The 209471-nt window shown below is 45.2% G+C and overlaps 1 protein-coding gene across 1 annotated transcript; it reads left to right on the top strand.

The window, feature by feature from the left end:
* Positions 1-50136: 50136 nt before the first annotated feature.
* On the top strand, positions 50137-176261 carry LOC309558212 (tryptase gamma-like; the record flags this gene model as incomplete). The annotated part of the gene is given in 9 exon segments (XM_082261234.1): positions 50137-50306; positions 75800-76068; positions 76530-76687; positions 123747-123999; positions 124002-124037; positions 151487-151646; positions 158809-159080; positions 159545-159702; positions 175950-176261. Coding segments are annotated over 9 exon segments (1644 nt in total). The 5' UTR covers positions 50137-50280.
* Positions 176262-209471: the final 33210 nt, after the last annotated feature.

The following is a 209471-nucleotide window of genomic DNA, read 5'->3' as shown; positions in this document are numbered from 1 at the left end:
GGGTAAAGGTGTCCATAGTGCTATTGTATCTGGGAGATCGTTCAACCCACGTTTCTTCCATTGAGAGGAGGGCATTCCCGGGAGCAGGAAATAGTAACTGGCAGTCGGAATCCGGAAAGAGAAGCAGGGTTCCTCTCCGAACTCAAGTCTCAGTAGGGATGTCCAGGCGTCTATTGTGGCCAAAATCGTCGGGTATGGTGGAACCGTTACTTTACAATCAATGCGTTTAGCTACCGCCAAAGCAGGGAGATCATGTGTGTCAGTGACAAAACTTTCAATTTGGTTTCATAAATTGTCCTCTTGTGCAGAGAACCAATACTTAGCTTGACTTAGTATAGCAGCCAAATAGTATGCACGCGCATTGGGAAGGGCAACCCCATCCGACGATTTTGGGTTATATAGTTTAGTCAATGAGATTCTTGTTTTTTTTCCATTCCAGATAAATTGTCTCAATAGGCAGGCCAGTTTTTCAAAGAACCAGGTGGGAAGTGGTATGGGTAGAGTCCTAAAGTGGTATAAGATTTTGGGGAGGACCTGCATTCTGTATGCTGCTATATGGCCTAACCCAGACAGATGGACTTTCCGTATGAGGGAAAATTCCTCTCCAATTTGTTCGAGTAGTGGTAAATAGTTCTTTGCGTATAGATTAGCGATTGGTGAAGTCAAGTGGATACCCAGGTACTTTAACGAAGCAGAGTCCCAGTCACAAGGGAAAGTGCACTTAAGTAAAACCAATTCACTCGCGGAGATATTGATCGGCAATGCGGAACACTTACTCGTGTTGACCTTATACATTGAAACATTACTAAAGATCGCAAGAAGCCGTTTAATCTCCACTAGTGAATCGGAAGGGTTTGAAAGTGTCAAAATGATGTCATCCGCAAATAGCCCTAGTTTGTGAGAAGTGGGGCCACTGTTAATGCCTGTTATTTTTGGGTTCGTTCTAATGGCTTCTGCCAAGGGTTCTATCGCAAGGGAAAATAAAATAGGCGAGAGAGGGCAACCTTGCCTGGTGCCGTTGGAGAGTTGAAACGGGCGGGACAGCAAGCCATCAATATAAACTTGTGCAGACGGGTTTGAGTACAGAGACCTAATCGCCGAGAGGACAGTACCCCTAAATCCAAATTTATTGAGTGTTTGTGAGAGGTAACCCCAGTGGACTCTATCAAACGCTTTTTCGGCGTCTAAAGTGATGAAAACCGAGGGGATGTGGCCTGTTTCAACGTATGTGAGGAGGTTTATCATTCGTCGAGTGCCATCGGGGGCTTGCCGTCCCTTGACAAAACCCACCTGGTCCAATCCAATTAGTAATGGGGTGACGTGAAGCAATCTATTGGCTAGAACTTTGGCGTATATCTTAAGGTCCACGTTTAGAAGGGATATGGGACGAAAGTTTTGGGGAGAGTCTGGGGTTTTGCCTGGTTTGGGTATCGTGACAATAACTGCCTGTAGCATCTCTTTAGGAAAGGAACCGGTTCGAGCTGCTATGTTGAAAACCTCAGCCAGGTGAGGGGCCAAGGTATTAGAAAAGGCCTTGTAATACTCCGCCGAAAATCCATCTATACCTGGGGATTTGGGTAGTGGCAAGGAGCGAATTACTGATATTATTTCTGCCTCGGTAAATGGTTCGTTCAGGGTTTTGAGGGAATAATCGTCAAGTGTCGGTAGATGGAGTCGGTCTAGGAATCTATCTATGCCAGGTGCGTCGGGTTGGTTTTCGGGGTCCGAATCGCGTAGGTTGTAAAGGGATTCATAGTAGTCCTTGAAGACGTTTGCAATGTCTTTAGGGTTCGTGTAAGATGCTTTTGTGATATGGTGTGTCATGTGTGGGATGTGCGACTTTGTAACGCTCCGGCGTTTATTTGTGTGGTGTGGATTTGCAGCTGCGGAAGTTACACTCAGTAGTCATGTAGAGATGTGTTGAACTACCATATCCAACTCTCAAGACTCATCATTGTGCATCAGCCTGTCTCAGCAAGCACATACACAAACACAGACACTCATTAAAGATGTTCCTGGAGTGATATGTTTATATGTGAAAGTATAGAGGTGATACTGAGGGGACAGGCGTGGATAGTGATAGCAATGGTAAGAGGTAACAGATGGTGATAGTAAGCACTTAGGATAGCAATCATGTACAGGTAACAGGTGGTAGTGAAGAGCAGATGAAGTGTACAGGAGATGCTAGGCTAGTGCAGTGACAAGATGGTAATAGGCTCAAGAGCTTGCAATCTAAGTAGCGGTGCAGATGTTAGATGTAACAGTATAGTTCTTAGAGTAGCAATAGTCTTTAGTAAGCAGAGTAGTAGTGAAAGTAGATTAGGAAGGTATTCCCCTGTGGGGTACTTATCACTGGTAGGTTTGTAAGGAGAGGGTTCCGGCGGTGAGGTAATGATCTTGTAGCGAGATACAAGATGTTGTAGCAAGTCTTCGGTCAATCCAGGTATTAGGGAATAGCTGGAGGATTCGGCAGCGTTAGGTAATGCTGTAGCAAGCGGTTTGCACGAACACATGTGAGTGAATGCCGGCGGTTGAAATAGCCGCTCAGAGCGGCACTCACTGATGAGGTCATGGAATTTAAAGGGACAGGTACTAGATGCGTTCCACCTATCTATATGGTGGAACGTAATGTACAAATAATAGGCTGGAAGGGTACCGCAGGTACCAGGATCTTACAGACTTCTGGCGTCTCACTTTAAGTTGAGAGGCCAGAAGTTTGCCAGATCTATTACCCTGTGAATACCAGGAAACCTGCAGCCTCCTATACTGGAAGTCATGATCCGCCACCAAAAGTTGCTTGAGTTCATTGCGTTTGTCAGTGAGTGTAAGGAAAATAGGCTGGGAAACAGTCAGTGAATGTTTGTGCTGTTGTTCCAGTTTGATAATTTCTTCTTGGAGGGCACTAATGCGGGAAGTCCTACTTTTTCTATCCCTAGCTGTCAACTGAATGAGGAGGCCCCGTGAAACTGCTTTGTGGGCACACATACCATAGTAGGGGAGCAAGTACCAGTACCGTTAATCTCAAAATATTCTGCAAGCTTAGCTTGCAAGGTTGCAGAATATTGAGGATGGGCCAGGATATACACGTTGTTGCGCCACAAAGGTTTGGAGACTGTTTTGGAGTCATCTTTGATGTCCATGGTGATGTGGCCGTGGTCAGACCATATGATAGAGTGCAGTTCTGTGTTGGTCACTCGTTGCAATAGAAACTTATCAGTAAGGAACATGTCAATCCTAGAGTAGCTTTTATGAACATTGGAATAAAAGGTATAGTCCCTTTCAGTGGTGTGGAGACATCGCCACGGGTCGTAAAGACCTTCCCCAAAGCACATGGGACCTAAACTCAGTCTACGTCTCCTCCCCACTGAAGAGCAATCTAGATTTGCGTTCATGACAGCATTAAAGTCGCCGCACACAATTAAAGAGCCCCGCTGATGTTGTTTAGCAAAAGCAATCATTTTGTGGATAAATTTTGTCGGTTTCTGATTGGGAGCATAGAGGTTCAAAATCCTGTAGGAGACTTTATTGATTTCAGCAATCAGTAGAATGTACCTGCCAGAAGGATCGGACAGTACAGAAATCAGATTGAACCCAACCGTGTCCTTAACTGCTATCATAACACCTCTATTTTTTGATAAACTATTAGCGCAAAATACATACGGGAACTTGCGATGTGTGCAGCGCGGTGGTTTGGAGTTCAGAAAATGCGGCTCCTGCACACAAAGAATGTCACTGTGAGAGTCCAACGCTGTGCGCCATAGGCTACTTCTTTTCGCAGGGTGGTTAAGGCCTCTGACGTTGATGAACATCCATCTAAGAGACATGGAGGAGCAGAGAAGGACTAGAGCTCCATCTGGTGGCGGAAGGAGGGAAGAAAAGGGGGGAAAAGAAAACAACAGAAAAAAAAAAACAATGTTGTAGACATGAAATGGCCGAAACAACTGGCCAACATAGCTTCTCCGATTATTGCAAAGTTGAGACATCGGGACCAAGGTAAGGGTGACACAAGGCTGCAAGAATTCTCACAATACATTCGGGGGTAAACCAAGGTAAGTGAGCCGGTCAACGGGTGTGAACGATGTCATCCGGAGTGCTATCATCCGCAAAGAGGGGAACAAAAGCATAAGGGCTCTTTCACACGGGCGTTCCGTATGTCCGCAAATCATCCTATTTTTTTGCGGATGATTTGCGGACATAATGTAAGTCTATGGCATTGCGGATGTCAGCGGAATACCATCCGCTGACATCCGATTTACTTCCTTTCAGTTCTGTTCCGTTTTTTTGAACGGAACAGAACCCTATTTTTCCTCCGTTCAAAAAACGGAAAGTAAGGAAAATCGGAGAAGGATGGTCGGCGGGTCGCTGACGGGAGGCCGTGCTGTGTCCTGAGCCGGCACCATCTTGGCTGCTCCGACTCGCCGCTGAGGTGAAGTACTCGGTGAGTTTCCTCGGCTTCTCCCTCTCCTTTCTCTTCCCCATCGCTGCCATTCTGTGCTCCGCAGGATCAAGAAGACTGATGGTGGCAAAAGGGCTCCGGATGATCGCTGGATATTGCTGTACGTGGCCCGCTGTAGAGAGCAGAGGTTTCACTCAACCATCCGCTCCGGCTGCCGGCTCCGCCCAGCTACAATAGATTTATTGACTATGCTCCTACATACGTAAATCAAACAGATATTGGAAACCAATATCTGGGATTGGATGAAGTCTCCCACCCCATCACACAGTTTGATCCCATTGGGGTGTTCAGGAGAGGGAGAGCGATATCTATATCTCAGCTTACCCACTTCAGTGCTCCTAAGCTGGAACTCTACTCTGTACCCTAGCTAGACGTGGACCTCTTATTTAATCTTTATTGCACTTTAATCAGTTTAAGATGTTGCTACGTTGTATGTTTGTAAACACCAATGCTGTACTACCCAGATGTATTATACTTCTGTTATGTAAATTTCAATAAAAATCTTATAGGAAAAATAAAATAATAAAGTTGTACATTTTATTTGGGGAACCTTTACTTACTAATGGGATGAGTGTTTTTCTGAGAACAGCACAAGTGAAGACTTCTTAGGAATACATGTGGATAGCATGGTAAAGAGGAAGAATAGTTTATGTTATGTTCTCTTGGGAACTACAAGAAATGTACCGACCTGTCTTTCCAGAAAAACCCCTGAATAGAGAATTTACTGTAAGTCAGAGAACCGGTTCAAAGTATTATATGTGCAAACAACATTTATTTTTTATTATTGCTTTGACCTTGAAAAAAAGCTAAATGTTGCTCTATGCCTAGTGCAAGTTTTAATAAGACCTACAGTAAATCTATCACATCCCTCCTCATATCATATACTGTATGCTATCCTGCACATACTGCCAATGGTCATATCCTCCACACTCCTCTCCTATATACCACTAACTGTCATATCCTCTGCACTCAGGGGCAGACTGACAACTCATGGGGGTCCCAGGCAGTGGGAAATCATAGGGCCCACTGTGTCCCCGCCCACACTGAATTCACACCCACACAAAGCCCCACCTACATATTGAACTGCCCACATGACATGCAATCAGGTATCCCTGGTCTCCCCTACCCCCAGTTTCTCTCACAACTCCCTCCCCACTGATTATTCCCTTCCTCCAGTGGTGTCCCTGGTGTCTCTCTCACTCAATCCTTCATTCTCCAGCTCTTAGCCAGGGATTTGCAGCCCTAAATCTTCTTGATGTGTCTATTCTTTATGAAGGTAACTGTTCTGTTCACTGAGCTTGGTGTCCTCCCCCTCTTCAGGAAGTCCCGCCAGTACCCGGCTCTGTAGCTCCATCCCACCCTAGACATTCTGCCACCTCTCCCCACAGACAGTCTATGGGCGCTGCAATATTTGCAGCTTCTGGCATGCGCTGCATGGACGGATCCTCTGGAGGACCAAAACTGGGTAAATTACAATAAGCTGAGGAGGGAGGGGTGGGACTGTGGAGGCTGAGTGTCCAGAGAAGTGGAGACTTAAAGTGAGTGTAAAGCCTAAACATTGTTTACCTAAATGCATTCCTTGTATTAGGGTAAAAAATGTTTAGGTGTCAGCATTGCCCCCTCAACCCCCCTTTACTTACCTGAGCCCTCATTCGTCTGCAGGTCTTCTCTCCCCTCACTTTCAGGTCTCACTAGTTACGCTTGGGCCCTGGGAGCTATTGGCTCCCCATGCTGTCAATCAAAGCCAGTAACGAGGAAATGGGGGGCGGGTATGAGCATGCACAAGTGCCCTGGAGTGCACTGGAAAGAGGGGAGGGGCCATGAACGCCTGTCGAGGACCCAAAAAGAGGAGGTTTGTGGCCACCTCTGGTGCAATTCCATTGCACTGAGCAGGTAAGTATAGACACGTTTGTCATTTATTTATTTTTATTTACCTTTACAATCCTTTTACAGCTGGTGACCCAATAAAAGATACCAGGAGTCAGGGCCGGTGCCCTGATTTTTGTCTATACAGACGAAGGTGCTTTTTGCTGCCCCCCCCGGCCTCCCATCACCCCCTTCTCCAGCACAATGCAACCCACACCAGTTACTCCACTACAAATACACTATATTACCAAAAGTATTGGGAAGTTCATTTTACACGCACATAAACTTTAATGGCATCCCAGTCTTATCTATAGGGTTCAATATTGAGTTGGCCTAACCTTTGCAGTTATAACAGCTTCAACTCTTCTGGGAAGGCTGTCCACAAAGATTAGTAGTGTGTCTATGGGAATGTTCGACCATTCCTCCAGAAGCCCATTTGTGAGGCTGGGCGCTGATGTTGGACAAGAAGACCTGGCTTGTAGTCTCTGCTCTAATTCATTCTAAAGGTGTTATATCGGGTTGAGGTCAGGACTCTGTGCAGGCCAGAAAAAGCTCCTCTACCCCAAACTTGCTGATCCATGTCTTTATGGACCTTTCTTTGTGCACTGGTACGCAGTCATGTTGGAACAGCAAGGGGCCATCCCCAAACTGTTCACATAAAGCTGGGAGCATGAATCTGTCCAAAATGTATTTGTATGCTGATGCCTTAAGAGTTACCTTGACTGGAACCAAGGGGCCAAGCCCAACTCCTGAAAAACAACCCCACACCATAATCCCCTCTCCACCAAATGATTTGGACCAGTGCACAAAGCAAAGTCCATAATTTGGGGTGTAGGAACTTGACTGGCCTGCACAGATTTCTGACCTCAACCCGATAGAACACCTTTGGAATGAATTAGGGCTGAGATGGCAAGCTAGACCTTCTCATCCACATCAGTGCTTGACATCACCCACTTGTGTAGTGGGTAATAAATCTGGTGCCAGCTCAGGTCAGATGCCCCCCCCTCCCCCTCTACTGTACAGCATGAACTACTGGGTGGAGGTGAAGTTGCCAGGCACCACAGAGCAGTATAGCAGGCTCAATCTTCTCCCCTCTGTCTGCCTCACTCCCTCTCTGCACATTGCTTGGCCTCACTGACAGAAGTGGTACTGCTTGCCAAAAGTCTCTCATGGGGCCTCCTACTGGCTCTGGGTCGTCGGGCACTGCCCGAGTGGCATATTGGTCAGTCCACCCCTGTCTGCACTCCAGTCCTGCTCATACTGCCATTTGTAAAATCCTGGGCACTCTTCTCCTGCTCATGCTGTCCCCATCATACCCACAACATTCTTCTGTACATCCTCTCCCCATCATACCCTCCACATTCCTCCCCTGCACATACCATCCCCCCCATCAAATTATCTACACTCCTCTCCTGCACATACCACCCCCATCATACCCTTCACATTCCTCTCCTGTACATACGGCCCCCTATATAATATGCTGGGCACTACTCTCCTGCACATACTGCCCCTTTCATACCCTCCACATTCCTCTCTTGCACATATCACCCCCATCATATCCTCCACACTCCACCCCTGTAAATACTGTCCACTGTCATATTGACTGCACTCCTCCACTGTATATACTACCCATTGTCAAACCCTTAACAGGCTGTCAGAATATTTATACTGCTCTGAATTTAACAGTGTCTATTTATGTCAATAAGCAAAGATCTGTGCAGTAGGAGAATCTCAACTTATTTCCACAAATCAATATGTAACAAGTTATTTTTAATTGATTAATTTATTTTTAAAAGCATATACCAATCTTAGTGAGTACAGTCTACAGTATGGAATATATAAAAATATTTATTCACAAGACATGTATTCACAATAAATGATCAAACTTAAGATGACACAAAAAGATTACTTTACTTAAAATACAAAACTTCAAACAACAAATGCAATGTGATATGTAGCTCAATAATGAAAGTAAAAATAAAGTAAAATTAAAGCAAGATTACCTTTTCTCCAGGTATAGCATAAACCATAGGTAAGTATTCTATACAAACAGACCACAATTGTATTCGAATTGCACAGCCAACAGTCACTCCTCTGCAGATGGAGCGAGAATAAGCTATGCAAAATGGAAGACTAAAATCGCAAATAATGCGCTAAATCTGATATTAATAAAAATGTATAAAAACAAAAAGCAACTTTTTATAGAAAAATCTACTATGGTTTATACGGCTGGGATTGTAATCTTATTACCCTTAAATTTGCAATATAAAACATATAAAGAAGGAAATAAACAATATTGAATAAACTCAAATAAACAACAAGGTCTATTTAGCACACTTAAGATGGCTGCTAGCTTCAAATGGTCATTACCAGAGTCCTAAAATGGATGCCTTCTTAAAATGGTGGCCAGTTAGGGAGGAGTTTCGTTTGGCATCCCTCAAAGTTTCAGATAAATGATGGAGCAAGATGGAGTATGTTTAGATGAGTATATAGATGGATGTGAGTAGTGTGTATGTTGTAGGTGTAATGGGTGTTGTCAGTAGTGTAATGTATCCTATTACATCTGGGTTCTCCTTTTTATATGGTATTCAACAAAGGACTATTAAAATTACCATAAGTTAAACCCAGACGGAGGAATATTATCCCCATTGGTTGGGATATTCTACCCATTAACTGGTGAGGTCATAGTCACGCCTCTTTAATCATGCCCAATATTTTGGATAATTAAAATTATATGATAATTCCTTTATATTCAAGATCAACCATAAAAGCAACATAAACACTTGTCCATACTCTCAGTAGATACATAAATGTCCATCTAATCTCCATCATGTACCCTGGCAATTATTGGATCTGGTAATGCCATTTCAATAATATTTATTTTTAATACAATACATATATTTATATTGGAAAATACTGAGTTACCCGCGAGACTGCATTTAATACCATCTCCAAAGGGGGCAGTATTGTACTGTTCATTAGATTCAGCATATAAAATAATTACCACTATTATTATCTGATGACCTTTTTGACCTATTGGCTATTTAAAGTCCATTAATTATTTGAATTCTGCCATTACTGTCAGACATAGTGTCTGACTTGTAGGATTTATATGTCCATAAAAACTTAAACACAAACTTACATAAAATTAGGTAATTTGTATTCACTCTAAGTAAGATTATTATGTGTAAAAATATAAACCCAAAATATGATATAACATTCCTAAATACATATGTATACATATACGTATAATTATTACTAATATTTTCTTACATACGACATAATGCATCTTTAACACTTATATAGTTTAAATGTCTGATAGAGTACACTGGACTATTGTCCATTGTTAAAATACTTACAGACTGGCACTACCATTATGTCTTATCTGATGAGATGTCCATGTACCACTTATTTACGATTTAAAAGAAATACAAAGATCTCTGTTGAATTTCTTGTAAGAGACATTTTGAAAAGAACATATATTTTTTTTCTATTATTCAATCACCCCAATGAACCTGACAAGGCCTATCCTGCACATAGGGCCAGCTGTCATATCCTTGGCACGCCACTCTTGAACAAACATCCTCATTAAACCTTCCATAATCCTTGTTTGTTAACAGCAGGATGCCCTTTCCCAGGTGAATATGAGATAGCAGAGGGGGGGGGGGGGGTCCTGTGCTATGCTCCACAATAGGAATCATGTATCCCACTTTTTGTACCATACCAGGCAATATGCCTTTCAACATGGGGGAACCTTGCAAGGGGAGAATCCATCATCAATAGTAATATCCAGAGATGTAAACCCTTGTCAATCACAATGCATTGCACTCCCCTCACTAAATGATGATCCCGGCACTAGGGCTGGGATCCTTTATGAGGTTATGACCATATTTAGTCAATGCTGTCTCCTGGGAGCCCTCATTACTTTTTTACATTTCAGTGGCTTGAGATTTAGACATTTTCAAAAATAATTTCTATAATCAGGAAACCACTCCTGGAATGACCCCACAAATCAAAAGGCACATCCTTCTTTTATATTCTCTTGCAGAGGGGAAAATACCTTTTCTAAAACAACTACTACGATCAAATAGGAGAAAGATCTAGGTGCCCCAGTTCCTGAAAGGAGCTAAATCAAAGCCATAAATACGACCCATTTGGCTACACACTGCTCTAACCATCGGGAATTGCTACTAAAAGTTATTCAACGATGGTACTTAACTCCCGTCAGACTCTCGAGAATTTATCAGATGAACAATGACTCTTGTTGGAGACAATGTGGAGAACCCGGGTCCCTGTATCGCATACTATTGCTATGCAAATCCATTGAGTCTTACTGGAATAGAATCTTTACTCTTCTCTCTGAGCTATCAGGGGACAAAAAAATCTCAGATTCCGCCCTGGCAATTCTACATATAGGTAGTGACAACTATCCAGTCAAACTAAGAGTAGTTATCACCCATCTTCTACTAGCTGTAAAATTATGCATCACCAGGCTTTGGAACACCTAAACAACCCCCATAATATTCACCCTCAATCACCAATGTGAAATAGAAAGATTAATATCAGTCCAAAATGCCTCCTATTTAAAATTCAGAGAATCCTGGTCACCTTGGCTCAAGAATGGGAACTTTCTCTTTCTAATGTCTGGCCTCCAAAACCCACCCCCTCCCCTACAAACTGGCCCTTCCCTCCTCTCTACCCTCAGTTGATCCAATCAACCAGAACCATCCTGCGAGTAATATACCCTACACACACCTTTACCTCTCTATCACTGTTTACAAGTATTTCTATTTAGTTGAAGTAGTGTTGTTCTCCTCATGCAAATTGCAATGGATTTATTGACTACGCTCCTACATATGTAAATCAAACAGATATTGGAAACCAATATCTGGGAATGGATGAAGTCCCCCACCCCATAACACAGTTTGATCCCATCGGGGTGTTCGGGAGAGGGAGAGCGATATCTTTATCTCAGCTTACCCACTTCAGTGCTCCTAAGCTGGAACTCTACTCTGTACCCTAGCTGGACGTGGACCTCTTATTTAATCTTTATTGCACTTTAATCAGTTTAAGATGTTGCTACGTTGTATGTTTGTAAACACCAATGCTGTACTACCCAGATGTATTATACCTCTGTTATGTAAATTACAATAAAAATCTTATTGGAAAAAAAAAAAATAAAATTGTACATTTTATTTGGGGAACCTTTACTTACTAATGGGATGAGTGTTTTTCTGAGAACAGCACAAGTGAAGACTTCTTAGGAATACATGTGGATAGCATGGTAAAGAGGACGAATAGTTTATGTAATGTTCTCATGGAAACTACAAGAAATGTTCCGACCTGTCTTTCCAGAAAAAAACCTTTATTTTACTGTAAGTCAGAGAACCGGTTCAAAGTATTATATGTGCAAACAACACTTATTTTTTATTATTGCTTTGACCTTGAAAAAAAGCTTAATGTTGTTCTATGCTTAGTGCAAGTTTTAATAAGACCTACAGTAAATCTATCACATCCCTCCTCATATCATATACTGTATGCTATCCTGCACATACTGTCAATGGTCATATCCTCCACACTCCTCTCCTATATACCACTAACTGTCATATCCTCTGCACTCAGGGGCAGACTAACAACTCAGGGGGGTCCCAGGCAGTGGGAGATTATAGGGCCCCCTGTGTCCCCACCCACACTGAAATCACACCCACACAAAGCCCCACCTACATATTGAACTGCCCACATGACATGCAATCAGGTATCCCTGGTATCCCCTGCCCCCAGTTTCTCTCACAACTCCCTCCCCCCTGATTATTCCCTTCCTCCAGTGGTGTCCCTGGTGTCTCTCTCACTCAATCCTTCATTCTCCAGCTCTTAGCCAGGGATTTGCAGCCCTAAATCTTCTTGATGTGTCTATTCTTTATGAAGGCAACCATTCTGTTCACTGAGCTTGGTGTCCTCCCCCTCTTCGGGAAGTCCCGCCAGTACCCGGCTCTGTAGCTCCATCCCACCCTAGACATTCTGCCACCTCTCCTCACAGACAGTCTATGGGCGCTGCAATATTTGCAGCTTCTGGCATGCGCTGCATGGACGGATCCTCTGGAGGATCAAAACTGGGTAAATTACAATAAGCTGAGGAGGGAGGGGTGGGGCTGTGGAGGCCGAGTGTCCAGAGAAGTGGAGACTTAAAGTGAGTGTAAAGCCTAAACATTGTTTACCTAAATGCATTCCTTGTATTAGGGTAAAAAATGTTTAGGTGTCAGCATTGCCCCCTCAACCCCCCTTTACTTACCTGAGCCCTCATTCCTCTGCAGGTCTTCTCTCCCCTCACTTCCAGGTCTCACTAGTTATGCTTGGGCCTTGGGAGCTATTGGCTCCCCATGCTGTCAATCAAAGCCAGTAACGAGGAAATGGGGGGCGGGTATGAGCATGCACAAGTGCCCTGGAGTGCACTGGAAAGAGGGGAGGGGCCATGAACGCCTGTCGAGGACCCGAAAAGAGGAGGTTTGTGGCCACCTCTGGTGCACTTCCATTGCACTGAGCAGGTAAGTATAGACACGTTTGTTATTTATTTTTATTTACCTTTATAATCCTTTTACAGCTGGTGACCCAATAAAAGGTACCAGGAGTCAGGGCCGGTGCCTTGATTTTTGTCTACACAGACGAAGGTGCTTTTTGCTGCCCCCCCGGCCTCCCATCACCCCCTTCTCCAGCACAATGCAACCCACACCAGTTACTCCACTACAAATACACTATATTACCAAAAGTATTGGGAAGTTCATTTTACACGCACATAAACTTTAATGGCATCCCAGTCTTAGTCCGTAGGGTTCAATAATGAGTTGGCCCACCCTTTGCAGCTATAACAGCTTCAACTCTTCTGGGAAGGCTGTCCACAAAGTTTAGTAGTGTGTCTATGGGAATGTTCGACCATTCCTCCAGAAGCCCATTTGTGAGGTTGGGCGCTGATGTTAGACAAGAAGACCTGGCTTGCAGTCTCTGCTCTAATTCATTCTAAAGGTGTTCTATTGGGTTGAGGTCAGGACTCTGTGCAGGCCAGAAAAAGTTCCTCTACCCCAAATTTGCTGATTCATGTCTTTATGGACCTTTCTTTGTGCACTGGTACGCAGTCATATTGGAACAGCAAGGGGCCATCCCCAAACTGTTCCCACAAAGCTGGGAGCATGAATCTGTCCAAAATGTATTGGTATGCTGATGCCTTAAGAGTTACCTTCATTGGAACCAAGGGGCCAAGCCCAACTCCTGAAAAACAACCCCACACTATAATTCCCCCTCCACCAAATTATTTGGACCAGTGCACAAAGCAAGGTCCATAAACAAAGAGATGAGCGATTTGGGGTGGAGGAACTTGGCTGGCCTGCACAGAGTTCTGACCTCAACCCGATAGAACACCTTTGGAATGAATTAGAGCTGAGATGGCGAGCTAGACCTTCTCATCCACATCAGTGCTTGACATCACCCACTTGTGTAGTGGGTACTAAAGCTGATGCCAGCTCAGGTCAGATGCCCCCCCCTCCCCCTCTACTGTACAACATGAACTGCTGGGTGGAGGTGAAGATGCCAGGCACCACAGAGCAGTATAGCAGGCTCAATCTTCTCCCTGCTGTCTGTCTCACTCCCTCTCTGCACATTGCTCGGCCTCACTGAGAGGAGTGGTACTGCTTGCCAAAAGTCTCTCATGGGGCCTCCTACTGGCTCTGGGTCCTCGGGCACTGCCCGAGTGTCATATTGGTCAGTCCACCCCTGTCTGCACTCCAGTCCCGCTCATACTGCCATTTGTAAAATCCTTGGCACTCTTCTCCTGTTCATGCTGTCCCGATCATACCCACAACATTCTTCTGTACATCCTCCCCCATCATACCCTCCACATTCCTCCCCTGCACATACCATCCCCATCAAATTCTCTACACTCCTCTCCTGCACATACAACCACCATCTTACCCTCCACATTCCTCTCCTGCACATACCACCCCCTGTATAATCTCCACATTCCACTCCTGCACATACTGCCTTTTGCAATATGCTGGGCACTACTCTCCTGCACATACTGCCCCTTTCATACCCTCCACATTCCTCTCTTGCACATATCACCCCCATCATATCCTCCACACTCCACTCCTGTAAATACTATCCACTGTCATATTGACTGCACTCCTCCACTGTATATACTACCCATTGTCAAACCCTCAACAGGCCTATCCTGCACATAGGGCCCACTGTCATATGCTTGGCACTCCACTCTTGAACAAACATCCTCATTAAACCTTCCATGATCCTTGTTTGTTAACAGCAAGATGCCCTTTCCCAGGTGAATATGAGATAGCAGAGGGGAGGGGGTCCTGTGCTATTCTCCATGGTAGGAATCATGTACCCAACGTTTTGTACCATACCTGGCAATGTGCCTTTCAACATGGGGGAACCTTGCAAGGGGGGGGGGGATGAATCCTTCATCAATAGTGATATCCAGAGATGTAAACCCTCGTCAATCACAATGCATTGCACTCCCCTCACTAAATGATGATCCCGGCACTAGGGCTGGGATTCTTAATGAGGTTATGACCATATTTAGTCAATGCTGTCTCCTGGGAGCCCTCATTGCTTTTTTTTACATTAGACATTTTCAAAAAAATTTCTATAACCAGGAAACCACTCCTGGAATCACCCCGCAAATCAAAAGGCATTTCCTTCTTTTATATTCTCTTGCAGAGGGGAAAATACCTTTTCTAAAACAACTACTATGATCAAATAGGAGAAAGATCTAGGTGCCCCAGTTCCTGAAAGGAGCTAAATCAAAGCCATAAATACGACCCATTTGGCTACACACTGCTCTAACCATCGGGAATTGCTACTAAAAGTTAATCACCGATGGTACTTAACTCCCGTAAGACTCTTGAGAATTTAGCAGATGCACAATGACTCTTGTTGGAGACAATGTGGAGAACCCGGATCCCTGTATCAGGTACTCTTGTTATGCAAATCCATTAAGTCCTACTGGAATAGAATCTTTACTCTGCTCTCCGAGCTATCAGGGGACAAAAAAAAAAACCCAGATCCTGCCCTGGCAATTCTACATATAGTAAAAACAGAATGGTGTAGCGCTAAATTATGAATGACAAACACTTATACTGAATCAAAGTATGATGTTAACATATACAGTCCAAAAAATGAACACTGAAGTCCACAAAGGAAGGTATTGGCTGAAACAGATTCCCAGGAAAGGAAAAGCTCCAAACAAATGAAGAAAGGTGAAGATCAGGTGTGCCCAGGAGTAGAAATTAATCCACCAGACAATATAGTGAGAGATGGCTCCTTACCAAATAGCTCTTGGCACTAGATTATAGGTGGCTGAACGCTCATATGAAAGAGAGATCCTCCAATGTAGTGGAATGGCCAGGCAGGAGCATAGGTCACTCTCTCCGGGGACAACCAATCATAGGTCACAGGGATATCCAGTGTATAACTATGGAAATAAAAAGGGGAAACACTCCAATAGTGCATTACCAATGTATAACTTTAATAAATAAAAAGGGATGCACTCACATGTAAAAACTTTGTATGCCAGGGGAACAAACAATGACATGCAGCCGCAGCGTTCCTGCAGAACATTCCTCCTCGGATCGTGGGTCACCCGGCAGTATGGTGGAGAGCTAACGCTTTATTTTATTTTTTGTAGTTTTTTATTTTGTTTTATTATTTTTTATTTATTTTTTTCTGGTTTTTTTATTTATTTTTTCTGCGTTTTTATTTTTATTTTTTTTCATTATTTATATACCTTTTGTCGTTTATTGTATGTATTTTTTTATGTTTGTCCCATTATTTGTGAGGTTGCAGCGTCCGATTGCCTATACATTCCTCCAGGGTCTTACCTTCAGGTAGGTCCGTTTTCACATTCATTGTAGAGGGTATCAATCCTTTTGGATCTGTTCACCTTTTTAACAATTTTTTAATATTTGTGGCTTCTTCAATATCATCTTTGCTGCTTATCTATTGGTATGTTGTCATGACTACTTAATTCTCCCTGGTCCCGTTTGCGCGACCATACGGATGCATTTAGCAGCAGGTAGTGATCTTATGGAAGTGTATTTATATATTTATATTTTTATTGTTCCCGAGTATTTTTGTTCCTGTTTTTCCTCATTTCGGGTGGTTTATGGGCAAACTGCCAGTATCCAATATGGCGGTTTAGCCTATTTAAACCCCTGACCTCGCACAGTGCTGCCTAGGACAAACCCCCAGTGCATCCCTTTTTATTTATTAAAGTTATACATTGGTAATGCACTATGGGAGTGTTTCCCCTTTTTATTTCCATGGTTATACACTGGATATCCCTGTGACCTATGATTGGTTGTCCCCGGAGAGAGTGACCTATGCTCCTGCCTGGCCATTCCACTACATTGGAGGATCTCTCTTTCATATGAGCGTTCAGCCACCTATAATCTAGTGCCAAGAGCTATTTGGTAAGGAGCCATCTCTCACTATATTGTCTGGTGGATTAATTTCTACTCCTGGGCACACCTGATCTTCACCTTTCTTCATTTGTTTGGAACTTTTCCTTTCCTGGGAATCTGTTTCAGCCAATACCTTCCTTTGTGGACTTCAGTGTTCATTTTTGGACTGTGTATGTTAAACATCATACTTTGATTCAGTATAAGTGTTTGTCATTCATAATTTAGTGCTACACCATTCTGTTTTTATTATTTATTTGTAACTTGTACTATTGTTTCAGGTGGTAGCTGCTTCTCCTAAAGCGCAGTGTTTTTCCTGTTCTTATATAATTCTACATATAGGTAGTGACAACTATCCAGTCAAACTAAGAGTAGTTATCACCCATCTTCTACTAGCTGTAAAATTATGCATCACCAGGCTTTGGAACACCTAAACAACCCTCGTAATATTCACCCTCAATCACCAATGTGAAATGGAAAGATTAATATCAGTCCAAAATGCCTCCTATTTAAAATTCAGAGAATCCTGGTCATCTTGGCTCTAGAATGGGAACTTTCTCTTTCTAATGTCTGGCCTTCAAAACCCCCTTCCTCCACCCCCTCCCTTACAAACTGGCCCTTCCCTCCTCTCTACCCTCAGTTGATCCAATCAACCAGAACCATCCTGCGAGTAATATACCCTACACACACCTTTTCCTCTCTATCACTGTTTACAAGTACAGTATTTCTATTTAGTTGAAGTAGTGTTGTTCTCCTCATGCATATTGCAATGGATTTATTGACTACGCTCCTACATACGTAAATCAAACAGATATTGGAAACCAATATCTGGGAATGGATGAAGTCCCCCACCCCATAACACAGTTTGATTCCATTGGGGTGTTCAGGAGAGGGAGAGCGATATCTATATCTCAGCTTACCCACTTCAGTGCTCCTAAGCTGGAACTCTACTCTGTACCCTAGCTGGACGTGGACCTCTTATTTGATCTTTATTGCACTTTAATCAGTTTAAGATGTTGCTACGTTGTATGTTTGTAAACACCAATGCTGTACTACCCAGATGTATTATACCTCTGTTATGTAAATTTCAATAAAAATCTTATTGGAAAAGAAAAATAATAAAGTTGTACATTTTATTTGGGGAACCTTTACTTACTAATGGGATGAGTGTTTTTCTGAGAACAGCACAAGTGAAGACTTCTTAGGAATACATGTGGATAGCATGGTAAAGAGGACGAATAGTTTATGTAATGTTCTCTTGGGAACTACAAGAAATGTTCCGACCTGTCTTTCCAGAAAAAACCCCGAATAGAGAATTTACTGTAAGTCAGAGAACCGGTTCAAAGTATTTTATGTGCAAACAACATTTCTTTTTTATTATTGCTTTGACCTTGTAAAAAAGCTAAATGTTGTTCTATGCCTAGTGCAAGTTTTAATAAGACCTACAGTAAATCTATCACATCCCTCCTCATATCATATACTGTATGCTATCCTGCACATATTGTCAACGGTCATATCCTCCACACTCCTCTCCTATATATACCACTAACTGTCATATCCTCTGCACTCAGGGGCAGACTGACAACTCATGGGGGTCCCAGGCAATGGGAGATCATAGGGCCCTCTGTGTCCCCGCCCACACTGAATTCACACCCACACAAAGTCTCACCTACATATTGACCTGCCCACATGACATAAAATCAGGTATCCCTGGTCTCCCCTGCCCCCAGTTTCTCTCAAAACTCCCTCCCCCTTCCTTCAGTGGTGTCCCTGGTGTCTCTCTCACTCAACCTTCAGTCTCCAGCTCTCAGCCAGGAATTTGCAGCCCTAAATCTTCTTTTTTTTTCAAATAATTTTTATTAATTTTAAACAACATGTACAAGAAATGCAGTCAGCGTTACAAAGTATAACATGAGGGAAGTTATAAAGACAACAAGTGATATATGAGAAAACATATCAAAAGAGAGAGGGGAATGTCAACCTGAAACATACAATTATTTATTATTCCATTTGGTCCATAGTTCCCAGTGTTTGTTATGTAATGGTAAGGATTGGGATCTCATCGCCAGTGACTTTTCAAATTCAAAGGTGGTCCACACTGAAACTGTTTTTCCATCTCCTGGTGATGGTGGCCCTAGCGGCCAGTAGTATATGTGACACCACCCATCTAGCCTTATTGGGGATGAGATCGATGTCCAGTGTAAGGAGTGCCATAGCTGGGTTTGGCGAGATGTGTGCTTGCACTGCAGAGGAGATAAGGCCAAAGGTTTGGTTCCAGAAGCTGGATAGGTTTTTGCATGTCCACAGAATATGGTATAGATTGCCTACTTGACCACATTCCCGCCAGCAGAGCGGGGAGTGGTTTTTGTAGAATTGGGACAGCCTATACGGAGTAAAGTACCAGCGGGACAGAATTTTCTGTGACAGCTCCCAGTGGTTGGTGCATTTCGACACTCCATAGGAGTGCCGGAAGGCTCGCATCCACTGTTGAGAGGAGAAGGTCCTTTGGAGATCAGTTTCCCATTTGACCATGGGGTTGGTCTTTAGGAAGGAAGTTTTGGCGTTAAACATATTGTAGAAAAAGGTTATGCCTTTGGTGGACCCGTTGGGATCAGTGAAGAACCGGTATACTTTATATGGAATGGTAATGGCAGGTGGTGGATTCCTGGTCAGGAACGAGGATATGCGATTGTAGTTATAGAGCTCCGTCTTTGGCAGGTGGTATTGTTGGGTGAGGGAAGGGAATGTTTTCAGATGGTTGTCTATAAAGAGATCATCAATCCAGTGTATGTCCCTGTCTCTCCACTTAGAGGTGGATATACAGGGGATCAAGATATCTAGTAATCGTATGGGTAGTTTTGGTTTATAGTGGGCTTCCTTGACATCCGTGTGTTTACAAAGTTCTTTCCATGCAGCAAGGGATGTTTTGGTTGAGATTAGTAAGTCCGGCCTATTTTGAGGTTTCCAGCTATCTGCTAGTAGTAGGAGGTAAAGGCGGTCCACTTTGCTAAATGAGGCTTCTATGTGGGACCAATGTATGTCGGGGTTTTCGGGGAACCACGAAGGCAGTTGTGTGAGTTGTGATGCTAAAAAGTAGTCTTGTAGCTGTACCATGCCTGTCCCCCCTACCCGTTTGTGTTTGGTAAGATGGGTCCACGAGCACCTGGGGTGCTTCCCTTGCCAAATATATTGTTTAAGTACCCGATTAAGGGATTTGAGTATCGTCGGCGGAATAGGGACAGGAAGGGTGCGGAATATGTAAAGGATTTTGGGAAGGGTCATCATTTTAAATGCCGCCAATTTCCCTAGCCAGGAGAGATCCTGATAGGGTTTCTTGGCCAGGTCTGTTTGAATGTCCAACAGTAGGGGTTTATAGTTAGCTTCCGCCAGCGATGCAACAGAAGGGGTCAGCTTCAGACCTAGATAGGATATATCCCGGTCGGTCCATATATACGGGAAGTTTGATTCCATATGTTGTCTAGCATGTGGTTGTACCCCCAGATTAAGAATGAGTGATTTGGTGAAATTCACCTTGTAATATGAAATGGAAGAGAAGTCCGCAAGTAGTCGGTGTAAGAAGGGCATGGACACTGTGGGGTTGGTAACGGATAAAATTACATCGTCAGCAAAAAGGGTTATCTTATGGGGGACTCCTTTAATACGAAATCCCGAAATGTGGGGATGGGATCTGATCCGTTCTGCTGCCCTAAATCTTCTTGATGTGTCTATTCTTTATGAAGGCAACCTGTTAACTGAGCTTGGTGTCCTCCCCCTCTTCGGGAAGTCCCCAGTACCCGGCTCTGTAGCTCCATCCCGCCCTGCTGGCCCCCTCACAGTGCTATAGGAACATCTGCCTCTCCTTGGCGGCCTCCCAGACATGATGGGGATGGGGGGGGGGGGGCTTATTATTGAAATGTGAATGTGTACTTGGGTGCAATTTTATCAATGGAAAGTGGTGTTTGGTGCACTTTAACTTGAGGACTCACTACACAGACACACTCCACTGACACATTAAAATATACTGCAGTAAAAGTGCACAAGCGCACTTCAATATACTGCAGTAAAAGTGCACTAACACAATATTATATACTGCAGTAAAACTGCCCTGACACTCTACACTGACACACTTCAATATACTGCAGTAAACCTGCCATGACACACTAAACTGACACAGTTCAATATACTGCAGTAAATCGGCCCTGGCACACTAAACTGACAAAGTAAAGAAGGAAAGTCACACTACACTCACACTGCACTATCACTATATTCACACTACACTGATACTTTACACTCAGAATAGAATTACAATAGCACACTAACTCACTAGTAGCAAGACCAGAGCCCTGTTCTATCTATCTCCACTCCAATATCACACTGCAAATGGTTCCTTTGGGAAGGAACCTTTTTATAGTGTGGGATGGTTCTATGAGCAATGAGGCATGATTAGGCATTCATTACTTTCTCCAGTCATGGCTCTGACAGTGTTTGGTGCCATGACTGAGCAAAGCCTTCATTGCTTCAGCCAATTTAGGGCTTCCAATGCACTGGGTGCTGCACAGTGCATTTGTTGGGTGTTCACTGAACAGCAAATGTTTGGGTGAAACTAATGCTCGACCTGAACCTTTCACCCAACGCTTCTTTTGAAATCCAGGGCCCCAGATTTCTATCAAAAAGTTCATTGATTTGGAATTCAGTCAAGGGAACCATTTTTGACAACATGACCAGATCTAGGGGGATCTAGGGGGAAGGTGAAGTGGGCTGAACCCCACAGATTTCAGTTGCACCTCCCCCCAAAGACTCCCACCACCCCTGATGCTGTGCCGGCCTTCTACCATCTCTGAACAGTACACAGCCTGATCACAGGCATCAAGAACTCCACCCCACAGCACACACTTTGTTTGAAATCTGATTCCATTACGCACAGCTAAGATCTGCGCTGTGTGTAGCTGGCTACTGCTGCTTAGCTGCCATTTCCACCAGGGAATTTCACGGGTCAGGACTGCAACACAGTAACCAGCTATATACTGTGCAGATCACAGTTATGTGTAAGGGTCCTTTCCCTAGTCATCCTCCAGGACGGTCACATGAGAGATGGCTCCTCCTCCTACAGGAAACACAAGCACAGTTAGGTTTAAAAGGCCGCCCCTCAGGCTGCCCCACAGTTCTTGTTTCCTGTCCTGCTTACACAAGCATAGTCTTTTTTCTCATCCCCTGTTTGTTATTTTCTTTCCCTAGTCCTGGGCAGGTGTCCCGGGACACCTCCTCCCTCCACCTGCCTTCAGCCGATAAGGTTATCAGGCGGGCAGGTACCAGCAATGGGGGGTAAGGGAGGAGGATTCCCCAGGGGGGGGGGGGGGTGAGGCACTCAGAAAGGGCCCCCCTCCTTCCTAGTCAGGGCTGGCTACTCCTTGAGGGGAGGTATGCCTAACTGATTGCATGATGCCAGGTGGTATCTTGCAGCCCGCTCCTGCTTACCTCTATCCTACTGGGCCGAGGGGAAGCCGACCATGGAGGGACCATTGCGGCCAGCCGGAGGCCGCGCTGAGCCGCACGCCACTGCCTTCCTGACGGTCGATACACGCGGGGCTCCAGGGTGAGTTCTCTAGCGTGGGATGCAGCAGCTAGCGTCGCCACTGGCGCGGCGGAAGTGACGTCACCAAGGTGGCGCCGCAACCGGAAGTAGGGCGGCGGCCATCTTGGATGTGGGCAAAATGCCGGAAAATGCGAATCAGCTGATTTTTGGCGGGGAATTTGAATACATAAGGCGCACCAGCTCACTTTTAAGTGGGCTACACTAGGCTACAGACGACTGCTGCATTTCCCTTCCCTCCAGGCGGTCCTTTATGGCGGAGGACCTAACCATTCTACCAGAGGCTGCTGACTTTGGCAAGTATGGTAAGTGGAGGGAAGAAGAGGGGAAGGGCGCCGCCCCCCCCCCCCCAAAAAAAAATAAAAAAAAAAATTTCCTCTTTTCTCTTTCTCTGCTTATAGCCCAAGCCCGCAGAGGTAATCGACCCTTCTGTCAAACCGAAAAAGAAACACTGCCGCACCTGCGGGATAAAAATGCCGACTGATTTGGACAAATTATTGTGCCACAAATGCATCAAAAAGGTTGTCAATGAGGAATCCAAACCTCTAGGTAAAGACTTCCTGGAGTTCAAAAAGGAAGTCACGTCCACACTGAAGTCACTGCAAGCTTCCATTGAAGAGATGAAAAAAGCAGATCAACCCTCCACATCTACCGCAGGCGGATACCGCATGAAGATAGTTAAGCATCAAGCGGTCGCCAGACTCCCGGAAGATTCCTCGGACTCAGACTCACAGGATGAAGAAGGAGAGGTCCTGCTCGGGGACAGTTCAGATTCAGAGGACCAAGACAGGGAAGTACAGGAGAAAGTAACTAAACACCTATTCCCAACAGACGAGACGGAAGAACTCCTGAAGGTGATCTACGTCACAGAGGATCTGCAAGAGGATGAAGCGCCAAGATCGGTAAGAGACCGGCTGTACAGAGGCCTACAGGTGCCCAAAACCCGTACCTTCCCGGTCCATCAATCCCTAAAAGGGGATCATCAATAAAGAATGGGAATGTCCAAATAACAAGCTCTTGTTCCCAAAGGCAATGAAGAAGAGATTCCCCTTCGAAGAATCAGTGGGCATCTGGTCCAAATGCCCCAAACTAGACGCGTCACTTGCCAAGGTGTCAAAGAAATCAGACCTATCTTTCGAAGACATGGGCCAACTAAAAGACCCAATGGACAAAAAGATAGATGTGACACTCAGGAGGGCATACGAGGCAGGAGCTGCATTATTTCAGCCGAATATGGCAAACACCTGTGTGGCCAGGAACGTATCCTTCTGGTTGGAACAACTAAGAGGACAGTTGGAGAAGGTTCCAGGCAATGAAGAGGCACAGGATTCCCTTCTATTGATTGAAAAAGGGGTTGCTTACATGGCCGATGCGACCGCAGAAGCGGTACGGATATCAGCCCGAACCACTGGCCTAATAAACTCGGCCAGGAGAGCTCTCTGGCTCAAAACATGGAAAGGAGACTACGCTTCCAGGAACAAGCTCTGTAGCATTCCCTTTGACGGCAAACTCCTATTCGGCCAGGAACTGGATAAAGTCCTAGAGAGATCGGCGGACAAATCCAAAGGGTTCCCTTCCAAAAGGAAGGAGAAACAAAGGAGATTTTTTCGCCGCCCGAGGGGAGACACCCAATTCAAGGGGGAGAAACCAAACACACAGAGGAAGTGGGTGTACAACAAGAATAAGGGCAGACCAAATGCCCTTTTCTCCAATGCCAGCAGCAACATCAGCAAACCCCAGTGACGCCAGGTGGCCTGTGGGGGGAAAGCTGAGATTTTTCGTCCCACAATGGGAGAAGTTCTGCGCAAACCCTTTCATATTACAGATTATCAGAGAAGGTTACAAGATAGAATTTGTGTCAATTTTCACTCACAAATTTCGGACAACATCCCTACCGGGAACATCGCCAGCAAAAGAAGCCTGGGAAGCATCCATCTCGAACCTCCTACAAGAAAAGGTGATAAGGGAGATACCTTTCTCGCACCAGCGGTCAGGTTTTTTCTCCCGAGTCTTTCTTAGACTAAAACCTTCAGGCAAACACCGCCTCATTTTAAACCTCAAAGACCTCAACCGTCGAGTGAGGTACAGGAGGTTCAAGATGGAATCCATCTTCTCGGTGAGAACTCTGCTCCCCGAAGGAACATTTTTGGTGACCTTGGACCTCCCAAGATGCTTATTTACATGTACCAATTCATCCAAGGCATCAGAAGTTCCTAAGATTTTCGACCCGTGCAGGGTCACAGATACGCCTGTTTCAATTTCGGGCGCCCCCCTTCCGAATCACCTCAGCACCCAGAATCTTCTTCACCAAGATCATGGCGGAGGTAGTCCAGGATCTCCGGGTAAGAGGGGTTCAAATAATTCCCTACCTAGACGATTTCCTGATTTACGGCCAATCAAAGTCGGAAGTATTGGAGAATCTCCAGACGACAGAGGATTTCCTCACCTCACTGGGGTGGGTGATCAACACCCAGAAGTCCAACAGAATCCCTTCACAGGAGATAGTATTTTTGGGATACCAGGTAAATACGGTGTCACAAAGAATCCTGCTCCCAGAGAGCAAGATAACGAAACTCAAGGAGGCTACGAGGCGCCTAATAGAGTTACACAAAATCTCAAGAGACACCATGGTGGTCCTGGGCCTCATGTCAGCAGCCATCCCAGCAGTACAGTGGGCTCAGCTACACATGAGGCCTCTCCAGGGTCATCTCCTGAGCCACTGGAATGGGAAGACTTCTTCACTGGACGGACTAATCTCGATCCCGCCAGCCATAAAGAAATCGCTGACTTGGTGGTTAAGAGAAGACTCCCTCTCCCAGGGAAGACTCTGGATGCCCACCATCCAAGTCAGGATAACAACGGATGCGAGCCTCTTCGGCTGGGGGGCTCACATAGGACACCAAGTAAGGCAGGGCACTTGGTGCCAATCTGGGGAGGAAATATCTTCGAATATGAGAGAACTAGCGGCCGTCAGGGAAGCCCTGAAAGGATTTCAGGGAGAAACAAAGGGAAAACACGTCCAAGTCCTGTCGGACAACGTCACAACGGTTTCCTACATCAACCACCAGGGTGGCACGCGCTCAAAACACTTGATGAGTATTCTGACAGGGGCAGAAGCAAACCTACTATCCCTCTCTGCGGTACACATAAAAGGGTCAACAAACGTGCTGGCGGATCTCCTGAGCCGGAAGCACCTGGACCCAGTGGAATGGGAACTAAATCATCAAATCTTCAACATGCTGGTACAGAAGTGGGGGACCCTGGAGGTAGACCTTTTTGCCACCGAAAAATACAAAAAAGTGGGAAAATTCTTCTTGCTACACAAAGAAAAGAACGCACTGGGCATAGATGCCCTGGGGTTCCCTTGGAGGTTCGACCTGGCATATGCCTTCCCTCCAATCCAATTGATCCCAAGAACGATCAGGAAAATCCGTCTGGAAAGGGCAAGGGTGATTCTAATAGCACCTTTCTGGCCGAAACGAGCATGGTTCACCCCACTACAGAAAATGGCGGAAGAAGAGCCTTGGATCCTGCCGGCTCAGAGCGACCTTCTGGCGCAAGGGGGAGCACATCATCCTCACAGCCAGACGCTAAAGTTAGCAGCCTGGATCCTGAACGGAACATTCTTCTGAACAAAGGACTGTCCACCAGGGTCACGGAGGTCCTGCTCCAAAGCAGGAAACTGGTGACCAGGAGAATTTATAACAAAGTATGTAAAACATACAGATCAAAAATGGAGCCCAACAACAGGAACCTGAGGGACATCAGCACCATGTTGGATTTTTTTCTAGATGGAGTAGACAAAGGTCTGGCATGAAGCACTCTCAAAGTGCAGGCAGCAGCGCTGTCAATCTTCTTGGAAAGGCCCATAGGCGAAGATCCTCTGGTGAAGAGGTTCTTCAGATCCATTGAAAGTCAAGATCCCGGCCCAGCAAAAACCTTAGCGTGGCCCCATGGGATCTAGCACTGGTATTACAGGCACTCACCAAAGCCCCGTTTGAGCCTTTAGAGGACTGCAATTTGAAGAACCTCACCTTGAAAGCGGCCTTTCTGGTGGCAATCACCTCTGCTAGGAGGGTGAGTGATCTACAGGCCCTTTCCATCAAGGAACCCTTTCTGACAATATTCCCAGACAAGGTAATCCTCAGGACGGACCCTCTTTTTCTCCCGAAGGTATCCTCGGCATTTCATCGCACACAAGAGGTGGTCCTTCCATCATTCTGCCAAAACCCAACCTCCCCGGGGGAGGAAGCCTTTGCCACTCTGGATGTCAAAAGGTGCATTCTACATTACCTCGAAGTCACCAAAGAGGTCAGGAAATCATCCAGCTTATTTATTCTTTTCGGAGGCACGCAGAAGGGGAAAGCCGCTTCAAAATCCTCCATAGCCAGATGGATCAGAATGGCCATTTGTGCGGCCTACACCGCGCAAAACCAGAGCTTGCCGGTGGGCATCAAGGCACACTCCACCCGGGCAATATCCACATCTTGGGCAGAAAAGGTTGGGGCCTCAGCAGATCAAATCTGTAAAGCAGCCACCTGGTCAAGCGATTTGACGTTCGCCAAACACTACAGGGTCGACCTGGTCTCCGCCCAGGATCTATCCTTTGGTCGCAAAGTTCTCCAGGCAGTAGTCCCACCCTAGGTATGCATCGTTGGGGTCTCATGTGACCGTCCTGGAGGATGACTAGGGAAAGTCTGAGTTATTACCTGATAACTCCCTTTCCAGGAATCCTCAAGGACGGTGGACCCCCACCCTATTAGTTGGTTGACTATGTCTATATGTTGGGCTATTCGCCTAAGCTGTCCAGTTCATCTTTTAACAACTGTGGGGCAGCCTGAGGGGTGGCCTTTTTAACCTAACTGTGCTTGTGTTTCCTGTAGGAGGAGGAGCCATCTCTCATGTGACCATCCTGGAGGATTCCTGGAAAGGGAGTTATCAGGTAATAACTCAGACTTTCACACCTGTCCGTTCCACCCACGGACTCCGTTCTGCTCACCAGGGGATCGATCCGCTGATCCCGATGAGCAGGCGGATGACAGCTCCATCCACGCACACAGAGCCCCGCTGTCCTCTATGGGGGAATTGGATGAGAACGGACTGCCTGTCCGTTCTCATCCGATACGCCAGACAGATGGAAAATAGGGTTTCCATCCATACGGATTTAATGGACAAGATCAGATCAGATGGCAGCGGGTGTCAGCAGAGATGTCTCCACTGACATCCGCTGCCAGATAGGGATGCATGGGACGTCCGATCAGGTCCGCCTGAAAAACTGACAGGCCGATCTGATCGGACTGTATGTGTGAAAGGGGCTTAATGGAATTAGATTTCAGCTACATTGTGTGCTGTGGAGAGAAGGAGTTTTGGTTGCCTGTACTCAGGCTGTGTAACTTGCAGGGATGGGATAAAGAATTTTTCCCAGTGCTCTGCCGACAGTAACTCCTGTCCTCCTTCCTTCCAGCAGTGACCCCTGCCCCTGTCCTCCCTACTGCTAGTGATGGCCCCTGTCATTTGCCCTACCAGCTGTGACTCCTGTCCCCTCTCCTGCTAGCAGTGACCCCTGTCCTTCCTCCTGCCAGCAATGTAACCAGTCCTCTCTCTTGCTAGCAGTGGCGGCTGGTGCTCAAAATTTTTGGGGGGGCGCAAAAAGAAAAATGTAATAGGTATTGCTTCGCGTCAAAAAACGCAGTAAAAAATTGCGTGACTTTGAAGTCATGGTACAGGCATGGCACAGGTGATGGTATAGGCATGGCATAGGTGATGGTACAGGCATGGCACAGGTAATGGTATAGGCATGGCATAGGTGATGGTACAGGCATGGCACAGGTGATGGTATAGGCATGGCACAGATATGGTATAGGCATGTCACAGGTCATGGTACAGGAGATGGTATATGCCCCCTTTCAATGCAGTGACCAGCGTACATGCCCCCTTTCAATGCAGAGACCAGTGTACATGCCCCCTTCAATGCAGAGTTCAGCATGCGTGCCCCCTTCAATGCAATGAACATTGTGCTGTGCCCCCTTCAATGCAATAAACACTGTGCTATGCCCCCTTCATTGCAATAAACACTGTGCTGTGCCCCCTTCATTGCAATAAACACTGTGCTGTGCCCCCTTCAATGCAATGAACACTGTGCTGTGCCCCCTTCAATGCAATGAACACTGTGCTGTGCCCCAACAATGCAGAGTTCAGCGTGCATGCCCCCTTCAATGCAACTGTGCTGTGCCCCCTTCAATGCAATGAACACTGTGCTGTGCCCCCACAATGCAGAGTTCAGCGTGCATGCCCCCTTCAACGCAACTGTGCTGTGCCCCCTTCAATGCAGAGTTCAGCATGCGTGCCCCCTTCAATGCAATGAACATTGTGCTGTGCCCCCTTCAATGCAATAAACACTGTGCTATGCCCCCTTCAATGCAATAAACACTGTGCTGTGCCCCCACAATGCAGAGTTCAGCGTGCATGCCCCCTTCAATGCAACTGTGCTGTGCCCCCTTCAATGCAATGAACAATGTGCTGTGCCCCCTTCAATGCAATAAACACTGTGCTGTGCCCCCTTCAATGCAATAAACACTGTGCTATGCCCCCTTCAATGCAATAAACACTGTGCTATGCCCCCTTCAATGCAATGAACATTGTGCTGTGCCCCCTTCAATGCAATAAACACTGTGCTATGCCCCCTTCAATGCAATAAACACTGTGCTGTGCCCCCACAATGCAGAGTTCAGCGTGCATGCCCCCTTCAATGCAACTGTGCTGTGCCCCCTTCAATGCAATGATCAATGTGCTGTGCCCCCTTCAATGCAATAAACACTGTGCTGTGCCCCCTTCAATGCAATAAACACTGTGCTGTGCCCCCTTCAATGCAATGAACACTGTGCTGTGCCCCCTTCAATGCAATGAACACTGTGCTATGCCCCCTTCAATGCAATAAACACTGTGCTGTGCCCCCTTCAATGCAATGAACACTGTGCTGTGCCCCCACAATGCAATGAACACTGTGCTGTGCCCCCACAATGCAATAAACACTGTGCTGTGCCCCCTTCAATGCAATAAACACTGTGCTGTGCCCCCTTCAATGCAATAAACACTGTGCCCCCTTCAATGCAATGAACTCTGTGCTGTGCCCCAACAATGCAGAGTTCAGCGTGCATGCCCCCTTCAATGCAACTGTGCTGTGCCCCCTTCAATGCAATGAACACTGTGCTGTGCCCCCACAATGCAGAGTTCAGCGTGCATGCCCCCTTCAACGCAACTGTGCTGTGCCCCCTTCAATGCAATAAACACTGTGCAGAGTTCAGTGTGCGTGCCCCCTTCAATGCAACTGTTCCGTGCCCCCATCAATGCAGAGTTCAGCGTGCGAGCCCCTTTCAATGCAGAGCGCCACAGCATTGTCCCCCAATGATTGCAGAGTGCCACAGCATTGTACCCCAATGATTGCAGAGTGGCCACAGCATTGTCCCCCAATGATTGCAGAGCGCCACAGCATTGTCCCCCAATGATTGCAGAGTGCCCACAGCATTGTACCCCAATGGTTGCAGAGTGCCCACAGCATTGTACCCCAATGATTGCAGAGTGCCACAGTATTGTACCCCAATAATTGCAGAGTGCCCACAGCATTGTCCCCCAATGATTGCAGAGTGCCACAGCATTGTCCCCCAATGATTGCAGAGTGCCACAGCATTGTACCCCAATGATTGCAGAGTGGCCACAGCATTGTCCCCCAATGATTGCAGAGCGCCACAGCATTGTCCCCCAATGATTGCAGAGTGCCACAGAATTGTACCCCAATGATTGCAGAGTGGCCACAGCATTGTCCCCCAATGATTGCAGAGCGCCACAGCATTGTCCCCCAATGATTGCAGAGCGCCACAGCATTGTCCCCCAATGATTGCAGAGCGCCACAGCATTGTCCCCCAATAATTGCAGAGCGCCACAGCATTGTCCCCCAATGATTGCAGAGCGCCAGCTTTGTCCCCCAATGTTTGCAGAGTGCCAGCATTGTCCCCCAATGATTGCAGAGTGCCAGCATTGTACCCCAATCGATGCAGAGACCAGCGTGCGTGCTCCCTTCAAACTTACCTGGCGGCGGGGCGGCTCAGCTTCCTCCTCTTCTGCGGCGGGTCCTTCTCCCTCGTCTCGGCGGCGGGAACCGGCGGGCGGCCTCTCCTTTTCTCTGAGCGGCGGTGACGGTGAGTGACTGACGCATGCACCGGCACCGCCCCAATTGCGACGTCAGCGATATCCTGGATGATGATTGGTCCAGGCTGTAGACTGGACCAATCACAGCCAGGATATCAGAAAGTGGGGGTGTCCAACCGCAAAGACTTGCGCCCAGGATACCCCCCTACCCCCCAGAAGGCAGCCAATCGGCGCCTCTTCTGGGACGTAACCCCACACCCCCCCCCCCCAACCACCAGTTCCTTCAGGCGAGGCCGGCGAACCCAATTTTTTTTTTTTGTACAACTTTATTTGTTCGTTTTTTTTTCTTTTTTTTTTAGGGGTAGGGGGGCGGCGCCCTGGCGCCCCCTATACACGGGCCGCCACTGCTTGCTAGTGGTGACTCCTGCCCTCTGTCCTGCCAGCCCTGTACACTCCCCTGCTGACCCCTGTCCTCTGCGCTACTGACCCCCACATCAGACAAGTTAGGTGTAGCTATGTTAGACAAGCAGTTTAAAATTTCTGATGGAATCCCTTGACAGAAAATAAAATTTCCAACGGATCAGAATAGCATCTGCTAAAGGCATCCTTTCCTTTGTTTTTTTTCTTGCAATTGTCTTTCATGTTGGTAGAATTGGAGGAAAAACAGGTCCATCTGTGGATAATTGAATGGTAAAGCCACCCCTAAATGCACTAAATGCACAAAAAGAAGGAATCTCCTGCAATGCAGTGTGTTAGCGTGTGTGAGGAATTCAGCTCTTTAATATAGGTGGCAGGTGGAATTCCAGACCAAGATAGAAATGAGTATAAAGGAAAACAGAGCTTGTTCACCAATGTAAACTATTCTCAAGAACGAGGAAGCTAAAATGATTTAAATTCATGATCTGAAAGTTCGTTTTTCACAGATCAATGAGAGAGAGAGGGTGAGATATCTGCTGAACATCTTCCACACTGCTGGGATGGGAATGTTGACTGTACTCATCCTTCTAGCCATGGGTAAGTAGCTCACCAAGTCTGCACTGACTTAAAGTCTCACAGAGGGCTACCCAACAACGACAAGGTAAACAAAGTACATTGTAAAATTGGGGTGCAATGGACTGCCCATTATAATACCTAAGAGCTCTGTCTAAACTTTCTTAGATGACTTGAGGATTCCTGGGATCATTATAACTAGGGAGGAGTGGAGTGATTTCAGATTTCAATTTTTTTGCTGCAAAATTACGGATTGCACTACTTCTTAGGTAATTGCTAATAAAAAAAAAAGACAATATATTATTTTTTTTTTTTTTTTTTTTTTTTTTTTTAGAAGATCCGAAGATTCCTAAGATCATTGTCACTTCATATGAGCAGAGTAATTTTAGTTAGAAGCTAAACATAATAGACATCTGCCTTTTGTCGCCTTACCTATATAGCCTCAGTCTGTAGCCTCAGGTGTTAATAGTCTGTCACCTGTCGACCTCAATGCATTGTTTAATTGGACAACTGTGTGGCAAATGATGTTTACTACTGATAAGTGTTAAGTTATCCACTTAAGGCCCCTTTCACACATACGGTCCGTTCAGTTCATCAGTTCAGTCACGTCAAAATGTATCAGTTTTTCATCCGTTTTTCATCCATTTTTCATCTGTTTTTTCATCCGTTTTTTTTTTTACATCCACTACCACTACCAATGCAAAAAATGGATGAAAAACAGACCGTTTTTCCGTTTACATCCGTTTTTCGCCCGATCCGTTTTTTTTTTTTTTTATGGATGAAAATAGGGCATTCATCCGTTCCAAAAAACGGACATTGACGGAAACAGATGAAAACAGATGATTATATATTTAGACCAACCAAATGCTCTAAAATCCAGGAAATAAACTATAAAATCCTGACGAGGTGGTATAATACACCAGTTAAAATGCATAGGTGGAATACCCAAGAATCGGATAGGTGTTGGAGATGCGGAGAAGGGGAAGGTACAATATATCACATCTTCTGGGACTGCCCTGAGATAAAGAAATTTTGGTTAGAGATTGGTGACATAGTCCAAAAAGTAACAGACTTTAAAATCGAGGGAGAAGCTGCCTTTTGCCTCTTACAGATCCCAGGGCAGGCAGAGAGGAAATATGTTAGATCTGTATTGCCACACATGTTGAATGCTGCAAGAGCATGCATTCCCCAACACTGGAGAAAAAGACAAGCTCCCTCCGTGTTTGAGTGGGTAAGAAAATTAGAGCACATCAATAAAATGGAAGACCTTGTGCTTTCCACACAACATAGACAGGAGCAATATAAAAAGACATGGAAAACTTGGAATCTGTTTATATCCTCGGAAGCGGGTAAACAATTGTTACTACCATCATCCCAGAATGGGGAAAATACATGAGAGGGAAAGGGTCACTAACCCTGCCTGAGGGGGGCTGGAGGAGTGGGAGAGGGGAGAAGAAGTATTGCAGGGGTTTTTCCTTTTTTTTTTTTTTTTTTTTTGTGTGTTTAGGTAGGTTGATGGTTGGTGTTTGGGGATGTATGGTGTGTGATAGTGGGTATGAATGAGGGGATAAAGGGGGGGGGTAATACAGAAAAGAAGAGGAAGAGAGAAGGGAATGAACAGATAGAAGAAGAAAGGGAAACAAGGACAGGATCAGAAGCCAAGGGTCAATTAATTTAAATATAAAGATGGGAAGAAGACAGGCCTGAATAAGCAGGAATAGAGAAGGAGACTTGATGTCTTAATAATATCTTGTCTTAGATGAATATTCGATAAATGACTATATATTAAGGAGTTGGAAATCTCGGGAGGACTTTATTAGTCCATGGAGATAAGTAAATGGATGTGGATGATGAAAAAAAAAAAAAAAAGAAAACAGATGATTATCCGTTGTCATCCGTTTTTACATAGAGATGCATTGATGTCCGATTTTCATCCGTCAACGGATGGATGAAAAACAGACAAACGGACCATATGTGTGAAAGGGGCCTTAGAGCTAAAAACATGCATGCATCATAATAGGGGCAGTGGGGGTGTACATCTGGGGGAATCAACTGGAGGAATCAATGGTGGAGAAGGACCTGAGTGTTCTAGTAGATTGTAGACTTAATAATAGCATGCAATGCCAAGCTGTGGTTTCCAAAGGTAGCAAAAACCTTTCTTGTATTAAGAGAGGTATGGACTGCAGAGATAGGGACACCATTTTGCCCCTGTACAGATCATTAGTAAGACCTCATCTGGAATATGCAGTACAGTTTTGGGCACCAGCTCACAAAAAGGATGTCGGAGAACTGGAGAAAGTTCTGAGAAGGGCAACCAAACTGATAAGAGGCATGGAGGAGCTCAGCTATGAGGAAATATTAGAGGAACTGAATTTATTCTCTCTTTAGAAGAGGAGATTAAGGGGGGGGGGGGATATGATCAACATGTATAAATACATAAGGGGGGATATGATCAACATGTATAAATACATAAGGGGGGATATGATCAACATGTATAAATACATAAGGGGGGATATGATCAACATGTACAGTATCTCACAAAAGTGACTACACCCCTCACATTTTTTGTAAATATTTTATTCTATCTTTTTATGTGACAACACTGAAGAAATGACACTTTGCTACAATGTAATGTAGTGAGTGTACAGCTTGTATAACAGTGTAAATTAGCTGTTCTCCATGTATAAATACATAGGGGGGGAGTTTGAAAAAAAAAAATACATAGGGGGGGAATATGATCTCCATGTATAATACAAAAGGGGGGATATGATCACCATGTATAAATACATAAGGAGGGATATGCTCACCATGTATAAATACATAAGGGGGGATATGATCATCATGTATAAATACATAAGGGGGGTATAATCTCCATGTATAAATACATAAGGGGGGATATGATCACCATGTATAAATACATAAGGAGGGATATGATCACCATGTATAAATACATAAGGGGGGATATGATCATCATGTATAAATACATAAGGGGGGTATAATCTCCATGTATAAATACATAAGGGGGGTATGATCACCATGTATAAATACATAAGGGGGAATATGATCTCCATGTATAATACAAAAGGGGGGATATGATCACCATGTATAAATACATAAGGAGGGATATGCTCACCATGTATAAATACATAAGGGGGGATATGATCATCATGTATAAATACATAAGGGGGGTATGATCACCATGTATAAATACATAAGGGGGGATATGATCTCCATGTATAAATACATAAGGGGGGGGGTATGATCCCCATGTATAAATACATAAGGAGGATATGATCACCATGTATAAATACATAAGGGGGGATATGATCATCATGTATAAATACATAAGGGGGGTATAATCTCCATGTATAAATACATAAGGGGGGGATATGATCTCCATGTATAAATACATAAGGGGGGGGGGGTATGATCCCCATGTATAAATACATAAGGAGGATATGATCACCATGTATAAATACATAAGGGGGGATATGATCATCATGTATAAATACATAAGGGGGGTATGATCACCATGTATAAATACATAAGGGGGGGATATGATCTCCATGTATAAATATATAAGGGGGGATATGATCATCATGTATAAATACATAAGGGGGGGTATGATCTCCATGTATAAATACATAAGGGGGGGATATGATCTCCATATATAAATACATAAGGGGGGATATGATCACCATGTATAAATACATAAGGGGGGATATGATCTCCATGTATAAATACATAAGGGGGGGGGGATATGATCACCATGTGTAAATACATAAGGGGGGATATGATCTCCATGTATAAATATATAAGGGGGGATATAATCTCCATGCATAAATACATAAGGAGGGATATGATCACCATGTATAAATACATAAGGGGGATATGATCACCATATAAAAATACATGAGAGGGGATATGATCACCATGTGTAAATATTTAATCTCCAAATACAGAAAGGCTTTGTCACTGTAAGAGCTGTGAAAATGTGGAATAGAGCTCATTCTGGCCCGCTCAGTAGATTAAACAAATAATCGTGACTATATAACCCAGCTAGCCACGCATATCATACAAATAATGTATGCATACAAATAACCTTATGATATAAAACATGCACAAAATATAAATCACATAAGTCAGTGCACAAAATCACTCCAAGTGTTCTAGAAAATTAAATATTAAAGCAAATAAACAGTCCACATCCAATGTGGGGTGCTCCAAAAAAGCTAGGTGACAAATAAATAGTGATATCAGGTGATCGGATTAAATAAGTTCTGTGCTACATAGAGGGACACCACCTCCGTGCTTGCACACCCCTCAGCTAGGCAACTCACCCCACTTTATTGCCCACCATCTTCATGGATAAGGCTAATAGCACAAAGAGTCAAATATTGCAATCAGGGTAATCCCACCTCAGATATCTCTTAGACAAATGTATCGACCCGAATGGCCGATACCTATTTCTTAAAGGCCGCATAGGAGATGTAGCAGGGACGCTAGCCACCATATATGCTCCAAATTCTCAACAGGACACCTTTCTCAGTAAGTCCCTAACTAAACTCATGGAGTTTGTGGAGGGCAGGCTGATTCTCGGTGGAGACTGTAATGTTCCTCTAGAGCCCTACTTGGACACCTCTTCTGGGACTTCCTCGGTTTCCCTCAGCATCAGGAAGTGCATACTACAAACATTGCATGACCTCCAGCTGGTAGACGTGTGGGGAGTGCTTCATGCAGATGAGCGGGACTATACGTACTTCTGACCTCCACACCAATTGTATTCCCGTATTGATCTCTTCTTGGTCCCACACCGTCTGCTCTCTTCATTGCTTGAGGTTTCCATAGGTTTCTATATCTTCTTCAGACCCTTCTTGTCTCTGTTCCGATGACCTATTTTCGTCAAGTGAATGCGATCTTTACCAGATTCATATGGACCCATAAATGCACTAGATTGAACAGACGTCTTCTGCAACTGCCAAAGACCTATGGGGGGGGTAGCAGTCCCAGATATGACTAAGTATTACCACGCCGCCCATCTGGGAAGGCTGATCGATTGGTGCAGACATGGAACTATTAAACTTTGGACGACCATTCAACAAAGCTGTAGTCCTGTCCCCTTGAACAGAACACCTTGGTGCTATTTGGCCCTCCCTCAACCCATTAAAACACACCCCACCATCGGGCCCACGCTTCGCATCTGTGCCTCTATGTGCCCTAACCCTAATATTTCTTCCCCCCACTCCCTGCTGTCTCTGATCTTGGGCAACACCGCCTTCCCACCTGGCTGTGAACTGGGCAACTTCAGGAACCTCTTGAACAGTGGTTGTTCACAGGCTTCACATTTTGTGATGGCAGGATTGTGGCCCTCCGTTGACAATATAACCAATGCAGATGGTAGATATAAGTTGAAACCCTGGCAAGCACTTCAATTAATACATTTTCTCCTATCCCATTGGTATTATACCCCGTTCACATTATGTGAACTCTTCCGATACATCGGATGTGTGTTGGAGATGCCGTGGGGAACCAGGGACCCTACTTCATATATTCTGGAGCTGTCCTAAGCTGACCCAATATTGAACCAAGGTACGGGCAATTACCGAACGATTTACTGATCTCCCAATACCCAATACCCAGGCATCCTGCCTTCTTCCTGCTCCATTGAACGCCGATGCCCCTTAGGTAATACAAAAAAATTGATTCTGCCTCACCTACTAAACGCAGTCCTGTATCTCCTTGTGTTGGAAAAGCCCCAACCCGCCTACCATTGCCATGTGGCTCAACATTTAGGTCTATCAATACCCTAGAAGACCTGGTCCTGACTTCCCAAAACACACGAGAACAATATACTAAAGCATGGTCACTCTGGGATATGTTTACTTACTCCGATGAGGGCAAAGCACTACTGGGTGATTGAATGGTCTGATCCTTGGCTGAGCTTCTACTCTGGTGCCTCCTTCGCCCCCCCCCCCCCAAACTTTTTTTTTCTCTTCCCTCCTCCCACCCCCTAAAATGTGTTTCCGCTCATCCTGTCCTTCCCCGCTACCCTACATATTTCCTTAATATTATAAACACAGACTTCAGATAATGTCTTCTCAGATTACTTTATTATGTCACTTAAGCAAAATTACTATCTCTGTTGTATACTCTCTATACATTACGTTGTTATGTCTCTGATTTTGGCTGTTACCTTGTTATATGTATGATGTTTCTTAAATAAAAAATTTGAAAAAAAAAAAAAAGAAGCCTCAGCAAATAAAGAATCTTTGAGTTTAATGCTTCCTGGATTCCTCTACCACAAATGCTGTCCGTTTTTTCCAGTATACTTTCTTTTACAATCAGGGGCGTAACTACAGGGGTTGCAGGGGTTGCAATCGCTACCGGGCCCCATGCTCCAGGGGGCCCGGTAGCAAACCAGTGGGTGAACTTCCAGGATCGCAAAGGTCACACTTGCGACCGGACCCTGGCATTGCACCACTGTGGGGAGGCCCCAAGATTGCAGGAAGGGGGCCCACAAGATTGCAGGAAGGGGGCCCACTGCAGAACTTGTGAAAGAATCCTGCTGTGGGACCGTAATAAAAGGCCATGCAACGAGTGTAAAGAGCCCCAGGATTAGTGGGAAGAGCCCTGGGCTTGAAGGTAAGGGCCCCGGCCAGGGGTCTGGGGGGCCCTTCATGGTTTTTTGCATCAGGGCCCTGAAGGTTCTAGTTACGCCTCTGTTTACAATAGTATGTGACTGTCATGGGACAGTAGAATTTCTCAGGGAAAACTACAATGTAACACCCTCCTAGAATAGGTTGATAGAGAGGTTCAGGTAAATTTAGCTCTTTAGCTCCTCTGTAATCATTGGAGCGGTGTGGGATTATCTTTGTCTGTTCTGGGTCTCAACTGTTTGCCCCTGCCTTCTAGTGTATTCGAAGAAGCATGAGGTATCAGCCAATCCCTGAGGGGGGGGGGGGTTTACCAGTATGTGTTTGAAGAGTGCATAAATTGTCTGAGGGTTACAGTAGCAGGGTTCTTGACAAGGAGGAGAAGACTCCAGCCTGATAGGCTGCTGCTCTTCTGGGCAGTGTAGTTGAAATCTGCAGAAGTTCATTGAGGTCCCAGCTCAGGGAGAGCTGGGGAGCCTATCTTCTAAAAGGAGCCGGAGACAATTCAAAGGTGTTCACTGAGGATTTGGCCTGGAGGTTTGGTCAGTATTGGACAGATGTATCCAAGTATATAGGGATGTTGTGAGGGATCCTAGTGACTGTTGCTGCTTTAACCCTTTGAGCATCTGCTCCAGTGTTGCTGGTTTGGGACTGTTCCTTTGTTCAGAGTCCCAGGGTTGCTTGTTCTCCTATGGTTTCTGAATAAAGAATTGTCTTGAAGGGTGTAGACAAAGCAAAGAGTATCCTCTGCTTATTTAGTGCTCTAAATTTCGAGTATCCCAAATTCCACCCTGCACTTCATCCAAGTGCAATGAGCATTAAGACTTTCCCTGTCTGGTCCTTGAGTCATGCTGTCCATGAGTCCATTGAGTCCATGCTGCTGTGTGCCTGGCTGCCTTCACACTGCAGTCTCTCCTCATGGATTCTCTACTGCCAGCTTCTTCATGAGAGCACAATTGCATCACTTGGAGGGACATGGTATTCCTCTGTTTTTTGGTGGTATGCATTGATCAAGTTACTTACTGTATATGTAAATGCAGTTTTACTTTGTCGCCATTAAAGCAGTTTAATCTGCACAGTCCAGTGCACTCTGTTTCTGCTTTTATCGGTATATCTGATTATATATGTGCATATAGAATTACAGGCTACAGCCTCAATTCCCAAAGCTTTAACATATTATGTTATTTGTACTCCTATACTCCTAGCGCTTCCATGCTCTTCTGCTTTACTAGGAGCTTAGAATGATTCCCGCCACATCCATGTTGGACACTCTGTACTCCACGGAATAATACTTATCATGCTTGGGTTGATGGACACTTATGGTTATTGCTATCATACTGCTGTTATCTTGTTACAAATGTTTTCTGTTTGTTTGTTATCTCTTGAAATTTCAATAAAAAATATTTTCAAAAAAAAAAAAAGAATAGAAAATGCTCAGAATTAATGCAATTTTAAAACAAAATAATGCTTATGATTCCAGTGCCGCATGAAGTAGCTGTACTCCATCTCTGCTCCAGCAGAACGGCCTGAAAATGGCATATAAAGACTGCCCAGACCCTCGCTGCTGCTCGCAGACCCTTCAGGAAGCCCACCCGCGACAATGGACTGAAAGGCGGAATGCGATCGCACCTGGCCCAGCTTCAACTAGAGACCGGAGATGCAGCCTTGTCATCCAGTATGGCAGAGGCTCCTGCCATGGAGATGAATGGCATCCCCACCCCTCACTCACAACAGCAGGAGGATATTAGCACACAACGGATCACCCAAGCTGTGGCTGCGATTCTTGTCCTCATCATTATGCCCTCAGTAGAAAAAGCTGTCAACGCAGGCATGCTGCTCATCAAAAAAGAGCTGGGGGAACATGCCTCCTGCTTCAATGAGGATGAGAACAGAATTTCCAAGATAGCAGGTTTTCCAGGCCTGTGGCCTGATGTGGGTCTGCCATTGTTACCGGTTACCTCTCCAGCCAATGTGAGCTGTGACCCTGGGTGTGACAAATGAGACATGGCCAGCATCTTGGTTTTGTGGTTTTTATTGTATAAAAGGGGATGGGAGAAGGAAATGAGTGGGATAATCCTTTAGGCTTAACTAATTACACTTGGGACTTAATCCTAGAAAAATGCCCGTTGGCGCTTCCCTGACGCCAGCTGACGCCAGCCAACGCTCACTAACACTGAGAACACACTGTGGCTTGATAGAAGTGCTGGATCCTTGACAATAAGTCCAGAAGATCCAAGACTGTAAATTGTAGAATTACTGACACTGCTGTACTGCAAAGTCACTGAATACTCCCCTCCCGCCTTGCACTGGCTTGAGGTAGTACACTGTAGATTTCTGTAAAAGCTGCAACTCTCAAATGTCACACTCTGTCCAATTCAGGGTCCATATGCAGGTGCCCCCTTTAACCTTGAAATCTTCGGGATTCACTGACTACGTACCCCCCTCTATAACTCCTCAACCTAGGTACCCCCTTTCAGCTAGCTGGCACTGGATCCCAGAATCTCTTCCGGAGTGGTCTCCTCTGACTCTAGCAGACCCCCAGGAGCAATCTGCAGTACTCACGACCTGTGTAGGCTTTCATGGGACTGGACCCCTCCCTGCTCCGCAGGCTCTCAACACACCGGATCCCCTCAGCTCAACTCAACTCTCTCTGGATTCTCAGGCGACACCCCGAGACATCCACTTCCTCAGGCAGGAGGAGAGACAGCCGTACTCTCCCTCCTGGGACTCTGCTTCCTCCAAAGACATCCTGTCACGCACTTCCCCCAAACTTATACCCACTCCCAGAATCCTTTGCAGAATATCTGCCTTCTGGGGTAGTTACAAGCTTGGATGTGTCCCCTGATTGGGCTTCCCACACTGCCCTATGAGAAGCCTCTCACAGGAGCCAAGGGGGATACTTCTCCCCTCAGCAGGCACATCTGGAAGCCCTGACACCCTGCCTAAATAAATCACAGCCCTGCTGTTAGGCAGACAAGGCCCACTATACATTTACCTAGCACCTACCTGTAGGGTGCAACACCAATATAGAGGAAGAGCTGTACCAGGCACAGGCTACAGAGTAGACACAAGATAAAACCAAGCAGTTTATAAACCAGAAACTAGAGGACCTGGAAAACAGATCGAGACACAGTAACCTGCGATTCCTAGGAATCTCAGAATTATTGAAAACATTTGCCGTATTACATTGTGTATTTCTGTGCCCGACGCATAGCAGAAGCACTGGGCCTACCTGGCCCTTTTACAGTGGAATGCGCACTTCTCATGGGAACTTTCTCCACTGATCGCACAATCCCCCGTCCAATAATCACCAAGTATCTGAACTATGCAGAGAAAGCCTGCCACCTTGCAAAAATACAGGCAATCCAGATCTCTTCATATTGACAGAATCAAAATCCTGATATTTGCTGACTACTCTATAGAAGTCTCAAAGAAGAGAAAAGCTTTCCAACACATCTGCATGGGTCTCCACCAGAAACAAATAAAATTCACCCTGGCTTTCCCTGAAATTCTCTGCATTAAAGAACCTAAAGGAGACCTGCTCACATTCCACAACCCGATGGAAGCGAAGGTCTTTCTGTGCTCCCTCAACCCAGAACCACAACCAAACCTTCCAGCCAGGGCATCCCTGATCCCTCGACCTATGGATCAATGCAGCCCATGAAAGAACCCACCAAAAAAGCCTAAACATCTTTGGCTCAAACAACAGGTCTAAGCCCCACTGACTCTGACTCTAAGCCTCGCTGACTCTTGCTTTACCTCATATATTTTTACGCTCCTTTCCCACCCATCTATACTCACCCTACTAGTCTTAGATTTCTGTCCTTTCCTCTAGGGCACCACTAGATGCAGCTGATGTGCTTCTCTCCCAATGACCCAAGTCTGTCAAATTGTTTTTTTTTTCTTGACCAAAAGGGCAACCATATTCCATCCTCTGTAGGGTCAGTCAATGGGAGCTGGCTCTTATAGGGAAACCATGCAGACAAAAAGTCATTTGCTTGTTTTGTTGTATGGTTTATTTTTGATATTTTCCCTATATGTCTTCTGCACTGTTTACCTACTCCTCCTATTCCTCCACACATGCATCTTCTCCAGATGACAGATGACACACCTAGGAAACCTACACTGTTAACTCCTGTTAGTTACCTCATGGAATGTGAAGGGACTTAGAGACTCAAGATACTATGACATCTTAAGAGACTGACTTTCACTGCATGAAAGAATTGTGGGTGGGCACTGTGATAGGTTCCGACGCAATAGGCCGCAGACGGGCGGGGGTGCTCATTTTGAAACATATAAACCTTCCTTGCGATGTAGTAACAGTGGACCTGGACAGTCAGGTGTGTTCTTACAGTTCACATACGCCTGGGCAACAGAGATCTTATGATTTCTAACTTCTATGCACCAAATAACCCTGGTAAAAAATTCCTTGGGGACCTATCTGCCAGACTTTTGAAACTACCACATGTTCCCCCATGTAGTAGGTGGGGATTTTAACTCCACATTAGACATGACAGATGACAGATCCACACCTAAACAACCGCACAAAGCAATAGGAAACCTGAGTTAGACCTATTTCGCCTCCACTAGTGGACATAGAATTCACTTTTTTGTTCTACCCCTCACAAGGTATTCACTAGAATTGAACAGAACGGAAGAGAAAAAGGGGATTAAAGAAGGTGTGTGTGTGGAGAAACCAACCGGCCCTTAGTTTGCTATACTTACCCACCATAGTATAAGGTTGATTTAAGGAGCGTTTAGACTCAGATTGCTGTGGTGGGCCCCTGTATTTCAATAATACATGTCCGACCTAACCAAAACATGCATATAAGAAGGTGTTCTGTCCAGGGGTCAGAACTTTAAGATGGTTAGATGGTCAGGACAAATTTAGGGACGCAATGTAAAAAGTAAATAGCAATTTATTTGTGGAAAAATCATATGTGAATACATAACCGTTCAGATATTAATCATGTATATAGTATAACCAGTATAAACAAGAAACAAGACATACAACATTAAACATAAAACAATTAACAGGGTACCGGCCGGTGCATAATAGATGTCATCACAGGACTACAATGTGTCAAAAATAATACAGGTGGTGTACACCACTATTCTATCCTTCCTGTGACGTGTTCCTGTGGACGTGCGGGATGTTAAGGGTTAATTAATCACTTTATGCTTAGCTAAGCAGTGAAAGTGGGAATATTGGGTGGCAGGCTTGCTGGGATGGCTGTTTCTCCATTTACCATCATTTATGAATGTCAGGGATATAAAGGGATTTTTTCAGAGTCGGTACAGTGACCCGTAGCTCTGGCGGCAACTGCCGTTACTTCATCCTTTTTCCCTTTGTGATGTAGTTGGGATACCAGTCTTTTCAGGGGTCCTTGTATGATAGGAAAAGTTTGTAGGGTTTACAGTTTGTCCTTTTAGACTTAAATGGCTAAAAATTGCCTTTTTAAACCTTTTCCTGTTCCTGAAGAGTGTGTTTTTATGCAGGAAAGAGAGGTTGATTTCCTTTGTTGCGGCAGTATAGTGGAGTGTCAGGTATGTTAATCTCGAAGCATCAAGTGGGGACGATGCTTCACCCCTTTTGCTAAGTAGTGCGATGCATTTACTTACCTGATCTCCGTTCTATAGCCGCATAGCTTCGATTCCTGTCCTCCGCTGAAGTGTCTGGTATGAAAGCCGGTCCCCGTCTCCTCGCTTCTGTCAGCTCCGCCCGCCGTCCGCGTCTGGGACACTCGTGGTTGCACTGGCGGTGATGATGACGTCAACACGTTTCGCTTCCAAGTGGCTTAGCTTCGTCTGGACGTCCAAAGGCAAACTGAAGCACCCTGCAATCCTCGGCGGTGGAAGATGCGCCAAAAAAATTTGAAAGGTGTATCTCACACGTACCGATACAGACTATGCCGCAATTTAATTTTTTTCACCCCAAAAGGGTGTATATTGAATAGCGGAATAGAAAAAGTATATAAAACTGTGTATCTCACACGTACAAACACAGACTAGGCCCCGATTACAATTTTTTTTTACCCTAAAGGCAGGATGAGGATGAGGAGTAGGAGGAGTCCGGAACAGGAGGCAAACTGAAGCACTCTGCAATCCTCGGCGGTGGAAGATGCGCCCCAAAAATTTGAAAGGTGTATCTCACATGTACCGATACAGACTATGCCGCAATTTAATTATTTTTACCCAAAAGGGTGTAGATTGAATAGCGGAATAGAAAATATGATATAAAAAGGTGTATCTCACACGTACAAACACAGACTAGGCCCCGATTACAATTTTTTGTACCCTAAAGGCAGGATGAGGATGAGGAGTAGGAGGAGTTCGGAACAGGAGGCAAACTGAAGCGCCCTGCAATCCTCGGCGGTGGAAGATGCGCCCAAAAAATTTGAAAGGTGTATCTCACACGTACCGATACAGACTATGCCGCAATTTTATTTTTTTCACCCCAAAAGGGTGTATATTGAATAGCAGAATAGAAAATAGTATATAAAATTGGTGATTTTTTAATAGCACATGTGAACACAGCAGTGTCTTATGTTTTATGTCACGGTCAGCAGCAGGCTATGAAGGGGGGAAAAAAAATCCCCTTTAAATTTGTAATTTTTAAATAGCAGATTACTACAGACTATGCCGCAATTTAATTTTTTTTTACCCCAAAAGGGTGTATATTGAATAGCGGAATAGAAAATATGATATAAAATGGTGTATCTCACACATACAAACCCAGACTAGGCCCCGATTACAATCTTTTGTACCCTAAAGGCAGGATGAGGATGAGGAGTAGGAGGAGTTCGGAACAGGAGGCAAACTGAAGCGCCCTGCAATCCTCGGCAGTGGAAGATGCGCCCAAAAAATTTGAAAGGTGTATCTCACACGTACCGATACAGACTATGCCACAATTTAATTTTTTTCACCCCAAAAGGGTGTATATTGAATAGCGGAATAGAAAATAGTATATAAAATTGGTGATTTTTTAATAGCACATGTGAACACAGCAGTGTCTTATGTTTTTTGTCATGGTCAGAAGCAGGCTATGAAGGGAAAAAAAAAATCCCCTTTAAATTTGTAATTTTTAAATAGCAGATTACTACAGACTATGCCGCAATTTAATTTTTTTTTACCCCAAAAGGGTGTAGATTGAATAGCGGAATAGAAAATATGATATAAAATGGTGTATCTCACACGTACAAACCCAGACTAGGCCCCGATTACAATTTTTTGTATCCTAAAGGCAGGATGAGGATGAGGAGTAGGAGTTCGGAACAGGAGGCAAACTGAAGCGCCCTGCAATCCTCGGCGGTGGAAGATGCGCCCAAAAAATTTGAAAGGTGTATCTCACACGTACCGATACAGACTATGCCACAATTTAATTTTTTTCACCCCAAAAGGGTGTATATTGAATAGCAGAATAGAAAATAGTATATAAAATTGGTGATTTTTTAATAGCACATGTGAACACAGCAGTGTCTTATGTTTTATGTCACGGTCAGCAGCAGGCTATGAAGGGAAAAAAAAAATTCCCCTTTAACTTTGTAATTTTTAAATAGCCGATTAGAACAGCAATCTGTAGTAAAATATAGCTGAACTCTGCTCACAACAGACTGATAAAAATATATTTATTTCTCCCTCCTCCTCCTCCTCAGTGGGCTCAAGTGAGGGCAAAAAGATTGTTCACTGCACCACCCCCCACACAGCAGAATCGATGTAGATCGCTAACGGACAATTGTTCTGTCCTGTGTCTCCTATCTGTCCCTGCCTACTCTCTCCAGCCTGTCCCTAAAATGCTCAAATATCTTTCCCTGCCTACACTCCGACCTGTCCCTGCATTCTTTTCGGGCACAATGTGTTTTTTCCCTGCCTGTCCCTAATCAGCAGCAGCCAGCTCCGTTGGGAGTGCTCTCTCCCTACACTACAGCAGACTGACGCACCGCGCTGTGTCTCTCGAGCTTATAAAGACCTGGGTCACATGCTTCAGCTGGCCTATCACAGCCATGCCATTAGTAGGCATGGTTGTGATGGCTTCTATGGCACACCAGTTAAACGCTTGTTGATTGGCTGTTGAAAGCCCGCCATTAAAAGCGCGCCATTACATACAAAACCGGAAATAAAATTACCGAACACGGATTTTAAACCCGAACATACAGTAAAGTTTTCGGGTCCGTGTCCGGGTAGCAAAAATCCAATTATCCGGTACGGACCCGAATAATACAGTCCGTGTTCGCTCAACACTAGTTGTAAACATTCTGCTGGAGAAAATGTATCTGGAATGAATTTGAGAACCCAAACCTCTAGCTCCGGCGGGGAATGCTATATTTAGTGAGACCTGCCTCTACGAATCTGCAAATCTGCGAACCTGCGATGCTCCCCAAACCCAGCACATAAAGTTCTAATGGGACGGCCTACATACAACATACCACATGGGCAGGAAAGGCAGTAAGCTACAAACATAGGTGAACAGTTGTGGAAAGCACTGAAGTGAAAGGTTCTACCCTTATGACTTAAAATATTTCTGACCATGTTGGACATGTGCACATGTCAGACATAGACATTTTTTGCATCGGAACACACCAGTTAAAGGAATGAGTGTCAACTGAATAAGTAAACAACAGGTGATCAGCGCTGCTACCTTTAAAATATAAATTCACAGTAAATGGTAATCCAGTAATCAATGACAATCGATGGATAACATAAATCAACTCCTTGTGCAATAGTGGATAGATGGTAAATAAATATATCAAAAGTGCATTGAGTCCTTCGGTGCAAATATCAAAATATTAAAACAGTCCTTAAGTGCAGGTAATCAAAGTGCTGTATTTTGATATTTGCACCAAAGGACTCTATGCACATTTGATATATTTATTTACCATCTATCCACTATTGCACAAGGAGTTGATTTATGTTATCCATCGATTGTCATTGATTACTGGATTACCATTTACTGTGAATTTATATTTTAAGGTAGCAGCGCTGATCACCTGTTGTTTACTTACCACTGTAAAGGCACTAGCACTTTATCGTTCAGCAGCAGCTACAAACACATTTATATATATACTAGCACATTATTCAAACTAGCACATTATTTATAATTTTCACCGTATACCATAAGCGCGAGGTCCTATCTCTTGTTTCCAGTGTCAACTGAATGTTTTCTGTAAAGGATCTAAAAGGTTTGATTTTGCTGGGAGCATTTTTCCCTTTTCAATTTGGTACCTTTTTTCAGCTTACTCTTTGGATGTCTTCAGGCTGACCACATAATGTGGTCTCTTCAGATCTTCTAATGGTGGGCAGTTTTTAACTACAGTATGCAGACATGACGACATTGGCACCCCTCTCTGCATTTTTCCCTTTTAATTGAAGGGTGCTGTGGTGATGCACTTTGTTCACAAGTTTGTGTCAGTCTTCCAGATACAGTAGATTGGGGCTGGCTGTCATCTAAATCAGAAGACTGAGAACATCTTGTGTGGGAGACAACTCCAGAGACGATGTGTATTTTGCAGGCTGAGCTTTTGTATTTTAAACACTGCCTGTGGGACACACAAAAAAAAGTAAAAAATTAAAATAAAAGTTGGTTGGGTTTGATGTTGAATATATGAGGCTCAAATGTGCATCATCAAAATCTCTTACGGGATCAAGAGACAATTGAGTACTGTCTGTGATACTTTTTTATTTGCACTAACATAGAATTTTTCAGAACAAGCTTTCAGGGTATGTCCCCTTCATCAAGGTCCAAGCATTATTGCTTGGACCTTGATGAAGGGGACTTACCCCATAAGCTTGTCCTGAAAAATTGTATGTTAGTGCAAATAAAAAAAGTATCACGGACAGTACTCAATTGTCTTTGTCGCAAGTGCACTAATACGACTACAATCACCTCAAGCATTACAGGATCAAATACCGGTGCTGACTTCAATTGCTTCATTTATACCCTTTGGTGCCAGGGTATCCAGGGTTAAAATCCCCTACGTTTGTTTCCTGTGGGCTTAGCCGTTGGAAGCATTCTGGAGAAAATGTATCTGGAATGAATTTGTTAACCCAAACCTTGAGCTCCTTGGAAGATTTATTTTTGTACTCTAGGAAGTGGTGGGGAATGCTATGTTTAATGAGATATGTCTCTATGAATATGCTCCCCAAACCTAGCACATAAAGTTCTAATGATACGGCCTACATACAACCACATGGGTAGGAAAGGCAGTAAGCTACAAACATAGAAGAACAATTGTGGAAAGCACTGAAGTGAAAGTTTCTACCCTTATGACTGAAACATTTCTGACAATGTTGGACATGTGCATATGTCAGACATAGAGATTTTTTGCACCAGAATATACCAAATAAAGGAATGAGTGTCAAGTGAAGTGAAAAAAGAATTCCCGGCTGTAGGCTTGGTATCATTTTTTGCTAAAAGGTTAGACTCCAGGTGGCTAAGTTCCAAATCAAAAAAACAAAGAGAAGCGGAATCTATCACTGAAGTGAAGGAAATTCCAATCAAGTCTGAAGAAGAAGCGGAAGCTTCAAAACACGTTACCATCCATCTACATGTCAGCATGCCCTCCACAGTGACATCAAGTCCAGCCCAGCACCATCTTAAGTTTCTTACTGGTTACAGCGGTGTACAGCCACTTTCCTGCTACCATCTAGTAACACATTCATTGCTCAAGGCTGCCGTGACACCATGACAGCCTGGAGAGTCCCTAAGACTGACGATTCTTACCAATTCTGCCTGTTTTACTCATTTATCTTGTGAGTTGCCATTTGTTTACTTTTATTAAATTGGTGATTTAATACTGCTCTTAGTCTGGCGCCCCTCAGTTCCTGTTTACACTTTTTGTAGCTGCTGCCTTTTAATAAACACAAAAAAGATTCGAACTCCGCTTTAAGGTTTATAAACACTTTTGGAACCTTTCTGAAAAAAAGTTCCAAAAGTAACTAATAATATGATTATAATTATACTAATTACATAAAAAGAGAGGATTTGATTGCGGACATTGGATGGATTGCCCTTGGGGGTTTTGGTGGCCCATTTAAAAATAGATGCCCGGAAAGGAGATATGGTTGGATTCCCGCTGACCAAAACTACTGAAGTTAGAGGTTTGATGTAATAGACATGTCTTTTGTCACCTTAACTATAAAACAATCCTTTTCCAGTCTGCTCTGCTGTTTGAACTGACCCTTCTACATAATATTACATAATGTTCCTGGAAACCTTAGCTTACATTGACAGATTTATTTCCATAAATCAGATTACATCCATATGGCTTCAAAAAAATTATAGATTCTTTAGATTATTTCCTTTAGTTGGATATTTTTGACACAATTCTACATAAAAGTTTGAGGATAATCAACTTCAATGATGCTAACTTTGAAGTCTAACTCTGGGTTCCAGACTCCCCCGGAATTCCCTTTCAGCAATATTTTATGTTTTTTTTTCAACTTACTCTTTGGGTGTCTTCAGGCTGACCACATAATGTGCTCTCTTCAGATCTTCTGGTGGTGGGCAGGTTTTAATTATGCAGACATGACAACATCAGCATCCCTGGTGAATGAAGGGTGCTGTGGTGATGCACTTCATTCACAAGTTTGTATCAGTCTTCCAGATAGATGGGGGCTGGGTGTCATCTAAATCAAAAGACTGAGAACATCTTGTGTGGGGGACAACTCCAGGGAACAGGTGTGTATTGCAGGCTGAGCCTTTGTATTTTAAACACTGCCTATGGGACACATAAAACAATTAAAAATAAAATAGAAGTTGGTTGGGTTTGATGTTGAATATATGTGGCTTAAATGTGCATCATCAAAAAATCTCTACATAGAATTAAACCTGAGAATTTTTATCTGCTGACATATCGGTAAATATGGTTTCATTTCCATGTGCATTATTTAGGTATGTATTTTATTGTAAAAGCTAAACAAATTCATTTTTTTTTTCTTGTATCAGCTGCAACTGCTGCTCCAGATAATTCAGTGTGCGGTTCCCCCTTGGTGTCCAGTCGAATAGTTGGTGGTACAAATTCCTTGGATGGGGAGTGGCCCTGGCAGGTCGCTGTTAAATATACAGAATTAAATAAAGAATATTTATGTGGAGGCTCCCTCATCTCACAGGAGTGGGTTATGACGGCAGCGCATTGCATCCACTAGTGAGTATGACATGTTACCTTTATATACCAATTCCTCTATCAGGCGCCAATCATTTTTGCTATTGGAAAAATGTTTCTAAAAAGTAGTCATGGACATCTTTTTTGATCCAGTGTTCATCTTTTATAATGTGTCCACTTTAAAACTGTCAAGCGTGCATCATTGATTGGTTTACATCACCAAAGAGCCCCTGTATGGGTGCTAATATTGGGCCCCTCATTCAGCTATTGAGTTCATAGGTAGAGTTGAGCGGACACCTGGATGTTCGGGTTCGACGGGTTCGGCCAAACTTCGCAAAAAAGTTTGAGTTCGGGACCCGAACTTGACCCGAATTTGACCCTGAACCCAAACCCCATTGAAGTCAAATGGGACCTGAACTTTTGAGCACTAAAATGGCTCTAAAAAAGTAATGAAAATGCCTAGAGGGATGAAAATTGCAACAAAATGTTGTTAAGAGCATGGTAAGTGTTCTGCAAACAAATGTGAATAGGGAAATAACTTAAAATAACATAAAATAAAAAAAATAATAATCTTGATGTAGGAGGACGAGGTCCATATGGAGTAGGAGGTTGAGGTGGTGGTGGATGTGGCGGTGTAGGTGGAAGCGGCGGCGGTGGAGAAGGATGAGGTAGCCAACACTGGTTTTTGTTTTTAATTTAATTTTTTTTAAATTAGGGTACACTCCAAAAGAGTGAGAAAGATCAAAAATACAACAAAAGCTGTGTAAGGCCAGTATACATGTCTATTCTGCACAAGGTATGGACACGTCCTGTGGGATCCATGCCTAGTTCATTTTAATGAACGTGAGCTTGTCCACATTGGCTCTGGACAGGCGGCAGCACTTGTCTGTGATAATGCCCCCCTGCCGTGCTAAATACACGTTCAGATAATACACTGGCTGCAGGGCAGGCCAGCACCTCCAAGGCGTAAAGGGCAAGCTCAGGCCATGTGCCCAATTTGGAGACCCAGAAGTTGAAGGGGGCAGACCTGTCATTCAGTACGTCTAGGCGTGTGTACACATATTGCTCCACCATGTTGGTGAAATGCTGCCTCCTGCTAAGACGTTCCATATCAGCTGGTGGTGCTGGTTGTTGCGGCGTGTTGACAAAGCTTTTCCACATTTCGGCCATGCTAACCCTGCCTTCTGAGGTGCTGGCGGTGCCCCGGCTGCGTTGGCTACCTCTTCCTCCTCCTCTGCCTTCGCTTTGTACTTCCACTGTGCCCCCGTTGTCAGGTGGGAATGCCACCAGCAGCGCGTCTACCAGCGTGCACCTATACTCATGCATCTTACGATCACGCTCCAGTGAGGGAATTAAGGATGGTACATTGTCCTTGTAAGGGGGATCCAGCAGCGTAATCACTCATGTGTGCCAGGCTGCCCAGAGGCAACAAAAAGCTGTCCTCTGTGGGAGGTGTATAGTCTGTGTCCTCTATATCCCCCCAGCCATGCACCAGTGATGGCCATTTACTGGTCTGGGTGCCACCCTGCTGTGAACATGGTTCCTCCTCCTCCATCTCCTTATCCTCCACCTCGTCATCCTCCAGAACTGTTCCCTTGCTGGACAATTGTGTACCTGGTGTTTGTGGGGGCAGGAACCCACCCTTGGAGCCACTTGTGAATGACTGCCCTGAAAGCCTTAGAAATTATCCCTCTTCCTCCTCCTCCTCCTCCTGTGCCACATCCTCTTCCATCATCGCCCGAATCATTTTTTCAAGGAGGCATAGAAGTGGGATAGTAACGCTGAGAACGGTGTCATCGGCACCGGCCATATTGATGGAGTACTCGAAACAGCGCAACAAGGCACACAGGTCTCGCATGGGCCTCAGACTGCTTGGCTGATTTGCAAGGGGGTGAGGTGAAAGACCGATGGACATCGGCTGCAGGTGCCAACTCTGATCTTTCAGCAGGAGACTGGGTGGGAGACAATGTGACGGCACTGGAGGTACTGTCAGCAACCAGATTCTACTATTACGCCTGTACTTGTTCTGGTCTCAACATTCGTAGAGCCCCATTAGGCCCGACCAAATACTGCTGCAGGTTCTGTCACCTACTCGCACCTGAGGAAGGTGTTTCACTTGTGCGTGTAGCTGGCACAGATCGACCAAGTCTTCTCCTTGCAACAGGAGCTCCACCAGCAGCACCACGACCGGGGTCATGTCCCTTATTTGACATTCTCCTCATATTTCTCAAATTTAGGATCTTGCCCTAAATTAGTGTTTTTTGAGTAGAAAAATAGAACAGTATCTAAAGGGTGTATCTCACAGTAACATATGCAGCAAACGCTGCAAAATTATTTTTTTGCCCTAAATGGGTGTTTTTTCAATAGCAGAATAGAACAACAGTATGTTGTGTATTTTGCCCAGAAAGGGTGTTTTTTTACGAACACAATATGACAGCAGTATATAATGCTTGAATTCTACACGTACAGATGCAGCAAGCAAGGGCTATAAAATTGTGGATTTTAGCCCAAAAAGAGTGTTTTTAAAAACCCAGAAAATTATAGCTATATATAGCTTTAAATGCGCATTGAATAATGCGGCAGAGGCCCAAGATGGAGGGTGATGCCAAAAATTGGTGTTTTTTTAAACCCTAAAATTATTGCAGTATTACAAGCTTGTTTTTATCACACATGCAGCAAGCAAGGGCTGTAAAACTGTGTATTTTGCCCAAAAAGGGTGTTTTTTTACTAACACAGTAGGACAGCAGCTTGAATTCTACACGTACAGATGCAGCAAGCAAGGGCTATAAAATTGTGGATTTTAGCCCAAAAAGGGTGTTTTTAAAAACCCAGAAAATTATAGCTATATATAGCTTTAAATGCACACTGAATATGCTGGTGCACTGAGCTTGCATAAAACCCCCCACCCCCCCCACCGCCCACCTAACTAACAGACGGATAAAAGTATTTTTTTTGTCACTGGGATCAGGGCAGGGTAAAAAGATTGTGCACTGCACCCACACAACAAAATCTATGTAGCTCGCTGAGTTGAAATTCTGATTAAAGAATAAAGATTCTGTTCTCCTCCTATATTCTCTCCCTCAAAGCAGCAGCAGTGCCTAGTACACAACAAAATCTATGTAGAATGATCGCTGAGTTGAAGTTCTGATTAAACATTCAATTTCTGTCCTACTCCTATTCTCTCCCTCAAAGCAGCAGCCGCAGCCTTTTCCTACACTAGATAGAGCAGAGTGACGTGCGGCGCTACGTGACTCCAGCTTATATAGCTTATATATAGATATATGGTCAGTGTCATCGGCTCTGTGATGTCCTGGGTGGGGAAATACATTGAATCTTTCCTGCAGTCTTTGGTTCAAAACATTCCATCTTTCATTAAAGACACTAGCCATGTGATCAACATTCTTTCCAACATAACCCCTATTGTCACGGGGTAACGTGGCAGAGCCTGACGTAAGAGGAGTGGCTTACCGGGTAACTGGCGTGGCACAGGTTCACCAGAGGCGCGGAGTCTAAGTGTAAGCCGGTCTTCACCAGGGCCCCAGAAGGTGGGGATGGATTTGGCTGCTTGCTAACACCAGGTCGCGGCCCCCCGGATTCCCTGGGAGAGCCAGGAACAGATCCAGGACCAATAGCCGGTAGCAGGTAAACAGATCAGGACGAGACAGGAGGATAGTCAGGACAAGCCAAGGTCAGGGCGGGCAGCAGGTAATCAGAATCCAAAGACAAGCCGGGTCAGGTAAACAGGAACAGCAGATATAACAGGCACAGGATACAGGAGAGCTGAAGACAACACAGCAAAGTGCAGTGCTGCTGGGCTGTTTAAATAAGGCAGCCTGTTTGCCAATTACAGCAATTAGTCTGCTCTAGGTTAACCCTTTAGGAGACTCATGACAGCACATCAGTGTGCTCAGGAAGCATTCCTAACAGCGCCTGCGCAGGGTATTGAGTCTCTGACATTGCCCCCCCCTTAAGGGCAACCTCCGGGTGCCCAAAAGGTTCCTTTTGTGGGGATGGTTGCGGAAGAAATTCCGGATTAAGTCCTGGGCATGGAAATTCTGTACCGGTTCCCAGGAATTTTCTTCGGGGCCGTAGCCCCTCCACTTAACCAGGTATTGTAGCTGGTTCCTCCGCCTTCTGCAGTCTAGGATGGCCTCCACCTCAAATTCTTCGTCCCCGTTGATGGTGACAGGAGCAGGTGGTTCCGAACTTCTACCAGGAAAGGAGTCAGGTACTGCAGGTTTCAAGAGTGAAACGTGGAAGACTGGATGGATCTTGAGGGAAACGGGAAGCGTCAATTCGTAAGATACCTCATTTAATTTTCTCCTCACAGGGAATGGGCCAATAAACTTGGGTGCCAGTTTTTTGGAAGGGCATGCCAATCGGAGATTGGTGGTGGCTAACCATACCAGGTTGCCGGGCTGGAGAACCAACTCACCTCTCCTTCTTTTGTCAAAGAACTCTTTATTGGAGGTCTGAGCCTTGGTCATGGCATCCTGTAAGATTTTGTTGTTCTCCTTAAGGAACTCCAAGATATCCCGGACTGCTGGCACTGTAGATTCAGGAATAAAGCAGGGCAAGAAAGATGGGTGAAACCCGTAGTTGGCATAGAATGGGGACTGACCTGTAGCCGAGTGTTTGGCGTTATTGTATGCGAACTCTGCTGATGGAAGTAGCGAGACCCAGTTATCTTGAACAAAGGTGGTGAAGCATCGGATATATTGCTCGAGGGTCTGGTTGGTCCTCTCAGTCTGCCCGTTAGTCTGGGGATGGTATGCGGAGTAGTGATGTCGGGAACCTAAAATTCGCGGTTCGCGAACGGCGAACGCGAACATCGGCAAATGTTCGCGAACCGGCGAACCGGGCGAACCGCCATAGACTTCAATAGGCAGGCGAATTTTAAAACACACAGGGACTCTTTCTGGCCACAATAGTGATGGAAAAGTTGTTTCAAGGGGACTAACACCTGGACTGTGGCATGCCGGAGAGGGATCACGCAAAAAAAAGTTCTTAAAAATTATAATTTTTTGATAGAGAGCGAATTATTGGAAAAATTAAAAAAAAATAAAAATTAAAAATTTCTTTGGATTTAGCATCTGGGGGGTCTAAAAAGTGTACCTGTGAAGTTTCAGCTCTGTAGCATGTCCAGAACCCCTAAAAAACAGCATTTTTCTTACATTTTCAGGAATATGGCTTCTCTGCGGCTGGCTTTTTCTCTTGCAGGCATTTAGCGGGCATTTTTTTAGGCAGGCATGTCATTTTTTGTATTTAATGTCTGGGGGGTCACAAAAGTGTACCTGTCAAGTTTCAGCTCTGTAGCATGTCCAGAACCCCTAAAAAACAGCATTTTTCTTATATTTTCAGGAATATGGCTTCTCTGCGGCTGGCTTTTTCTCTTGCAGGCATTTAGCGGGCATTTTTTTAGGCAGGCATGTCATTTTTTGTATTTAGTGTCTGGGGGGTCTAAAAAGTGTACCTGTCAAGTTTCAGCTCTGTAGCATGTCCAGAACCCCTAAAAAACAGCATTTTTCTTATATTTTCAGGAATACGGCTTCTCTGCGGCTGTCTTTTTCTCTTGCAGGCATTTATCGGGCATTTTTTTAGGCAGGCATGTCATTTTTTGTATTTAGTGTCTGGGGGGTCACAAAAGTGTACCTGTCAAGTTTCAGCTCTGTAGCATGTCCAGAACCCCTAAAAAACAGCATTTTTCTTATATTTTCAGGAATACGGCTTCTCTGCGGCTGTCTTTTTCTCTTGCAGGCATTTATCGGGCATTTTTTTAGGCAGGCATGTCATTTTTTGTATTTAGTGTCTGGGGGGTCTAAAAAGTGTACCTGTCAATTTTCAGCTCTGTAGCATGTCCAGAACCCCTAAAAAACAGCATTTTTCTTATATTTTCAGGAATATGGCTTCTCTGCGGCTGGCTTTTTCTCTTGCAGGCATTTAGCGGGCATTTTTTTAGGCAGGCATGTCATTTTTTGTATTTAATGTCTGGGGGGTCACAAAAGTGTACCTGTCAAGTTTCAGCTCTGTAGCATGTCCAGAACCCCTAAAAAACAGCATTTTTCTTATATTTTCAGGAATATGGCTTCTCTGCGGCTGGCTTTTTCTCTTGCAGGCATTTATCGGGCATTTTTTTAGGCAGGCATGTCATTTTTTGTATTTAGTGTCTGGGGGGTCACAAAAGTGTACCTGTCAAGTTTCAGCTCTGTAGCATGTCCAGAACCCCTAAAAAACAGCATTTTTCTTATATTTTCAGGAATACGGCTTCTCTGCGGCTGGCTTTTTCTCTTGCAGGCATTTATCGGGCATTTTTTTAGGCAGGCATGTCATTTTTTGTATTTAGTGTCTGGGGGGTCACAAAAGTGTACCTGTCAAGTTTCAGCTCTGTAGCATGTCCAGAACCCCTAAAAAACAGCATTTTTCTTATATTTTCAGGAATACGGCTTCTCTGCGGCTGTCTTTTTCTCTTGCAGGCATTTATCGGGCATTTTTTTAGGCAGGCATGTCATTTTTTGTATTTAGTGTCTGGGGGGTCACAAAAGTGTACCTGTCAATTTTCAGCTCTGTAGCATGTCCAGAACCCCTAAAAAACAGCATTTTTCTTATATTTTCAGGAATATGGCTTCTCTGCGGCTGGCTTTTTCTCTTGCAGGCATTTAGCGGGCATTTTTTTAGGCAGGCATGTCATTTTTTGTATTTAATGTCTGGGGGGTCACAAAAGTGTACCTGTCAAGTTTCAGCTCTGTAGCATGTCCAGAACCCCTAAAAAACAGCATTTTTCTTATATTTTCAGGAATATGGCTTCTCTGCGGCTGGCTTTTTCTCTTGCAGGCATTTAGCGGGCATTTTTTTAGGCAGGCATGTCATTTTTTGTATTTAGTGTCTGGGGGGTCTAAAAAGTGTACCTGTCAAGTTTCAGCTCTGTAGCATGTCCAGAACCCCTAAAAAACAGCATTTTTCTTATATTTTCAGGAATATGGCTTCTCTGCGGCTGGCTTTTTCTCTTGCAGGCATTTAGCGGGCATTTTTTTAGGCAGGCATGTCATTTTTTGTATTTAATGTCTGGGGGGTCACAAAAGTGTACCTGTCAAGTTTCAGCTCTGTAGCATGTCCAGAACCCCTAAAAAACAGCATTTTTCTTATATTTTCAGGAATATGGCTTCTCTGCGGCTGGCTTTTTCTCTTGCAGGCATTTAGCGGGCATTTTTTTAGGCAGGCATGTCATTTTTTGTATTTAGTGTCTGGGGGGTCTAAAAAGTGTACCTGTCAAGTTTCAGCTCTGTAGCATGTCCAGAACCCCTAAAAAACAGCATTTTTCTTATATTTTCAGGAATACGGCTTCTCTGCGGCTGTCTTTTTCTCTTGCAGGCATTTATCGGGCATTTTTTTAGGCAGGCATGTCATTTTTTGTATTTAGTGTCTGGGGGGTCACAAAAGTGTACCTGTCAAGTTTCAGCTCTGTAGCATGTCCAGAACCCCTAAAAAACAGCATTTTTCTTATATTTTCAGGAATACGGCTTCTCTGCGGCTGTCTTTTTCTCTTGCAGGCATTTATCGGGCATTTTTTTAGGCAGGTATGTCATTTTTTGTATTTAGTGTCTGGGGGGTCTAAAAAGTGTACCTGTCAAGTTTCAGCTCTGTAGCATGTCCAGAACCCCTAAAAAACAGCATTTTTCTTATATTTTCAGGAATACGGCTTCTCTGCGGCTGGCTTTTTCTCTTGCAGGCATTTATCGGGCATTTTTTTAGGCAGGCATGTCATTTTTTGTATTTAGTGTCTGGGGGGTCACAAAAGTGTACCTGTCAAGTTTCAGCTCTGTAGCATGTCCAGAACCCCTAAAAAACAGCATTTTTCTTATATTTTCAGGAATACGGCTTCTCTGCGGCTGTCTTTTTCTCTTGCAGGCATTTATCGGGCATTTTTTTAGGCAGGCATGTCATTTTTTGTATTTAGTGTCTGGGGGGTCTAAAAAGTGTACCTGTCAAGTTTCAGCTCTGTAGCATGTCCAGAACCCCTAAAAAACAGCATTTTTCTTATATTTTCAGGAATACGGCTTCTCTGCGGCTGTCTTTTTCTCTTGCAGGCATTTATCTGGCATTTTTTTAGGCAGGCATGTCATTTTTTGTATTTAGTGTCTGGGGGGTCACAAAAGTGTACCTGTCAAGTTTCAGCTCTGTAGCATGTCCAGAACCCCTAAAAAACAGCATTTTTCTTATATTTTCAGGAATACGGCTTCTCTGCGGCTGGCTTTTTCTCTTGCAGGCATTTATCGGGCATTTTTTTAGGCAGGCATGTCATTTTTTGTATTTAGTGTCTGGGGGGTCACAAAAGTGTACCTGTCAAGTTTCAGCTCTGTAGCATGTCCAGAACCCCTAAAAAACAGCATTTTTCTTATATTTTCAGGAATACGGCTTCTCTGCGGCTGTCTTTTTCTCTTGCAGGCATTTATCGGGCATTTTTTTTAGGCAGGCATGTCATTTTTTGTATTTAGTGTCTGGGGGGTCTAAAAAGTGTACCTGTCAAGTTTCAGCTCTGTAGTATGTCCACAACCCAAAAAAAACAGCATTTTTCTTATGATTTTTAGTAGAAAACTAATGCAGTGTCTTTCCAGCTGTCTTTTTTTCTTTCTGGCAAGCTGAAATATGATGTGCCAAGGCAAACATGCCTATCAGTTGAGCTATGACACAGACAACACTGCACACATGGGGAAATATGTAAAACAAAAAACAGGAAAAGGAAATTAGGTGACGGTCACAAAACATGATATTGTGATTGGCCAAATAAAAAGTCACCTCGCGATGAGGTCGCGCCAAAGTCGCGCTAAGTCGCGCCAAAGTCGCACTGGAAGCGACGCTACTTTAGTGGTAGCGGCAGTGTAAACCAGCACTAAAACATCCAGTGTGTGAATACGATCAGGTATGATGTTTTATCGGTCAAGTAGTGTAAGGGTTACGCCCGTCGCCCGCTTCACAGTGACAGACCAAACTCTGACAGACCAAACTCCCCGTTTAACAGTCAGTCAGTCCATTTGCACAACCGCAGACTCCCAATTTGCACAAGGTTGGATACCAAGCTAGCCATGTCCCGTTCCTTGTCCTCACTGACATCATTGAAGGTCTCTTCCTCCACCCAGCCACATACAACACCAAGGGTCCCCGAAAGGTGAGAACAAGCCCCCTGGGACGCCTGCTGTGGCTGGTATTCCACCTCCTCAAAGCCACCTTCCTCCTCTGACTTCTCTTCTTCAGACTCCTCTCTCTGCGTTGCCACAGGTCCAGCAATTGACAACGACAAGGCTGCTTCTGGTGGTGATGAGGACCACAACTCTTCCTCTTCATGCTCATCTACAGCCTGATCCAGTACTCTTCGCAGGGCACGCTCCAGAAAAAACGCATATGGGATGAGGTCGATGATGTTGCCTTGGGTTCGACTGACCACCAGGGTTGTCATCTCCGCAAAAGGACGCATGAGCCTACAGCCATTGTTCATGAGCATTCAGTAACGCGGCCAAAAAATACCCAGCTCCGCAGAAAGAATGAAAGAAAATGAATGTTTTTTTTTATGAAAAATTATCCTGCGGATCGCTTTTGGTCTGTACACAATGAAGCAACGACCTTATCATCTGGGGTGTGCCAACACAATCCTAGAGGTGATCGCTTCATTGTGATACGCAAGCCCCTTCACCACGACAAGGTAACGATCACGAAGGGGAATTGACACATGTATGTGCCTTTTTTTTTGTTTTTTGTTTTTTTGCAGCCACAGTGTAGCACCAGAGGCCAGAAAAATTAGGCATGTACACATGCATGAAAAAGTAGGTATTGTTTCTGCTGTAGCAGCGGCCTGAAAAATTGAGGTTTTAAGGCAGAAAGTGCACTAAAACATTGCTGCTTGAACCGTAGTTGGTGGCGGAGACGTCACGTAAGTCATCCGGCATGCAGAGAATGATTATATACAGCAGCGTGTGGACCATTTTTAGGCCAAGGCATCTCAGTCATCACCAGGCCTTTTTTAGTCAAATGCATCCCCCACTGTCAGTCCCTTCGGGATCCATGCCTCATTCATCTTAATAAACGTGAGGTAATCAAGACTTTTTTGACCTAGGCGACTTCTCTTCTCAGTGACAATACCTCCTGCTGCGCTGAAGGTCCTTTCTGACAGCACACTTGAAGCGGGGCAGGCCAGAAGTTCAATGGCAAACTGGGATAGCTCAGGCCACAGGTCAAGCCTGCACACCCAGTAGTCAAGGGGTTCATCGCTCCTCAGAGTGTCGATATCTGCAGTTAAGGCAAGGTAGTCTGCTACCTGTCGGTCGAGTCGTTCTCTGAGGGTGGACCCCGAAGGGCTGTGGCGATGCATAGGACTAAAAAAGCTCCGCATGTCCTCCATCAACAAGACGTCTGTAAAGCGTCCTGTCCTTGCCGGCGTGGTTGTGGTGGTAGGAGGAGGATTACTTTCACCTCTTCCCCTGTTGGATTCCCGTTGTGCTGTGACATCACCCTTATACGCTGTGTAGAGCATAGTTTTTAACTTATTTTGTAGCTGCTGCATCCTTTGCGACTGCCGGTAATTGGGTAACATGTCACAGACTTTCTGCTTATACCGGGGGTCTAGTAGCGTGGCCACCCAGTACAGGTCGTTCTCCTTCAGCCTTTTTATACGAGGGTCTCTCAACAGGCATGACAGCATGAAAGACCCCATTTGCACAAGGTTGGATGCCGAGCTACTCATGTCCAATTCCTCGTCCTCACTGATGTCATTGAAGGTGTGTTCTTCCCCCCAGCCACGTACAACACCACGGGTACCAGATAGGTGACAACGAGCACCCTGGGATGCCTGCTGTGGTTGGTGTTCCTCCTCCTCAAAGCCACATTCCTCCTCTGACTCCTCTTCCTCACACTCCTCTTCCAGTGTTGCCGCAGGTCCAGCAATCGATGGTAAGGCTGTTTCTGGTGGTGGTGATGGTGACCACAACTCTTCCTCTTCCTCTTCACGCTCATCTACGGCCTGATCCAGCACTCTTCGCAGGGCACGCTCCAGGAAAAAAACATATGGGATGATGTCGCTGATGGTGCCTTCAGTGCGACTCACTAGGTTTGTCACCTCCTCAAAAGGACGCATGAGCCTACAGGCATTGCGCATGAGCGTCCAGTAGCGTGGCAAAAAAATACCCAGCTCCGCAGAGGCTGTCCTAGCACCCCGGTCATACAAATACTCGTTGACCGCTTTTTCTTGTTGGAGCAGGCGGTCGAACATTAGCAGTGTTGAATTCCAACGTGTCGGGCTGTCGCAAATCAAGCGCCTCACTGGCATGTTGTTTCGCCGCTGAATATCTGCAAAGTGCGCCATGGCCGTGTAGGAACGCCTGAAATGGCCACACACCTTCCTGGCCTGCTTGAGGACGTCCTGTAAGCCTGGGTACTTCTGCACAAAACGTTGCACAATCAGATTCAACACATGTGCCATGCACGGCACATGTGTCAACTTGCCCAAATTCAATGCCGCCAACAAATTGCTCCCGTTGTCACACACCACTTTGCCGATCTCCAGTTGGTGCGGGGTCAGCCACTGATCCACCTGTGCATTCAGGGCGGACAGTAGTGCTCTTCCGGTGTGACTCTCTGCTTTCAGGCAAGTCAACCCCAAGACAGCGTAACACTGTCGTATCCGGCATGTGGAATAGCCCCTGGGGAGCTGGGGGGTGCAGTTGGTGTGGAGCAAGACGCAACAGCAGAAGAGGACTCAGCCGAGGAGGTTAGCAAAGAGGATGGAGTAGGAGAAGTAGAGGAGGTGGCAGCAGGCCTGCCTGCAAGTCGTGGTGGTGTCACCAACTCCTCTGCAGCAGAGCCACGCATTCCATGCTTGGCAGCCGCCAGCAGGTTTACCCAATGCGCAGTGTACGTTATATACCTGCCCTGACCGTGCTTTGCAGACCAGCTATCAGTGGTCAGATGGACCCTTGCCCCAACACTGTGTGCCAGACGTGACATGATTTCCTTTTCCACAATAGAGTACAGGTTGGGGATTGCCTTTTGTGAAAAATAATTTCGGCCGGGTACCTTCCACTGCGGTGTCCCAATAGCGACAAATTTTTTGAAGGCCTCAGACTCCACCAGCTTGTATGGTAAAAGCTGGCGGGCTAAGAGTTCCGACAAGCCAGCTGTCAGACGCCGGGCAAGGGGGTGACTCTGCGAGATTGGCTTTTTGCGCTCAAACATTTCCTTCACAGACACCTGACTGTGGGCAGGTGACGAGCAGGAACTGCTGAAGGTGAGAGGCGGAGGGGCGGGTTGTTGATAGGGGGCATGGAGGACAGCAGTGGTTGACGTGGCTGAAGATGCTGGACCAGGAGGAGGATGGTGGCTTTCAGTTTGTGTGCTGCTTTTACTCATGTGTTGATCCCATAGGCGTTTGTGATGTGAGATCATGTGCCTTCGCAAAGCAGTTGTACCTAGGTGGGTGTTGGACTTCCCACGACTCAGTTTCTTTTGGCACAGGTTACAAATGGCATCGCTGATATCAGAGGCAGACACACAAAAAAAATGCCACACTGCTGAGCTTTGCAAGGACGGCATTCTGGTGGTGGCAACAGCTTGCGTTGATTGGCGTGCTGTCTGGCTGACCCCGGGTGCCGAATCTACATGCTGTCTGACTGCGCCACTAGCTCCTTGCGATGACCTCCTCCCCCTGCTTCCAACTCGTCTCCTCCTCCTCTCTGTCTCCCCATCTGAACTTTCCCCCTCTTCTTCTGCTCTTCGAGCAGGCACCCAGGTGACATCCACAGACACATCGTCATCATCAGCCGCTTCACTTGACAACTCAGCAAAGGCAGCAGCAGCAGGTACAACATCATCATCATCACAATGTACGTCCATGTGTATAATGCTGCCTGACTGAGACATATCCCCGTTATCTACATCCTCTGGCACTAATAGTTGCGCATCACTTATTTCTTCAAACTGATGTGAAAATAACTCCTCTGACGGATCAAGTGAAGCGGCTGTGGTGCTAGTGTTGGTGGTTTTGCCGGCGGGCTGGCGAGTGGTAAATTGAGAGGTGCCCGAAGCTGAGCTGGAGGAGGATGGTGCATTAAGGTTCCGAGCGGAAGCTGTAGATGATTGGGTGTCCTGTGTAAGCCAGTCAACTATGGCCTCAGAATTTTTTGAGTTCAGGGTCTGTGGTGGCCTCTGAACACTGGGCATTATTCTAGGGCCTAAGGAAATCACAGCACCACGACCACGACGGCCCTTGCGGGGTGGCCTGCCTCTGCCTGTCATTTTTTTTTAATGTGTTGTTACTGTTGTACTATGAGTGCAAGCTGCTGTGCCACCTTATATATCAGTGGTGGGTGGGCAGTGGCACAGTACACTCTCTGTGGACCTGACAGCAGTCACTGGCACCCAGGCAACTGCAATTTAAAAAATATATATATTTTTTTTTACTTTGCAAGCTGCTGTGCCACCTTATATATCAGTGGTGGGTGGGCAGTGGCACAGTACACTCTCTGTGGACCTGACAGCAGTCACTGGCACCCAGACAACTGCAATTTAAAAAATATATATATATTTTTTTACTTTGCAAGCTGCTGTGCCACCTTATATATCAGTGGTGGGTGTGCAGTGGCACAGTACACTCTCTGTGGACCTGACAGCAGTCACTGGCACCCAGGCAACTGCAATTTAAAAAAATATATATATATTTTTTACTTTGCAAGCTGCTGTGCCACCTTATATATCAGTGGTGGGTGGGCAGTGGCACAGTACACTCTCTGTGGACCTGACAGCAGTCACTGGCACCCAGGCAACTGCAATTTAAAAAAATATATATATTTTTTTTACTTTGCAAGCTGCTGTGCCACCTTATATATCAGTGGTGGGTGGGCAGTGGCACAGTACACTCTCTGTGGACCTGACAGCAGTCACTGGCACCCAGGCAACTGCAATTTAAAAAAATATATAATTTTTTTTTACTTTGCAAGCTGCTGTGCCACCTTATATATCAGTGGTGGGTGGGCACACAGTGGCACTGCAGTGGGCACAGTACACTCTGTGGACCTGACAGTCACTGGCAGCCCAGGCAACTGCAATAATAAAAAATATTTTTTTTTTCAATTTATTGCAACAAGATGCTGTGCCAACGTATATATATCAGTGGTGGGCAGTGCACTGCAGTGGGTACAGTGCACTCTGTGGACCTGACACAGCACTCACTGCAATTATGACAGAGGAAAAAAAAATATTTCCAGCCCTTAAAAGGGCTTTTGGGGACACTAGATAGATATAGATATATATATATATGAAGAAACAACTCAATTACCAGCCCTTAAAAGGGCTTTTGGGGACGCTAGGTATATATATATATATATATATATAAAAAAAAAAAAAAAACACAAATACCAGCCCTTAGAAGGGCTTTTTGGGGTGCTGATATTACAGCAGTAGTGGACCAAGAACACTGCAAGACCAGGAACACTGACTAACTGTCCCTAGCTTAACAGCAGCAGCAGCAGCAGCAGCAGCTCTCCCTACTCTCACTACACACACTGCTTCAGAATGATCTAAGATGGATGCTGCCCTTGCTTATTTATAGGAGGTGGGAGGGTGTGGGAGGGAGGTACGCTGATTGGCTGGAAATGTGTCTGCTGACTGTAAAGTTCAGGGTCAAAGTTTGCCTCAATGATGTCTTATGGGGGGCGGACCGAACATCGCATATGTTCGCCGGCAGCGGCGAACGCGAACATGCTAAGTTCGCCGGGAACTGTTCGCCGGCGAACAGTTCTATACATCTCTAATGCGGAGGACATTGACAGCTTGATTTTCAGTGAATCACATAACGCTCTCCAGAAGCGAGAAGTAAATTGGACACCTCTATCCGACACAATGTTCATTGGGACCCCGTGAAGTCTTACAATTTCTCTGATGAAGACCTGTGCCGTCTCAAGCGCGGAGGGTGTACCTCTTAGTGGTATGAAGTGAGCCATTTTCGACAGACGGTCTACTACCACGAAGATTGCCGAATAACCGTCTGATGGAGGAAGTTCCACAATGAAATCCATAGCAATCATCTTCCATGGTCTGTCAGGGACTGGTAGTGGTCTGAGCAGGCCCCATGCCTTATTTCGGGTTGCCTTGCTTCGTGTGCAAACAGTACAGGAGGAAACATATTGTTTACAACACTTTTCCAAGTCGGGCCACCAGAACGTGCGCTGCACAAGATCCAGGGTCTTATGGATCCCGAAATGACCAGTCATCGGGTGGTCATGACACAGTCCTAGGATGGACACACGAGCACTTTCTGGAACGAAAATTTGATCCCCTCTCCATAGCAGTCCATTTCTGGGTACCAGTATAGTTCCAGCAGGATGGGGAGCATTTACTGTGGCTTGTCTCAGAGCGGTAAGAAGGTCAGACTGTAATAGCAGAAAGTTACCTTGGGTTAAGATGGTGTCAGGTACAATGGTTTCTTTAGAACTGTCGTACATTCGAGAGAGAGCATCGGGTTTCGTATTCTTGGAACCCGGTCGGTACGTTATATGGAACGTAAATCTGGAAAAAAAAAGTGCCCACCTTGCTTGGCGAGGTCTCAGGCGTTTGGCCGTCCTCAAATACTCCAGGTTCTTATGATCCGTGTAGATGAGTATGGGATGTGCCGCCCCTTCCAATAGATACCTCCACTCCTCCAGGGCGGTCTTGATGGCAAGGAGCTCCCGATCCCCTACATCATAGTTCCTCTCCGCAGGAGAAAGCTTACGGGAGAAGAAAGCTACCGGATGAATCAGGTCCTTGAGACCTTGACGCTGGGAGATGACTGCTCCTACTGCGATTTCCGAGGCGTCAACTTCAAGGATGTAAGGCAGGGCGGGATCCGGGTGGCTGAGGATAGGAGCAGAAGTAAACAGCTCCTTCAGGGCTGTAAATGCGACTTGCGCCTCGGGAGACCAGTGGAAGCGGGTACCTTGTTTGGTGAGCAGGGTAATAGGGGCGATGATGGAAGAGAACCCCTTGATAAATTTCCTGTAGAAATTTGCGAATCCTATGAAACGCTGAATCCCCTTTTTATCCACCGGTGCGGGCCAATCCAGGATGGCGGAGACCTTCTGAGGGTCCATTTTGACCCCTTCAGAGGAGATTATTAACCCGAGGAATTGGATACTCTGCTGTTCAAATTCGCATTTCTCGGGTTTTGCGTAGAGCCTGCGTAGCCGGAGTCGGTGGAGTACCTTTTTAACGTGTTCTCGGTGCTGGGCCAGGGAGGAAGAGAAGACCAAGATATCGTCCAGGTAGACAATAACAAAGATGTCCAGATAGTCTCTGAAGATGTCGTTGACGAAGTGCTGGAAGGTGGCCGGGGCATTGCAGAGCCCGAAAGGCATCACCAAATATTCATAATGCCCGAATCGGGTGCGGAATGCTGTCTTCAATTCATCCCCCTCCCTAATACGGACCAAATTGTAGGCTCCCCGTAGGTCCAGTTTGGTGAATACAGAGGCGGTTCTTAGTCTCTGGAAAAGTTCAGGAATCAAGGGTAGGGGGTACCGGTTTTTGACCGTAATTTTATTTAACTCACGGTAGTCCACACATGGCCGAAGTGAATGGTCTTTTTTCTCCACAAAAAAGATCCCAGCTCCTGCCGGAGAAGTAGAGGGTTGGATGAATCCCTTCTCTAGATTCTCCGTCACATAGTCTTTAAGGGTACCCAATTCTCGTTCCGATAAAGGAAAGATACGTCCGAAAGGGATCTCGGCCCCCGGAAGCAATTCAATTGGACAATCATAGCGGCGGTGGGGGGGTAAGGTCTCAGCCCCCTGTTTACTGAAGACATCCAAGTATTCGTGATAAGATACTGGGACAGAGGAACGTATCTCCTTATCAGCGTCCATACAGAGTAGGGTGCTAGGAGCACTATGGCGTACTGGCAGGCAATGATTCTGGCAGTAAGGGGACCGGAACTTGACGTCTCCAGAAGTCCAATTAATCTGCGGGTTGTGCGCCTGCAACCAGGGTAACCCCAGAATAACGGGAAACAAGGGAGAAGAGATGGCATCCAGGCATAACAACTCCTTGTGCCCTTCGAGAGTGGCCACAGGCAATGGAGGGGTTTCTTGGGTAACTGGCCCAGACTTGATGTGGGACCCATCTGCTAGGAAGATGGAGAGTCCCTGCGACTTGGGTCGAAGTGGGATGCGTTGATGGACAGCAAAGGTAAGGTCAATGAAGCAGCTGCATGCCCCGGAATCAATAATAGCGGTGACCAGGATCGGGCCTTCTGGGAGCTGAAATGAGATAGAGAGAGCCAGGTGAGTGGTATTGTTGACAGAGACTGGATAACTTGAGGGGGATATAGAAAGACGCTTACGCATCTTTGCTGGGCATGAGCGTACAAAGTGTCCGGCCTCTCCGCAGTACAGGCACAGGTTGTTCTGACATCGTCGTGAGCGTTCTTCTGTTGATAAGGAAGGACGCATAAGCCCAAGTCGCATCGGCTCCGACGTATCCGATTCAGAAATAAGCGGAGCAGTGTTGCTGGAACGGGCACCAGAGGAGAAGGTGTGGACGGGATTAGGAACCTGTGGCAACATCCAGACTGGGCGGGTCTGCTGCGTGGCCCTCTCTGCTCTACGCTCACGGAGCCGGCGGTCTATCTGTATGGCCAGGGTAATTAATGCCTCCAAGGTCTTGGGTATACCCACTCGGGCCAGTTCATCCTTCAAGTTTTCTGAAAGACCCAGGCGGAACTGATGTCGCAAGGCTGCGTCGTTCCAGTGAGTGTCCGTACTCCAATGCCTGAAGTCAGTGACATAATCCTCTACGGCTCTACGGCCCTGTTGAAGTGAAGTGAGCGCGGTTTCTGCAGTAGCAGTGCACTGCGGGTCTTCGTATAACTGCGCCATTGCGTTAAAGAAAGCCGTCATGGAGTCCAGCTGGTCATTGCGCTCTTCAAGCAGGCGGTGAGCCCAGGACTGAGGTTCACCTTGAAGCAGGGATATGATGAACCCCACTTTGGTTGCTTCCAAGGAGAAGGTTCGGGGTTGCAGGGAGAAGTACAGCTCGCAGGCATTGCGGAAGGCTCTAAACTTGCTCCGATCCCCAGAAAACCTTTCCGGCGTAGGGACCCTTGGCTCAGGAGGCAGCATCACCACGGTCGGACCGGAGGGAGCCATGGAAGCAGCAGAAACTGTAGGGTCCGTGGAGGGGGTCAGGGACTGAACACGCCCCTCCAGCTGGGTATAGCCCTCTTGCAGGGACTTAACGGCTTGGGTAAGGGCAGCAAGGTGCTGGCAGATGTCATCCATAGGAGAGGCTCCTCTAGCAGGCTCAGTCATGGCTGTGTTGTACTGTCACGGGGTAACGTGGCAGAGCCTGACGTAAGAGGAGTGGCTTACCGGGTAACTGGCGTGGCACAGGTTCACCAGAGGCGCGGAGTCTAAGTGTAAGCCGGTCTTCACCAGGGCCCCAGAAGGTGGGGATGGATTTGGCTGCTTGCTAACACCAGGTCGCGGCCCCCCGGATTCCCTGGGAGAGCCAGGAACAGATCCAGGACCAATAGCCGGTAGCAGGTAAACAGATCAGGACGAGACAGGAGGATAGTCAGGACAAGCCAAGGTCAGGGCGGGCAGCAGGTAATCAGAATCCAAAGACAAGCCGGGTCAGGTAAACAGGAACAGCAGATATAACAGGCACAGGATACAGGAGAGCTGAAGACAACACAGCAAAGTGCAGTGCTGCTGGGCTGTTTAAATAAGGCAGCCTGTTTGCCAATTACAGCAATTAGTCTGCTCTAGGTTAACCCTTTAGGAGACTCATGACAGCACATCAGTGTGCTCAGGAAGCATTCCTAACAGCGCCTGCGCAGGGTATTGAGTCTCTGACACCTATACAGCAAATGTGGATTGTGACGGCGGACGTCACGTCGCTGTACACCATTATTCCACACGAGTTGGGTTTGGATGCTGTGAGAGAGATTCCGGTGTCCCCATGCCACAGATCAATTTCATTATGGAATTATTGGGGTTTGCAACTAAATCAAACTACTTTTGGTTTAATAACCAGTTTTACAGGCAGGATAGAGGTGTAGCGATGGGGGCAAAATATGCCCCAAGTTTAGCTAATCTGTTTATGGCCAGGTGGGAGGAGGACGTCATCTATGGCCACAGACGTTAATGCTTTTATTAATAATTCCTAAGTTATAAGAATAATAATCCTTAAGATATAAGATTTGTGATAAAAAATGTGTTCAACATCAGTGGTCCCAGAATCCACTGATGATAGGAGAGAGGGTTGGGACTATACCGGAATATTTTGTCAGAAGTTTGTAGGTAAGCAACAGAGAAGCAAATAAAAAGTTGACAAAATGTATTCAAGGAAAGATAAAAGTCGACATGTAGAAAATAGGGACAAAATGACAATACAACATATTTCATATATACGGTGGTAGTAGTCAGACGGGTGATAACATAGTTCGATGCATTTCGCGGGATTGCTCCAGCTTCATCAGGAACTTTATCGTTTGATATTCACCCCTTTTGTAGAACCAAGACTACATTAAGACCTTGAAAATATATTAGTGAAAAAGTAGAGTATATCAGTACATATTCTAATAATGGGGGGAAAAAAACCCCCATATTTTTAACATTTGTATTGGTATATACAAAATCATGAAAAAACATGAAAAAGCATCCAGCTTACCACACTTGAGAATGTTGTGCCTAATACATAGTAAAATTGGACCACAGATTGCGTCTCCCAAACTGCCTCATGGCTCCAAACCAAACCATCCCTGGTAGGGCCCCTGGGGGTCCTCCAAGGAGGTGGTTATATGGTGTAGATTGGGCCAGTCTTCTGTAGGTGCCACCCCGTCAGACAATAGGTGGAGCCAACGGTCTGTAAACAAAGATAGTATGCATTGTGTGACATAAAAGATGTCATACAAACGTGTATAGCATAGATAAACATCATATGCTGCACAGGGGCTATATAAAGCCTAATAAGTTAGAACAGACATATACCACCGAACTCTGGAGACTGGGATCAGACCTGGGACTCATAAAGGAAGCTGAACCACAAGTTTAAATCCATGTATAAAGTCAACGGTTATGGGGGCACTATCAGAGAGCCGAAGCTCCACCGTGTTGCCCACAGACATGCACTAATGGTAATGCACGAACTACAGGAAAGCAAAGCCCACAAGTTTTCACTCTTCAAAGAATCCAGAGTTCGGAGGTGGTCTAAAATACAAAATAATGCGTAAAGAAACCCCGAGTGATGGGGGCTTGAGTGTCCTACCTTGAGACCAAGAAAGCCACGGGTCGGGAGAAACGCCATGACACGTCCTCCCGCGCCCACGGCTTAAGACTGGTCCCACCGGGAGTGACGCATGTCCGTTAGCGTCACTTCCGGCGCGGGCGCCATTTTGTCGGATGTCCACCACTAGAGGTCGAAGGACCTCCGTGGCATACAGCCGTACCGGCCTATCAACCAGAGGGGGCCGGTACAAATACCGCCCCCTGCTTGGCGCCCGAATCTATGCCTAAAAGGGAGCCAAAAGCCAGGAGGGGCACAGTCCGGATCCATAACATTTATATTGAAATCCATACATTGTTCAAAACAGCAAATTGGTATTGTGACAATGTTTAATGATACAGTGACAGAGACAAAACCAAAAAATTATTGAAACATCATAAATTAAAACAAAAGAGAAACCTAGCAGAGACATGCATGTCCTACTGCTGGTTACTATATGAACGCCAAACAGGCAACTCTTCATCTCAGAAAGGGCAAAGTTAGGGATGATGTACAACATAAAACACAAAAAAAAAAAAGGGGAGAATAAGGGAATGGGGGATGGAAATGCATAATGAATATGATGAAAAATGGGGAAACTGAATAGGATAGAAGGGGAAGAGGGCAGATGGTGAAAAGGTAACTAGGGATAGGAAGGGGAAAGGAGAGGAAATGGGAGGACAGGGGATGAGGACTCTTTGTCAAGACTTAGGTTACTTTCCATTTTAATCCTTAAGATATAAGTATTGGTGTTTTGATATGTGAACTCCATCTGAATTGTGTTGTTACTGTATTTTTATACTATAATAATTTTAATAATAATTTTTATATAATATACATGTTCAATTATTGGCCGTATACACCTAAATGGATGCTAGTGAGTATGTCTTCATCCAATATCTTTACTCACTGGATCTATATATTTACTTGTATCTTTTAAAGTTGCATATTTCCTTCCCTTTATATCATTGTGTTGAGTGTTTAGTAGGTTAATACTCCCTCTGCTGGCCATGATTGTTATTACAATCTGCTATGGTCATTTAACTATGTACCTACTAACATTTACAGTGCCTTGCAAAAGTATTCGGCCCCTTGAACTTTGCGACCTTTTGCCACATTTCAGGCTTCAAACATAAAGATATAAAACTGTAATTTTTTTGTGAAGAATCAACAAGAAGTGGGACACAATCATGAAGTGGAACGAAATTTATTGGATATTTCAAACTTTTTTAACAAATAAAAAACTGAAAAATTGGGCGTGCAAAATTATTCAGCCCCCTTAAGTTAGCGCCACCTTTTGCTGTGATTACAGCTGTAAGTCGCTTGGGGTATGTCTCTATCAGTTTTGCACATCAAGAGACTGAAATTTTTGCCCATTCCTCCTCGAGCTCAGTGAGGTTGGATGGAGAGCGTTTGTGAACAGCAGTTTTCAGTTTTTTTCCACAGATTCTCGATTGGATTCAGGTCTGGACTTTGACTTGGCCATTCTAACACCTGGATATGTTTATTTGTGAACCATTCCATTGTAGATTTTGCTTTATGTTTTGGATCATTGTCTTGTTGGAAGACAAATCTCCGTCCCAGTCTCAGGTCTTTTGCAGACTCCATCAGGTTTTCTTCCAGAATGGTCCTGTATTTGGCTCCATCCATCTTCCCTGCAATTTTAACCATCTTCCCTGTCCCTGCTGAAGAAAAGCAGGCCCAAACCATGATGCTGCCACCACCATGTTTGACAGTGGGGATGGTGTGTTCAGGGTGATGAGCTGTGTTGCTTTTACGCCAAACATAACGTTTTGCATTGTTACCAAAAAGTTTGATTTTGGTTTCATCTGACTAGAGCACCTTCTTCCACATGTTTGGTGTCTCCCAGGTGGCTTGTGGCAAACTTTAAATGACACTTTTTATGGATATCTTTAAGAAATGGCTTTCTTCTTGCCACTCTTCCATAATGGCCAGATTTGTGCAGTATACGACTGATTGTTGTCCTATGGACAGAGTCTCCCACCTCAGCTGTAGATCTCTGCAATTCATCCAGAGTGATCATGGGCCTCTTGGCTGCATCTCTGATCAGTCTTCTCCTTGTATGAGCTGAAAGTTTAGAGGGACGGCCAGGTCTTCGTAGATTTGCAGTGGTCTGATACTCCTTCCATTTCAATATTATCGCTTGCACAGTGCTCCTTGGGATGTTTAAAGCTTGGGAAATCTTTTTGTATCCAAATCCGGCTTTAAACGTCTCCACAACAGTATCTCGGACCTGCCTGGTGTGTTCCTTGTTCTTCATGATGCTCTCTGCGCTTTAAAAACGGACCTCTGAGACTATCACAGTGCAGGTGCATTTATACGGAGACTTGATTACACACGGGTGGATTCTATTTATCATCATTAGTCATTTAGGTCAACATTGGATCATTCAGAGATCCTCACTGAACTTCTGGAGAGAGTTTGCTGCACTGAAAGTAAAGGGGCTGAATAATTTTGCACGCCCAATTTTTCAGTTTTTTATTTGTTAACAAAGTTTGAAATATCCAATAAATTTTCGTTCCACTTCATGATTGTGTCCCACTTGTTGTTGATTCTTCACAAAAATTACAGTTTGATATCTTTATGTTTGAAGCCTGAAATGTGTCAAAAGGTCACAAAGTTCAAGGGGGCCGAATACTTTTGTAAGGCACTGTATGTGTTATTACACTAGATCCTGGTATTATGCACCAGAGATCATTACTTATTTCCCCTACAATTATATCTTCGTGATATGAGCTCAGTTCTTATATCGTGTATGAGCGGTTTATGTAAATTTTAACTTGAGGGCAGCTGATCTAGTATTTAAGATGGCGGCCACTGTCCTTCCGGCACAATTCAGATTGAGGCTGGTCTTGATTGGTTGTTTGTCTATATAGGGTGAGGTCAGCACGCAGCCCTCATCCCCATTAGAAGTCTTTGCAGATGAGCGCGTAGGGCGTGCTGACGTCACCGCGCTGCCCTGAGGATGGGCTACACGAGAGCCGGCCGGCTTCTTTGTTTCGCAAGTTTTTATCTTATCATGTGAGTGTTGCTTTTAGTTATATTTTAATAAATGGTGTACGGTATCACAATATCAGGCCCTTTTTTCTTCGTATGGTGCATTGGAGTTCCATCTTGTGAACTATACCAGTACTAGTTTATCCACTTCTGGCTATAACCTGGGGGTTCGCTGAAGCAAGGATTTCTATAGAGTGGCGTTGTGAGGAACCATTCATAGAGGCTCTTTATATACCAGATTCTGGTAAGGAGACCTGCATGTCACTTGTGAGGGAGCACTGTGGTGATAATAATTACTGGATTCATCTTCATCCACATCACCCACTTCTTATTTCTGGATCTTCAATTTTGGGACTTTATTTAGATTAATTTATCTATGGACTAATTCATTTGTTTATTCGCAGTATTTATGTGTTTGTGATTCATAGTGGTCATGAGTAGTACACATACATATATTTTATATTTTGTTTCACTGGTCACCTGGCGCATATTTATCATTTTAGGTTTATTCACAATATTCATATGTTTGTGATTTTTAGTGGTCACTAGTAGTGCATGTATCTATATTTATTATATTTTTTTTGCTGTTCACTTGGTACTTGGTGTATATATATTTGTTTAGGTGAATTCACATATTCACTTTAATTTATTGAGATTGGTGTATTGCACAATACCCATTATTGGTTCTCGTTAGCGCAGCTTATTTTTGTTTACAAATCAACTCCATAGCTTACCACTTGGATTTTAGGAGCATCATGAAGGGTGCTTTGAACTTCTCTCTGCCTAGAACTAAGCAGGGTCCAGGTATACAGCACAGCAGGAGGGGATCCTAGTAGCAGTATAATTGGAACATTGACTAGATTTAAGGTCTCCGGGGTGCTGAACCTTCAGCCTGAACTGTGGGATCATTCATCACATTGCGGTTCTGCAAGCTACACAGTACCTCTGCTTTAAAGTGGAACTACACTTGAGCGCCACAAACTGAAAATGCAATTAATTCATTTTTAATAAGCAAACCTCCCATCCATCCATGTCTCCATGCTTTATTTTGCTAAGAGATCACTTTGAAAAGCACCCCCTAGCATTTCTGGCCAAGGCCATTTTGAGTAAGGACAAATGATTCACGTAGCATTTACTTCCCGGAATCCATCTGCCCTTAGCACAGGTATGCAACCCCCCCCCCCCCCCCCCCGAAGACTCCTGGGATGTATGACATCATTTGCCTAGGCAAGAAAACCAGGAAGTAACTGAAGATATGTAAAAAAAAAATTAAAACAAGCAAATGTGGTATATCTTCCTATTTTCTATTTCTTATTTATGTATTTACTAATGGCAGCAGCATAAGGATTCAACATAATTGATGTTGAGAAAGTGAAGTTCCGCTTTAACTATTCCTATACTTGCCCCTCATAACATGCTTGTCTCTCTGCTCCATTGTGACCATGACCTTCAGTTATGGTTCTTCCAGTTGCTCCTGTACTGCAACCTACATGCTGGTAATCAGGTTGCAGAAAAAGCCTTTGTGTGTTGATATCTTCACCAAAACTTTCTTTTTGCTGCAATACTCACCCTCAATCCATTGCTGTTCCCAAAGGAACTTCTTTTTTTCCACTAAAAGTGCTCAGCTTTTTAGAATAAATGATGGCCACCATCAATCAACCCAACTCCTCTGAGCCTATACTGTCATGAACCCGCCTCCAGCCTGTGACTGGACAGTGAAGAACAAGCCAGCAAAGCTATAGGCCCATCTCCCTGCCACTCTGCTCTCTCCCTCCATGATTGGTTGGCCCCTTGTACTGCTTATCCTTTCCCTAGTCTGAGCTTTGCTGTAGAGGGACTGTAAGAGACTGATACCAATTCAGGTGCTTACACGGCTTGCATTTAAAAAAAAAAAAAAAAAAACATTTGTATCTTGTATATCTGGCTTGTTTTAACATTTTTATGTTGAACTTTTTTTTAACCTTTTAGGTCTCACATGTATATATATAATCGCATTCCACTTCTGAGCCTTCAATAGAGATTACTGCGACTTAGCATCTCAGTAAACTCTGATGATCCTGCCTAAGTTCATACCAGTGGGCGTGTGTACCTACAGTCCATTCATAGAGAATACATTATGACCAAGTTGTATTTCATTCATTAGATTCTGAAGGTCATTGATAGTAATGATATTGCACTGCCTTCTGCAGCAGATGGATCCTCATTTATACATGTTATGTTCTGTTTTCTTTCTGCAGTCCTATCCAGGAATCAAATTATAAAGTATATTTGGGCATGTACAAGCTGTATGTGAACAGCTCTAATACAGTTGTTGCCAATGTAAGGAAAATCATCGTCAATAGTCGAAATACAAGCACTGGGAGCCCTGGGGACATCGCCCTGATACAGCTGGACACACCTGTCACCTATACTCAGTACATCATGCCGATCTGTCTGCCATTTTCCACCACCTTCCCCTGTGGTACGGAGTGCTGGGTGACCGGCTGGGGTACAAGAACTTATGGAGGTGAGTCCATGAAATGATAAACAAAACTGATTTCACTCATTTTCAATCCAAGTTAGCCAGACCTGTCACTTACACCCAACACATCGTGATAATTAATGATGGGTAGATGATCTACCTGGATAGGATTCACAAGGGGTTCAATGAGTCCTGTTTGAAATCTATGAAATCTGAACTTAGCATTGAATCCTATTTAAGTCTATGGGGGAGGGTACATCACAATACTAAATTCTAGGCATATTCAAGGCTAATAGGCAACCTATTGTCAAAAAGAGCATGGGGGGGGGGGGGGGTAGTCCTTCTACAAAAAAGATGCACGGTTTTTGTGCTTTATGAGAAACTGCACACTTTAGAGTGAAATCTCACAATGCACATGTGTAAAATAAGCCTAAAGGTGATCAGTCTATGTATAGCCTTACTAAGAATGACCTTTAATCATCTTCTTGTCTGTGTTTTATCACCAGGGAGTGTAGTGTCATATGGAATCCTCCAGAAGGTTATGGTTCCTCTAATAGACCGCGATACATGTCAAAAAATGTATACCAATGGGGGAAGTACCTTCACTATCCAGGATGATCAGATCTGTGCCGGCTACAAGGATGGGTATAAAGACTCCTGCCAGGTGAGTGACACCAAGAACATTCCAGCATGGCTCACCTTTAGAATCTCTTCAAAGGAAGTGGAAGCAATGTATGGCGTCAGTTAAAGTGATGCTAATGTCATTTTTTTTTTAACCATTTGAAGACCACGCCATTTCTTGGACTTTTTGTTTATACAGTTTGTTACAATTATTTTTTTTGCCAGGAAAATGTCTTGGAACCCCAAAACATTATATATATATTTGTTTAAAGCAGAGGCCCTAGAGCAGAGTTTCTCCATCTTTTCAACATAGAGGAACCCTTGAAATAGCTTTCTGGTTGCAGGGAACCCCTGCTAAAAATGACTTTATCTACAACTGAGTGTGTTCCCTGCATTTGTGTTCATTGGGAAGAAGGTCCCCCCTACAGATAGCTAAAAACGAATTGGGGTCACTGGGAACTTATTTGAGAGAAAAATATTGGTCATTGCTCAAGGAACCCCTAGCAACCATTCGAGGAACCCTAGGGTTCCATGGAACCCTGGTTGAGAAACCCTGCCCTAGAGAAGAAATTGGTGGGTTTTGCAATTTTTTTTATATCACACTGTATTTGTGTATTTGTGCAGCATTTTTTTGGAAAACATACACTTTTTTGAATTTTAATACAAGAAAACGCAATACATAACCCCATTTTACTCTAAAAAATGAAAGATGATTTTATGCCATGTAAATAAATACCAAACACGTTATGCTGTAAAATTGCGCATGTCCGTGAAACGGCAACAAACGACATAAACTTTACCATTCATAGGCAACAGTTTAACCACTTACTGCCAAATCACATATCTTTACATCATTTGGCTTCAAGTGGTTGTGCCGGAGTGATCCCTGGAACCTTATTTTAGAGCCGACAGTTGGCTCTCTTGTAATAACAACCAATGTGGCTAAACAGCGGCTCGATTGTTTTTTCAAGCAGTGGGAGGGGATATCCCCTCCTCCCGCCACCTGTCGGTGTGAGGATGGTGTCCTAGGCGAACGGCCTAGAGGACAACAGGTTGAGCTGGGCTGCAGAAAAGGGATCCAGTGTGCTGAGGACCAAGTGGAGTTTTTGGGGCAGACATTTCTAGGAAAACAGTGTCGTGAGTACTGTAAACTACCCAGGGGTCTGCCTAGGACAGGGGACCACTCTGGAAGGTCAGAGGGATCCAGGAGCCAGCTAGCCAGAAGAGGGGGCTTAGAAAGGGGGTTCCAGTGTCTAAGCCCTGAAGAGAAGTCAGTAAAGAGGGTGCCGTCGTGGGCCCTGTAGAGTTAGGAGTTACAGCAGTGATTACATGTAGCTACCTCTGCCAGGAGGGCTAAAAGGAGCAGTACAAAGGACTTTGTGTCACCGGGGAGTGTCAAAGTCAGTCAAGTGTTAACAGACAGCAAGTCAGAGTTAACAAGCGCCAACCGGCGTTGACCGACATTCAGTCGGCATCAAGTCAGCATAAAGAGGCATTTTTCTCAGTTGTCCCATTAATTTGTGAATATCTGAACCAGGGGAGTATCCCACTCATTCCCTTCTCCCATCCAAGTTCCTAAAAAAATACAAAACCCAAAGATGCCGGACTGTTTCCTGTCTCAGTGCTCACACTTGGAGAACATGCTTAAATGTGCTGTTGTTACTAGCGGTAACCCTGGCGGACCCACATCCAGCACAATGGCTGGGAAATCTGCTACATGCACAAACCAATTAAAATATGCTTTTTGGGAGTGTAGCAGAATATAAATTGGCCTAAACTGATAAAAAAAATATTGATTTTTTACATTTTTTTATTGGGAATGTTTTATAATAGAAAGTAAAAAATATGGTGTTTTTTTCAAAATTTACGCTCTTTTTTTGTTTATAGTGCAAAATCCAAAAACCGCAGAGGTGATCAAATACCATCAAAAGTAAGCTCTATTTGTGGGAGAAAAAGGACATCAATTGTATTTTGTTAAAGCGTCGTTAAAGTAACGCAGTGCCGAATCGCAAAAAATGGCCTGGCCAATAAGGGGGTAAAACCTTCCGAAGCTGAAGTGGTTAACCGCTTGCCGACCGCCTGAAGTACATTTAAAAAATGCCCAAAAAAAAGCCTGCAATAACACACCTGGGCGTTTTTTTTGGCGCAGGCGTTTTTTTGGGCATTTTTTTGGGGTCTTTGGAGGCAGGCAAAACATCTGAACTTGTGTATAGGGGTATATATACACACATACTTATATGTATTTATACACTTACACATATATAGGTGTGATAGGAGCGGAGCCATATGGGTGTTAATTATTTAATTAGCGCAAGCATAGGGTTCTGCTACACAAGTTCAGATGTTTTGCCTGCCTCCAAAGACCCCAAAAAATGCCCAAAAAAACACCAGCTACAAAAACGCCCAGGTGTGTTTTTGCAGCAGGCGGTTTTTTGGGCATTTTTTTTCTGGAAGTTCGGGTGTTCTGGTCGAACCGAACTTTTGAAAAGTTCGATCATCCCTATTCACCACCGATCTTAAGTAGGCATGATAGAACGGTTCGGGTCGACCATCGGTTCGACCCGAACATTGGCTGTTCGAAATTCGGCCGAATTTCAAACTTTTTGCCAGAAAAGTTCGGAATTCGGCCACCAGAACCGCCCAAGATGCACTGGGTCAGGAAATGGGCTTAAAAAGCCAGTGATTGACCCAGAAACATTAGGAAAAGCTGATTAGAGTGACTAGGGGGTCCAGAGGCCAATCATTAGTGAATACGCTCCCCAGTATATAAGCTAGCCCCGCCAAATCTAAGTTAGATTTAATAATTTAGTTTCAATAGGGACAGTAAAAGTGTTAGGGTGACCATAGTGTACTTTAGGTGACCAGACCCTGCCATACCAAGGTGACCGTAATGAAGTTTAACTGACTTAGCCTGCTGCCATACCAGGGTGACCATAATGTAGTTTCGGTGAACTGACTCTACTATGCCAGGGTGACCGAACTCAAGGTGACCATAATGTAGTGTAGGGTGAACTGACTCTGACTGCTATGCCAGGGTGACCAAACCCTTCCATGCCAGGGTGACCGCCATAGAAAAAAAGTTTGTTTCTAATTGCAATAGAGCAGGATAGTGGCTCCGCTCCTTTCACACCCGGCTTTTTGTTGCAGGCGTTTATAGGGCTTTTTTGTGGACGTGTTTGGAGGCAGGCATGACATCTGAACTTCTGTGTAGGGGTATATATACACACACACACACACACACACACGTATGTATATATACACATACACATATATAGGTGTGAAAGTAGCAGAACCCTATGGCTGCGCTAATGAAATAATTAGCAGGCGGGGGGCATGGCCGGCAGCCGAAGGAGATGGCCGCGTGAGATCTGAGCTCCGTCTCTCCCGGTTTCTCCGCTGACGATTAAGCAACGTGGGTAAGCATCTCCGGCTCCTTATCGCTACCCGAGACACCCAGGTCGTGATGGGGAAACGCAAGGATCGCGGGGCGCCCCGTAAGCTCACGGACTTCTTTGCCTCCTCTAGTACCCCGCGCTCCCAAGATGGCGCCGAGGCCTTTTTGCAGCCCGGAGGCGCCGGAGCCTCCGGCGGGGCTCAGCGGGACCGCGGGCGGGACGCAAGATCCATCTCTCCCTCCGCCAGCAGCAAGTCCTCTCAGGGGATCTCACCTTCCCACAGCCCGCATAAATCTGCACCCAGGCGGTCGGAAAGCCACAGATGGGCGGGGGACGAGCGAGCGGGGGACATGTCCCTGAATAGCACGTTGGAGTTTTATGAGAACTTTAAGGATTTCTCTACCACAGGACAACCGCTTACAGACGCCACTATGAAAGAGATGCTCCTCTCTATCAATGTCGCCTTTCACAGGGAAATTGTGGCCTGTGTTAATGGCATCAAAACGGATGTTGTTGAACTTGGGGGCAGAGTGGATCATTTAGAAACCAAAATGGAGGAGTTCTCTATTGCACATAACGAACTGGTGGATGCTCACAACGAGAAGGAAGACGACCTGGAGGCCCTAAAAAGCAAAATGGCGAACCTGGAGGACAGGGCCCGCCGGAACAATGTTAAACTTTGGGGGGTCCCAGAGTCTATTCCCCCTTCTGAACTGAGGCCTTATGTGCAAGCCATGCTTTTGGCCCTTATGCCTGACACGCCGGCAGCAGAGGTGGTGGTGGATCGGGCTCACCGCTTACCTAAACCGCAACACCTACCAGACAAAGTGCCAAGGGATGTCATCACCCGCATCCATTTTTTTCATGTCAAAGACGACCTCATGAGGTTTGCATGGAAGCATTCACCGTTACCGGACCCATATCATGGCCTGTCCATTTATGCTGATCTGTCTCAATTTACCTTGGCAGCCAGGAGGAAGCTAGTCCCCTTAACCAAGCTACTCAGAAACAATAATATCGTATATTCCTGGGGGTTCGCCACCAAGCTTCTGATAATCAAGGAGGGCCGCGCACATGTTATTCGCTCAGTAACTGAGGGTTTTGCATTGCCCGAGCAGTGGGGACTCCTTCCGGATGAGCAGAGCTCGCCTCCTCGCTCAGATCCACCATCCCGACTTGAACCGGAGTGACGTTGAGTCAATAGATGAATCTTCGCTGCTCATCCAGACGGCTGCGATGGTTCTTCAAGTTTGCCCTTTTCCACTGGGTGTTCTTTTTGCAGGTCTGGAGAGGTTATCGGGGGTCTGCCTTTTCTTCTTCTGACCGGCATGCTGGAGTTCAGGAGTTAATCGGGTGGCCGGTGCTAATACCCCCCCTCACCACTACCTGCGAATGAATCGCATGAAGGGGTTTACCCCATGCTTACGTTTCATTGTTTTTTGTTGCTTCCATGTTTTTTCCTTGTTTATTGTTCTTTTAGCCTCGATGCACGCTACTTATGCCTGGAAACTACCTATCTTGTGACCAAGGATGTCCACTGCTTATCCGTACCAGTGAAGGACACCTGCTCTGACTTGAACTTTCTCTGCATAGCCTACAGGTACTGTATGGGCTTTGGCCCAGTGATGCCCTTCCTTTCCTATTCAGTCGCTATAGCATGGGAGCCTTCTTAGTTTCCCACTTTCATTTATCGGCTCTTTTTTTATGCACACTTTTTGGACATGTCAGCTGAACTGATCATTATGGTACCCTTTTAAATGGTCCAACCCACCTAAATGCACGGATAAATCCTATCCTCACATATTTGTTTCCTCGGGGGAATCAAAAAAAAAGGGGGTGCTCATTGCTGTTAAACACTCTGTGGCCTTTCAGTTGCATGAAACTGTATCGGATGTGGCGGGTCGGTATTTGATACTGATTTGCGATATCAACAACACTACCTATACAATTGTAAATCTCTATGCCCCGAACAAGGGCCAGATCAAATTCTTAAGAGCATTGGTGAAAAGGGTGGATCATGTGAAGAAGGGCCTCACGGTATACTGTGGTGACTTTAATTGTGTGGTGGATCAGGCACTGGATTGCTCTCCAGCTCAGGGGTGCGAGGGCTATTTTGCAATGGTTCTTGCACGCCTCTGATTTGTACGATGTGTGGCGTTGCCTTAACTCCACGGAACGGGATTTTACCTACTACTCTGCCCCTCACAAATCTTATTCGAGATTGGACTTGTTTGTGGCCGACTTGCAATTTCTGAGGGCTGTTGAAAAATCTGTGATTCACCCCATATCCTGGTCTGACTACGCTCCGATCTCGGTGGTGGTCTCGGAGACTCATGCACCTGCGCCTGTCCATTTGTGGCGGAACAACGTCTCCCTGCTCCGGGAACCGGTCCATAGAGAGCGGCTGGGTGGTCAGATACGGGATTATTTTATTGACAATGATACCCCTGAGATAGATGTCTTCCAGTTGTGGTGCGCTCATAAGGCGTACTTAAGGGGGATGCTCATTCAGCAGGCTTCTAGGGTTAAAAAGGCAGGAACCCTGGGTCTCAGAGCCTTAATGGAGAGACTTAGGTCATTAGAATCGGCTCATACCAGGTGTCCTGGTTTAAAGGAATGAGGTGGCAACCCTACCTGAAAGACCCGAATGAGCCCCCCAGAGTTTGGGGGAAGGTGTAGTCTGATCTGTAATTAAGGTCTTTACATTTGAAACTCAGTGTCACTGGAAGGTGGCGAGTCTGAATTCCACAACAGATCCCATTTATTGGCAAGTAGTTACATATCATTACTTTCCAACAGTGGGACCCCTGCTCCGGAATTGTTATAAGATTACTGAAGTCACTTCCGGTTCCGGCGCCCATGTAGAAGGCAGCGCGGGACATTGGCTCCAGGGCACATCAGCTCACTAACCTGCTATTTTGCCCATCCGCGCCCGCCGTTGCTGCCAATTGCCTCGCGGTGACCCGGGGACCCGACCGCTATGGATCGATTCCTACATCACGGCGGTACGCCGCCGACGGCCCAAATAAAGTCCGCGGCTTCAATTGCGGCCTACTCAGAGGAGGAAATGGCGGACGCCGCCCTCCCTCAGGCGCCACAATCACAGCCACCTCCACCCACAACAACCTTACCTGAGGCTCAAATCTCCTCTCTGGCACAGGCAGTGACCACCCTGCTATCTCCCACAATGCGATATCAACAACACTACCTATACAATTGTAAATCTCTATGCCCCGAACAAGGGCCAGATCAAATTCTTAAGAGCATTGGTGAAAAGGGTGGATCATGTGAAGAAGGGCCTCACGGTATACTGTGGTGACTTTAATTGTGTGGTGGATCAGGCACTGGATTGCTCTCCAGCTCAGGGGTGCGAGGGCTATTTTGCAATGGTTCTTGCACGCCTCTGATTTGTACGATGTGTGGCGTTGCCTTAACTCCACGGAACGGGATTTTACCTACTACTCTGCCCCTCACAAATCTTATTCGAGATTGGACTTGTTTGTGGCCGACTTGCAATTTCTGAGGGCTGTTGAAAAATCTGTGATTCACCCCATATCCTGGTCTGACTACGCTCCGATCTCGGTGGTGGTCTCGGAGACTCATGCACCTGCGCCTGTCCATTTGTGGCGGAACAACGTCTCCCTGCTCCGGGAACCGGTCCATAGAGAGCGGCTGGGTGGTCAGATACGGGATTATTTTATTGACAATGATACCCCTGAGATAGATGTCTTCCAGTTGTGGTGCGCTCATAAGGCGTACTTAAGGGGGATGCTCATTCAGCAGGCTTCTAGGGTTAAAAAGGCAGGAACCCTGGGTCTCAGAGCCTTAATGGAGAGACTTAGGTCATTAGAATCGGCTCATACCAGGTGTCCTGGTTTAAAGGAATGAGGTGGCAACCCTACCTGAAAGACCCGAATGAGCCCCCCAGAGTTTGGGGGAAGGTGTAGTCTGATCTGTAATTAAGGTCTTTACATTTGAAACTCAGTGTCACTGGAAGGTGGCGAGTCTGAATTCCACAACAGATCCCATTTATTGGCAAGTAGTTACATATCATTACTTTCCAACAGTGGGACCCCTGCTCCGGAATTGTTATAAGATTACTGAAGTCACTTCCGGTTCCGGCGCCCATGTAGAAGGCAGCGCGGGACATTGGCTCCAGGGCACATCAGCTCACTAACCTGCTATTTTGCCCATCCGCGCCCGCCGTTGCTGCCAATTGCCTCGCGGTGACCCGGGGACCCGACCGCTATGGATCGATTCCTACATCACGGCGGTACGCCGCCGACGGCCCAAATAAAGTCCGCGGCTTCAATTGCGGCCTACTCAGAGGAGGAAATGGCGGACGCCGCCCTCCCTCAGGCGCCACAATCACAGCCACCTCCACCCACAACAACCTTACCTGAGGCTCAAATCTCCTCTCTGGCACAGGCAGTGACCACCCTGCTATCTCCCACAATCAAGGATGCGGTGGACAAAGCCATATCCGAGGGGATCACCCAGATAAAGAGGGAGATAGGAGAGCATGCTCACCGGCTGACAGAAATGGAGCATAGGATGTCTGATCTGGAAGACGAGCTCCAGGGATCCTTTGCGATGGACCAGCAGGCCAGGCAGACACAGAGGTACCTTCTTGATAAAGTGGATGATCTGGAGAACAGATCCAGAAGAAATAACCTCCGGATCATAGGCCTGCCAGAGACTTATGGTGCAGAAACCTTGTGTGAGCTAGCATCTGCGCGCCTTCCTGCGGCTCTGGGGATCCAGACGCCATGCTCTGTGGAACGCGCTCATCGCCCGGGGGCCCCTTCAAATGACAGACGTTCCCCGCGATCTATTATTGTGCGGTACCTGAACTATATGGACAGGCAAAATATTTTGAAATCATTCCGCAACTCCAAAGCCTTACAAGTCGACGGCCATAAGCTGCTGATATTTGCAGATTACTCCCAGGAGGTCTCCCGCCGCAGAAAGGCCTTCCAACCGATTTGCCAGGCTTTATTCCACAAATCTATAAAGTTTACTCTGGCGTACCCAGCTATACTTCGACTAGTGGACCTCTCCGGAGAGCAGAAATCTTTCTCGGCGCCTGACGAGGCCCACCACTTTCTACAACGCCATTACAACATCACCCTGGACCCTCCGTCTAATCCGTCACCCCAGCGCCCCCAGGGGGCCAGGGGCCAGAAGAGTCCCAGAAAGGATCCCGCAAAGAAACAGCGAGTATCTTATCGCAATAGGCCACGCTGACGAACTACCTACCTCCGGCCTGTTGATTCCACTCTATGCCTCTAACGGACTCCGTTCTGTGCATATCCTGTGCTTCCCGAAGTTAATACCATATCTTGGTATTTGGTAACTATAAGCATATGTTCTAACTGTATACCACTCTCACTCTCTTTATTCTGTTTATGGTTACGTAAGGTTGATTCAATGCTGTAGCCTTTTGATTGTTATGGCTGTGTGACCCCATAGGGGTTTTATTACTGCTTCTGTTTATGGTTTATCATTTTTTTTTTTCAAATAATTTTTATTAATTTTAAACAACATGTACAAGAAATGCAGTCAGCGTTACAAAGTATAACACGAGGGAAGTTATAAAGACAACAAGTGATATATGAGAAAACATATCAAAAGAGAGAGGGGAATGTCAACTTGAAACATACAATTATTTATCATTCCATTTGGTCCATAGTTCCCAGTGTTTGTTATGTAATGGTAAGGATTGGGATCTCATCGACAGTGACTTTTCAAATTCAAAGGTGGTCCGCACTGAAGCCACGACTTCCGATAGATTCGGAGCTTCTGTGTTTTTCCATCTCCTGGTGATGGTGGCCCTAGCGGCCAGTAGTATATGTGACACCACCCATCTAGCCTTATTGGGGATGAGATCGATGTCCAGTGTAAGGAGTGCCATAGCTGGGTTTGGCGAGATGTGTGCTTGCGCTACAGAGGAGATAAGGCCAAAGGTTTGGTTCCAGAAGCTGGATAGGTTTTTGCATGTCCACAGAATATGGTATAGATTGCCTACTTGACCACATTCCCGCCAGCAGAGCGGGGAGTGGTTTTTGTAGAATTGGGACAGCCTATACGGAGTAAAGTACCAGCGGGACAGAATTTTCTGTGACAGCTCCCAGTGGTTGGTGCATTTCGACACTCCATAGGAGTGCCGGAAGGCTCGCATCCACTGTTGAGAGGAGAAGGTCCTTTGGAGATCAGTTTCCCATTTGACCATGGGGTTGGTCTTTAGGAAGGAAGTTTTGGCGTTAAACATATTGTAGAAAAAGGTTATGCCTTTGGTGGACCCGTTGGGATCAGTGAAGAACCGGTATACTTTATATGGAATGGTAATGGCAGGTGGTGGATTCCTGGTCAGGAACGAGGATATGCGATTGTAGTTATAGAGCTCCGTCTTTGGCAGGTGGTATTGTTGGGTGAGGGAAGGGAATGTTTTCAGATGGTTGTCTATAAAGAGATCATCAATCCAGTGTATGTCCCTGTCTCTCCACTTAGAGGTGGATATACAGGGGATCAAGATATCTAGTAATCGTATGGGTAGTTTTGGTTTATAGTGGGCTTCCTTGACATCCGTGTGTTTACAAAGTTCTTTCCATGCAGCAAGGGATGTTTTGGTTGAGATTAGTAAGTCCGGCCTATTTTGAGGTTTCCAGCTATCTGCTAGTAGTAGGAGGTAAAGGCGGTCCACTTTGCTAAATGAGGCTTCTATGTGGGACCAATGTATGTCGGGGTTTTCGGGGAACCACGAAGGCAGTTGTGTGAGTTGTGATGCTAAAAAGTAGTCTTGTAGCTGTACCATGCCTGTCCCCCCTACCCGTTTGTGTTTGGTAAGATGGGTCCACGAGCACCTGGGGTGCTTCCCTTGCCAAATATATTGTTTAAGTACCCGATTAAGGGATTTGAGTATCGTCGGCGGAATAGGGACAGGAAGGGTGCGGAATATGTAAAGGATTATGGGAAGGGTCATCATTTTAAATGCCGCCAATTTCCCTAGCCAGGAGAGATCCTGATAGGGTTTCTTGGCCAGGTCTGTTTGAATGTCCAACAGTAGGGGTTTATAGTTAGCTTCCGCCAGTGATGCAACAGAAGGGGTCAGCTTCAGACCTAGATAGGATATATCCCGGTCGGTCCATATATACAGGAAGTTTGATTCCATATGTTGTCTAGCATGTGGTTGTACCCCCAGATTAAGAATGAGTGATTTGGTGAAATTCACCTTGTAATATGAAATGGAAGAGAAGTCCGCAAGTAGTCGGTGTAAGAAGGGCATGGACACTGTGGGGTTGGTAACGGATAAAATGACATCGTCAGCAAAAAGGGTTATCTTATGGGGGACTCCTTTAATACGAAATCCCGAAATGTGGGGATGGGATCTGATGCGTTCTGCTAATGGTTCCATCATCAGATTAAATATGCTTGGAGATAGCGGGCAGCCTTGGCGTGTGCCGTTAGTGATGGAGAATGGTTTGGAAATCATGCCCGAGACAAAAACTTGGGCAGATGGGTGAGAATACAGAGCCATAATGGCTGATAGTATCAGGCCTGAGAATCCAAACCTCTCCAGCACCAAGTGCATGTATCTCCAATAGACCCTATCAAACGCCTTTTCGGCATCAATGGATAGGAGAAAGGAAGGTGTTTTCGTCAGTTCTGCATAGTGAATTAAGTTGATAACTCGGCGTGTGGCATCCGCCGCCTGTCTATTGGTCATGAAGCCTAATTGGTCGGGATTTATTAAGGAGGGAAGGATTGCGGAGAGACGGATTGCAATAATTTTGGCGTAAATTTTCACGTCTGCATTTAGCAGGGATATCGGGCGGAAATTCGCTGGGGTGTCCGGGGGTTTGCCAGGTTTAGGTAGGGCTACTATGTGTGCTTTAAGCATTTCCGGGGGGAAGGAGCCTGACTGGGAAATTGAGTGGTATAAGCGAAGCATGAACGGGGATAGGATGTCCTGGAACTGTTTAAAGTACTCATTTGTAAAACCATCTGGTCCGGGGTATTTGTCATTGGGAAGTTTGCTGATAGTGTGGGAAATTTCATCAAGGGAAACGGGCGAGTCTAGTGTCATAAGTTGTGCATCAGTCAGTGAGGGGAGTTTTATCTCTGACTGGAAAGACAATATATCTGAGTCGGAGGGGGTGGTGCATGTGGGGTCCTCTTTCAGGTTATACAATGCCCCGTAGTAGTCCGAGAAAGCGTCCGCTATTTCTTGGGGTTTTAATAATTTTTGTTTGGTAAACGGGTGGATGATGTGGGGTATTCTACTCTTGGCTTTCCGCGCTTTCAGGCGATTAGCCAAGAATTTCCCGGCTTTGTTATGTTGGGAGTAAAACAGCAGTTTAAGGGACCTCATGGCTTTGTCATGATCTCGGATCAAAAGGAGGCGTAGATCGTGACGAAGTCTGGTGAGGGTGGCAGATGTTGCGTCTGTAGGAGAGGCCTTATTGGAAGCCTCCAGTTTGCGGATTTCAACCAACAAGGAGTCTATGAATGACTTATGTGTCCTCCCGTCCCTGGCCTTAAGTTGGATTAACATACCTCTAATAAAGGCTTTGTGGGCATTCCATAATATTTGAGGTGAGATATTTGGATCATCATTGGTCTGGAAGAAGGTTTGCAAGTAGTCTTGGATTGTGGAGGAATACTGTTGGAGCTGGAGTAATCTATTGTCACATCTCCAAGTGGAGAAGCCCGAACCCGACTTCCCCAGCTGGAGTGTTATGGAAATGGCCGCATGGTCCGACCAGGAGATATCATGGATGATAGCCTCTGATGTGTGGTGTAACAACCAAGAGTCCAATATAAAGAGATCAATACGGGAATAAGATCTATGGCGGGTCGAGAAAAAGGTAAAATCTTTCTCTTCCGCATGGAAGCATCTCCAGGCGTCAAATAGCTCCTCACGGCGCAGCAGACTACCCAAGCCAGTCTTGCGTGTGCTACACCCCGAGGTGGTATCGACCCGCGGGTCTGGGGGTAAGTTTAAGTCCCCACACAGGAGGAGGTGACCTTCCCTTAACGCCAGAGCCTTTTTGAGGAGCCTGTGTATAAAGAGCATCTGTTTAGAATTAGGTGCATACAAACATACCAATGTCAAAGGCACATTATCAATAACACATATCAGGATTATATATCTACCCTCCGGATCGAGATGGGACGACTTGAGGGTAAACACCACTGAGTCTCTGACTGCCACCAGGATACCGTTCTTCTTAACAGAGGCAGAAGCAAGGAAGATGTGGGGAAAGTTTCGGTGTTGACAGTAGGGAGATGCGTCCGCCTGAAAGTGCGTTTCCTGAGCTACTAAAATGTCAGCTTTCTGGGAGATGGCTTCCTTCCACAAAGTCCTTCTTTTGGCCGGGTGGTTGAGACCATTGGAGTTAATGGATAAAATCTTCAATCCCATGGGAGAAGGGTCAGAGGAGATGTGATCAGCAGGCGGGATGTGTTAAGAGCTGAGAATTGTACTGTATACAGGTGACAGTTCAAGATGGGAGGCGATGAGGTCCAGGTCTGGGAGAAAGGATAAGCAAGAGATAGGAGAGTCGTTCCTGAACGGAGTACACTGGGAAGTGGAAATACAGGTGCAATATGTTGTCATAAGAGTCAGGGAAATCGAAAGACGAACGCTGCATGTTAATCGAAACAAGCTCCAACGAGAGCAACCAAAAGGCCCACAGGAGGGTGTAAAAAATAGAATTCCTGAGAAGGGATTCGAGCAGGGTAACCTGCAACATGTAACAGGGTAAGGTACGGTGGTGAGTACCAGTGCATCGGACCAGGGAAGGACGTTGAGTATGATAAAGTCATGGTGATGTCTTCAGGGTTTGTTGCGGTGATCCGTAGGGGGTCTGGACCAGCCCAGCGAGGTGTTCGCTTTTTGAGGTGGCGCGGTCACAGGGCGTTGAGGAGGGATGATATCCCAGGTGCGCAGGAGCTCTAGTCCGGCTTCCAAGGTGTGCACTGTTTTGGTAGTGCCATCTTTAGTGATAAGCAGACTTGCCGGGTATTTCCACTTGTAGGGGATGTCATGGTTGCGCAAGGCCTTGGTGACGGTCATTAGGTTATTGCGGCGTTGCATTGTGAAGCGGTAGAAGTCGGGAAAAACTTGAAAGTTCTTCGCTTGTTCGGGCAGCTGGTCTTTTAGTTTAAATGCATGAAGAATGCCTTCTTTTGCTTGATAGTAGTGCATTTTAAGCAGCACATCTCTTGGAACATCTGCAGGCAGATGGGGAGGTTTGGGGATGCGGTGTATACGGTCAATAGTGACATCCGTAGGGGAAAAGCCTGGTACAGCAGCCAGAAACAGGTCTTTTGCGAAGTGCGGGAGTTGATTCGAGGAAACTGTTTCTGGGATGCCGCGAATTTTCAGGTTACTCCGGCGTGACCGGTCCTCAAGGTCTGCTAACTTGGACTTAATCCAGGAAATATCATCGGCCTGGGACGTATGTGCATCTACCATTGTGTTAAACGATGTGGCAAAATCTGTCATCTGCTCTTCCACCTGATCCACCCTAGATTCCACCACATGTATGTTCCTCCTGCAATCCCTCAATCCTGCAACTAGGTCAGCCTGTAGGGAAGATCGCAGCAGCATCACAATGTCCTTTAAGGCTGTGTCTGTTATAGGCTGTCCCGTGGTAGGGAATGCTGCTATAGGATCTGGGATCTGTGTGTCCATTGCAGGCAGGTCTTCTGCCCATCCCCCGCCATGTGCCTGATCCCCTGCTAGGGGTGAAGTGGATCGTCTCTGCTTACTTTTAGCAGGACTATGAGTGGATGGGGTGGACTGACCTGAGTGGTGGTCGGGATCCTCATCCGCAGTGTGCTGGGAGTCCTTGAGCAGAGCTGCTGCTGCCAGGGCGCTGGCAGCGTCCCTGTGAAGAGAGGAGCGGGCGCCATATTGGCCGGACCGACCCGCCGCTGGAGGGAAGAATGTGGTGAGCTTTTTAAGTTTAGGGGGATCGCGCTGCCTCCGGGACATTGCCGCTGTATTCACGGGGCCACCGCCGAGCTGTCGGTGTGTTTTAGCGGTGTTAGGCGAATCCGTAGATGGGATTTCCCTGGTCCTGTGCAGGAGCTCTCAGATCATGCGGCCATACACGTCCGCGGTAGCTCCGCCCCCCTGGTTTATCATTTTTGATGCGATGGTCCGACCCGCCTGCGCGGGTCACACTACGCACGCGGGCCGACGCCATCATGTGGCTTTCCCTATCCAGTGCTGTGCGACTCTGTTTCATGGTCGGGGACCTCCCACGGTTCTCTTACGCAGCATCACTTGCTTACCACACGATGACCATCAGTGGCGGGGGCATGCAGCACTGGACCTGGTAACGCTGTCCGATGCGTGAGCGCATTTACATGAGGAAAAAAGTGAAGTTCAACTCGTGTATCTCATGTTCCCTATTGGTTTACCCCATGGCCCCTGTTGGGCCAACCTCTTTACCCTCATTTCTCTCCTTGGCATCTATTTTTTGCTATTTTCCGTTGACCACATTTATTGGCCTGGCAGGCATCCCACTACGAGGCATATCACCAGGGGCAACCTCATCACTGATCCTTAACCATTTCGAGTTATCACCCTCGTGGGACCCTCCATGAGTGTCATATCTTGGAACGTTAAGGGACTTAGATCACCCAACAAGAGGATGGCAGTTCTCAGACACTTGAAACGTTTGAAAGCTGATGTTGCGATTTTACAGGAAACACACTTGGAAGCGAAGGACTTCCATCGTATGCGCAAACTGTGGGTGGGACAGGTTTTTGGTTCTCCGGCAGTGAAGGGCAAGGCAGGTGTCCTAATTCTTATCCATAAGAATCTACAGGCTACCCTCAAACACACGGTATCAGACACAGAAGGCCGCATAGTGACACTACATTTGGAAAAGGCGCAACGGGAGTGGGCAATAGCGGGAGTCTACGCCCCTAACGTGCCCTCTGCGTCTTTCTTCCAGTCGTTGACACGGACATTGGCACCCCTCCTCCATCTTCCGCTCCTAGTGGCGGGAGACTTCAACCAGTTAATGAATCCAGCGAAACTTTTTTCCTTCATATTTTACTGTGACTTACAGCATTTAGACAGACACTGCATTTCAAATCTGCTATTCAACAAGCACCAATTAAGGGGACAATTATTTTTCAGTTTTTCATTCATACATTACAGTGCAATACACCCATTGCATACTGTTGTATTACACCTTGCAATAAAAAAAAAAACATTTAGGGGCAAAAATAGTTGATTGCGACCCTGTCCGCGTATGTTACAGTGAGATACACCCATTGCATACTGTTGAATTGCGCCTTGCAATAAAAAAAACTATTTAGGGGACAAAAGAGTTTATTGCTGCCTTGTCCGCATATGTTACAGTGAGATACACCCATTGCATACTGTTGTATTGTACCTTGCAATAAAAAAAAAAACATTTAGGGGCAAAAAAAGTTGATTGCGGCCCTGTCCGCATATGTTACAATGAGATACACCCATTGCATACAGTTGTATTGCGCATTTCGATAAAAAAAACATTTAGGGGACAGAAAGATATTAAATTGCGGCTTAGTCTGTATCTGTACGTGTGAGATACACCCGTTGTATACTGTTGTTCTAGTCTGCTATTCAATAAAAACCCATTTAGGGAAAAAATATTACATTGCAGCTTAGTCTCCATATTTTACTGTGAGATACACTCGTTGGATACTGTTGTTCTATTCCGCTATTCAATAAACACCCATTTAGGGAAAAAAGATTACATTGCGGCCTAGTCTGCATATGTTACAGCACAACAAGGCACACAGGTCTCGCATGGAGGCCCAGTTACTGGTGGAGAAGTGGTGCTGTTCCGCAGAGCGACTCATGCGTGCGTGCTGCAGCTGAAACTCCACTATGGCCTGCTGCTGCTCGCACAGTCTGGCCAGCATGTGTAAGGTGGAGTTCCACCTTGTGGGCACGTCCCATATGAGGTGGGCAGGCTGAAGTTACGCTGCAGCGCTGACAGGCGAGCAGCAGCAGGGTGAGAACGCCGAAAGTGCACACAGACGGCCCATACTTTCTGCAGCAGCTCTGACATATCAGGGTAATTTCTAAGGAACCTCTGCACCACCAAATTCAGCACATGCGCCAAGCAAGGAATGTGTGTCAAACTGGCTAGGCCCAGTGCTGCTAAGAGATTTCACCCGTTATTGCACACCACCAGGCCGGGCTTGAGGCTCACTGGCACCAACCACTTATTGGTCTGCAGTTCAATGCCCCTCCACAACTCCTGCGCGGTGTGTGGTTTTTCCCCCAAAACAGGCAAGTTTTAAAACTGCCTGCTGTCGTTTACCCCTGGCTGTGCTGAACTTGGTGGTGAAGGTGTTACGCTGACCGGATGAGGAGGCGGTAGAGGATGAGGAAGCGGAGTAGGAGGAGTTAGGAACAGGAGGCAAACTGAAGCGCCCTGCAACCCTCAGTGGTGGAAGGACATGCGCCAAACTGCCATCTGCCTCAGGCCCAGCCGCCACTGCATTTACCCAGTGTGCTGTTAGGGAGATATAATGTCCCTGACCGTGCTTACTGGTCCACGTATCTGTAGATAGGTGGACCTTGCCACAGATGGCGTTGCGCAGTGCACACCTGATTTTGTCACCCACTTGGTTGTGCAGGGAAGGGATGGCTTTCCTGGAAAAGTAGTGGCGGCTGGGCACGACGTACTGTGGGACAGCCACAGCCATAAGGCTTTTAAAACTCTGCGTCTCCACCAGACAGAATGACAGCATTTCAAAGGCCAGGAATTTTGAAATGCTGGCATTCAGGGCCAGTGATTGCGGGTGGGTAGGGGGGTACTTCCTCTTCCGCTCCAGTGCTTGGGAGATAGAATTCTGAACGCTTCCATGGGACATTGTGGAGATGGTTGTTGGTGACCCAGGTGGTGGTGTTGCTGGCAGATCCTCTGTTTGCGGGGTGGCAGGTGCAGGGCCGGCCTTAGGTGTTCAGGCGCCCTGTGCGAGCTAATCCTGTGGCGCCCCCCCCGCGCGCATTTTCTTGCACCTTTTTTGCACTTTATATGACTTTTCTTTTTTATGATCACTAATAACAGCTCCCCTTACATCAGGGAACCCCCACACAGAGCCCCCTTTACATCAGAGACCCCCCACACAGAGCCCCCTTTACATCAGAGACCCCCCACACAAAGCCCCCCTTAATTTAGAGGCTCCCTACATCAGAGAGCCCCCCCACACAGAGCCCCCCTCACATCAGAGACCCCCACACAAAGCCCCCCTCACTTCAGAGACCCCTCCACACAAAGCCCTCCTCACATCAGAGACCCCCCACATCAGAGACCCCCACACAAAGCCCCCCTTACATCAGAGAGCCCCCCACATCAGAGAGCCCCCCTTACATCACAGACCCCCCACACAAAGCCCCCTTACATCAGAGCATCACACAGAGCTCCCCACATCAGAGAGCCCCCCCTTACATCACAGACCCCCCCCCCCTCACACAGAGCTCCCCACAAAAAGGCCCCCCTTACATTTTTTAAAGGAGAGAGTCTTCACTTACCTTCTGCTCTCTGCAGCTTTTTTTTCTTTAAACTTCCCGCCCACACATCCCGGGAGTGTGGGCGGGGCGGGAGGAGGAGGAGAAGGGGCGGGGCGAGGAGGAGCTGACGATCTCTCCTCTGGCGTCAGTGCAGGGAGGGAGGAGAGATCGTCAGCGTGGAAGAATCGGAGCGGAGGCTGAGCTGTGTGTGATACACAGCTCGCCTCACTGCAGCAGTAGGTGACCGAGGCACAGCCGCACAGCGGGAAGGTAAGCGGCAGCCGCGGCCTGTGTTAACCCTGTCCAGGCCGCGGTCGCCGCTCACCTCCCGCTGTGCGGCCTGATCTTCTGCGAGCTGTGATGGCCGCACGGCGCCCTTGTTGCCCAGGGTGCCCTGTGCGGCCGCACGGCTCGCACACCCCAAAGGCTGGCCCTGGGCAGGTGCCGGTCTCACTACAGAGGTGGATGAAGAGGCCGAGACTGCAGCAGCAGAAGAGGAAGCAGGATGAGCCAGAGACCTTTCTTGGTTTTTGAGGTGTCTACTCCACTGCAGCTCGTGCTTTGCACTTAGATGCCTGGTCATGCAGGTTGTGCTCAGGTTGAGAAGGTTTATGCCTCGCTTCAGGCTCTGATTGCACAGCGTGCAAACCACTCGTGTCCTGTCATCATCACATTGTCTGAAGAACTGCCACTTTAGGGAACTCCTGTGAGCCGGCTTTGGTTTGCTCGGTCCCTTGCTGCGTTGGGCAGTAGCAGGCGTAGTGTCTAGGGCATGGCCGCTCCGCTTTTGCACCCTGTTCCCTCTTCTGCTGTGCTGGTGGCTCTGTGCGACCACCGCCTCTTCCTCCAAACTACTCAGGTCACCATGACGTTCATTCCATGTGGGGTCGAGGACCTCTTCGTCCTCCATCATCTTCCACCCAGTCTTCACCCCTGCAACCCTTGTCGGTCTCCACAATTTGGAATTCTGCTGCAGTTGGCACCTGTGTTTCGTCATTATCTGAGATGTGCTGCGATAGTCCTCCCATGTACTCATCTTGAGACATAAGTGGTTGGGCATCGGTGCACTCAATCTCTTCCACTTCTGGGGCAGGGCTAGGTGGATGGCCCTGGGAAACCATGCTAACAGAGTCATCAAAAAGAAGAAGAGACTGCTTGGCTGATTTGCAAGGGGGTGAGGTGAAAGATTGCTGGACATTGGCTGCAGGTGCCAACTCTGACCTTTCAGCAGAAGACTTGGTGGGAGACAATGTGAAGGAACTGGAGGCACTGTCAGCAACTTAATCTACTATCGCCTGTACTTGTTCTGGCCTCAACATTTGTAGAGGCGCATTAGGCCCTGCCAAATACTGATGTAATGTTCTGTCGCCTACTCGCAGCTGAGAAAGGTGTTTCACGTGTGCGTGTAGCTGCCACAGATTGACCATGTCCTCTCCTTGCAACAGGAGCTCCACCATCAACACCACGATCCAGCACTAACATGGTGGAGCAGTATGTGTGCACACGCCTTGACGTAGTGAATGACGGGTCTGCCCCCTTCAACTTCTGGGTCTCCAAATTGGGCACATAGCCTGAGCTTGCCCTTTATGCCTTGGAGGTGCTGGCGTGCCCTGCAGCCAGTGTATTATCTGAACGTGTATTTAGCACGGCTGGGGGCGTTATCACAGACAAGCGCAGATGCCTTTCCAGAGCCAATGTGGACAAGCTCACGTTCATTAAATTGAACCAGGCATGGATCCCACAGGACTTGTCCGTACCTTGTGCAGAATAGACATGTATACCGGCCTTACCCAGCCATCGTTGTATTTTTGATCTTTCTCACTCTTTTTGGGGTGCACCCTAATTTAAAAAGAAATAAAGTTAAAAACAAAAACCAGTGTTGGCTACCCTGTCCTCCTCCATCGCCGCTTCCCCCTACACCGCCACATCCACTTCCACCTCAACCTCCTACTCCATATGGGCCTCATCCTCCTCCTCCACCACCGCTGCCGCTTCCACCTACACCGCCATATCCTCCGCCACCACAACCTCCTATTCCATATGGGCCTCGTCCTCCTCCTACATCATTCAAGATGATAATTTTTTATTTTTCTGTTTTTTATGTTCTTTTAGGTTATTTCCCTATCCACATTTGTTTGGAGAGCACTTGCCATGCTCTTAAGATGATTTTGCTGCTATTTGCAGCCCTCTAGCCCTTTTTTAGTTTGTTTTAGAGGCATTTTAGTGCTCAAAAGTTCGCGTCTCTATTGACTTCAATGGGGTTCGGGATCGGGACAAAGTTCGGGTTAAGTCCGGGTCACGAACCCGGACTTTTTTTTCAAGTTTGGTCGAACCCGCCGAACCTGAACATCGCTAAACTCTACTCCTGACTGTTGTGCACGTCTGAGCTGCAACTACAGGAAACGTTTGGTTGAAGTTATTGCTGCCAAAGGAGGTTCAACCAGTTATTAAATCCAAGGGTTCACATACTTTTTCCACCTGCACTGTAAATATTTACATGGTGTGTTCAATAAAAACATGGCAACATTTCATTCTTTGTGTGTTATTAGTTTAACCACTTAAGCCCCGGAGGATTTGGCTGCTAAAGGACCAGGGGTTTTTTTGCGCTTTTTTACTGCGTGACTTTAACGGACAATTGCGCGGTCGTGCGACGCTGTACCTAAACGAATTTGACGCCCTTTTTTTCCCACAAACAGAGCTTTCTTTTGGTGGTATTTGATCACCTGTGCGATTTTTTGATCACGCGCTATAAGCAAAAAAAGAGCGTAAATTTTGCAAAAATAACAATATTTTTCACATTTTTTTATATGAAATTCCCCAAAAAAAAAAGTAAAAATCAAAATTTTTTAACATTTTTCGGCCAATTTGTTTTATGCTACCTATGTTTGGTATAAAAAATCGCAAAAAGCGTATTTTGATTGGTTTGCGCAAAAGTTATCGCGTTTACTAACAAAGGGAAAGATTTTTGTCATTTTTTTTTTTTTTTTTTTTAACGCGTAATGGCGGCGATCTGCGATTTTTTTTCGGTACTGCGACATTGCGGCGGACAGATCGGACCCTTGACTGACATTTTTGACACTTTTGGGGTTACCAGTGACATTACTGCAGTAATCAGTGCTATACATATGCACTGTTACTGCAAAAATGACACTGGCAGGGAAGGGGTTAACTTTATTGGACAGGGAGGGGTTAAGTGTGTCCTAGGGGCGTGATTCTAACTGTGTAGGGACATTCCTATTGGTGTAAAAGCAAAGATCAACCGTTCTACATAGTAGAACGGTCAGATCTCCACTTTTACACAGGGAGAACTGACAGGCAGCTTGTTTACACAAGCTGCTCTGTCTTTCTCCCTTCACAGGAGCGATCGCAGTGTGACTGGCGGACATCGAGTCCGCCGGTCACACGCACTGACTTGCCTGTGAACGAGCCGCAGCGGGCGCGCGCCTCGGCGGGCGCGCGCCCGCCCGCGATAGGCTCGCAAGTCAGTGACAGGCGAGTGACGTACCGATACGTCACTCTGCCTGGCCGGGGCTGACCGCCGCAGTATATAGTCGTGCGGCGGTCGGCAACCGGTTAAGCAGACTGTGATTGTCTATTGTTGTGACTTAGACGATGACCAGATCACATTTTATGACCAATTTGTGCAGAAATAAATATCATTCCAAAGGGTTCACATATTTTTTCTTGCAGCTGTATTACAAACATTATGGGAATCATTCATTACACTTGCATGAATGCTGCAATAAACCGGGCCCTTATACTAAAGTCATTTTAGCTTGAGTTCAGCTCTAACACAGTATCTCACAAAAGTGAGTACACACCTCACATTTTTGTAAATATTTTATTATATCTTTTCATGTGACAACACTGAAGAAATGACACTTTGCTACAATGTAAAGTAGTGAGTGTACAGCTTGTATAACAGTGTAAATTTGCTGTCCCCTCAAAATAACTCAACACACAGCCATTAATGTCTAAACCACTGGCAACAAAAGTGAGTACACCTCTAAGTCAAAATGTCCAAATTGGGCCCAATTAGCCATTTTCCTTCCCCAGTGTCATGTGACTCGTTAGTGTTACAAGGTCTCAGGTGTGAAAGGGGAGCAGGTGTGTTAAATTTGGTGTTATCGCTCTCACTCTCTCATACTGGTCACTGGAAGTTCAACATGGCACCTCATGGCAAAGAACTCTCTGAGGATCTGAAAAAAAGAATTGTTGCTCTACATAAAGATGGCTTAGCTATAAGAAATTGCCAAGACCCTGAAATTGAGCTGCAGCACAGTGGCCAAGACCATACAGCGGTTTAACAGGACAGGTTCCACTCAGAACAGGCCTCACCATGCTTGACCAAAGAAGTTGAGTGCACGTGCTCAGCGTCATATCCAGAGGTTGTCTTTGGGAAATAGACGTATGAGTGCTGCCAGCATTTCTGCAGAGGTTGAAGGGGTGGGGGGTCAGCCTGTCAGTGCTCAGACCGTACTCCGCACACTGCAACAAATTGGTCTGCATGGCTGTCATCCCAGAAGGAAGCCTCTTCTAAAGATGATGTACAAGAAAGCCAGCAAACAGTTTGCTGAAGACAAGCAGACTAAGGACATGGATTACTGGAATCATCTCCTGTGGTCTGATGAGACCAAGATAAACTTATTTGGTTTAGATGGTGTCAAGCTTCTGTGGCGGCAACTGGCAACCAGGTGAGGAGTAGGGATGAGCTTCGAGTTCGAGTCAAAGCTAAGTTCGACTCAAACATCGGTCATTCGCTCGTTCGTCGAATGACGAACAAATGTGATTCTTCGTGGGAAATTCAAACGCCCATAATGCACTGCGCGCACGTGGCACGTGCAGTGTGTTGTGTGATTGGCAAAATCATGCACCCTGACCTTCATGCTTTGGCTAATCAAATGATCTCTGCCATGATTGGACAAAGGCAGGGCTGCCTTTAGCCAATCATGGCTCAGGGGCTAATTAAACGCCCCACACTGTATAAAGGCTGCGCGCACAGCCGCAGCGTGTAGTGTGATTGTGTGGGCGAGATAGGAGACAGGGAGAGAAATGTGTTTGGGGCAGGGAGAGAATAATCAAGTGCAGTTTGTCAGACAGTGCAGTGTAGTCTAGAGACATTGCTACTAGCAGTGAGTTAGGGAGGGAGAGGATCATGTTTTTTAGGCAGGGAGAGCAAAGTGATTGGCAGTTTTTCAGACAGTGCAGTGTAGTCTAATTACAAGTTAAGAGATCAGATAGTGAAGTATATTCAGCAGTGCTGCATGTACCATAGACCATATACCATACATTGATCTATATATAGTGCAATTGATTAGATCATATCAGGCCATTGAGTATCTACCAGTCAGTTGCGTATACCCTATATTGATATCTGTCTATATATAGGGCTATTGATTAGATCATATCAGGCCATTGAGTATCTATCGGTCAGTTGCATATACACTATAATGATCTCTATCTATATATAGGGCTACTGATTAGAACATATCAGGCCATTGAGTATCTATCTGTCAGTTGTGTATACCCTATATTGATCTCTAGCCACATCATGTCCAAAAGGCCAACAAGGAGAGGCAGACGCTCACAGGCCACAAAACGAGGGCAAGCAGCCTCTTTGTCCACAGTGAAAAGTTGTGGTCACAGTCAACATGGTGCATCCTCTGCAGGCGGGGCATGCCCGTCCTTTATTTCCGGTGCTGCCCATGTTATTCAGCCACAATATGTGGAAGAGTTGGTGGAGTGGATAAATAAGCCGTCCTCATCCTCCTCATCCTCTGACACTCACGCTCACAGTAGTTTGCCTTCCAACGCAGCTGCCAAAGCGGGCCATTCTGAAGGCTCCTTCTCTACAGCTACTCCTTCTGTCGCCCCACCATCATGCATGGATGAGTCAGATATTTGATCACAGTGTCAGTCACATTCTGCTGGAGGATGCGCAGCAATTTGAAAGCTGTGATGTTGGTTTGCAGGTTGATGAAGGGAATACCGTGAGCCTAGAGAGAGGGGGTGACAATGACGGACAAGAAACTAGCAGTCATTTTGCCACAGCTGCAGGATATTGAGAAGTTTGCTCCAGTGAGGAGGAGGAGGGAGGGGATGATGAGGTCACTGGTTGTACTTGGTTGCCTGACAGGATAGGGGAGGAAAGTGAGGGGGGAGGGAGGCACAACTCCAACGGGGCAGGATGTGCACCAGGGGCCACCATAGGAGTAGCCAACCTTTTGCATCACAGCACAGAGCTCTACAGGTGAAGAGTGCAGGTGCAGAGTACATAGTATCCCTGTGCCCTGTGCCCAGCAAGAGTAAATGTGAGGGTTTACAGTGTTCAGGCACCAGCAACACCAAAGGCCCAATTTTTGGAACCTGAATGACAAGTACATGCAATTTTAAATTTGTGTGGAATATTTAACAGCAGGTCTCGTTCTTGCACCCAGCAAGAGTAACTGTGAGAGGTTGGTTGCAGTGTTCAGGCGCCAGCAACACCAAAGGTCCAATTTTTGGCACCTGTAGGACAAGTACATACGATTTTAAATTTGTATGGAATTCTTACCAGCAGGTCCCATTCCTGCGCCCAAGCAAGTGTAACTGTGAGGGGTTGTTTATAGTGTTCAGGCACCAGCAAGACCAAAGGCCCAATTTTTGGCACCTGTATGACAAGTACATGCAATTTCAAACTTGTGTGGAATGCTTACCAGCAGGTCCCATTCCTGCGCCCAGCAAGGGTAACTGTGAGGGCTTGGTTACAGTGTTCAGGCACCAGCAACACCAAAGGACAAATTTCAGTTTCAGTCATTGCCGATACTAACCTTCCAGTTCCCTATCACTTGCTGGTTTGCATAGCCGCCACCCAACCTTGGCTAGGTCAGATGACAGCACAGCGCCCCTACTAGATCACTGATAAGATTACATACAACACTCGATCTTTGCCAATTTCAAATTGGTATGGAATTTTTATTAGCAGGGCCCGTTCCTGCACCCAGCAAGAGTAACTGCGAGGAGTTGGGATGTTCAGGCACCACCAACTGTTAAGTTCATGTTAAGTTCAAATGTTAAGTTTGAGCCATGAAATAATCTACGCCAATCAGGTTTGCATCTGTTCAGGTAAGCTTTACTGAGATTACTTGCGCAAGGACCACATCTCATACAGAGGGAGAGCATGTGATGCCTTATACATTTTTGATACATCCTTTTATAGTCAGTTATTACATTTTAGCCTATGGCGGGCATAGGTCCAAAAACATGGTCATACAAGATTACACAATATTTCATAATACATCCTTTGTTGATTATTTAGCAAAGTTCTTGGTCATCTTGCCCTAAAAGCAGGATGGGTGTATGACAATTAAAAATGATGGATAATATGCAATTAATGGCCGGTTACTGGAACTATAATTATCTAAGCCAATATATTTTTTTATCTATTATTCCGGGAAATTAGGGATTCTAGGGAAGTTCCTTTGGCAGAACATCTCATGTTATACTTGACATCAGACTCAGACTGAAATCCTAAAACGTATTATTTTGAAAGTATATTCAGGGATTAACCACTTCCCGCCCGCCCTATAACAGAATGACGGCGGGAATGTGGTTGTATTATCCTGACCGGACGTCATATGACGGCGGCAGGATAATACAGCTCTGCGCGCCCCCCGGGGGCGTGCAGAGCGGCGATTGGTGATGCGAGGTGTCAGCCTGACACCCTGCATCTTCGATCTCGGTAAAGAGCCTACTGACGTAGCTCTTTACCAGGTGACCAGCCGTGTCCAATCACGGCTGGTCACATAGTAAACAGGAACAGCCGTTGATCGGCTTTCCTTAGTTCGTGCCTGACAGGCACGAGTAAAGGAGCGCAGATCGGCGGCTCCCCTGACAGGGGGGGGGGGGTCGGCACTGGTAATCAGATCATTGATTACCAGTGCAGAACCTTGGGGGGAATGCCACTAGAACCACCAGGGATGCCCACCCATGACCCCAGGGATGCCCACCTATGACCCCAGGGATGCCCACTATGGCCACCAGGGATGGCAATCAGAGCTCAGGGAGCCCCCCATTGCCCTCCCCATCAGTGCTGCCCGCCAGTGCCCTCCCTATCAATGCTGCCCACCAGTGCCCATCATTGCCATCTTTCAGTGTCGCCCACCAGTGCCCATTATTGCCCACCAGTGCCGCCTATCAGTGCCCATTAGTGCCCATCAGTGCCGCCCGTCAGTGCCAATCAGTGCCACCCATCAGTGCCCACCAGTGCCACCTGTCAGTGCCCATTAGTGTCCATCAGTGCCACCTATCAGTGCCCGCCAGTGTCACCTATCAGTGCCAATCAATGCCGCCTATCAGTGCCTAGCAGTGCCGCCTATCAGTGCCCACCAATGCTGCATATCTGTGCTACCTATCAGTGCCACATATCAGTGCCTATCAGTGCCACCCCATCAGTGCCACCCCATCAGTGCCCCCCATCAGTGCCTCCTCATCAGTGCCTGTCAGTGCAGTCTCATCAGTGCTCATCAGTGCAGGAAAAAACCTATTTATTTACAAAATTGTATAACATAAACAAAAAAACTTTTTTTTTTTCAAACTTTTCGGTCTTTTTTTATTTGTTTAGCAAAAAGAAAAAAACCCAGAGGTGATCAAATACCACCAAAAGAAAGCTCTATTTGTGGGGGGAAAATGACATAAATTTGGTGTAGGTACAGTGTTGCATGAACGCGCAATTGTCATTCAAAATGCAACAGCGCTAAAAGGGGAAAATTGGCCTGGGCAGGAAGGGAGGAAAGTGCCCTGTATTGAAGTGGTTAAGAGGGGACTCTAGACTGCTATACTGAATATGGATATATGAATATGTAATATAAAAGTCTTTAAGACTCCTCAATATATTCTCATATCTCGACAGTCCCTCCTGAGTTTAGAATTCATCTGTGTCTTTTCTTTTATACTTTTAAACTTCTTCTGTGTCTTTAAGTTGGTTTTCGGGTATGCGGGTGACCATCTCATGGGCCGTCTTTATGCGAGACCTGGAGAGCTCAAAAGAACCAGTATTAGTACGAGCAGTAGCCATTTTCATACAACATTTGCATAGCATTGGTACACATTAAACTACCAGTATGATCAATACTATAACTCCAACAACATACAGGATACCATGCAATATACCTGCGAACCACCCTCCAATACCGGTAAACCAGTTGGCAGGATTTACCCAAGAAAGCCAGCTTTCCCAGCTACCTCCAATCCAGGCAGTTTCGGTATGCTCTTTACGAAAATCCAGTTTTAATTGCTGCGCCCTTTCTACATGTGAAATGATTGCATCTTCAGCTTTCGTATCATTTCCTATGTAATTGCAGCATGAGGTTCCCACTACGGTACACATTCCTCCCTAACTAGCAGTAAGGTAATCCAACACCAGCCGGTGTTGCAAAACCTCCTTTTTAACCATTTTTAATTCAGTGGCCATTAATATGAAATTTCTGTCATACAGAGCAATTATGTTAAACCATTAAATCAGCTAAATCTATAATAAAACTGAAGGATTTTTTGATACAACATCTATTCACCCAAGGTATAGAAAATATTGGTCTTATCTCTTTATCATGGGACTCAATATTAATATCATCATCATTTCTTTCTGGGCCTGGAATAGGTGTTAGTATTTCAAGATTAGTCTCTTCTTCAGTGTCATCTTCCACTTGTCCGGGGGTAGCCTGTACTGGAATATCCTGTTCAGTGAGGGCTCTTTTGAAGAAATGGGCAGGAATTTTATGCAATTGTGTCTCTTTAAACTCATTGTCACTCATGTACCATGTAGCAGGCACAACCCTCCCAAAGTAGCAAACTCCCATGGAATTTAATGGAATCCAAGTGTAAGCTTTCTTTCCACACACAAAATAATAACCTGAGGGAGCAGCACATGCCTTTCTGTAGTAATATCCCTGCAAACACATTAATAACTTCAAATTGTTCTGGCGTGAATGTTGGCGGTGTGTGAAATCATGCAATTCCTGATATCGATCTGTACTCCACATAAAATCTTTACCATCAAACCAATACCTGACATCCGCATTATCCATGCACAAAGAGTCTCCAATCACTCGATCAGCATTCTTGAAACCTTTCTCAAGTAGTTCTGGTGGAAAAATGCGGGTAAAGTTAATACATACTGCTGGTATTCTCATTGGGGCATTGGTAAATAGTAGTAGTGAAATGGCCTTGTCAACCATATTAGCACTGATATTGCCAAAGTGAGCACCGTCTTCTATCTCAGCTAGGGTACTGGGTATACCTAGTAGGGGCAAAGTCTTATGTGAGATAGGTGAGTGTGTGCATATCCAACATTTTAGTGATTTCCAACTTCTTGGCAGCTTGCAACTGCATGGCCACAAAGGAATTATAGAAGGGTTGACTCAGTTTAGCATGTAAGTCTCTCTTCAGCCTTTGCTCAACTCCAGACTTTGGGGTAATGTGGAACTTTTTAGTCATTACAGTAGCATTGAGGAAAAAGGTATCATGCGTCTCACCTTTTTTTATCATGTGAGTCCATTCATACATCATGACTGTGATCCACACCGAGGCTCCTCCACTCAGGATAATTCCTCAGAGATGCATATAAGCTCTAGGTACTGTAAGAGACATTCTTCTGTATTCGTAGTCTTCTGGCTCGAGCCCGAGTCAATGATGGAGATGACCTAGGAGGTAAAGGTACAGAAAAGTCCTTGCCAGCAGTACACTGGCTTGTATGTTTGTTCAAAGCTACTGCTTCCTTACAATGGGAACCATGCACCCAATACTTGTAGTCTTTTAGCTTTACAGCTGTGGGAGACACAAAAATAATCTGGAACGGTCCTTTCCACTTAGGGGACAGAGTAGTCCTGGGGGTGTGATTCTTGATGTACACCCATTCTCCAGAATTTAGTCCATGAGTCTTTTCACTTAGGTCCACTGGTTGTCCTGCTTTGGAAAAAGTATCAGAAAACACGTTTGTGTTAAAGTCTTAAAGTCACTGTTTCTGATGTTACAGAAGCTGTAGGAAGTCTTTTAGGAGGGCGCCCAAACAATACATCTTCTCCTTAGGGGTAGTCCTGATAGTTGCTAGGGCTATGGGCAATGCTTCTACCCATGTGCTCTTTCCATTAGTAGTCATCTTGGCCAGATACCTCTTTAGTAGTGTTGAGCGAACACGGACTGTATTATTTGTGTTCGTACCGAATAATTGGATTTTTGTTACCCGAACACGGACACGGACACTTTACTGTATATTCGGGTAAAAATCCATGTTCGGTCGTTTTATTTCCGGGTTTTGCATGCTTTGGCGCTCTTTTCATGGCGGGCTTTCAACAGCCAATCAACAAGCGTTTAACTGGTGTGCCTTAAGCCATCCCAGCCATGCCTGCAAATGTATCAGTAGCTGTGATTGGCCGTCTGAAGCATGTGACCAAGTCTTTATAAGTTCGAGGCAGCGCCGAAGCGGCGTCATTCTGTTGCTTAGATCAGGGACAGAGCACACATACGTGCTGGCTGCTGATTAGGGAAAGACAGGCAGGAAAAAACCATTTGTGTCCGGATAGAATTGAGGGACAGGTCGGAGTGTTTTAGGCAGGGCGAGTTGTAGGCATTTTAGGGATAGAGTCTGCTGAATTTTAGGGAAAGGGTGTTCTACAAACTACAATCGATATTGCTGTGTGGGGTGGGGTCTGCACTTAGTCCTGATCTACGATCTCTTCTCAATCCTGTTAGGGATAGAGTCTGCAGAATTTTAGGGAAAGTGTGTTCTACAAACTACAATCGATATTGCTGTGTGGGGTCTGCACTTAGTCCTGATCTACGATCTCTTCTCAATCCTGTTAGGGATAGAGTGCAGAATTTTAGGGAAAGTGTGTTCTACAAACTACAATCGATATTGCTGTGTGGGGTGGGGTGCAGTCCCGATCTACGATCTTTTATCAATCCTGTTAGGGATAGAGTCTTCAGAATTTTAGGGAAAGTGTGTTCTACAAACTACAATCGATATTGCTGTGTGGTGTGGGATAGGAGATAGGCAGGTGTCAGTGATCCACATCCATTTTTCTGTGTGTGGGCTGCAGTGAACACAATCTTTTTGGGGTGCAGTGAACACAATCTTTTTGGGGTGCAGTGAACGAAATCCTTTTGGGGTGCAGTGAACACAATCTTTGTGGGGTGCAGTGAACATAATCTTTTTGGGGTGCAGTGAACACAATCTTTTTGGGGTGCAGTGAACAAAATCCTTTTGGGGTGCAGTGAACACAATCTTTGTGGGGTGCAGTGAACACAATCTTTGTGGGGTACAGTGAACAAAATCCTTTTGGGGTGCAGTGAACACAATCTTTTTGGGGTGCAGTGAACACAATCTTTTTGTGGTGCAGTGAACAAAATCCTTTTGGGGTGCAGTGAACACAATCTTTGTGGGGTGCAGTGAACAAAATCATTTTGGGGTGCAGTGAACACAATCTTTGTGGGGTGCAGTGAACACAATCTTTTTGGGGTGCAGTGAACAAAATCCTTTGTGGGGAGCAGTGAACACAATCTTTGTGGGGTGCAGTGAACAATCTTTGTGGGGTGCAGTGAACACAATCTTTGTGGGGTGCCGTGAACAAAATCCTTTTGGGGTGCAGTGAACACAATCTTTGTGGGGTGCAGTGAACACAATCTTTGTGGGGGCTGCAGTGAAAAAAATCATTTTGGGGTGCAGTGAACACAATCTTTGTGGGGTGCAATGAACAAAATCCTTTTAGGGTGCAGTGAACACAATCTTTGTGGGGTGCAGTGAACACAATCTTTGTGGGGTACAGTGAACACAATCTTTTTGGGGTACAGTGAACACAATCTTTGTGGGGTGCAGTGAACAATCTTTTTGGGGTACAGTGAACACAATCTTTGTGGGGTGCAGTGAACACAATCTTTGTGGGGTGCAGTGAACAAAATCCTTTTGGGGTGCAGTGAACACAATCTTTGTGGGGTGCAGTGAACAAAATAATTGTGGGGTGCACTGAACACAATCTTTGTGGGGTGCAGTGAACAAAATCCTTTTGGGGTGCAGTGAACACAATCTTTGTGGGGTGCAGTGAACAAAATCATTTTGGGGTGCACTGAACACAATCTTTGTGGGGTGCAGTGAACAAAATCCTTTTGGGGTGCAGTGAACACAATCTTTGTGGGGTGCAGTGAACACAATCTTTGTGGGGTGCAGTGAACACAATCTTTTTGGGGTGCAGTGAACAAAATCCTTTTAGGGTGCAGTGAACACAATCTTTGTGGGGTACAGTGCACACAATCTTTTTGGGGTGCAGTGAACAAAATCAGTGAATTGAGTGATAGTCTGTGTCGGTACGTGTGAGATCCACCTTTCCAAGTTTTTGGGGTTCATCTCATACTTCTGAAGATTTGAGGGTGCTGCCTGTTCCATACTCCTCCTACTCCTCATCCATCCTTTTAGGGGTACAAACAATAGTAATTGGGGCCTAGTGTGGTGGTGTACGTGTGAGATACATACACTTTTTTTGATCATATTTCCTATTCCGCTATTCAATAAAAAACCTTTGGGGAACAATTAAATTGCGGGATAGTCTGTGTCGGTACGTGTGAGATCCACCTTTCCAAGTTTTTGGGGTTCATCTCATACTTCTGAAGATTTGAGGGTGCTGCCTGTTCCATACTCCTCCTACTCCTCATCCATCCTTTTAGGGGTACAAACAATAGTAATTGGGGCCTAGTGTGGTGGTGTACGTGTGAGATACATACACTTTTTTTGATCATATTTCCTATTCCGCTATTCAATAAAAACCTTTGGGGAACAATTAAATTGCGGGATAGTCTGTGTCGGTACGTGTGAGATCCACCTTTCCAAGTTTTTGAGGTTCATCTCATACTTCTGAAGATTTGAGGGTGCTGCCTGTTCCATACTCCTCCTACTCCTCATCCATCCTTTTAGGGGTACAAACAATAGTAATTGGGGCCTAGTGTGGTGGTGTACGTGTGAGATACATACACTTTTTTTGATCATATTTCCTATTCCGCTATTCAATAAAAACCTTTGGGGAACAATTACATTGCGGGATAGTCTGTGTCGGTACGTGTGAGATCCACCTTTCCAAGTTTTTGGGGTTCATCTCATACTTCTGAAGATTTGAGGGTGCTGCCTGTTCCATACTCCTCCTACTCCTCATCCATCCTTTTAGGGGTACAAACAATAGTAATTGGGGCCTAGTGTGGTGGTGTACGTGTGAGATACATACACTTTTTTTTTGATCATATTTTCTATTCTGCTATTTAATTAAAACCTTTGGGTATAAACAATTAAATTGCGTGATAGTCTGTGTCGGTACGTGTGAGATACACCTTTCCAATTTTTGGGGTGCATCTCATACTGCCGAGGTTTTGAGGGTGCTTCAGTCTGCCTCCTGCCTGCTCCTCCTACTCCTCTTCCTCATCCTGCCTTTAGGGTACAAAAAATTGTAATCGGCGGGGCCTAGTCTGTGTTTGTACGTGTGAGATACACCGTATTATAAAATTTTTCCTATTCCGCTATTCAATATACACCCTTTTGGAGTGTAAAAAATTTAATTACGGCATAGTCTGTATCGGTACGTGTGAGATACACTTTTTAAATTAGTTTGGCGCATCTCCTTCCCCCGCCAAGGATTGCAGGGCGCTTGAGTTTGCCTCCTGTTCCCAACTCCTCCTACTCCTCTTCCTCATCCTCCCTTTAGGGTAGAAAAAAATGTAATCGGGCCTAGTTATGTTTGTACGTGTGAGATACACAGTTTTTTATCCTACTCCGCTATTCAATATACACCCTTTTGGTGTAAAAAACATTAAATTGCAGCATAGTTTGCATATTTGACTGTGAGATACACCCGTGCGATACTGTTGTTGTTTTGTTCCGCTATTCAATAAACACCTTTCTAGGGCAAGATCTTAAATTACAGAAATATGAGGAGACCGTCAAATAAGGGCCGTGGCCTGGGTCATGGTGCTGCTGGTAGAGCTCCTGTTGCAAGGAGAGGACGTGGTCGATCTGTGCCAGCTACACGCACAAGTCAAACACCTTCCTCAAGTGTGAGTAGGCGACAGAACCTGCATCAGTATTTGGTAGGGCATCATGCGCCTCTAGACGTGATGAGGCCTGAAGAAGTACAGGCGATAGTAGATTGGGTTGCTGATAGTGCCTCCGGTTCCTTCACATTGTCTCCCACCCAGTCTACTGCAGAAAGGTCAGAGTTGGCACCTGCAGCCAATGTCCAACCGTCTTTCACCACACCCCCTTGCAAATCAGGCAAGCAGTCTGAGCCCCAATCCATACAGCAGTCTCTTCTTCTTTTTGAGGACTCTGTCAGCAGGGTTTCCCAGGGCCATCCACCTAGCCCTGCCCCAGAAGTTGAAGAGATTGAGTGCAGCGATGCCCAACCACTTATTTCTCAAGATGAGTACATGCAAGGACCATCGCAGCACGTCTCCGATGATGACGAAATGCAGGTGCCAACTGCTGCGGCGTTCAGCATTGTGGAGACCGACAAGGAGGGCAGGGGTGAAGACTGGGTGGAAGATGATGTGGAGGATGATGAGGTCCTCGACCCCACATGGAATGAACATCATGCAGGTGACCTGAGTAGTTTGGAGGAAGAGGCGGTGGTCGCACAGAGCCACCAGCACAGCAGAAGAGGGAGCAGGGTGCAGAAGCGGAGCGGCCGTGCCCTAGACACTACGCCTGCTACTGCCCAACGCAGCAAGGGAACGAGCGCACCAAAGTCAGCTCAAAGGAGTTCTCTAGCGTGGAAGTTCTTTAGAAAATGTGCTGATGACAGGACACGAGTGGTTTGCACCCTGTGCAATCAGAGCCTGAAGCGAGGCATAAACCTTCTCAACCTGAGCACAACCTGCATGATCAGGCATCTAAGTGCAAAGCACGAGCTGCAGTGGAGTACACATCTTCAAAACCAAGAAACGTCTCTGGCTCATCCTGCTTCCTCTTCTGCTGCAGTCTCGGCCGCTCCAGCCACATCTGTAGTCATACCGGCACCTGCCACCCCGCAAACAGACGATCTGTCAGCAACACCACCACCTGGGTCACCAACAACCATCTCCACAATGTCCCGTGGAAGCGTTCAGCTTTCCATCTCCCAAACACTTGAGAGGAAGAGGAACTACCCCCCTACCCACCTGCGATCCCTGGCCCTGAATGCCAGCATTTCACAATTATTGGCCTTTGAAATGCTGTCATTCCGTCTGGTGGAGACGCACAGTTTTAAAAAGCTTATGTCGGTGGCTGTCCCACAGTACGTCGTGCCCAGCCGCCACTACTTTTCCAGGCAAGCCATCCCTTCCCTGCACAACCAAGTGGGGGAAAAAATCAGGTGTGCACTGCGCAACGCCATCTGTGCCAAGGTCCACCTAACTACCGATACGTGGACCAGTAAGCACGGTCAGGGGCATTATATCTCCCTAACGGCACACTGGGTAAATGTAGTGGCGGATGGGCCTGAGGCGGATAGCAATTTGCCGCACGTCCTTCCACCACCGAGGATTGCAGGGCGCTTCAGTTTGCCTCCTGTTCCTAACTTATCCTACTCCGCTACCTCATCCTCTACCGCCTCCTCATCCGGACAGCGTAACACCTTCACCACCAACTTCAGCACGGCCAGGGGTAAACGACAGCAGGCAGTTTTACAACTTGCCTGTTTGGGGGACAAACCACACACCGCGCAGGAGTTGTGGAGGAGCATGGAACAGCAGACAAATGAGTGGTTGCTGCCAGCGAGCCTCAAGCCCGGCCTGGTGGTGTGCGATAACGGGCGAAATCTCATAGCAGCTCTGGGCCTAGCCGGTTTGACGCACATCCCTTGCCTGGCGCATGTGCTGAATTTGGTGGTGCAGAGGTTCCTTAAAAACTACCCCGATATGTCAGAGCTGCTGCAGAAAGTGCGGGCCGTCTGTGCGCACTTTCGGCGTTCTCACCCTGCTGCTGCTCGCCTGGCAGCGCTGCATCGTAACTTCGGCCTTCCCGCTCACCGCCTCATATGTGACGTGCCCACAAGGTGGAACTCCACCTTGCACATGCTGCAAAGACTGTGCGAGCAGCACCAGGCCATAGTGGAGTTTCAGCTGCAGCACGCACGCGTGAGTCGCTCTGCGGAACAGCACCACTTCACCACCAATAACTGGGCCTCCATGCGAGACCTGTGTGCCTTGTTGCGCTGTTTTGAGTACTCCACCAACATGGCCAGTGGCGATGACGCCGTTCTCAGGTTAACTATCCCACTTCTCTGCCTCCTTGAAAAAACAATTCGGGCGATGATGGAAGAGGATGTGGCACAGGATGAGGAGGAGGAGGAGGAGGAGGATGAAGAGGTAACATTTCCAAGGCTTTCAGGGCAGTCATTCGCAAGGGGCTCCGAGGGTGGGTTAATGCAACACACAAACGCCAGGGACACAATTGTCCAGCAGGGGCACAGTTCTGGAGGATGAGGAGGATAAGGAGGAGGAGCTGGAGGAGGAGATGGAACCATGTTCACAGCAGGGTGGCACCCAGGCCAGCTCATGGCCATCACTGGTGCGTGGCTGGGGGGATACAGAGGACACGGATGATACACCTCCCACAGAGGACAGCCTTTCGTTGCCTCTGGGCAGCCTGGCACACATGAGCGATTACATGCTGCAGTGTCTCCACAACGACCGCCGAGTTGCCCACATTCTAACTTGTGCTGATTACTGGGTGGCCACGCTGCTGGATCCCCGTTACAAGGACAACGTACCGTCCTTAATTCACTCACTGGAGCGCGATCGCAAGATGCGCGAGTACAAGCGCACGCTGGTAGACGCGATGCTGCTGGCATTCCCATCTGACAGCGGGGCCACAGTGGAAGCACAAGGCAGAGGAGGAGGAGGAGGTCGCCAACGCAACCAGGGCACCGCCAGCACCTCAGAAGGCAGGGTTAGCATGGCAAATGTGGAAAAGCTTTGTCAGCACGCCACAACAAACAGCAGCACCAGCAGCTCAGATGGAACGTCTTAGCAGGAGGCAGCATTTTACCAACATGGTGGAGCAGTATGTGTGCACACGCCTACATGTAGTGAATGACGGGTCTGCCCCCTTCAACTTCTGGGTCTCCAAATTGGGCACATGGCCTGAGCTTGCCCTTTACGCCTTGGAGGTGCTGGCGTGCCCTGAAGCCAGTGTATTATCTGAACGGGTATTTAGCACGGCTGGGGGCGTTATAACAGACAAGCGCAGCCGCTTGTCCAGAGACAATGTGGACAAGCTCACGTTCATTAAAATGAACCAGGCATGGATCCCACGGGACTTTTCCATACCTTGTGCAGAATAGCAATGGATACCGACCTTACCCACCCATTGTTCCATTTTTGCTCTTTCTCACTCTTTTGGGGTGTACCCTCATTTAAAATTTGTGAAAAGAAGCAGTGTTGGCTACCTCATCCTCCTCCTCAGGGCCAGATTAACATAGGGGCTATTGGAGCTGCAGCTCCAGGCCCCTACCTTTTATATAGGCCCCGGGTTGGCCATATTCACTGTTACCGCTCTTCTGTCACTTGTAAACACAGAAGTCTGGCTTCTATGCTCGTTTCCCCAGGCAGCACCCTCAGAACCTCCCCACACAGCGCGAAGGCCTGACAAGGAGGGACAGTTGCCGATGCATGGATGTGTTTATGGGCTTCAGAGACAGCATCCCATGTTGAATTAGGCATGCATGGCTGCACCCTTCCTCCTCTGGGTGCATGCCAAGGCACGGCCCTTAAGGCCCTTCAAAATCCTCAGCACCAAGCCCATGATGCTCTTAATCCGGCCCTGGTCCTCCTCCACCACCGCTTCCACCTACACCGCCCATAGGTGTGTGCAGCCTATTGCATTAGGGTGTGCACCCCAAAGTTTAAATACACATGCATGTGTTTGCCTACATGAACATGGCCCCGATACATTACTCTCCCTGCTGGCAAAGAGAAATAGAGCAGAGCAGGTCCGAGGGAGATCTTTCCCATCTCCTCACTGGCAAACAGAGTGATAATGCTATGTGCCCTAGGTGATTAGGGTGTGCGCAGGCACACCCGGCACACCCTGTGCGCACGCCTATGACACCGCCACATTCACCACCACCTCAACCTCCCTCCTACTCCATATGGGCCTCGTCCTTCAGAGATGAAGAACATTGTTTTATTTTTCTGTTTTTTTTTGTTGTTTTAAGTTATTTCCCTATCCACATTTGTTTGCAGAGAACTTGCCATGCTCTTAATTACGTTTTGCTGCCATTTGCAGCACTCTAGCCCTTTCCTTTGGTGTTTTACAGCCATTTTAGTGCCTGAAAGTTCGGGTCCCCATTGACTTCAATGGGGTTCGGTGTCCGGGAAAAGTTCGGTAAAAGTCCGGGACACGGACCCGGACTTTTTATTAAAGTTCGGCCGAACCCGTTGAACATGGACATCTAGGTGTCTGCTCAACCCTACTCTTTAGGGTTTGCTTACTGCGTTCTACCATCCCACTAATGGTCTATATGTGGTGTGTAACTGTTGTTTCAGACCTAAGATATCTACTACCTCTGCTATTAGTTTGTTATCAAAGTGTGTACCTCTGTCTGAAGAGATCACAGCTCCCATACCAAACCTAGGAATCAATTCTCTAGTAAGACACTTAACTACTTAAAAACATTCACAAACTAAAAGATACTTGAATCGGCCACAAGGGGGCATATCTGAGAAGTCAATCTGCAGAAAATTTGAAACGGCTCCTCAGTATGCGGAATGTGGTTTACCTATGTTATGCATTTGACATACAGCACATTCATTAACTTGTTTAGCAGCATATGTGTAAAAACCTGATGCTCACCACTGTCTGTTCACAACCCGACACATCCCTCCTGTTGAGACATGGCAAGGCCCATGGCTCAAGGCAAACAATGAAGGAAAAAGAGTCGGTGGAGCAACCAGTTTGTCATTTAACCTCCACAGACCATCTTGTCTACAAACAGTTCTTTTTGTAGACCAAGTGGCCCCCTGTAGGGCCTTGATAATCCCATGGTCCACTTGGAGATCTGTGACTAAAAATGTAGGGACTGCAGGCGGCTGACAGGAGTCAATAGCTTCTTTTGCATATTTATCAGCCAAAACATTTCCAACTGATAAACTGTCATTAAACCCAGTATGTGCTTTACATTTAATTACTGTTACTTTAAGAGGCGATTGGACTGCAAACAACAGTCTGACAATTAACTCTTTGTGTTGAATGGGTGTTCCTGTAGCTATCAGGTAACCCCTTTCCTGCCATAATTGTGCAAAGCTGTGCAATATACCCACAGCATAAGCAGAATCACTGTAGATATTTACCGTATCTCATTCTGCTAGCTCCAATGCAACACAGAGAGCTGTAAGTTCCGCAGCCTGCGCTGACTTAGAATTTAGCAGAATTTCAGTATGCAGTAGTCGGCTCTCACCGTTTACTACCGCACAGGCAGCTAATGTTAACCCATCCGGTCGTCTGAGGGATGAGCCATCTACCAACAAGTCTGCACATACAGGCAGACCAGCAATGGATTCATCCTGAAGATCAGATCTGGGTTTTGTTACTTTATCAATAGAGGCAGCACAATCATGTATTAGGTATTCAAAATCATCAATTTCCTCACTGTCAGCTTCCGGTATAAAAGTAGTTGGATTCAGAGTCTGGCAGCGCTGAATTTTTAAGTTGGAAGCTGATAACAAAATCAAATGATAATGTGTTATCCTTTGTACTGAGAAGTGTTTAGTATAGGCACTATTCAACATAGCCTCCAAATCATGGGGGCACATTAAATACAAAGTGTTGCCTAATACAATGTCTACAGTTTTCTCAACCAGTAGGGCAGCCGCCGCTACTGCTTTTAGACATCCAGGTAGCCCTCTGGCTACGCTGTCCAATGGGTAACTGTAGTACCCTACTGGGTGATGTCTGGCACAGAAGTGTTGCGTTAACACCCCATTCGCATGTCCATTTATTTCTGTGCAAAATAAATAGAAATCTTTGCTATAGTCTGACAAACCAAGACTGAGCACTGTTAGCAAAGATTGCTTGATTTGTTTAAATGCTTCCATAACTGAAGGGGTTAACTCTTCCGAAGTGAATTTATAATTGCTTTTTGTTTGTGCTTTCAACGATTCCTGTAGGGGTCCTACGCTGCCAAACTTTGGATCTCCAGTTCTCCTGGGGGACCACGTAATTGGAAATGTACACTACTCCTGATGGGGGATAAGGGGTTCCGTCACCTGTACTGTAGAAACTGACATTCCCCTGGGTTTATGAATCTTTTCCTTAACCTCAGGGACTTGCATATTCATTATTTTAGTTTTTTCCTTTCTCTCTATTTTTTTTTCCTTAACACTTCACAAGCTATCTGTGCTATGTCAACCAACTCAGGGACAGCTTTAATTCTCCAGCCTGCTATGCGGAGCTCCATTTTCTTTTCTAATCTGAGACAACAATCCACTTACAAAAATATTTATCACTTCAGGTTGTTTCATGTCATCTTCACTTTCAGTCACCCAATCACTGTGCTTCTATATAGCATCTTTGAATCTATTCCAATAGTTCAACATATCCTCACCTTCCTTCTAAACAACATCCAATAACATTCGCATATCCTGTCCTTTATAAAACATGCTTGTTATCCCTTCCTTTAGAAGTTCATTGTATCAATCTTTGTTTCATACGTATTTTGGCCATCTGCCTGTATCCTCAATATCCCTGATTCATGCGCACTTATTTATTTACTGCAAATGTGTTCCATACATACACATATATTTTTTTTTTTCCGGTACTGCCCAATCAATCAAAATCCACATATCAATATATGTAGCTTACTGAGTTTTCTCCATTCACATCAACCTTTTGTACCATTTCTTTTAAGACTCTTGGCAATGTTTGGGAGATTTTCTACAATTGCTCTAATTTCTTGGGGTTTCTAAGGGACATACACTTTCACTATCCTTGCTGTATACTGACCTCCATCACCTATTTTTAAGGGCATTTCTACACCAGGTCAGTTACCCGGACTGAAAAACAAGAAACAAAGATGGCTTTGTCTCCTCGTCCACTAGGACGCTAAAAAAATGCATTACTTCACTATAAAAGTGGGTAGCATCGGATGATATGGCCATCAGTAGAGATGGCACATCAGATACCACTTGTATGCTAAAATCAGATAAAACTATAAAACGAAAACATTTTTTTTGGCTCCGTGCCAAACTTACAAAAAAAACTTTCTTTTTTTTTTTTTTTTTTCCTGTGTCATTTTTACAAAAACCTGACCAGAGGTTCCCCTCCTTTAATAGAGGACACCTCTAAAATACCATTCAAAAACTATAATCAGATAAAAAGTTAATCTGATTTAAAACTTTTGGCTCGGTGCCAACAGGGTCCAATGGTCACACTAATTGTGGTAACCCTTTCTGTCCAAAAATAAATTCCATAACTATAACGGGAACGAAGATATTTATTGTTGAACTCTTTCTTGGCAAGTAGCCAATTTTCTAAATTTTGCAGCAGAGCTCCCTTTCATACAGGGATTTATAAGCAAAATGTAAATTCTCATTATCTATAATTCTATATATATAAAAAAAAAACCTCAAAGTGTCCTGCCAACTACGGCGAACTACGTTTTCTCTGATAAAACTGTTTCTATTACTCTTCCTCATCTATTTGTTAAAGTAGCTTTTTCTGAACACGTTTTATAGGGGGGGCTTCACCTATTTTCTCCCTTCCCGTACTGCTAGACATTTAATTCCCCCACAATCACACATTTTAAATAGCAAGTTAAACAAGGCATCAATTTTTAGGCGTACTCAAAATAGCCCTCTGGTGGCCACCATTTAGAGGGATCCTCTTTATATGCTTTTTTGCAATTTTGCACCACTTTACATGACGTTTGAGGGCGTCTGGATCACCACTCACCATCATCTTAACGATGGGTGTACCTGAATGCAATTTATCAACATTTAAGCCTGTTTTCTTTGCTATTTTTAATACATTTTTGCTTTAGTTTTTGTAAGCCCTAAGTCATTCATAATGAGCAAAACATTCTTATCAATTAAATTTCCCATTTTATTATTTCTCGTTACCACTTTAAGAAATGACAATATTTGGAGCTTCCGGGATCAAGAACTCTGTTTCTTTATCACAACGGCTGTGCACCAATCAGCCACCAGGTACCTTTTTACGACATGTCTTTAATCTGTTCTATACTCGATTGAACGTCTTCTAAACGAGTGAATATAGGTTATTCTTTCTCTGACTCCCTAATCCAAAGAACACTCAGCAGGTTATACAGACATGGGGTTTAAGGCAATACCTGCCCTAATACCTCCACATTTGTCTTTCAACACCACACACACACACAATCCAGAAAATAGTGGTATCTCTGCTTAAATCGTCCCTTATATATATATATATATATATTGTCATTTCTTGTAATAAGGAGAATTAAAGAAATATTTTTTTTTAGAAAATAATATTTTTCATACACAGTATTTCCTATTGGTACCATTTAATAATCTCAGTAACCACACACAGACAGAATGCAATTAAATTCAAAGGATACGTGTTACCTTTCGTAGCCACACTTCCCCCAATCGGCACACCACCACACATCAGAAAAAGACAATTTCATCATGAGAAATAAAAATGTTTTCTCACCTGAGGCCTCTGTGCTGTCCCTCCTGTTGTGGGGTGCTCACCAGCGGGTTGAGATGCAGATAGAAAAACACAATTTTAGGGGTCACCAAATGTTAAGTTTGAGCCATGAAATAATCTACGCCAATCAGGTTTGCATCTGTTCAGGTAAGCTTTATTGAGATTACTTGCGCAAGGACCACATCTCATACAGAGGGAGAGCATGTGATGCCTTATACATTTTTGATACATCCTTTTATAGTCAGTTATTACATTATAGCCTATGGCGGGCATAGGTCCAAAAACATGGTCATACAAGATTACACAATATTTCATAATACATCGTTTGTTGATTATTTAGCAAAGTTCTTGGTCATCTTGCCCTAAAAGCAGGATGGGTGTATGACAATTAAAAATGATGGATAATATGCAATTAATGGCCGGTTACTGGAACTATAATTATCTAAGCCAATATATTTTTTTATCTATTATTCCGGGAAATTAGGGAAGTTCCTTTGGCAGAACATCTCATGTTATACTTGACATATATTCATAATAAAGACAACATAACAAACAGACTCAGACTGAAATCCTAAAACGTATTATTTTGAAAGTATATTCAGGGATTAAGAGGGGACTGCTATACTGAATATGGATATATGAATATGTAATATAAAAGTCTTTAAGAGTCCTCAAAATGTTCTGATATCTCGACACAACAACGAAGGCACAATTTTTATGCACCCTTATGACAAGTACATGTGATTTGAAATTTGTATGTATGTTTGTATATAACATTTTTTCCTTTAGAAATGTCAGCATAGCTGCAGCAGGCTACATACATCGTACAGATGCGCTACTTTACAGGCACATTCAGGGGACCCCCCAGGCACGATATTTGAAGACATTTTTCATTTTTATAGTTTCACTTTAAGCCTCATTAAAATCAGTAAATCGCTGCTCCTTTGAAAAACGATCGCTTTTAAAAACTTTTTTTCATTGCTACATGTTCTCCAGGTCAGGACCCAGACCCCCATACACTTTTTTGGGGCAATAACTTTTAACAATTAAGCCTTTAAAATGAGACCGTTTGATGTTTGACATTCGAGTCCCATAGACTTCAATGTAGTTTGTTTGTTTGTACAAACTTTTCCTCTGTTCGCTGTGTTCTGGTGTGAACTGAACCAGGGGGTGTTCGGCCCATCACCAGTGAGGAGTACAAAGACAAGTGTGTCTTGCCTACAGTCAAGCATGGTGGTGGGAGTGTCATGGTCTGGGGCTGCATGAGTGCTGCTGACACTGGGGAGCTACAGTTCATTGAGGGAACCATGAATGCCAACATGTACTGTGACATACTGAACCAGAGCATGATCCCCTCCCTTCAGAGACTGGGCCGCAGGGCAGTATTCCAACATGATAACGACCCCAAACACACCTCCAAGATGACCACTGCTTTGCTAAAGAAGCTGAGGGTAAAGGTGATGGACTAGTAAAGCATGTCTCCAGACCTAAACCCTATTGAGCATCTCTGGGGCATCCTCAAATGAAAGGTGGAGGAGCAAAAGGTCTCCAACATCCACCAGTTTTGTGATGACCTCATGGAGGAGTGGAAGAGGACTCCAGTGGCAACCTGTGAAGCTCTGGTGAACTTCATGCCCAAGAGGGTTAAGGCAGAGCTGGAAAATAATGGTGACCACACAAAATATTGACACTTTGGGACACTTTTGAGGGGACAGCAAATTTACACTGTTATACAAGCTGCACACTCACTACTTTACATTGTAGCAAAGTGTCATTTCTTCAGTGTGGTCACATGAAAAGACAGAATATAATATTTACAAAAATGTCAGGGGTGTACTCACTTTTGTGAGATACTGTATATACTGTATATGTATGGGTATGATCTGGGCTGGGACATGGGGTGGGCAACTGCCTTGGGCACTGTGATATAATGTGAGGTAGGGGCACCACAATGAGATTTGGGGGGGGGGAGGGGATTAGTGTTGATAAGGAGACTATGGGGGGCCGAAAGGAGTAAGAATTGTTCCAGGAGGGCAAATTTGGGGAGGTGTGCGAGTGGTGATTTTAGGGGATTTATGTTGGGAATGGGGATGGGGGAAGAGGATTTGTGCTAGGGGGGGGGGGGGAATTTATGCTAGTAGGGATTATTGGGGGGTATTTGTGCTAGTTGGAAAGGTTGAATAAAGACACCAGTCCGCCCAATTCAACCTGAGGTGTGTGCATGTGTGTGTATGTCCATATTGACTTGCATATCCCTGTATGTTGTGATGTTTAACCACTTAAGCCCCAGAGGATTTGGCTGCTTAATGACCAGGCCCTATTTTGTGATTCGCCACTGCGTGACTTTAACAGACAATTCAGCGGCCATGCAACGCTATACCCAAATAATGATAATAAATTGATGTCCTTTTTTTCCCCACAAACAGAGCTTTCTTTTGGTGGTATTTGATCACCTGTGCAATTTTTATTTTTTGCGCTATAAACAAAAAAGCGACAATTTTGAAAAAATAACAATATTTTTCACATTTTTTTATAAGAAATTCTCAAAAAAAAAAAAAAGTAAAAATCAAAATGTTTTAACATTTTAGGCTAATTTGTTTTCTGCTACATTTTTTTGGTAAAAAAAAAATCGCAATAAGCGTATTTTGATTGGTTTGCGCAAAAGTTATTGCGTTTACTAACTACAGGAAAGATTTATGTCATTTTTATTGTTTTTTTTTAACTAGTAATGGCGGCGATCTTCAATTTTTTTTGCGGGGCTGTGACATTGCTGCAGACATATCGGACCCCTGACTGACATTTTTGACACTTTTGGGGGTACCAGTGACATTACTACAGTAATCAGTGCTATAAATATGCACTGTTACTGTAATAATGACACTGGCAGGGAAGGGGTTAACTTTATTGGTTATCAAGGGGTTAAGTGTGTCCCTAGGGGCGTGATTCTTACTGTGGGGGGCTTGGCTTGTGAATTCATAACAGAGACATGTGATCCAATATATCAGGATCACATGACATCTGTGATCACTTCAGGGAGAATTACAGACGGCTGTGTTCACATCAGCCTTCTGTCTTTCTATCTCTTATGCTGGAGATCATCGGAGCCACCGGGCACATACGCTGGCGCAGGCTCGTGGGTGAGCGACGTAGGTCTACGTCGCTTTGCCTGTAGGGGGCTGACTGCCACAGTAAATAATCGTGCAGCAGTCAACAAGTGGTTAAGATTGAATTGGGGGGGGGGGGGTTGTTTTTGGAGGGGAATGTTGAGGTGTAGAGGATTTGTGCTAGGAGGGGGGATAATAATATATATATATATATATATATATATATATATATATATATATATATATGTATATATATATATATTTTTCTTTTTGGGGGGGGGGATTGTTTTTGTTCATATGGGGAGAGAGAGGATTTGAGCTGGGTGCTTAGGGGATGAGCATGCTGATTAGTGCTTGTTTTTTTTTGTTTTTTTTAGGGGGGGGTTTCACTGACACATACTGCTCATACATCTTGAGGGGGGGCAATTTGGCATGTTTGCTTTGCCCCATGCTCTAGATGATCTTGTCCCGGCACTGACTGCACATAATGCAGAAGTCTCCCACATAGTGTTTCCCTGCTGGTGGATTGTTCTTAGCCTATTAAACTTTCAAGATTGAATCTTCTTAAGCTATTTTTCTCTTAGGATCAAATGTTAGGGGTTTACATTTGCCAACATGAAACAAGGAGGCAACAAGGAAACTATTACACACATATTACAAACATTATGGGAATCATTCATTACACTTGCATGAATGTTGCAATAAATCTGCCCTTTTACTAAAGTAGTTTTAGCTTTAGTTCAGCTCTAATATACGGTATATTGTATATTGTATATGTATGGGTATGATCAGTGCAGGGACAAGGTCATCTATAGCCCAGGGCAAACATGCCGAATTGCACCCCCTCCCCCCCCAAAAAAAAAGATGTATGAGCATTATGTGTCAGCAAAAATCCCCTCCCCTCCCAAAAAAATGAGCAATAGTTACATAGTTATTCAGGTTGAAAAAAGACACAAGTCCATCTAGAATTGTAATATGGAAAATCTGCACTTAGGATATTCTTAGGTTCTTTGTTAGTGATTGCTGCAGCCCACCTTTACAACCGGATTTACAATAGTTTATTATATGTTTTGCACTTTTACATCTTTGAGATGTGTATGGAATATTAAGTACACACACCAGATTTACAATAGTTTATTATATGTTTTGCACTTTTATATCTTTGAGATGTGTATGGAATATTAAGTATATATTGGCAGCGCCACGCACCTTCTTTTATTTTCTACAAGTCCATCTAGCTCAACCGATATAAAACAAAAAACAAAACAAAAATGATCAATATTTGGCATGCTTACCTCCTAAGTGTAAATTCCCCTTCCTCCCAGCTCAAATCTTTGACCCCTATTTCCCCCAGTTCAAATCCTATATTTCTCCATATGCCCCTGGCACAAATCCCCGCTCCAAAAAAAAAATTCCCCCCTCCTTGCACAAATCCTTTACCTCCCCAATCCCCATCCTAGCACAAATCCCCCCCCTCCCCCCAAAAAAAAAAAACAATTCCCTCTCCTGGCACAAATACCACCCAATCATCCCTACTAGCACAAATACCCCCACCAAAACATGTCCCCTCCTATAACAAATATGTTCTGCCCTCTACCATCTCACCTTGGATGGCAGGGTGGGTGAATGTAACTCCTCTTTCTTTGCAAGTCCAGATTTTTACATAATTATTACTTGGCCAGGGCTGCTGTTATAAATCGCGGGGCCCTGTACAGACTACCTGGCAGGGCCCCCTCAAGAAAATATTAAAGATATATTTAGCTAAAATTACAACAAAATCACTATTATCAGACACAAATATAACATATCTCACATAATTCCTGCTAAATCTAAAAAAAAAACCTATGTTAAATAAAAAAGAAGATGAGATGAGAAAAATATACAGGCTGGGCAGTTGGAGCTCAGTGATCAGTGAGACAGAGAGAGAGAAACAAAGTTACAAATAAACTCCTGATCAGAGATAAGTGCGGGGGGGGGCACACAAGGGAGGGGAATTAGTGAGGGACAACTGTCTCTTTCTCAACAGATAAAAGCTGATAGCAGGGAGAGGGACAGATCACATTCAGTTGCTGGAGGAAGATTTCTGTAATTGTTGTCCATCGCTAATCCCTCTCCCTGTGTGCTCGGGCCCCCTACAAGAGGGCTGGTGGTCCCCCCCTATCAGCGGCCCTGTACTTGGCAAAAAAAGTTGCTTTAAGCAAATGAAAACTGACTTGGTTGCAACTTCTTAAAGTTCTTCTACAGTGCCAGTTCCGTACCCATTTACTGAGTGCTCGAATAGCTTGTGTGATTACACATTCATGGAAAAGACAAATGCTAAGAATGAAACATTTTGTTGAATTATACTGAACAGATAAACATTGGTGCAGCTAATTATTATTTATGTCTTCCAGGGTGACTCAGGAGGACCTCTGGTGTGTAACGTCCGGGGCGTATGGTACCAGGTTGGAGTTGTGAGCTGGGGAGAAAAATGTGCAGAACCTAACTTCCCCGGGGTGTACACACTGGTGACCGCCCACGAAGACTGGATCAGCAACCTCCCGAATGTTTCATTATTACATGTGTTAAATATCCCTACACCAACGAGGACATGTGGAGGAAACTTCATCAACCCAGGTGATTCCAGCTTTGTAGGAAGCACTATCTATACACCAGTGTTCCATTATCAACAATGACATCTAAAGGTAGTGTCATTTAATCATCACAAACAACTGGATGATGCATCATCATAACAACACAATGGAGTGACTTCCTCCCTCCCCCCCCCAGCCTTTCAGATAATCACTGGATGATCCTGGTCCCAGCTACTCTTTCTTCTAGCACTAACATTATGGAAGACCTCCATCTCAGCTGAGCTAGGCAATGAGGTTGATTTACTAAAATTGTAGCGATTCGCGAGCATTCATTTTTCAAAGAATACCCAATCACTTGCAAGGAAACCTTTTTTCAAAATGGATTTTAGCTTGGAAATTATTGAATGATTAAAATCAGCACAGCTTTCTCTCATTCATAGGGTTGAGCGAACACGGACTGTATTATTCGTGTTCGTACCGAATAATTGGATTTTTGTTACCCGAACACGGACACGAAAACTTTACTGTATATTCAGGTAAAAATCCGTGTTCGGTCATTTTATTTCCAGGTTTTGTATGCATTGGCGCGTTCATGGTGGGCTTTCAACAGCCAATCAACGAGCGTTTAACTGGTGTGCCTTAAGCCATCCAAGCCATGCCTACAAATGTATTAGTAGCTGTGATTGGCCATCTGAAGCATGTGACCAAGTCTTTATAAGTTCGAGCCAGCGCCGCTGCGTCATTCTGCTGTGTAGTTCAGGGACAGAGCACACATCATACGTGCTGGCTGCTGATTAGGGACAGACAGGCAAAAATCATTTGTGTCCGGATAGAATTGAGGGACAGGTCGGAGTGTGTTAGGCAGGGCGAGTTGTAGGGCATTTTAGGGCGAGGCTGCTGATTTTTAGGGTCAGTGTTCTACAATCGATATTGCTGTGTGGGGGGGGGGGATTTGCAGTGACCGATCTTATCAATCCTTTTAGGGAGAGGCTGGAGATAGGCAGGTGTCAGTGGTCCACATCGATTTTGCTGTGTGTGGGGTGCAGTGAACACAATCTTTTTTGCCCACTGAGGAGGAGGGAGAAAAGTCTTTTTCTATCAGTCACTGTGTGCAGCGTTTTTCCTTCAGTGCTGCTGTGCTGACTGTGATAATACACTGCTGTGTTCACATGTGCTATTATTGAGTGGTTTCAAAAATTATACACTTTTTTCTATTCCACTATTCAATATACAGCCTTGGGTTAAAAAAATTAAATTGTGGCATAGTCTGTACTAATCTAGTTAAAAATTACAAACTTAAAAGGGGAATTTTTTTTTTCCCTCCATAGCCTGCAGCAGAGCTGTTCACATGTGCTATTAATAAATCACACCAATTTTATATCATATTTTCTATTCCGCTATTCAATAAAAACCTTTGGGTATAAACAATTAAATTGCGGGATAGTCTGTGTTGGTACCTGTGAGATACACCTTTCCAATTTTTGGGGCGCATCTCATACTTCCGAGGATTTGAAGGTGCTGCCTGTTCCGAACTCCTCATACTCCTCATCCTGCCTTTGGGGGTACAAAAAATAGTAATTGGGGCCTAGTCTGGTTCTGTACGTGTGAGATACATACACCGTTTTTTGATAATATTTTCTATTCCGCTATTCAATAAAAACCTTTGGGTATAAACAATTAAATTGCGGGATGGTCTGTGTGGGTACGTGTGAGATACACCTTTCCAATTTTTGGGGTGTATCTCATACTTCTGAGGATTTGAGGGTGCTGCCTGTTCCGAACTCCTCCTACTCCTCATCCTGCCTTTGGGGGTACAAAAAATAGTAATTGGGGCCTAGTCTGGTTCTGTACGTGTGAAATACATACACTTTTTTTGATAATATTTTCTAATCCGCTATTCAATAAAAACCTTTGGGTATAAACAATTAAATTGCGGGATAGTCTGTGTTGGTACGTGTGAGATACACCTTTCCAATTTTTGCGGTTCATCTCATACTTCTGAAGATTTGAGGGTGCTGCCTGTTCCGTACTCCTCCTACTCCGCTTCTTCATCCTCTACCGCCTCCTCATCCGGACAGCGTAACACCTTCACCACCAACTCCAGCACGGCCAGGGGTAAACGACAGCAGGCAGTTTTAAAACTTGCCTGTTTGGGGGAAAAAAACCACACACCGCGCAGGAGTTGTGGAGGAGCATGGAACAGCAGACAAATGAGTGGTTGCTGCCAGCGAGCCTCAAGCCCGGCCTGGTGGTGTGCGATAACGGGCGAAATCTCATAGCAGCTCTGGGCCTAGCCGGTTTGACGCACATCCCTTGCCTGGCGCATGTGCTGAATTTGGTGGTGCAGAGGTTCCTTAAAAACTACCCCGATATGTCAGAGCTGCTGCAGAAAGTGCGGGCCGTCTGTGCGCACTTTCGGCGTTCTCACCCTGCTGCTGCTCGCCTGTCAGCGCTGCAGCGTAACTTCGGCCTTCCCGCTCACCGCCTCATATGTGACGTGCCCACAAGGTGGAAATCCACCTTGCACATGCTGGAAAGACTGTGCGAGCAGCAGCAGGCCATAGTGGAGTTTCAGCTGCAGCACGCACGCGTGAGTCGCTCTGCGGAACAGTACCACTTCACCACCAATAACTGGGCCTCCATGCGAGACCTGTGTGCCTTGTTGCACTGTTTTGAGTACTCCACCAACATGTCCAGTGCCGATGACGCCGTTGTCAGCTTAACTATCCCACTTCTATGCCTCCTTCAAAAAACAATTCGGGCGATGAAGGAAGAGGATGTGGCACAGGATGAGGAGGAGGAGGAGGAAGAAGAGGTAAAATTTCCAAGGCTTTCAGGGCAGTCATTCACAAGGGGCTCCGAGGGTGGGTTCCTGCACACACAAACGCCAGGGACACAATTGTCCAGCAGGGGCACAGTTCTGGAGGATGAGGAGGATGAGGAGGAGGAGCTGGAGGAGGAGATGGAACCATGTTTACAGCAGGGTGGCACCCAGGCCAGCTCATGGCCATCACTGGCGCATGGCTGGGGGGATACAGAGGACACAGACGATACACCTCCCACAGAGGACAGCCTTTCGTTGCCTCTGGGCAGCCTGGCACACATGAGCGATTACATGCTGCAGTGTCTCCACAATGACCGCCGAGTTGCCCACATTCTAACTTGTGCTGATTACTGGGTGGCCACGCTGCTGGATCCCCGTTACAAGGACAACGTACCGTCCTTAATTCACTCACTGGAGCGCGATCGCAAGATGCGCGAGTACAAGCGCACGCTGCTAGACGCAATGCTGCTGGCATTCCCACCTGACAGCGGGGCCACAGTGAAAGCACAAGGCAGAGGAGGAGGAGGAGGAGGAGGAGGAGGAGGAGGAAGAGGTCGCCAACGCAACCAGGGCACCGCCAGCACCTCAGAAGGCAGGGTTAGCATGGCCGAAATTTGGAAAAGCTTTGTCAGCACGCCACAACAAACAGCAGCACTAGCAGCTCATATGGAACGTCTTAGCAGGAGGCAGCATTTCACCACACGCCTAGACATACTGAATGACGGGTCTGCCCCCTTCAACTGCTGGGTCTCCAAATTGGGCACATGGCCTGAGCTTGCCCTTTACGCCTTGGAGGTGCTGGCGTGCCCTGCAGCCAGTGTATTATCTGAACGGGTATTTAGCACGGCTGGGGGTGTTATCACAGACAAGCGTAGCCGCCTGTCCAGAGACAATGTGGACAAGCGCACGTTCATTAAAATGAACCAGGCATGGATCCCACTGGACTTTTCCGTACCTTGTGCAGAATAGCGATGGATACCGACCTTCCCAGCCATTGTTCTATTTTTGCTCTTTCTCACTCTTTTGGGGTGTACCCTCATTTAAAATGTCTGAAAAAAAGCAGTGTTGGCTACCTCGTCCTCCTCAGGGCCAGATTAACATAGGGGCTATTGGAGGACTAGGACGCAATTAACTTTTTATGCCCTAAATGGTTTTTTAATGCAAAGCGGAATACAACAGTATGCAATGGGTGTATCTCACTGTAACATATGCAGACTAGGCCGCAATTAACGTTTTATCCCCTAAATGGGTTTTTATTGCAATGCGCTATACAACAGTATGCAATGGGTGTATTTCACTGTAACATATGCAGACTAGGCCGCAATTAACTTTTTATCCCCTAAATGGATTTTTATTGCAAAGCAGAATACAACAGTATGCAATGGGTGTATCTCGCTGTAACATATGCAGACTAGGCCGCAATGAACTTTTTTGTCCCCTAAATGGGTTTTTTTATTGCAAAGCGGAATACAACAGTATGCAATGGGTGTATCTCACTGTACCATATGCAGACTAGGACGCAATTAACTTTTTATGCCCTAAATGGTTTTTTAATGCAAAGCGGAATAAAACAGTATGCAATGGGTGTATCTCACTGTAACATATGCAGACTAGGCCGCAATTAACTTTTTATCCCCTATATGTTTTTTTAATGCAAAGCGGAATACAACAGTATGCAATGGGTGTTTCTCACTGTAACATATGCAGACTAAGCCGCAATTAACTTTTTATCCCCTAAATGGGTTTTTATTGCATTGTGCAATACAACAGTATGCAATGGGTGTATTTCACTGTAACATATGCAGACTAGGCCGCAATGAACTTTTTATCCCCTAAATGGATTTTTATTGCAATGCGCAATACAACAGTATGCAATGGGTGTATTTCACTGTAACATATGCAGACTAGGCAACAATTAACTTTTTATCCCCTAAATTGATTTTTATTGCAAAGCGGAATACAACAGTATGCAATGGGTGTATCTCACTGTAACATATGCAGACTAGGCCGCAATGAACTTTTTTGTCCCCTAAATGTGTTTTTATTGCAATGCGCAATACAACAGTATGCAATGGGTGTATCTCACTGTAACATATGCAGACTAGGCCGCAATTAACTTTTTTCCCCCTAAATGGGTTTTTTTTTGCAATGCGCAATACAACAGTATGCAATGGGTGTATCTCACTGTAACATATGCAGACTAGGCCGCAATGAACTTTTTATCCCCAAAATGGGTTTTTATTGCAATGCGCAATACAACAGTATGCAATGGGTTTATCTCACTGTAATATATGCAGACTAGGCTGCAATTAACTTTTAATCCCCTAAATGGGTTTTTATTGCAAAGCAGAATACAACAGTATGCAATGGGTGTATCTCACTGTACCATATGCAGACTAGGACGCAATTAACTTTTTATCCCCTAAATGGATTTTTAATGCAAAGCGGAATACAACAGTATGCAATGGGTGTATCTCACTGTAACATATGCAGACTAGGCCGCAATTAACTTTTTATCCCCTAAATGGGGTTTTATTGCAATGCGCTATACAACAGTATGCAATGGGTGTATTTCACTGTAACATATGCAGACTAGGCCGCAATTAACTTTTTATCCCCTAAATGGATTTTTATTGCAAAGCAGAATACAACAGTATGCAATGGGTGTATCTCGCTGTAACATATGCAGACTAGGCCGCAATGAACTTTTTTGTCCCCTAAATGGGTTTTTTTATTGCAATGCGCAATACAACAGTATGCAATGGGTGTATCTCACTGTACCATATGCAGACTAGGCCGCAATTAACTTTTTATCCCCAAAATGGGTTTTTATTGCAATGCTCAATACAACAGTATGCAATGGGTTTATCTCACTGTAATATATGCAGACTAGGCTGCAATTCACTTTTTATCCCCTAAATGTTTTTTTATTGCAAAGCAGAATACAACAGTATGCAATGGGTGTATCTCACTGTACCATATGCCGTCTAGGACACAATTAACTTTTAATCCCCTAAATGGGTTTTTATTGCAAAGCGGAATACAACAGTATGCATTGGGTGTATCTCACTGTAACATATGAAGACTAGGCCGCAATTAACTTTTTATCCCCTAAATGGGTTTTAATTGCAATGCGCAATACAACAGTATGCAAAGGGTGCATTTCACTGTAACATATGCAGACTAGGCCACAATTAATTTTTTATCCCCTAAATGGATTTTTATTGCAAAGCGGAAGACAACAGTATGCAATGGGTGTATCTCACTGTAACATATGCAGACTAGGCCGCAATTAACTTTTTTGTCCCCTAAATGTGTTTTTATTGCAATGCGCAACACAACAGTATGCAATGGGTGTATTTCACTGTACCATATGCAGGTTAGGCCGCAATTAACTTTTTTTTCCCCTAAATGGGTTTTTTATTACAATGCGCAATACAACAGTATGCAATGGGTGTATCTCACTGTAACATATGCAGAATAGGCCGCAATTAACTTTTTATCCCCTAAATGGGTTTTTATTGACAGGGCCACAATTAACTTTTAATCCCCTTAATCCCAGATTAACATAGGGGCTATTGGAGGACTAGGACGCAATTAACTTTATATGCCCTAAATGGTTTTTTAATGCAAAGCGGAATACAACAGTATGCACTGGGTGTATCTCACTGTACCATATGCAGACTAGGCCGCAATTAACTTTTTTTTCCCCTAAATGGTTTTTTTTTAATGCAATGCGCAATACAACATTATGCAATGGGTGTATCACACTGTTACATATGCAGACTAGGCCGCAATTAACTTTTTATCCCCAAAATTGGTTTTTATTGCAATGCGCAATACAACAGTATGCAATGGGTTTATCTCACTGTAATATATGCAGACATGGCTGCAATTAACTTTTAATCCCCTAAATGGTTTTTTATTGCAAAGCAGAATACAACAGTATGCAATGGGTGTATCTCACTCTACCATATGCCGTCTATGACGCAATTAACTTTTAATCCCCTAAATGGGTTTTTATTGCAAAGCGAAATACAATAGTATGCAATGGGTGTATCTCACTGTACCATATGCAGACTAGGACGCAATTAAATTTTTATCCCCTAAATGTTTTTTTTTAATGCAAAGCGGAATACAACAGTATGCAATGGGTGTATCTCACTGTAACATATGCAGACTAGGCCGCAATTAACTTTTTATCCCCTAAATGGTTTTTTAATGCAAAGCGGAATACAACAGTATGCAATGGGTGTATCTCACTGTAACATATGCAGACTAGGCTGCAATTAACTTTTTATCCCCTAAATGGATTTTTATTGCAAAGCAGAATACAACACTATGCAATGGGTGTATCTCACTGTAACATATGCAGACTAGGCCGCAATGAACTTTTTTGTCCCCTAAATGTGTTTTTATTGCAATGCGCAATACAACAGTATGCAATGGGTGTATCTCACTGTACCATATGCAGACTAGGCCGCAATTAACTTTTTATCCCCAAAATGGGTTTTTATTGCAATGCGCAATACAACAGTATGCAATGGGTTTATCTCACTGTAATATATGCAGACTAGGCTGCAATTAACTTTTTATCCCCTAAATGTTTTTTTATTGCAAAGCAGAATACAACAGTATGCAATGGGTGTATCTCACTGTACCATATGCCGTCTAGGACGCAATTAACTTTTAATCCCCTAAATGGGTTTTTATTGCAAAGCGGAATACAACAGTATACAATGGGTGTATCTCACTGTACCATATGCAGACTAGGACGCAATTAACTTTTTATCCCCTAAATGGTTTTTTAATGCAAAGCGGAATACAACAGTATGCAATGTGTTTATCTCACTGTAATATATGCAGACTAGGCTGCAATTAACTTTTTATCCCCTAAATGTTTTTTTATTGCAAAGTGGAATACAACAGTATTCAATGGGTGTATCTCACTGTACCATATGCAGACTAGGTGGAAATTATTATTTTTTCCCCTAAATGGGTTTTTATTGCAAAGCGGAATACAACAACAGTATGCAATGGGTGTATCGCACTGTAACGTATGAATGAAAATCTGAAAAATAATTGTCCCCTTAATTGGTGCTTGTTGAATAGCAGATTTGAAATGCAGTGTCTGTCTAAACGCTGTAATTCACAGTAAAATATGAAGGAAAAAAAGTTTTTTTCTTTTTTAAATGCAGATTAAGCAGACACATATGCACTCAGCTTGCATGAAATGGCCGCTACAAACGGCACGCCTAACAGGTGTGATACTGTTGTTGTTCTATTCCACTATTGAATAAAAAAAAAAACATTTGAATGAAAAACTGAAAAATATTTTTTTTTCCCCCCTAAATACTGAAAAATAATTATTTTCCCCTTCCATTGGTGCTTTTTGAAGAGCAGGTTAGAAAAGCAGTGACTGTCTAAACACTGTATGTCAAAGTTAAATATGAAGGAAAAAAGTTTTTTTATTTTTTAAATGCAGATTAAGCAGACACATATGCACTGAGCTTGCATTAAATGTGCAGCACCGCACGCCACCCACCTAACAGACTGGCTGATAAAAGTTTTTTTTTCTCCTTTCTCCACCTCACTGGGCTCAGGTCAGGGCATAAAGATCGTGAACTGCACCCCCACACAATACAATCAATGTAGATCGCTGTCTGATTAAAGAAGATTCTTCCTATGCTTTCCCTCAAAGCAATCTCCAGCCTGACCCTACAGTAATCTCCTATCTCTCCCTCAGCAGCATTAGGAACCTCTCCTAGTATAGTTAGAGCAGAGTGACGCGCGGCACTATGTGACTCCAGCTTATATAGAGTCTGGGTCACTTGCTGCACTGGCCAATCACAGCCATGCCATTAGTAGGCATGGCTGTGATAGCTTCTAAGGGCACACTAGTTAAACGCTTGCTGATTGGCTGCCTTGCACCTGTTGAAACCGCGCCATTAAAACCGCGCCAAAACATTAAATAACATTACCAAACAACGGACAGTACCGAACATACAGTAAAATGTTCAGGTCCGTGTCCGGGTACCGAATACCCAAAAGTCCGGTACGATCCCAAACAATACAGTCCGGGTTCGCTCAACCTTATACATAGCCAATATACCCAATAGAGCTTTAGCACAATGGGAGAAATGAAGGACAAGGACTAAACAAAAGGGGAATCCCAGTGCTCCCACCTTCTGTGAAAGAGATGCATTGTATCGTACAAAGTATGGTGGATTCGTTTGAGACTTTGATCATCTCAATTCTGGCTAACACCTGCGACCAAGAAATGAAGGAGGAGCACCAATTTAATGCAGTCGCCCAATGGATGGCTACAAAAAGTGTGTGAATCAGTCTCATACAGGGGACGGGAACATCAGAAATTGGGGTGAAAAGGAGACACATGGGCAGAGTTAATGTAATGGGGTGACCTGATGTAGAGGATGATCTCATGGCTGCTTTTTGCCAAATAGGCTTAAGGTGTTCACAGCTCCAGAAAATATGGGTAAAGGAACCTGACTCTTGGCAGCCATGAAAACACAGAACAACTTCTTGTAGTAATCCACAAAAATATATCTAGTATGTCATTGGGATGGGAGAATAGGGTGCTGGCCGAGTTTTGCAATTTATACGCATGAGGTGGTTTTACCATATGGTTGAGCTCGTTTGCGCACATAGTAGATGCAGAGTTGGTAGGTAAGCATTTTTAACCACCCGCCGTATTGTAAAATAATGGGCTCAAGGTAGCTCTCTTGTTCTGGGATGACGTCACATGACATTGTCCCACTCTCGCTGCGCTTGCACGCCTGCAGGGGCATGCAGCATGGTGATCGGCGGTGCGCTCTGTCCCTGGGACACGGCATATAACCCAGCTCAGTAAATAGCAGATGACGAGTCTCTTTACCCATGTGATCAGCTGTGTCCAATCACTGATCACATGTAAACAAGGAAATGCCGGTTATCACCATTCCTCTCCTCACACTGACAACCTGTGAGGAGAGGAGAACTGATCAACAGCATTTCCTCACAGGAGAGATCTGTACAGATGATCAGTGCAGCCCCTACAGTGCCCAGCAGTGATGATAATCAGTGCCCATCAGTGCTGCCAATCAGTGCCTATCAGTGCCGCCTATCTGTACCGCATATCAGTGCCCATAAGTGCCACCTATCAGTGCCCATCAGTACCGCCTATCAGTGCTCGTCAGTGCTGCATATTAGTGCCTTCTCATCAGTGCCATCACATCAGTGCAGCCTTATCAGCACACATAAGTGAAAGAGAAAAATGACTTACAGTATCTCACAAAAGTGAGTACACCCCTCATATTTTTGTAAATATTGCATTCTGTCTTTTTATGTGACAACACTGAAGAAATTACACTTGGCTACAATGTAAAGTAGTGAGTGTACAGCTTGTATAACAGTGTAAATTGCTGTCCCCTCAAAATAACTCAACACACAACCATTAATGTCAAAACCGCTGGCAACAAAAGTGAGTACACCCCTAAGTAAAAATGTCCAAATTGGGCCCAAAGTGTCAATATTTTGTGTTGCCACCATTATTTTCCAGCACTGCCTTAACCCTCTTGGGCATGGAGTTCACCAGAGCTTCACAGGTTGCCACTGGAGTCCTCTTCCACTCCTCCATGACAACATCACAGAGCTGGTGGATGTTATAGACCTTGCGCTCCTCCACCTTCTGTTTGAGGATGCCCCACAGATCAGGTGCCGCCCCCCCCCCCCCGAAAAAAAAAGATTGATTAAAAAAAATTGTACATTTCTGCCCACTAGGGATGCCGGACCTAGTGCTGGGTATGGGGGAGGGTGGGGTTTTTGACCCCACCCTCGGCTGGCAGAGGCGCAGATTGGCGCTCTTCTGGGGGTCATCGGGGCGCAGAGCAATGCGCCCTGACACTCCCCACTTTTCTGATGTCCGGGCTGTGATTGGTACAGACTCCAGCCTGGACCAATCACAGGAGGACATGGACCTGGTGACGTGACGCGTGGGGGCGGTGCACCACCCGGGCGTCACGATCCCCATTCCCGCCAGAGAGAGGACACAGGAAGGAGAGCGAGAGTCGCGGCCGAGGACGAAGCCGGGAGCTGGGAGGACTGAGGAGTCGCCAGTCACCGCTGCCAAGGATGAAGCCGCCAGGACCGAGGAGTCGCTCGCCAGTCACCACCGCCGAGGACAAAGCCGGGAGGACGGAGGAGTCGCCAGTCACCGCCGCAGAGGACGAAGCCGGGAGAACCGAGGAGTCACCAGTCACCGCGGCCGAGGACGAAGCCGGGAGGACCGAGGAGACGCCCGCCAGTCACCGCCACTGAGGACGAAGCCAGGAGTCGGGAGGACCGAGAAGGATGCCGGAGAAGACGTCGCTGGCAGTAAGGTATAAAATGCCCAGGCTTTGCAACATGAGGGGGAATTAGAGGAACCAGGTAAGGTAACCTAAAAGCAATTATGTGAAAAAGAATTAAAAAAGATTTTGGAAGAGCCTGTGCTAAGGGTCAGCTACCCCTGGCTCCCTGAGATAATGATGTTGGTGCATATGTCGCCTAAAATGGTTGCAGCTCTTGTGAATATTGACCACTTTTACCAAGAAAAAGAATAATGTAAAAATACATTAGAACTGACATTTATAGGAAGCTCATTTAAGCTACACGTACAACCTCTGTGTAACTTCTGCTTAAATGGTCTGGACAGTGTAGTTAAATATAGTGGTCTAATCCTGTGGACAGCTTATGTGCGTGTATGTTGAGTGCAAGTGATAGGTAAAAGATGGAGTCTAATGAAAATTCACAACACAGCAGCAATATGTAGATGATCCAAAATTCTATTCCCCAGAAATCTGAGAATTATAAGATGAAGTTGGTTTCTCTAGGTCTCATTAAGAACCCTAATCAGTTCTGTTTGTTTAATCTGTGAAACACGGAAGCTTCCATTGCCGATTTTCTTTTATGGCCAAATGCTGAGCACTTTCAACACATAAAGCTTTGCACTTCTTTATTGTGTCAGCTTGTCATCTCCGTCTTGGCCCCTGCATGTTCTGCTTGGTCAGTGAAGAAGCTCATAATAGTGATAAGCTTATTGGAACAGAATTGTCAGAGCTTTACCTGTCAGAACTTCTAGGGCTCCAGCTGTTAGGCAGGGTAATAGATGTGTTTACTATACCTGCTGCAGACTCCAAGTACCGGAACTTTCTCTTTGTGGGCATGTACACTGGTCACTGCACTGAAAGGGGGCATGTACGTTGATCACTGCATTGAAGGGGGCATGTACGCTGGTCACTGCATTGAAAGGGGGCATGTATGCTGGTCACTGCATTGAAAGGGGGCATGTATGCTGGTCACTGCATTGAAAGGGGGCCTGTACAGTGGAATTAGTGCTAGGGGGTCTGTACTGTGGGATTAGTGCTAGGGGGTCTGTACTGTGGGGTTTGTGCTAGGGGGTCTGTACTGTGAGTTTAGTGCTAGGGGTCTGTACTGTGGGGTTTGTGCTAGGGGGCCTGTACTGTGGGGTTTGTGCTAGGGGGCCTGTACTGTGGGATTAGTGCTAGGGGGCCTGTACTGTGGGGTTTGTGCTAGGAGGCCTGTACTGTGGGGTTTGTGCTAGGGAGCCTGTACTGTGGAATTAGTGCTAGGGGGTCTGTACTGTGGGGTTTGTGCTGGGGGTCTGTACTGTGGGGTTTGTGCCACTCTCAGTCAGTGTATCCCATAATAGGGTGTCTCTCACAGTATATCCCATAATAGGGCCCCTGCTCCCTATTATGGGATATACTAGTACTGATGGACCCCTTAATATGTGATGTATTGGGAGAATTTGTTCACACAAGCAAAATACAGGGGTCAAAATGGGTGGAGTTTATAAGGGGTGGGGCTTCTGAGAAATGGGAGGGGTCAAAATAGAAGGGCGGAGTCTTGCGCCCCCCCATCTTAAAACTTCACCAGCCGCCAATGCCACAGATGCTCAATAGGGTTTAGGTCTGGAGACATGCTTAGCCAGTCCATCACCTTTATCCTCAGCTTCTTTAACAAGTCAGTGGTCGCCTTGGAGGTGTGTTTGGGGTTGTTATCATGTTGGAATACTGCCATGCGGCCCAGTCTCCGAATGGAGGGGATCATGCTCTGTTTCAGTATGTCACAGTTAAGCAAATTTGTCATATACAAATATACATACAAGTTTCAAATCACATGTACTTGTCATACGGGTGCAGAAAAATGGGCCTTGCTTGTTGATGGTGCTTGAACACCGTAACCCCTTGCAGTTACTCTTGCTGGGTGCAGGAACAGGCCCTGCTGCTAAAAAATCCATACAAATATGAAATCGCATGTACTTGTCATACAGGTGCCAAAAATAGGGCCTTTGGTGTTGCTGGTGCCTGAACACCGTAACCAACCCCTCACAGTTACTCTTGCTGGGTGCAGGAATTGGACCTGCTGGTAAGAATTCCATGCAAATTTTAAATCGCATGTGCTGTACAAGTGCCAAAAATTGGCCCTTTGCCGTATGTGGTGCCTGAACACCGTAACCAAGGCCTCGTAGTTACTCTTGCTTGGTGTAGGAATGGGACCTGCTGGTAAGAATTCCATGCAAATTTGAAATTGCATGTGCTATACAAGTGCCAAAAATTGGGACTTTGCTGTATGTGGTGCCTGAACACCGTAACCAAGGCCTCGCATATACTCTTGCTTGGTGCAGGAATGGGACCTGCTGGTAAGAATTCATGCAAATTTGAAATCGCATGTGCTGTACAAGTGCCAAAAATTGGGCCTTTGCCGTATGTGGTGCCTGAACACTGTAACCAAGGCCTCAAAGTTACTCTTGCTTGGTGCAGGAATGGGACCTGCTGGTAAGAATTCCATGCAAATTTGAAATCGCATGTGCTATACAAGTGCCAAAAATTGGGCCTTTGTGGAAGGTGGTGCCTGAACAACCTAACCGAGGCCTCATAGTTACTCTTGCTTGGTGCAGAAATGGGACCTGCTGGTAAGAATTCCATGCAAATTTGAAATTGCATATGCTATACAAGTGCCAAAAATTGGGCCTTTGGAGTATGTGGTGCCTGAACACTGTAACCAAGGCCTCACAGATACTCTTGCTTGGTGCAGGAATGGGACCTGCTGGTAAGAATGCCATGCAAATTTGAAATCGCATGTGCTATACAAGTGCCGAAAATTGGACCTTTGTGGAAGGTGGTGGCTGAACACCGTAATAAGGCCTCGCAGTTACTCTTGCTGGGGGCAGGAATGGGACCTGCTGGCAACAATTGGGCCTTTGCCGTATGTGGTGCCTGAACACTGTAGCCTAGGCCTCGCAGTTACTCTTGCTTGGTGCAGGAATGGGACCTGCTGGTAAGAATTCCAAGCAAATTTAAAATCGCATGCGCTATACAAGTGCCAAAAATTAGGCTTTTGCCGTATGTGGTGCCTGAACACTGTAGCCAAGGCCTTGCAGTTACTCTTGCTGGGTGCAGGAATGGGACCTGCTGATAAGAATTCTATATAAATTTGAAATTGCATGTGCTATACAAGTGCCAAAAATTGGGCCTTTGTGGAAGGTGGTGCCTGAACACTGTAACCAAGGCCTCGTAGTTACTCTTGCTGGGTGCAGGAATGGGACATGCTGGTAAGAATTCCATACAAATTTGAAATTACATGTACTAGACAGGTGCCGCAAATTGGGCCTTTGGTGTTGGTGGTGCCTGAACACCGTAACCCCTCACAGTTAGCAGGGCGCAGGGACAGGGCCTGCTGTTAAAAATTACATACGACATTTAAATTGTATGCGCCTGTCATACAAGTGCAGAAAAATTAGGCCTAGGGGGTTGGTAGTGACCTAAACCAAAAACATTTTTGGAAGCTAGCAGAATCAAGGTAGATGAATAGGATGGGCAGCATATGCAGTCTTCAAGGGATGGCAGACCCCTAGCAAATTCAATCTGTTACATCAGCATCAGGGGCCTGATAGCTCTTGTTGATCCAGGACTGGTTCATTTGATGAAAGTCAGCTGATCAACAGAGTCTGTGGACAGACGCACTCTTTTGTCCGTCACAAAACCTCCAGCGGCACTGAACGTCCGTTCGGAAAGCACGCTGGAAGCAGGACAGGCCAGTAGCTCCATTGCATATTAAGCAAGTTCTGGCCAGTGGTCCATCCTCAAGACCCAGTAAGCCAGTGGATGCGCAGCTGGAAAGGTCTCCAAGTCTGCTCTTGCGCCTAGATAATCATGCACCATATGATGGAGACGCTGGCGATGGCTGTTTAAACCTAACAGCCCTGGGTGCTGCTGAGGACTAAAGAAGGCATCGGTCAGCCGGCCGCCTTCTCCACTGCTCCTCCTTCGGCTGAACGATGCCTCAGAAACACATCCAGAGAATGTTGACCTCCCAGGGTCCGGAAAGGCGGTACACCATTTTTTTTTCAAGGCCTCCTCAAGATGTTTCATCCTCTGCTCCCTCTGCGAAGGCAGGATGAGCTTTGCAACTTTACCCTTGTAACGTGGATCAAGAAGGGTTGCCAACCAGTAATTATCCCTATCCTTGATAGCAGGAATCCTCGGGTCCTTTCGCAGGCTTTGCAGAATCAGGGAGCCCATGCAAGGTAAGTTGAAAGAGGCATGAGCTTCTGAGTCCTCTGGGTCACTAAGGATGACATTGTCAGCAGGAGCAACCTCTCACCAACCACGTACAACTCCTGGAGTTTCTGGGGATTCCAAACCATCCCTTCAAGACTGCTGTATCCTATCCTCTTTCTCTACATCCATGCTGCCGAAATCCTCCTCCTCCTCTTCCTCCTGTGTGTTTTGTGGCCCTGCAGGAATGATATCTGCATAAAGGGGGCCTTGTGAGGAAAGGAAGTCCTCCTCTTCCTGCCCCTGTTCTGCCTCAAATGCCCTGTCCATGATTCCACTCAGTGAGTGTTCCAGCAGGTAGACTAGTGGGATAGTGTCACTGATGCATGCATCGTTCTGGCTCACCATCCGAGTGGCCTCCTCAAATAGTGACAGGAGGATGCATGCATCCTTAATCAAAAGCCACTGGTGTGGCGAAAAAAGCCAAGCTCCCCTGACCCTGTCCTTGTGCCATACTCACATAGGTACTCATTGATGGCCCTCTGCTGCGTGTGCAGCAGCTGCAGCATTGCCAACATTGAGTTACACCTGGTGGGCATGTCACAAATGAGGTGGTTGGTGGGCAGGTTGAATTCCAGTTGAATGTCAGATAAGCGAGCACTGGCATTGAACGAATGGCGGAAATGGCCACAGTCTTAGATGGCCTGCCTGAGGAGATCTTGGAAGCCCAGGTATCTGCTCAAGAAATGCTGCGCCACCAGATTCAGAACATGTGCCAAGCATGGAACATGTGTCAAGTGTTCCTGTCGGAGGGCGGAGAGAAGGTTGGTGCCATTATCGCATACAACCATTCCTGGCTCAAGCTCTTGTGGCATAAACCATCTCTGGGCCTGCCCTTGCAGAGCTGGCAGAATATCTGCACCGGTGTGACTCCTATCCCCTAGACAGACCAACTGAAGCACAGCATGGCATCTTTTAGCCTGACTGCTTGCTTGAACGCTTAGGGAGCACTGCTGCTGCAGAGGAGAATTGCGCAGAAGAGGACATGGAGGAAGAGGAGGTGGTGGTAGAGTAGCCAGATGTGACAGAACCAGCACCAGCTTTTTGGAGGCGTGGTGGCAAAACAAGCTGCTAGACCGAACCCTGTCCTGCATCCTTCCCAGCTGCCAGCAGAGTTACCCAGTGCGCCTTGAAAGAAATGTAACCTCCCTGTCCATGCCTACTGGACCAAGAGTCAGCAGTAATGTGCACCTTCCTGCTGACTGCATTGTCCAACAAGGCCAAAACACTACCTTCCGCATGACGGTAGAGAGCCGGAATGGCCTTACACGAAAAGTAATGCCTTTTTGGGACCTGCCACTGTGGTGTAGCACATTCCACAAATTTGCGAAAGGGAGCTGAGTCTACCAGCTGAAAAGGCAGAAACTGTAATGCTAGCTATTTGGCCAAGCTAGCATTAAGACGCTGAGCATGTGGATGGCTGGGACAGTATTTCTTTCTACGGTTCTAATACCAGGGTAGTGAAATCTGCCTGCTGCTCAAATCAAACTGTGGTGTACTGCTAGCAGATTGGGTGCACCTCTCTGTGCCACTCATTGCTATACCATCATCCCTCTTAATGCTGGTATTTGAGAAGGCATGAGGTATAGTAGGGTTAGAGATCGCAGATGAGGAGCAGAGTGATGTATGCTTGTTTTGTGATGGTGCCTCTTTCAGGTGCTGTTGCCAAAGAAACTGGCAGGAACTTATATGCCTTGTCAAGCATGTAGTGCCCAAGCAGCTGGTGCTCTGGCCATGCTTGATCCGCTTTAGACAGATGCTGCAAACAGCAACGCTGCAGTCTACTGCACAGGTGCTGAAAAAAGCCCACACAAATTAACTTTTTGGAGTCCGTGGGGATTTTGCAGCACCCTGCACCTGTGGAGCTCTGTGCTGTGACGTAATAGGTTAGCTACTGCTAGGCCGGCCCATGGGGCACATCCTGCCTCGTTGCAGTTGTGCATCCTCCTCCTCCCCCTCCTCCTCTATCCTGTCAGACACCCAAGTACGGTCAGTGACCTCATCATCCCCTCCCTCCTCATCACTGGAGCAAACTTGGCAATATGCTTCAGCTGTGGCAAAATGACTGCTGGTCTCTTGTCCGTCGTTGTCACCCCCTTTCTCTAGGCTCATGTTACTCCCTTCATCAACCTGGGAAACAACATCACAGCTTTCAAATTGCTGCGCATCCTCCAGTAGCATGTCACTGACACTATGATTGAATAGTTCGGATGACTCCTCTGTGCATGATGGTGGGGCAACTGAAGGAGTAGCTGTGGAGAAGGAGCCTGTGGAACGGGCCGCTTTGGCAGCTGCGGTGGAAGGCAAACTACTGGGAGCGTGGGTGTCAGAGGAAGAGGAGGATGAGGATGGCTTATTGATCCACTCCACCAACTCTTCCACATCTTGTGAATGAATAGCACGGGCAGCACCGGAAATAAAGGACGGGCATGCTCTGTCTGCGCTGATTGATTTTTGTATTTGGATTCTGGTTATTATCACTGTTCCTTCAGCTGCATCCAGAATGGATATATTTCAATTCTGGGAACAGAGAGAAATTAAACTTGAAGATGTATTCTCCAATAGTGTCTCTCCCACAGTTCCTGATGATCTTCAAGTGTCTTTTAAAAAACTATGATACATTTTTGAAAAAAGATCAAAGCCTGGTGGGATGTAGCTGCATTCAAACAGTATATTGCGTCAGGTTTAATTCCCAGACGTCTTAGGTGGGATGTTCCCCCTAATGACGGGCTGTTGGATGATGAATCTATGCAGGAATGGTACACCTTTTTTAATAAAAAGGGCTCGGAGCTTATGGAATTTTTATTGCTCCGGAAACAGAGAAGGTTAAAGGGTTTAGAGGCCCAAATTAAAGAAATTCAAACCGCTATTGAGAGATATAAGGACACCCCGGAGTTCATAAAATTGTCCAGTGAGCTGAAAATTAAACTCAATAAATGGGATAAGGATGTTTCCAATAAGAAGAAAGGGAAATATGTGAGAGACTCAGGTGATTTTTCACAGAAGGAGGTTTATAAATGGCAGACTAACATTTCTAAAAATAAACAGGAAGACCATGGTGTTACAATGCTAGTAACCCCAGGGCCACCTCCCCCTAGAGTCGTTAGCAGACCACCGCCACCTCATGATTCAGAGGGTTCATGGCATTTAGTGAACTATCACCCTGGACCCACACCTGGGAAGAGAGGTGGTAGTTTCAGGGGCAATAGGGGGAGAGGTAATGGGGGTAGAGGGGGTGCATATACCAGCTCTGACCATGGATGGTATCAGAGGAATAATGATTATGGCACTGATACCCATTACAGAAATGATAGACAAATAAACGATACCCCTGAGGTCCCCTATGAGAGAACAAATAGGAATTATCACATGCCATCGACCAATAATAGATTTCTTCCCCTGGCCGGTTATAACGAAAGAAATGAGGAAGGTTTTTTAGGAACCCCGAACTTCCAAAGGGAAGGTCCTTTTCAGTACACCCCGAGGGGAAAAAGAAGGGATCGAGAGGGACCAGAGCAGGAAGAAGGATCCAGAGGAAAAAGGCCACGGTAGAAGGAGGTGGTATTTATAACCTAAATGGAGTTGAGTTATTCCCAGATGAGATTAGATTAAAGTACTGGATAGAGGCCTGAAGTTTGCCCCAGTTCGTAATTTAAATACATTTCAGACTTATGTCAATATTATGTCAATATTCAAAAATACGTAAGAACACTGAACATTAAAAAATATTCTTTATCCAAACCTGGAGATAGGAACCCTCCCCCACATATTGTGGCACATCCCAATTCTGAGGAAAATAGTTCTCCCTTACTTGCTGTGGCCCATTCCAACTTACATAACAAATCGGTATTTAATCCACTTAATAAAGATAATAGACACATGGAAGTGTTTAAGAATATGGTGTTAAAAGACATGGAAGATTTAAAAATTAAGAAAGTCTCTGATCTCTCTTATATCAAAAAAGGTATCCAATCTTTAGAGAAAAAACATGAACTTGTAATTCGTCCTGCGGATAAAGGAGGGGGGCTAGTTGTGATGTCTAAAGAATACTACAGGGGTGAAATGGCCAGGTTGCTTAATGATGAGTCCACCTATAGGAAATTGAGATCAGACCCGGTTTTTTAATTTAAGGAGGAGTTGCATTGTCTGGTAGAAAAAGGGAAGGAGTTGGGTGTTCTTCATAAAAAGGAGGCATTGTACAGTATTTAGACCCTATCTCTTGTCAGACCCCCATTATATACTTCCTTCCTAAAATTCATAAAGATGCCACAAGACCACCAGGGAGGCCCATTGTCAATGGGATTGGGTCCATCACAGCATGGGTGGGCCAATACATAGACCATTTCCTTAAACCCCTGGTTTCTGAGACTCAGGCTTATCTCAGAGACACTAAGCACATCATCCAAGTCATTGGTGAACTTGAGTGCTCACCAGATAGTATTTTGATAACCGCAGACGTTAGCTCTCTCTATACGATAATAGGTCATCAGAATGCCGTATCGTCTGTAAGATGGGATCTCAATTGTCCCATACTCATAAGAGATATTTGGTGAGATGTTTGAAATTCTGCCTGAATCGGAATTATTTCTGGTATAACCATCAGTTCTTTTTGCAAACCATGGGAGTGGCAATGGGCGCACGCTTCGCTCCCAGTGTTGCCAATCTCTTTATGGCACACTGAGAGGAGGAGGCAGTTTTTCAACAGCGCCCCAAACAGCTCACATGTTACCGCAGGTACATAGATGACCTGTTCATGGTCCGGGAAGGGGATTATGCCAGCTTACAAAGTTTCATGGACAAACTTAATAGTAACTAGAGGAACATTTCCCTGTCATGGAACATTGACAAGGACAGGATGGTATTTCTGGACCTGGAAATTTTCAAGGAAAGGGGGACCTTCAATACACGTAATTATTTCAAACCTACCGATAGGAATGGGTACATTCTGTTAGAGAGTTGTCGTCATGCCTCGTGGTTGGGCAATATCCCCAAGGGCCAGTACATCTGTCTTAGGAGGAATTGCTCCACGGAGGCTGATTTCATCTCTCAATCCCAGATTCTTACTGAGAGGTTCGTAGGGAAAGGTTACAGACAGAGTAATTTGGAGGCTGAAATGGAGAAAGTGAGGGATATGGATAGGAATGTTCTGATTAGGGATTCCAAAAAGGAAAAAGGGTCAGGTAAACAGGAATTTAAAATCATCCTTGACTACAATATTCAACACAAAAAAGTTGAGAAGATCATCTCTAAACATTGGGGAATTCTTCTTAGGGATTGTACACTGGGACCTGTTTTACCTCCACGCCCACAGTTTATCTATCGGTGGGCTCCAACCCTGATGGACATTATCGCACCAGGGGTGGTTGACTCCCTGTCCAGAAGGAGAATAAACTTTTTTCTTTCCTCCCTGGTTTTATTTTGCGTGCGGAAGATGTTCCGCATGCAAACAGGTTAAGCATAATAATAAAAAAACGGAAGGAATTTACTGCTCATAGTACATGCAAACAATATAACATCAGAGACCTTATCACATGCAATACGGAAGAGGTTGTATACATGCTGGAATGCAATTGTGGCTTCTAGTATGTGGGTAGGAGGTCAAGGGCCCTGCATGTGAGAATTGACGAACATATTGGTACAATTAAAAAAGGAAAAGTAACACACAGTGTATCAAAGCACTTCCGCATTATTCATAACAGGGATCCCAGAGGATTGAAATTCTGGGGCATAGAATGTGTTAAAAAACATTGGAGAGGGGGCCATTTTATCAGGAGGCTTAGCCAGCGAGAATCCTTTTGGATCTTTGAAACTGGTGTGTTATCTCTATTGGGGTTAAATGTAGAATTCAACCTCAATTGTTTCATTTCTGATAGGTAAAATCATCGTATTTGTTTTAGATATTTTATTTATATACTTTTTTATTTGATATATATTTTGCTATATTATGTATATTATGGTTTATCTTGTGGGTACAGGATCTATGGGGATGACGGCGGGTGATTATGGATATTATGCCTATATAAGTCCAGTAAAGTCTTGGCTTATGGGAATAGAGCAGATTGTTTTTTTTAAATGTAATTTTTATATCAGCCAGTAGATGGCGATATGAGACATTGCAGTCCCAGCCATACTCGCAGTAATGATCGCTTGGTGCTGTTTAGGTAAGTGGATGACAGCTAAACTCCACCCCCGTTGACGAAGTCCCCTGTTGGACGATACGCGTACGGGAGGTGGAGCTGCTTGTCACCCGCTGCCATCCTTCCGATCAGCTGTACTCAGGAGCCATGCTTCATGCAGTGGCACCATGTCTCTCTGGTCTATATGCACTGGTTCATGGAGAGAGTGCCATGTTGTACTATGCTTTTACTTCTAGGTTTTATGTAAGTGCAATACCTTCCTTTTGTATGTTTGGAATAAAGTTTGTAACAGAGAGCACTTAGAGTATTTCTTAATTACATGGTATACACATTGATGAGACCGGATCTGAGCAGCTGATAGAGTCCCTTGTTTGAGCCGTGGTTATCAAGGATCCTTCCTGGTGATTAACCCTTTGGGGAAAGCGCTATTTAATTTACCTTCATGTGAACGTGGTGTATTCACTGGTGGAGGGGACTGATCTGTTTCCACATTTCCTGCACCATTTGAACTGGATTGGGATTTCTTTGCTGTATATGGACTATCCTTTATCTTGTGCTGCACTTTAATGTTCCTATATATGTGCCCCCTATAGATAAATCCACAACTGAGCACAAAGGTTACTGTGGCTGATATCTGTAGTGATCTCTATTCCCACAGGTATGTGCCCCCTATAGATAAATCCACAACTGAGCACAAAGGTTACTGTGGCTGATATCTGTGGTGATCTCTATTCACACAGGTATGTTTTCCCTATAGATAAATGCACAACTGAGCGCAAAGATTACTGTGGCTGATATCTGTAGTGATCTCTATTCACACAGGTATGTGACCCCTATAGATATATCCACAACTGAGCACAAAGGTTACTGTGGCTGATTTCTGTAGTGATCTCTATTTACACAGGTATGTGACCCCTATAGATAAATCCACAACTGAGCACAAAGGTTACTGTGGGTGATATCTGCAGTGATGTCTATAAAGATTTTAGAATGTTGCAGAAACTGACCGATGAACAATACTGGTATTGGTATCTGATGTAAAGATATTAATCTATCCCTCACCCAGGAACCTTAGCCCTCCCTATACTGTCTGATATGATGTAAAGAATTAGTCTATCCCTACCTCACACAGGAACCTTGGCCCTCCCTACACTGTCTGATATGATGTAAAGAAATCAGTCTATCCCGATTCCCTACCTCACACAGGAAACTTGGCCCTCCCTACACTGCCTGATATGATGTAAAGATATCAATCTATCCCTACCTAACACAGGAACCTCGCCCTCCCTACACTGCTAGAAATGTCTCTCTGCACCGTCTGACTCCAAAAAACAACTACTCTCTCCCTGCCTGAATCGCGTGCCTGTACCTGTCTGATCGCCGCACAATGACACTACACGCTGCGGCTGCGCTAGCAGCCCTTTATGTAGTGTGGGGCGTGTACTTGGCCCTTGAGCCATGATTGGTTAAAGAAAGCCTGCCTTTAGTCCAATCATGGCATAGATCATTTGATTGGCCAAAGCATGAGGTCAGGGTGCATGCTTTGGCCGATCATAAAATGCGCTTCACGCGCGGCGTGCGTGCAGTGCATTATGGGAAACTCAAATTACCCGCAAAGAAGCACATTTGTTCGTCATTTGACGAACAATCGAATTGGCAATGTTTGAGTCAAGCTAAGCCTTGACTCAAACTCGAAGCTCATTCTTACTACAGATTAATAGAAAATGCTCAGGGTTGATGCAATATTTAAAACAAAATAATACTTCTGATTCCAGTGCCGCATGGAGTAGCTGTACTCCATCTCTGCTCCAGCAGAACGGCCCGAAAATGGCATATAAAGGCTGCCCAGACCCTCGCTGCTTCTCGCAGACCCTTCAGGAAGCCCCCCCCCCCGCAACAATGGACTGATTCCTGGAGAAAGGCGGAATGCGATCGCATCTGGCCCACCTTCAACTAGAGACCGGAGCTGCAGCCTTGTCATCCAGTATGGCAGATGTGCCTGCCATGAAGATGAATGGCAGCCCCATCCCTCACTCACAACAGCAGGAGGATATTAGCACACAATGGATCACCCAAGCTGTGGCTGTGATTCTTATCCTCATCATTACGCTCTCAGTAGAAAAAGCTGTCAAGGCAGGCATACTGCTCTTCAAAAAAGAGCTGAGGGAACATGCCTCCCGCCTCAAAGAGGATGAGAACAGAATTTCCAATATAGAGGAAGAACTGTACCAGGCATAGGCTACGGAGCAGACACAAGAAAAAACCAAGCAGTTTATAAACCAGAAAGTAGAGGACCTGGAAAACAGTTCGAGACGCAGTAACCTGCGATTTATAGGAGTCCCAGAATTATTGAAAATATCTGCTGTTGCATATTTCTGTGCCCGGCGGATACCAGAAGCACTGGGCCTACCTGGCCCTTTTACAGTCGAATGCGCACGTTGCATGGGGACTTTCTCCACTGAACGCACAACCCCCAGTCCAATAATCATCAAGTATCTGAACTATGCAGAGAAAGCCTGCCATCTTGCAAAAATACAGGCAGTCCAGATCTCTTCATATTGACATAATCAAAATCCTGATATTCGCTGACTATTCTATAGAAGTCTCAAAGAAGAGAAAAGCTTTCCAACACATCTGCACGGGTCTCCACCAGCAACAAATAAAATTCACCCTGGCTTTCCCTGCAATTCTCTGCCTTAAAGAACCTAAAGGAGACCTGCTCACATTCCACAACCCGATGGAAGCGAAGCTTTCTGTGCTCACTCAACCCAGAACCACAACCAAACCTTCCAGCCAGGGCATCCCTGATCCCTCGACCTATGGATCCATGCAGTCCATGAAAGGACTCCCGAAAACGCCTAAAAATCTCTGGCTCAAACAACAGGTCTAAGCCCCACTGACTCTCACTCTAAGCCTTGCTGACTCTTGCTTTACCTCATATTTCTTTACGCTCCTTTGCCACCCATCTATACTCACCCTACTAGTCTTCACTTTCTGTTCTTTCCTCTAGAGCATCACTAGATGCAGCTGATGTGCTCCTCTCCCCAATGACCCAAGTTTGTAAAATTGCTCTTTTTTCTTGACCAATAGGGCAGGCGTATTCCATCCTCTGCAAAAAGTCCTTTGTTTGTTTTGCTGTATGGATTATTTTTGTTTTTTTCCCTATATGTCTTCTCCTGCAGTGTTTACCTACTCCTCCTATTCCTCCCCACATGTATCTTCTCCAGAAAGTATATATATATATATATATATATATATATATATATATATATAATCACCCTGCTGGTTCCCTAAACCCTGGTTCTCCAAACTCTGGTTCTCTAAGCCCTGGTTCTCTAAGCCCTGGTTCTCCAAACTCTGGTTCTCTAAGCCCTGGTTCTCTAAGCCCTGGTTCTCCAAACCCTGGTTCTCTAAGCCCTGGTTCACATCTATGTATGTCACTCTTTGTAGTTGTAGTATTGCTGCAGAACCACACCAGTCACAATGCTGCACAATGCAAATCCACTATAATATGCTTTCTATATTCTATTACACCCCTAATACTGCACACCAAAGAATAGTACACCTATATCAGTCCTTAAAAGGACTTTTGTGGACTAGTACACCTATACCAGTCCTTAACATAAAAGGACTTTTGTGGACCTATTACCTTGCAATTTGTGTCACTAAAAGTCTGTCCCTGCTCCTCAGCAACCTCTCCCTACACTGACAAAATTCAGAGTGTAAAATGGCAGCCAGCTCAGGTCTATTTATAAAGTAGGGGGTATGTCCATGTGCTGAAATGTCTCAATTGGCTGTCCTGTAAAACCTGAGGGATGTGTCATGGGTCAAAGTTCTTAAGAATGTAAAAGAAAATGGTGGCGCGAACATTAGCGTGAACAGTGGCAAAAGTCTGCGTTTTCGCGAATTTGCGAACACGCAAAGTTCGCCGCGAACCGACCACCGGGTGAACCGCAAGGCCATCCCTGCTCAAACTATTCTTTCGAATCAGCAATGACTCACCCCTACTCTTTGGTGGCCCTACTCCATTGCAGATGGAAATCAATTTGCTCAGACTTACAGTATAATCTTCTTCTACAAGATACAGCCATAGCGTGGAGAGAAGTACATACAAACCTAAACCTCTCCCCATTCATCTCTAGGCACCTTCCAATTCATGGAAACCCTAGCTTTCATCCAGTCATGGATCATCAAATTTACTCCTTATGGCAACGTTACGGTCTTACTAATTTCTCCTCTCTATGGAACATGGAATCAAGCTCACCATATGCCTTTCCAGTCATAGCACAGAAATTATCTCAAATTTCTAAATTTCTAAATTTTATCAAAATTACGTCTTCTACTTCTGGCAATGCGTCAACTTCATCCGCACCTCTTGCAAGGAAGGAGGCAAGCGATTTAGGATATCCATAACGGACCTTCTACTCCAAGAAAGATTGTATTCTATTTTGGACATCTTCAAACCTCTAATCAGTAAGATCACTTCCCCTTTCTCTTGTCCTCTTCTGTGACAAATTGGGGCAAGGACTTTCTGGATCTAGAGTTAGCAGACAACATATTACAGGGTTGCAACAAAGTCCTCCAGCTCCGAACAGTGGAGAGAAACACAAATTAAAATTCTCCATCATGCTCACATACCCTTTCTTTTGGATAAAAACAACCCTCAATCTGACTCTTGCCCTTTTTCCAACCAGCCGAGACTTTCCTTAACCAACCGCTTTTGGCCCTTGCAAACATATCTCCACTTTCTGGGAACAAACCATATCCTTCATTCAAGGAATTACTCTACTCCATTTACCAAAGGACCTTCTCCTTCTAATCTTTGGATATTGGGACAAGCAACTCCAGACATGGTCTTCCTATGCTGAACCTCAACACTTGGATGCTAATATGCCGCTGTATTGGCCGGAGAGCAACTTAAAAAAAATTAGACTTCCTCCTCCTGCCCAAAAATGTAACAGGTTAAACAAGTTGGCAGGTCTTTATGGACTTGACAATACTCCCAGATGCATTTAAGACCTTCCACAAATCTTTAGTTTACCACAAGGATATACAAATGCGTTATGACAAAGATGATACCTCTTGAGATCTCCCCTCTCTTTTATTTAAACCTCCAGGGATCTAAAAACATGAAAATTTCTCTCTAGCTCAATGAAGCAGCAAACGATGGATAACCTATCATCTTTTATAGGACCACAGGTTCTGTTGCCGTATCTAAAGGAGGCAGTTGCACGCTCCACCTCCTCATAGTCTAGTAATCTTACATATAAGACCCATCCAGTTCTATAATGTTCATGGTTTACTCTGTTTGATTTACTCTTTTATGCTTTCTTTTATCATCCATTGTACCCACCTCTCCTTTCCAGTCACGGGAGAGCAGTGTACAATGAATGTACAGTATGTACAATGAATATATATTCATTTGTCTCTATCATTTCTCAGTATTGTGTACCCTGTACTCAGATACTTAATTACTTACTTAATTCTTTACTTACTTTTAAGAGGGCTCCTTTACACCTTAAAGGAGTTGTAAAGGCAGAAGCTTTTTTTTTTTTTTATCTTAATGCATTCTATCCAAAAACAAAGAGAAGTGGTATGAAGGAAAGTGGGGTGAAGAAAAGTCCAATCAGGTCAGAAGAAGAAGCAGAAGCTTCGAAACACGTTACCACCCATCTTTATGTCAGCATGCTAGCAAGCCCTATTTTAAACACTGCCTGTGGGACACGTAAATAATCAAAAATAAAATAGAAGTTGGTTGGGTTTTGATGTTGAATATACTGTATGTGGCTGAAATGTGCATCTTCAAAATCTCTAAAATAGAATTAAACCTGAAGATTTTTATCTGCATATCGGTAAATATAGTTTCATTTTCATGTGCATTATTTAGGTATTTATTTTACTGTGAAAGCTAAACAGATTCATTTTTTTTTTTGCTTGTGTCAGCTACAACTGCTACAACTGCTGCTCCAGATAATTCAGTGTGCGGTTCCCCCTTGGTGTCCAGTCGAATAGTTGGTGGTACAAATTCATTGGAAGGGGAGTGGCCCTGGCAGGTTTATGTTACAGATGGAACAAATATATGTGGAGGCTCCCTGATCTCACAGGAGTGGGTTATGACGGCAGCGCATTGCATCGACTAGTGAGTATAACATGTTACCTTTATATACCAATTCTTCAAACAGGCACCAATCATTCTGCTTTTGGAAAAATATTTCTATAAACTAGCCATGGACATCTTTATTGATCTAGTGTTCATCTTTTATAATGTGTCCACTTTAAAACTATCAAGTGTGCATCATTGATCATCATTGATTGGTTTACATCACCAAAGAGGACCTGTATGGATGCTAATATTGGGCCCCTCATTCAGCTATTGAGTTCATAGGCTTATTCACTGGGGGTAGATAGGCGCAGGTGAAGAGTGATCCATATAATACCCTAAACTCAAAGAGTTTGATTTACTAAAACTGTAGATTGCAAAACCAGGTACAAATGTGCATGGTAGCCAATCAGCCTCTTCTATTAAGCAAAACAAAATGGAAAAAAAAAAAAAAACTGGGAGCTGATTGGTTTTTATCCAGAGTTGTACATTGCCTTGCGAAAGTATTCAGCCCCTTGAACTTTTCGACCTTTTGCCACATTTCAGGCTTCAAACATAAAGATATAAAACTGTATTTTTTTGTGAAGAATCAACAACAAGTGGTACACAATCATGAAGTGGAATGAAATTTATTGGATATTTCAAACTTTGTTAACAAATAAAAAACTGAAAAATTGGGCGTGCAAAATTATTCAGCCCCTTTACTTTCAGTGCAGCAAACTCTCTCCAGAAGTTCAGTGAGGATCTCTGAATGATCCAATGTTGACCTAAATGACTAATGATGATAAATAGAATCCACCTGTGTGTAATCAAGTCTCCGTATAAATGCACATGCACTGTGATAGTCTCAGAGGTCCGTTTAAAGTGTAGAGAGCATCAAGAAGAACAAGGAACACACCAGGCAGGTCCGAGATACTGTTGTGGAGAAGCTTAAAGCCGGATTTGGATACAAAAAGATTTCCCAAGCTTTAAACATTGAAGGAGCACTGTGCAAGTGATAATATTGAAATGGAAGGAGTATCAGACCACTGCAAATCTACGAAGACCTGGCCGTCCCTCTAAACTTTCAGCTCATACAAGGAGAAGACTGATCAGAGATGCAGCCAAGAGGCCCATGATCACTCTGGATGAACTGCAGAGATCTACAGCTGAGGTGGGAGACTCTGTCCATAGGACAACAATCAGTCATATACTGCACAAATCTGGCCTTTATGGAAGAGTGGCAAGAAGAAAGCCATTTCTTAAAGATATCCATAAAAAGTGTAATTTAAAGTTTGCCACAAGCCACCTGGGAGACACACCAAACATGTGGAAGAAGGTGCTCTGGTCTGATGAAACCAAAATCGAACTTTTTGGGAACAATGCAAAACGTTATGTTTAGCGTAAAAGCAACACAGCTCATCACCCTGAACACACCATCCCCACTGTCAAACATGGTGGTGGCAGCATCATGGTTTGGGCCTGCTTTTCTTCAGCAGGGACAGGGAAGATGGGTAAAATTGATGGGAAGATGGATGGAGCCAAATACAGGACCATTCTGGAAGAAAACCTGATAGAGTCTGCAAAAGACCTGAGACTGGGACGGAGATTTGTCTTCCAACAAGACAATGATCCAAAACATAAAGCAAAATCTACAATGGAATGGTTCACAAATAAACATATCCAGGTGTTAGAATGGCCAAGTCAAATTTCAGACCTGAATCCAATCGAGAATCTGTGAAAAGAACTGAAAACTGCTGTTCACAAACGCTCTCCATCCAACCTCACTGAGCTCGAGCTGTTTTGCAAAGAGGAATGGGCAAAAATTTCAGTCTCTCGATGTGCAAAACTGATAGAGACATACCCCAAGCGACTTACAGCTGTAATCGCAGCAAAAGGTGGCGCTACAAAGTATTAACTTAAGGGGGCTGAATCATTTTGCACGCCCAATTTTTCAGTTTTTTATTTGTTAAAAAAGTTTGAAATATCCAATAAATTTCGTTCCACTTCATGATTGTGTCCCACTTGTTGTTGATTCTTCAAAAAAAATTACAGTTTTATATCTTTATGTTTGAAGCCTGAAATGTGGTAAAAGGTCGCAAAGTTCAAGGGGGCCGAATACTTTCGCAAGGCACTGTATCAGATTTTGCACTTGCAGTTTAGGTAAATCAACTCCATAGCTTACCACCTGGATTTTAGGAGTACACTTGGGGTATCATGAAGGGTGCTTTGAACTTCTCTCTGCCTAGAACGAAGCAGGGTCCAGGAATACAGCACAGCAGGAGGGGGTCCTTGCAGCTGTATAATTAAAACACTGACGTGATTTGAGGTCTCCAGGGTGCTGAACCTTCAGCCTAAACCTTGGGATCATTCATCTCATTACAGTTCTGAAAGCTTTAGGCGCCTTTCACACTTGTGCGACTTGTCCTGCGATTTGGAACTGCGAAGTTGCATGACAAGTCTTTCTCCATGATTTCCAATGAGTACCATTCATATCTGTGCGACTTCAAGTCGCAATGACTTCAAAGTAGTCCCTGCACTACTTTTGGCCGATTTTAATGCATTTTGAGGTCCAAAGACATAGGCATTGCTTCAAGTCCAGTCAAAATTGCGGCAACAAAATTGCGAGGCTGAACATTGAATTAATTCATTTTTAATATTCAAAGCAAACTCCCCCATCCACCCACGTTTCCATGCTTTATTTTGCTAAGAAATCACTTTTAAAAGCACCCCCTAGCATTTCTACCCGTGGCCATCTTGAGTAAGGGCAAATGATTCACGTAGCATTTACTTCCCGGAATCCATCTGCCCTTAGCACGGGTATGCCAGCAGGAGGGTGTGCTAAGCTGAGAACCCCCCCTCCCAAAGATTCTTGAGATGTATGACATCATTCGCCTAGGCAAGAAAAACCTATTTATTTACTAATAGCAGCAGCATAAGGATTCAACATATTTGATGTTGAGAAAGTGAAGTTCCGCTTTAACTATTCCTACACCTGCCCCTCATCACATGAGGATGCAACACTCATAAGCTTCATTCTGCATACAGAGGTTTGGCAGCCTTTACTGTTTTTGTGTGTCTGCCCTGTGTACCCGTAACCTGATTACCAGTTCATGGATCAGGTCCTTCTGCTTTTGCTTGTCTCTCTGTTTCGTTGTGACCATGACCTCCAGTTATGGATCTTCCTGTTGCTCCTGTACTGCCACCTACTTGCTGGTAATCCAGTTGCAGAAAAAGCCATTGTATGTTGATATCTTCACCAAAACTTTCTTTTTGTTGCTCTTGTTGCTAATCCTGGCTCACTTCTGGTTACCTCAGATAGCAACAAAGTACATCTTAACACCTCATACGCGATTATGATCATAGCTGGTATGCAAAAAAATAATTAACATAATAATACCCCAAAAATATTGTATTAATCATCATATGGGTCTAAAATATACAAAAATATAATAAATGAAGGGTGTGACGAGACCAATCTCGCCACTGGGCATTGGAGAAGCCTGGTTGCTCGCCTCCTGCAATCTGACTATGGACCCTCTCATCAGCCCATGCTAAACATAAACCCCATGGTGATTTGACTGTGTTTGTGGCATCTGAGCGCTGTTTGGATATGTTGAGCGCTCAGATCCAGGCTATCTGGGGATGGGTTGAATGTGGGGGTTCTGTTCAGTAGACTGGGAGTTATGCATTTTTGTGTCTTTTTGTGTTTCTTTAACCATGTGGCTAATGGAGTCTTGCCTCTATCCTGGAAGCTAAACCTAATTATATTTTCCATTGTCTCCAGGATAGAGGTCTCTGTGAAAACTAGTTTTAGGTAGAGGAGACGGACTGTCTGAGGTGGCTCTCCATTCACCTATTGTCGGGTGTGCTAATGAACTTGCCTGCTGTCTGCTAAGAGATGTAGTGACACTCAGAGTAATGTGTATTGAGGGCTTGTTAGGGAACCATTGTTCTGTGTCTAGCTATTGTGTACATTGATTACCCCTTGGGGCTTCTGTCTCCTTGCACATGGCAGTCCTACTGGTCAAGCTATCTGACCAATCACTGCTGACTCATTTTCAAACCCTCATTTGCATGGCTGGAGAGGACCTTATGGGGAACTGCAGGTACTGTGCAATTGACCAATGGGAAAGCGGTTGTTGGGGGAAGGATGTTCCAAATTCTGTATAAAAGTGTGCTGTGTTCTTCCAATAAATGTTGTTCCTGTTTTACCCTCAACTCGGAGCTTTGTCTCGTTATTGGGGGGATTTATTGTATGCTGTTCCAGTTTGACTGCTAGGAGTGTAAACCCTTCATATGGTTTTTCCTATTCAGCTGTATGCAGCATTCATAAGGTTCCAGCTACACTGTTTGCATCATTCCTTGGTTTCCAGTTTGGGAGTTTGGTATCCTGCAAGTAGCTGTGCCTGTAGCTCTGGAAGGGGAAGATCTCCTAAACGGTTTTAACCCTTTTGTGTCCGGGGTGCCATAACAATTGGTGGCAAGCGGCGGGATCGTTCCCACAGCCAGAAGGACAGCTACAGGAGACACCATTCCGTGGATTTACAATTTGGGGGCAACGCATGTCTCAGTACAGCAACCCTTAAAGCAACAGGATGGAACCAGCAGTGGAGTACAGATATTCACTGAAAGAATATGACCGTATGGTGTGTTTACGGCTGAGCTTCTTCGGACCCAATCCACTGGAGAGATACAAGCGGTTCGTGAGGAACTTAGTGTTCATGTCTCTGCTAGACAGGGCAGAGAGAGAGGGCTAGCTAGCACGTTGGGAGGAACTCCAGCGGCAGGTACAGTTAAGGGAAGAGGAGAACCCAGTCTCCATTCCCCAGCGGCAGGCTGATTTATTGGGAATTGGGAGTCCTGTCTCCATTCTCCAGCGTCAGAATATTTTATTGGGAATTGGGAGCCCAGTCTCCATCCCACAGCGGCAGAATATTTCAATGGGAATTGGGAGCCCAGTCTCCATCCCACAGCAACGGGGCTGTTTAGCCAAAGGGGAGACAGTCGGTCTTCCCCCACAGCAGCATGGTGGGTTATCTAAAGGGGAGACAGTCGGTCTCTCCCTACCGCAGTATGGTGGTGTATCTAAAGGGGAGACAGTCGGTCTCCCCCTCCAACAACCAGGCTCCAACCAGGCTACTTCTGTGGTAGCGCTTGCAACAGGGCAAAGTACCGCTGGTCTCTGCCCACTCAGCAACCCACCAAGGCAGTCTACCAGTCCCCCACACAGCCAAGGTGAGGCACCTGGACATGGACAAATTTCTCTTCTACCCAGGTGTAGTAACCAGTTGTTTTGGGTGGGCTGTACTGATGTTTCTGTTTTGTGGGTGGGCTGCTGGACTAACAAGGGCACTGACCAGCAGAAGGTCAGATACCCTGTTAGTCTGGAAAAGGGGATAAATGTGACAAGACCAATCTCGCCACTGGGCATTGGAGAAGCCTGGTTGCTCGCCTCCTGCAATGTGACTATGGACCCTCTCATCAGCCCATGCTAAACGTAAACACCATGGCGATTTGACTGTGTTTGTGGCATCTGAGCGCTGTTTGGATATGTTGAGCGCTCAGATCCAGGCTATCTGGGGATGGGTTGAATGTGGGGGTTCTGTTCAGTAGACTGGGAGTTATGCATTTTTGTGCCTTTTTGTGTTTCTTTAACCCTGTGGCTAATGGAGTCTTGCCTCTATCCTGGAAGCTAAACCTAATTATATTTTCCATTGTCTCCAGGATAGAGGTCTCTGTGAAAACTAGTTTTAGGCAGAGGAGATGGACTGTCTGAGGTGGCTCTCCATTCACCTATTGTCGGGTGTGCTAATGAACTTGCCTGCTGTCTGCTAAGAGATGTATTGACACTCAGAGTACTGTGTATTGAGGGCTCGTTAGGGAACCATTGTTCTGTGTCTGGCTATTGTGTACATTGATTACCCCCTGGGGGCTTCTGTCTCCTTGCACATGGCAGTCCTACTGGTCAAGCTATCTGACCAATCACTGCTGACTCATTTTCAAACCCTCATTTGCATGGCTGGAGAGGACCTTATGGGGAACTGCAGGTACTGTGCAATTGACCAATGGGAAAGCGGTTGTTGGGGGAAGGATGTTCCAAATTCTGTATAAAAGTGTGCTGTGTTCTTCCAATAAATGTTGTTCCTGTTTACCCTCAACTCGGAGCTTTGTCTCGTTATTGGGGGGATTTATTGTATGCTGTTCCAGTTTGACTGCTAGGAGTGTAAACCCTTCATATGGTTTTTCCTATTCAGCTGTATGCAGCATTCATAAGGTTCCAGCTACACTGTTTGCATCATTCCTTGGTTTACAGTTCTGGAGTTTGGTGTCCTGCAAGTAGCCGTGCCTGTAGCTCTGGAAGGGGAAGATCTCCTAAACGGTTTTAACCCTTTTGTGTCCGGGGTGCCGTTACAAAGGGAAAGGAAACTTTTTTTTTTCAAAGTTCAATAACAGAAAATTTTCTTTGCTGCATTACTCACCCTCAATCCATTGCTGTTCCCAAAGGAACTTCTTTTTTTTCCACTAAAAGTGCTCAGCTTTTTAGAATGAATGATGGCCACCATCAATCAACCCAACTCCTCTGAGCCTATACTGTCATGAACCCGCCTCCTGCCTGTGACTGGACAGTGAAGGAGAAGCCAGCACAGTGATAGGCCCATCACCCTGCCACTCTGCTCTCTCCCTCTATCAGCATGCTCCATGATTGGTTGGCCCCTTGTACTGCTTATCCTTTCCCTAGTCTAAGCTTTGCTGTAGAGGAACTGTAAGAGACTGATACCAATTCAGGTGCTTACACCACTTGCATTAAAAAAAAAAAAAACATGCATATAATGATGAATTAATTAATACAAAGGTGCATTGATTTGTATCTTTTGATTTGTATCTTTTATATCTGGCTTGTTTTATTATTTTTATTTTGAACTTTTTTTAACCTTTTAGGTCTCACATGTATACATAAAATTGCATTCCACTTGTGAGCCCTCAGTAAAGATTACTGAGACTTAGCTGAGACTTAGCATCTCAGTAAAATCTGATGATCATGCCTAAGTTCATACCATTGGGTGTGTGTACCTACAGTCCATTTATAGAGAACACATTATGACCAAGTTGTATTTCATTCATTAGATTCTGAAGGTCATTGATAGTAATGATATTGCGCTGCCTTCTGCAGCAGATGGGTCCTCATTTATACATGTTATGTTCTGTTTATTTTCTGCAGTCCTATCCAGCTACCGAATTATAAAGTATATTTGGGCATGTACCAGCTTGATATGACCAGCTCTTATACAGTTGCTGTCAATGTAAGGACTATCAACGTCAGTAGTCAATATACAAACACTGGAGACCCTGGGGACATCGCCCTGATACAGCTGGCCACACCTGTCCCCTATAATCAGTACATCATGCCAATCTGTCTGCCATCTTCCTACACCACCTTCCCCTGTGGTACGGAGTGCTGGGTGACCGGCTGGGGTACAAGATCTTCTGGAGGTGAGTCCATGAAATGATAAACAAAAGTGATTTCACTCATTTTCAATCCAAGTTAGCCAGGCCTTTCACTTACACCCAACACCTTATGATAATTATTGATGGGTAAATCTACCTGGACAGGATTCACAAGGGGTTCAATGATTCAGTTTGAAATCTATGAAACCTGAACTTAGCATTGAATCCTATTGAAGTATTTGGGGGGAGAGTAAATCACAATACTAAATTCTAGGCCTATTCAAGGCTAAGAGGCAACCTATGGTCAAAAAGAGCATGGGGGGGGGGGGTCATGCCTTCTGCAAAAAACAAAAAAACATGCACTGTTTTTGTGCTTTATGAGAAACTGCACACTTTAGAGTGAAATCCCACAATGCGCATGTGTAAAATAAGCATAAAGGTGATCAGTCTATGTATAGCCTTACTAAGAATGACCTTTAATCATCTACTTGTCTGTGTTTTATCACCAGGGAGTTTAGTGTCAAATGGAATCCTCCAGAAGGTTATGGTTCCTCTAATAGACCGCAATACATGTCAGAAAATTTTTTATGGTGGGGGAAGTACCTCCACTGTCCAGGATGATCAGATCTGTGCCGGCTACAAGGATGGGTATAAGGACTCCTGCCAGGTGAGTGACACCAAGAACATTTCAGCATGGCTCACCTTTAGAATCTCTTCACAGGAAGTGGAAGCAATGTATGGCATCAGTTAAAGCAGGGGTGGGGAACCTCGCACGATCGTTCTGTCCGGCCCCCCGCGCCGCTGTGTCAGAAGGAGCCGATGGCTCCGTTCTGACACTGTGAATCTCCAAAAAGGGTGGACCCGAGGCACAGAGCAGTACGCCTCGAGCCCGCCCATTTGTGTGACAATAGCGAATGAAAAATTCGCTACTGTCTCACAGATCCTCCTCCTCCTCGGCTAATGCCATTGGCCGAGGAGGAGGCGGGACGCGGGAGGACTCGAAGAGACGTGGGGACTGAAGAGGAAGCCGCCGCTAAAACAGGTAAGTGAAGTGCACTGGGGCTTGGTACGCTGTTCAGGCTGTGGGCACTCCGCATTGAAAGGGGGCAGGCTGTGGGCACTCCACATTGAAAGGGGGCACGCTGTGGGCACTCCACATTGAAAGGGGGCACGCTGTGGGCACTCCGCATTGAAAGGGGGCATGCTGTGGGCACTCCGCATTGAAAGGGGGCAGGCTGTGGGCACTCCGCATTGAAAGGGGGCACGCTGTGGGCACTCCACATTGAAAGGGGGCAGGCTGTGGGCACTCCGCATTGAAAGGGGGCACGCTGTGGGCACTCCACATTGAAAGGGGGCAGGCTGTGGGCACTCCACATTGAAAGGGGGCACGCTGGCTGTGGGCACTCCACATTGAAAGGGGGCAGGCTGTGGGCACTCCGCATTGAAAGGGGGCACGCTCTGGGCACTCCGCACTAAAAGGGGGCACGCTGTGGGCACTCCGCATTGAAAGGGGGCACGCTCTGGGCACTCCGCACTGAAAGGGGGCACGCTGTGGTCACTCCGCATTGAAAGGGGGCACGCTGTGGGCACTCCACATTGAAAGGGGGCACGCTGTGGGCACTCCACATTGAAAGGGGGCACGCTGTGGGCACTCCGTATTGAAAGGGGGCAGGCTGTGGGCACTCCGCATTGAAAGGGGGCACGCTGTGGGCACTCCACATTGAAAGGGGGCAGGCTGTGGGCACTCCACATTTAAAGGGGGCACGCTGTGGGCACTCCACATTGAAAGGGGGCAGGCTGTGGGCACTCCGCATTGAAAGGGGGCACGCTCTGGGCACTCCGCACTGAAAGGGGGCACGCTGTGGGCACTCCGCATTGAAAGGGGGCACGCTCTGGGCACTCTGCACTGAAAGGGGGCACGCTGTGGGCACTCCGCATTGAAAGGGGGCACGCTCTGGGCACTCCACACTGAAAGGGGGCACGCTGTGGGCACTCCGCATTGAAAGGGGGCACGCTGTGGGCACTCCGCACTGAAAGGGGGCAGGCTCTGGGCACTCCGCACTGAAAGGGGGCACGCTGTGGGCACTCTGCATTGAAAGGGGGCACGCTGTGGGCACTCCGCATTGAAAGGGGGCACGCTGTGGGCACTCCGCATTGAAAGGGGGCAGGCTCTGGGCACTCCGCACTGAAAGGGGGCACGCTGTGGGCACTCCGCATTGAAAGGGGGCGCACTGTGGGCACTCTGCATTGAAAGAGGGCACGCTGTGGGCACTCCGCAATGAAAGGGGCATGCTGTGGGCACTCCGCATTGAAAGGGGGCACGCTGTGGGCACTCTGCATTGAAAGGGGGCACGCTGTGGTCATTCTGCATTGAAAGGGGGGCATGCTGTGGTCAGTCTGCATTGAAAGGGGGCACGCTGTGGTCACTCTGCATTGAAAGGGGGACATGCTGTGGTCAGTCTGCATTGAAAGGGGGCACGCTGTGGTCAGTCTGCATTGAAAGGGGGCATGCTGTGGTCAGTCTGCATTGAAAGGGGGCACGCTGTGGTCACTCTGCATTGAAAGGGGGGCATGCTGTGGTCAGTCTGCATTGAAAGGGGCATTGCTGTTGTCAGTCTGCATCCTTGATTACTGAAGGCCCCTTTCACACTTTTGTGACCTCAAAGTCACGCAGTTTTTTACAGCGTTTTTTGCCGCAAAGCAATGCCTATTACATTTATGCATACATTTTGTACGGCCCCCGAATGATGTTACAAAAATCCAAATGGCCCTTGGTAGAAAAAAGGTTCCCCACCCCTGAGTTAAAGTGATGCTAATGTCCTTTTTTATTTCTTTTTAACCATTTGAAGACCAAGCCATTTCTTGGACTTTTTGGTTATACATTATGTTACAATTATTATTATTTGTTCCCAGAAAATGTCTTGGAACCCCAAAACCTTATATATATATTTTTTTAAAGCAGAACTCCTAGAGAATAAATTGATGGGTTTTGCAATTTTTTTTATGTCACACTGTATTTGTGCAGATTTTTTTTTAAAACATACACTTTTTTTTAATTTTAATGCAAGAAAACGCAATACATAACCCAATTTTACTCTAAAATATAAAAGATGATGTTACAGTATTTCACAAGTGTGAGTACACCCCTCACATTTTTGTAAATATTTTATTATATCTTTTCATGTGACAACACTGAAGAAATGACACTTTGCTACAATGTAAAGTAGTGAGTGTACAGCTTGTATAACAGTGTAAATTTGCTGTCCCCTCAAAATAACTCAACACACAGCCATTAATAACTAAACCGCTGGCAACAAAAGTGAGTACACTCCTTAGTAAAAAATGTCCACATTGGGCCCAAAGTGTCAATATATTGTGTGGCCACCATTATTTTCCAGCACTGCCATAACCCCCTTGGGCATGGAGTTCACCAGAGCTTCACAGGTTGCAAATGGAGTCTTCTTCCACTCCTCCATGACAACATTATGGAGCTGGTGGATGTTAGAGACCTTGCGTTCCTCCACCTTCCATTTGAGGTTGCGCCACAGATGCTCAATAGTGTTTAGGTCTGGAGACATGCTTGGCCAATCCATCACCTTTACCGTCAGCTTCTTTAGCAAGACAGTGGTCATCTTGGAGGTGTTTAGGGTCGTTATCATGTTGGAATACTGCCCTGCGGCCCAGTCTCTGAAGGGAGGGGATCATGCTCTGCTTCAGTATGTCACAGTACACATTGGCATTCATGGTTCCCTCATTGAACTGTAGCTCCCCAGTGCCGGCAGCATTCATGCAGCCCCAGACCATAACACTCCCACCACCATGCTTGACTGTAGGCAAGACACACTTGCCTTTGTACTCCTCACCTGGTTGCCGCAACACACACACGACACCATCTGAACCAAATAAGTTTATCTTGGTCTCATCAGACCACAGGACATGGTTCCAGTAATCCATGTCCTTAGTCTGCTTGTCTTCAGCAAACTGTTTGTGGACTTTCTTGTGCATCATCTTTAGAAGAGGCTTCCTTCTGGGATGACAGCCATGCAGACCAATTTGATGCAGTGTGCGATGGTCTGAGCACTGACAGGCTGATCCCCCGCCCCTTCAACCTCTGCAGCAATGCTGGCAGCACTCATACGTCTTATTTCCCAAAGACAACCTCTGGATATGACGCTGAGCACGTGCATTCAACTTCTTTGGTCAACCATGGCGAGGCCTGTTCTGAGTGGAAGCTGTCCAGTTAAACCACTGTATGGTCCTGGCCACCATACTGCAGCTGAAATTCAGGCCATCTTTATGTAAAGCAACAGTTCTTTTTTTTCAGATCCGCAGAGAGTTCTTTGCCATCAGGTCCAATGTTAAACCTCCAGTGACCAGTATGAGGTCTCAGAGGGGGAAGAAGCCCAGTTTTCCTCCAAACACTGGTTCCCCTGAGGCCTCTGCTCCCACTCAGGCTAGGCCGCAGCTGCAGCCACACACTACCGGCATGACCTCGTAGGCGGAACCGACAGCTGATGATGCTGCACACCCACCTGGCATCCCGGAGGTCATGGCGGCTATCGTGTCCTGTCAGTCGGCCCTTACCTCTAAAATAGAGGCAGTTCAGTTGGACGTGGGTCTGTTGCGGCAGGACTTCGACAAGGTCCGCTCAAGACTCACCTTGGTGGAGCAATGTGTCGGTCCCATGGAGGACACCCTCGTGGAACAATCTGCCTCTCTGCGGGTCCTCCATTCCAGGGTCTGGGCCTTAGAATACCGCACCGAGGACACCAAAAACCGCAACAGGCACAACAATCTTTGCATCGTGGGCCTTCAGGCAGGGACCCGATGCTGTTTGTGGAGGATCTGCTGAAATCCCTCCTGCCCGCAGCTCACTACCCCCCACACTACACCGTGGAGTGGGCTCATCGGGTCCCCCCGTGCCCAGGCCCTGAAGGCTCCCCACCGCGCACGATGATCCTTCGTCTTCTCAACTTCAGGGACCGGGATGAGACCCTGCGGGCAGCCAGGGCTGCGGGCTCCCTCTCCTATCAAAATGCCAGGTTGATGATTTTTCCAGATTACACGGTGGAAACCCAGAAGCAGCATCGCTCCTTCGATGCTGTTAAAGCGGCCCTCCGAACCAGGGGTATCAAGTACAACATGCTCTTCCATGCCAAGCTGAGAGTGGTTGATGGGGAGACCACCCGATTCTTCCTGGATCCAAAAGAAGCCTCAGACTGGCTGGAGCAACTACCCCCCAGAGGGTGAGTTTTCCTTCTTTGCCTGCCTCTGGGCCCTGCAATCATGCCTTGAAGCTCTGCTTGTGAATTGCCATCCCCGCCTGCTGCAGCCCTTCCCATATCCCCCTCGGGGTTACGTACCCTGATCCTGACAGCCTGAATTGGTCTTCCCACTGGTGCCCCTTGATCGTAGGACTGCTCCTGGGCTCATTGGGGCCTGTGGTCATCCGGACTCGGTAGACTTTTGTCCCCTATGCTGTACCTGTTGGGATGCTGGACAGCTGCGACCTACCTTTTTTTCAAGCCTCTGGATCCTATTTGTCTTCTGCTCTCGGCTGCACTGAACTGGTACCTGATGTGCCTCTTTTTGCTACTCTACCCTGGTGTCTGTTGGCCCTTGGTTGCACGCCACCTACCTGACTTGACTGTTGTTGGGGTTGGGTTATCCATGCCTACCTCTTGGATGGGGTCAGGCGGGGTGGGGGACCCAGCCGTTGCTGGTCTTTGGTACTGATGGGTATTTTTGTTTTTTGTCTTTTTTGTTCTTTTTGCATTTTTACTGTTTTTTACTGTTGTTGCTCTTTACGTGTGCTCTTGTGTGGCCTTGGCCTGGCGCTCTGCTCTGTGGTGGGGACCTGGTGGTATGTGGCTGGCCTGCCCCCTCTGGCGCTGGTGGAGTGGTGGTTGGCGCCCGCCCCACTGGCGGTGAGTCTCTTGTCTCTCCATGGCTAAGGTTGACGTGATCTCCTGGAATGTGCTGGGCATGAATTATGCGGTTAAGCGCTCGTTGGTTTTTACCTTCCTGCGTAGATTTGCCCCCACATCTGTGTGCTGCAGGAAACTCACTTGCTGGGCTCTCGTATTCTGGGCCTTAAACGGGCTTGGGTGGGCGCTCATTACCATGCCACATATTCTAACTATGCCAGGGGGGGGTCAGTATCCTTGTCCACAGGTCGTTACCCTTCCACCTGCTGGAGGTCCGGACCGACCCGGGGGGGCGCTATGTGCTGTTACATGCTACCATATATTCTGTACCCTTTATTCTTGTGGGTTTGTATTTACCTCCCCCTGTTGACCAGGCATTTGTCTACACCCTTATGCAGCTCGTTATTTCCTATGATGTGGCTAATGTACTACTGCTGGGGGACTTTAATCTGTCACCTACTCCGGATCTGGACCGCCTCCACCCTCCTTCTACCTGGACTGACGCCTTGGCCCACTGGATGTCCATGTTTTCCTTGGTGGACATCTGGCGGTGCTTACACCCGTCTGACAGGGAATACACCTGCCACTCAACCTCTCATCGGACCTTCTCTCGTATAGACTTGGTCTCCATGGAGGCGCTGAGAATGGTCGCATCTGCCATCATTTTACCTAGGGGTATTTCTGACCATGCCCCATTATTGCTCTCCATGCGATTAACTGATGAGAGGTCGTGGGGGGGCTGGAGGCTGTCCAGATACTGGATCATGGAACCCTCCATTTTGGCTGCGTTGCCGGCTGAATTGACTCAGTTTTGGCTGGGTAATGAGGAACACCCTGACCCCCTTGTCTTATGGGATGCCTTTAAGGCCTGGTTATGAGGCCTGAGGTCTAAGGTCTGAGTAGACATAACTCGTATTGCCGTGGCCCGCAGGAGTTCTGTGCAGTCTCTGGAACAACTGGAGGCGGCCCTCCGCTCTGTGGAGGAGTCCTATGTGACCTCTCCTGACACTGACCGCTATGTGACCTTCCAGTGCGCGCTTCGTGACCTTTCTGTGTGTAGAACTTCTGCAACTCAGAAGTCTCTCCTCTCGACAGGCAAGCATATTTTTTAATATGGAGATAAGAATGGGCGCCTTGCAGCCCCCTCCCCTCTACTGTGGGTTGCCTGGCTGTCGAGGGAACAGACCGCCGTCACACACATTGGTCGGGTCCGCTCGCTGTCTGGTGCCCTCCTGACTGACTTAGCTGACATTAATACTTCCAGGGTGACTTATAGTGAAGAGGACTTGGAACGATTTCTAGATGGCATTTCGCTCCCTAAGCTGGATGCAGACGCTGGGGACAGGTTGGATGCCCCTATCACGCTAGAGGAGATTCAGGCCGCCTTGGCCCGGATGCAGTAAGTTTTTCTCCTGTTTTCAGGAACAGCTAGCGACCCGCATGGGTGGAGTTGATGGGCAGGTTTGCGGACCTGGATGCCTTGCCGGACTCGTTCTCTGAAGCCCTCATTGTGATCATACTCAAGCCTGGCAAGGATCCAGAGGACTGTGCCTCGTATGGCCCGATCTCTCTACTGAACGCCGATCAGTGTTAATTTCGTCGACTAAAACCGACTAAAACGTTTTCGTCGACTAACACAATTCAGATGACTAAAATACGACTAAAACTAAAATGGCATTTTAGTCTTAAGACTAAAATACGACTAAAACTAAAATGGCATTTTAGTCAAAAGACTATAACTAAAACTAAATCGAAATTTGCTGCCAAAAATTAATACTGGTGCATGCTCAAAGCATAAATAATAACATATTCGATTTTTCACTCCAGGACCAGCAGTAGTATATAATGAGTTTGGAAATTGTAGAGAAATGCTTAAATAATGCATTACAAATTACAATTGAACTACACCCATTTGATTATAGATGACTAAAATGAGTTTTAGTCGACTAAAATGTAGGGCGTTTTAGTCGACTAAAATATACTGGAGTTTTAGTCGACTAAATACGACTAAAACTAAAACACTTGCAGAAGACTAAAATAGGACTAAAACTAAAATGCCATTTTAGTCCTAAGACTAAGACTAAAACTAAATTGAAATTTGCTGCCAAAATTAACACTGACGCCGATGCTAAGCTCTTAGCCAAGGTTCTGACTCTTCGCTTGGCCTCGGTTATTGAGGATCTTGTACATGTGGATCAGACAGGTTTTATGCCAGGGAAAGGGGCGGACATTAACCTCCGTCGCCTCCTCCTTAACCTCTCTGCTTCGCATCTCAACCCAGGTCAGCGGGTGGTGGCCTCTCTCGATCCAGAAAAGGCCTTCGACTCGGTCGAGTGGCCTTATCTCTGGAGTGTGTTGCATCGCTTTTGGTTTGGTCCTAGTTTTTTGGGATGGTTGCGCCTGCTCTACCGGCACCCGTTGGCCTGGGTTTGCACCAACGGTGCCACCTCTGAGGCATTCCCGTTGGGTAGGGGGATGAGGCAGGGGTGCCCCCTCTCGCCGGGACTCTTTGCCCTGGAGTTGGAGCCCCTGGCTACCTTGCTCCATTCCTCGAAGGTGGTGCGCGGCTGGCGGATTGGTCCCCTCAAGGAAAAGGTGTCCCTGTATGCCGATGACACTCTTTTGTATCTGGCTGACGCGTCCTCCTCCCTACGGGTGGCCCTGGCAATTTTTGATTCTTATGGTGGGTTCTCGGGGATACGGATTAATTGGAGTAAATCTGTCCTGTTTCCTCTGGATCCAGACTCCAGGACCCTTGCAGCCCCCTCCCCTCTACTGTGGGTTGATGATTTTAAATATTTAGGTGTTAGGATTACCAAAGATCCGGGGGCGTACCTTGATAATAATGTCCTCCCTATTCTAGAACAGTTGCGGGTGCATTGCGCTGGTTAGGCTGCCTTGCCTCTCAATCTTTTGGGCCGCATAAATATTATCAAAATTTTTTTTTTGTCTAAATTTCTGTGGATTCCCGCCGCCTTCTTCCGAGACCTGGACAGCTGCATTCGTGTATTTCTGTGGACTGGTTCGCACCCCCGTTTGGCGCGCTCTACCTTGCAACTCCCGATTGCCTCGGGAGGCTTTGCCCTTCCACACTTTAAATGTTATTTTTGGGCGGCTGTGTTGGTCACCATTCACTGGTGGTTCGCAGGGTCTCAGTCGAACGTGGCGACATGCCTGGAGGCGGCTTGCCTGGGCTCCTTGGCCGGTCTTGGCAACCTGGCCCACCGGGGCGCGGGTGTGTATCCGTCCCTTCCTCTTCCCACTAAAACCACTCTGCCGATTTGGAAGGTGGCCAGGGCACGGTTTCTCCAGCCTAACACCTGGTCTCCCTACCAACCCCTCTGGGGCAACCCATCATTCCCTCACCTGCGGATGCTTCCTGATCTGCAGGTGTGGGCCCGTTGCGGCATCCAGCGCCTGACAGACATTATGCCCTTCGGCACGCTTTGTACGCTCCCAGACTTGAGAGGGTCATTTACCTTACCCCGCTGGATAGGTTTCCGTTATCTACAGTTGCACCATACGGTTAATGCTCAGTTCCCGGTCACCCCTGTCCTGCAGACTGACCGTCTGGAGGATGTGCTGGCACAGGCTGAACTTCCTAAACCTCTCTCTGCCCTTTAGGCTACCCTGTTGGCTACAGACTCCCCTGCATTGGAGCGTCTTTGGCAGAGGTGGTCTTCGGACATACCTGACTTGGGTAGGGTGGAATGGGAGGACTGCTTGGGGAATGGCTCCAGACTGGTAATGCTTCTAGGGACAAAATTATTCAAACTAAGTTCCTCCATAGGGTTTATTTTACTCCACAGAGACTGCACTGAATGTACCCTGCGAGGTCGGCAGAGTGCCCTAAGCGTCTTACTGCAGAGGGTGCGTACTTCCACATGTTTTGGACATGCCCACGGGTGGCGGAGTTCTGGGCGGCGGTGTTTGACATCCTGCACCCCCATCTCCATCTCTCAGTCACGCGCACCCCGGAGCTGGCCCTCTTGGGCATTGCTGATAAGGTCAGGCGCTCTAAGTATTCTCGTTTGTTGATTTCTCTGCTGCTATACTATGCTAAGAAGGAAATTGTCCTTCGCTGGGTTTCCCCCTCTCTGGTCAACGGGGCTCTCCGGATGTATAAACTCACCTACATCAATAGGAATAGGAATAGGAATTGCCCCCAAAAGTATGAGAAAATTTGGCAACCCTGGTTGGAGGGTTCGAATTTTTTCCTGATCTGCATATTAATGTTTGACTGCGCTGATTGTATTATCTGTGGGCTATACTTTTCTTTCCTGTATACTCCTTGTTTGTGATTATGCTGTATTCCCCCTATGTGATTATGCTTCTGTTCCAGTGCACCTATTTCCCCCCTGTTGTGTGATGCTGTACACTGGCTACACCTATGTTGTATACTGTTATTTACTCCTGTTTTTTTCAATAAAGAGCAACCTTGTTTGTAAAAAAAACTTTGAAGTATAGTAGTGTGTCGCCATTTCATGAGTGTGCGCAATTTTAAAGTATGACATGTTAGGTATCAATTTACTCAGCCTAACATCATTTTTCTATACAAAAAATGGGCTTACTTTACTGTTTTGTTTTTCAAATTCATTAAAGTGTATTTAAAAAAAAAAATGTGTTTTAAAGACTGCTGCACAAATACAGTGTGTCTGTTATTTTATTCTATAGGGTCTCTGCTAAAAAAAAAAAATGTTTGGAGTTTCTAATTCATTTTCTATCAAAAATACTGATTTTATCTTGTAAGCAAGAAATGTCAGAAAAAAGCCTGGTCTTCAAGTGGTTAAAAGCCTTTACATGCTACCACTTTATATTTACAGAGGAAGTCTAGGGCTAGAACTACCCATGATCTGACATTCGTGGTGATTTCTCACATGTGTGGGACGGCCATTTGCACTAAATTCTCTGTAGGCTGCACACAGGGCCGGGGCAAGGGGTGGGCAGGAGCAGTGGCTGCCCTGGGCACTGTGGTATCGTATGAGATGAGAGGCACCACAAGGAGATTGGGGGGAGGGGATTTGTGTTAAGAGGGAGAGTTTGAGGGGCAGAAGGGGGTAAGAATTATTCCAGGAGGGCAAATTTAAGGAGGTGTGCTAGGAGTGGTGATTTGGGAGGATTTGTATATGGAAGGATTATAGGGAAAGAGGATTTGTGCTAGTAGGCAGGATTTGGGGGGCTTGTGCTAAAAAAAGTAATATGGTAGAGGAGGTTTTTTTTTGGGGGGGGGGGGGTTATGCTAGTGAGGATGATTAGGGGGCACTTGGGCTAGGAGGGAAAATTTGCGGGTTGGAATTGTGCCAGGATGGGGGATTGGGGGGGGGGGGGACAATTTGTGCTGGAATGGGGGGGGGGCAATGGAGTGGAGGATGGAGGGTAGAGGGTTTGTGCTTGGAGGGGAAATTTGAGGGGTAGAGGATTTGTGCTTGGTGAGGGGGGGGGGTTATATGGGGGAGGGGGGAATTTGTGCTGGGAGCATATGGGGAGAGAGAGAATTTTAGCGGGTAATCAGCAATGAGAGAGCATATCTCTCTGAGTCCCCTTAGAGCAGGGGTGGGGAACCTTTTTTCTGCCAAGGGCCATTTGGGTATTTATAAAATCAGTCAAACATTTAATTCACTCACCCCTAATGTGATGGCTGCAACTGCTTCTCTTTGGTGAGGTGTGTGATGTTAGCTGGTATTGATGATGTTGTTACTCGCAACTGGTTTTCCAGGTTTGCGTCGGTCAGTCTGGAGCGCAGTCGACTCTTTGTGGTGGTAAGTTTTGAAAAGAACTGTTGATGGGTACTGCTAGTAGGTACTGCTGGTGGGTACTGCTGGTTGGTACTGCTGGTGGGTATAGCTGGCTGGAAGTGCTGGTGGGTACAGCTGGCTGGTGCTACTGTGGGTACTGCTGGCTCAGGCTGGTACTGCTGGCTTGTACTGTGCTGTAGGTACTGCTGGCTGGTACTGCTGTGGTTACTGCTGGTTCTAGCTGGTACTACTATGTGTGCTGCTGGCAGGAAATGCTGGCTAGGAGAAGTGTAGAGGCGCTGCGCTGGAGGAAGAGACAATGTTTCCTGTATTAGTCACAGGCGAAGTTCATTTGATATCACTCAGACTGTCAGAAAGGAGCCGGAACTATACTGGAAGCATCGGCTCCATTCTGACAGATCAGCTGAGAGACTCAGGCTCAGCTACACGGGGGCCGGACCAGATGGCTTCGAGGGCCGCAAGTTCCCCACCCCTGCCTTAGAGGGTAAGCATGCAGATTTTTTTGTTTTTTTTTTTTCTGGGGGGGGGGGATTTTCCCTGACACACGATGCTCACAAATCTTGGGGGGGGGCAATCTAATTTGAAATGTTTGCCCGGGCTCTAGATGACCTTGTCCCAGCACGGGTTGGACACAGTGCAGATGTCACCCACATGGTGTTTCCCCTGCTGCTCGATTATTCTTAGCCTATTAACTTTAATGGTCAAATGTTCTGGAGCTATATAGGATCAAATGTTAGGGGTTTACATTTGCCAACATGGAACAAGGAAGCAACAAGTAAACTATTACACACATATTACAAACATTATGGGAATCATTCATTACACTTGCATACTATATATGTATGGGTATGATCAGTGCAGTGATAAGGTCTTCTATAGCCCATGACAAACATGCCAAATTGCACCCCCCCCCCAAAATGTATGAGAATTATATATATCTCCGCAAACATCCCCTTCCTTCTACTAAAAATTGAGCAATAATCTGCATGCTTACTTCCTTAGCATAAATTCCCCTTCCCCCAGCTCAAATCTTTGCCCTCATATACTCCCAGTTCAAATCCATTATTTCCCTATATGCTCCCAGCACAAATCCCCCCCCCACCCCCAAAAAGAATTCCCTCTCCTAGCACAAATTTCCCCTCTGAGCACAAATCCCCCCCCCCCCCTCTAAATCTCCCCTCCCAGCACACATTCCCCTCCCCAATCCCCCATTGTAGCATAAATCCCCCCTCCCCCACAAAAATGTCCTCTCCTAGCACAAACACTACCTAATCATCCCTACTAGCACTAATCCCCCCACCAAAAAATGTCCCTTACTATCACAAATCTTTTTCCCCCTTTCTACCATTTCACCTTTTCCAGCACAAACCTCCTAAATCCCTCCTTCTAGCACAAATCTTCTTCCCCCCTCCCAACATAACCCCCCCCCCCCCCAAATCACCACTCCTAGCACACCTCCACAAATTTCCCCTCCTAGAACAATTTTTACCCTATGCCACCCTCCAAATTCCATCTTTCAACACAAATCATATCTCCCCCAATCTTCTTATGGTGCCCCCCACCTCGCATGAAACCACAGTGCCCAGGGCAGCTGGCCCTCCTGACCCCGCCCCCCCCCTTGTCCCGGCCTTGTGCAGACAGTCTGCACAACACAGGCGGCAATCTCAAATAAAGCCAAAAAAAGTCATGAGGAGATGTGAAGGAAATCTTTGAAAGACCTTCCTACAGAAGTCATCATCCCTGCATCGTGATTGTGGTGTTGGTCTTTAATGCATTATCCTTGATCGCCTAAACGTCTACTTTTGTGCAGATACAATCTTGAAGCTCTTCTTTCGCCAACAGGCCAATATGGTCTGATGGTGGATGTCACTAATCCTATATGCTGGTATACTGTCTGAGCCTGGGAGGAATAGTGGAGAGCTGCCCCTGGAGCATCCATAGTGGTCTATGATTGACATCTTTGGCTTATACATATTTAGTTCTGGTAAGCAGTACATACTATGGGTGGTGGTCACTGCACATATTGGTGGATATTGATACTCTTCATTCACGGCTCTTGGGAACTTCTGGATCAATTGAGAGACTGATTTCTCACTTTATAATTTATTATTTTGGACACTCATATTTACATATTTATTTTCACCTCTTTGGGTGATATTTTAGTCACTTCTTTTTATAGCGCAGCTTGCTAACTTTATTTTCAATCAATATATTCGTCATCCCACTGTGTCAGTCACTGGGTAATGTCACAAAAATGAATCTCCAGATGGTATGTTACTCCCTAATAACTGGCTTATTTTCTCCAAACAATTCCACTCTCTGCTGAAGAGGTTGCAGGACAAACAGGCACCCTCTATCATATAATTTGGTCCTGTAAAACCTTTTCAGTTTCTGGAGGAAAATATTTAAATTACTCTCTGATATCACAGGTGTCCTTCTTTAGCCAAATCCTGCACTGGCCATTCTGAACTTAAAAATTGATTATTTACCCCCACCAGACTACCCATTTATTAATAGCTGCCAGAACAGTGATAGCCAAACATTGGAGAGCAGATTAGGTCCCTAATAAATCTAAAGTCTTATCATTAGTGTTGAGCGAACACGGACTGTATTATTCGGGTTCGTACCGAATAATTGGATTTTTGTTACCCGAACACGGACCCGAAAACTTTACTGTATGTTTGGGTTTAAAATCCGTGTTCGGTAATTGTATTTCCTGTTTTGTATGTAATGGCGCGCTTTTAATGGCGGGCTTTCAACAGCCAATCAACAAGCGTTTAACTGGTGTGTGCCATCACAGCCATGCCTACTAATGTATTAGTAGCTGTGATTTGCCATCTGAAGCATGTGACCCATGTCTTTATAAGTTCGAAAGACCCAGGGCGGTGCGTCATTGTGCTGTAGTTTAGGAAGAGAGCACACATCATACGTGCTGGCTGCTGATTAGGGACAGACAGTGAAAAATTGTGCCCGAAAAGAATGCAGGCACAGGTCGGAGTGTAGGCAGGGAAAGTTATTTGAGCATTTTAGGGACAGGCTGGAGAGATTAGGCAGGGACAGTCTACATCGATTTTGCTGTGTGGGGGGTGGTGCAGTGAACGATCTTTTTGCCCTCACTTGAGCCCACTGAGGAGGAGGAGGAGGGAGAAAAAAAATATATTTTTATCAGTCTGTTGTGTGCAGCGTTCAGCTATATTTTACTACAGATTGCTGTTCTAATCTGCTATTTAAAAATTACAAATTTAAAGGGGAATTTTTTTTTAAGAGCACTTGCCATGCTCTTAACTACATTTTGCTGCCATTTGCAGCACTCTAGCCATTGGTGTTTTAGAGCCATTTTAGTGCCTGAAAGTTTGGGTCCCCATTGACTTCAATGGGGTTCGGTGTCCGGGTAAAGTTCGGAAAAAGTCCGGGACACGGACACTGACTTTTTTTTCAAGTTCGGCCGAACCCGCCGAACACGGACATCCAGGTGTCCGCTCAACTCTAGTTATCATTAACCGCCTTAGCGGTAATCCCGAGCGTGACTCGGGGTTGAATTTTCATTGCAGGAGCGATAACCCCGAGTCACGCTCGGGGTGGATTGCAGAGAGCGCAGCGGAGCTTCTCTTACCTTATCCTGGCGATCCAGCGATGATCTCTCATTGCTGCGACCGCCAGCCGAGAGTCCCGCCGCTCCTCCGTCCCTCCGTCGGTACGATCACTTCCTAGTTCCGTTCCCTGCAGCAGCAATGCTGCATGGGAGCGGAACTAGGGAGGGAAATTAAAAAAAAAAAAAAAAAAAAACGTTGCACAAAACACACTTTATATTATATTATATATATATATATATATATATATGGATGCATATATATATATATATATATATATATATATATATATATATATATATATATATGCATATGCATATATATATATATATATATATGTATATATATATATATATATATATATATATATATATATATATACATATATATATATATATATATATGCATATATATATATATATATATATATATATATATATATATATATATATATATATATATATATATAAAATTATATTATTGATTCAATTATAATTCATGCGTTATATATTATATATATATATATACACACACACACACACACATATCTATATATAATATATAATGCATGAATTATAATCTAATCAATAATATAATTTTATTATATATATTATATATTAAATAATAAAATAATATTATTGATTCGATTATAATTCATGCGTTTGTGTTTCAAATTTATCACATCTGGGATGTCTACTAGAGTCTTGTTTTGGTCAGGTTTAAGTCAGTAATTACTAAGAATTATAGGCCTATAATACATAACGCCAAATTTCCATGAAAAGAATTGTACCGCTTTTGGTATGTAATTCCAGACATAATCATACCGCCAGGGAGGTTAATACCAGCTGAACCACTCATACGAAAAGTCCTTATCTCTTAACTGGTAAAAAACAGCGTATTGAGGCAGTATGGGAACCGTAGACAAACTGGTGTACCCTTCGATAATAGTACAAGATCTATTGTTGTTTTTCTTTATTGTTGTGTATTACTTCATCTACAGAATATCCTTGTTTGACAATATGAAAAATAGTGTTAGAATCCCTCAATGTGCCATCCCCCATTTACATACCACTCTCACACACCCTGTTTCCCCCTCAACACTCCATTCCTTTGACACTATCACTAAGTACAAAAATGGAAAAAAAACAAGACCTTTACCATCTATTTCTTAGATCTCTGCTCTGTTCAGAAGTTACATCTGCCTGAAAAATCTTTGGATTCAACCCCTGTACCCCCGCCATGCACTGTGGTTCTGCTGATCATCGCTACTGTGCCCCGTAGAGATGTAGAAGTTGGTTAGAGGAACCACAGAATGAGCAAATAACCAATCATGGGACACCCCTGTAAGTATATAGATAGATGTGAAAAAGCCATCGCACTGCAATCAGAAGAATGGATTGCAGGGTGGGTCAGTGTAACTCCTCTTTCTTCGCAGGTCTAGATTTTTTACATATTTTTTTTTTTACTTGGCAATAAATTTCCTTTAAGGAAATAAAAACTGACTTGGTTGTCTAAAGTTCTTGTGTAGTGCCAATTCCATACCCATTAACTAAGTACTCAACTAGTTTGTGTGATTATACAATCATGGAAAAGACAAACAGATAGACATAGGTGCAGCTGATGATTATTTATGTCTTACAGGGTGACTCAGGAGGACCTCTGGTGTGTAAGGTCCAGGGCGTATGGTACCAGGTTGGAGTTGTGAGCTGGGGAAAAGGATGTGCAAAACCCAACTTCCCTGGGGTGTACACACAGGTGACCGCCTACCAAGCCTGGATCAGCAAGTACCTGAATGTTAAATTCAATGATGTGTCATACATTCCTACACCAACGAGGACTTGTGGAGGAAGTCTCTTCAACACAGGGTACACCAATGCTCCTGTACTAACATCCAGCCTTTTACACTATCGCTGGCTGATCCTGCTCCCAACTATTCTGCTGACACTAATATAACCTAAAACAGCCATCTCTGCTGACCTAGACAGGCATAGAGGAAATTATTTTTGTATAGAATACCAAATCACATAGACGGAAAGATAAAAATGTGTTTGAGCTCACAGATGACTGGATGTATTGAGTAAACAGTATGGGCTAAATAAAATAAAAAATCCCTTCACAAACGTTCTACTCCTTTACCAAATAAGCCATACTGTCTTCTATTGCCAACATATGAAAAATAAATACATTTTTTGGAGAATACAGTGGTATTTGTTTAAAATGAGGAGCTCCTTAACGCTTTGGATACCAGGCCCTGTGCTCCACTGGCTCCATGTACACGGGACGTTGTAAATGGCCCTTTAGGAGCAGTTGGGCGTTTTTTTCAGAAGCCCCCTGAACCCACCTACATGTTATCTTATCTGTCCATGTACACTGGGTCATTTACAGTCATTTGCAGGCAGTTGAGTTCAGGGACATTTTTTGGAACGCAATTATTTGCGTTCGAACGTGTGTTTCCCGGCGTTTCAAACGCAAAGCCGCGGCCGAACGCGATGACCCGCATTTAGCGTTTGCGTTTTTCCATTTTAAAGGGGAATAATTTTTTTGACCTCTAGGGACGGTTCTAAACGCAAACGCCCGCAAATGCCCGCAAATGCCCGCTAAACGCGGGTGCAAACGCGACCTAACGGACGTTTCAAACGTCCTAAAAATTCCAGCATTCAAAGGGACTTTTAACAATGTCCCATGTACATGGAGCCTTAAACTTAGCTGGCCGGGCCACTTTTGCAATTTTTTCCTTGCTTTTTTATTTTTCCCTTACAGCTTTCAAAGTTTGTTAAAGACCCCCCAAAGCATATATTTTCTGAAAGCACATGACAAGTAGAATAAAAATAAGGTGCTATTGATTTTTAGGGCACAATATTATTTGCGCAAATGTTAAAACAATATTTTTGCTAAAAATACACTAAAAGCATTATTACTAGCAGATAAAAACACAGCACATTTTACAAAATTCCTACCAAATATAAAAGCTAACCTTATTGAGTTAATAAATAACCATTATTTGTAAATTTTAGATCGCGCCTTTTTGAGAAATGGGGAAAATCGAACATACGCAAAAATGGAAATATCCAAATTTCTCAAAAAATCTAGAGGTCTTCATTCTTCCCTAACAGCTTTCAGAGTTTGTTTAGGACCCCCCAAACCATATATTTTCTGAAAGCACATGACCTGTAAAATAAAAAAGAAGGTGCTATTAATTTTAACGCTCTGCGATATTTGCGCAAATGTTTATCACAACTATTTGCTAAAAGTTCTCTAAAATCGATTTTAGCAAATTTCTAAACACAGCAAATTTTACAAAATTCCTGCTAAATTTCTACTAAATATAAAGAAATAACCTGTGTTGAGTTAAGTTAATAAATAACAAATATTTGTCATTTTTAAATTCGCCTTTTTGCAAAATGGGGAAAATTGAACGTACACAAAACTATAAATAACCACTTTCTCAAAAAATCTGGAGGTTTTCACTTTCAGCTTTCAGAGTTTGTAAAAGACCTCCTACACTAAACATTTTCTGAAAGCAAAGGGCCAGTAGAATAAATGGAAGGTGCTACTGATTTCTAAGGCCCCCCACAATAATTGCTCAAATGTTTATCAAAACAAAATGTTCGCAAAAAAATACACTTAAATCATTAACAGTGGCTACATGGCTTTTTTTTCTTTGTTTTTTTACTTTTTTAATTTTTTTACAATCATATTTTAGTATTTTTTATTTTTTTTTTATAAATATACAGTATCTCACAAAAGTAAGTACACTATTTTATTCTATCTTTTCATGTGACAACACTGAAAAAATGACACTTTGCTACTATGTAAAGTAGTGAGTGTACAGCTTGTATAACAGTATAAATTTGCTGTCCCCTCAAAATAACTCAACACACAGCCATTAATGTCTAAACCGCTGGCAACAAAAGTGAGTACACCCCTAAGTGGAAATGTCCAAATTGGGCCCAATTAGCCATTTTCCCTCCCCAATGTCATGTGACTCATTAGTGTTACAAGCTCTTAGGTGTGAATGGGGAGATGGTGTGTTAAATTTGGGGTTATCGCTCTCACTCTCTCATACTGGTCACTGGAAGCTCAACATGGAACCTCATGGCAAAGAACTCTCTGAGGATCTGAAAAAAAGAATTGTTGCTCTACATAAAGATGTCTGAGGCTGTAAAAAGTTTGCCAAGACCCTGAAACTGAGCTGCAGCATGGCACAGCACCATACAGCGGTTTAACAGGGCAGGTTCCACTCAGAACATTCCCCGCCATGGTCGACATACTGTAAGAAGTTGAGTGTACGTGCTCAGCAATATATCCAGAGGTTGTCTTTGTGAAATAGACGCATGAGTGCTGCCAGCATTACTGGAGAGGTTGAAGGGGTGGGGATGAGCCTATTAGTGTTTAGACCATATGCCATACACTTCATAAAATTGGTCTGCATGGCTGTCGTCCCAGAAAGAAGCCTCTTCTAAAGATGATGCACAAGAAAGCCCGCAAACAGTTTGCTGAAGACAAGCAGACTAAGGACATGGAATACTGGAACCATGTCCTGTGGTCTGATGAGACCAAGATAAACTTACAGTATTTGGTTCAGATGGTGTCAAGCGTGTGTGGCGGCAACCAGGTGAGGAGTACAAAGACAAGTGTGTCTTGCCTACAGTCAAGCATGGTGGTGGAATTATTATGTTCTGGAGCTGCATGAGTGCTGCTGTCACTGGGGAGCTACAGTTCATTGAGGGAACCATGAATGCCAACATGTACTGTGACATACTGAAGCAGAGCATGATCCCCTCCCTTCAGAGACTGGGTCGCAAGGCAGTATTCCAACATGATAATGACCCCGAAAACACACCTCCAAGATGACCACTGCCTTGCTAAAGAAGCTGAGGGTAAAGGTGATGGACTGGCCATGCATGTCTCCAGACCTAAACCCTATTGAGCATCTGTGGGGAATCCTCAAATGGAAGGTTGAGGAGCGCAAGGTCTCTAACATCCACCAGCTCCGTGATGTCGTCATGGAGGAGTGGAAGAGGACTCCAGTGGCAACCTGTGAAGCTCTGGTGAACTCCATGCCCAAGAGGGTTAAGGCAGTGCTGGAAAATAATGGCGGGCACACAAAATATTGACACTTTCGGCCCAATTTAGACATTTTTACTTAGGGGTGTACTCACTTCTGTTGCCAGCAGTTTAGACATGTGTGTTGAGTTATTTTGAGGGGACAGCAAATTTACACTGTTATACAAGCTGTAAACTCACTACTTTACATTGTAGCAAAGTGTCATTGATCTTAAAAGTGGTTCTAAAGCTAGAAGGTTTTTTTTTTTTTTACTGTAATGCATTCTATACATTAGGATATAATACATTCTGTGTGCAGCAGCCCCCCTACTACTTACCTGAGCCCGATCTTCCTCCAGTGCTGTGCACCAGAGCCTCAGCTTTCCGAGGACTCTCCCTCTTCATTGGCTGAGAAAGCAGTGGGCGCCATTGGCTCCTGCTGCTGTTATTAAAAGTCAGTGAGCCAATGAGGAGAGAGAGGGGGAGGGCCGAGCCGCTGTTCTGTGTCTGAATGGACGCACAGACTGAGCCTGCTTGGTTGCCCCCATAGCAATCTGCTTGCTGTGGAGGCACTCAGCTGGAGGGAGGGGCCAGGAGCTCAAGCCAGGGACCCGGGAAGTGGAGGATTTTGGCTGTTCTGTGCAAAACCAACTGCACAGGTAAATATACCATGTTTGCTATTTTTAAACAAAAAAAAAAAAACAAGACTTTAAAATGATACTAGAGTCTCTGTTAATTAAAAAAAAAAAAATTTATACTTACCTGCCCTGTGCAATTGGCTTTGCACAAAGCAGCCCAGATCCTCCTCTTCTTGGGTCATTGACTGGAGCTCCTGGCCCCTCCCCCCTCCTGTTGAGTGCCCCCCCCCCCCCACAGCAAGCAGCTTGCTATGGGGGCGCCTGAGCTGAGCAGATATTCTGTGGCAGGGCGGCTCGGCTGAGCAAAATCACATAGATATACCTGATTTTGTGCACGCGGTCTCGGCGGCACGCGCATGCTCCGCCGGAGCCGCACTTCTGCTGTGTTTAGACACAGAGGGAGGTGGGGCCCGGGAGGAGCTGCGGCGATTGCCACTGGCTTCCCGCAATCATCAGAGAAACTGACAGAAGACCCGCCTGCTTGTGTAATTATGTAAACAAAGCAGACGAGTCTTTTGTCACACAGGCAGGTAAAGATCAGAAGTTTCAGCTAAGCTACAACCCCGACCGATCTCGCTGTGCCTGTCACAGAACCCTTCCCTCACCACACACAGTTAGTAAGCACCAACAGGCATACATTAACCCCTTTGATCACCCCCAGTGTTAACCCCTTCCCTGCCAGTGTCATTTATACAGTAACAGTGCATAATATTTAGCACTGATTACTGTAGTAATGTCACTGGTCCCCAAAAAGTGTCAAAAATGTCAGTTAGGGGTCCGATCTGTCCGCCGCAATGTCGCAGTCCTGCTGAAAATCACTGATCACCGACATTACTAATAAAAACAAAAAATAAATAAATAAATAAAAATTCCAAAAATCGATCCTGTAGTTTGTAAACACTATACCTTTTGTGCAAACCAATTAAAATACGCTTTTTGGGATTTTTTTTTTTTACCAAAAATATGTAGCAATGTACAAATTGGCCTAAACTGATAAAAAAATTTGATTTTTACAATTTTTTTATTGGTAATATTTTATAGCAGAAAGTAAAAATTATTGTGTTTTCTTTTGAAAATTTCGCTCTTTTTTTTGTTTAAAGCGCAAAATCTAAAAATCGCACAGGTGATCAAATACCACCAAAAGAAAGCTCTATTTGTGGGGAAAAAAAGGACATCAATTTTATTTGTCGCACGACCCCAAAATTTTCCATTAAAGTAACGTAGTGCCGAATCGCAAAAAATGGCCTGGTCATTAAGGGGGCAAATCCTTTCGGAGCTGAAGTGGTTAAAGTGTTAGTAAACCCAGGAGCCTGCAGTCACTATATCTGATCTCCCACAGTACACAGAACATGGAAATGCAATTATTTTAGTAAATATAAACTGCTAAATACCTTTTCTCATCAGCAGTATATAGCAGTTTTGTGAGTTCTATTAGTGTGCAGCCAAGCATGGTTAAAGCTTGTAGGAGGGGGGTTTCATTCTCCTCTGACTGTCCTATGAGGTTGCCCCTGACCCTCTGTCTGTACAGCACTGATTGGCACTGTGCTGATCACATGCCCCCTCCCAGAAAAAAAAAAAAAAAAGCTCTCTAGCAAAACATGCCAAACTGTGCATGTGCAGACTTGCCCCTGTTGCTCTGTACTGTGGCAGATGGATTGGGGGAGGATAAGAGAAGACATGATTAAACCGCCTTTTTATGCAATGCTAGGAATTAACCCCTTAGGTTTACAGTGAATATAATAAGCATAAACTGTATGCTGCATATACAGATTTAATTTAATCAATATTGCGCAAGACACACCAACTAAATTTACTCACACCTGGGCAAGCTGGTTTCAGGTCCGAGACTCATCAGATTATTCACTACTCCAATCTAACCCTACATGAGCGGCATAGCAAATCCCATTAGCAAAAAGAACTGCCCATTTGGAAGAAAAATATATTTCCAATATATTTAGGGGAAAAAATGTAGAAATATATTGAATATGGCCAAAATTGTAGCATTTCAAATATATTTCTAATATATTTAGGGAAAAAGTTTTAGAAATATATTGAATATGGCCAAATTTGTAGCATTTCAAATATATTTCCAATATATTTGGGGGGAAAAATGAATTTTTTTAAAAATATATTTTAAATATATTTTTCTTCCATGTGGGTGAATAGATCTTGCAGGAGGTGGAGGGCATCTATCCATCCCCAATACACAAACTCTGAGTCCCTCCCTCTTTTTTGTCTTTTTCCTCTCCCTTCTCTATCACCTCCTATTATACCCATCCCCACCCCCACCTCTCTTCTACTCTTCCTTACCTACCCACTCATTTCCCCTTTCACCCCCCCCCCCCCCCCCAACCATTTCCAATGACCCTCATTAGAGTGCCAAAATCAGTCTCCTCTGGTCCCATACAATCAGCAACCACTTTAGAAGAAGACATGGCTCAAGCTATACTGTTACCCACAACTTGGTTGAATTTTTACACGTACAGTTAGATACTTCATTGGAAGACTTTAGATGTATTCCATGTTATCCTTCTTAGTTGATATATAATTATATGTAAACCTAAGTAGCCTGCTTTGTTTTCCTCTCGGAACAGGCCTATGGGTGGACTGAGAGGTCCGGCTACTGGTTAATACTGTTAATTATTTGTAATCTACATGTGTCACTCTTGCATTATATTATTCTGATTGTAAACTTACTGGAGGTCTACTCCCTCACACATTAAGTGATCAATTTCTACTATTATTGTTTATGTAATGTCTCTCTTCTGTAAGATCATTTATGTAAAAACTTAATAAAATACTTGGAAAGACGGACTGATTTTACTGTTGTGGGTTTAATAACATCAACATAAAATATGTCCAAGTCCAGGACAAGCAGCAGGAGAGCTGTCCGTACAGTCAGTGTACTACTAGGGTCCAGGGCTGTGGATAAAGGTTATATTATTTATAATATTATTTTATAAGGATGTTTTATAATATGACAAAATCATCATCCAAAAAGAAATATGGTCAATCCTGTCCCATCCATACCTATTTTTTTGGTCACACAGTACATGTTCTCCTGTGACCCAGAATCAGTTGATAGTGGGCTATTGCCAAAATTCTCCTTTAGACAACATTTGCACTACAGAACACAAGTGTACAGGGGTGGCTGCTGGGAAGAATCAGTAGATTATGAAAAAACATGGTTGGGACACAGTTTTACTACCTACCCTAACCTTACATGCCAGCCAGATGGGGGGAAAAACATGCTGCGGCCTTGGAAAAAAAATTACACCTCATGTTCCACCACCAAATGTCACCCATGGCATTCACAAATGTCACCCATGGCATTCATAAATGTCACCCACGGCATTCACAAATGTAACCCATGGCATTCACAAATGTCACCCATGGCATTCACAAATGTCACCCATGGCATTCATAAATGTCACCCATGGCATTCACAAATGTAACCCATGGCATTCACAAATGTCACCCATGGCATTCATAAATGTCACCCATGGCATTCACAAATGTCACCCATGGCATTCACAAATGTCACCAATGGCATTCACAAATGTCACCCATGGCCTTTACCCAGTCTTAGTGCTGCCAAGCAAAGGAACGCAGGAGGCTGACAGACAGATTTGCTGGAGGTACTTTTATTACTTTTATGTACAAATATATCAACATCCAATTTTTTTTGTCTTAAATAAATACATACAGTAACTAAGTAAATCAAATGATATATTTTATGCTTGAAGTTTAGTTTTAAAAAGCACTCCAGAACCCAACACCTTTTACATTTTTGTTGTCAGCGTCCATCTCATCCATCCTGTTGCTTGGCAGTGCAGAGTAAAGAAAATTAGAGATGAGTGGACTTTTTGAAATTTTGATCAGTCATGGCTTAACCCAACTTTCAAAAACCTCTAAAATTTGGTCCGAATCCATAATTATCCACATTTTGGGATCAACTTTAAGAAACTCAGTCAAGAGAAAACTATGGAGGCTTTAGAACTTTCTGAGTCATATATGTATGTAACAGAACCACGACCCACACTGTGTTTGTTGGCTTCCGTCAGTCTTGAACATAGATATCAAATATCCCAGTCGCCCCCATACAAAGCTAGCAGAAAACTTATCTTGTATACGTTTTGGAACCTTCTCCTTTATTGAACAATGGACCCAGTTTTTATCCAGCATGGACAGCCCCTTCCTGATCAGATTACCACACACAGGGGGTGCCTTATTACATTATCCTAAGCAGATGAAATTTTATACAGAAATAGAATTAACCTGAACTAATTATCTAGCCATCTGAACAGAAACAATATGTGAGTACATTAGCAATTAACAATGGGACAGACAGGCTTAACAGAATACACATCACACCAAAGAGGAAGTAAACTCAGCTTTAAAAATCAATCTTTTAGAATGTATTAAAATGACCTACAATATTAAAACATTACACATAAAATATTTAAATCAGAACCTTCTTAAAATACCTTTTTTTAAGTTCAATTTTTTCTTTCTTCCTGCTTTGGGCTGCGCCATGTCATCTCCTCCTTTCTGCTCCCCCTGCAGATGTCATTTCCGACCCTTACTGCACTCTCTGTGTTTCTGTGTCTCTGTGTGCCGTTTTCCCCTCCCTCTCCCCTTGTGTGACCTCTCTTGTTCACTCCCCCTGTGAGTGAAGGAAGCAGGAAGCTTCATAGCGTGCCGTTTTTCACACATACAGGGAGAGCAGGCATTGTTATGTTAATGAAACATCACACAAACTGTGCCGTGAATTGAAAGACAAACTGGGCATGCTCCAATGATGTCATCAACTTTTACAGGAGGAATTACAGGAAGATTATACAAGTAAGCAATCTTTTACAGGCACCAAACTATTGCTTTCTCTAGGCAGATTAGAATGAGCTAAAGTGTAAATGGGGAGTTTACAACCTCTTTAATACACAGACAATAGGGAAAGTCCTCCAGTGACAGACTGTCTGTCTCTGACATTGAAGTACAATACACATTATCAAAAGTGTAAACACAGAACCCATTAAGTATCTGTCTTTCACTCCCAGTGATGGTGAGTACCGTCACAATGTATGAGATCAAAATTAATCATCAAAGTATTTGGGACAGATGGTCACTATAACAGCTAGGGATGATCGAACGGTTCGGGTCGACCATCGGTTCGACCCGAACATTGACTGTTCGAAATTTGGCCGAATTCCAAACTTTTTGCGGAAAAAGTTCGGAATTCGGCAACCAGAACCGACCAAAATGCAATGGGACAGGAACTAGGCTTTAAAAGCCTGTGATTGGACCAGAACCATCTGTAAAAGCAAATTGAGGGGGCAGGCAGGAGGATGCTAGGAATGTGATTGGAGTGACTAGGGGGTCCAGAGGCCAATCAGAAGTGAATACGCCCCCCAGTATATAAGATAGCCCCGCCAAATCTCTAGCACTGTAATACAGGGGCTGTGGAGGAGAGTGGAAGCAGTTATGTTACTCCTGCTTCAAAAGTGTCATTTAGCAATTATTAGTGTAAGGAAAGGGATATCTAGTGTAGTTAGGGTACTATTTTCCACTATAGTTAGATTCAATAATCTAGTTTCTGTGTCAGGGTGACCGTAATGTAGTGTAGGGTGAACTGACTCTGACTGCTATGGCAGGGTGACCAAACCCTTCCATGTCAGGGTGACCGCCATAGAAAAAAGATTGTTTGTCTTAGAATTGCAGTAGAGCAGGCATAGGGCTCCGCTCCTGTCACACCTGGCCATTTTTGTTGCAGGCGTTTATTGGGCTTTTTTGTGGACGTCTTTGAAGGCAGGCATGACATCTCAACTTCTGTGTAGGGGTATATATACACACACACATATATGTACATATACACATACACACATATAGGTGTGAAAGTAGCGGAACCCTATGCCTGCACTAATGAAATTATTTGCAGGGATGTGGCTCCGCTCCTATCACACCTATATGTGTGTATGTGTATATATACATATATGTGTGTGTGTGTGTATATATACCCCTATACAGAAGTTCAGATGTTATGCCTGCCTCCAAAGACGCCCAGCAAATGCCCAAAAAAACGCCTGCAACAAAAATGCCCAGGTGTGTTGTTGCAGGCGTTTTTTTGGGCATTTTTTGGGCGTCTTTGGAGGCAGGCATAACATCTGAACTTCTGTATAGGGGTATATATATATATATACACACACATATATGTATATATACACATACACACATATAGGTGTGATAGGACCAGAGCCCTATTCCTGCAAATAATTTCATTAGCGCAGGCATAGGGTTCCGCTACTTTCACACCTATATGTGTGTATGTGTATATATATATGTGTGTGTGTGTATATATACCCCTATACAGAAGTTCAGATGTTATGCCACCGGTTACACACGCTGGCTCCCCAGCTAACCAGCGGGGGTGGGAGAGCACCGCCGATGGTGCGCGCTCACCCCCCAGAGTCTCCTGAGCAAATTACATAATACTACGTCACTTTGCCCAGGAGCGACTGACTGCCGCAGTAAATGTGCGGTGGGCGGGACGGAAGTGGTTAAAGTCAAGGGAATTGGTACAGTTACATTGTGTCCTAAAATATTGACTGTACAGGATACTGGAGATAGGTGACCTGGGGTGTGAACTAGTCACATGAAGAATGGTGTTTCCTGTCGAGGGTTCTCTGAAAAGGGACAAGCCTATACTTCCATCACTGTTAATAAAAATTGTGACACCCATAAAAGGAAATTGATTTTTGAACTCTGTTGATAGTGAATTTGAGGTTAAATTGCTCAACAACCATTTTGGACTAACAAATTTGCAATTCTTGTTAAGTGTCCCCCAAACAAATATGATGTCATTGACCTCCCTGGCGGTATGATTATTTCAGATTTTAGGTGCTGAAAGTGGTACCATTATTTTGCATGTAATTATTAAGAATGAGCAGCCCAAACCAACTATTTACATATGATTTTTCTTCTTTATAACATCTCGGGTATGATAAAGTTTGAAACACAAAATCCTAAATTATAATATAATAAATAACTATAAAATAATAACAAATAATAATATAATAATAATAATAATAATACCTTTTATTCAATAAATTATAGTAAGTAATGTAATCAAAAACACTGACATTTTTTTGGTCAAACAAGGATGCAATATTAGTGGTCATATTGCTTCAGTAAACGTCCCGGGTGTGGAAAATTTTAAAACAGGGGACAGCACAAAGTCCAACGTCACAATCAGGACAATAGTACCGCGTTTCTTTTTGGATTTTCCTTTCAGTGTCGTCACGTTTGGAACAGCAAACCACACACATCCTTGTGGGTGCAGGCTTCTTTTCCGTTGGTGGAATGCGGTCCATAAAGTGACGACCGGTCAGGTGTTCGGGGTTCACAACACCAGCAGCGCGACGCCGGATCTATTTACAGCCGTTGGTGTTTGGTGCCTGAGAAATATCAGTTCGGCAATTTTCCAAACAGTCCGCATGAACCACAGGCCTGTCACTCTTCTTTTCTAGGAGAATAAATGCGTTCCGCAAACACTGTTCAAGAAGATGCCTGAATATTTTTTTATCATATTTTTTTTGTCGTTTCCGCATTGCCGGATAAAAAGTCATGGCCTGGTCAGCTCTGTCCACACCTCCCAGGGTGTTGTTATAATCCATGACCAGTTGTGGTTTCATTACATCTTTTCCACCTTTTGTATGTACCATGACAGTAGAGGTGTTATGGATGGTACTCATCAGGCACACATCTTTTTTGTCGCGCCATCTCAGTGCCATCATTTTTCCTTTCTGCCAGGCAACTATTTCTCCGGGCTTGAGCTTTTTGTTGGCAAAGGTTGGGGGCATGTCACGCCAGTTAGCCCTAACGGTCCCATAGGCATCCATCTTGTTATGTAGAAAGAACTCATACAGTTCTGGAGACGTATAAAAATTGTCTGTGGTTACACAGTACCCCTGATTCAGCAATGGCTCAATCAGGGTAAGAACTGAAGCGGTTGCCATTCCATAGCTGCTGAATCTTTCTTTGAATTTGGTTCCTTTCCCGGTGTATAGGACCGAATTCCAAATGTACCCAGAGCTGGATTCACATAGCATAAATGACTTTATGCCAAAGCGTGCTCTCTTGGACGCAATATACTGTAGGAGTCCTGCAGCTGGTTGTATAGCGAAGAGCAGTAGCAGACATGGAGTGAATGATTGAAATATCGTGGGTTAATAAGGAGATCGTCTAAATAAGGAAAGAGTTTATGATATATCAGTGCTGGGATTCGTTGATATCTACCCTGAATAAATTGCATAAGGTTTGGAGATATAAATATTACATCCGTTGGAGAAGATTGAGAGGTCTGAGACGTGAAAAGATTACATCGAAACGCTCTTTTGAGTGTAAATGGAGGTGAGCGGCCATTACACCTAATGTTGGATTGTTAGCTCACCTACCCATGCACCTGGCTGTTACCGGAAGCTGCATTTCACCTTTTTAGTCACCTGATCTTTTAATTGGATTTTTGAGCACATTATTCACCGCAATTATCTGTCAAAATATTTTCTTATGGACTTTTCAGCACCTTTTCCATCACCATAGCACTTTATTCACCTTAATTAACTGTTTAATTATCTCTTATGGACTTTTCAGCACTACGTTTTAGACTAGCAATTTTATTTATTATATGGGATTTATATTATTTGTTTTAGATTCTTTGAATATGTTTTTTTCACTGTATTTGGATTTTGTGATCATCATAAGAAGCTGAATCACTGCCACATTTTCTAAAGTTATTTTTATTTTATTTTATTCTTTCATCACCTTTTACACACCACCTCATCACTTATCTACAGAAGCTGGATCACTGTCATATTTCTTTAGTTATCATCTAATAACATTTTTTATCATCACTTTGATATTTTTTGCTTACAGAAGATTAAATTATTGTCACATTTTGTAGTTATCATCATACAATATTTATTATCACCCTCATATTTATTCATTCAACACTTTTATTATCATGCCTTTTTGACACTTCTTTTGAAATTTGAATTATTATGTCCATGATCCGTTTTTGACTTTAGCACATATATCATTTTAAAATAAGTGTTTTATCTTCCTTTACTTGTTCACGTTGTGGTTAAGTATTGTGATCTGACTTTGCTACGGATCATCAATTCTCTTCATTATTTATTACTCTTTTATTTATCTAGAGTGGTCCATCGCTTTAAAGAAGCTGAGCGCTGATTTTCTTTACTCTCTAATTACTGTGGTATGTGGTGACACTACTAAATTGGCTGCTCAATCCTTGGTGTTCCACTGCCTTCTATATTTACCAACTTCTTCTTCACATCTGGCACGTCTTATACCCAGTATTAGCGCATAGGTTTACCCCTTCTCTATATATAAATATAAGTGTGTGTGTGTATATATACCCCTACACAGAAGTTCTGATGTTATGCCTGCCTCCAATAACCCCCAAAAAATGCCCCAAAAAACACTTGCTACAAAACCGGCAAGGTGTGAAAATAGCGGAGCCATATCCCTGTTCTATAAGTGACCTAATAGAAACAATCTTTTTTTTTTCAGGTTCTGGACATGCTACAGAGCTGAAACTTCACAGGTACACTTTTTAGACCCCCCCAGACACTAAATCCAAAGTCTCATTTTTTTATTTTTCAATATTTTTTTCAATAATTGGCTCTCTAATCTAATCTGACAATTTTTAAGAACTTTTTTTTGTGTGATTAATAGTCTCTGGGGCATGACCCAGAACCCTAGGCACTTTTTAGGGGCATTTATTGGGTTTTAGGGCTTCAAAATGGGGTTTTTTGATTACCGAAGTTTGGGTCCCATTGATTTCAATGGGGTTCTGAAATCCGGGCCAACTTTCTGGAAGTTCTGGTGTTCTGGTCAAACCGAACTTTTGAAAAGTTCGATCATCCCTAGTTTACACATTAATGGCTGTGTGTTGAGTTAGTTTGAGGACACAGCAAATTTACACTGTTATACAAGCTGTACACTCACTACTTTACATTGTAACAAAGTGTAATTTCTTTAGTGTTGTCACATGAAAAGATAGAATAAAATATTTGCAAAAGGTAGGTATCTACTTTTGTTAGGGTAACCATGCCAGGATGCTAGTTGATCATGCTCTCCTACGGTCTCCCTTCTACAAGGAACTTTTTTTCTGAAAATACTACTTATGCTTCTCATCAGAGCACGGATGTTACTGCCCTCCTGATTTATGCTCCTCACCAGAGACCTTAGCAAATCACCTAAGCAGTCCTGACTCTCATCCGAACCGGCTTCACTATTTTGCATTCTGAACTCCCTCAGTCTGCTGCTGATCACTTATTTGGGTGGGGTCTTTCCTGACTGTCCGGGCGACAGATTGTGATTCCATTGGGGTTGCCTGGGGGTCAGGGGGGTCCCCCCCGACTGCATGATGTTCTACTTTTACTCACGTTGCTCTTCCTCCATAGGAGCATCTTTACCTGCATTGTTGTTTATGGCTGACATTTTTCACTCCACAGGTCATAACTTGTATGGTGAAGCTTTCTTTAAGTTACCTACCAATTTATATGGCTAAATGCTGTTATCTGTTGATGGATTTTGTTTTGTTAAAACTTAATAAAAAATCTTTGAAAGCAAAAATAGTTGCAAAAATGTGAGGGGTGTACTCACTTTTGTGAGATACTGTATACACACACACACTAAATAGATATATATAAATATATATATATATATATATATATATATATATATATACATACACATATACAGTATACATTTATATAATTTTTTATTTATTTTAGATTTTTGTTTTTTTGCCAAAAGAAACCTTACTTCTGGATAAAATGATGTTCGGTATGTATTACCTCTGTGACGAAGTTGATTTTGAATGGACAGGCCTATAGCGAAGATGGGAAGATATTATAGATGTTCAGCCTCTAGAATGTTGTACATAAATTTTGTTTCAGAGCTTGTTTGCCTTTGTACAGTCCGCAGGTTATTCTCTATTGCAGATTTTTCAGTGTACTGTACCTCTGTGGTGTCCAGTCGGATAGTTGGCAGTAAAGATGCATTGGATGGAGATGGAGAGTTGCCTTGGTAGCTCAGCCTGCATGAAGGATTGTATACTGTATATATGGGGGCTCTCTTATCTCACCTGAGTGGGTGCTGACTGCAACACATTGCTTCGAAGAGTGAGTATGACATATTAATCTATAAACCAATTCTTCCATCGATTCTGCTTTGTGATAAATTGTTTCCAACAAGAACATTTATCTTTGAAAAAGGTACAGAGTAAACATACTGTGATAAAGTATTTTATAAAACAAAAAAGAAAAAAGCCCCATGGTGTAAACCCATTATCAGTCTTGTTCACAGATGTACTGTAGATCCACAAATCAAGATAAATGACACCCAGCCACCTACGGAAACAAAATAGAAGAACAGTTGAGACTTGAAGTTGATCCTTTCCCAAGGGACACCAACCATGAATGATCTTTTAACAACTGGTAGCTTAATGTAAAGAAAGGGGTGGAAGATGCTGCCTCATGTCAACGGGCCAATATTTTCCTGATTATTTAGTCAATAAAGAGACAACTGGGATGACTGATTTGTTGACATCCAGTTTCCGGCTGGCAAAATGTCATTTGGAAAGAGAGTCTATCGAGAGTGGATTGTCTTAGCGGCCATCTTGTATCACTGGATGATTTCATTGATGATGGATTAACACACAAAATGCCTTATAATAATTACAGGTCGCGCTAGAAACGATCAAACAACAATTGAATTGTGTCAAATAGTAATTTGATAGTCCATAAACCAGATAATGTAAACGTAAATGTGGGGTAGATGGAAGGCTTACCAGAAATGGATAAAAATCGTGCCAAATGAAAACACCGATTCCAAAGATTCAGCAAGGACTATACACGATCGGTCTCACAATCCAGAACGATCCCCCTCAATGGTATGGTTATATGTGAAATAGAAATAGGAACGCCATAGCGTAAAACCAAAATACAAATATGGAACAAAATAGAGGAAAAATAGCACTTTATAGGGATGTGAATCACCAAAGAATCTAGTGATAATTAAAGTGCTCATAAAAATAATAATAATAATAGTGATGTGAAAGAAGTGAGAATCCACCACCAACCAAACCGATGAGGTACTCCTTACCAAACGCAAAAGATGACAGGCTGAATAATGGTAATGTGAAGTAGTATAACCAGACACCTCCACCGATAGGAATGCAGCTTACCAGAAAACTCTAACAAAAACGCCCATAAAGAAATCCAAGGATCCCAAACATGCTAGAGCTGTATCACCACAAATCCTAAATGACCTTACCAGATGATGGTAAATAGTAGGCAAATATCAATGGCTGGCGTGTGCAGAAATGGAAGATCAGATCCCATATGGCAGCAAATGGAGGCTCAGGATACAGTGGACAATCCAACCATAGAATAAAAGAAGGGGCGCCAATAATGCCTTGTCATGGTAAAGACATGTTGTCTGGTATGGTTCACAAGTGAGGGACACACATTCGCTGCTGCCCCAGAATGCTTGCACAGGTAAGGTTCTGGTAGAGATTTTGGGGGGACCCTATTCCTTTTTCTTTTTGTGTTGGGTCCCCTGTAAAATCTATATCAGATCCTCATTGAAATAAGGGTTTGGAATGGAATTTTATTGGGAACCTCAACCTTTTTTTTGTGTGGAGCCTCCCCTGAAATTCCATACTAGGTCCTCATGAAGGACACGGGTCTCATACAAATGTTGAGGGAAATCGCCAGCTACTGTAATTTAGCAGCAATAGTGTTTTTTTTTTTTTTTTGGGTGTAAATGTCAGTTTTGCTGCAAAATATTATACAGGTACAAAACTTCATAGACAGGTTTAAGGCATCCCTCAAGCATATCATTTAAATGAATTGCGTATTTTTAATGTTGCTATTAATAAAAGAGCTGCTTCTGCTGAATGTTTTTTTGTTTTTGCATTGGTACATGTCCTCCATGGCAGTGCCCAGCGTCCCATGCCCTTTGGCAATTTCTTGCCTATCAGCTTTAAAAATGTCCATGAATGATTCACCTCCCGTTGACTTAAAAATGGGTTTGCAATCTATTTCATGGTTTGCAAATTTTAGGATGAGGTTAACGAGAGATTCACGGATTGAACCCAAACACATTCGCTCATCACTACTGTATAGATAGATTGCATAGGTGCTTCTTCTTAACATAAAATTGGTTGTATTTTTTTTATTGTTTTGAAGAATAGATCTGCTGAAGTCGTAGGTGGTGCAGTTGGTAGTTTTACCAGCTACACTGACATGAAGAATTACAGTTATGCTTATTTCACCACTCAAATGGGGCTTTAATTAATTTAATAAAGGTTGGATTTAGTTTAACCACTTCCCGACCACTCGCCGCCTTTTTACTGCATCAGGGTGGCTCTCCTGCTAGACCTACGTCGGTCGCGCGCGGGAGGCTAGGGGGTGCTCCCGCCCCCACTCGGCAGCGGGGAAGCCGATGCACGGGTCAGGCGGCTCTGATTGCCGGCTGACACCTGCGATCGCTCCCCGCTGAGAGAGGACGGTAAGCTGTTGTAAACACATCTGACCGTTCTTCTCCCTGAAATTATCACAGAGCTCATGTGATCCTTCTATATAGGATCACATGTCTCTATGGTCATTTCACAAGCCACCCCCCCCCCCCCCCACAGTGAGAATCACTCCCCTAGGCTCACATTTAACCCATTGATCACCAAAAGGGTTATCCCCTTCCCTGCCAGTGTCATTATTACAGTAACAATGCATATTTTTAGCACTGATTACTGCAGTAATGTCACTGGTCCCCCCAAAAGTGTCAAAAATGTCAGTTAGAGGTCAGATCTGTCCGCCGCAATGTCACAGTCCCGCAAAAGATTGCAGATCGCCGCCATTACTAGTAAAAAAAAAGAAAAACAATAAAAATTACATAAATCTTTCTCGTAGTTAGTAAGTTTTGCGCAAACCAATCAAAATACGCATATTGCGATTTTTTTTTTTTTACCAAAAATATGTAGCAGAAAACAAATTGGCCTAAAATGTTAAAAAATTTAGATTTTTTTTTTGAGAATGTTATATAGCAGAATGTGAAAAATATTGTTTTTTTTTTTTTTTCCCAAAATTGTCGCTCTTTTTTTGTTTATTACGCAAAAAATAAAAATCGCACAGGTAATCAAATACCACCAAAAGAAAGCTCTGTTTGTAGGAAAAAAAGGACATCAATTATGTTTGGGTACAGCTTCCCACGCCCGCGCAATTGTCAATTAAAGTAACGCAGTGCCGAATCGCAAAATAGGACCTGGTCATTAAGGGGGCAAATCCTTCCGGTCTTAAAGTGGTTAAGAGTAGTGTTGAGCGAACACGGACTGTATTATTCGTGTTCGTACCGAATAATTGGATTTTTTTTACCCGAACACGGACACGGACACTTTACTGTATGTTCGGGTAAAAATCCGTGTTCGGTCGTTTTATTTCCGGGTTTTGCATGCTTTGGCGCTCTTTTCATGGCGGGCTTTCAACAGCCAATCAACAATCGTTTAACTGGTGTGCCTTAAGCCATCCCAGCCATGCCTGCAAATGTCTTAGTAGCTGTGATTGGCCGTCTGAAGCATGTGACCAAGTCTTTATAAGTTCGAGGCAGCCGCCGCAGCAGCGTCATTCTGCTGCTTAGCTAAGGGACAGAGCACACATCAATGTGCTGGCTGCTGATTAGGGAAAGATAGGCAGGAAAAAACCATTTGTGTCCGGATAGAATTGAGGGACAGGTCGGAGTGTTTAGGCAGGGCGAGTTGTAGGCATTTTAGGGATAGAGTCTGCTGAATTATAGGGTCAGTGTCTTCTACAAACTACAATCGATATTGCTGTGTGGGGGGTGGGGTGAATCTGCACTCAATCCTGATCTACGATCTCTTCTCAATCCTGTTAGGGACAGAGTCTGCTGAATTTTAGGGAAACTGTGTTCTACAAACTACAATCGATATTGCTGTGTGGTGTGGGATTGGAGATAGGCAGGTGTCAGTGATCCACATCCATTTTTCTGTGTGTGAGCTGCAGTGAACACAATCTTTTTGGGCTGCAGTGAACACAATCTTTTTGGGCTGCAGTGAACACAATCTTTTTGGGCTGCAGTGAACACAATCTTTTTGGGCTGCAGTGAACACAATCTTTTTGGGGTGCAGTGAACAAAATCTTTTTGGGGTGCAGTGAACACAATCCTTTTTGGTGTGCAGTGAACACAATCTTTGTGGGGTGCAGTGAACAAAATCCTTTGTGGGGTGCAGTGAACACAATCTTTTTGGGGTGCAGTGAACAAAATCCTTTTTGGGGTGCAGTGAACAACATCCTTTTTGGGGTGCAGTGAACACAATCTTTTTGGGGTGCAGTGAACAAAATCCTTTGTGGGGTGCAGTGAACACAATCTTTTTGGGGTGCAGTGAACACAATCTTTTTGGGGTGGAGTGAACAACATCCTTTTTGGGGTGCAGTGAACAAAATCCTTTTTGGGGTGCAGTGAACAAAATCATTTTTGGGGTGCAGTGAACACAATCTTTTTGGGGTGCAGTGAACACAATCTTTGTGGGGTGCAGTGAACACAATCTTTTTGGGGTGGAGTGAACAACATCCTTTTTGGGGTGCAGTGAACAACATCCTTTTTGGGGTGCAGTGAACACAATCTTTTTGGGGTGCAGTGAACACAATCTTTGTGGGGTACAGTGAACAGAATCTTTGTGGGGTGCAGTGAACACAATCTTTGGGGGGTACAGTGAACACAATCTTTTTGGGGTGCAGTGAACACAATCTTTGTGGGGTGCAGTGAACACAATCTTTTTGGGGTGGAGTGAACAAAATCATTTTTGGGGTGCAGTGAACAACATCCTTTTTGGGGTGCAGTGATCAAAATCCTTTTTGGGGTGCAGTGAACACAATCTTTTTGGGGTGCAGTGAACAAAATCCTTTGTGGGGTGCAGTGAACAGAATCTTTGTGGGGTGCAGTGAACACAATCTTTGGGGGGGTACAGTGAACACAATCTTTTTGGGGTGCAGTGAACACAATCTTTGTGGGGTACAGTGAACAGAATCTTTGTGGGGTGCAGTGAACACAATCTTTGGGGGGTACAGTGAACACAATCTTTTTGGGGTGCAGTGAACACAATCTTTGGGGGGTACAGTGAACACAATCTTTTTGGGGTGCAGTGAACACAATCTTTGTGGGGTGCAGTGAACACAATCTTTGGGGGGGTACAGTGAACACAATCTTTCTGGGGTGCAGTGAACAACATCCTTTTAGGGTGCAGTGAACACAATCTTTGTGGGGTGCAGTGAACAACATCCTTTTAGGGTGCAGTGAACACAATCTTTGTGGGGTACAGTGAACAAAATCTTTGTGGGGTGCAGTGAACACAATCTTTGGGGGGTACAGTGAACACAATCTTTGTGAGGTGCAGTGAACACAATCTTTGTGGGGTGCAGTGAACACAATCATTGTGGGGTGCAGTGAACTCAATCTTTGTGGGGTACAGTGAACACAATCTCATACTTCTGAAGATTTGAGGGTGCTGCCTGTTCCATACTCCCCCTACTCCTCATCTAGCCTTTTAGGGGTACAAACAATAGTAATTGGGGCCTAGTGTGGTTGTGTACGTGTGATATACATACACTTTTTTTGGATCATATTTTCTATTCCGCTATTTAATCAAAAACCTTTGGGGATCAGTTAAATTGGGGGATAGTCTGTGTTGGTACGTGTGAGAGAGATCCACCTTTCCAAGTTGTTGGGGTTCATCTCATACTTCTGAAGGTTTGAGGGTGCTGCCTGTTCCATACTCCCCCTACTCCTAGCCTTTTAGGGGTACAAACAATAGTAATTGGGGCCTAGTGTGGTTGTGTACGTGTGATATACATACACTTTTTTTGGATCATATTTTCTATTCCGCTATTTAATCAAAAACCTTTGGGGATCAGTTAAATTGGGGGATAGTCTGTGTTGGTACGTGTGAGAGAGATCCACCTTTCCAAGTTTTTGGGGTTCATCTCATACTTCTGAAGATTTGAGGGTGCTGCCTGTTCCATACCCCCCCTACTCCTCATCTAGCCTTTTAGGGGTACAAACAATAGTAATTGGGGCCTAGTGTGGTTGTGTACGTGTGATATACATACACTTTTTTTGGATCATATTTTCTATTCCGCTATTTAATCAAAAACCTTTGGGGATCAGTTAAATTGGGGGATAGTCTGTGTTGGTACGTGTGAGAGAGATCCACCTTTCCAAGTTGTTGGGGTTCATCTCATACTTCTGAAGGTTTGAGGGTGCTGCCTGTTCCATACTCCCCCTACTCCTCATCTAGCCTTTTAGGGGTACAAACAATAGTAATTGGGGCCTAGTGTGGTTGTGTACGTGTGATATACATACACTTTTTTTGGATCATATTTTCTATTCCGCTATTTAATCAAAAACCTTTGGGGATCAGTTAAATTGGGGGATAGTCTGTGTTGGTACGTGTGAGAGAGATCCACCTTTCCAAGTTGTTGGGGTTCATCTCATACTTCTGAAGGTTTGAGGGTGCTGCCTGTTCCATACCCCCCCTACTCCTCATCTAGCCTTTTAGGGGTACAAACAATAGTAATTGGGGCCTAGTGTGGTTGTGTACGTGTGATATACATACACTTTTTTTGGATCATATTTTCTATTCCGCTATTTAATCAAAAACCTTTGGGGATCAGTTAAATTGGGGGATAGTCTGTGTTGGTACGTGTGAGAGAGATCCACCTTTCCAAGTTGTTGGGGTTCATCTCATACTTCTGAAGGTTTGAGGGTGCTGCCTGTTCCATACTCCCCCTACTCCTCATCTAGCCTTTTAGGGGTACAAACAATAGTAATTGGGGCCCAGTGTGGTTGTGTACGTGTGATATACATACACTTTTTTTGGATCATATTTTCTATTCCGCTATTTAATCAAAAACCTTTGGGGATCAGTTAAATTGGGGGATAGTCTGTGTTGGTACGTGTGAGAGAGATCCACCTTTCCAAGTTGTTGGGGTTCATCTCATACTTCTGAAGGTTTGAGGGTGCTGCCTGTTCCATACTCCCCCTACTCCTCATCTAGCCTTTTAGGGGTACAAACAATAGTAATTGGGGCCTAGTGTGGTTGTGTACGTGTGATATACATACACTTTTTTTGGATCATATTTTCTATTCCGCTATTTAATCAAAAACCTTTGGGGATCAGTTAAATTGGGGGATAGTCTGTGTTGGTACGTGTGAGAGAGATCCACCTTTCCAAGTTTTTGGGGTTCATCTCATACTTCTGAAGATTTGAGGGTGCTGCCTGTTCCATACCCCCCCTACTCCTCATCTAGCCTTTTAGGGGTACAAACAATAGTAATTGGGGCCTAGTGTGGTTGTGTACGTGTGATATATATACACTTTTTTTGGATCATATTTTCTATTCCGCTATTAAATCAAAAACCTTTGGGGATCAGTTAAATTGGGGGATAGTCTGTGTTGGTACGTGTGAGAGAGATCCACCTTTCCAAGTTGTTGGGGTTCATCTCATACTTCTGAAGGTTTGAGGGTGCTGCCTGTTCCATACTCCCCCTACTCCTCATCTAGCCTTTTAGGGGTACAAACAATAGTAATTGGGGCCTAGTGTGGTTGTGTACGTGTGATATACATACACTTTTTTTGGATCATATTTTCTATTCCGCTATTTAATCAAAAACCTTTGGGGATCAGTTAAATTGGGGGATAGTCTGTGTTGGTACGTGTGAGAGAGATCCACCTTTCCAAGTTGTTGGGGTTCATCTCATACTTCTGAAGGTTTGAGGGTGCTGCCTGTTCCATACTCCCCCTACTCCTCATCTAGCCTTTTAGGGGTACAAACAATAGTAATTGGGGCCTAGTGTGGTTGTGTACGTGTGATATACATACACTTTTTTTGGATCATATTTTCTATTCCGCTATTTAATCAAAAACCTTTGGGGATCAGTTAAATTGGGGGATAGTCTGTGTTGGTACGTGTGAGAGAGATCCACCTTTCCAAGTTTTTGGGGTTCATCTCATACTTCTGAAGATTTGAGGGTGCTGCCTGTTCCATACCCCCCCTACTCCTCATCTAGCCTTTTAGGGGTACAAACAATAGTAATTGGGGCCTAGTGTGGTTGTGTACGTGTGATATACATACACTTTTTTTGGATCATATTTTCTATTCCGCTATTTAATCAAAAACCTTTGGGGATCAGTTAAATTGGGGGATAGTCTGTGTTGGTACGTGTGAGAGAGATCCACCTTTCCAAGTTGTTGGGGTTCATCTCATACTTCTGAAGGTTTGAGGGTGCTGCCTGTTCCATACTCCCCCTACTCCTCATCTAGCCTTTTAGGGGTACAAACAATAGTAATTGAGGCCTAGTGTGGTTGTGTACGTGTGATATACATACACTTTTTTTGGATCATATTTTCTATTCCGCTATTTAATCAAAAACCTTTGGGGATCAGTTAAATTGGGGGATAGTCTGTGTTGGTACGTGTGAGAGAGATCCACCTTTCCAAGTTGTTGGGGTTCATCTCATACTTCTGAAGGTTTGAGGGTGCTGCCTGTTCCATACTCCCCCTACTCCTCATCTAGCCTTTTAGGGGTACAAACAATAGTAATTGGGGCCCAGTGTGGTTGTGTACGTGTGATATACATACACTTTTTTTGGATCATATTTTCTATTCCGCTATTTAATCAAAAACCTTTGGGGATCAGTTAAATTGGGGGATAGTCTGTGTTGGTACGTGTGAGAGAGATCCACCTTTCCAAGTTGTTGGGGTTCATCTCATACTTCTGAAGGTTTGAGGGTGCTGCCTGTTCCATACCCCCCCTACTCCTCATCTAGCCTTTTAGGGGTACAAACAATAGTAATTGGGGCCTAGTGTGGTTGTGTACGTGTGATATACATACACTTTTTTTGGATCATATTTTCTATTCCGCTATTTAATCAAAAACCTTTGGGGATCAGTTAAATTGGGGGATAGTCTGTGTTGGTACGTGTGAGAGAGATCCACCTTTCCAAGTTTTTGGGGTTCATCTCATACTTCTGAAGATTTGAGGGTGCTGCCTGTTCCATACTCCTCCTCCTACTGCTCAACCATCCTTTTAGGGGTACAAACAATAGTAGTTGGGGCCTAGTGTGGTGGTGTACGTGCGAGATACATACACTTTCTTTTTGATCATATTTTCTATTCCGCTATTCAATTAAAACCTTTGGGGATCAATTCAATTGCGAGATAGTCTGTGTCGGTACGTGTGAGATCCACCTTTCCAAGTTGTTGGGGTTCATCTCATACTTCTGAAGATTTGAGGGTGCTGCCTGTTCCATACTCCTGCTCCTACTGCTCAACCATCCTTTTAGGGGTACAAACAATAGTAATTGGGGCCTAGTGTGGTTGTGTACGTGCGAGATACATAGACTTTTTTTGATCATATTTCCTATTCCGCTATTCAATAAAAACCTTTGAGGATCAATTGAATTGCGGGATAGTCTGTGTCGGTACGTGTGAGATCCACCTTTCCAAGTTTTTGGGGTTCATCTCATACTTCTGAAGATTTGAGGGTGCTGCCTGTTCCATACTCCTCCTCCTACTCCTCATCCATCCTTTTAGGGGTACAAACAATAGTAATTGGGGCCTAGTGTGGTTGTGTATGTGCGAGATACATACACTTTTTTTGATCATATTTCCTATTCCGCTATTCAATAAAAACCTTTGAGGATCAATTGAATTGCGGGATAGTCTGTGTCGGTACGTGTGAGATCCACCTTTCCAAGTTTTTGGGGTTCATCTCATACTTCTGAAGATTTGAGGGTGCTGTCTGTTCCATACTCCTCCTACTCCTCATCCATCCTTTTAGGGGTAGAAACAATAGTAATTGGGGCCTAGTGTGGTTTTGTACGTGCGAGATACATACACTTTTTTGGATCATATTTCCTATTCCGCTATTCAATAAAAACCTTTCTAGGGCAAGATCTTAAATTACAGAAATATGAGGAGACCGTCAAATAAGGGCCGTGGCCTGGGTCGTGGTGCTGCTGGTAGAGCTCCTGTTGCAAGGAGAGGACGTGGTCGATCTGTGCCAGCTACACGCACAAGTGAAACACCTTCCTCAAGTGTGAGTAGGCGACAGAACCTGCATCAGTATTTGGTAGGGCATCAAACGCCCCTAGAAGTGATGAGGCCAGAACAAGTTGAGGCGATAGTAGATTGGTTTGCTGCTGACAGTGCCTCCAGTTCCTTCACATTGTCTCCCACCCAGTCTACTGCAGAAAGGTCAGAGTTGGCACCTGCAGCCAATGTCCAACCGTCTTTCACCTCACCCCCTTGCAAATCAGGCCAGCAGTCTGAGCCCCAAGCCATACAGCAGTCTCTTATTCTTTTTGAGGACTCTGTCAGCAGGGTTTCCCAGGGCCATCCACCTAGCCCTGCCCCAGAAGTGGAAGAGATTGAGTGCAGCGATGCCCAACCACTTATTTCTCAAGATGAGTACATGCAAGGATCATCGCAGCACGTCTCCGATGATGACGAAACGCAGGTGCCAACTGCTGCGGCGTTCAGCATTGTGGAGACCGACAAGGAGGGCAGGGGTGAAGACTGGGTGGAAGATGATGTGGAGGACGATGAGGTCCTCGACCCCACATGGAATGAACGTCATGCAGGTGACCTGAGTAGTTTGGAGGAAGAGGCGGTGGTCGCACAGAGCCACCAGCACAGCAGAAGAGGGAGCAGGGTGCAGAAGCGGAGCGGCCGTGCCCTAGACACTACGCCCGCTACTGCCCAACGCAGCAAGGGAACGAGCGCACCAAAGTCAGCTCAAAGGAGTTCTCTAGCGTGGAAGTTCTTTAGAAAATGTGCTGATGACAGGACACGAGTGGTTTGCACCCTGTGCAATCAGAGCTTGAAGCGAGGCATAAACCTTCTCAACCTGAGCACAACCTGCATGATCAGGCATCTAAGTGCAAAGCACGAGCTGCAGTGGAGTACACACCTTCAAAACCAAGAAACGTCTCTGGCTCATCCTGCTTCCTCTTCTGCTGCAGTCTCGGCCGCTCCAGCCACATCTGTAGTGATACCGGCACCTGCCACCCCGCAAACAGACGATCTGTCAGCAACACCACCACCTGGGTCACCAACAACCATCTCCACAATGTCCCGTGGAAGCGTTCAGCTTTCCATCTCCCAAACACTTGAGAGGAAGAGGAAGTACCCCCCTACCCACCCGCGATCCCTGGCCCTGAATGCCAGCATTTCAAAATTATTGGCCTTTGAAATGCTGTCATTCCGTCTGGTGGAGACGCACAGTTTTAAAAACCTTATGTCGGTGGCTGTCCCACAGTACGTCGTGCCCAGCCGCCACTACTTTTCCAGGCAAGCCATCCCTTCCCTGCACAACCAAGTGGGGGAAAATATCAGGTGTGCACTGCGCAACGCCATCTGTGCCAAGGTCCACCTAACTACGGATACGTGGACCAGTAAGCACGGTCAGGGGCGTTATATCTCCCTAACGGCACACTGGGTAAATGCAGTGGCGGATGGGCCTGAGGCGGATAGCAATTTGGCGCATGTCCTTCCACCACCGAGGATTGCAGGGCGCTTCAGTTTGCCTCCTGTTCCTAACTCCTCCTACTCCGCTTCCTCATCCTCTACCGCCTCCTCATCCGGACAGCGTAACACCTTCACCACCAACTTCAGCACGGCCAGGGGTAAACGACAGCAGGCAGTTTTACAACTTGCCTGTTTGGGGGACAAACCACACACCGCGCAGGAGTTGTGGAGGAGCATGGAACAGCAGACAAATGAGTGGTTGCTGCCAGCGAGCCTCAAGCCCGGCCTGGTGGTGTGCGATAACGGGCGAAATCTCATAGCAGCTCTGGGCCTAGCCGGTTTGACGCACATCCCTTGCCTGGCGCATGTGCTGAATTTGGTGGTGCAGAGGTTCCTTAAAAACTACCCCGATATGTCAGAGCTGCTGCAGAAAGTGCGGGCCGTTTGTGCGCACTTTCGGCGTTCTCACCCTGCTGCTGCTCGCCTGGCAGCGCTGCAGCATAACTTCGGCCTTCCCGCTCACCGCCTCATATGTGACGTGCCCACAAGGTGGAACTCCACCTTGCACATGCTGGAAAGACTGTGCGAGCAGCAGCAGGCCATAGTGGAGTTTCAGCTGCAGCACGCACGCGTGAGTCGCTCTGCGGAACAGCACCACTTCACCACCAATAACTGGGCCTCCATGCGAGACCTGTGTGCCTTGTTGCGCTGTTTTGAGTACTCCACCAACATGGCCAGTGGCAATGACGCCGTTCTCAGCTTAACTATCCCACTTCTATGCCTCCTTGAAAAAACAATTCGGGCGATGATGGAAGAGGATGTGGCACAGGATGAGGAGGAGGAGGAGGATGAAGAGGTAACATTTCCAAGGCTTTCAGGGCAGTCATTCGCAAGGGGCTCCGAGGGTGGGTTCCTGCACACGCAAACGCCAGGGACGCAATTGTCCAGCAGGGGCACAGTTCTGGAGGATGAGGAGGATGAGGAGGAGGAGGAGCTGGAGGAGGAGATGGAACCATGTTCACAGCAGGGTGGCACCCAGGCCAGCTCATGGCCATCACTGGTGCGTGGCTGGGGGGATACAGAGGACACGGACGATACACCTCCCACAGAGGACAGCCTTTCGTCGCCTCTGGGCAGCCTGGCACACATGAGCGATTACATGCTGCAGTGTCTCCACAACGACCGCCGAGTTGCCCACATTCTAACTTGTGCTGATTACTGGGTGGCCACGCTGCTGGATCCCCGTTACAAGGACAACGTACCGTCCTTAATTCACTCACTGGAGCGCGATCGCAAGATGCGCGAGTACAAGCGCACGCTGGTAGACGCCATGCTGCTGGCATTCCCATCTGACAGCGGGGCCACAGTGGAAGCACAAGGCAGAGGAGGAGGAGGAGGAGGTCGCCAACGCAACCAGGGCACCGCCAGCACCTCAGAAGGCAGGGTTAGCATGGCCGAAATGTGGAAAAGCTTTGTCAGCACGCCACAACAAACAGCAGCACCAGCAGCTCAGATGGAACGTCTTAGCAGGAGGCAGCATTTTACCAACATGGTGGAGCAGTATGTGTGCACACGCCTACATGTAGTGAATGACGGGTCTGCCCCCTTCAACTTCTGGGTCTCCAAATTGGGCACATGGCCTGAGCTTGCCCTTTACGCCTTGGAGGTGCTGGCGTGCCCTGCAGCCAGTGTATTATCTGAACGGGTATTTAGCACGGCTGGGGGCGTTATAACAGACAAGCGCAGCCGCCTGTCCAGAGACAATGTGGACAAGCTCACGTTCATTAAAATGAACCAGGCATGGATCCCACGGGACTTTTCCGTACCTTATGCAGAATAGCAATGGATACCGACCTTACCCACCCATTGTTCCATTTTTGCTCTTTCTCACTCTTTTGGGGTGTACCCTCATTTAAAATTTTTGAAAAGAAGCAGTGTTGGCTACCTCGTCCTCCTCCTCAGGGCCAGATTAATGTAGGGGCTATTGGAGCTGCAGCTCCAGGCCCCTACCTTTTATATAGGCCCCGGGTTGGCCATATTCACTGTTACCGCTCTTCTGTCACTTGTAAACACAGAAGTCTGGCTTCTATGCTCGCTTCCCCAGGCAGCACCCTCAGAACCTCCCCACACAGCGTGAAGGCCGGACAAGGAGGGACAGTTGGCGATGCATGGATGTGTTTATGGGCTTCAGAGACAGCATCCCATGTTGAATTAGGCATGCATGGCTGCACCCTTCCTCCTCTGGGTGCATGGCAAGGCACGGCCCTTAAGGCCCTTCAAAATCCTCAGCACCAAGCCCATGATGCTGTTAATCCGGCCCTGGTCCTCCTCCACCGCCGCTTCCACCTACACCGCCCATAGGTGTGCGCAGCCTATTGCATTAAGGTGTGCACCCCAAAGTTGAAATACACATGCATGTGTTTGCCAGCAGGGAGAGTAATGTATCGGGGCCATGTACCTGTAGGCAAGGAGAAATAGAGCAGAGCAGGTCCCAGGGAGATCTTTCCCATCTCCTCACTGGCAATGCTATGTGCCCTAGGTGATTAGGGTGTGCCCAGGCACACCCAGCACACCCTGTGCGCACGCCTATGTCACCGCCACATCCACCACCACCTCAACCTCCCTCCTACTCCATATGGGCCTCGTCCTTCAGAGATGAAGAAGAACATTGTTTTATTTTTCTGTTTTTTTTTTGTTGTTTTAAGTTATTTCCCTATCCACATTTGTTTGCAGAGCACTTGCCATGCTCTTAATTACGTTTTGCTGCCATTTGCAGCACTCTAGCCCTTTCCTTTGGTGTTTTAGAGCCATTTTAGTGCCTTAAAGTTCGGGTCCCCATTGACTTCAATGGGGTTCGGTGTCCGGGAAAAGTTCGGTAAAAGTCCGGGACACGGACCCGGACTTTTTTTTAAAGTTCGGCCGAACCCGTCGAACACGGACATCTAGGTGTCCGCTCAACCCTAGTTAAGAGTACTAATTATTGTTCTTTATCCTGTTTTTTTTTTTTTCTTTTCATTGTGTTTCCAAAGAAAGTAAAATTGTATTTTTTAATTGGGGAACCTTTACTTACTAATGGGGAGGGTGTTGTTCCGAGGGGTGAACTCTGCACAAGTGAAGACATCTGATGATCTCAGGTCAATAGCATTCTAAACATGCTGAAGATGCTGAGTTCTGGTAATGTCCTCAGGGGAACTACAGTAGATATGCAAAGAAGAAACTGTCTTTGCAGAAAGAACCCTGAGTAGAGAATGTACTGTAAATAGGGGAACAGGTTTGAAAAGTATTAGGTGTGAAAACAACATTTTTTTGTATTAAAAAAAAAAAAAAACACTGAAAGGTAAGAACATTGAATTGCCCCTTGAAAAAGGCCTAATGTTGTTCTATACCTAGGACAAGTTTTAACAACACCTACAGTAAATCTATCATACCCTTCCTCATGTCATATACAATATGCTGTCCTGCACATACTGCCAGCTGTCATATCCTCCACACCCCTCTCCTATATATACCACTCACGGTTATATCCTATGCACTCAATGCCTGTACATACTGCCTTTTTTAAAATTCTGGGCACTCCTCTCCTGCACAAACCACCCCCTCCATGCCCTCCACACTCCCCTCCTGCACATACTGACCACATAATACCCTCCACAGTCCTCTCCTGCACATATTGCCCCATCATACCCTCCACATTCCTCTCCTGCACATACCGCCCCCCTCATGCCCTCCACACTCCCCTCCTGCACATACTGACCACATCATACCTTCCACATTCCTCTCCTGCACATATTGCCCCATCATACCCTCCACACTCCTCTCCTGCACATACCACCCCCTCCATGCCCTCCGCACTTCCCTCCTGCACATACTGACCACATAATACCCTCCACAGTCCTCTCCTGCACATATTGCCCCATCATACCCTCCACATTCCTCTCCTGCACATACCGCCCCCCTCATGCCCTCCACACTCCCCTCCTGCACATACTGACCACATCATACCTTCCACATTCCTCTCCTGCACATATTGCCCCATCATACCCTCCATACTCCTCTCCTGCATATACCACCCCCTCCATGCCCTCCGCACTCCCCTCCTGCACATACTGACCACATCATACCTTCCACATTCCTCTCCTGCACATATTGCCCCATCATACCCTCCACACTCCTCTCCTGCACATACCACCCCCTCCATGCCCTCCGCACTCCCCTCCTGCACATACTGACCACATCATACCTTCCACATTCCTCTCCTGCACATATTGCCCCATCATACCCTCCACAGTCCTCTCCTGCACATATTGCACCATCATTCCCTCCACATTCCTCTCCTGCACATACCGCCCCCCTCACGCCCTCCACACTCCCCCTCCTGCACATACTGCCCTATCATACCCTCCACACTCCTCTCCTGTACATACTGCCCCCATCATACCCTCCACACTCCTCTCCTGCACATACCACCACCATTATACCTTCCACACACCTCTCCTGCACATACCACTCTCATCATGCTCTCCACACTCCCATTCTGCATACTGTCTCTACCATACTCTCCACCAACCTCTTGCACATACTGCCCCCATCATACCCTCCACATTCCCCCCCCCCCCATCATACACTCCACATTCCTCTCCTGCACATACTGCTCCTCTCATACCCTCCCCACAATTCTCTCCTGCACATACCGTGCTCATCATACCCTCCACACTCCCCTCCTGCACATACCGCCCCCATCATGCCTTCCACGCTCCTCTCCTGCACATACCAACCTAATCATGCCCTCCACACTCCCCTTCTGCACATACTGCCTCCATCATGCTCTCCACATTCCTCTCCTGCATACACTGCCCACATCATACCCTTCGCACTCCTTTATTGCACATACTGCCCCCATCATGTCCTCCCATGCTCATGTCCTTCCCATACCATCCCTACCATACCCTCCACATTCCTCTCCTGCATATACCCCCACCATCATACCTTCCACACTCCTCTCCTGCACATACTGCCACCTTCATTTCTTCCACACTCCTCTCCTGTATATACTGCCCACTGCCATATCATTTGCACTCCTCTACTGGACTTGCTACCCTTTGTCAGACCCTCTGCATTCCTCTTTTGTACATACTGCACCTTCTCTCATACCTATGTCTCACTGTCATACCTTCTGCACTACTTTCCTGAATATGCTGCCCACTGCCATGTCCTTGGCACTCCTCTCCTGCACATAGTTCCCACTGTCATATCCTTGGCACTTCTCTCTTGAACATACACCCCAATCAAACCTTCTATTCTACTTAATAAACAAGCAAAAATTTTTTTTGGGGGAGCATACCCATGTATTTCTAAAGCTGGTGCAGCTATGAACCAAAAGACATGTATATTAAAAAAGAAAGAAAAGCGCACACATGCAAAAGAAATTACTACCAAATTTGAAGTCAATCCATAAATAAAAATGGGGATTTGGTCCCACCATATGGCCATATAGTGCTCAAGCCCACCACTACGTCAAAGTACCCCATTGTTAGTGGGTCCTACACTATCCATGAAAAAGAGATGAATCCAGCCTTTCTAACCCTTGGAGACAACACTCCTTGCTGGGAAAGATGTGCAAATGCACTACAGGGGACTCCTCCTATATCCACTTGATAGTGGACACTGATAGAGTACAGGTGTGTGTGGGGGGTGGGATGGGTTGCTCAACCTCGGTAGTCTGGTCAGACTGAATACATAATAAACAAGCAAAAAAATTTTTTGGGGGGAGCATACCCATGTATTTCTAAAGCTGGTGCAGCTATGAACCAAATTTAGAAATACATGGGTATGCTCCCCCCAAAAAATTTTTTGCTTGTTTATTATGTATTCAGTCTGACCAGACTACCGAGGTTGAGCAACCCATCCCACCCCCCACACACACCTGTACTCTATCAGTGTCCACTATCAAGTGGATATAGGAGGAGTCCCCTGTAGTGCATTTGCACATCTTTCCCAGCAAGGAGTGTTGTCTCCAAGGGTTAGAAAGGCTGGATTCATCTCTTTTTCATGGATAGTGTAGGACCCACTGACAATGGGGTACTTTGACGTAGTGGTGGGCTTGAGCACTATATGGCCATATGGTGGGACCAAACCCCCATTTTTATTTATGGATTGACTTCAAATTTGGCATGTGTGCGCTTTTCTTTCTTTTTTCTATTCTACTTGCAAGAATGGGGATTGTCAATCCAACATCAATACTGGCCTCCAGTGATGTAAACCCTTGTTAATCACAATGTATTGCACTCCCCTCACTAAATGAGAGATCCCAACACTAGGGCAGGGATCCTTGATGATGCTATGACCATATTTGGTCAACACTGTATTATAGGATCCTTGGCTGCTTCTTTACATTTCAATGGCCTAAGATTTATACCATACTTATATTATTTATCCTCTCTTCTGCCAGCAGTGCCACTTGTCCTCTCTCCTTCCAGGGGTGACTCCTGTCCTCTGCCCTGCCAGCCCTATACACTCCCCTGCTGACTTCCCATTCTCCGCACTGCTGACCCCTGTCCTCCATCTTGTTGACCCACTGTCCTCTGTCCTGCTGACACCCTCTACACTGTTCTACAAATTATTAACCCCTGTACAATGCCCTAAAAATTGCTGACCCTATCCTCTGTCTTGCTGACCCCAGTACACTACCCGACTGACCACTCAGCCTCTGACCCCTTGACATTTTTTACTGTACCTCCACATCAGACAGGCTAGATCAGGCCGTGTTAGACAAGCAAATTAAAATTGCCGAAGGAATCCTTCGGTAGACAACAGCATGTCCAAAAGGTCAGAATATAATTTGCCAAAGGCATCCTTT

Source organism: Pelophylax lessonae (assembly GCF_965119305.1).
Source record: "Pelophylax lessonae genome assembly, chromosome: 6".
Classification (NCBI taxonomy): Eukaryota; Metazoa; Chordata; class Amphibia; order Anura; family Ranidae; genus Pelophylax; species Pelophylax lessonae.
The sequence above is the reverse complement of the archived record's forward strand: the minus strand, read 5'-3'. Positions and strand labels throughout refer to the sequence as shown.